General features: G+C 38.2%; 5 protein-coding genes and 1 long non-coding RNA gene across 20 annotated transcripts; 2 read left to right on the plus strand and 4 right to left on the minus strand.

Moving 5' to 3' along the window:
* The first annotated feature begins 11,322 nt into the window (after window positions 1-11,322).
* Window positions 11,323-75,019, plus strand: PPP4R1 (protein phosphatase 4 regulatory subunit 1). Its single transcript, XM_062570124.1, has 20 exons — window positions 11,323-11,412; window positions 11,836-11,880; window positions 26,293-26,428; window positions 33,249-33,355; window positions 42,419-42,561; window positions 44,217-44,363; window positions 45,848-45,955; window positions 46,669-46,734; window positions 48,985-49,143; window positions 49,824-49,954; window positions 50,321-50,838; window positions 59,303-59,478; window positions 63,751-63,846; window positions 65,082-65,267; window positions 66,873-67,034; window positions 67,629-67,729; window positions 70,965-71,085; window positions 71,193-71,327; window positions 72,400-72,541; window positions 73,929-75,019. Exons 1-20 carry the CDS (start codon window positions 11,406-11,408, stop codon window positions 74,090-74,092), a joined length of 2,850 nt encoding a protein of 949 aa, XP_062426108.1. The 5' UTR covers window positions 11,323-11,405; the 3' UTR covers window positions 74,093-75,019.
* Window positions 75,020-78,744: 3,725 nt separating this feature from the next.
* Window positions 78,745-116,359, minus strand: RALBP1 (ralA binding protein 1). 2 transcript variants are annotated; one of them, XM_062570125.1, is made up of 10 exons: window positions 116,223-116,359; window positions 96,966-97,259; window positions 90,271-90,729; window positions 88,099-88,448; window positions 86,507-86,668; window positions 83,737-83,868; window positions 82,304-82,411; window positions 81,396-81,517; window positions 80,861-80,984; window positions 78,745-79,602 (listed from the first exon to the last, which is right to left on the minus strand). In XM_062570125.1, exons 2-10 carry the CDS (start codon window positions 97,207-97,209, stop codon window positions 79,339-79,341), a joined length of 1,965 nt encoding a protein of 654 aa, XP_062426109.1. In that variant the 5' UTR covers window positions 97,210-97,259; window positions 116,223-116,359; the 3' UTR covers window positions 78,745-79,338. The 2 variants fall into 2 exon arrangements, with proteins under 2 accessions (XP_062426109.1, XP_062426110.1); XM_062570126.1 differs by lacking the exons at window positions 96,966-97,259; window positions 116,223-116,359 and adding an exon at window positions 90,995-91,086.
* Window positions 116,360-121,061: 4,702 nt separating this feature from the next.
* TWSG1 (twisted gastrulation BMP signaling modulator 1) lies at window positions 121,062-146,649 on the minus strand. 9 transcript variants are annotated; one of them, XM_062570134.1, is made up of 6 exons: window positions 144,250-144,337; window positions 141,393-141,531; window positions 141,147-141,283; window positions 136,632-136,731; window positions 132,243-132,509; window positions 121,062-123,497 (listed from the first exon to the last, which is right to left on the minus strand). In XM_062570134.1, exons 3-6 carry the CDS (start codon window positions 141,186-141,188, stop codon window positions 123,316-123,318), a joined length of 591 nt encoding a protein of 196 aa, XP_062426118.1. In that variant the 5' UTR covers window positions 141,189-141,283; window positions 141,393-141,531; window positions 144,250-144,337; the 3' UTR covers window positions 121,062-123,315. The 9 variants fall into 9 exon arrangements, with proteins under 9 accessions (XP_062426118.1, XP_062426115.1, XP_062426111.1 ...); XM_062570131.1 differs by lacking the exons at window positions 141,147-141,283; window positions 141,393-141,531 and adding an exon at window positions 146,523-146,649 and having other exon boundaries at window positions 144,250-144,377; XM_062570127.1 differs by lacking the exons at window positions 141,147-141,283; window positions 141,393-141,531 and adding an exon at window positions 146,523-146,649 and having other exon boundaries at window positions 144,250-144,415.
* Window positions 146,650-148,558: 1,909 nt separating this feature from the next.
* ANKRD12 (ankyrin repeat domain 12) lies at window positions 148,559-218,258 on the minus strand. Of its 6 annotated transcripts, XM_062570139.1 has the most exons (13): window positions 217,426-217,587; window positions 216,619-216,789; window positions 195,504-195,641; window positions 187,346-187,493; window positions 177,320-177,466; window positions 174,988-175,182; window positions 171,250-171,392; window positions 169,615-169,762; window positions 162,365-167,040; window positions 155,375-155,473; window positions 153,581-153,724; window positions 150,443-150,538; window positions 148,559-150,111 (listed from the first exon to the last, which is right to left on the minus strand). In XM_062570139.1, the coding sequence occupies exons 3-13, from the start codon at window positions 195,588-195,590 to the stop codon at window positions 149,926-149,928; spliced, it is 6,069 nt and encodes a 2,022-aa protein (XP_062426123.1). In that variant the 5' UTR covers window positions 195,591-195,641; window positions 216,619-216,789; window positions 217,426-217,587; the 3' UTR covers window positions 148,559-149,925. The 6 variants fall into 6 exon arrangements, with proteins under 6 accessions (XP_062426123.1, XP_062426122.1, XP_062426124.1 ...); XM_062570138.1 differs by lacking the exons at window positions 216,619-216,789; window positions 217,426-217,587 and adding an exon at window positions 217,866-218,258; XM_062570140.1 differs by lacking the exons at window positions 216,619-216,789; window positions 217,426-217,587 and adding an exon at window positions 217,640-217,662.
* Window positions 218,259-218,293: 35 nt separating this feature from the next.
* LOC134137321 (uncharacterized) lies at window positions 218,294-226,777 on the plus strand. Its single transcript, XR_009957664.1, has 2 exons — window positions 218,294-218,518; window positions 226,585-226,777. It is a non-coding gene; the product is annotated as an uncharacterized LOC134137321 (long non-coding RNA).
* Window positions 223,920-238,265, minus strand: NDUFV2 (NADH:ubiquinone oxidoreductase core subunit V2). The gene is made up of 8 exons (XM_062570143.1): window positions 238,116-238,265; window positions 236,005-236,067; window positions 231,475-231,537; window positions 231,272-231,388; window positions 229,433-229,601; window positions 226,806-226,915; window positions 224,953-225,029; window positions 223,920-224,074 (listed from the first exon to the last, which is right to left on the minus strand). The coding sequence occupies exons 1-8, from the start codon at window positions 238,155-238,157 to the stop codon at window positions 223,981-223,983; spliced, it is 735 nt and encodes a 244-aa protein (XP_062426127.1). The 5' UTR covers window positions 238,158-238,265; the 3' UTR covers window positions 223,920-223,980.
* Between the last annotated feature and the right edge of the window lie 392 nt (window positions 238,266-238,657).

The raw sequence follows: 238,657 nt of genomic DNA on the forward strand, positions 1-238,657 counted from the left end.
TGCGCAAAAGCAAAGTTGCTCTGTTGATTGGCCAGCTGCAACCCTCAGCACTGTGATGCTGTGGGAAAGCACAGCCGTGCCCAGGGCCTTTCAGAGATGACTGTGACCAGGAGTGAACCAACATGGAGAAAGCAGGGACTGGGACAAACTACCCCGTTCCTACTCCTTAGCAAGCAGTATAAAGAGAGACAGAAATACCTACAAAGAGCCAAATTAAAGATAATATATTTAAACAGAATTTTTACAGATAAAACAGCTTTCTTTTTTACTAATTGGGCATAGGAAATCTTTATCACTTACACAAGCATGAGACCCTCTAAGTAGGACTTAGCTTTCTGGTCTTAGGGCTCATTGTTCTCAGTACGAGTAGCTCTTTAGCCTCAGCAACAAAATTCACACTGTGGTTTCCAAAATACTGTCTGGAAAGAGATGTGAACAGTGCAGAGAGTGTGAGGTATACGCATGCAAATGTGCAGTCACAACAAATCCAGCTCAGATGGTTTATGTATGCTCAATTAATACCAAAATTTGATTTAGATAATGATGTTGCAGCCACTTTATTAGGGAACAGTTAGATGTTTTTCTGTGTTGGAATTGCAGACAGTGTCCCTTTAAATCAATGTTAGTTTTATTAGCTTTGTTCATTCCCCCGCCCTTCGCTCCCAACAAGTCCAGCTGAAGTCTCATTGCCGATGGAATATCTGAGGGTGAATGATGCAGCTTTCTTATTTTGCTTTGCCACTTTGTTATTTTCACTGGGGTCACTGGAATAAATGATACTTGAGAATATACTGATATTCTCATGGGATTAATCTGTCTTTATCCAGAAAGATTTCCTGTATGCTGTGCTTGACAAACATATTCCACTAAATCATTACTTTGATCCCACCCACATTCCAATACCACTGTGCATACTTTGTCTGACTTTCTTTATGAATCACCCAATAAAACTCACTCAGTTCAGGAGATTATTGGCAATGCTACAGTCCACGTACATTAAATCTAATTTTAAACAAAGAGTTTCAAACCTGAGATGTTGCCAGTGCTCAAATCCAAGAAAAGATTGAAATGCAATAATGTAAAGCTTCTTAATGCACTGTTGGTAAAAAGTATACCTGACATCCTTGAAATATTCCCACAATTAAGAACTATTACAGCTTACATTTACCACAACCATCCTAGCCCTATATGATGGTTAAAAAAAAAGAGAGAAGAAGAAGAAGAAGAAGAAGAAGAAGAAGAAGAAGAAGAAGAAGAAGAAGAAATGGTCATTTGAATGTAAAGCAAGCAAGTTGATTATTGAGATGATGAGCCTAGCCAGGATTTGCTTTAAGAGTGTAATTGTTCTTTAACATCTTAGGTAATTTAATTAAACGAATGAAATATTTTTGGATCAGAAGGTTCTTCAACCTTTTGATGCTTGATATTACAAATGATCTGTCTCTGTATTTTGTCAGATTTCATAACTCTTACTGTATCACCAGCTTCTTCAGGGATCATGCATGTTCTTATTATCTTTATTTGTATACTCTCTAGTTTTGTGTACATTTATTTCTGAAAAAACACATCATTTTTTGGATTCTGTCCCAGCTCAATGACTGAAAAGTTCTATTTAGAAACTGCATATCTCATTCAGTTTTCCTCCTTAGTTTTGGCAGCTTTTGGTAATTGTTTTCTCTGTTATACAATCCTTGCTCATAGTCTATAGATTCTACACATTTTCCAACACTGAAAATAACACACAAATTGGATCTTTTAGAACATTCTCAGCCTCCACTTTTAAAAGAACAACGATTTCAATTATTTTTTCAGAGACTTGATCACTGCTGTGTTTTGCTTATTCTGATTGCTTTCCAAATGAAATGAGGTTTATGTCATGCCACTGTCTGTCCAGCACTGCCTGGGCTCAGTGCTGCACAAACTGTAATGACATGGTTGCTAACTGAATTGGAGCACAGGTAGAATGAGTTCATATCTGTCCTCAAAAGACTGTGTAGACATACCCATTTGAAGGCTGCCTTTTCCAAATGGTCTAAACTACATGCATGTAACTGTCTTAACTCAAAGTTCACTGTGCTTCCTATAAATGCTGAGGATTTATAGGATATAAGCCCTTGACCTCCCCATCCCTAGCATTTTTTAGGTTGACAGATTCTAGCTGATCATTCTCCTAACATGCATCCCACTGGCACCAACTAACCTTCAGATCAGCAAAAAAAGAGCTTGGCTGCCTGCATAGGCATGTACCCAGTTCTCCCTGACTAAATGGATTATACTGTTGTTGGCTGAACAAGGTGGCCAAGAAGACTTGCAGTCAGCTAGTATTCACATGTGTTGCAAAACAGAGTCACAGTTGAATCTGACCCAGCAGAAATCTGAAAAAGATCTGTAGATTTGTTTCCAGATGTCACTTCTGCCAGAGCTTAGGATTTCTTTCTATTTTACTTTGGAGACATGATGTGAGTATCAGAAACCAGTAAGAAGGTTGAAAGACTGTTAACAGAAAGAGAATTTAAAATGCTGTACATAGAAGCGTACTGAGAGAGTTTGGGATGGAAAATAAGAGATCCCATGGCACAGTAAGTGGAGGAAACTAGCTGAAAGGATATGAAACTTCTGTTGAGGAAAACTGCTAGCAGGGAAAGCAGGTTTGATGACAAGTGGTAACCGAGTCCCAATTTTCCCTCTAAGATATGTTCTGGGACCTGAATAACCAATCTCTGGTTCTGAAAAGGAAGAGTGTGAGCCTATTGTATGAGCCAATATCTAGAGAGACCTAGAGAGATGCAAATTTAAACTCAACACACCAGGAAACGAGGTAGTAAAGAAATGCAAATAATATTCATCTGAAAATCACGTTAGGTGTTGCCAGGTAGAGACTGGTTTGGTGGGGAAGGGAGACTGCGTGGGCTGAGGAAAGGCTGGAAAACCTGGCTGACACAAGGGCAAGTCTAATAGGGATGTAAGGTCTGGTTTGGCATACAATTCAGGGTATATTAGGATCCATGCATTAGATTGCTACTTGTCAGATATGTAATGGCATGAGACAGTGACAAATAGCACTGAAGATTTTTTTGTACATCTTATTTTATTCCCTGTTTTCTTTTTCCCTCTCAGTCCTGATGAGCAGTATCATGCACATCACTTTGCTTCTCTTGTTCTCTCTTTCTTTACCTACAAGACAAGAATAATGAGATTTATTTGCCCTCTAAAGGACTTAGAGATCTAAGATGAAAGGGGAGGATATCAATGACTAGCTACAGTAATGTTCCAGGTGCATACCTGTATGGTTACTGTAATTTCCTGAAATAGCCAACATTCAGACATTGGGTTTGGGTGGTTTTTTTTGTTTGTTTTTGTTTTTTCTTCCCTCTCTCTGTTTAAAAACAAAATCTTCAGTGTGGAAAAGGTTCTCAGTTTCTTGTTGCCCTGTCATGTCTTCTTACAGCATGTTAGTGAGACACAGATTTCTGAGAACCAGGAAATCCATAACTAAGGTACACCAGTCCAACCTGAACTCTGCCTTGTTTGATCAGTGATTCAGTCTTCCCATGCAATACATATGCGTGACACATCATTCCTGACAGAGAGCACCTGACAGCTGAAGCACAGATGTGTTAAAGGAAAACCTGCAATCAGGTGAGTAGTGCTGCATGAGCATTCCCTGTGCGTGGGCATGTGTGACTCCCTTGAGCGTGCAGCACTCAAATGCTGAGATATAGATCCCTGAAACAACTTCTGGTACATTAATTCTTTGTCCTCTTTCACCATGAGCTTGAGCTCCTGCAAAATCAGATATGGGGTAGACTTTCAATTGCCCACCATAAAGCTCACAGGCCACCTTCATGCAGTGCCCATCAGCAAAGGAGTTGGGGATTTACCACCCACGGTCTCCCTTTGATAAACATGTCATGCTTTCTTTTGACCACACAGCTACCATCTCATGCCACTGATGCAATAGGTTTGCTTACAAATAAATACCAATAGCCATTGCAAGCTCTCAGTGCAACCTTAAGGTTTCACTAGTATGTTCCTCAGTTCTCTACGTCCTAGTTTTCAGAGTTTTAATTATCACTTAACTTGACTTCCTACAATGACATGAGATACCTCCAAGGCAAACTTAACTTTATATCAACGAAGTTATTTGTCAGCAAATTTAGACGTTAATTAATTTATGACTGTCATACCAAAAACCCTGCTGGATCTACCAAATCCTGTATCTCAGCAGAGTCATGAACAGATGCAACTATTCATGTGCACACAGCAGAATTACCAGTGCATATATTGTTTATAATCCTTCTGCAAGGTCTTGACCTAGAGCAGTGACAACTGGATTCTAATATTCAGAAATAACCACCTGCTCAGGCTCTTACCCAGAAAAATGGTGAAATTAAACAAAACTGTAATGCATAATCACAGAATGACAGAATGATTGAAGTTGGAAGGGACCTCTGGAGATCATCTAGTCCAACTCCCTGCCTGAGCAGGGTCACCTAGAGCACGTTGCACAGGGTTGCTTCCAGGCAGGTTTTGAATATCTCCAGAGAAGAAGACTCCACCACCTCTCTGGGCAACCTGTTCCCTCACAGTAAAGAAGTTTTTCCTCATGTTCAGATGGAACTTCCTGTGTTCCAGTTTGTGCCCACTGCCTCTTGTCCTGTTGCTGGGCACCACTGAGAAGAGTCTGGCCCCATCCTTTTGACACCCTCCCTTCAGATATTTCTATACACTAATAAGATCCCCTCTTGGTCTTCTCTTCTCCAGGCTAAACAGGCCCAGCTTTCGCAGCCGTTCCTCAAAAGAGAGATGCTGAAGTCCACTGATCATCTTTGTAGCCCTAAGCTGAACTCTTTGCACTAGCTCCATGTCTCTCTTGTCCTGGGGGAGCCCAGAACTGGACACAGTACTTGAGATGAGGCCTCCCCAGGGGTGAGTAGAGGGGCAGGATCACCTCCCTTGACCTGCTGGCAACACTCTTCCTAATGCACCCCAGGATACCATTAATCTTCTTGGCCACAAGGGCACATTGCTGGCTCATGGTCAACTTGTTGTCCAACAGGACTCCCAGATCCTTCTCCACAGAGCTGCTTTCCAGCAGGTCAACCACCAACCTGCACTGGTGCATGGGGTTATTCCACCCTAGGTGTAGGACCCTGCACTTACCTTTGCTGAACGTCATGAGGTTCCTCTCTGCCCAACTCTCCAGCCTGTCCAGGTCTCCCTGAAGGGCAGCACAGCCCTCAGGTGTGTCAGCCTCTCCTCCCAGCTTGGTATCATTACCAAACTTGCTGAGGAGGCACTCTGTCCCCTCATCCAGGTCATTGATGAAGAAGTTGAACAGGATGGGACCCAGTACTGACCCCTGGGGGACACCACTAGCTACAGGCCTCCAACTAGACTGTGCGGCTGATCACAATGCTCTGAGCTCTGCCTTTCAGCCAGTTTCAACCCACCTCACTGTCCACTCGTCTAACCCACACTTCCTGAGCTTATGTAGGAGGATGTTACGGGAGACAGTGTCAAAAGCCTTGCTAAAGTCAAGATACACAATGTCGACTACTCTGTCCTCATCTACCCAGCCAGTCATTCCATCATCAAAAGCTATCAGGTTAGTTAAGCATGATTTCCCCTTGCTGAATCCATGCTGACTACTCCTAATCACCTTCTTTTCCTCCACATTCTTAGAGATGCCATTCAGGATGAGCTGTTCCATCACCTTTCCAGGCAAGGAGGTGAGGCTGACCGGCCTGTAGTTTCCTGGGTCCTCCATCTTGTCCATTTTGAACACTGGAGTGACACTGGCTTTCTTCCACTCCTCAGGCACCTCTCCAGTTCTCCATGACTTTTCAAAGATGATGGAGAGTGGCCTAGCAATAACTTCCACCAGCTTCCTCAGCACTCATGGGTGCATCCCATTGGGGCCTATGGATTTGTGGATGTCAAGTTTGCTTAACCCGATCCTCCTCAACCAAGGAAAAGTCTTCCTTTCTCCAGACTTTCTCTTTCATCTCCAGGCTCTGGGATTACTGAGGGCAGCCCTTAGCAGTAAAGCCTACAGCAAAGACAGCATTCAGCAACTCTGCCTTCTCTGTATCCTTCGTCACCAGGGCACCCATCCCATTCAGCAGTGGGCTCACATTTTCTCTTGTCTTCCTTTTGCTACTGATGTATTTGAAAAAGCCCTTCCTGTTGTCCTTGACATCCCTTGCCAGATTTAATTCCAAATGGGCCTTGGCCTTCCTTGTTGCATCCCTGCACACTCTGATAACATTCCTCTGTTCCTCCTAAGCGGCATCTCCCTTCTTCCACCTTCTGTGTACTTTCTTCTTCTATTTGAGTTTTGCCAGGAGCTCCTTGCTCATCCATGCAGGTCTCCTGCCCCCTTTGCTTGATTTCTTACTCAAAGGGACCTTCAGCTTGGAGGAAGCAATGCTTGAATATTAACCAACTCTCTAGGACCCACCTTTCCTTCTAGAGCCCAAACCCATGGGGCTCCTTCGAGTAAGTCCTTGAAGAGGCCAAAGTCCGCTCTCCTAAAGTCCAGAGTTGTGATCCTACTTACTGCCTTGCTTACTCCACACGGGATTCTGAACTCCCCCATCTCATGGTCACTGCAGCCAAGGCTGCCCCCAGCCTTCACATCTCCAACCAGTCCTTCTTTGTTTGTTAGTACAAGGTCCAACAGCACACCTCCCCTTGTTGGCTCCTCCACCACCTGTGTCAACAAGTTAACGGTGCTCTGCAGGAACCTCCTGGACTGTTGGTGCCTAGCTGTGTTGTCTTTCCAGCAGGTTATCAGGGTGGTTATAGTCCCCCATGAGAACCAGGGCCTGTGATCGTGAGGCTACTTCCAGCTGTCTGGAAGGCCTCATCAATGAGTTCTTCCAGATTGGGTGGCCTGTAGTAAACCCAAAACAGTGTTGCCCATGTTAGCCTGCCATTTAATCCTTACCCATAAGCTCTCAACTTGCTCTTTATCCACCCCTAGGCAGAGCTCAATACATTCCAGTTGCTCTCTCACATAAAGAACAACTCCATCACCTCACCTTCTTGGCCTGTCTTTCCTAAAAAGCACATAGCCATCCATGGCAGCATTCTAGTTATGTGAACTATTCCATCATATTCCTGAAATTGCAATGAGATCATGGCCCTGTGACCACACACAGATCTCTAATTCTTTCTCTTTGTTCCCCATGCTGCATACATTGCTGTACAGACATTTCAGGGAGGTAATCGAGCATGCAGGTTTCCCAGGAGGGGTGGAAGAGGATCCTCCAAATCCATTTTCCATATGCACTTCCCCAGCTGCATGCACACGCTGGAGGCATCCCAACTTGAGCCACATTTTGCTGACTACCCTGTATCTATAATTTTCCCCTTCACCCATCTTTCCTAGTTTAAAGCCTTTGTTTAAAATTTAAATAAAAAAGTCTGTCATCCATGAGTGATGAATCAAAAAAAACCCCACCAAATCCTCCAGTATTTTTACTGGGGGGAAGAAAAGCACAACAAGTAAAGCAGAAGGGAAGGGAAAGGAAGGGAAGGCTTTATGATGTACATCCCTTTTTAGCATAAATGCTCCAATATATGATATATTTTCAAATGCAAATTGAACATGTTTCAGGCTTCAGCCACCATGTTTTTATGAATGTCCATTTGTATGACAGATAGCCATGTGTTTATGTGGGTATACATATGTTAATGCTTGGGAGCTTCAGTCATGGGCCAGTTTGGGCTAAGCACTATAAAAATAACAAAAAGATGGTCTGTCAAGTAAAGAACTTACAGTTTTAATGTAAAGCAAGAGACAACAGATGTATGCAGACAGAATCCTGGGGGAGGACAAGAAAACTATGAGTCAGTATTACTCAAGAGGATAAGCAGTTGTCTCAGTGCACCAGAAGTTTAACCCTGAAAAAAATTTTTTGCAGGCTTTACAGGAAAAGAGAGTTTTGAGGAGGAATCTGAAGGAGGATAACGAGATGGCTTTGCAGATATTTTTGGGAAGCTCTTCCCACACAGGAAGGGTAGCCTAGGAGAAATGCAAAGGTTAACATGTGAACATTGAAAACTGGCATTGTCTGATCAGACAGGGTGACTTGCTTCTTCACAGCAAAAGAAAGAAAATAAGATATTTTCATGTGTGAGTTCTTGGCCCTGCAGTGTTCTCAAGCCTCCAGCAGTTTTGACTCAAGAAATGTCAGCAATCCAACTTCAAAATAAGTTTTTGCAAGTACAGCTAGATAGATAAGTTGTGTTTAACTTCGTCATTTTTGTAGTTTTGAAAAGATTTCTGTAGCACTTTATGTAAATACTATAATGTCTTGTTAATTGCTATGGGTTTTTTATGAGATATGGCATATATATAGCAATAAAGATGGCTTTTATCTCACGTGAACAATCTTGCCACAATGTCTTCCATTTGTATCTTCTCATTCATAGCCTTGGCTTCCATCTTTTGCAGTATACAGTGTTCAAACTTGAGTTTATCTGTGCCTTATATTTCTTGTTTTCCAATGTAAGGGTAGTCCAAGAGATTATTACACCACCACCACAAAACGGGTTAGAACATTTTGGTAGGTGCTATATTACTTGGTCTTGTGACCTATGGAGTATCCTTAACGTGCCTCAGCTAATAAAATAATAAGTTTCTTATGAAATGTTTCTTTTGTAATTAGATATATTATTTTATGAAGGTCAGTTCCTCACACTGTATGAGAGAATCAGTGTGTGTGTCATATGCTTATAAGGTTTCCATTTGTCTTGTTTGTGACCAGTGGGACTCTTACAATTAACTTGAACTTTAGATCAGTCCCTTAAATAGTGTCTGGGGAGATCAAGGTATAGAATTTATAGTCTCCTTAAGCCAGGAAGTTTAGAAGAAGGGCTATGTAGTTACTTATTCATTAAGTGAGATTTGGCCAAACAAAAGTGTGCTAGTATGAAACCAAAAAAGTGAATTTTCTCTGAGTGTGTGTTACTGTATAAGCCACAGTTTTTCCCTCAGTATTTCTGTCTACATAGGAAGAGACCTTTCCTGGTGACTACTAACAATGATAGTCTTGGATCAGATTCATCAGAGGAAGACAATCAATCTACTATTTAAGTGGTAACTTGTAGGAAAAAAAATGCAATTTCTGAACAGTTATAATTTGTATTGCAAATCACCCTGATCCTTGTTAGCTGTGCTATTTAAATACCACATATTCCCACCTCCAAACACAGAACTAACCACCACTTAGGAACTACACAGTCACAAAAGAAGACCCAAAACTGGTGTTAGGTATAATCTCTTGCATTCATTATTTTACCTTGTCTTATTACATAAATAGTCAGGGTAGTTTTGATGCCCTCAGACTACAGTAATCTGTATTCAGTATGCATTAATGCCTGCTTGTCGTAAGTAGGAAAAAGGAACCAAAAACCTCAATTCTCTCAGGAACACCAAGTATGTACATTTTAGGCAATTGCTATTGACTTCAGAAGAAGCAACAACCAGGCCTTGATTATGGTGAAGATTGTAACATGAAGAAGGAAAAAAACTTCCTTGAAATAACACGTAGTAATACAGCTAATAAAAATTTGCTCTTTGAGTATGCTTTATTTTTGTGTTCTAGCCCTATCATTATCACATCCAGCGTTGCCAGCTATTTGTGATGTCAAATATTCCTATTGAATCTTCTCTTAAGTTACACTGACAGAGAATAATATGGTCCATATAATGTAGTCATGGTAAATTTACTTGATTTACTCAGTTTTTAAGGTTATACATCTGAATAAACAGAAAAATTGGACAACCTGCATCCAGTAGACCCTAGTGATTTCCCTAAGGATTGAATAGGTGTGAAAGAAAGCAGTTTGTTCCTATAGGAATGGAAGAAAAAGATGCATGCATTTTCAAGGAAGATTACATGTTTTCAGCCACTTTTATGAAAAGAAGGAATTACTGTAGGGATTAAACCCTGAAGTGATTCACAAAATAAAATGAAGACAGTGGTTCAGTATAAAAATACTACTTACAAGACATGCTGTCAACACTGTTGAGTTAAAAACTGAGCTACTAAAATTGCATCTCTTTTGAATAAAATGGACAAAAATAACTTGTTTTGCTATTCTGTATATTAACAACATCAAAGATTACAGAGATAAAAAAAGATGGTGGAACACCCGAACAAGACTCTGAGTTAAATCAGTTTGAGTAACGGTCCTTTTCTTTATCCAGTGGGCATCAACTAATTAGAGCATTTGTAATCTTCCAATTTACAGTGGAAAATCTATGAAAATAAGTGCAATTAATGACAAAAACACAAGATTTGACTATAAGGTATACTTGAAAGAAGCAAAAAAATGGCTGAAAATTGTATATGCACATTTAAGCTGTGCATATACAGGAGAGCGCTTTGTAATCCTTCACACCCGCCCAGTTTTGGCGGGCTGGTTCACAAGCCTGGCTGCAGACGTGACCTCCCCGCAGGCTGTAGGCCAGGTGAGAGGTTGCAGACCAGGCTTAGCTGACTGAGACACAGCAGGAACCCTTCTCCCCAGGGTGACACCGTAAGGAACAAAGCGAAGACTTCTGCGGCCTGGACACCTCGCGGGGACCTTTCTCTCCAGGGCGACCTCACAAAGCCCAAAGTGGGGACTTTTGTGACCCAGCACCTTGCAGGGACCCTTCTTTCCAGGGTGGCACCATAAGGCACAAAGCGAGGACTTCTGTGGCCTGGACACCTCGCAAGGACCCTTCTTTCCAGGGTGGCACCATAAGGCACAAAGCGAGGACTTTCGCGGGCAGGACACCTCGCGGGGACCCCCGCCTCTCAGGTGTCCCCATAAAGCCCAAAGCAGGGACTTCTGCAGCCCAGCCACTGCGCAGGGACCCTCCCTTCCCCTCCCCTCCCGGGTGACCCACGAAGCCCAAAGCAGCAGGGACTCCCAGGCCCGGGCCAGCACGAAGGTGTGGAGCCGGGCAGGCAGCGCCTCTGGGCAGGAGCCGGCCGCGCCGGGGGCACGGGCGGCCGCGGCGGCCCCCGGGGAGGCAGGGCGGCCAGGTGAGCGGCGCGGCCGGCAGCAGGCGGCGGCCGCCGCGGCCCCGCCGCCCGCGGGCAGGGCTGGGCGGCTCCGCGCGTGAGTCAGTGAGGGGGGCGGGGAGCGCGGCGGGGCCGTGTGCGAGGCGGAGGCGGGGGCAGCGTGTCCGGCCCAGACCCCTCCTCCCGCCTTCCTCCGCCCGCCCGCTCCGTGCGCCGCTCACCGGGGGACACGGGGAGACGCCGCCGCCGCCGGGGCTCGGGGCCGCACCGCGCCGCGGCTGCCCCGCGCTGCCCCCTTCCGCCGGCGGCGCCGCCGCCCCGCTCGCCGCCCCGCGGCGGCTCCAATGTAGCCCGGCGCCCCGTGGGGGCTACAGCAAGATGGCGGGTAGGTAGGAGCCCCCCTCCCCCTTCCCACACGCCGCCTCCCTAGCGAGGCACCGACCCTCCCTCCCCACCCCCCCCCCGCCCGCCCCGGCTGAGGGAAGCGCTTCCCGCAGCGGCGCCCGCTCCTCGTGTCTCCGTCCGTGCGCGGACGCTGGCATGCGAAGGTGGTGTGTGGGTGCGCGGAGCGGGCTCGCGCGTGGGCGCGCCGCTAACACGCGTGGGCGTGTGCGTGTGTGGAGGGGTCCCTGCGGTGGGGGCGGGGAGGGAGGCGCGGCGGGCTCCGCGGGGGCAAACCGCGGCGCGGCGGGACCCTGCGGGTCTGGGTGGGTGTGGGAGGGCGTGGGGACACGCGGGGCGTGGGGAGGGTGGTGGGAGGCCGGCGGAGTGCGGCGGGGCGCGTTGGCACATTGTGTGTCTCCCGCAGATCTGTCGCTGCTCCAGGAGGACCTGCAGGAGGAGATAGACGGCTGTGAGTGGGGCCGGGGCGGGGGGGGGGGGGGGGCGCTGGGGCGGCCGCGGGCCGGGGGCTTCTTCTCACCCCCCCCCCTTTTTTTTCTTTCTTTTTCTGTTTTTTTTTTTTTTTTTCGGTTGAGGAAGTAGCTTCAAATGTGAATGCCCAGGGTGCATTGTGGGAGGAGGAGGCCATGCTCCGGGCTTCCTTATGTACATGAAACCCAGCGAGGCGTGCGGGGGGCGGGCCGGGCCGTTTCCTCGCCGTGTGTGCGGGGTGGGGTGGGGAGCGGAGCGGTTGGGGCTTGCGGGGGGGGAGGGTTAACGTGAGGGGCTGCGGTAACCACCGCCGCCTCTCTCTAACGCTGCTCGAGGAGAAAGCACTGGGAGCTGCCGTTTAACGGCTGCGACGCAAGGGCCGCGTCCACGCGCACCCGCGGCCCTTGCGCCGCAGCCGTTAAACGGCCGGGTTTGCGGGAGGGGAGGAGGAAGAGGAGGAAGTCACCGCCTCAGAATTGCGTGGGGAGCTTCGGAGAAAGGCGCTGGGTGAGTGCCCTCGAGCCTGAAGCGTATGGGTTTTTTTTTTTTTTTTGTTTATTTTGATTCCCCCGCTTCCTCTCCCTCTCAGTCCCCTTCTTCCTGCAACTGATGGCGAATCGATGCCAAGGAAAGCGTTATGTCAGGGGGCAAGTTGCAGTACACGATTACTGTTCAAAATGCCAGTTCAGAGGTACGCAGGCTAAAAGCGAGGGCTTATGCAGGTGAGAAGGGCATATATGGATAGTGTCAATATGAAGAGAACTTTTGGAAGCCAGGTAAATCTTGTATAGAAAGTGAAAATGGAGGTGGCAGCTGTTCTTGAGGTGATTCATAATGTAGGCTTCAGCCATGCAGTCTGCTGTGGGTGTGCAGACAGTTGTCGCTGTCTGAAGGTACTTTGCTGTGCAGTCTTCGCAGCAATCTGCTCAGAAGGACTAGATTGCGGGAGTAAAACCTATCTTGGCTTAATTGCTTCTGAGAATGTTATATATGCTTTCCAGACATTAACTGGAAACATTTTAGTCTTTTCCCATTTTGTGAGCTGATGTTTAAAATTTGTTCTTAGTTTTTTTTTTTGTTTTTTTTTTTTTTTTTTTTTTTTTGTATTGTGTATTGCCGTGCACAAAGAGAGAGCCTTTCTGTAAGACTTTTTTTCTTCCCTCCCCCACCTCCCCCCCAATTTTGATTGCTTGAAAATCAGGTTGACAGTGTAGCTGTTTGAAAACATTCTGTGATTAGATAAGGACTTTTTAAAAAGTGGCACACTTATTTATTTTTAAGTGTGCCACTTAGACTGTGGTCTTTTTTTTCTTCACTGTAAGACAGTAGTTGAAGTAAGATATGATTATAGTCTTTAAACAGATGATTTGTAATCCTTAGGTTCCTGGAGGTGGCTTGAATGTTATGGTCTTGCCTTTAAAAAGGAAGCAATTACATGTGCATGGAGATATGACTCAGTTCAGATGAGAACATTTTGAAGGCAGCAGCTATAGAAATCTAAAAATTTGATCCTCATAAAAAATTACTGAGGTTTTGGTGGAAGTCGGTAAAAGTGAATAGCTCAATACTTAAGTGTATTGTTTTTAGAAAAAGCAGGAAAAACAGTCATGTTTGATGTCTTCCACAATTGTGAATTTTATGTGATTTTTGTTCTTGAGGAGTGGACATGAGCTAAAGAAAGATAATACAGACTGAAGAGACTATACGTACACAGTCAAAAGCATAATTTCTTACACTTCTTCGAAATAGTCATGCTTTGTATCTACGTACAACAGGTCTTATGCAATTTATGAAAGCTTTCCCAGTTGATAAATTATTTAGAATTACATTTCATGTTTGCACATGTGAAATAGGCAATTAAAAAAAAAAAAAAAAAAGAGAGACAAAAGCTGCAATTTTTGCCTGGCTTTCCCAGGCCTGAAATCCCAGCCTACAGTACCTCTCTCTGTTGTAAACATTTAAACATTTTGGGCAGTAGCGTTAGAAACTGTTCTTGAACAGTTCCAAAAGTAGTAGAATGTACTTATGAGAAAACTGGAAGTGCTGGCAGCTTTTATGCGTGTGCAAATCTGCTAGCTGTGATCTTGCTATTAGATCCACTAAGCTGTAGTAAGGACAAACAGGAAGGAAGCGTGGCCATACCTGTAGTCCAGGTGATATAACTTAGGAGGAGAACTTACTTAAATGTAAAATAATATGAATTATTAAAAAAGAAAAAAAGTACTGAGACAAGATCAACTGACTGGATGTTTGGAAAAGTAAACATAGATTTTTCAGTAAATTTTTGTGTTTTTTAATTGATCAGGTATCAAACAATAACAGTAAAAACATCTATGAACCACATTGGAAAGAGAGGCAGCAGTGATTAAGACTAGCTGAATAGATGTAGATCTGGATTGGACATTTGAAGCTGGAGTTAGGTGTATGGCTTAGAACTTTTTACTGACCTGGCATTTTTCAATAGCTCATCAGTGAGTCCAGATTTGGATCTGAATCATGGAATAGATTTTTCTGTTAATAATTCATAATGTGTTTATCATGTTCTTTTTTTAATTTTCTAACACAATAAAAGTGTAAAAAAATGATGTGAATAATGAAGGTGACTAATACTTTTTATTGGTCATGTTCAAAAGCAGTAGGATAAAGTTCTGGAGTTGAGGAAAAACAGCAATGTGCATCTACTGCTGAAAGTAATAAATCAAGTATCTATGTATCTTAAAAGCTATTCTTAGCTCTATGGAGCTATAAATGATTTTTTTTGTCTTTAATCTGTCTTAAGTATTAAAAGTTGGAGTTTAGTCAACAATTTTCACAAGTTTGCGATTTATGCCTCCTTTCATTTATTGTACCTGCTTATTGGATACTAATTCATCGTATTAAAAATGTAGATTATTGTATCTTTGGAGAAGTGTTTTAATAGTTGCTTGTAAAAGAAAATTTACCTTTTTTTCAAAGAAAATGTGATAAATATCTAGGGTAAATTAAACATTTCTGGATTTCAAAAGAGACTAGTAAATTACTTCTAGAATAATGGCAGATCTTCAGGATATAAGTGGAAAGCATCTATTTAAAATTTGTGGTTTTGTTTGTTTATTTCAGATGTCAGAGATTAAACAGGAGCTCTTATAAGAAAGACTTTCAAGGAGTGGTTGATCAATCAGCTGGATTTGTGTTTTAAATAATTAATTTTATCTTTAGCTTGTATTTCTATTTTGAAAACTTCTCTGCTCTTGTTTGCTTGTTTTTTGTATTTTCTTTATTTTTCAGGTGAATGCGTACTTTACACCTTATAGTATATTTCCTGGGAACCGTTTCTTTCAGTAGTTGCATAGCTTGGCATGTGAATTTTTGGTACCTTAGTTTCAGATAATATTTTACTTCTATTGAGATAGCTCATGTTGTCAAAAACTATGATAGTGATTAAACAAATTCGGGTTCTCCAGTATTCAGCCAGTGGCTTTACCTTGTTTTGGAGTTTGAACTAAATCATCTGCAGTGCATCCTGGCTGAACATAAAGAAGATTATAAAAGAAATTCAAATTTTAAAAATAAGTTGTTATTGTGAAAGGCAGCTTTATTTTTAACCACCCACTGAAATTAGTAACATATAGTTGCATTTTATTTTCATAAAGATGAACCTAACAAGAGTCTTTTCATGATAGCCATTAAGGAAAAAAAAATGAAAAAATGGGTGAAAAAGTCCTGTTGGCGGTAGAATAGGCTGGAGGCTTCCAGACTGAATTTTCACCCTGCCTGGCTAATATGCAAAAGTTAGCAATTCTATTTTGGCCAGATAGTTAGCCGTAACTCTGCTTGGACTAATTGACTTCCTTGATTTTCTGTCTGAAGTCTTGAACAGTAAATGAAAAGAAATTAATGCAAATACATCCTTGTTCAGATACTTGTGCATACAAAATCAAAATAGTGATGTAACTATCTAAACTAAACAGAGAACAAAACAGAAAGCAGCAGATACGAATGAGAAGTAAACACGGGAGAAAAATGCAGAATTAAATGTTCCTGCTGGTAAATAAAATGTTCTTTATAGTTCTCAAGTGGGTTGGTTCTCCCATGGATGTTTCTGAGGGCTGAACTGATCAGTGCAGATACATGCAATCGAACTTGTCATGATGCTTCTTTCTGTCTCTCCATTGATGTGTGTAGGATACTGAGTATACTGAAAAGTGGAGTTAACTGTAAATAGAATCCAGATTGTAAAATAAGATAGCTTTATTTAAATCAGAACTTTAATTGTAATTTAAACCAGCAGAGGACAGCAGTTTTGATTTAAATAAATACAAATACAAAACAACTCTTTTTTGAAGAAAAGCTTATTTTCGCAAATAACTGACAGCTGCATTTAAATACAATATTTTGATAGGTATCAAGTAACATACATGTTTTGGCAGTTACGTAGCTTAACCCAAGTATCTTCAGATTCTGAACTTTAATATATATCATGTTAGAAAATGATGAGAGTATTTATCTTTTTCTGTGCACTTAATGTTTCAATTAAAGATGCAGAAAGGTATTTTTTGCTATCTAAGAATCTTTTAGACATTTTTTGTTTTAGAACTGTTAAATGAGTTCTAATCTTGTTTTCCTTGTAACAGTTTAAGGGAATTTTTACATTTAGGAAAGGTAGTGTTGCTGGTGTGGATTGTTCTAATGCAGTAAACAAATAGTCCTAAAGACTTGAAAAAGAAAGTAAATAGGATATAACAACTTTCAGAGCTTACCGTTGTTTTAGTACCTAATTCTCTTTCATTGATAGGAAGAGAACAGGCCTTTCTAGCTTTTCCTCCCAGTGGGCTTCTCAACTCTGATTGAACTAGTTATTTAGCTGAGTCGAAGAAAATACTCTTTGTGCATCTGCAGATGTCAAAAGCTGTTCTATCTTTGGTGATATGGTCTTGTCTCAGTTACTTAGAAATCATCCAGCATTAGCAAAGAGCTTGTGTTAGCTGAATGCTTTTAAATAAATAATTCTATTATATTTTGGACAGTACATAAATATCCTTTCAAATGGGAACTAATTTCCATTTCAAATGCTTAATTTCAATTTAATTTTTGAAGTTGCTTCTTCATAATACATAAAAGTCAAAAGTTTTGTTTTCCTTTTTTGTTCTGTATTTCCCTGTGGTGTCAAATCACAGTTACAGCTTGATGCTATGTTTTGGCTCTTGTTCTCTTGCAGTGAATTAGGCATTATATACACTAAGATAACGTGTTTTATAGACTAAAACACACCTTATCTCCATCAGTTGCACAAGGTAATATCAGGAAATTTTGTGGTTCCTTTGTTCCTTCATAATGCTTTACCACAGAACAAGAATTTCCAAATTTTGTTTGCTGTTCGTTGTTGCATGTGGGATACAAATCTGGTCACTGCTTAGATTTGGTTCTGGCTTTCAGTATAATCAAACTTTTGACATGACATTAGAATGCCTGACCTGTTGGTCCCATCAGAGACTTCTCTAACTGTGGTGAGGGAGCGCCAAGATGGTCTGAGTTCCTGGGTTGACATTTCAATGGTCTGCAATCTTTAATGTCCGCTTTGCAAAAATAATAACACAAATTAATGGCAGCCTTTCTGGAGTGCTCAGAATCAGGTTTCTGGTATGACTGTGATTCTGTTTGGTTGGGAATCTAGTAATCAGTTTTTAATGCTAATGAAGCATACTTGTTAAGTCTGTTGTTTTGTCTGGAGATCATATTTAATTCTCCTGACTCTTCAGTTCTTTTTCTTTTGTCTTAATATGGCGACTGACCCTCAGAGGAACTGGGAGACTCAGGTGGATGTCTGTGTCCTCATGTAATCTGATTTTAGTGGTCTCAGGTAGATAGTGGTTAGTCTCTTTCTCAAGCAGCCTCCTAGGATCCTAGAGACGAGGAGGTGATACAAGAAAAGGATTGTGCTTGATTTGACTTAGGCTAATGAACATTCCTCATGCAACTGCACATTTTTTCCTCCATTACACCTAGCAGAGGATTGAAGAGGAGATAATTTTCCAGGGTTTCTACTTTCCAAGGCCAGTAGCATCAATTCTGATGTGGAAATGTACTTTTCACCACCTATCTTGTATGTTCCTGTCACTGGCAAGAATCCTAGGTCAAGGTTGCTAGCTCCTCCTCCTTTCATTTTCTTTTTTTCTTTTTTGCTTCCTAATTTTTGCCTAGGGCTATAGGGACTCTCCTCCTTCAAATAGGAGAGAAAGGTAGAAGAAGCAGCCCAAAAATGAAAAGAGAAAGAGTCAAGAGTTTTCAAAATCTCGAGTTTTAAGATAGAAATGTTGGTATTCATGGAGTAGTTTCTGCTTGCTGACTTGTTGTGGATATGGCAGACTGCAGCATGTTGAAGATAAAATGTCTCACTTTCCTTTTTTTTTTTTGTGTGTGTGTGTCTTTAGCTGCTAAGACTTTCCCCCTGTGTGGACATAAAGGTTTTCACTGTAAGAGTAGTAGCTGAAGAAAAGATGACTTGTAACAGTGGCAGAACTGAATGTAGTGATATCTCCTGCTATGAGAGCAGGAGTAACAGTTTTGTCTTTGGAAAGAGTAAGCCAGGGACAGGTGCCCCTATAGGAACAGAAAACATCAGGCCTTCTTTGTCTGCTTTAGAAGGTATAGTGTAAGTAAAATTAACGTGGATTTTTCTTGGCTTCACTGAGACAGTGCATTTCTTCTTTCTGCTAATGATGTGTTAAGATCTGGCCCTATGGGGTAGGTCAGAAGAGGCATCAAAATATGTTTATGAAGTAGGATTCTTTTACTTTGCTATTTGCAACAACAGAACAACCACACTTGGAGATGAGAGTACTGATGATTTTTTTAAAAAAAATTATTATTATTTTAAAGGTAAGGAAAAATGAAAGGCAAATGGTACAGTAAATATACGTTATGCTGTGCTCAGATACGTTTTGTGTAAAAGCTAAAGGTATTTTTAAAGGTGATACTCTGTATGGATAATAACACAGACTGTTAGAACTCTTTTCTCCGATAAACAAGTCCACTCAGATATTTTTATGTCTGGTTGCCGTAGTATTTGAACAGCTCTGAGAATTTGAATATAAGAATGACCACTTTTTCCTTCTTCCCTGGCCTACAGAAAAAGTAGCTTGATTAGTCTGTAGGGATACTTGTATGTACATGTATGTGTGCTTTATTGTCAAAACCTACATTAAATAATTCTGAAATTAGCATCTGTGGTGTGGTTGGGTTAGTGTTTTGGGTTTTTTTTTTGTTTTTTTTTTTTAATCTGTATTTTTCAATATTCTCCTTTAGACCAGTATTACACTGTACTCTTTTATGCTTTAACACAAACAGGAAAACTGTGAAGAGTTATAGTATGAATTTTTTCCCTCTGAATGCTCAGAAAATACTAGGGCTTGTCCCACCAAGGGCTTTGAATGATGTCAAGCTAAGTTTGAAGACCATTATGAAGGGTTTAAGTGGAGGGAGACAGTTGAGAAATGGAAAGTGATTTTATGTTGCAAAACTATTTTATAGATTATGGCTTTGTTAGTCGCAGAGCTTGCATTCTCTGCAGCATTTAGCCCAAGAAAGCATATCTGAGTTACTGTACTTCAACTAGCCAAATTTGATTAAAAGTAGGTACACAGTGGATGAAGTAGAGCAGTTGGATTAAGTAGCATTAAGTAGCTGTAACTCAGATTGTCTCATCACCATTGCAAAGCTAGCACAAACCGTTCGAGGATTTGAGCTTTAACTGCTTGCTTCATAATGCTTTCCCTCCCATTTAGTCCAAGTTCAAAGCACACGTAGTTGGAACTTGATATTTTTTCATAGAATAGATCCAGAGTTGGGGCAGAACTCAACTGCTGCTCCCAGTGCTGTGAATGCATTGGTCCTGTTGCAGCAGGACTGGACTCAGAATATCTCAGCTGAAGATGGAAGGGGGATTCTCAAAATAAAATTGCAAAATGCTTACATAGTCATAGGACAGTCAAAAAGCAGCAGCAGTGCTCCACGGTTTGAGGGTGGATAATTTTGTCTGTCAGGAACTTACAGAGGGGAAGGAAAAAAAAAAAAGCCAACCTTAGAATACTTCCTGCTAGCATTATCTGACTTTTACCTGGTTCCAGCCTTGTTCCAGGATTCCTAGCTGTATGCAATTGTTCAGAAAGGGTAAGAGAAAAGGACTTAAATAACAGTGTGTGACGGGTGATGGGTGTGACGTGCTCTCAACAGGAAATCAGTGGACAAAATATAAGTTGTTGATTGTTTTAACTGGTAGCTTGGATGTCCTTGTCTTTGTTTCAATTTCCTTTGGACCAGGTTTTGCTGCAGATCAAGCCATTAACTGGTAGAAGGTACATTCCACTGTTGTGAAAATTAATGGCTAGTGAACAACATGAGGTGGAATAACTTTTCCTTTGTTTCAGGGCAATCTGGACTTTTCAGTGCTGCTTCTGTATACCTTGAAGAGACAAATGTTTCTATAGCTACACCTATCCTTGCTGTAAAGGATCTGGTGTCTCCCCATGTTTCCTCTGATGTTTGGATGAGAAATGCATTTCATATGCATTCTCATGGCATGCTGGTTTGCAGGAAAGTGTGGTCCTTACTTGTGCTGGTATGCCGGCCACACTGGAATCTTAAGATCGTCGTTTACTGATCCTTTTTATACTTCTGTTTACCTGTCTGGTGCTTTTGGCGAGTAAAATCATACATTGTTCAAACTTGAAGTTTTCATCACAAACACTTACTCCAGCAGGGTAAATGTGTGGAATCTTACCATTTTTGCTCTCAGACTGCAGCGGAAAAAAGAAATGGTAGATTTTAAATGTCTCTTCAAAAAATCATCTCCCACTTTCTGACAGTGGGATCTGTGATCGCAAGCGAGTGATGCTGGGATCAGGCAGATCTGGTGATAGAGTTCAGCACTGCAAGTGTCGTTTGTAAAATGTATATATCTGTCACTGCAATAGCTTTTGGCTAATACTATTGAAGCAGTGCAGTAAACTTGTGGTAGCAAATGACGCTAAAATAGCATGACTGATGCTTTGGCTTGTAATGTCTCTCTGCTGAACTGGAGGTGAAATACAGGGCACTGCAAAAGAGTAAGAGTAACGCATTCCTAACTGTAGACAAATATAGATGTTTAGCTTCCATGCTTTACTAAAAATCTTACTGCTGCTGTGGATTTCCCATTGCAGAATATCAAGATGTAAAATGACATATCTTTCAGAAAACGAGATGAAAAATAATATATTTACAACATTGAAAGGCTGAGAAGACTTATGTTCTAAGGAAATACGAATGCAAAGTGAATTTATTCTTTCATAGCATAGAGAATAGTAATTTAGAACAAAACTCACTGCTGCCACTTTGTGAAATGAACTCAAATATTTGCACTTATAGAACTATTGTTTTTGCTTTTACAATTAAACAGAAAAATTGCTTGAGCAGTAGAACAAAACTAGGTCCTCTCTGCATTAGAGTGCTGTATTAACCTGGGCATCCTTAATGACAACAGTCAATGTAGAGTGTAGCAAATAGCCTACACTATAGCTGAATAAAAATTAGTCCATTTTTCTAGATGTATCTTCAGCAATTTTTGTAGAGTTTTCTTAATAGATCTTGAGACTGCTTTGGGAATGCAGAAGATAAAATGAGAGAATTTAATGCTAGTTGGAGATCTTGAATGTTTAAAGTTATTTGTTGCTCAGTTTTGAGAAATGAAAAGCGGCTCATCAAAGTGAGGGATGTTTTTTTTCTGCAATGGAGCCCATAACAGACGCAGAAGAACTCAAAATAAAGTGCATTTCTGACCTTGCTATGAAACGATCTATGATGAGAGGTGTTTACATATTACTAAATACAAGAAAAATTGTAATTATGTTTGCAAACGTGATCTTGTGCTCTGTTGTGGCGAAGACTTGATCTGATTAAGATTTTTTTTTTAAAGATACTGTGAAGATGAGATCTGTAGTATAAAAACAAGCTCACTTGAAAATTGGCTTGTAGTTTTTTAGGTGTCTTGAGTTTTAAATGGGCTTCTGCTTTGTGACTGCATGACTTCTCAGTCAGGCTTGTGACTGGTTGACTAAGTGCCTCTAAGCATGGTCTGTCTCAGCAGATGGCTGTGTGGTCCTCATTAGTTAATAACTGGGGCAAGTCATTGTTACATCCTTGCCGTAGAACATAGGAGAATTTAAGGAAGGGTGCACCTGTGTTAATATATTCTTGGTACTGTATGGAACAGATTCAAGAGAGATAGGCAATCCTGAAGAACTTGTACTAAAAACAGTCAAGACAGACAAATGGCCAAACAGGAAAACAAAGGTACAGAGAGAAGTGGTGACCTGGCTTGTGACCAAAGGTCAATGATAGGATCAGATTTTGAAATGAAATCTAACTATCAGTTTGGTGCTTATTTTGTTATGCTGTGGTGCTTGTGTGTGGTGGTAGTAGCATAGAGTTTTGAAAAAAAATTGTAAGCTGGTTGGTACAAACCCAAGCAATCTAGGTAAATTAATGCTTTTATTCATTTTGCACTACTTTGCTTATGTGGACAGAAAATAGTGCAATGTGATTGCTTTTTACATTGATCCATTATTGTTCCTCATCACGCCACCGCTAATAACTTTGTATTTACAGGATAGGGCAGTTTTATAGAAACTCCCAGTTTCTTAACTCTGCTTCTTTGGCATGTTGCTGTGGAAATGTAAGCTCAAATTGCAAAGTACTAGGTCCTGAACAAGTGTTAGTTTCAGTAATGTCTTGTGGGCTTTGATACCTTCTGAGCATTTGGTCCTGACTGACCTGTACAGATTTGAAAAAGCACAGGAACTAGGAGATAGGGGAAGTAATCTAAAGTTTTTCTGTAACAGGAGAAATGAGTGATGTGTAGCCCTGTTTGGTCTACATTCTGAAATGAGAATGAATCTGGATGTTTTGCACTTGTAGAGTTTCCACTAAACAAGCCAAGTCTTGTATTCAAAGATGTTTTTGCATTTGTTCCTTTGTAAAACTACAACATAAAAAGTACTGTGGCACTCTGATCTGAGTACTCAAGGTTGAGTGGAAGGCAGAGAGGGCTGAAGAGGCAATCCTCACTTAATGTTTGCTAACATGCTTTATTTGTTTTGAGTGCTAGCTTTTTTGGGATAACCTAGAAATATAGAGAATATCAGGACTGACTTGGTTTATTGGGTAACGTAAAGTATGCTTATTACACATTCTGGATGAGAAGGAGTTAGACTACTGGTGGATCATGTTTAGGACAAGTTAAAGACAAAGAGCTGTCTGAGGGATTTTGTTAGTATGAGAATTCTGTGAGCTAGTCCTCCCTTTAGCTTAGATCAGTGTCTTGATGTTGAAAGTGAAACTAAATGGGTGAGATTACTGTGTAATAGTACTTTCTGTAACTGTAAAATGTTCATATACTGATTGATTTATTTTTATCATTTCTATATTGGTATTTGTGTTGCTTTTATAATGATACTGCCATTTGAATAATCTCTTCTGTAACTTAAGACCTGAGATGCTGTGATAATTTAAGTAATAAATACTGCTCAGCATCAGTAACAGGCAAGTCAAGCTTACTGAAGTGCTAACCTTAATTTTACAATGTACACATGCAGCAGAGCCAAATCTGTACAGCTCTTTTTTGGTTTGAACCAGTGTGAGACCTAGAATAGGTAAATTGTAAGCAGTTACTCATGTTTTTATCGCGAAGTCTGATATAGAGTGTATTTAGCAGTTTGATTGACTTACCTGGTTTCACAAGGCAAAAATTATCACAACATTCAGGTAGCTAAATAAAAGGCATCAGTCAGCCAGTCAGCTTCAGTGTATGTTTGTGTGATCAGGCACATACTGAACATACATGAAATCATGGCATTCTGCAATGTCTTAAGATTGCATCTTCAGTTGGACCACTATAGGAGTATTGTACAATAATAAATACAGAAGGAAAAAAAAAAGGAATATTGAACACAAAGTTGAGGTTGAGAGGAGAGAAATAGAGGAGAAAAAAATAGTGATAGTTGGTATGATGGTCAGTATATTTTTTATTGATGCAGTCAGCATCATTGTGAGTACTGAATAATACCTAAATAGCAATTACTTTATCAATGACTATATTTTGAGTATATTTCCTCAGTTTATGCTTTTAAATGTATGGTCTGATCTACAGATTTTAAAACAGAATTTAGACCCTGTCATAGATATAATTTCTTTGAACATTAGTGATGTTTTTTACTCAATGCAATTGATAATAGCACAATTTGAGCGTATTAATCTAAGTTTGTAGTTTAGAAGTAGATCTGAGTGCAGTGGTTTGCTTGCCTAGTGCAGGATACAATTATAATGGTATCATAAAACTTTAATTAATGCAATCCGTTTCTTGAAATAAGGAGTACGTATGCAGTTTCATTCACATACGGATCCTGCAAGAACGTGTGCATTGGCTTTTGAAGTATATCAGCCCCCAGAAACTAGGATCTCGCACCCAACAATAAGACGTCTCTGTAAGAAAGGTACATAGCTGACTTGGCATACTTACAGACACAGAAAGAACTCTGGTTTCAAATCAGTTGGTGGATGAGTTAAAGGCCTGTGAAAGGAAGTAGTCTGTTCCTTGTTAACTTACTTGGCATAAAATTCTAGCTTGCATTCTGAGTACATCTTTATCTTCTCATTTTTTTCATGTGAAAGCTAAACTAGTTTTTTGGGGGGAACTCCCCCCCCCCAAAAAAAAAAAAAAAATTGTGTCTCGATCTCCTCAGGTCTGAGCAAACACAAGTTCAAACAGTTGTGTAAACAGTGAGTTGCTCAGTGCTTTTTCTTTGTGCTGCAGTACTTTTTTGGAACTGATCTTTTCTTGAGCCTTCCTGCCCTCTGCTCCTCCCAGTTTGTTATCCTCTACTTTAAGCATGTCCAAGGGCACCAGTTTCTGTTCCCTAACTGCTCTTCCACTGCTTTGATTTTCCTTGCCCCTAGCTCCCAGATTCTTTTTATGCCCTTCTGTCAGTGGCATGCTCTTTTTTCCCATTACCTTCTTGATTTTTCTCAAGATTTCATGTACTACCACCAGCTGCAAAATTGGGACCTTCCTCCAAGGATAGGATGTATTTATGACCAGTTACACAATGCCTGTTCGTTCTTCAGCTAGAAAATGGGAGAATTACTGTGTAGATAAAAGAATGCTGTTAACTCAATTTAGGTCTGAAAATATTACTCTCTTGGAAGTGTGGTGTATACATTTTGACATTTGAAACCTGGTAAGGAGGAAGTTAGAAAATTGTATCTGCTTATGTGCATTGAATGTTGAAGAAAATTGAAGAAAATGATACAATATGACTGATGATCGATGTACATGATGTAGTACAATTGCATGAAAGATGAGAAGAGAATAATCTTTGTGGATTTTACCTTTTAAAATTCATTGTTGGACTGTGTTTGTCTGTTTACTAATTTTCAAAAGGCTTTTCAGAGAAATTTGACCTGACCAAAGAACAGTTGTAAAGTACTGTAGTGTTTTGTTCAGGATTAAAGCAGGTAGCCTGAAATAGTTCTTGCAAATAAGTGTTTGTACTTGCAGGTTTTTGCAAGTAATTGGTTGCATTTTTCAAGCAGAGTACAGGGCAAATGGAAGCTAACAAAGGCGGTAGTTCAAATCTTCATCGTTCAAACAACTTTGCAGAAGTGGGATGGACCCCTTTTCCGCTTCATTGTGATTTTATTTAGATAAAGGTGTCTGTTCATAATAACTTGCTTATTTACATATGGTTTTCTGTAGTTACTGATTACTAATTATGTAATAGGTGAATTGTACCTATTCTGTTTGATAGTTGGGTGTAGCAGCATGCCTGAACTTTCTACTGTGCTTTTGTTTATTTTTTTAAACTACTTTTTTGTTCCATTAGATAATGTTATATTAAATTTTTATCTGTACATTAATTGCAACTGTAATTTTAGTGTGTCTTCAAAAAACTGACTTCAGAATTAGCTTAAAGTCATTTGCCTTTTACAGACAAAAATGTCATGATTCCCACAGGTTTAATGAAACATTGTATTTGGGAATCTAGAGGAATGACTCCAAAAAATACTTAGCCCAATTTACGGGTAATCACTCTTGTATGTGTATATATATATGTGTGTGTGTGTGTGTATATGTGTGTATACATACATATATACATATATATATATGTATATATGTATATGTATGTATGTAAAAAAAAAAACAAAGGTGTAACGGGAGTCAGGGGAAGCTAGGGGAAATGATCAGAGAGGACGAAGTGCGGTATTTGGTAAACACATTTTAAACGAGGCCTTGCCTAGACTTCTGTATCTCAGACCAACAGACATCATTTTAGTGTTAAACTATTGTGATTATAAGGAATATTTCTGATGTCTCTGATAGTTGGTGTGGATGACTACAGCTCAGAGTCTGATGTGATTATTATACCTTCAGCCCTGGACTTTGTCTCACAAGATGAAATGTTGACACCTTTGGGAAGACTGGACAAGTACGCTGCAAGTGAGAACATATTTAACAGGTATGCTTTTTAAATGTCTTCTCTGGAGAACAGTGTACACATTATTCATCTGAATCAAATCTGACTTAAGTTAATTTGCATGAAATACAAATAATTAAAAAAACCATACTTTAAAAATTCTTTAGTTCACACTCCTCCTCCTGCTTGCTGCTGTACTCTCTACTTACAGAGAACAAAATACTCATGCTAACAAAAACCAAAATTTGCTTACCCGTTAAGTAACTGCAGGTCAGGAATCCTTGAACTTTTTCATGAACCATATCATGTTAGTTTTTGATAGACACTTCCATTCCTCTTGACCCAGGGCTTGTAGATAATTGTTAACTGTATCTGTAACTGTGTGTGTAAAGCAACATTAGGAAAATATTTAATGAAAGGTCAGGAGAAAATAGTGAACAGCACTGTAGCTTGCCATAGGAACCTGCATGTTTTTCAGATTCATCCTGATCTGTAGCCAACAGTTTGAGTACAGCTGCTTCTGGCTATTGAAAACAAGAAACGTTAAAAAAAAGAAAGTCTTATGTTGTCCTGTTAGTATTTTAGTTCAGGTTTTCCACTCTGTATTTCTCTAATGTTACTGAGTAGCTACAATGCTACTGCTTCATTTAAAAGCACAGGTATTGTAGAAGACTACACACAAACACATGCACACACTCTGCAAGGAAATGGAGATATTCAAAGCCAACATTTAATTGTAACTGTAAGTCGTTACCATATCACAGAAACACCTTAAGTATTGTTGAGATTTTCAGGTGTTTTGTTTTAACATTGTTTGACTTAGGCTTCAGGTACATCTTTAAAAAAGTATGCTTGCTTTTATGTTGGATTCTTAATTCAGGAATATGTAGAAGATAGGTCTATAATCAGCCATACTGTATTAAAACTCAGAAGTCTATAGCACATACCAATAAATCTACCTGAAAAGAGAGACAGTTCCTGAGCAGTAGGTGCTTCCCTTTGATCATTGTACTTTTTGAGGAATGGCAGTTGCCGTTTTCCTTCAAACCAGTCGTGGCAGACTGTCACCTGTCAGGATGATCAGTCTTGGCTATGAATATAGTTATTTTTAGGTTACCATTTTCTAGCCATACTGCTTCCTGTTCTGAAGTACTTCCTTGCTTTTCTCATAGAGAAGAATATTACTTGTAAGGGAATTTCAGAAGAGTTCTGTTGAGACTAGTGTCGGAATCTTAGTAGAACCTTCTGGAGGTGGGACAGACTTCATTGCATTTTCAGCTGTGAAAAAGCTTATTCCTTTCTTTTGTCTGTCAAAACCAAATCTCTTTGTAACAAGGTATCTCTTGTGACTGAATGGGGACAGATCTGGAAACACTGTAACTGTCTCTCATCCTGTAGGCATCCTCCTCTGTGGAAGAGGCTCATCTAAGTCCCAGTATTGGCCATGGTGACTGTCAGATGTCTCAGGATGCTTTCTAATTGTCTGCTTTTCAGCTACTCTCTGAAAAATACCTACTGTTTTTTGAAATGGTTCAACTTTGAAGTACTGGTAGAGCAGCACTCAGCAGTCACTGAAGATGTGTTGGATCAAGAAGAAAGATAAGCGTGTGTATGTGTGTATATATGTAACAGGTTATCAGTGGCACGTTTGCTGTCTACAATGTTGATGAAGCCTGGACCTAAACATTCTGTGAAACTTGTGTTTGGCTAAAAGAAGTGTTCCTCTGACTATGACACAGGCATATGGCTTCTTATATGGTTGGTAGAAGGTAGCTTTCTTGTTTTGTAGACTCCAGATGGAAGAGAGCAGACATCAGAAAGGAGGATTAGCTGCACCCCAGGTGACAACGAATGATTTTAATGTGACTATTTGATTCTTAGTTCTAGCAGTCACATATCTACCTTCGTTGTATATGTCTATGATTCTGGAAAATAATCTAGATATCTTTAGAATATATGCTCTGTGGCAGAATGAAGTTCTTTAGGAACTGAGAGGCAATGTGCAGAAATTAAACCACAGGAAGTTCTGCCTGAACATGAGGGGGAATTTGTTCACTGTGAGAGTGACGGAGCACTGAAACAGGTTGCCAGAGAGGTTGTGGAGTCTCCTTCCCTGGAGATATTCGAGGCCTGCCTGGATGCAACCCTGTTTAACCTGCTCTAGGTGACCCAGCTTGAGCAGGGGGGTTGGACTAGATGATCTCCAGAGGTCCATTCCAACTGTACTAATTCTATGATTCTATGAGAAATCAGTTTCTTTTTGAGGAATTGAAGGTAATAGTGAATTCTTAGAAATCTCTCTTGGGACCGTGCTGTAAGCCTTTCCTCTTCTCAACCATGTTTAGCAGGGATAGGGCCATCATTTTACCATGTAGCTGACAAGTAGGATTTGCATGCAGAAAGCACCCCCACTGTAACAGGAGGATGCTGTTTTCATCCCTCTGTGCTGCACTGCATATCAAGAACTTCTCTAATGCAGTATGGTTGGTGGGATATTGATAATCATATCAAGACCATCCTTAAGCTTAAGAAAATACCATGCCTCATTTTCAGTTAGGTATGATCAGAGTATAGCCGACAAGTTGATTTAGAATTTCATCATCCTCAGCTGCCCTTTTTTCTCCCTCTCCCTTTCCTTACATCTATGCAGCTTAGCCCAGTGTAAGCCTCCTCTTTTGGGGTGTTTGGTGGACACTGGCAATAAGAAAATGCCGAACTCAAGCCAAAGCAATAAAGCTGTAATGGAATTAATTCTGACTATATTTCTCAAAGAACTTGTCGTTGTAGGATAAATTAGATTCTTTCTCCTCTTTTCTAGCTTCTCTCTGAATTATCAGAGAATAAATTCAGTAAAAATGAAACAAAACCCCCAAACACATTTTTGCACGCAAAATTGTAGATACATACATACCAAATAAAAATTATTCGAGTTCAAAATTTCATAAAATATGTAAAGTTTACCTTAGAAATGTATCTTAAAATGATGTTAATATAAGTTGAGCTATCAAATGTCTTAATTTTCCCAACCCACTAGCAGAAGTCATTGTTTCAGAAATATTCCTTATATTTATAAAGGCTAAGAGGGCATGTACCACTTGATGTGCATCTAGCCTTTCTTTTAAGAAAGGTACAGTAATGCTCATTTTGAAATTTGGTGTTGATTCAGAATATCTTCTGAGATTATTTGGGGAAAAAAGTGCCATGCTAAGCTAATAATGTCATGTAAATTTGAAAAGCCTTCAAATTTTAATTTAGAACTTATACATAAATGTGAAAAGAAAAATGAATGTTGTCTTTCCTTCTCTCTCGCTCTCTCTTTTCTGTATGCTTATTGGCTAAATGCAGCTCCTGTACAAATGAACTCTCTGCTGTTTATATTTTATGGTAGAAAATTTTTAAAGAAAGAATTATGTAAAAACTCTAAATTTATTTGTGATTGGGAGACCTCTGGTATGCAGTAGTTATACCTTCTAGAAGGTACGTACTAGAAGGTACATCAACCTCATTTGGAATCTGTACTGAGACAAAAGGAGTTTAAATGAGCCAAGCAAAGGTATTTATAACTCTTCTTTGAGTGTATCATTGTAAATCCCAATTATATCCTTGTGTGCAGAGTCTTTGAAATATCTGTGCCCTGCGTGTGAACATAAAGGCAGGGTGTTTATAATCTATCTCTGTTTTCTCCTGCTGCTAACGACAATGAAGTGGTGCCTTTAAGATGCCCTAACTGTGAGTCTGTCAGTTTTCTAGCTCTGGACAAGCTCTCTCCATGCTTGCTCCTGAAAACTTGAACAGATGAACTTGAAGTTTGCTAATTGTCTTCCACTTCTGCATATAACAGCTAAAGTGTTTCTGATGCATGCTGTACTCTAAGCTTCAGTGCCTACTCTTTTTTTTGGCTAGTTACCTATTTAATGTACAAGTGGTTGCATTCCTGCTTAGGTGGCAGTTGTATACCAAAGATGTATATGACAAATAAATAAATAGTTTTGACTGAGAGTTTGCAGTTGTGGAGTTACTGATTTGAAGCTTCACTTGCCAGACAGTGTAGCAAAAGTTTGTTTCGACCTGGAGGAGTCAGGTACCAGATCTCACTGCATGGGAGAAAAGATATAGCTCTACCAGTTGGAGCAATGAAGACAACTGTGTTGGTGCTGAGAATTTAATAAATAAGCCTTACCTAGTTCAGGATAGGGTTTGTGTTCTCATCTCCTTCTTTTGAAGAGAAGGTTTGTGGCTTTTAGCTTGCATGGTATATACTTCTGTGTAGCCATCTTGTAGCTCACAGGAAGTACCAAAGACTCACAGTGGGATCCAGCCACGACAGGTCAGCATACTGCTAGCAAGGCTCATGTGGTGAAGAATCTTTTTAAAATGCTCAGCATGGCAGGGGCCTGTTCCTAAGTTCCCGTGATCCCAATAGGCTGTAGCTCTAGTAATTGTTGTGGTTCTGTTTTCATATATGAATGTCCATCCGTCCCTGTCCTTACAGGTGGAATGTTCTGTGAGTTCAAATGTCAGGTAGAGATCCAGACTTGGTCATTGTGCCAGACAGACTGGATGTTGTCTTAACATATGCTGTGTAAGGAGTTTATTTCTAATGGGAAAATTTAAAGAGTAGAAAGTGGCAAGAAAGCTCTGTCTGAAACAGAAGAGGTGCTTGAGGTCATTATTTATAATTTATAGTTCTTACGGAGTCACGAGCATAAAAGGTAATATGCAGTACATTTAATGTGAAGTATATTATTTTAGAAGTCAGTTCTGTTTCCAGGCCTAGCCTGCAGCAGCATCTGAGGGTTTGTTCTGATTCAGTTGTGCAAGGAATTGGTGAGCACTACTTATAGCTAGATGTGCTGACATTCATTCTCTAGTCAAGATTGTTGCATCTGCATCAATGGTCTCAAATTTCCAACTCAGCAGGTCAGTTGACTTCAGTTGACTTCTCTCTCTCTCTCTCTCTCTCTCTCTCTCTCTCTCTCTCTCCCCCCCCCCTCTCTCTCTCCCCCTCTCTCTCTCTCCCTCTCTCCCTCCCTCTCTCTCTCTCTCTCCCCAAAATTGTATTTGATATGTATGAAACACATGCATCCAGGCAGGCTGGCATATGAAATACACTTCATTGGTTCCCCTTCTCTTTTCAGAGGTGTCCAGGCCTTTGAAAGAACAAGTCAGCTCTGCTTCTGGGTTAGTGTGTCACGTAGTATGTTTCTCTAGCTGAAGTTCAAACTGAAAATTAAGTTCTCTGTCTGGAAACATTGCATTTTTACGAAGTTGAAAGTCAAATAGAATGAGCAAAAGGAGTTTTTTTTAAGGCAACGAGTTTTTGCATCTTGTTTTTTAGATATTTTCATCTATGTTTTAAAACACTTTCATCTAAAATAGTTTTGGAAGTTGCAGTGTGAAACACATAAATTACTGTTTTCCAGTTTGAGAAAATTTAAATGTCTGCTTAGTTTTGGACATTCTTGAAAACTCAGTGAATTTCTCTAGTCACATGGAACTGTAGAGTTCACAAGGTCCCCTGTGCACCGGAATGTAACCCTCTGTTTGTTAGCATTTTGTGGCAACATTCCCCATTTGTTTCTCAGTGTGAGAGAGTTTGTCTATGCATCTGCTGTTGATTACTGCCTTTCTGTTTGTCAGCAGTGTTATTTCCAGGCTACCTTCTGACAGTGTTTCCATTGGTCAGTTTTGGATATACCTGGCATTTGTCCTGTGCAGTTTCAGCATTTGGATAAATTGCTCAGGTGCAGCAGATGAGCTAGCAGTGTATTGGACAGTGTTACTTGGTCCATTCAGCTGTTGCAGTAATCCTGATAGCTCTTTGGACTAATGAACGGGTATTCAACACACATTGCCCAAAAGGGCAAAAAAAATGGCATTAAAGAGATGAGATAGCCATGTGCCATTGCAAGCTGTTGTTGAGCAGGAAAGCTAGCTGACAGAGGTTGTCATCTATTGCTTAAAAATTTTAATGTTTAGGGCTCCCCATGTAACTGATGGGTGTGAATTTGTACCATAGGATGAAACAGTAATAGGACAAAAATCCAGATCTGATTTCTGCCTGGATGCAACCCTGTCTAACATGCTCTAGATGACCCTGCTTGAGCAGGGGGATTGGGCTAGATGATCTCCAGAGGTCCCTTCCAACCTTACCAATTCTATGATTGTATCTTGTCACAGACAAGTTAACCCTTAAAAATTTCTCATGACTTGGAAGTAGGAACTGAAACGATTCTGACTTGTTTCATTAGTTATGTAAGTAGTGTTTTATCACTTAATTTTCATTTGCTACTTTGCTGAATGTATGTTCCAGAGCACACATGCTTGTGCATGTGTTCTGTTTATTTTCACATTGTGTACACATTGCTGTGTGTCATATTTGAATGAAGCGTAACTTTAAATGTCGTCATTTGTTTGGAAATCTTCAACTTGAGCACTCATGCTTTCATTTGTGAAAATAAGCTTATAATTCTATTTAAAACTGACAGTAGTGATATTGCCTTGCTCTATGAATCAAACTAGGGAATTTAGAAGTGGAAGGAAGGCTGATACTTTCTACATTTAGCTCCTGTATGTTCACTCGACAAGTAATTACCATTTGTTAGCTTTGTGACTGGTTTCCATTATCCTTGTAAACTGAAGGGATATTTCCAGTGTTACATTTGAAGTTAACAGTTCTTTAGGATTATGGTGAACATCACAGTTCAGTATTCCTAAAGCAGTACTAATTAAAGTTACTGAGTTAAAAAGGAAGCTATGCAAAATTTTACTGTTTAAGAAACTTTTATAATTGCATGACTTCTCGATTTAGACATGTTTCTGGACACAAATAATGCTCTTTTTATTCTTTCTTGTAAACTAGGCAAATGGTGGCTCGAAGTTTGCTGGACACTTTGAAGGAAGTCAGTGATGATGAAAGAGATTGTATTGCTGTATTGGAGAGGATCAGCAGACTAGCTGATGATTCAGGTAGGTAGTATTAAAGATGATATTGTGTTAATCAGAGAAAATTGGAGCTGCTGGACTTGGACCAGTGTAGTTTCTCTTACTTTTTTCCGTATGCATCATAGCTTTCTTACAGAATGCAGTAAAATGCTGTAAAATTCCCCTTTTCTGATTCATCTTCCCAAAGATGACTATCTTTTTGTTTCCTTGCTATTTTCCTCAACAACATTAAGCTCCTTCAAAATACAGGTTTAGAGCTTTTAATCAGTATGTTTTGGAATAGATTTTTATTATGTACTTATTTGACTGATCAGCAAATCTATGTGATTAGTTTACAATTTGTAGATGAATTTCTTGCCTCATGAGAATCATGCAGAATTCTCATTAGTTTTGATAGAATTTGAATGCTGAAGTTATTAAAGACTAGTCACTTACAGGTGATGTTCAAGATTGGTCCCAGCCGTGGGACCAATGATTTTTTTTTTTTTTTTTTAAACCAGATACGAAGATAAAAGGCAGGAGGAATTGATAGAAAAGGTACAGGTATACTTAAGTAATGAGTGGGAGGGATTTGTAGGGAGAGAAGGGTTTTGTTCATGAATATTTTGAGATATTGGGTGTTTGGGATAGAAGATAAGAACTAGAAGAAGAATGGGAAGCATATTAAAGAGAAAGTACTTAAAAGAGGAAGAAAGAAGTGGAAGAGAAAAGTGGGGAAAATTATGTGGACAGAGCTGCAACAAAATTCTGGTTGAAGAGGCTCTTGAAAGAGTTGAAGGGCTTGAATTTGACATAACACTGTGCTGATATCATTGAAGTACCAAAAAGAGGAAAAAAGGGTTTAGCAGAAGAGCATCAGAGAAAATCTGATCTTCATTCTTCTGTCATTTTAGGAATGCTGTGGAGATAAGCAAAATTTGTATTAAATCTTCTATGAGAAGAACATTTATTTCTTCTGTTAAGATTTTTTTGTTTTTCCCTTCATCTAGAATTGCAGGAGATAATGCTTTGCAAGGATAAAGTATTCTGTAAAAATCTACTATCTTTATTTTAAATACACATTTTGATTTTTTGGGGGAGAAAATGTCCTTGTTTAGCAAGGAAAATAATGTCATGTAAACATTATATAATCGTTTTCAGTACATCTCCAAGGATTCTTTAAAAGAAAAAAAAATCAGTGTTCATTTAAAAATTATATTTTTAATCAAAAACAATGGCATGCCACTTTCTAGGGAGCTTTCCTGGCTAAGCTCTGATTTGGAATCTATACATGTGTACAGCATTGGTTTGTGTGATGTTTTTAGGCATTGATCATCACAGACTTTATGAAGCTTCAGTTTGTTTTGAGTCCTGGAAATAGGACAGGTATGTCCAGGGGAAAATGGTCTTGTGCAATAACTTAGTAGCTGTAGGCTTTCATTTGTGACCAACTGAGTATGTCAAACTGAAGTTTGTTTAGGTAGAAAGGGAGCAAAAACCAAGAGCTGAGCTAAATCCAATTCGTATAACTAACATCTTAAAAAAAAAAAAAAAAAAAAAAAGGTGGAGTATGTTTTTAGTCAGGGTTGACATTTTCTCAGCGTCAGTAAAAGCAACATTTCAGGCTTTTCCTGCATTGTAGAAGTTGTCTCAGATCTGCCAAACTAGTAGCGCTGGATTCTGTAGCTGCCCCACAAATTAAATTTCTGCAAACTTAACTGTGAGTTTCAGGCCTGGAGCAGTTGCAGTATTAGACTTAGCCTGTTTGTATAAGACAGGTAATTAGAATAATCCTTATGTCTTAAATCATATGAAAATTCATTAGGAAACTAAATCTGCTTTTTGTCTTTCTAATGTATTTGCTTGGCTAGTATTCAAACTACAGTCCAGTGGTGTTTTTTCATGTTTATTTCATTTTTTTTTAAGATTGCTATTACTAGAATTGTTTTCTATTTTTCTCTTACCTGATGCTTTTTTTATCCAGTTAGGGTGGTGTGTGTGGGTGGTTTTTTTTTTTTTTTTTTTTTTTTTAAGGTGCTCTGTAGGACTTAAAATTATTAACTTTGGGTGGAATGGGGGGGTTGCGGGGTATTTGTAAAATTATTTGTGTGTTTTGACTTGCTTGGTCAAAGCCAATTGTCTCTATAGTTAGAACCATCCTGGAGTCAAATTTTTGTGTTTGAAAACAAGAATAAATAAAATCCAGAAATATGTGAATTGTTGGGAAATCAAACTAAACTAAGTACAAGCCTTCTTATTTTTAACAGGTTATACTCTTTAGTCTCTCTTCTTTTTTTTAATAACTTTTTGAGATTTTTCATCTCTTTGTCAAGTTAAGTCAAAGAAGATGAGACTTTTTTTTAATAGTATTTAGGATTATGAGGTTTGAATTGAAAAATTTGTGGAATACACAGATTCACTGCAGCTATTGTCTAAAATACAGATACAGCAATGAACAAGAAATATCACTGTCCTAATGTCTGAGCAGTCCTCTGCCTTGCAACTTCTGAAGTCATGTAGCTGGGCTGATGTTTTTCAGACATGGTCTCTACTTGAAAAAGAAGCTTTTTTTTTTTCCATCACACCTATTTCTGTGTTTGAGTGCAAGAGAATTTCAGTCTCACTAAAACAGTTAAATTTAGTCTTCATTTTATGGGATCAGTATGATTTACTCAAATCTTGGCACACTAACTGACTAGCCATGACCTAAATTTTTTAAGGCATTGTGACAAAGGGAAATATTAAGACTAAAGTTATTCTTAAAATGAAGGTTTCTTTGTGAAGAGGAAAAGAAATTATTATTATAAAGTTCTTGCATATATAAAGAATACTCTATGATGTTTTATCATCTTTCTATCTTTCTATCAGCAGCCAGCCTGTGGTTTGCATGTGGACAGGTAGTTAATTGCAGTAGTGTTGTGTGTAAAGAAGAACTCTGACTACCATTGTGTGATTAAACACATTGTATGAAGTGGGTCCCCTCTAGACAGAACAAAAGCATTCTGGATGCTTTCTAATGAACTGGTTCCAGGTTACATTGTCTCATGCGGTTTTACAGCCTTGAGATAACTAATACAGTTCTATTGGAAAAAAATCTCACTTCAGATGGTGTTAAAGATGATACTGCCAATTATGATGTGCCGAGGAAACACAGGAATTGCATTGTCCCAGTATCACACCCTTCTGCAATCTGCAGCAACTAATAAACTAATGGCTATTTCAGTGGAGGAAGCTTATCTGTGGCAGCTGAGAAATAATCAGCCTTCCCACTTGCTTCCCAAAGAAACTTGTTCTCCAAATCTCAGTTGTTTAGAGGGTTTGTTCTTTTCAGTGTTTGTTTTCATTGCTGAAGTTGCATGTTACTGCTAAGTCTGTGATTTTTTTTTTGTTGTGGGGTTTGGGTTTTCTCTGTCGTTCCAAACGCTAGGCTTCTGTACTGTCTTTGTTAATGAGTTACCTTCAATAGTTACAGCTATCTTAAAGAATGAGATACCTTGTATTGATTTTTGAATTTAATTAATTACTGTTTAATTTTTCTGCTTCTTCAGGGATATAAGCATGGCTTTTTCAATTAAATGTTTTTGTTGTCTTTGAACCTGTAGAGGCTCAGTACATGGCAAAAGTTAATTTATGCTCCAGGAATCTTTGTTAGTGTTTGAAAGGTTATGTTTGTAGTGAAACAGCAGGCCTTCTTCATTTTCAAATATCTTTTCCACTAGATTTTCTAGACTGGCTGCAGACTTCTGAGAGTTTCAGCAAGGCACTTTTTCTTTCATCCATGTAAATTAGTATTATCCAGACACTTCCCCACCACCACCAGCTTGTATGTGACTTATGTGATACAGAGTATCATCATTATGTGCACAACTACTGTTAACTCAGCTGGAATTGAAACATTGGAATTTTGCTTAGTGCATTTCAGAACTAGGCACGAGCAGCTTTAAATTTAGTTTTGTGGGATTATTTTTTAAGCAGGAGAGACTGTATATCCATTTCTAAAATGTATGTAGTATTTTAATGTACTATAAAATAGATGCATATAAATATTTTTCTAAAGAAATGACAGATAAAAAGAAAATGACTCTCTGGAAAACCAGTGCTTATTTATTGGAATATAACTTACTAGAAAATTTTCTGAGTGAGTAGTAGTCTTCCCCCGCCCCACATAGAATTAGTGATGAATGCAGTTTGCAAAACAAACTAATTAATAAAAAACTGTTAGACTAATCAATAATTAGCTTTTGAAGCTGTGTAATCAGGCTTAATATGGATAGTCTCTCAACCTTAATTACTTAATAGTATGCTTAATCTATAGCAGTAACACCATTTCAAGCACGGCTGTTGGTGTAGTGGGAGGTGCTAACAATACCTGCCCAGTAGCAAATATTACAATATTCCATTTAAGAAAAACTTTGTGTTTAAGTAATATTATGGGGACACTAATATGCCCCCTTCCTGGCTGCCAGGAGTTCAAAAAAATTTTTTTTCCTCCATCTTCAGTTTTTCCAGAGGTATTCATACTTCTTCTTCCACCTCTAGCTATGTTATGATTCTCTCCCCACTCTCCAACAGATGTGACCCTGATTAGTTACTCTGTATTTCACTTCTTGCTCTGCCAGTCAGCATGGAAGTCCATTTCTGGCTAGTAAGACGGGGGGGGGGGGGAAAAATGACTACTGAAGGAGTGAGGAAGTGATATTCCAACTACTGAAGGAGTGAGGAAGTGATATTCCAATAAATAAGCCCTGATTTTCCAGAAAGTCACTTTGTTTTTATCTGTCATTTCTTTAGAAAAATATTTATATGCATCTATTTTGTAGTACATTGAAATACTACATACATTTTGATGGACATCTGTGTTAAAAGGGGGAGGCTCTGGTTACAGTATCTCTCTCTCTCTTTGTATTTTACCTTGTCCAGATTTTCTTCTGTCTACAAAAGAAGTAGGAAAGTTGGAGGGACAGATGAAACAGGAAATCAGAGAAATTGAAAGGGAAAAGGTAAATGAGCCTAGAGGAGAAGAGAAAGTGGTATATGGGAAAGAAAGAGACAAATTTAATAAACTCTGGAATTTATTTTGTTTAGGCTTTATCTTTGACCATGCAGATTCCACCCAGTTTAAGATAATTTTGCTAATCTGGTATTGCCATGTTGCTGTTTGTGGTCTTTAGTGTGCTGTAGACTTTATAGTCAGGCTGAATGTAGAAGTGGGTGCCCCTAGTAGGGGCTGGGGGATGTTGGTTGGCGTGAAAGTTTTCCGTAGTGCTTGTTTCTACACAGCACATATAAATCAATATTTTCACTTGTTCTTCATCAAAATATGTTTTTTTTTGATAATGGAAGAGTAAATGTAAAACTATGCATTCATCCTGATCTTATCTGTTCATTACCCTTTAATAAGAATGAAATTTATTTTCAAAGGTCCTTAAAAAATTCAGCAAAGTTACCAGTTAAAGTAGAATTAACAACACCATTAGTTACTGTTCACATACTGTTCACATTTTTTACAACAGAAGAACCTTATTTCCCCTACATTTGTGAGGGTCTGTAGAGTGCTGCTTTTATTCCAGAATGGTCATTTGGGGATAATGAAAGCTGTGCAGAATTTCTTGCAAACAGTGTATGTGTTGCAGAATAAGCTATTGTGAAATAACTGTATAGTTGTGAGTACTTGGCTCTGGAATAATCGCTTCATTTACAAATAACTGTTCTGGAGTAATTATTGTTCTGGTATTGTTCTTTGCAGCTCTGCAGTAATTCTCTTTTCATTTCCAGTGCAGCTCACCACAATGGTTCAACATTTTAGGGAAAATGAAAATACTTTTCATGGGTGGGGAAAGAGCAGGTAATGACTTCAGCACTTCTGGGAGTCAGTTTGGGATATTGGTTTACATGGATGGTTGGTAAAATGGTAAAAACTGAAAGTTGATGTATGCAGACCAAAGTCTGCCCAGGTTCTTGAGATGTTGGAGGAAATGATTGGTTTCAGGTGATGTGGAGATTGAGGGAGGTAAAAATTCTTCACTGTATTTTGGAAACTTCTTTTCAAATTTATTTCCCAAAGAGGAGAACTGAACCTCCATTTTTACTTTATTATTATTTTAGTTTAGCTTAATTTCTAGAACTCAGTTCAGTAATTCTGTGTCTAGAGAATGCATGAGAACTGACAGAATGAAATAAAGTGCTTATAGGTTAGAAAAATAATTATAAAAGTGTGGCTGCTTCTGAATTATTTCTTTTTCCAAATGTTTTGTGTTTGACAAATTGCAGTTTTTTCTAGTAGCTTGCTACTCTAAGGCACAGGCTACTTTAAGATAGTCTGAAAAGAAGAACATTTAAAAATACATACTGTGCCAAAATGGAAAAATATTGTTCCAAGCAAATGTTATGGAGAACCTAATCATACACAGTAATTTTCCAGAGTGCCTAAGACAGCAACTTCTATTCATGATGTGAAGTGAAATTCTCCACCCAAATTTTGTTTATATTATGTGAAGGCCTGGTACCCATTTGTATTGTGCAGTGCAGAAGTATATAATACGGATATGTTCCCCAGTTGGATGAGCTTATGCTTTAAAAAACTACGTAATAATTTTTGCTGATTCTTCTAGCAGTCCATTCCCTGTTTTGATGACTAAGCCATAAATTTGGTTATAAAAAACATTAAAATTTAAACTGAAATGGCAAACACTGTCAGGTACTGAAGCCTGCTGGAATTTGTATTACAGCTGCTGAATTTCTATGCTCAAGAGGATGCTGAGGAATGAATGAAGGGAATGAGTGTTTTGTATCTTTAGTGATAGTCTGGCATTGTTGCTTGGGTCTTTAGCAGATATAATGCAAAAAAAAAAAAAAAAAAAAAAAAACTGTTCTACTGTAACCCCACCAGACTATAAGATTATGCTCTATTCAGCACACACTTGAATGTATGCTTCAGTATTTGGAAGAATTGAGTTCGTATCTAAATTGGGAAACTTAAAAATTCAGATTCTTGTGTTGCAGCAGTAATTCCCCCGAACAGTACAAGTGCTTTTGTGGTAATGAAATGTGGTATTGCATTACATGACCAGTCATGCATACAGTGTTTGTTTGCTTTTAATGGATCTTACCAGGACTGTAGAATTTCCATGTCCTTAAAAGCTAGGAAATGTAAGAACTAAAAGGCCTCTACTGTCTTAATTCATTTTTGAGCATAAATTTTACAAATCTTCAATTTCATTGTCGCATTTGTGCTTAGGAACTCGGGAAGCACCGTGCTCAATTAATGCAAGCAGCTCTTCTGTATTGTCATGCGATGTGGGCACTCTCCTTAACTGATAGATAATAGATAAACTCTGTTCTGAAGATATAGCAACAAGTATCAACAACATAAAATAGTTTTCTTACTGGATATTAAATGTATTAATAGATTTTTCACAGCAAATCTAGGCAATTTGAGAAAAGAGAGTGTTGCTATTACTTCATCAATGTGGAGGTATCAGGATTAAAACCATCTGCTTATTTTGAGTGCTTGGACTTGAGGCTTTACACATAGCACTTGATAAGCTGAGTACAGAGCTCCTGTTTCTGATTGCTGTGGTGAGTATTCTTTCTTCAACAGTGAAGGCATAGGGTTAGAGATTGGGATGTCAATAAAATAGGTACTGTGCAATGACTCTGAAGAGTTTGGTTAAGCATTTTACACTGGTTCATACAAGGGCAAAGGAGCAGATCACATTTTTCACCCAGCAACGTTTTACTACTTTTGCTTTAATTTGATGGAAAGATCAGAATAAGAAGATAAGTAGTCCCTGCGCCCTCTTTTACCATCACTTGCTTGCTTCTACCCTCAGAGTTTCTGGTGCAGCAAGTTCCCATCTTCCTTACCTTTAGGTTTGGGTCTGGTCTTGTCATTCACTGCTCAGCCTTCTCTTTTTCCTTGTCCAGTCTGCTCATTCCTGGTTATGCTCTCTCTCCCTTAATAGCTGTGCTTCAGCACCTTGTTTTCTAGCCTCCATGCTTTCTGCCTTTGAATTGGATGCTTTTTCTCTGTTGCTTTGCCTGGGTACTAGGAAGGGATTTATAAAAAGTTCATCTATCTTGTATGCACAGTGGGTTTTTTTTTTCATTCCTGGCTGGAGCAGGAGGCATTCAGCTTAGACTCATAGCATTGGAATAGCACCTCCTCGGTCTTTTTGATCACGGTTCATCTGCAGCATGTTCAAGAGAGTTGCTCCTGAAAGAGAGGCTGTATATAGTCTGTCTGCAGTGATTATGGCTTTCTCAGCCTGAAAGTACTCTTTAATTTGTAGCTGTTGTAACTTCCGTCAGGTATGGAGCAGGTGACAGCAGAGGGTGTTTCAGGCCTTCTAGCTTAGCCACCTTTGGGCAGATTTTTATGCGGATGGAAGAAGCACCTTCCTGATGCAAAAGGACTCCCCCATCTGTCACGTTTCAAAGCCATTTTTCTAAAAGTGAAGAAGCTAGGCCTTGTCATATAAGAGGACCAGAATTGAGCATAAGAGGAAGATAGCTGGTTTACCAGATTTAATCTAGAGAACTCGTGTGCTTTGGTTAATTTAGAGCTCATCTACTTTCATCTTTTTTTCTTCTCTTAAGAAAACTTCATGCCACTTGTGTTCTAATGGATATTTTGGCATTTTTTATAAGCAAGTGAAATACGAGAATACGAGTTTTTAAAGTTGCCCAGTACTTCCTATTATAATAGGAGGTGCTACAAGCTCTTATCAGAAAATTAGACTGATCATTAGAAAATTAGAAGTTGGTAATTTTTTTTATTCTCTGACTACATTTTTTTGGAAAAGACTACTACTAGTGGTATTTTTTTCTGATAATAATATAATGTGTAGTTTCTCTTTCAAAATTAATGATATTAACTCTTAGCGGATGTTAACAGATGGTTATTTTTGTCAATTGCCGTACTTTGTGCCACAAACAAGTAGTGTTCACCAAACTGGAATCTAACTAGTAACTCGTGATAAACATGCCAGTGTAAAAACTTCAGAACGTGGTTCTTATACATAGGACTAAAAAGTTTATTCTGACAGTGTACTTATGTTAACATCTGTAGTGCTTTTTTTTCTTTTCTTTTTCTTTGGACCCTGACAGAGCCAACGGTGCGAGCAGAACTGATGGAACAGGTGCCTCATATTGCTATGTTTTGTCAAGAAAATAGACCTTCAATCCCATATGCTTTTTCCAAATACTTACTGCCCATTGTAGTACGGTACCTCGCAGACCAGAATAACCAGGTAAGTGTCTTTTAGAAATAGATAGTTGAAAATATCTAGTGTGCGCTTTTCAACTTAAATAATTTAGGATCATACAAGTGTTTAGTATTTTGGAGTGAATAAGATTATGAATGACTTGAAATACATTGCACTCTAAACTTAGTTAAAAAAATATTGGAGTGTTTTTAATAATGTGGTCTGTTCTGATATGGGGGCTTTAATCTGGTATTAAGTCCTTCTGGACAAAATCAAACAGGTTCTTTTTTTTAAGCTTACATATTTTGCATTTCGTGTAAAAAGGGAAAGTAGCTGCAAAAAAAGACATTTCTTGGTATAATTCCATTTTTTAAGGCCATTACCTACCTTCATACCCAGTTGTTTGTATATCAATCTGATAACTTTTGTTTTGAAAGCTCAGTTTTCACTGAGCTTTGTATGGATTGTGTCTCTACATGTCTGAATTGGGTTGTCTAAAGCTTTTTCTAGGCTTCTACAAGTCATTTCAGCAATTACAGAGTAGATTAATTCTGTGTGGTACATTACTTGAAGGGTGCGTATTTTAGGTATTTCCAGGTTTTCAGTTTTTAAGAACAGGTATCAAACCCAGGCATATTTTTGTAGTAGTGGTTTTGCTAATTCATGTATAGTATAAAAAACATACTTCTGCTTGATATATTGCTTACAGATTCACCAATTCGATTCATCCTCTTAACCACAGCTAACACTTCATAGCTCGTTTGGTTTGTTTGCTTATAAATAGTGATTTCAGAATGTCTTTTCAAAATTTCTGCATTGCAGGATACAGTCTATTCCCTTGTCTAATGTAATGGTTTTTTCTTCCAAGATGCGTGACCTAGATTTGTCAGTGTTAAGTTCATGTAGTTCAAATAAGCCTGCATTCTCAAGTTACATAGAAGTTGGTGGAGTTACAGAGAACAATCTGAATCAGATGCTAACTTCTACCAGTAACTATGGGAATTTCTTCTAGATCATCAGCAGATACATGACGTAGCGTTTATCAGTGCTAAGTATACATATAATGTATAACATTAAGGACTAATCCCCCTAGAAACAATCCCACTAGATAATTCTTACCTCTGTGCATTACTTTTTGAGAGGTATTAGTTAGCCACATACAAAGTCAATTAAAAATGATTACCTCTTTTTTTGTGTAATTTTTTGTTAAATGGGACTAAGCAAAATTGTCCTTCAGAAGTTAAAATATATTCAAAACATATACCAGTTACCTCTTACCAGTCAGACTCAGTAATCTCAGAAAAAGAGGGTTTCTTTAGTCAAACTCATGTTCCATAGAAATGTGTTATTCTCCACTTGCTGTGTTGCTTTTCCTTACGCACTGCATTAGATTTTCTGTGACTGATTTTTCTAGGCACTGCTGTCTTTTCTTTTAGGAAGTATGTAGGTGGACACTCTTATAATAGCATTGCATTAGTTTACAGTATGCACATGTTTCTTAATCTGATGTTTTTTGTTTTGAATATGAAATGTTTGAAAAAGTACTTAAACAGTTTATGTATACTCTCTCTCAATGCCAGTAGTGCAGGTGTGTGGAAGTGTATAGGTACAACTTCAAAATGCGAGGACAGTATTTCTTTCTGTCCCCCCTCCACAAGTCTCCTTAAACTCCTCAGTCCAATTTTGTCATTTTCTGATAGGTAAGAAAAACAAGCCAGGCAGCATTGCTAGTTCTGCTGGAGCAAGAACTCATAGAGAGATACGATGTGGAGACCAAAGTATGTCCTGTTCTGATAGAACTGACAGCTCCAGACAGCAATGATGATGTCAAGACGGAAGCTGTAGCTGTAAGTAACAGCAATACCAAATTACAATCTAAAGTTTTTTTTTTGTTTTTTTTTTCCATCATGCAGTGATGTTTAGGTGTCTCCAAGAACCACCTCAGTGTGGTGTTAGAAGAAAATTTGTATTGCTCTCCATAGCTAATCCATAACTTCTTCTTAAACTCAGTCGAGGCTGGATTGGAATTAAATACCTTGTATTTGCATGGGGGGGGGGGGGGAAACCCTCACCTGGGCAAGACAGCACAAGAGATTAATTTTATTGACCCATGAAGGACCCACTGTTGTTGGCTTTTGGGTTTTTTTTTGCTTGTTTGTTTATTATGTGGGGATTTAACTTGCGTGCATGGAAAATTTCCATCACTGGAAAATCCTTAAAGCTTGAATTTTATTGGTCTTTGCTTTCTAGCCGTTCTTTTTATTGATTATTTTTTCTTTAATACTATATTGGAAAAAGTATTAAGCAGCTAAGTTAAGCAGCTGAGTTGACTAACTCAGCTGTTTGCCTTAGATATAACTTTGGTAATTAAAAAAGTTCTTGCTTATAAAAGAGAAATGCCAGAGGTGATGTGCTTCCTTATATTCCCCTTGAATTTTGCAGTTTATGTTGATGGTTTTAGGCTGGATGAATTGGGCATGAGGGAGGGGAGGCTAGGACCTTACTAATAATTTAGTTTGGTAATGTGAATCTGCTTGTAAACAACAGGCAGACTGGGCATTATTCCACTTGGCACCAAATTTGTAATACTTTCTGAAAGAAGCTTTTGGATGTAAAAGTACATAAGAGAATCAAATTGTTTTACCAATCTTAATTGTTTTTCAGAGGTTAGAAAATGATAATTTATTATCATAGGAAAATAAATAGTTCTACCAGTGTGACTGGGAGTATTATAAAATTCTGTTCGATCAACTCCTTTTTCAAAAAATATTAGTCAAAATCATTATGAAAGAGCAGTTAAAAGCTATCACTTTTTTGATACATGCTTTTTCAGTAATTTTATGTTAGGGAATTATAGATAAGTGATAAGTGTAAAATGAATATAAGTCATACAGAAGCTGTGGAAGTAACTCAACCTTTTTCATTGTTGTTAATTTTCTGTTAATTGTCAAGAAATAATTCCTTAAGTGAATAATGAGAGAATGTTGTATTTGGTTATTTGTTGGATATTTCTAAGTCTGTTTGGAAAGATATGAAAGAGTAATTTCTGAAAGCTCAGTTATCTCTATTAACTAGGATTCTGATTTAGTTCTCTTAATGAAAGGCAGTTATCCTCTCAAACCGTGTTGCATTGTGACAGCGGGAGAATAAAAAGAAATAAATGCTTTTTACACAAGTGACCAAGTTTAAAACTCTGGATTTTGGGGGGTATTTTTCACAATTTTTAATAAAATTTTATTGGAATGAAAAGTAAATATAAAAATCATCTGTAAAAACTGACGTGACATTTTATTGTGTAGGCATTCCTAATTAATGTCTGTCTTGCCATTAGATAATGTGCAAAATGGCCTCCATGGTGGGAAAGGACATCACGGAACGACTTGTTCTTCCTAGGTTTTGTGAGATGTGTTGTGATTGCAGAATGTTTCATGTTCGTAAGGTATGAATTATCACCATCTGGCTCAGATCATCTGTGGAAGAAATGTCATCAAGTTAAAACTTGCATTTATCTAAAATGATTTTTTTCTTCTTGGTTGTCATCTGTGGTAACTGTAAAGTGAAAGCTGTGGGGTTTCTTTGTAGCTCACATTTCCACAGATTTTATATTTGATGCTGAGTTTTGTTCTGTAGTCTGTTTTTATCATTTAAAAAGGAAGCTGCTTGTTCTTTTGATTGCGTAGGTATCCATGAAAATGTGCACTACCTGTAACTGATACAGTATCAGCTGCCTGAGCTCATAGCACTGTGTATTGTTATAATTAAAGATATTCATTAAGATGAAATGAAGTAATACACCATCATGGAATTTAGATGTTGTGTGTCGTGGTTTTGCTGTGCTATTGCACAGCTTATTACTTTTTAAATATTTGTGCTATTTCATTTGACAGCACTTTTAATGCGTTTTATCCTCCTTTCCTTTCACCTAGTTGTTGGAGTGGTTCTTTCATGATTAAAAAATGGCTGATTAAGCATGAAAAATAATTCTTAGTTTCTTCATCATAGAAACTGATGGAATAGTGAAGTGGTTGATTCTGAGTTAGCACCAAGAACTATTTTGTTTGGCTTTAAAAGCTGTTTATATTTTTCTTTGACTGTGTTTGCTCTTGTAAAACTATGGTCTTAGTGGTTTATTTCTTGTTTTTTCTCTACAAGGTATGTGCAGCCAATTTTGGAGATATCTGCAGTGTGGTTGGGCAGCAAGCCACTGAAGAAATGCTGGTAAGACGTTTCTTACAGGATTCTTTTTTAATGCAAGTCAGTAATAGAGTTGGACAAGGTACAGAGAAGGGCAGCTAGAATGATTAGCCAGTGGCTATGGTCCCCTTCTAAGGCAAGACAAAAATGCTGGGACTCTTCAATTTGGAAAGAAGGCTAAAGTGAGGTTATAATTGAGGTTTACAAAATCTTGAAGATGATTAAAGTGAATGCATAACACTTACTTACCAAGTCTACACAAACTGGAGCTAGCAGGTACTCAATCCTGGAGAGTGGATGAAAACAAGTAAAATACTTAAGATTGTGGAGGTGGAGAGTATCAGCAGGTTCAGAATGATACTTGGCAATTTAGTGGACAGCAGAACAGCAGGAATGTGTCTTCTAATGTTTGTAACACAATGAAAGATTGTGGATGCTGGAGGAGTATGACAGGAATAGGCTGATAGGAGTGGCCAGTCTCAGATGGTCTCTTTAAATAGCATCTCTTAATGGTGATGTTCATTGATTTCTTCTTTTAAAGTCAGATCTTCTGACAATAACAAAGTTTCATAGACCTCTCTGGGAAGGAGGAGAAGGGAACTAAAGTGAAAGAAAGAGAAAATAAGTGAATCTGGATGATTATAAATGAAATAAAGGGAAGAGTTATGGGCTCCAGAGTAGAAAAACAAGGAACCAGATGAGGCAGTGAAGAGAGGATTCTTAACAGTGCTCACCACTCCTTCAATGTGTTGAAGGAACTGGTGGATATTGCTAGGCTTGGAGACATGACAGGACTGAGGAGCAGAAATCTGGACAGTCTCTGGGATTTCTTCAAGTTTTCTCCCCATGGTGATGCGAATGGCAAGCTTGCCAAAGGAGACTGAGTTCATACTATGAGTTATTGGCAACCTTGTATGGGGAGCGTGTAAATGCAGGTAGAACCTCAACATGAGGCTCTACAGTCTTTTGTAGATGGGCCTGGTGTGACCCTCAAGGCCTCTCTTAGATTCTGACAACATTTGTGGCATTTTTTCCCTAGTTGTGGTGTGATTCATGCCATTTGGTAATGTGTTATCTTTGCCATATCCCAGATTCACGTCCTCTATGCTCCTTGATCAGGGACGTAAATTGATCTTTCTCACATCAATACCTTCTTCGTAGTGATGCGATTTGGATTAAAACCTTGTATAGGGTGTGGTTAGACCTTGAAAAAAACTTGATGATTATTTATGGCAATATAATAACATTTGGCTGACCTGTTAATAAAAATGTTGGTTGTCTCTTTTTATAACAGAAAGTATGTTTTTCTGTTTCTCTTGGACTATTAAAGAAAAGCTGAGTGGCTTTAGATAAAACCTAATTTTGCAATGTAAATGCTTCTTATAATCAGAAACAAAGTCCAGAAAACTTCACTGCAGAAGGTAGCAACAGCTGAATATCAGTAACTGAAGACAGGGCTGTAATGACAGTCATTATATTGCTTGCATGTTACCATATCGACTGTTGCGAATGAGAGCAACCATGTGATGACCTGCTTGCCCTTGACTGCCTCACCTGCGTTCTGTCCGCCATTTTAGTCTTATCAATACTTCCAAAAGACCCAAGCACCGAGAATGTTCAAAATGCTTGTTTTACTAGTAAAACCACTGCTCCATTAAAATCTGTTTCTTGTGCTCCAAAAGGGGTGTTTTTCTTTCCTCTATTTTTCTGTGCAGCTCAGATCCTGTATTACGGAGTAGGTGGTGAACAAGAACGGTAGATCTACCAATGAGAATTTTAATTAGAAAATAAAGATTTTTCCTTCTTTCTCAAGATGCTTTTCCCTTACATTTCAGTGGGAATCTTGTAATTGCAAGTGGCCTCTGATAGGTATAATGTTAATGCATTCATATTGTTTATTTTTGTGTTCCTTCTAATGTTTTCTTCTTTAAAAGAATGGTGTTAAGAGAATTTGTCATTTTATAGGTTTTCTGGGTTTGGGGATATTTTTGGATTTTTTTTTTTTAATATAAATCAGGAAAGAAAGTTGGTATTTTCTGGCTGTTCTTCAGACAGGTGCACATTCTTGTCTCTATCCCTAAATAATATGAGGACAACTAATTAAAAGAATGGCACTGTTGAACATGTGTTCTTTTTCTTGTAAATGTTAAACTAATATATCTGTGACTATGACAGCAGATAACTTGATGAAGGAAATAATGTGAGAAAAGAATTTGCTTTGGAACAAGTACTACCTGTTAAGACTTGCAGACTTACTCACTGTGTTCTGAACAGCTGCCGAGGTTTTTCCAGCTTTGTTCTGATAATGTGTGGGGAGTTCGAAAAGCTTGTGCTGAATGCTTCATGGCAGTTTCTTGTGCAACATCACAGGAAGTTCGACGGACAAAATTGTCAACGCTTTTTATTAATTTAATTAGTGATCCTTCACGATGGGTAAGAATTGCTTTCTATTTCTTAAACAGCTGTTGTAACATAAGAACTTTACTGTGGTACTACTTACAGAACTCTTTTCCATAGGTATGGATAACATAACTTGTTTCATGCACTTGATGCAAGATTCTCGTCAGAATGATTGGTTTGTCAATGTGCATAAGGATTTCCTCACGTTCTTGCTGTTGCAGATTAAAAAAAAAAAAAAAGAAAAGTCACTGGGATGGCTTTTCTTACCTGCAAAACTACCTGTTACTTAACGTTACTAGAAACCCTTAAAACAAGTGGGAGTTAGATTTAGATGTGATCTATTTATGTATCTTTAGGCTCTCTACCACCTCATTTCCTTGTCTCTCAAATCCGCTCTTCAAACATTAAGTTTATTAGCAAGGAGACTACTTCCGAGAGCCAAAAGAAGGTCTAGCTGCACAGGAGAATTTAAGCCCTTGGATCCTGGAAAGTAGTGCAAGTCATAATCCAACAGAATTGATCAGAAATAGAAATGATTTCTTTGATTGTGACCTGTGCTTTATGTACACAGTTGGTTGACCATTCCCAGACAGAGGTCTCTGCTGTTGCTTTCCTCATAGACTCGTGATGCTTTCAACTCCTAAGAGCAGTTATTCATGGCCTGCAGGACAGCAATATTTATATGATTTGTTTTTTCTGGGACTTTCCGCTAGGTCCGTCAAGCTGCTTTTCAGTCTCTGGGACCTTTCATATCGACTTTTGCTAACCCATCCAGCAGTGGCCAGTATTTTAAAGAAGAAGATGGTAAAAACCCAGAGGATCATGGTTCTGCACAGGAAAATAGGTAAGGAATTTGCTAAATTTGCAGATATTTCTTAACCTGTGGTTCATATAGAAGAAAAATTAAAAAAAGTCAACTTTCCTATATAAATCCAGTATCTCGGTAAATAAAAAAGGAAAAAAAGCTTGGAAGTTTTTGTCCTACTAAAAGGACTACTGGAATCTTCAGTGACCTACTAAAAATACAGGACTATGTAGTAATTTAGGATACCTCATTTGTTTTGCTATGCTGTAAGTCAATAAGTAAGTCAGTCCCATAAATAATAAACTGATACAGCATGAGTATGAATTTTTCATGAGCATCTATGTTTGCAACTTGTATATTTTTTGTCTGTCTTCTAAATAGTCTGTTTGCTTTGGTACTCAACAGTGAACAGATCAGGATTACAGAAGAAGTTGCAACAGAGGATGAGCACAGTAGGACAGAAGATCTGTCTTCACATGTCAGTAATGATGAATTTGCACCAGAACTTGAAAATGCCATGGAAGATCAAAATGTAGTGTCAAACAACTCCCAGAGGAAAAGTAATTTCCAGACTGAGTCATCCTTTCATTGCACTTTGTCTTCAGAGTCTTGTGGGAAAATGGCTGATGAGAACGAGCGAAGTTCTTACTACTGTACGGCAGGACTGCGGGAGGCTGGGCTGAGTTCACAAGAAACCTCTCTTTCAGAGCAGGAATTGTATAACTCTTTTCATTTCTGGAGGACTCCACTTCCTCAAATAGATATTGATTTGGAGCTTCAGCAGACTTCTGAGATAATACTCAATAGAGAAATTCAGGAACTCACTATGCCAGTGTCCTCAAACATTCCCATGGCAACAAGGAAAGAATTGGAAGAAATGATAGAAAATTTGGAGCCTCATATAGATGATCCAGATGTTAAAGGTACAGTAAAGATACTGAAGTATTTCTAATATTTGGAGATGCATGTATGTTACTTTAGCATTTTGGGCTTTAACCTTTGGCTTTCTTAACAGCAGTCAGAGAAAGTACTTGCTCCTGGTCCTCAAAGAGATTGTATCTACTTTGATTTAACTGGGGAAAAATGATGATGAACTAAAATGGGACTTGTATTTTTGGCAAAGCTGTTTAAAGGTAGTACGATTCCTTCCATAAACTAGGTGCACATACAGCTAGTGCAGGCTATACTTTGTAAACTTCTGGCTGCCTATTTTGATAGTATAGTCAAGTAGGTGGTTCAGTGGTATAAGGTGTGAATTAGGAATTGAGTTTTTTGTTAGTGTACATGCAAAAGGGGAATGCAAATTTCGTTTTTTTGAATTTCTAAATATTAGAGCATGATAAATTGTGTTTTTCATTTTATGAATTATCCATTTTATTGTTAATGAGTTAGTCTTCTCCATTTTTCTAGAAGGTCTTTATTTCAGTCTCATGTTTTCTGTTTAAGTGTACCATGAGTAAGTTTGGGTCAAACTGAAAATTGATCCAAATTGAATTCTTGAAGTGAATGCAAATCTTCCATTTTAAAAACCCTTGAAGGGTGGAGAAGGGCTTCAGTCTGACTAGCTGGTGGAGGAATACCTTAAAGACGTCTCCTTGGCTAAAATGACTTAGCTGTTTCACATACACCTACTGGAGATATGTTTCTCTTCACACTCACACACTAAGTAAGTCCTAAGGCACATCAAGCTGAAGTGACAGACACAAAATCAGAATTACTGCTAAGAGAGAGAGCTGTGTTATTTTGGAGCTGGAGAATTCATAGGGGAAAGCAAACTTCTGTATCAGAAAAGGTAGGAAGGAAAAATGAGAGTGGAGAGTGGAAAACTGGCATTTCAGAATAAAGTGATGCTGCTTTGAACTTTTCTCTGTTCTGCTAGTTGGGTGATATGCTGAAAACATCTTTTAAGCCCATATTGGGCAGCCTCCAAGTTAATCCAGTGTAAAATCAGCAGGTAATTTTTTTTTTCTTTGAGTGCTGTGCGAGCACTCTTTCCCCCAAAGGAAAGAGATAAGGGAAAAAAATGTCAGCCTTGCTAGTGATCTCAATATTGAAATAACCCATCTCTGAAGCACACTGTTAAAACTGATATTGCTCTTCAGCTTTTTGTATAGACCTTGCTCTGTCCAGTTACAAAACATATCTTAAACATTTTTTGTTTTTTTTTGAAGATTTATGTAGATTAGTATTTGTATATCCAGACCTGTCCTGTGTTATGTGGTTGTTTCTGTCATGTGATTCTATGATGTGTGTGTGTGTGTGTGTGTCAGTGTTTTGTTTCAGAGTGGTTATTTTGCTGCTCTTTGGGTGTAAAGAGGTTCTCTGTGCTATTCTTGACTAACGCGTGCATTTCAGTTCAAGAAAACTGTTACTAGCTTGTCAACATGAGTTCCAACTGCCTACGAGTTAGGAAAGGTTTACTAGTGCCATTTATTTCGTGTTGGGTTTTTTCGTTTTTGGTTTTTGTTGGGGAGGTTTCTTAATTACTCAATCATCTTTGTTTTCCCTTCAAAGCCTTTGACTTTGTTAAGACTGCATACTGAAGCCTTATATGACATGCACCTTAACGCTGTACTGAATGTCTACTTGTTTCGGTTTTGGCTGTGCTTTTGTTATTCTGTTTAAATACTTCAGATGCAGGGAATTTGCAACATGCCTGTTTTGATTTGGTAGTTTACTATTTTCATTTTATATAAAGTGTATTGAGGCTTAAGGAAAGAGAGATCAGAACTGATAGAATGAATGCATTAATTTTGCGTGCTTGCCCAAAATACTGAAGCATACACACAAGTGGCGGCTATCCAGACTTCATTTTGTAAGTAGCTCACTTAATGCCTAAATATTGAACTTTGCACTCCATACCTGTTGACAAGCAGGAGGTCAGCCCCTTCTGTGGGTGACCTGGAACGTCTAGCTCTCTTGTGCTGCTTATGGTGGTACCAGAAACTATGCTTCCGGCTTTATCATTTAAAACTGTCTTTGCAAACTGATGATACAAATACTCAGTACAAAATCTAATTCGTTCTTTTCAGTGTATGTAGCAACTTTATAAAAATTCTTAATTTCACATCTTGCTTCATCTCCAGCTTACTTGGTCTTGCAAGTGTTTGCCAAACAGCCCTGGTTCCAAGCCTCTTATATGGGATACCCAATGAGAAAGCTACTGTGTTGTTGACTGCTTGTAATGAGTTGCTTAATAAATGATGTTGGGGGGGTCCCGTCCTCCCCCCTTCCCCCCCCAAGACTAGCCTCTGCTTGGCAAGCCTTGTACTGTGGACTGGCTGCTTCTTGGGAGTGAAGTAAAAGTGAGCTAGGAATTCTGTTTTGTTTCTGCCTTCCTGCCCTCCCCCCACCCCCTTTTTTAAAAATAAAAACCCAACATCCTCTGGCCTTTTTTCTGTACTTACTTTCTTTGGTTTGCTATCTCCTTCTGGATTCCTGTTTCTGTGCTGTGCCCTGCCTCCACTGTGGCTTTTCCTAGCCATGGGACAAGGACAGATGGTATGGTGTTTTCTGCAGCAGGCGAGCAGAGGCCCACCCTGCTGCGGAGCTTCTGTAGCTACAGGTCTTCTGTTTCCGTAGGAAATGGCACAAACATCCTAGAGTTGATCACAAAATGAAGTAGGGATGAATTAGCAAAGGGGGAGTTTGGGAAAGAGGCTGTAGCACATAACCTTATTGACAGGTGCATGATGTTAAGTTGTTCAGATCAGCTTAATTCTTGCTTCTTTTAGCTTCTCAAAACTTGATTTTGCAACTTCAGCATCCATCTCTTAATGTGCTTTGTTTTGGAAAATACTTTCTTAATTAAAGACAAAAAATGAAATTCTATTGTTTGAAACCAGGTTGGTCTGAGTCATTGGCAGGGCTTTTGAAGGATCTTAAGACTGAATTTTTTATTACTGAACTCTAGAATAGCTGGTGATGCTAATAAGCTGTTGTCCTTTGAGGAACGATCGGCAGAGGTTGATGATTTCTGTTTTGTTGGCTTGTTTCACAGCCAGTTCCTGACAGCAGAGGAAGGGGAAGGTTTGATACTGGAGTTCAGCTGGTAGCATGACAACCACTGTGTCTGTGCACTCTTATCCCTTCCTCCATATGTGCTTCTGCTCCTGCTTACTTTTCTGTTTTAATTTTCCTTCCTGTCTGGATTCTGCTGTTCCTCTAGTTCATAAGTCTCATCTCACCTTTCTTTCTTTCTTTTTTTTTTTTTTTTTTTTTTTCTCTGTGCTGAGTTGCTTCTTTCCTTACCTGCTTGCATCTTTTGTGGTGGATTTATTAAGAACTGATAGCTAGGGTATGTAGATACAGATAGAAGATATAGATGTATAGAGAAAGATACAGATAGAGATAAGATAGTGTAAACAAATAGCTGGGAGTATGGGATGCTCAGCAGACCATGACAATGGGGAGGAGCAGCTGACAGGGAAGTAATTTTCAGCTTGTGCAGCCCAGAGTACAGTCTATTCAGTGCATACCCAAGTCTTCCAGATGTCTGACTGTTCAGCATGGGTTACTATTTACACATATAGAACTTGTTTGAGGGCTTTTTGTTGTTGTTTTTTTGTTTTCTTTTTTTTTTTTTTTTTTTTTTTGGTACATTTGTAATTTGGAACATTTGTAATTTGACTCTGTTTGCTATCTTTCTGCAGTGCACCTCCCTATCATCAGACTAGTCTCTCTTTTGAATTGAAAATTCCTGGTCCAAGGCATGGAGTCTGAGGAGGTCTCTAGTAAATACAGTTTTTCAACAGTGGCGAGCAGACTATCACAGAACATATTCTTTCCATTATCTCATTCTCAGAAAAGGGTGACTTGCTTTAACCGAGTCTTACTCCCTAAAATCTTTAACCTGAGGCCTTATTTCCAGAATTAGCTTGTTGTCAAAGTGATAAATCTGAGTAATGGGCAACAAAGATAAGAGAGCCTGTTTTCTAGCAGGCAGGCAGGCTCTATTGGGTGGCAGAGCTATACAAGCTATGCAAAGGTAAGCAGTGGTATATAATCCATCTTAATAGGACCTTTCCAGTCCATTGACCAGACATCTTGAGGGTGTCAAAGTAGGAGACGGAAACTGGTACATTTCTCTGAAGTGCCAGCTCTTTTAAAATTGTCACAGTTTCTTTATTCTGGTTACCTTTTAATTTTTTTCTAACTCTCTGAAGTGACTGCTCTCTCCACTTACTTCAGTGGTTGCTTTTCTTTTCCTAGCTATTTCTTTCTTTATTTGCGTTTCTAAGAACATTTGTTTCAACATCCTTTATCTCCTTATGTTCTGCATAGGGAGTCTTAATTCATGGAGCGTCAGCTTTTCTTATTATTTGAGGGCAGAAGGAGAGGGTAACTTGCAGGTTTGTTAGGCTGTTGCTTATGCCAGTTGCAGGCTGCTTTGCCAAGTGGAGACCTAATATGGAAAAAGCAGCCCAAATGTGTGGTTTGCCAGAGATCCAAAAAATTAAATTGAAGATTGACTCTATTTCCTTATTTTATTAAAAAAAAAGCAAAACGAAAAAGGGTAGCTATGTATGTTAGGCTACTAGCTCTGCCTGCAGTAACAATCTAAAATACATTGTTAATGAAATAGTAGGTAAGGAGGAAGGGCAAAAGAAGACATTAAAATACAGAACCTCTGTTGGTTGGATGTTTCAGGTTATACTTCTGTAAATGCTTGCATCACTGTACCAGTTAATTCAGCCTGAAAGTATTCTTTTTTCTCTCTGAGAAAAATCAGGATATTTAGTAAGGACAGGAAAAGTGGTGTTTTTTTTTGTTTTTTTTGTTTTTTTTGTTTTTTTTTTTTTTTTTAATTTAAAAGTTATGCCTTTTATTTTAGGATGCAAGTATAGTGGGCAGAAGGGTAAATAATTCCTTGCTGAAGAATACTTCTCACCTGAAGCAGAATTCAAAGGGGGGGAAAAAGAGTTAATGTGGTTTAAAATCTAGTAAACATTAACCTTATTGTACCAGCAAATCCCCTTCTAGTCTTCATCCTGAAAACCTTCCTTCGCAAGAGCTCTAAGGCTGTGTGTATCCTGGGTGAAAGGAGAGCCTTGCCTTTTTGCTTGAATTTTTGAAGTACTTTTTGAAAACATTACCTGTTTTATGGCTGTAGGGAGAATATCTGGAAGATGGAGGGAAGATGGAGCAACTTTGGTCACAAGGGTGTCAATGCGGATCTTGGGCTCTGTCTGTGTATGATGGGATCATGAGGGGATGCACTTCAGCACCTGGGCCTGGGGTGGTGATAACCACTCATGATGACGCTATCTCGAGTTTTAGTGTCTTCTAGGCAGCCACCCAAAGCTACATGTGAGCACATGCACACTTGCATAGTGACTGCATAGTGTATTTGGCATTTTGACTAGGACTTTAAGGTACCTAAGAACATCAGATCCATTCATCTTTTGGTGAATGACTACACTGGAGTAACCCTTAGTGACAGGACGTATAGAGGAGCACTTGAAGTAAATGATATCCTTGGGGATTTGACCTCTCCTGTTCTTCATCCCCATGTTCTGGGATTATAGAGTTGACGAGAAACTGAGGAGATATATGTTTGTGTCGTATCTCCTCTAAGGCACACGGAGGGAATTGGGATACCCATGGGCTTTTTCTTGTTTGGACAGAACAGCCCCTAAGCAAGTCTGTGTGCATGCTACCAGTGGGACATGCCTTGGGCAACATGTAGTGAAAATTCCCACTTACTACTGTAGATATCTTCAGTGTTGTTAGAATTCAGAGCTCTGTAGGGATGTATCAGGAAATACATATCCTATTTTGAACCAATACGCATTTTTAAATCAGAGTAAGACTTTTTCTTAACTTTTAACTGAAAATGAAAGGAGTGTATTTTCATGAAGTTGTCTTTTATGAAACACCTCCTTGATGTGCAGTAGGATATAGTTCAGTTTAAATTTCTTGTTTAATTTCTTAAAAATAAACTAGTAATCTATGTTGCCATTTCTGGCCCTAGTAGGTGGTCTGAGATGACTATCTGACCATCTATTTTGCATGTTCTTTGGGTTTTTTTTACTTTTCAATTTTTCAAAAATTTACTGATTTTTATTTTATTAATGTATTGTACCTGAAATTTCAAAGACTACTTCTCAGTAAAATAAAACTCAAATAGTGAAGTTTTAGCAAGCTTTTGTTAATCTTACAATCTGTACTGTAATATTCCTAAAATTTTAATCACTACTGTAGTGTGATTTATGGATATAAGTTCAAACTAAATTATATTTTCTAATGTAATGATTCATTTTGTGGTAGAAGTACTATTATGATACTGGTTTTGTTTTGAAGTTACTAACTTACTGTAAATTTCTCCTGTTTAGGTTAATTACGGTAATTTTACAGCAGGAGAATCTTTCAGGTATTTTATTAGAAATTTACATGATTATGGAGCTAGCCTTGCGTACTGAAAACGTTTATCTTCACTTCTGCTCATCAGACCCCATCCAGAGACCCGTTTACCTGCACTGTGTTTTACGATTGTTTGATAGCTAAAATTGTGCTGAGTTATAATTTTGTTTTTTGTAATGGATGTATTGCGTGTTTCTTCTGTCTGCGGATTTGCCCAACTTTGGGCAACCTCACCCTGACTTTTTAAAATCTAATTTTTTTTATCATCTCCATCGGAAAGGCTAGAGGGTGACATTGCCATACCCTGTTATGGAATGTGAAAGTGAGATTAAAAATGCAAATACATGGTTTGTTGTTGATTTTACGATTTCACATTTAATAAACCTTGGAAAGGCCATTTGTCTAGGAGGAGCAGAGCTTCTAGGTAAATTGTGTGAATTAGAACATTTCTTCTCCTTATGTTCTTGGAAAGAAGTGGAGAAGGAGAGAGGCAAGGTAAACCATGAGCCAGCAATGTGCCCTTGTGCCCAGTGTGCACTGCCAAGAAAGCCAGTGGTATCCTGGCGTGCATTAGGAACAGTGCTGCCAGCAGGCTGAGGGAGGTGATCTTGCCCCTCTACTCAACCCTGGGGAGGCCTCATCTCGAGTACTGTGTCCAGTTCTGGGCTCCCCAGGACAAGAGAGACATGGAGCTACTGCAGAGAGTCCAGCGTAGGGCTACAAAGATGATCAGAGGGCTGGAGCATCTGCGCTGTGAGGAAGGGCTGCAATAGCTGGGTCTGTTCAGCCTGGAGAATAGAATTCTGAGGGGGGATCTTATCAATGTGTACAAGTACCTGAAGGGAGGGTGTCAAGGGGACAGGGACAAACTCTTTTCAGCTGTCTCGTGTGACAGGACAAGAGGCAATGGGCAGAAACTGAAGCACAGGAAGTTCTGCCTGAGGGTGAGGGGGAATTTCTTCCCTGTGAGAGTGACGGAGCCCTGGACCAGGTTGCCCAGAGAGGTTGTGGAGTCTGCTTCTCTGGAGATCTTCAAGGCCCGCCTGGATACAACCCTGTCTAACCTGCTCTAGGCGACCCTGCTGAGCAAGGAGGTTGGACTAGATGATCTCCAGAGGTCCCTTCCAACCTTACCCATTCTATGATTCTATGAAATCAGTCTACACTGAATTCTTTTCTGCTTGTGGCTAAGATTGCTTCTGATACGTGATATGCTTAGGTCAGGCTATGCCCAAGGAATGTCGCTCAACACACTTTTTTATTTTATTTTATTTATTTTTATTAGCAGGAAGCAGAGGGATGGAAAGCAGAGAAGTCTCAAAACTGTTGGACCTCTTTCAAGAGAGTGGATGGCAGGCAGAGCTTTTGATGAGTAAGAAGAGATCAAATAGTGCAGGCTTCATTATTCATGTGGAGGATGCAAGGAGTATAAAGTATCCTGAATAGAAAAGAGATATTTAGGTCTAGGATCTTCCCACATAAGTCTTGCTTTAGAGTTCATGTGAAACAGTGTAATGACCATAAAGAGAAGTAGATACATAGATGCATCCTTCAAGAACTGAAATTTCCAGCTGCTTTCTGTATGAATAAACCTGTTCTCAACCTTTACTTTTACTTTTCCCTTCACATTCTTCCCCCAGCTCCTGCAAATGACCCCATCAGTAAGTTAGTGTTCATGTGTTCGGTTCCAAAGACTCTTTGCACCATTAATATATATCCAGATTCATAAAGAACTGATCTTGCCACAAAAGTAATCTTTTACTTCTGGGTTTCCTGCTTCAAGCAAAATATTTCACTGAACTGTGGTGATGTTGAGTACCTAAGAAAAAAGGAGAACATGAGTTGGCCTTCCTTTTGTTCTAGTTGTCCCTGCTGTGGGATTTACTAAAAATCAGTACTGCTGAATTTGCTATCACTCAGTTCTTCAGTTCCTCAACTGATTAGTGGATTTCTGAAAGTTGATTTGTGGCCTGGCGAAAGGTTTATTGCAGTTCAGCCTCTTGTATTTTTCTCTTTTACACGCAGCACAAGTGGAGGTGTTGTCTGCTGCACTCAGAGCATCCAATTTGGATCCTCAAGAAGAGACAATAGTCAGCATTGGTAAGGGAACAGACTCACAGAGTGAACTAAGTATCAAAGACCAACAGAATTTTAAACCTATCCTGGGTGATATTGTGCCTTTAATTGGTGACACTGTTGAGGTAAGAAAAGTTTTGTGCTGGATTTCTGTTTTTTCATGTCAATTTTCAGGACTCCAGTAATAGAGCTGTATTGTGTGTTAGTGCAATAATTGCAACCAGATGCTTCCTACTTTGGGCTAGCATGACGTTTGATTTTGTTGGCAGGTCTTGAAGCATTGACTACTAAAATGAGTTGTATTGGGAATTTTTAGTTTTGCCAGTTCTGTGTTTGTCCATGCAAATTCTTGAAATTTTCTGTTGAACCCTGTGTTGTGACTATCACATTTTAAGACATTTTAATGCTGCTACAGTTTACTGCTGTGAAATTGCCATACTTTAAAACAGAGCTCTATTGATAACAAGCAAACAAATCTCTTTATCCCCAACCCACTCCCCTCACCCCAATACCCTCCCCCCCCCTTTTTTTCCCCCTCCCCTCCTCTGGAGAAAGGGGTGCTTTGTTCCCAGTAAAAGGGTTTTGCAGTAGCTTACTGGCCTGCATAGGGGGAGTTCAGGACCTATGACCTAGGCTGTTGTGCAGACTATGGAAAGGGAAGGTGGATTCTAGCACTCAATAAGGTTTTTAAGTTTGCACCTATTCCTTCAGCGCTCCCCCCCCTCCCCCATGTCTGGCATTTGATGGTCTTATTTTCTGTTCTTTGCTGTGTATTAGGTGAAAACCACTCTATTCACTGCATGTAGTGCCATAAGCTTTGGTGGTATTAAAAGGTGTAGTTAAATTTGGGAATTACTGCTTTCTACTTATACTCTGCAAAATCATGAAAAGTAATATACTGAACAATGTTGCTTATATAGAGAAAGAGAGAGACAGACTGTATTTTGAGATGAAAGCTTGGTAAGGACAAGTGTCTTTGAGAAGTCTAGGAGTTGCATTCGTCCTGTGGAGGCTTTTTCAGTCCTCTTAAAAATGACTGATCCTCAGTCATTTTTTGTTTCACCTAAGCTGTTCAACCACCTTATAGCCCAGAAGCGTTTGGTGGTGGTGAAATGTGACATGTTTACTTGGATGCTGCTGTTTATACACAGTCATAATTTAATATTATAAATGCATTTATAAAGAAACAATCTGCTGCCTCAAAAAAAAAAAAAAAAAAAAAAAAAAAAAAAAAACGGAGGCAACCTTCTCTCCTTTCCTCCCTTCCCCCTGCCAAAATCCAAACAGCACCTAGATACAGTGCTTGTTATGTTTCTTTAACACAGCATCAGTCATCACAGCTTGCTAATTCTAACCTTTAAATGATAGTGTGAATTCTCTGTCCTCTTTCTAATTTTTGGAAGGTGAGCAGGGTAGTGTTTAAAGGATTGTATTCCTGCATTTGATTTCTTTACATAATATGATGCTAACAGAAACCTAAAGATGCTGTTTGTGGTTTACAGTCTTTCTTTGCATATGTAGATTTTACACTTTAAAGAAGTACTCTTAACAAACTGGCAGATTATTACTGGCACTGAATCAAGTCCTCATTTTACAAGTGAGGTGACCTAGAATTTGGAAACCAAGCTGTGATTTGTTGAGCATGTAGACTGCTGCCCCTAGCAGAAAAGACTGCTATGATTTTCACAGGTGTTTTTTAATTCTCAGTGTAGCAAAGAGTTGATATGGTTACTGGATGCTTTAGAAAAATCACGCTATTTTATATTTGAAAGCAGCACTATTCTGCTCACATATCACAAAGCAAAATAAAATTTTGCTTGTTCTTCTGCAACTGTATAGGCTCCTGAAGGAGCTGGTACTACTTGTTAAAGAGAGCATTCTGTATGTAAATGAAAATACGTGATGGAATAAATTGAACAGATATGGTTCTGGTACGTAGATGAAGCTTGTTTGTTGAGGATGAAAGTAACAGTTGTTTTTGTTGTTGTTCTTTTTTATTCTCCACAAGGACACATATCTTGGTTTTTCTTCAGGTGGTAGGCTCTCTACAACATTTGAACAACAAAAAAATTGAAGAATGGGAGTTTCTGTCATAGAATGGGGACTGGCAAGGGATTTTTTTTTTTTTTTTTTTGGTTGGAGGTAGAGGGAGAAGGGAAGGAAAAGAAAGGGAAAGGACACTGAACTAAAATCAGCCCATCTGCCCATCTGTTCAGAAGAAGTACTTACATGAGAGTGGAAGCCATCCGGAGACTATCATATATGGACCCCTGAGGCTGGCTTCTTCTCTTTTGGGTTTTGGTCACCTCCTCTGGCTCGTACCAGTGCCACTTGTTCTAATGCTCCTGGACTGTGTGTGCGCTCCAGTTCACAGAGCAGGGGTCTTTGTGGAGCACAGCCACAGAGCTCTGATGCACTGCAGCTAAAGGAAACCTTGTAAAAGATTAATAGATTATGGTACAGATTTTGCATATCAGAATCGTTTTTTCACCAGTACACAAAAAATTTTGAGACTAAACTCTATGGCTCACCTGGTTCTCTGTAATGCTCAGTTTGGTGTGTGCATGTTATATAGAAGAGATACAGATTGAACTTTATCTGCAGGTGTACAAATACTGCATGACTTAAACACTGACTGATGTGGCAGTTTCTTTTTACTGCAGCTTTTCCTTTTGGAGGACATTTTTGACTTCAAAAGTAGCTAGGTAAAAATGCTACCATCTGTGTCGCCTTTTGTGTGTTTAATTGTTCAGCTTGCTTCAAGTCAATAAAGTACTATTTTTAACTTTTAGCTGCTACTCTTTTAGAGCTAGGGTAGCAGAGAGTGTGAGAGGTGGAGTCTTCCTTTCTTCTGTAGCAGAATGGATCACTAACCTCTAGTCCGTTACAGCTGGGCAACTCACTGAAAGTGCCATGGTGGTTTTGTGTTAGCTGCCTCATGATTTCTTGATCTGAAAGAGGTTGAACCTGGTGACTCTCTGAGAATGCTGAAGCTATTTTGTAGGTTTCTGAAAAAGACTGAGTAGATAAAATGACAGAGGTGACTGGCAAACCAAAATCCTGCAGAGATGTTTTCAAAGCCTCTGGAGGTTTTATAGATTGAGTTGTATGCTTCTGGACACGTTCAGTTACAGTCACATGAGGATCTATTCTCGGTCTGGCTCTTGACACCACCTTGCTGCACTTAGATAAGGCAGGCAGGTGACTCAGGCTGCAGTGCCTGCCATACACATGCATTTGACTCACAGCTCTACCTGTTCTTTATCACATGTAACTATACCTTAGCAACTAAAATTACAATCTAGTACTTGGATTAAAGCAGTTAATGGACAAGGAGAAAGTAACTGTCTGAAGTTAAACCAAGCAAGACAGAGGGGATCCTGGAGGCCTTTTTCTAGAATTTCCTGGGTTTATTTGCTTGAAAACTGTCGTTGTCAAACTGATCTTCATGGTCAAGAGTAGGCTTGTTTTTGGAATTCATGTTGACCCTGCAAGCTATTTGTGGATAGATGTGTTGGATCATCTCTGGCAAAGGCCTCGTCCTGTTCTGCCAGATAGTGATCTGATCTACTTCTCAAATATTCATCATGTACTTTTTGAAATTCACAGCTGATTATTTAAAGACGATTGTATCTGGGAAACTCCACTGGTACAGGAAGTAACTTTGCATCCCCTCAGCAACATAGTGTATCATAACGTATTAAACAGCTGCTGCTCCGTAGAGTCTGAAACTGCCTCCAGTTCTTGATCTTTGTCTTTGGGGCTCAGATGTGTACCGCGGATGCTTGAATGATTGCTAAAATAGAAAAAAATTGTTGAGAGGCAAGGAGTGATGTCAAGAGGTATAGCCTCAGATGAAGCTCATCTGCAAAGGAGATGATGGAATAATCAGCTTTAGGAGAGGAGCAACAGCCTAAGTCTCATCCGTTTCAACTCTTAAGTGCAAGAATTGCTTTGTTTCGCTCTTTTCTAGCACAAATCCAGAGGAACAAATTCAACTAAATCCACTACAAATGTTTTTTCATTTTCCTTTCAGGGAAGAAGCAATATGACTGATGTATTAGTTGCATTTTCCTTAATGTAGTCTCCAAGGTGCTCATTTCCTGTGGAATGAAAATCATCATAAGAACCAAAATTGCACAGACTAAGGGGAGACTTTGTTTTAAATTTAAATGGAAAGATTTATCTAACAGACCTTTTGATTTGGAGCTATAGCAAAAATGTATTTGATATTAAAACATGTATTCTTTTAATCTAAGAAAAAAGATCCTGAGGTGAGGGCAAGACTTTGTGATTTTGATGTTTGTCTTGTATTTAATCTTTGAGGACATCTTATGTGACCTTTTTTCCTTTTTTTTTTTTTTTTTTTTTTTTTTTTTTTTTTTTCCCTTGAGTAGAATATGGATTCAACTCTTCATTATATTCATAATGATTCAGATTTGAGCACCAATAGTAGTTTCAGTCCTGAAGAAGAAAGAAAGTCCAAAGTACAGGTAAATGACTGTGACTTTTGCTATTTTTTTTTTTTTAAACATAGATCAGATAAGCAGGATTTTTTTATATATATATATGGGAAATTTTAAATGCATTTCATCCGATCATTTTTGATGCAGTGTATTTTCTATACAATATGGAAAACCTCTTACACATTCCTCTTTAAAATACTTTCTGCAGGTTTTCTAAAGAGAATGGCTTAATTCAGCACTTGCTTTTGTTTTAATTGCGTATAAGAGATGACAGCATTTTTTTTTTTTAATATGAGAGCAACTATGCTAGACTTCCTGACTCTGATTTTATTGAGTTTAATTCTCTATGGAAACTGTCCTGTAATTGAAATTAGGATTACTGAGGAAATGGGATATTTTTTTAAATATTTTGAGTGGAACTGCCATGCCAATTTTATAGAAAAGATGTGTAAGTGTGTTTGATTAAATTCAACTTATTTAAAAAAAAAATACAGTTTCTTTTGTTGTTGCTTAGTTCATACTGAACTATGCCGGCTGAACCACCCTAATGCCACTAGTGGGAACCTCAGCCCCTCTTGCTATGCATGTGAGCTGTGCTATTCAGCAGCTCTGTGTTAGGGAAATATTCTTGTGCACCCACTGGGGAGAGTTAGTGCTTGAGATAAACTGACAACAGTTGAGGCAAACAGACAGATGTATTCACATCACTTTATTTTAGATGTTTTAATTTTTAAGTGGGGAGGAGGATTGGTCTTCACTAGATCTCTTTTTCTCTGGAGAAGCCTTTTCCTCCCTATTCCTCCCTGACTATTTAGGGAGTTTGGAAGCAGTATTGAACACATTATATACCCTGCTGCCTCTTCCCCTGACCTCCTTCCCCAAGGCATTTTAATTTGACTTTCTTCTCTCCTCTCCTCCAAAAGACAAAATTTTGGAAAGAATAGTTAAATGATTTTTGAGCACGTCTCATCGTTTGCGGTCATACTCATTTTATCTTCTTGGTCTGCTTAAGAGACAGTGATCCATCCACTCATCTGTTACGTCAGTCTGTATATTTTCAGTTAACTCCCAAATGTCATTTCTTTTACTAGTGGAGTTTTTATGAATTATAAAACTTCTGCATTTTTATCAAGAGATTTTAGTTTAATAATATTCTATAGTTATGGGGGGAAAATGTTGTTCTGACTGCATGCACTGAAATTTTAATGATCTCTTAAGATTTATTGACAATAGTATAAACTCTGTCCTTTTCCTTGCTACAGGATGTTGTACCTCAAGCCTTGTTAGATCAGTATTTATCAATGACCGATCCATCTCGCGCACAAACAGTTGATACTGAGATTGCCAAACACTGTGCCTACAGCCTGCCAGGTGTGGCACTTACATTAGGCAGACAGAATTGGCACTGTTTGAAGGACACCTATGAGACGCTGGCATCTGACATGCAGGTATGCCGGATGTTTTCTTTAGCTTGAAAAAGTGACTATGAATGATCTGTGAACTTTCACAATGTCATTTTAGTATACTGGGTGTTGGGCTGCTCTGTTTTTTAGGTGCGGTTTTCTGTTGATGTTAGTTATTCACACTATGAATGAAAGTTTGACCGGTGTCTTGGAGGAAGCTGGAAGTGTGTGGTGCTCAGGTTGTAAGCAAGTGTGTGTGGGGGAGGTTGATTTATTTGGGTGCATTTTTGGAGGTGGTATTCTGGTGGGAGTGTGAGGAGAGGTCTCTAATCTCCTCTGCTCACTTGAGATGTTGTGGCAGCGCTTGGGATTCTCACAGGTATGAGAATTCAGGCTGTGCTGCTGTGTGTGAGCAGACACGAGCCCCCACAGGCATGTCTGGAGCTCAGTGAGTCAGCCTCACGAGCTCTGGTGGCCTTTTGATGCAGTATCCAGTTAGTCATAAGGGAGTAACATCACTATCATAATGCAGCATTGCTGCTTTAAAAACAACTACTAGAAATAGCAGTGTTTTTCTTGTCGTCAGGTGGTAAGGAGGCAGCTTTGTGCCTTTCACTGTTGGCTTATAGTTGTTTCCAGTCCTCCTTTTCTTCCTTTTTCGGAGATGCTTTCTTTTATAAGCGTTCTTAGACTGCTTTACCTCCCTTGAACTTGCTGCTGCTATGTCAGAGCAGCAGTTCTTAGTGATACGTAGTGAGTAATTTTATACATGGATATTGCTCATATTTTCCAAAATATATTGCAGTCATTAAAAACAGCCAAATAATAAATTAAAATATAAGTAAAAATTAATTTGTATTTAAAACTGTCCCGAGTTTATCACTAGTCTAATCTGAACTAAAATTGATTCACCAAAGCAGATGAAGAAATAGTACCCATATTAATTGGAAATGCTGATTAAAGAAGAGGTATGGGAGGTTTGTTTTGTTTTGTTTTGTTTTTTTAGAGAAGACTTAAATTAAATATTTAATCCATTAAAACAGTGCTTCCTGAAGTTAGGGCCAATAAGAGCTCTACTGATCATGGACTGTTCTGTATGCATGAAACTTTGTCTATTAGGGACAAAGATTCTAGCTGAAATGTCATAGAATATATTTATTGTTCTACTTTATAAATTAAATGAGTGATAGCATAGCAGTGTGGGACTAATTTACTGTAGAAGAATGTGAAGTGAAGAGTAATGTACAGAGAAGTTCTGTTAACAGGAATACTATTTTCCATCCCTGCACCTGGAAACTTAAAATTTTTTTGTTACTTTTGTCTAGTTCCTAGATACTCAAGTGGAACAAATTAATGGACAGCTCAAAGATCATAATTTCTTCTCTTTTTCCTTTTTCTCTCTATTCTTTTAATACTTTGTTTTATTCTAAATTATTAAATGGGACACACCAACATATGAAAAGCAACTGTTAAATGGAATTGTAGGCCCTGTAGCTCTCTGAGAATCTGATGGATACTGATCCTTAGATTGCATAGGAGAACTTTGGATGATTAATAAAACCTGTGTGTAGTGTGTATGTAGGTATATGCGTGCGTGTATATATACAAATACACACACACATACGTACACACCTGTATTTTTCTTTACAGTGGAAAGTTCGGCGGACACTAGCATTTTCTATACATGAACTTGCTGTGATCCTTGGAGACCAACTCACAGCTGGAGATTTGGTTCCTGTCTTCAACGGCTTTTTGAAAGACCTAGATGAAGTCAGGATAGGTGTGCTTAAACACTTGCATGACTTTCTGAAGGTATATCTGTGTTCAACTTTGGTCCAGTTAAATTGTCTGTTTTGCTTCATTTCTTTGTTTACACTTGTTTGTTAACATAACACTAGCATAACCCTTGAGAATGCATAAAAATGTCTGTTGAATACTGGAATATCTTTTGCAGGAGACTAGTGCTGCTTATTCTTTTTCTCTGAACTTAGTCTGTGTAAATGTATTCTATGTATGGATGCCAGTGTTTTGTATGAAGCTTTTTGATATCTCTAACTACTTGGTAGCAATTTTCTTCTCACATGTTTTAAGAGTTTTTTCTACGACTATGTCCTTTTTGGAGCTGAAGCTCACAAATCACAAATCACAAACCATCATTAAAAATGGTTCTAGCTTTACTGCTTAACTTATTTCCTAGAGAAAAAATAAGAAGAGAGTCAGATTTTTGCGTACGGTAGTGTCTTGTGTGATTTCATGGACTTAAGCATGATACAGTATAGCCCAGAAAAGCAGAACTGTTGCTAAAGATTAATTTTTGGATCAAAGCAAGCTTTTCATTAGTTGTCTTTTTAAGCCTCTTATTCTATCTGCTTATTGTTGGTAACTTATATTTCTTTACTGTTACAGCTGCTTCATCTTGACAAAAGACGAGAATATCTTTACCAGCTTCAGGAATTTTTAGTGACGGATAACAGCAGGAACTGGCGTTTCCGTGCAGAGCTGGCTGAGTAAGTGGTTGCCTGAGTGTTTGGGTTTTTTTGAGGGGCATTTTAAAATGTTAAAATCATAAATCAAATGTCTTATAGTGACATTCTCCATTTTGTTTTTAATTAGTGGATTGTCCTTATCCTTCTCCACTTGTCCTTCTCGCTTCAAAATTCCCAGTTAACAGTTGGGAATGTCATTTCCATCACCATATGTTGAAAACATTACCGTTCTATAAAAAAGAAGCTGCCGTAAGAGAGGACCATATCCAGTTCCTTTTTTAAATTAGTAGAAGTGTTTTAGGAATTTGACTTCAAGTAGTGGAGTCTGATGAGCAGGCTACTGCATTCATGAAGTGGAAGAGATCAAGATCCTGAGAGGAGTAAAGAAAGCGAGTAGCAGAGTACAGACCTTAGGCTTCACGTGAGCAGGCTTTGGCTTTTCCATTGAACTGGTAGTTTAAATCCCAGGGGAAGGGTGAAGCTGCTCAGGAAAGCTGACAGGTCTTTAGTGACAATATCCTCCAAGCAAAAGAGATCTATCTTGATATTCAGAAGAACAAGTAGACATATCAACAGCCTGACTTAACTAAACAGGGAACCCGTGACTGAGCTTAAATACCAAAAGGCATTATATAGGAGGTAGAAGTGGGGACAGACTAGACATAAGGAATTTAGAAATGCTTAGGCTCAGTGTTCTGACACGTAGCATAATGAGACAAAGCTTAGCTAGAGCTGAGATTTGCAAGGGTATCGAGATGTAGCAACTGCTACATTAACAATAAAAGAATAAACAAGAAAAATGTGGGACCATTGCTGAATAGGGCTGGTGATTAGTGACAGCAGACACAAATAATACTGAGGTACTTTGTACCTTCTTTGCCTCAGACCTCTGATAATCACTCCCAGGCCTCTATGCTAGGAGGCAACGTTCAAGGGTGGTTGAGGAACAGCTGAGGGATTACTTGAGAGCAACCCACATAAGCCCGTCAGACCAGATAGGCTGCGACTGAAAGTGCTGAGAGAGCTGGCTCATGTAATAGCAAGGCCATTCTCTATCATCTTTGAATATCCTGCTGGATATTATAGCAGGTCATCAGCAACTAGAAAAAGGCACATGTTGTACCTATCTTCAAAAAAGGCCGGAAGGATAATTAGTAGAACTGCACTTTCATCAGTCTCACTTCCATCTGTGGGGCAATGATGGAGCAGGTCCTCTTGGAAGCCATCTCTGGACACATAAAGAAGAAGGACTCCTTCATGAAAACAGTCAGCATGAAATTACCAAGCGAAAATCATGTCTGAACAACCTGACTGCCTTCTACGATGATATGACTGAATCTGTGGACAAGGCGATAGCTGTGAATGCCATTTATCTTCACTTTAGTAAGGCTTTTGATGCTCTCACAGTATGTTTGTACCTAGGTTAGGACATTATGGTCTAGGTGGGTGGAAACTAGATGAGTAAAAAGACTAGCTGGATGGTTGGGTTCTGATGGTGGTTGTTAGTGGGTTTTACTCTACCTGGAGTCTAGTCATAAGTGGAGTATTGCAGGGGTCTGTCCTGGAACCTCTCCAGTCTTTACCAGTCTTTACTAGCAATGGGGAGGAGTTGACAGAGTATACTCTGTCAGGGTTGCTGATGACACCAAACTGGAGAGACCAGCTGAGACACTCAGGAGCCTTACAAAATTGAACGAGGGACAGATGCTGAGTCCTGCACGTGGAAAGAAAGAGTCCCTGGCAATGAAACAGGCTGCGGACTGTCTGCCTGGAGAGCAACTCTGCTGAAAAGGCCCTGGGGGTTGTGGAAGACTGTGAGCTGAACATGAGCTGTCGGTGTTCCCTGGCAGCACAGATGATTATACAGCACCCTGGGCTTAATAAGCAGGTCAAGGGGAGTGATTAGACCCCTCTAGTTGGTACTTGTTAGACTGCATCTGGACTAACGGATCTAGCTCAGGGTCCCACAGGACAGACATCAATAAACTGAATCAACTTCTGTGGGAGGCCACCCGGATGGGCTGCTGGTTCAGCCTGGAGACAGGATGGCTTTGCGGGCACCTGACAGCAGCCCCCCCCATGCCTGCAGGGAAGTTAGCATGAAAACAGAGCCAGGCTATTCTCAGTGGTGCCTGGTGGGAGGATAAAGAGACATTGAATATAAAGTGAAATGAGAGATTTGGACTGAATGTAGGGAAAAACTTTTCACTCTGAGGACAGCCGGGCACTGGAACAGACTGCCTAGAGGATGTGCAGGCTCCATCCTTGGCAGTTTTCAAGACTAAACTGGATAAAGCCCTGAGCAACCTGACCTCAGAGCCATTTCTGCTTGAGCAGGGGGTTAGAGAGCTTCTGAAGTTCCAGAATTTTCTGGTGTTCCCATGATTAGTTCGACAAAATCCAAATGTGTGCTCATATTGCACAATTTTATTTCTGCAATGGTCTTGTATAGGAATAATGAAATGAGCATTTTGTAAAGATCAATTACAGTGCATCTTTTGAGTGCAGTTTTGAGAGACCTGGTTAACAGCTGTTACGGTATGTTTGGTACATTTAAATGTTGTTTTGATTTAGTAAATAAAAATCACTTATATCTCCACAGCAGGAAAAATAGGTAATAGTTGTATTGTGTGCTTGTAATATATCTTGCCAGTCTTTCTGAACATGTCTTCTATGATTCATGACACATACTTGTGTCTGCAAGCTGTGCAGATCGTAATCAGTTCATTACAAATTGAAGAAAATAATAATTCCACAAGTTGTCTAGCATACTCTGAAGTAGAGGGAGTTTATTTGGTTTAAAAAAATATCCTTATTTTGATAAGTCTTATCAGTCACTTAGAAGTCAGAATATTTGCTTTGTAAACATGTGAAATATCTGTACCCGGTATTAGAATGTATGTGTAAGCTGCAGTGTCATTCAGCTGCATTGCTGGGCTGCATGCGTGTTTTATCAGGATCCCTCTGTTGTAAACGCAGTGTTGGTTCCCTTTCTTCTTTCCCAGGTAGGTCATTCTTTGAGATCATTCAGCATTTCATTATTACATTGAATAAGTGGCAATTTAAAACCTGCAAGTGATCCATAGTGGAACTGGTGGTGTTGAATAACAGAAGATTTTACTCTTCAGTAACTTTATTATGGCCACTTTGCATTCATTACACAGCAAGTGAGGCTGTATAAATGATCATTTTCATAGTTAAAGATTACCTTTCTCGTTTTCCTAATGTACTCTGTGCTTTCTCTTCCATCTTTTAGGCAGCTGATCTTGCTTCTAGATCTGTACAGTGCCAGAGATATCTATGACTACTTGCGGCCTATTGCTTTCAGCCTGTGTGCAGACAAAGTGTCTTCTGTCCGTTGGATTTCCTACAAGCTGGTAATGACTATTAATAAAACTCAATCTAAGTAAATTCAGGATTCAAACTTCAGAGGGTGGCAGTCAGAAGTATTTTTTATATATTTATCTCTTCCCGTTTCTCCTAGGTTAGCGAAATGGTAAAAAAGTTGTACATGGCTTCATCATCAACTTTTGTGGTAGACCTGATGGATGAACTTGTTGAAAAGTTTTGTAGATGCCGTAAATGGTCTGGTCGACAAACTTTTGTCTTTATCTGCCAGGTAAAGTATCATTTTCTTCATCTGTTTTGTTTATTGGAAGGGAAGATAAGTAGCTGGAATTCTTTAGCTGTTACTACTTTTTTTTCACAAATATTTAAGAACGTCTTGCCAAGGGGATAGATTTCATAGCCTGTTTTTTTTCAGTGTTGTTCTATAGTTGAGCTTGCAAGGAGATGTTGCGAAGTAAGATATGTCTGCTTACCTGGCTAGTTAATTTCATAATCGCCCAGCACTCTTGCATGGATCTGCAGTTTTGCATGTTAACTTCAGGTTGTGAGAACTGACTGTGAACATAGAACACACGCATAATAAAATAATTTCAGCTATGCCTGCGTCGTGACGCAGCATAAAGTGAGATTTTTGTGCTAATGAGACAATATGCTGTAACAGCTGCCTGTTACTTTTATGGGTGGTCCTTTAGAAATCAAGGGCTAGGAATTACCTGTACCTCCTTAACTAGCTAGCGCAGCTTTTTGAGAAACAATGTATTCTCAGAAAAATAACAGAGTTGAAACTAGCTGGAACCCTAGAACAGCAGTCAAATTTGGAGGCAAAAGTAGAAGGCTAGGCTAGGAACCAACAGTACGATTGCCAAAGTGAGACGATTTGAACTTTGAAGTATTTGGAGAAATGTGAGCTTTGAGCTTATTTAGAGAAACACGAACCGAATACAATAGTTGTTTATTAGGATGGAACATTCTTCACCTGATACTTAGTTACAACAAAGACTAAATCAATCTTTAAAAAGTGTTGGGAAGTTTTTTTTTTTTTTTTTTTTTTTAATCCATCTTCTTTGTTATCAAATGTTACAGTAATAAGAATATAAGATGTTGTTAGGGCTCAGGCAGATTAATGTGAGTTTCTAACTGGGGCTGAATTTTTTTCAGAGCTATTTTGCTTCATTGTGTATTACTGCATGTTCAAAAGTATTGTAGCATATTTCAAACTTTGTTGGTGCTAGATATTGTATTCACTCTATGAAGGTAATAAGGTATGTCAGCTGTTGCTATGATATCTGTTGGAATTTTATCTGTGCTGAAATCTAATGAAATTGCTTCTCTTTTCTTGCCAGACTATCAGTGAAGATGACTGCCTGCCCATGGAGCAGTTTGCAGTGCATCTGTTGCCACACTTACTGCACTTGGCATCTGATAGGGTTCCAAATGTTCGAGTCCTGCTTGCAAAAACATTAAAGCAAACACTTTTAGAGAAAGGTTAGTGGTCAGAAATAGTTGTAATGAGCTGACTGTATACCTTCTTTGTTGGTTGTCTTCTGTCTTTCTGTTTTCCTGTAGTCAACTGGAAAAAAAAGAAGGACTATCAGATGTGGATCAGTCTTGCTTTTAGAGTTTCCCCAGTGTGGGATGTTTTCCTGGCTGATATAAAACCATGAAACTCTTAGATGGTATTGGAGCCACTGTTTGTAACACTGGGGATATGTAAGAATTCTTCCTCATATGCCAGCCTGTTTTTCTTGCACCATTTTCTCTGTATGAGATAGGGGTTATCAGGGCACACAATGCATGAATGAACAGCTAGCAGCTGTGAAGTTGTTGAGCGATGCCATTAATTTGATTAAAAAAAAAAGTTTGGTTGATATTGTGTGTAGTAAGGAAAAAAGAGGAAAAATCCTTCCATACGTATCCAGCATCTGTTTTCTTACTGGGGAAAAGAGATTGTTGCTATTTGTTTTTTATATTTTATGGTTGCAGTCAGAAGAAGGTTTCTCTAGAGACTCTACAGGGGAATTAGACATGCTGCTTTTGTGTCACAGGTTTTGCTTAGGAAAGCATCCCCTATTCATAGCAGATGCCAGAAAAGTCATCGGTGCTCAGATGCCAAAGCACTGTAATGGAAAATACCATTAGAAATATTATGCCATTTTGTAATTGGAGTACACTCACTCTTGGAATACTTCGTTCAGTTCTGATGGCTTTCTTCCTCAAAAACATACACTGACTTGAGACTGCTCTTTCTAGCGTAGAAAACTTTTGGAAACGTAGAAATGTTGTGAAGAAAAATGCAAAATTTTTACAATACAGGACAATGCAAATACCTTCCCACAAGCTGTTTGTAGTTATGCTGTTGTTATACAACTTTTGTCATGTAGTTCATGAACAATTGTCAGGATTTGGGACTTCTTCTGTTATTCTTTCATATTACCTTCATTTTATTGTTGGATAATTATTTGGCAAGCCTGCCAGTTGAATGGAATGGCACATCCATGGTTTGTGATACCTTTCCTCCATTCCAAATATACGCACACTCCTGAGTCTCTTGCAGGGATATTTTTCTCTCCTTGCTTATGGTGTCTGTCACTCCTACTTTTACACTGAAGAGATGTAGGAATCTTGTACTTTGCTAGCACTGTCAGAGCAACTGTGCTCTATCATCTGAAACATGCAGTGATTTTTTTTTTTTTAAGTGATTTTGGGGGTATGTTTAGAAGTATATCGTGTGCCTGCTGAAATATTCTTGTTTAACTGTATGTGTGCAATAATAGTCTTTGAAATTTTGAAACTCAAAACAGCATGCTGAGGTTTGCTTTGAAGTATGTGCTATTTTTTTCCTCTCGTAAGTCTCTTCTATTTTCTCTTACAGAATATTTTCTAAATTCTGCCAACTCTCATCAAGAAGCTGTGGAGCAAACAATTATGGCGCTTCAAATGGATGACGACAGTGATGTCAAGTATTTTGCAAGCATACACCCTGCTAGTACCAAAATTGCAGATGATGCCATGAGCACTGCTTCATCAACTTACTAAGAAGTTCCTGAATGTTGCTATAATTAAAAAAAATTGAAACAAACTATCCTCAAATGGTCCTAAAATGGATGATCTAGGACAGCCTCTTCAGAAGGAGAGATTTCTTGCCAGATTTAACAGGTGGATGTGATCTAAATCTGATACCAGGGATTTTAAGTCAAGAAAAAGTAAACATTACCTATGTCATCTTGACTTTAGAAAAACATTGCTCAGAGGATTATTTTGCCACCGAAGCCTTAAATCTTCTGTCTTCCTGAACAAATGAAACTTGAATTGGCAGATCGTTTTCATTGTAGAAGGGATGTGATTTCCAGAGACCTGCATTGTTTCTCCTGAGGAGTTAACTTAGCAAGTATTTTCTGTAGCAACTGATAGATGAAATAGCAGAAAGGCAAATTTATACCAAGATATAAGACCTCCAGTATTAGCACTAAAAGATTTTTTTTATCATTCAAGGACTTGATATGTGTGCAGCTGGGCACACCCTTAAGTGGGAATAGCTTTGATGTGTGTACATGGGGAAAAGTAGAAATTTGGATTTCTCTTAAGGGCTCAGTGCTAACACTAAACTAGAATTTGATTTTAATCCTTAAATGCAGCATATTGCTGTATTCATTAGCAGAAAACTTTGCTGAGTACCTGTGTCCTAATTATTTTCATGCTGGTCATGACCTAAAGGAAATTTATTAGCACATGTACTTTAAGTCAGGTATTTTTAACTTGATCATGATCGGCTCTGAGGTGCAACTTTTTTCTTCGTATACTGTACATATCTGTGAGCCTCCTTGGAGCGCTGCAGTCTTTATCATGTTGTTTAAAGCTGTTGTGATACAAGTTGTTCTCTACTTGTCCAAATAAAATTTATTAATAAGACTGAAAGAAAACTTGTGACCTTTTTAAGACATTAAAAAAATGTTTGACATCTAAGTGTATTTTTCTTTTCTGGTTCTTTATGCTTGACCAGACCATCCATGCTGCTTTGTTTTTCTCCATTCTGTATTTCTTTTAATACTGTTGTAGGCCCATGGATGTGAGAGAAGTTCTGTTAGTAACAGATAGCTGTGTCAGTCATGGCTAGGAGGTCACTTTGGGGAATGCCATTTGGGCCCTCAAAACCGGAAACTCTCATTCTGCTGTGTCTGCTCTGCTGCTTTTCTTAGCCCTTTGAGAAAGTTCACTGATAGGAAAACCCAGGACGCTCAGTACACCCTAAGGATGACTGAGTGTTTTCAATGCCAGGGTGCCTTAATTGAGCTGACTTTTAACAAACTGAGACCATCTGTGAAGAAAGTGCAAAAAAAAAAAAAAAAAAAAAAAAAGCTGTCTTTTTCTTTTCTGTTTCACCCAATGTGTCATTTATCTGCCTCCTCGTTTCTGCTTCGTTTGGAGATTCCCAAGAAGTGAAAGGGAAGGAAAGACTTCTTAAAATTGCACAAGATCGTTTGATCTATAGCCTGAGGAACATTGTCTTTTTTTGCTTAAATCTGATAGGAGATTTTCTCATGCAGGCAATGTTAGCAATGTTGGTAATCCAAGCTTGAATTTAGAATGTCCTTAAGTATCTGGAGTTTGGGGAAATGCATCTCTCAGTTCTGAGTGGTGAAAAAATTGAGTGTTTTTTCTTCTGTGAGGGGTAGTGTCTGGGAATGATGCAAAAGGTATTGTCTCTTGTGTGTGTCTCCTCTCAAGATTCAAGCTGTGCCTCTAAAGTTTTCATATTGGTCAGGATTTTTCAAACAGAATGTAAGGTAGCTCCTGGATTATCCATAGTTCCCCAGAAGTTGTCTTGGTAAAGTGTCAAATTAGTCTTTTTCTAACAGTTTTCCTTATTTTCAGTTTAATCCCTTGCCTAACTCATCTTGGAGTTTCTTCATGGGAAATTTTTTTGCCATGTCCTGGCTATAGCACTGTCTGCCTTTTGCAGCAAGTTCTCTGTCTACTGTTGTTTCTTCCCTGGATTTGGTAGGCCATTTCTTTCACCGCCTTTTTTTTTTCTTTTTTTTTTCTTTCTTTTCAGATTTCATTCCAATAAAACTGGCAAATGTGTGGAACCTTGTGAAGGGTGGTTTGTTTTTAACCTTGACAAGACTTGACACTTGGAAATATTGTTTTGTTTTGTTTTTGAATGCCCTATCCGGTTATTGCTTTAACTCCTGGCCCTGTGCATATGATGCTACTTGCATTAGGACTGCAGAATAGCAGGCTAATTTCAGCCTGAGTGAAATAAATGTTCGTGTGGGTTTGGTAACCCCAACAAAAGAAAAGGTGGCTCTTCTGCGCAGGTAAAAATCTGGCCGTGATGGTTTTCGTGTTTGTGCAAGTGTGGGGATTTCACGTGTGCTCCCTCTTGCCTCCTTTCCTCTGCACTGTATATCAGGGCAGGGTTCAGAGATGGCTGATTTGAATTAGTCGTAAACAAGCAGAGAAGGAGGAATAGCAAAATGAGTCCTGTGGTTCAGCTGTGCTCTTACCTTTTGACCAGCTTTATTCCCATAGGCAAGGCTTCCATTTGTTCTGCAGTCTTTGCCTGTGGAAATTTTTGTTTAATGGTCATGTTTTCTGACCTGGTTTCAGCTTCTGTAACTTGTTAGGATGGGAAAAGGAGTCTGTGACTGACAGCTGGACAAAAGCTGATAATTTTTTCCACTTCTTTTCTCGTGTCAGTTCTCCCCTCTGATACTGATGGGAAGGGCTTGTGTTCGTATTTATGCTGGGCATTCGGACAACACCAAGTATTTTTTCAGGTAAGTGATCTTTTCTTTATGTGCAGAGTCAGGGTATACTAATAGATTGCTTTAAAAATACGACAGCAAAGCTCATTTTAAATGTACATGATGTCCTTTTCCTCCAGTGCTTTCAGACTGTGGCTCTTTTACTTGACATGATTTAGATTAGAAAAAATACGCTGAGGAGCAGACAGTAATGGAAATGCTTTGGGGTTCAGTTACTGTGTGGATTGGACTGTATCTAACTGATTAACACATAGTGAGTTAGCAAAGTTAATTAAACAGATTTTTAAACATCTTACAGCTCTCCAACCATGATAAATAGGCTGTTTTAAATACCATGACCTATTTATGCAGAGGTGTAGGAACATCTCTGTGTGTAAAATATTTTAAAAGAATTAGCTGCAGGTGGTTCTGAATCACAACTGTGAAAAGTGAAGAGCCCTGAGCATGCTGCTTTGCATGTTTCTGTAACAGGGCCACTGAGAGCAGGAGAGAGATGCACAGTTTGAATATCTAAAGAAATTTCAGCTATTTTTAGTCAATCCAGGTATTCTATACAAGAAGGAAGCCAGACAAACTTGACTTGAGTAAGATGGCAACACAGATTCAGACAAAAATTAGGCGATTTCGCTCTCACCATTTATTTGCAGGAGGAAGAGCAGTTTATGTATGTGCTGCAAGTAATAAAAATGTGAGTAAAGTTAAGAGGATAGTTTTTACTTTTACAGCTGAAATTTCTAGTAAGTAGAGGGAAATAAAGATTTCCAAGACTTTTAATGAAGTATTTGATCAATTTAAAAGGGATCTTCAGCTGAATGAGGGAAGCTTTTTTATCAAACTCAGTTGCAGGCACTTTTCTATAGGAGAGCTGAAATTAATAGCTTCGCTTCTGTTGTTATAAACATCTCAGCTGCAGGTAGCTACACTATAGTCTGCATTAGAAATACTCAGTGTGAGGTAGATGATAAATTAGAAACTACTTCAAATGGCTGTTGAATTTATTTGCTTGATAAATACAATCCTAACAAAATAAAAGTTAACCAATATTAAGAGATTTGTTTGAAGAACATTAGAAAAATCCATGACAATTTGATAGGAATTAGTGTGAATTAAACAAAAAGTTTAAATATTGCCAGCAAATATAAAATGTTTGTAACGAAGGCATGGGAGAATGCTTTACATTTGTCATTTGATCACATTTTCAGTCTTTATAAACTTTTTTTCCAAATTTTAAAAAAATACTATGCTGTTTTCTATAACATATCAAAGCATTATTTGTACAAAATCAAATCATGGCCAATGATTCACAACAGTGCAATAGATAGATAAGGAATACAACCACATCCAACAGGTGCTGAAAAATAAATATCCAGATTAAAAAATAAGATAGATAGCCTATATGCACTCTGTGGAGTTACTGTCTATATCAATTGACTGTACTTGAAACATTAAATGGCCCTTAAATGCCAGCTTGGATGGAGGCTTTTGACTGCCAAAAGCAGTAAAATAGCCAACCCAAAAAGTCTGATTTTTTTAAAAAGCAAAACAAAATAAGTCTATTGCTGAACCCCCCCCACTACCTCCAGTTATAGCATCATTCTTCAGGTTTATTTGGAAAGCACAAGTGACTTGCATTTCTGTAGATGGAAATAATAGTCTATTGCTTGGTCAGGCAGAGCTATCTTAAGCAACATAACCCATCCCCATTACTGACTAAAGCATTAGTCAGTGGCTTACTCAGAGGGACTGAAACATTTAAAATAGATTAAGAAAAGGCTGTTGGCTGTATGGTGGCAGTATGAACACAGCATCTCTTGTACAGGTATGATGGCGGCTGTTTTATAAATGAGCAAATGGGTAAACTACATTGCTAAACGACATTAAGAACTCCTGATGAATATTTCCATCATACAGAGACATAAATAACATCTGTCAAGTTTTACATTTATTCAGTACATCTTAGAACAAAAATGAAATTGAGGGCATTTGTTAGGTAAACACGATACCCCACAGACTCCCAACATTTTAGCCAAACCAAAATAAATTTAAAGCTCCCTTGTATATAATCTGCATCAGAAAGGTATCAAAGGCACAAGCAAGAAGTGACTAGGTAAGCAGAAATAATGTGAATGAGAATGAATAGATTCACAAGGCAAATAATTAGTAAGTGTGGGTGAGTTTTTGTTTATTTACTGAAAATGAGATCTTCTAATTCTGCTCCAGTGAATGCAAATAATGGTTTTGGTTTAAAATAAAACTGTTACTGAATTATTTTAATCACCTGAAGGAAATCAGTCTTGAAATAATTGATACCAGCTGGAAAACTCTTCTGGCCTCTCCAAACTCACCTGAGTCTGATGAGTAGAAGCCACAAGTATTAAAGAGACAAAGTCTCCAGGGCTTAAAAGAAAAGTTTCTTTACATAATGTACACAGCCAGCAATAATTTGTGCAGTTTGAATAAAATTACAGTAATTTGCACAGTTCAGTTGGTTTTATGATTACCCAAGGAGCCTGATCAAATCGGAGTTTCCTTCCTGTCTTTACTTGGTGATGGCTTGACTTGCTGCTCCTTGCTTGCTTTTGGCTGCTCTTTGGCTGCTTTTGTCTCTAGGACACTGTCTCTTTGCTGCTGACAAGCACTCCCACGTTTTTCAGGCTCTTCCTCTTCCTGCACCTGCTGCTCCGATTTAGCTCGCTGCAACAGTCGAAGCTGTACTCTCAGTTCAATGATGGCCTCTCGCTCCTCATGAATCGCTTGGTTCAGGTGGTTGTTCTTTATCTTTCAAGCAAGGAAAACGAATGTCAGTACTCCTCCTCAAAAGTAATTTCCATAGCTAAGAGACCATTAAGCACTGCACAACAATAAAGCTCTGCTGCTAATCCAGAAAGAAGTGTGCACCTACACACAACAGTGATTTAAAAACAGAATGCATGGGAAAAATCCACACTCAGCTGGAACAGAAGGTTCATAGTGATCATAGACCTTAGAGCTGCAGCAATCAAAAAAGCAGATGTAAAAATGAATACTCTCGCCTTCCTTGAGTAGGTATGCAGCACTAACTGTGTTAAAGCTTTGCATTTAAAAATCACTGCTGCGCTTGCTTCATCTAACTGTGTGGAATCCTGTGAATTAGGAATTTTATTTAACAAAAAGCTCCTCTTACTTCATTTGGGAAGCAAGGTTACGGAGGTTTGGTAACAAGAAGGCACCGTGTTCTTTTCCTTAGACATGGACTTTCTCTGCATATGTCCAGTCCTTGCTGGACGATCCACTAACCCTGTGTTTTAATGACTTTTGGAGTCTGGCTAAGAACAGAAATTAGAATTTTTGGTTAAGACTTTGCACACTTCTGTGCCTCCATTTTCTCACCACATGAGAACAAGACTTGTAAATAAAAGCCAAAGCACAGTTTATTATATTCAAAGAGAGAGCTAAGCACTCAAACTCTTTTTATATAAAAAATCAATGCTGCTTTGGTATTTTGTCAGTCTGGACCCAGTGTATCTACCTGAACTTTCTTATTTTTCTAATTCACTATATGGAAAGAATGATTATGACTATGACAATACTAAATCACCTTCAGAAGCTGAACTAGTAACAGCAGCGCAATGGAAAGACATCACTATTAGTCCTTTACAGCAGCTCTTCACACAGTTGAGGCCCAGTGGGAACGGACTACATCAGGGTTTTCTGCAATATTTAGTTTTCCCTTGTCAAGTCACAGAACTCCAAGGTGTCTAGAGAGCGGGTGAGTACCAAAGTAAGGGATGAACTGCAGTTGTACAAATAATTGGGTTTATTTTAAAAGGAGAACATGTGATGCACATCCTAACTCACACCTTTGTTCTGCCTCCCCAGCCCTTGTCAACTACATTTGAAAGCAGTTCCTCAGAGCCCTGTACAAAATAAAAGTTTTCGTGGCAAGGCAAAATAGGAGTAAAACAATCAGTCTAAACATGTGCAAACACCTCTGAACAGACTAAATCAAGTAAGAAATAGAGAAGAGTACCAGTTAATGCTAAGATTCAGATTTTACCTCCAGTTCCTCATTCTGCCTCTGCAAATCTTCCAAGATCACCTGCAGCTCCTCCTCATCTTCACTCTCACTTTCACTCTCAGAAGAATATTCCTCAGTTTCACTTCGACCATGCTGCTGGCGACTGAAACAGCAAAGACAACCCATTTAAATACCATGTTTGCCAGAACTGTAGCAAAATAAAACAGTTGACTGACTGACTGACTTATGTCCACTGAATAATCTCCAACAGTTATAAAACAAAAATCAGAATTTGCTTAAAAACTTAAATTAATAAATCAATGATTTGCTATGGAGATTTTTTTTTTTTTTTTTTTGTGCACAGTCTACTTTCCTCTGGAAAACAAAAAATAGCCTCAAACGTGAAAAAGTTACTGAGACTGCAATAAAAGCAACAGGCTTTCAAATATGCTAATGTTCACAGGGTGATCTTTAAAGTGGAGTTTAGAGTATTGTTTCAGAAGAATGTATATGTATTTTTAATCAAAGATTGCTCGCCTGGTTGGGGATCTGATGTAAGCAGGCTCCCTTTTACCTTTGTATTTCAGCTATTTCTGCTCGAAGGCGATCTATTTCTTCTTTCTCAGAGGCAATCTGTCTCCGCAGAAACTGCTCCATGGCCAGCAGTTCTTCTTGTTCTGTTAAAATCTCATTCTCCTGCAATGATCAATTAGTTCCCCTTAAAAAAAGTCTTGACTTTATGGCCTACAAGGAACATACTACAGGGATTACTCTGTAGTGCTGTGCCCTGAGAAGTGATGAGATAATGCAGCTCTCCAAAATACTTACTTTCAGTAGAAGTGACTGGCATGCCTGCCTTGAACTCTGATTCATCAAAACCTCAAAGCAAATTTAACTTCAAAACCAACAATGTCTGTTCTGAATCTTCAGATGATCATTTTACTGAATAGTTGTGGAGATGACCCACCAAATTCTGGCATGTTTGGTTGCCTGCTTCCTTAAATCATAGGGAAAGCTCTGGATAACTAGAAATATAGCTAGAAAAACTGAATTCTGAAATATGTCTTTTAAGATGAATATGAGGGGAAAATTGCTGTGGAGAGAAAATCAAAGCTACTGAAGGAAGCAAAGGAAGGCAGAAAAGCCAAAATAGCTGCCTTACTTCCTCTGATCTGCAGGAAAATAGCTGGTTAGATTTGAAAGTATTTTCTAAATACGTTAACAGGAAAGGGTTGGTATTTTTGTAGCATAGCATCTGCTTTCTGCTGTTAACAGTCTACCAAGCTTCGGTTCATTCCTGCAGTTAGCCATTCCTTCCCTACTTTATCGACCACTAAAACAAAGCCTTGATTTTTATAGACAGAGGGAGAACCCTATCAGTTTTCAATTTCTCACTGTACTGGGAAGAACAGAACCATGTTTAACACTTCTGAGATATACAGAAGAAGAAAACCAGCATACAGATAAGTGCTTGCCATCTACCTGTGCGAGTAGAATATTTATAACTTCTTCATTCTCATTCATTTCTTCTTTGGAGACATCCTCCTTTGAAAGGCTAGCAATTTCTTGTGCAATCTTTGTTTCACACTCCTGCCAGAGAAAGAACACAACTTTACGAGCCCAGTTCCCCAGTCACTTTAATTTACTGTAAAAAAAAATTCTTGGAATGTATTATCTTTTCAAATTTAGAATCATTGTCTCAATTATCTTGAAAGTTTACAGGTAGCTCTGCTTTTAATTTCAAAGCTGACAAAACAGAACACTGGAATGATATATTCATTGCTTGCCCACCTTTCTCAGATACATGACAGTTTAAAAAATGCGGTTGAAGTCTGTTCACTTTTGAGTCTTGCAGTTATTCATATTGTTATTCCAAAACACATTGTTTTAAGCATGTAACAAATAAATATATACTCTGTCCAACTAAGTTTTAATTATACATTCTGTTTTGCAGACAGCTAGAGTTTCAAGATCTTGCTATCCCTAAGGAGAGCCAGATAAACAGAAAACGTGAGAGCTCCTCAGATACTCTTAAGATGACAAAATCTGCAACAAAGAGATTTAAAAGGTGGTTTGATCTAACTGCATTGACTTTGCACTGTCACAAAGTAGGAAGCGCTCATCTATTTTGTCCCAAGTTGTATGAACACTAGGAATATTCACATCTGCACCTGGAGGTTACCTGTTGCACCTGAAGAACACCATTCTGGGTACGAATATAGGAGACTAAACTTACATTCCAGAAAAGCCATAGTCAAATGACCCTTTTCCTACTGAACCCACAAAAAGCATTCAAAGCAATCTTTTATTTATTTATTTATAATATATATATATATAAAATTTATATATATATATGTATATTTTATTTATATATATATATATATATATATATATATATATATATATATATAAAATCTTTATGTTTCCTAATTTCCCCTAAACCGGCATTTCCTTTCTTTCACAGCTCTGTAACTGGACAGTTACTTAAAATGATACCAGAAATTATGCAAAATTGACTCTAGAAAGTATTCTTTATGTTTTTCTTTCGTGTTTGCAAGCTAAACTTCAGAGTAGCATGAAATATTTAATCCATAGCCAAGAACTGATAATAAAATTCCACAGCAACACCTGTCCTTTCTAAATCCAAATTGTAATGTACAAAAAACTCATTACAAACTCTGAACATTAGAAAAAACAGTCCTCAAACTGTGGTTGTAGAACCATCTCACCTTTAAGGTATTTTCAATTATAAGATTAAACAATAAGGCTGAATAATGCTCCCAAAAAACCCAGGCATAAACAGTGAATAACCTGTGGTCATAAAACTTTGGGAAGAATTGCTGTAGTTAAAAATATCCCTACTTGAGTTTCACCTGTGATTTAGATGTTTGCTCAATAAATAGAAAGTTACCCACCTGTCTCTTAGCTTCTCTTAGTTTCCTTTTAAGAGCTGTTAAAATTCTTTGCACCTCCCAGAGCCTCTCTTCTTTGGATAAGTCTTTTATCCCTGCCTGTAAGTCTCGGTGTAAACAGTTTAGTAGGAACTCCTGAAATATTGCCAAAGAGATCATAGTTACTGCAATGATTGTACAGTTGGTTAATTTTCCTGACTTTAAAGCTACTTGAATAATCTTTTGTGGTCAAAAGTATCTGGACTGGTAGGATGATGTTCAGAGGTGGTGGTGGTGTGTGTGGGGGGGGGGCAGGGGTTGGGGGTCTTTTTTTGGTTTGGGGTTTTTTTTTTCCTTTCTTTCTTTCTTCTTTTTAAGAGAATAGCTTTGCAATACTATCATCCAGTCATCCAGTCTTAAGTTCTAAATTACCTGGTCTTCCTCATTTAAATCTTTCTTCTATTGATAGTCCAGGAGAATCTTTTCATAAGTTACTCTCCTCCACTATCACATTTCCCCTATATTCCATTTTAAGATCTAACAACAGATCTAAATCACAGCCCTCAGTATGACTGCTAGAAGTAGCTTCATTAAGTCCTTACACCATCAGTTTGTCTAGTAGAAATCCCAATTCTATCTTCTTTTCTAAAAAACTACTTTAAATTCTTTCCTGATAAATTATTAAGGCTCACCTCTCAAACATAACTGAATCTCAGATTCTCAGTGTTAGCTGGTTTTTGCCAGTTTGGTAACCTGATTTACTGAATAAATCTGAGACTTAGTCCTATACAATTACTTGCAGAGGAAAACAGACGCACCATGTGGCCTCCTTCTCCCCAAACCCTCCCTCCCTGCAGATGCTGAAGTTTTGCATTCTTCTAGCCCTCCCTTATTTTGAACTGATCTTTGCCCTCACTGTCATCTCTCCCTGATTCTAAGCAGAGACCAAGAAGTGAACTTCCCTCTGTAGCTTACTTGGTTTTCCCTCCCCTTTGCCCCCATCACCCACCGGGACTCTCAGCACTAGTCACAGTAACTGCATAGAGCATTAAGAAGGCAAACTGGTACGACTGTGCACTGCCTCTTGCACCAGAAGAGCCTGCGGTCAAACTACATCATTTAGAAGATCATCTTACTTCACACAACGCATCGTTACTTCCCTTGTCTTTAACCAGTGAAATTCACTGTCAGAGGATGATTTAACTGAAAAATGTTTGCATGACTTTAAACAGTGATTAGATAAACCTGAAGGAAAGAAGAAAACTAACATAAAGTGAGCACAGATAATTAAAAAGACAACACAGAAAACAGACGGTTCCTGCTACCACTGAACTCAGCGAAATCTAAGCTGCAGTGGGCTGGGACAGCTTACCGGGAGGCATTGCTGCGTGTCTGCCCGCTTGCGTGTTCATCTGCTAAAAGCTGCTGGAGTCAGGCTGCTCAGGTCAGGATCATGCTAAGTGTCAGGCTGTTTTGTTACATTACATTAATCTGTTCCAATTCCACTTTCCACTGAAACCCCTCAAAGTAATAGCCTAAGTGATACTTCATTTGTATAATGCTAATATACACAGAGTTGCTTTGTTGTGCTGTTTTTCAGCTCTCTGAAGTTGCAAGTCATTGAACTATAGCAGTTGATCAGTTACAAAATTTCCATTTTCAAATTAATTCTTAATGTGTATAAAAAGTTTCATGAATAACTGCAGGAACTATTAAAAGCATATGCTTCAAATTATAGAATGAGAAAAAGAGAACAAGCATTTTTTGAAAAGGTTTATCCCATATTACACTATTTTAGGTTCACCAAGAAACCTTCCACTTTATCTTTAAGATAAAGGAGAACAAAACAGAAAAAAATACAAACTGTATTCAAGCTTAGTGCAGTGAACTTGATTAGTGAACTGATTTTTAGATGGGATCTTTTTTGCATCTTTTCTTTTGCATCTTTCAGTAGATTAAGAGGGAGTATCCTTCCCTATGGACAAAGGTAGTTTCTGTTAAGCAAGTTCTCTAGTTCTAAATTGAATTTTAGAGATTAGCTCCTATTTCAAAAACAACATATTTTTGCTAATTCTCTAATTCTAATTCATTCTCATTCATCCAATTCATTTCCCTAACTCTCCGCTCAGATGGTTAGGGGAGAAGCCAGAAGGATGCCTTTTGGGCCACCTCTGGTCCGCACCATCAGTAATGCATAAGCAATTCCTCTTACACCGGCTGCCAAGAATGAAGTATCGTGCAGGTGCTACAGCAGGGCTTTATTACTAAAGGATTCTCACAATAACAGAGAAATCTGGTATCTATGTAAGGTCTGATATGGCAACTTTAAGACACAAGTAAAATAGTGTATTTAATACATCAGAGAGAGTCAGACTGGGGAGAAAAAAAAAAAAAAACCCTTTTTGGCTTCATGGCAGCAGGTTTGGAATTCTATTTTTCAAAGCATTACATGTCAATCAAAACCAAGTGTTAACATAGACTCAGGACATTATCTAGAAATACATCCTTGAACATGTTCTCCCTATCTTCCTCATGATAAAAACACTGAGTATTCGGCAAAGTGATCCAGAAAAAATGTGGCCATATTCATCTTTGTAAGACCACAAAATATCTTTCTACACATTAAATGGGCAAGAATACCACTACTCATCATGTTATTTATATATTTATATATATACACATACACATATATATATGTATAATACATATAATTTGCAAAAAGCTTATGAAAATTTGCTACTGAATATATTAAAAAAAGGGCAAAAGGAAGAAGAACACTGAAGTAATCACCAACCTGTCGTCGAATTTCTTCTTTAATGCTTTCTTGTGTTTCTGGAAGTGCTGGCATTGTTGCCATATTTGACCAGCGAAGAGGTTTTGTCACTTGCTTTAGGGTCACATTACCAAAGAACTCTTGAACATGTGTAAAAAACACATACAGGACACGGTTGCTGATCTGCAAAGAAAGGACAGATAAAATACTCGTCAACAGAATGATTTATTTACATAATCCTCTAAGTATATGGTTCACAGTCTAAAATTGTCTAAGATTCTTTCCCTAGAAAGGAAACAGCCTTTAGCATGCACCTCTATGAACAGCAGTCATGTCTCAATCTCTCCAAAGAGACTGAAATTTGGTTTAAATACTGTATTTCAAATGACTCTGTACTGGCTTCAATAAATCAGCATATATTCACTTAGCTGTCTTCTGTGTCTATATTTCTGAGGCATTTTTATGCTAAGTTCAGAATTTGCACATTCCTTACACTACTGCAATTATTTCTATCACTGGTAGGTATAGAAATGTATTAGATCTTTCTTTTTACTCATGTAAAGGTAGTCAGTGATAGCTCCAGGCAAGGGGGAACACTGATCACACTGAGCTTATGCCTGGTCGCTGGCTACCTTCTTCTCTCCCTGCCAAAAACGTATTTTCCACCATTTTTCTCTCAGGTGATTTAAGACTGCAGAAAAAAAATAGTTTGAAAGAAGCTGCTACTGTATTCCTTTTTTAACGTGAGACAGAAACAAGTATTTATTTTGATGCTATATCCTAAAAGAAGAGTTAGAGTTCTGTCACCACCTGTATTTTATTATCCACACCACCTGCATGCTAAAATCAACTTAAACAGCAAAACATTATTGAGCCTGCATTGTTGCTTCTTTTGTTAGCTATAAAGTGACCAGCACAGCAAAATAATAATACCCAACTCTTCCGCTACTGGGTTTTCACCTAGGCCATTAATTATGAAGCAAAGCTTTAGAAGAAAATCCACACCCAGTGCTATATTGCCGTTATGCACAGGACTAATTCTGAAATGTGTTTAAATTAAAGTTTTCTGAGGTGTTTGTTAAGATATGACTCCAGAAACTAAAAATCCTACTAGATAACTAGCTTGGCTGGTCTTCCCAGTAGTGTGACTGGAGACACAAGCCTTTATGGCCAAGGCTGCACCAGGATGATCTGTTTGCAGTTCAGGGTTCATTGGCTCGATATGGAAGTCAGGCAACAATAGAGTCTTCACTAAATTATCACTAGATCACAAACACATGGATATTGTGTACCTGCAACAATTAGTAGCTGAATTCATTGTTAAATAAGTGCTGTTTACCACGGAATTAACACTCTGGCAGCAATCTTTGTAATGCTTTCATTATTAAACTGCATTTGAAACCCAAATATCAGAGAAATGTTATGGAAGTTCACATTCAGAAAGCCTCTTGTTCCCCTTTGACCATCATTTTAAGCTCCTGGGAGTAAATAGAGGCTGTAATTGAGCTTAATCTAATAAGAAAATTTCTGATGTAGGCCTGCAAGGAACACCTGTATATAAGTCTTTCTGGGACTGAAGTTCTGCTCTAACACTTGCTGTGTGGAGCACATACCTGGACAGTAGGGCTGAGCACTATAGAAATATTCTGGATGTTCATTTTTGTTTCCAGTTCTTTTGCAATAACATGATCCATGTGCACAATCAACCAAGAAATTAGGAGATGGTTACACTCTGGCAACTCCTTCAGCAACCTCTGGCACTCCTGAACTTTCTCAGCTTCTGTGCTCTTTCCACAAGCATCCTCAAAGCGGGGCATTAGCTCTTTGGTAAGCAAATTTTCAGGCAGTTCTCGAAGATACTGTTTCAGCAAGCTGGCTACTGTATTGGGCTCGTATTCTTCCAGGTTGGGAGATTCTTCTCGATCATAGGCTGCTTTTAGCTCATCAACTTTTGATTTTATTCCTTAAAATATGCAGATGAAGAATTAAGAAAAATCTTGAACTGTAAATCTATCATAATTAAACTTTCTGTATGAGAGGCATTTCTTTCATCTCTCCTTACAAAGCAAACAAACTGAGGAATACCTTTTAAAGGTTATCCAGATGTGACAAAGTCAAAATCATGACTCAAAATTACATGATCACTGCTTCTCAAAGCATAAGCTAAACTACAGTGAGGCAAAAACACTGCACTTCTGAAATTCTGAGTAAGAGTTGGAGCCAGTATTTCCTTACATCAAAGAACTTAAAATAGGGTGAGGGTGGATAGGTGAATATAAGATCAGTTGTGTATCTGCATTCAAATTCTTTGAGGTTGTTCAATTACACAGCCCCAACCTGAGGGAGGAAATATTTTCTTATCAACACGAACATTGTGCAACAAGTTCTAACAGCCTTCCTTCGTCGAAAGGAAAAAGGCACTTTTTATTTTTCCAGATTTCCAACTGGTTATCCTCAGTGAGAGGTTTCACACAAGATTCTTGACTGGAAGCACTGTATAACTAAAGGCATGTTTACATAATCACTCAACGTAGCTAATATTTTCTGTGAGGTTTTTTTTTATAACTCACTGACATTCTAATCGTCCAACAATCAGAAGAATTTTCTTCTTAAGGCTCGAATGCCCACTTGAGTTGCACTCGCTTAATGTACTGCCACAGCCCGGCTCACACACAATAAAGAGAATTGGCTGTACGCTTAGCCCATGGTAAACGCAGCGTAAAATGCATTCAGCTGTATTTTGAGAAGTCTAAACAAGTCAGCCATCACCTACGTGCTGCTGCACAGTAGCTTGTTAAGCCACTGCAATCGTCTTTCTGAGCCCTCAGTTTAAGCAATTTTATACACACCAGAGGGTGCTAGTGCACTGAAGAACACCTAGAAAGCAGAAGCATGAAAAATGTGTTATGGGAAACAAACCTTCCCCCGTCAAAATTCCTAAAGCATGTCTTGAAAAAAATATGCAACCAGAACGCTCCAATATGCAAGGCTAAGAAACTGCTTAAACTGTTACCATATTTATGCATTCCTAACAAATACCATGCAGATCAGCAGTGAAAAGAGACCTTAAGGAAGCCTCCAAAATTGTTTGAAGTACCATTTTAGAGTGCTAGATAATAACAAGTTTCAAATCCTTTTCCTCAAATTCCTTTTCTCACTTGTTCTTGCTTCCTTCAGCATACACACAGAAGTAATTAGACAAACTATATTACAGGTGGAGTTCACAAACAGAACAACCGTTTTGTTTAATATGATTAAAACTGATGTTTTATAAATACACAAATGTATTGTGTAAGCTGGTGTCACACAACCACCATGGCCAATTATCCTGGACTGAAGCTTGTGTTTTCTGCTCATTATTTAATTTGCTCAGATGTTTTAAGAAGAAAACTGTAGAATGGAAGTGGATGGAAAAAAGCAGCTTGGTGGGAACCTTAAGTAATAAATGGTTATTTCTCAGCTTTGCCTTGCCCGTCTGTCAGCACCATATTGCTAATGCAGAGATACAAGCTGGCCACACCAGCATACTTTATTCATAGTTACCGTCCAACCACAAAAGGCCAAAATAATTAAAATTTTAATGCCATTAAAAAGTACCACCATATTAGCAACTTTTCTGGAATTTCAGACTCATAGATTTGCTTACCTTTAGTTACTCTATTATCTTTTAGGTAATTAAAATTAATGCAGTTTTATGTGGCTGTATGTGTTGAAAATGATAAAAACAGTAAGAAAATTCAAAGTAAAAAATCTTAGAAACCTGCACCTCAGTGTGCTTGGAATACCTGAAACTCTGTAGATGCCTTCACATTTCATGCCATACTTCTCTACATAATCTATACATTCACGGAAAACTGCTGGCAGGCGGATGCCATCATACATCATGGTCCTGTCTACTGCATCAGCCAAAGGAATGCCAAACACAGGTCTATGTCTGGGAACATCCACTTGAGGTATCTCTGTCTCCTGAATTGGCTTTTTCTTTTTCTTCTTCTCTTTCCACTGTTTTACAACGTCTGCAGCAGTTAAGTCTTTTGACTTTTTCTCTTTATGCTTGTCTTCCTTATGTTTGTCTTCCTTGTGTTTTTCATCTTTGGGTTTCTCTTTTATTTTAAAATCCTTTTCCTTTTTTTTGGAAAAGCTGGGTTTCTTGAAGACATGTATTCCCTTGGACCTCTTCAGCTTGGAAGGACTTTCAGCTTCATCACCAGAACTGTCCTCTTGAAAGGCAGCATAACCCTCCGCTATTAGACAAAGAAGGAAGAAGCAAGAGGAGGACAGATGTAAGTTTATTTAGTTTATACATATTTTGTAACTAGGAGAAAGAAAGGAAGGGGAGAGAAAAAGTAATATGAATTAAAACATAGTGTCTGCCTGACTCTTCAGAAGGTTCTCTTAAGTTGTTAGAGAATTAAGTGGACAAGGATTAATTCAAAGTTGTATATTCACATCAAAAATAAGCCATACATCTCCTGAATGATCTAAACATTTAATACTTCATATACTTACTCATTATGACAATGTCCATCTTATGGGCTATTTTCCCATTTAATAGTCAAGGAAATGCAAAATAAAAACAACTGTCTGGCAACTTCTATGTTCCTGTAATCAACAGTATAAGAATTGCTGTTAAGGATCATCTACTACATACAAACACCTCTAACAAAAATCCAGTAAGAATGTACTAAATTCCAGTCCCTCAATTGTCCAATCCCTTTCCAAAATATTACAATTTTAAGATAATCATGAAGTTAATAAAGTTTCAGTCCCAAATAAAAATGCCAAAAAGGTGAAAAAAAGCCCAAGCAAACTTACTTTTCCATTAGGGGAGAAAGACAATTCCTGTAACATTAGCACAATACCTGTCAATAAAGTTGCATATTTGTCTTTAAAAGCCTATGAGAGAGCTTGAAAAAGGTCCACAGTCAGAGTATGCTGTTTCAGCTGCAAAATATCAAGTGTTGTCTAAAACATATGCACCAGTGTTCTTATTAATTACACCTCTGCAGCTAGCCCTGCCTATCCTTCAGGCAAGAGCAAGGAAATCTTAGAGGTGGATTAAAAAAAAAAAAAAAAAGCACAAACCCAACATGCACACCAACTTCCAAGTCAATTAATTTTGATTTTACATACACAGTACTCTTCATAAGGAAAGTAAGCCTGAAACCTGTTCAACAAAGAAGAGATTATACGTATCATTTGCACAGCCTAGATCCCCCAGCCCAGTGGATAATAAGCTCTTGCTTTAACCTGATGCCTCTACAATACAGATCCTTTTACACTCTTTCATTACTGAAAAATCAGTCAGTGCCACTGCCTGAATGAAGCAGCACACCAACAGTCAAGTGTCACTTCTTAGTGAATAGTTTTGGGTGGTAGGAAATCAGCTCATTACTTGGACTGCAAGAGAACGCATTATGGATGGGATTCTAGGCTGTAATTCCTACAGGTTAAAGAGCTTGAGCTTGTGTCAAAGGAACCAAAGCACACTCAGAACTGTCTTCAGGATATTCCAGAACTGGAAGGACAAAGAGGTGGAGATTTTCTCAGCATTATTTCAGCAAACCAAGCAGCTCTCCACATTTTGAAGCTTCCTTCTCTGCTTAGTAGAAGGTAGTTTTTAATATTCAAAAACATACAGGGAATGTGTGAAAACATTTGGAACTGTTATAAAATAATTACAGTCATTTGCCCCGTTGACCTTTTCCACCCTGGACTCTTCCCTAAGATTGCCAAACACATGCACTTTCATGGAAGAATGGAGAGATTTCAGCATTACCCTTGCCCAAGTGAATTTTTAATATAGAAGTGCAAACTTTAACTCGAGAACAATCAGCAACCAGGTCTCTGTCTTCCCAGTTTACTGGCTATACCATGCTCACTTTTTGTAACCTAAATTGCAAATAGGTAAGGAAACCTCCTAAAGTATAAACTAAGGATGCACATCTCACTCTGATGTAGAAAATACTGCTGATGCACCAGCTACGGAGCAAAAAAGGGAGCACATTCTGCCATTATGTTTTGTGAAAATGAGAGGAGTCTGGCACTGAGTTTTAAGACAGGGTTCAGTTCCCAAAGCAAAAGCTTCAGTAGACAGAGCCGAAAACAATCTGTCCTCCACACTTCCTATTGCCTAGCTTTAGCAGCTCAATATAACATAGTAGGGTGGGTTTTTTTTTTATTTTATTTATTTATTTTTTACTACGTATAATACTGGCATGTTCTCTGTGACTCGCATACAGGGGACCCAAGCTTGGAGTTTGAGTCCACCAATAAACAAAGCACTGCTGTCACATGTCTCAACACTCAGCGTCGCAAATATTCCTGCATTTCTAGCTCTTTGGTAATGTAATACCAGCAATAGCATGTGTTCCTGAAACTGGTATTTCTTGACTTCATGAGAAGACATGAAGCAGCAAGTCAAATACAAAACCATACTATTTTGTCTCAGTAATATAAGTCAACAAGATTTAGAAATACATACTACTCTCGGATTCAGAGAGAATCTCTCATATGACTTTCTTAAAGTAGCCTGATTTTCTTTAGATGCAACTATACTCTTGGTAATAAAATTACTGTTACCACTTTTGCCAGTGATATAGTATACTAAAATATAAGCACCTTCAATATATACAGAGTAATTTTATCAAAAAACTAAAAAGTAAATTTATTCAGATCTTCTCAACACTCCAGATCAATAAAAAATAAAATTTTGTTTGCAATAGCAGCTATTCAATTATTGTGTAAGATGACAATGCCTTCAGTACAATTTCCAACAAATCTCCCTCTAAAGACATCTAGCATCCACCACTGTTGTAGTATTCATCTCTGTTAGTACTTTACACAGAAACGGAGGATCACAAGCACAGAGACAAACTTATAATTTCATTGTTCTATTTAGAACAACTGGGTACTATTACAGCTTTTATGTAGTTGCCGTAAGTCCATACTGATGACGCATTCCTGAGCAGAAATTATTTTGGAGAAAAATCCCTTAATATGCTGAAGAAGTAGAAAAGATGATGAAAGAGAACAGGCTCATACCTTCTACCCGGTGGCAACTAGCAAAAAGAGTTGCAGATCACTAGGACTCCACCCAGGACAGCAACATAAGGAAGAAGATAAAGCTTAACATCTATTTGGACCAAAGACTGTTTGGAGGAGGTTCAGGATTCTGCCTCTGTCTCTAAATTAACCGTAGTATATATAATTATACAGATTCCCTATCTAAAATTGATCTCCTATAGAAATTCTGCTGAATAGCATCACTTTCTCTTTTTTTAAGCATTTCCTATAACCTTCATCTGCAAGGAACTGCATGTTTTATTACTTTACCAACACACGATTACTGACAGGAGCTTAAACTTGTATTTATTTTTTTTTTAATGAATTACTCTGGTCACAGGCTCTCAAACTCTTACTGGTTCAAAAAATCTGCCTTTGCTTCCACGCTGCCACGTTGCAAGTTCTTGCATGGACATGCATTTTTTGAATCAGGGAAAAGATCTGAGTTAAATCTGTTACAGTACAGAAAAGAAAAAAAAAAAAGTAACCCAGACAAGTCTCCTAATCTAACTCACTCTACAGTTCACTAACACTTGTACTGTTGCAAAGGAGTGGAGGGAATAGAAATGAGGGGGCTAAAACTGTTTCAGTAGCTGATGATACACATGAAAATCAACATTCCATTTAATTTCTTACCATTCCCATCAAATTTGTAGCACTTCACTTAAATTTTCCCAGGATAACTGCTTTATAGTATTAGGTAATTGCTTTTAATATGAAGAATCGAATCATACTATCCACATAAGAAAAAAAGATAACTTGTAGCATATAAAAATGCTTTCTTATAATAATGCTGATGCTAAAAATACATTATTCACACAAATAAGATTTACTTAAAAAGCTAACTTGAGAAACTTTGGGATATTTATCCTTTCCTCTCTGTACACCCTGTCTCCCAGCACCTCTGAAGTCCCTATTTCGAGTATTATCAGAATATCCAACAATGACATTTGTGGTATTAAAGTTGCACGCAATTTTAGGAGTTTGTATGACACTGTCATTAATTTGCTAACATTTTAAGCTCAACAAACCTCCTGCTATAATTTAATATAAATAGCTCTCTTTTTCTCATTGAAATGTTCAATCATATCTGTTTAAAACCCAAATTACATGACCATGTAAGTTTGTGGCATGCTATCAAGCACATGGCCAGAGAAGCTGCAGATAAAAAGAAACAATCTGAATACATAGCAGACATTTTAAAAGATAGAATAAACTGAAGATAAACAGAAGTATAGAAGGAATAACAAAAGGCAAAGCTGGAAGGGAAACTCTTAATGTTAACTGTGTTAAGTAACTGTAAAGAACTCTTGCTCCATTTATGTAAGTAAATGTTTTCTTGGGGTATATTTATAGTAATGACCACATTTAGATGGCACATGAGGATAATGAAAGCTTCATATTTAACTTATTCTTATATCTAACTGGCAATTATATGGCATGCTTATAAAAGAGCTAAGAACGTAATTTTTACGTTACAGCTGCAAGAAATAATTTGATTCTTCCTACATTTTGCATTTTCCTCTTTTTGAGGATTTACTTCATACCTTTAAAGCTTCTTCTAAGTAAAGAAAATTGCTTTTTATCAGCCATAAAATGTGGTGTAATCCCTTGTGGAAGAAAGCAGTTGCAGTGCTAATGCGCACAGCATTATGCATATTTGCTGAAGAAGCATTTTTCCTCTTCAGCCTTCAGTTAGGCTATCATCATAAAACACAGAATCGCACCACAAAGAAACCCGTATCATGTATAATGCTGACCTCTAAGAATACTAAATTTAGAGGCATCACATCCAGAGTTATAACAAAAAGTGGATTTGCAAAGAGTAAAAAAAGACAACTAATGGCTTGTATATATACCCATCCAATGAATCTAGAAATTTCATCATCAGTCAAATCAATCCAATATTCTGCATTAATGGTAATTACAAGGGGGGGGGGGAAAGAATGCATTTGCTTAAAGCCAATAGTTTAAATTTTCATAGGTTTTAACTGAAGGTTAGTATATTTTTGAGTTATGGTAACTGCTAGGCACACAGTCTTTTAACAACATACCTTCTGAACTGTGGCTGAATCAACATAATTCCTGGATTCCAGGAAACTGGTTTGATTAAAAATAGTGCAGCAGCAGCAAATGTATAAAGAGTAATTATTTAATTAAATATGTGCACGCATATTACAAATATTCACCATTTCTTCATTCTTCATTCACCATTCTAACAAGTCAGAGTATCATGTACTGTCTCTTTTTTTGATCTTCCAAATTCCACACGTAAGGGGTAGCAAGGTATAATGGCATCCAGAATCTGCAGCCTCCAGAGAGACAGGAATTATAGAACATTATTTTGAAATTTTATTAAAACAAACAACAGTAAAAGAAGCACTGACATTTAGGCTGTGATATTGAGGTTTCATAGGCTTGAGACAGTTAGGATCTTTCTGATACCAAGGATATTTGGTATCATCTCACTGTTTCTGAGCACTTTGTTCTTTCAGAAGATGTAGGAAGATTATATTGAATAAAAACTATTTAATGTTTCCAAAATTTTTTGCACAAATATAAGGCTAGAAGTAAGATTTCTCTTCTGTGCCTTCGGATAGGGGTGGTAATAATACTTTGCTTACAGGAAAATTTCGATTTTAGACACTGATACACTCAAAAAGAATGGATTCTGTAGTCAAAGCTTCACTTTCTCCCAGCATTTAATCTGTCAGTTCTTGTAATTCAGATCCTGATGATGGCTTGCACATTTTTGGACTCTACACATTACCTAGGCACTGCTGGAAGAAATTTTATGATTATACTTAACCAAGAGAGTAAAGGAAAATAAAAGCACACAGATTTCATTTCTCCTCAAATAATGATGTGGGGTACACATGAAAATTTGAGATGGCAGACCATACAAACTGTATGAGTACAGGAGATGCAAAAGAAAAGGGTTAAATTTGTTAAAACTGACACGTCCTAGTTAAAGAATAAAAATCAGGTCAAACTTCCAGTTTTATTTTAACTAGCATGCCAGCTATAATAATCAAATTTGAAAATGCATTTGGAAATCTCCACTGAAAATACAAACAGATAATGGGACGGGAAGAACTCCACGCAAGGCAATTGCCAAACACTATTTAAGACTTTGGATAAGCATCTTCATTTGTAATTCTGGGCATGTGCTTGGCACCTGTATCCAAGAAACAAAAAACAATTTTTTGTTTGTTTGTTTGTTTGAGGTTTTTGGATGAGAAACAGGTATTGAACAAAGTCTGTATAAGATCACTTCTTTCACACTTAAATAGGTTAAAAAAAAAAAAGAGGATTGGAAATCCTATGAGATTTTGATAGTGCAGGAGAGAACATTCAAGAGAACGTGAGTGCAAGAGAAATTATAAGCCTGAAATACAAGAACTTGCCAACTTACTTCTCTTTTCCTTCTTCTTAAATTTTCCTTTCTTCTTCCCATGCTCCTTTTCATCATCAGATACTATATCTGGAGGCTCATGCAAGCTGTCATGAGGTGGTGAAGGCTCACCAGTGCGGTACAATCCAGGGAATTTTGTAGGACTGATTTCTTCAGAGCTGGGAGTGCGAGCAAGACCCCCACTATGTTCTACCCGACGATGTTCACTGGGGCTGCTAGTGGGAGGCAGGAAACACTCAGTCATTCTGATTCCCTGATATCAGAGTGGAATCTTCTGCTACCTGTCCATCACACCTACAGCAGAAAAAAAAACACCACAGAGTTTAAACAATTGAGTTTTGGAGCACCTTGTTTAGAGCTCTATTCTGAAAATACAGGAAACAGAAATTTATCCTAAAATGAAGAGTCACACTGATGCCAAGAGTCTGCTTACAGGCACTAGTATGTACTAGGCTTAGTGCTTGAGAATCTGCCTATGAACTCCTAAGATAATCTTGTAATATTAACATACTAAGAGAACTGTCAATTTTAGCCTTCTTTATGCTGTTTAAAATATTACATATTAAGTATCATAATATTTAACATTTAAAAAAATTCTTATAAAATTCAGGAGTTTGCATACTGATTATTAATACTTAGTTTAACAAAAAGGTTGATCTTAATATTAAGTGACTAGAATTTTTGCTCAAGTTCTAGCAGGCAAACAAGCCAACTTTAAGGTTTCCACATAAAACAGGCTTTTCTGGAAGCTCAGAATGAGCACTGCATTTAATGCAAAGCTCATGTTCTTCTTTCCCAAGCGTATTTTATAGACAGAAATAAGCACTTGCTTAGCCTGTTGCAGTAAGAAAAGAAGAAACCTAAAGTCAATTTCATCTTCTGTTCATGGAAATGCAAATTGAAGAAGGTAGAAAAAGAATGATTAAGTTTTTCTAGTATACAGCAATCACAACTTCACATTTGGAAAGGCTTTATTAGGTCAGCTGCACCCAGACGCAGATACATGGTTCACTAAGGAGTTATGGTGAAACAAAATCTCAGATGAAAACTGCCGAGAGAAAGCCAATTTATAAATTCCCAGCAATGGAACTCCTAAGCAAAGCAAGGATTCTTCCCAGCACAGAAATTCTACTGGAACAGTTATCCCATATGGGACTTCAAACCTATGGAAACAGCTTTGTGGAACTTGGCTTCTTCTGTCTAAATAGTCACTCAGATATGAGCCCTTCTTTCAAGGGAGGGAAAGGAAACAAAAATAGAGCAAACCCCTGGTAAAGAAAAAGCCATTTTCACATCCACTAGTATACCTGGATGATAGCTCAAGCCTTGGTTACATGGTAAATTTAAGCCAAATTAAGTTTGTGTTGCTGCTGAAAGGAAACTGAGCTACTGGAAGACAAACACAAGGGAAAAATGATCCTTCTTTTGCTTGTTTTAAGCTAGATCAGCTCCATAACATGGCCCACTAACAGTCATATAACTGTAAGAGCAAGCATAAGGAAGGTTGAGTGTTGGGTGAAGGTGCACTGTGCTGCAGACTTGAAGCGATCAAGGTTGCTATGTAACCATGGCTTCAAAAAACAGAATTGTAAACATAAGATTACACACAAAAGCCAAAACAAACCCTTTTCTGCAAGAATTTTAGTTATGACAGAAATGTATTTAGAGATAATAGCTCTGGCTTCCATACTAACCTATGGGCTCTGCAGTCCTCTTTGGAACTCTTGCTATTTAATGTTGATGTATAGCTTATAATTAAAAAAAAAAAGTAAAAAGAAAAAAAAAGTAGTCAAGTCTTTGCTACGCTAAGCAAACTCAGTCAATATTTTATAAAACCTTAATCAGGGAAACTAAAGATTAACACTGGCTTAGTTGGTACTCCTGATACATCACACAAACTGGACTATAAATTTTTATCCAAAACCAGAGAGCCTAAAAGAGAACAACATTAATACGGGACACAGATATTTTCTGTGGGTTTTTTATTTTGGTCATGCTTATTGGGATCTCTTTTGTTATATTTTTTTACAGATATAAAATATTGTACTGTTAAACTAATTTGATATTGTGTAAACAAGCGACTGGTGTGCTCAAAAAAATACATTTTTAATAGAAATGCACAGGAGTCTAAAAGTTTCAGGCTCATGGATATCAAAGAGTCAAAACTTTCAATCTAGAGTCACATTCCAAATTACCAATGACACAGATTGGCAATGCATTGCATCTTATCTGAGCTTCTAAACAATCTGTAAAATTATTTCTCAATACCTATTTTCATTTAACCTCTCACAAAACAAACCAACATCACCCCCCAAATCTACCAAAAGCCGTAAAACTGTAGAGAGCATTTCAACAGTAATTCATGGAATGAAATTAAAAATATTACATATAAACATCTATAAATCAGTCTATGTCTAGAGCAAGCAAGATGGGGAAGAGAAAGGAAAGGGCAATGTCATTGTGAAGGCCTATAAATGTCACCCTGGAAAATGAGAACCTACATCCTCTGCCTCTGCCAGAGCTCCTGGGATGAAGCCAGTCAAATCCCTTACCACATTACACAATGTTCTCTAACAGTGTTTTACACAGTTACTGAATTCCTGGGGTCTGATTTGTAGAGTACTGAAAAGCATGACATGGATTTGTATTTTCCCAGGTTAATAATTTTAAATTTGTATCCACTTAAGCGAGCTCTTTTTTAAAATTATTATTAGTGTTAAACTCTGATCCTTCATTTCCCTGTATGTTGAACAAAGTGAGAAATTCATGTGTATTTGAAACAGTCTCTCACTACAGAAGATCAATCACAAAGTGCTTATGGAAATTAAGTTACTCAGATCAGAATTTGAATAGCATACAGTAAGACAGAGATTAATGAGAAACAAAATATTCATGATATATATTTTAATTGATTACTATTCATTATTCTGACTAAAGAAGAGACACTAAAATAAAGATAATAATATATCTTTAAATGGAACAGATTAAGATCACAGTTGCAGCTCATAATTTTGTTTATATTACAGCTTTAATAAAGATTTTATCATTATTTTCTTATGCGTAATTTCCTAGGCCTTTAAATAAAACAGAAATTCCATCATGTTCAAATTATATCAGGGCTCATCAGCAGAATTAGAGCCTTTAGGCCGACCAGAAAAATCTCTTTTACTAATGCATGATAATGCATTATTGCTACACAAATGTGTATCTTTCTTCTGGATTTTACAAATACTTGCTGTCAGCAAGGAATGGCAAGACTGAAAAAAAAAATCCTCTGAACACTTTAAGGAAGAATGTTTCTAACTGGCAGATTCTTCTGCCAAATTCTAGAGCTTTTTTCTCCATCAGTCTCTCAGACTTGACCCCTTCTTCCCAGCCTCCTACTGTTCCAATCCTGTCTCCCTTCCCTAGCAGGCTCTTTGCTTCCAAACTCGTCTCTCGACCTATACAGCTGTATTCGATCAGATACGCTGATTCCCCCCCATTAACACATACCCACAGAGGCAGTCCTCATCCCTGATTGCAGCAGGTTACTCTCACTCCCTTTGTGAGCTGACTTAAATTTGCTCCCTGCTCCAACAGGTTTCTGCTGCTGAACTGTAAGAGTTCAACAAGCACAAGAGATGGAAAGCAAAGAAGGGGCTGAATCATGATGACAGGAGAGTGACTTCCTTCTTTGGGCAGCTCAGCTGCTTTGTGATACTGATCATTAGCTCAAGGTCTCTAAATTCCATCTTGTTCTAATTATTTTCCCCATAACTTCAAGTTTCAATTTCTTTACCATCCAGTGCCAGGGCAGTCTTGGTCTATTTCTCCATTTCATCATCAGTGTGTCTCACACAACATATTCTTCATCTGTGCTGGGCTCTGTGGCTCAAATTCCCTGCTCAGTCTCACTCTTCCCCCTCCCAATGTTCTTTATTCAGCTGGTTCCTACTCTCCTTCTGCACCTCCTTGCTTACCAGATACAGCTCACTCTTCTTCCTTTTTTTCCTGCTGATTGGTTATCAGTTCCAGTTTCCTCCTAGGCAATCTGCTGCTGCAGTCATTTGATTCCTCATTGTTAACTGCACCTCCGTCTTCTCACCTCGTCCACATTTCTCCCACTAGCTCTAAGTCTCTCCCCAGAATCACAAGTTGTCGTCGTGTTCCTTACCCTCCTACCAACTGCAGACTCCTCAGCTCCCACCAGTTCCTGTTCTCTCAACATTTGTTTTCCCACAAGAGCCAAGAATGTCGTTATACGAGTTTGCTCAAGCTCGTTAGAGCTTCTCTTAGCACAGACCTAGGTATTTTCTTCAGTACATCCCAAAATGCAGTTTCAGGAACATTCTTACTTTTCGGCACAGAGCTGAACCTTCAAAATAACCAAATGTGAAAAATAAAAAGCCTTCACTAAACATCTGAATTGTGACCTTTCTTCTGTGCCTCAAAGAAATACAAAATTAGAAGAGTGTGTAAATACAGAAGGCAAAAGGTACATCCTTAACACAGTAAATTGTCCTAGCTATCACCATTATCTTTCAAGTTCATTCACCAAAGACAAGAATGGGATGTGGGGAGAGGAAGGAAGATGCCTGCAGAACAAACATGACCAAATTAATGTTTTTTTTCCTAGTCTCATTCTTAACAATAGCTGAACCCTTACCTCAGAAATTCAGCCTGTGCTATGTACCTGGTAAGTACAAATCAACTGTGAACAGCTGGGGTTTAACAAAGCTGCAAAAAAATGAAGCTATAGAGAGAGACATACTAGGCAACCTTAATAAATCCCAGTTATTACAATATGTCATAAAAAAACGGCATTAACGTTGAAAGCAAGACATAGTTTTAAAGACCAAACTACTCTCTTACATTCAGTACAAAAGGCTCCATTATTTCTATTCTGCACATATGTATCGTGACTTTGCGCCTTCTAACTAAACAGCAGAAGCAAATTAAAACAGGTGACTGCATGCACAGATGCCGTTCTGTAAAATTGCTGTGCAGAATGAAAGACAACAGGCATTTTTCTGCAACAAGAATTATGCAAGACCACACCTGAGGCACTGTGGGTGTCCCCAAATCACTCCATCTCCCCACACACAGACACACTATGAAAGTCCATGTGCTACGGTGGTAGCAGTTCCAAGAAGCCAGCAACCAAAGGATGGAGGCAGAGTGGGAGTGCTCACTCAGGTATCAGAGCCTACAATATGTTAACTACACAAAAATCAAGATCCAGAACACAGCAGTATTTCACGGTCTTAGGCGGTCAGTCCCAAAAGCTAGATATGCATGAAGAAAGAGGAATTATTGTAGTAATAAGCATAACTCACTTCTTGCAAAGTAGCAAGTCAGAAGAGAACAGAACACAAAATATCGCTTGTGGTCTGAAGCCACAAGTGCCAAGGCACTTCAGAAACAGGGGTAATCTTTCGTACAGCTCCTGAAATGCTAAAAAGATGACTCAGAAATGAGAAAACAGATCTGGGAAGAAGTTATCCACAAGTGCATACAAAGTCTGAGACAAGCATACATTCTGCATCTAGCTCAGACTACTACTACTATTCAGTGTGTGAGCCATTAAAACCATGATGCTTCTGAGAGACCAGTATATTGATAAGTAAGCCCATACTTAATCTTCTTACAATTACTGCTGGCTGTCAGCTACTGCAACAGCTTAAACAAACAGCTTCTACAAGCTTAAAACTAACAAACTATTTGTTTTACTCATCAAATAATAAATGTGCCGATGTTTTATTAGTGCAATAAAATATAACAGTTTAAACTGCCTTTTGAAAAAAAAGATGCTGTTTTCAAAATGTACTGAGAAAGCTTAATAAAAAATACTACTTTTGCTCAAACAGTTCTTAAACTGCAACTCTGCCTTGTTGGTTCAATTATATGCAGTCAAATAGCATAACAACAGAGGCCATCTATTTTATTTAACAAGCAGTGCATAAACACTGCCCTTTTCTTTCTTTCATAAAGGAACATGGTCATGAAAGTAGAAGGAAATGGGAAGTTCATCATATAGACAGGTAAAGCAAGTTTAAAATTTCACAAGTCGGAGTAATGGCATAAACAGAGCATTAAGTAACTCCCTTGTGAGTCACACACTCTCCATAATTAGCAATAATTAAAGCCTCAAGGAGGGTTTTTGCAAGATTTTTTGGATGAAGGGAATAAAATATAAATTGCAGAGTGAGATTCAGCTCCCAAACCTAAGACTATTTTACAAGATACATGATGCTATAAGAATGTTAAAACTTACTTTAAAAGACAGTGGGTAACCACATCAACTCAAGTCATGTAGGAACAAGCCATACATTTTTCAAAAACAATGCCAGCAACAGATCAGCTCTAGAAGTAACAGTTAAATGTGCTCCCATCTATCTTTTGGTGGATTAAGTCTGCCATGATTACAGTACCATCCAAACTATTTCCAGTTCTGTTCTGAGGATCTGTATCAGCTCAGACACAGTGATACACAAACACACATACTTATCTGAGCAGACTGCTGCAGGATCCAGTCCAGATTCAGAATAAGTAGCAGTATCCAAGTCCCAGGCCCCTGTCCCACCTGCAACTCAGCTTCCTGCCCTGACTGAGAGTGAGGTAAACCTATGCTGTCACACTGCCTGCTCTGCCCCAGCATCATCTGGTAAGGCTCTGTCTGCTCCAATGCAGGCTAAAACAGGTATCTTAGAAGAAAAGCCTAGGCACCAATCTTTGTTATAAAATAATGAGCACAGCTATATACAAAGGAAAGACAAACTGTGCCTGGCTCCCGTGCTTCAAGAATATTTTATTCAAGGAAGCCCCTTTCATGTGTTAAAGCCCCTTCCCCAACTAAACCAATTGTCATGGAAGTAGTTTCAAAATCGTACATTATATTATGATCATAAACACATATAAAAAGGCATTCTTGTAAACAACTAATAAACAGCTAGGAAGACTGTCATTTTATGGCTTTACATTGCATGACTCTACAAGCACAAGGTCTGGACACAGCATCATAAGGCAGATGGATACTGTTACCAGGACAGACTTTTGCAGGATTATTTTGACTAGTAAGCTACCTGCTTACAACTGTGACTGCCCACCCAGAGAATCACTTCTTATTCTTCATATTTCTTGGGAAAGTGCTGGTCTACTGCTCTTATTTCATACTTCCTGAGATAGTGCTGGTCTACTGTCCAGCATTTTCTCGTTTTAACTCTTTGGTGTATCGTTCCCAGCTCTGATGCTCTCGTTACCACAAAGTAACCTGATACCAAAACCTCCGCTATTCTTAGTCAGGTGAGTCCAGCTTACTAGCTTTCCATTCCATAGGTCTAGTCCCATCATTTCCCAGGTGCAATTCTCCTTTAGCCTTTTACTCCCTTCTCCCATTTGGCTTCATGCCACCCAGTTCTTCCATCATCAGAACTGTACCTCTTCTCTCTCACAAGCTTCTTCAGACCATTCAGATATTCAGCATCTAGACCTATGCACCTCTAGTTTTACCTTTCCTCTTTTCCATACAGTGCCTCACCTAACCTCACTCTAGGATTGCTCGTTGTTTCCCAGTGCAACCTCCTATTTGTCCCACACTTAGTCCTAATTAAGGCTTCTGAAAATTACAGTCCACACAGAAGCAAGGAAATCTGGGAGGTTATCCCGGAAAAATTTAGATTTCCACTCTAAAATGTGGACAGCATAAAAATGTTTGCTTACTTAAAATATTTTTATTACCAAAAAGAGAGTTTTTCCCCGTTATCTTTATTCTCAGAAACAGTCAGAATTATTTGGTTAATGCTTTTTATTTTTGTTAATACCAGCCTAAGAAACCAATCTCAGTAATTTTTGGGCCGATTGAAAATATAGTAACTTCTGACAAAGGCTAAAGTGTTGAGAGCAAAACTAATAACGTGAAGTGTCCTGCAGATGTATTAAAGCTTCTATAGTTCTGAAAAACACCACATTGCGTAACATTCATGATATCCATTCTTGCTTAGATTGGCTTTAGCATGAATCCTTGTACGGCAATCCTGTCCCTCTTCTTCCACCTCCCAAATTCCCACTGTAACCCTTGTGCCAGCACTAACACTTGTGCAGCAGAACAGCAATTTTTACTTAAGCCACTTAACAGAGGAAGAGAATAAAAAGTAAATTACACAACACTCTATTATACTGCATTTTATCAATTGCTATAAACATACAGGCTTTTTTTCCACCTGGAACTATAAAAAAGTTTTACACAATTCACATTTCAGAAGGGCTATCTAATCCTTGGTCACCAAAGATCTACAGCAAATCATGCATCTGTTGATGATCACATGAGTTAATTTAATTTTTATACTCATCAATTGCTAAACAGAGTCTATTTAATGACAAATTCAACTTGTCATAGAGATTTTAATTATGACGTTAGACATAATTATCACATAAGCACAGTCCATTCCCTCAAATTAAAGCTCAACCATCTTGAAAAAAACACTCCATTCAATGGAGTCAGTTAAAAACAAAAAACACATGATAACCTCCCTCTCCTCCCTCAAAAACACGACTAGTTAAGCTGAATGTGCTAAAAGTTCTATTCAAAAAGCAAGTTATAAACACCACAGAGCTGGGGGGGTGATGGGAGGGGGGAAGACTCAGCAAACGAACAGGATAGAAGCCAATGGATTTGTCATCAAATATTTTACTGGTTTTGTGAATTTCTGATATTTTTAAAAGCTTCTCCAGATTGAATGTGATAGGTCACAAAACAAAGCACTAGAAACTAGTCTTTCAAATAGTCCAGAACTCTGCACATTCAGTTCTGTCACCTGATTAAAAAAAAAAACAAAAAAACAAAAAACCCCACACCTTAGGCTACATATAGCCTATTTTTTTTTAAAAGAGTGAATGAGCTAACACATGCTAAAATATTTCAAAAGACATGCTAAGATATTCCAAAGTGTAAACAGCAAATATTAAAGACAATGCACAATCTATGTTTTAGCCTAAACCCTAGCAAGAAATCCGGGACGTCTGCACACGAGAAATAAGTAATGTAATTTAACACACTGGCGTACCTGTGTTAGCATTATTTTGCCCGGCACAAGCAAGAACAGCAGTAGAAATGCAACAACGCATACCAAGGCTCCTGCCAGCATGGGCATCTTGAACAGACACTCAGTTTACCTGTACAAGCAGAAGCCAGTGCCACAGCATTACCAACATCTTTCTGATCTCTGCCAATTACGACGAGACCAGAACAGGTTATGTCCCCCTACAAACAACCCTTAATTTTCATCTGTTGATTTGTGCTTTAAAAGCCATTTGCTACCACATACCAGCAGATTTAATTTAGTATAGACGAAGCCTACCAACATTTTGTCAACTAAGTAAATCTGCGGATTATCTGGAGGAAACGACAAAGAGCATATACACTGCTGGAAGTACTGCTATGCTGGATTCAAACTGTCTCTCTCTAACCTATTATTGAGATAGTCTTTCACACCGGAAATTAAAAAAAAAAAAAAAATCAGTTAGGAGTGGCATACCTCTTCACTGAAATGGCTGAGCTTTGATCATTATTTTATTTAGAGTTTTCAAACAGCATTAAGTCCCTTTTATGAAAGTCACTTCATAATTCTTTAACTGTGAGGTCAGTATTAACAATTTATTTTATTTTATTTCACCAAGATCAAAGAAAATCTGATTCTAAGGCATCATGATCCACAGAAATTAGCATTTTCTGAAAACACAAATAATGTTATACAAGGTTTTACAGTTACAATTGAAAGTTTTTTGAGCTTTACATTCAATTTTTGCCACTACGTATTGAATGTAGATGAAGAGCTGTATAAATTACAAGCTGTCGTTTGAACAGATAATTCTGTAACATATGGAGAAACTAAGAACAGCTTTGCTTGGATCTCTTCATAGTGTGATATATGACACAGATAATCAGTTTCAATGTATGACTTTTTCCAAGTTTAAAACCCTGTATGATCCATTGTAACACAGGCAAATCACATCCAACTCTTACCGTGTAGTTTGTTAAATTAAAATAGAACTATGATGGTTGAGATGAAACCCATTCCACAATAACAACAAAACAGTAAATACAGTCTGTGATCTAGAAAGACTGGTTATTATATAACAGCTCCTGTGATATTTTTAATGATTATTTAATAATTACACCACAGCCAAAATGGAGATGCTGCAGATAAAATTCCTGGTGAAGACAGAAAGTGAAACTTCTCTTTCACTATTTTTTTTAGGTCAATAACCACTAATGGTAACTGGACAATATATAGGAGTTTTTACCAAGTTTAAACCGAGTAAAATCCACTGCAGATCGGGTCTCCATGCAAATATTTTCCTAACTATAATGGATAAGAATGACTTTTCTGAACTTCCAGCAGAGCACTTATAGCAAAACCTTACTGTAGATGTAGTTTTATTCACAAAAGTTTTTTCGTTTGTTTCTGGTACAGCTTATTTCATTCAGAGATCTGGTTTAAGCCATGTTAATAAAATAATTCCTTTATTGGTCTAAGCTATGTCTGTACCATTTGAATCTGATGGCATGGATGCCAATGTCTGTCAAACTCTTTTGACTACGGTCTATGAGTCTGCATACAATAACAACACTATATGATCTCTTCTGTTCAGGCATTTTTCCATTAACACTAATGGCAACTCTTCATCAAGACTGTATGAAGAACTTAACCTTTATGCAAGTTTCTGATCTTTAAATTTTTCCCGGAGTCAGGATTCATACATTGTTTTCCACCTCTGCCCCAGATTCACTCTATACCCACAGGGAAACTTATATTTAAATATATATAAGCTCAGTAGATTATTAATTATGATTAATACTACCACCTCCAGGGTAGAGATGTTGCAAAATCTCATGAATGTGAACACTGAAAATATTCACAAATGCACAAGACAAGGTGTGGCACCACCCAGCTTCTGGTAGCAGCTGGTCTCCATAGTTTTCCTCCATAGTGAATGGCTAGGAAGTACAGAATCACCATCTATGCTCAACAGAGACTTTTTTCCAGAGGGAAGCACAAGACTATTCAGTTACGTTAGGTACTGAACCTACTGATTTCCCCTTCCAGTTCAATTTCTGTTACTTACCAAGAACATTCTGCACCAGCAAAAGATAAGTAGAGTTTTATATAGCTTGTTTATCTGATTTGAGGTTGTTAGTTTTTCTTAAATTAAAGATAATATAAATAAAAGAATTCTACATCTTAAGTTACTGTGTAGAACTCATTTAACTTTCACAGAGGAAAAAAGGAGTCTGGGACTTCCAGTAGGAAGGCTGCAGAGAAGAACTTGGAAACAAAGTTTGGAGAGAAAGCACTAAGCTGAGGTATTTTTGTAGCTATTTAAATTCCTAACCAAGGGAATAAAACTAAAGACAGACAAAAAGTGCACGATGTGTATTTTAGAAGGATGTGTTGTATCATTTAACAAGTGATGAACTGAAATAACAGCAGTAACCCAAAACACCCAGAAGTTTGCAATATTTAACTTTCTACCAATTCACAAAGCAAAATGGGCTAAGCCAGGAAATTTGTGTGAAACACCAGATTTGTACAAAAATGTATATGTATCTTCAGAATTTTAAATTAAGTTCACATACACTTTCTAAATCAAGCTTCAAGTCAACATGTAGCACTATGCTGCAATTTTTGGCAATCATCGCTTCAAAGCAAAACAACATTTAAAAACCCATACATATCCTATGAAATACACAGTTACTTTTTTTTAATTTAATTACTAAAATAATAAAAACAAATGAAATAACACAGGCACCAAAACTGTGTATGATTTGCCTTTGGCCAAAAAGTTCAGTATCTGATAGCACAGGACCAAGCAAGTTTGGATTACCATTCCCAAATCTGTTTTGCAGTCTTGTCTACACAAGAAGAGTCAAGCTTTTTAAACAAAATTAGTGCAGTTAACTTAATAGAAACCCTAGCACACCTAGAATAAAATTGTTTTGTTCTAGGCATGCTAGTGGTTCCAGGAATAATCTAGGTACCAATGTAACCGGTACCTGACAACAAGTTGACTATGAGCCAGCAATGTGCCCTTGTGGTCAGGAAGGCCAATGGTCTCCTGGGGTGCATTAGGAAGAGTGTTGCCAGCAGGTTGAGGGAGGTGATCCTGCCCCTCTACTCACCCCTGGGGAGGCCTCATCTCGAGTCCTGTGTCCAGTTCTGGGCTCCCTGGTAGAAGAGAGATATGGAGCTACTGGAGAGAGTCCAGCGTAGGGCTACAAAGATGATCAGAGGGCTGGAGCACCTGCGCTACGAGGAACGGCTGCGAGAGCTGGGCCTCTTCAGCCTGGGGAAGAGAAGACTGAGGGGGGATCTTATCAATGTGTACAAGTACCTGAAGGGAGGGTGTCAGGGGGATGGGCCGAATTCTTTTCAGTTGTCCCGTGTGACAGGACAAGAGGCAATGGGCAGAAATTGAAGCACAGGAAGTTCTGCCTGAGCGTGAGGGGGAATTTCTTCCTTGCGAGAGTGACGGAGCACTGGACCAGGTTGCCTGGAGAGGTTGTGGAGTCTCCTTCTCTGGAGATCTTCAAGGCCCGCCTGGATGCAACCCTGTCTAACCTGCTCTAGGTGACCCTGCTTGAGCAAGGGAGGTTGGACTAGATGATCTCCAGAAGTCCCTTCCAACCTTACCCATTCTGTGACCATATGTTAAAAATATGCATCTATAACAAAATCAGAGTTGCAAAATACTTGGTGTTGGAAGGCATCTTCTGGAGATCATCTGGTCCACCCCCCTCTAGGGGTCAAGCTCAAGCAGCGTCACCTAGAACAGGTTGCCCAGGACTGTGTCCAGTCAGGTTATGAAGATCTCCAGAGAAGGAAAACCCACAACCCCTCCGGGCAATCTCTTCCAATGTCAAACAAACCCCGCAGTGAAAAAGTGTTTTCTGGTGTTCAGGTGAAATTTACAGTGTGTCAGTGTGTGCCCACTGCCTCTTGTCCTGTCACACAGGACAAATGAAAAGAGAGTTTGACCCTGTCCTCTATGCCTCCCATCAGACATTTATACACATTGACAAGACCTCCCTGAGCCTTTTCTTCTCCAGGCTGAACACTTCCAGCTCTCCCAGCCACTCCTCAAAGTTCCAGTCCCTTTATGACCTTTGTGGCCTTTGCTGGACTCACACCAGTAGCTCCATCTCTCTCTTATCCTGGAAAGCCCGGCACTGGACACAGACATCCCAACATTGCCCTATCGAGGCTGTGTAGAGGGGAAGGATCACCTCCTTCAACCTGCGACAACACTTCCTAATGCAGTCCAGGGTGCTGCTGTCCACCTTTCCTACAAGGGTATATTGCTGGCTCATGGTCAACTTGTTGTCCACCTGGATCCCCAGGTCCTGTTCCGCAAAGTTGATTCCCAGTCAGTTGGTCCCTGGCCTGCACTGGTACCTGGGGTTGTTCCTCCCCAGGTGCAGAACTTTGCACTTCCCTTTGCTGAACTTCATGAAGTTCCTGTCTGCCCAGTTCTACTATCTGTTAAGGTCCCTCTGAATGGCAGCATAACTATGTGGTCCTCATAATGTGGGCACTTCGTTTTTTACATGCGTAGGTTTGGGGCAACTCTACTTCTGCCCTATTTTGTTGATTAAGAAGTCCTTTCTGTTTACATCACCCCAGACCCTTTGCTTGCAAACCCCATCCATTACTGCCTTACTTGACTGCAGGTCATTCTGTCCCTCCCCTGTCATTCCTAGTTTAAAGCCTAGTTTAAATCATTTTCAAAACACGACAGATAAAAACCACTTGATTGAAGAGTTTGTATTATACGAGTTTTGGAGAACTACAAACCCAAATTTTCAGGATTTAAACTTCAGAGCATTATCCTTCTCCTGTGAAAGATCTTTTCATTTGAGGTTAGCTTACAGAAGGCTAGTACAATATTTAAAAAAACCTGTAAAGATTAAAACATCTAAAGAACAAGAAAAGTTGAAATAATTCAGAGTTTCTGGGTAAAACTATTCCATTATATGTTTTCCCCCCAGATCTTACATTTTTAGTTTAATCAATCAAAACAAACAAAAAATCATGGAGAGCTCCTCAGGCTATCTTAAAATTATAGTACCACCTCTCAAGCAACCAATATTGAAAATTAAGAGTAAGGTAGCAAAAAAGGAATATTTTTTTCTAATTAAAAGAAGATATTTCAGATTCTGTAAAGACTGGTGTTATGCCTGTATATCAATTGGTTTGTGATATTAAAATATACTGAAATTGTATTATTACAAATACAGTAAAATATCTGACAATTTAATATCTTTCATCAAGAATTCTTAAACAAAGACACTCAGTGATAAGTAAAAGTAGAGTACTGGAAAAAGGAAAAAACAATGAAGAATTATGGACTTCCATAGTAATACAAAAGAAAAACTCTACTAAGACCTTGAAATGAGAGAGTTTCCACTGATGACACGTTTAATTTTAGAATTTACAATTTCCATTCAATGTACTTTATGCTAATAATAGTTAGTGAAAATTTATCTTCACTGTAACAAAAACTAGAGATTTGTTTTATGATTGGTGATGTTCATATTTAAAAATGCACATGAATGAGCTAAGAATTTTAAGATCACAATCAGTCTAAATACCAGGATAAGTTGCATTTTAAAGTTAAAAAAAAAAAAAAAGATTACAGCAAAACACCTTAAAAATAACAGTTTCTTACTCTTACACGTAACTCCTGTTCTAAAGAGTTCGGCATGGTTTTAAAGAGAACCTTGTGGAATTCTTAATCAAATTTTTGTGAAAAAGGGAAGCTGCAAGTTTTTGTCATTATGATAGCCCTTCTTCCAAGTTAACAGTACTATTATAATATATTGTGTTTTTAAAAAAATATTTATCCAGCTCAAGCCCTAGTGGTACCACAGGGCTATGTTTGGTCCCATGAATTTGTTCCTGCCAGATGTCTGTGTTCTGGCACAAAGCTCAGTTATTCCTCATACAAAAGTCCAGTGACCCCACTGAAACTGTAAAAGAGGAAGCAAGTTTTGTACACCATCTTGTGCTAGATCATATACACAGAAACATGAGAAATTTCACATTACACAGGACGAAAGAGAAACCCTCTTATATTTTATCCGCACATAAATATATCAATTGACTTGAGTGAACAGTTATTCACTAAGTGCTATCATATCTATAAAATAACCACATTAAAATCAAATTTATTTTACTTAATTTTCAGTTTAGTTCAAACCTGCATTCTGATTCAGAATTTCAAACCTTACCACAAATGACTTACTCCTCCTGCTTCCTCTACAGCAGCCATCTGGCCTCTTCCCACCTCATGCAAGCAGCCATCACTCATCCCCTTCTTTCCTTCTATGCCTCCAGAGACTAAAATAGTCACTTTGAAAAAGCTCAACTTCTTGTGAGCAAGAAGGATAATAGGGAAAGCAGTGTGGAAGTGAGAAATCTGCTGCTAGCTCCAAATCTGCCTCTTACACTGCACTGAAGTAGAAATCAGCAACTACTGCTAGGAAAAAAACACATTTCCCAGTAGATAAAATAGTGCAATAGTGCATCTCTACATACACTTCCATTGTCTTCCTCAGCCTTGTTCTTTGTGTTGGGTTGTAGTTAGCAAGCATCATTAAACCATCCCCAGTTTCCTCCAGGAAAGACAGTGACCTGGATGGAAACAAGCCAAGGATTGCCTACAGGGTCATACCATTAATTAATCTGTAACAGTAAAAACCGTAATCCTTCTTTTTAAGAACTCTCATACTGAATTGATTGCTTAAGGTTTGTATTTCTTTCCTCCTTTTCCCAGCACTTAAAACAAGAAGACAGATGATTAATGGTAATTATTAGGTACATGCCAGTGAGGATGAAGTGATTTAAATCATTTCTTTCAATCATTATTACATCAGAACAATTACCTGATTTAATTCTGCACATAAAAATCAACAGTGAACTTGATTATGTAAAACTAAATATAACATTGTCTCTACTAATTCCTTTTTTTGACTAGAATATATACCATAGTCATTCATTCGAGCTGTTAAATAGCTCCCTATACTTACTCAGATTGATACAACTATTATTTGGTGAACACTCTTTCTTATTTATTAGACTGTTGCTTATTCTTTATTCAGCATGTTATGTCAAGCTGCTTCTGGAAGAAACTAGGAATTGCTGAAAACAAGTGCTCGTTATCTGTATTTTTGTTTGCTCAGTGTTACCCAATCTACGTTAGGGGAATAAAAAACAACTAAACTATGTCTTCTATGTAAATAAGTCTTATTTACTAACCAAAGTAGTTCACTGCTAGTAGGTAGTGAACTGATTGCTGCTAAATATTCTGATCTCACATTTTTGAATTAGGACCATACTTACTTGGAATTCATTGATTAGCCGATAAAAACATGCCTTCCCCTTTTTCAATGTACAACCAACAACAAATTAAACCAAAAACCACAATTATATTTCTCAAGTGTTTTTGCTCAGTCATATTTTATTCAGGTATTAACTTTTTCAAACTTCCTAACAAAATACCTAACTGACTGAAGTCACTGTACTTTGATTTTATCTTTTTCACAATTTCTTCCCTATTAAAAACTGTCACAATACTTTATTTACGATGAATCCCACATAAAATAATTTTACCTAGTAAACTATCTTCTAGTAAGAAGATCATAAACTATACTTTGACTGGATCACCATTCCTTCCTTACTTAACTAATTATATACTGCTCTGCACATCCCTTTCCAGCAACCTCCCCACTTAAGCTGCCACCTCCTGAAAGCAGGACCCTTCTGCTAGCTCCTGCTCTATCTGCCCGTCTACGGCAGCCTAAAGGAAAGCTGTTGGAGGACCCCTGCTGTTACTCAATGCAGTAAGAGAGGAAGGTTTGCTGGTGCTGCTGCCAACATCAAGGGCTCTTTTACTCCACTGTCCCCTTACAGCTTCAACCAAGTTTGTATTTGCTGAAACCATGCCCAAGAGGTGAGGGATGGGCCACCACAGGGAGGGTAAGTAGGGAAGGAAAGAGAGTCATACCTTTCCTTTTTCTAAAATCAACCTGTATCCTCACCTTTCTGGCTTGGACAGGCAGGAGACAATTGCCATTTGGACAGAAATCATCTCTTGATACCATCACATTTGTGATGCAGCCTAAGTGCAAGACTTCCATAGGCTACATCCAGCCCAAATACAGGATTGTTTGTTTTTTGAATAACTTATTTCCAAACTGTGGTGCACAAGGTACTGGTGAACAGAACAACCAATGAACTATTCAGGTGAAAGTCTGAAGTAGGTACATGGTGAACCATGACTAGTTTAAGGGTAATGAGTGATTCACCAATTCAAAATATACTAACATCCATTAGTTCAGAGTAAAACTTAGTAAGCTATATTAGGCATACAGTTAACTGAGGAAGTAAGTCATACTATGTTTTGACATATAGATGCCAGTTACATAACACCAACTTTTAAAGAAGGAAAATAAATTTGCATATGTTTGTATTTTTAAACAGCAGCATTTTATGAAATACCTTGTCAGAAATAACACTGTTTACTCAGAAAACATCCAAGCCTTTACTGTAAGAAAATTAAGAAATATATCATACAGTGATTCTCATCTTCTATTTCAATTTCAGATATAGGAAAACTGAAGAACAGAAATTATTTTCTCGAAGTTATAGAGAGGAGATCCCTAGAACACGAAACTTAAAAGTTCCTTGCTCTTCCATAATAACATCTACTTCAGGCAGAATTACCTATAAGATTACAGTAAGGCTTTTCAGTAAATTTCAAACACCTCAAAGTAATAAACATTCAAAGCCACAACAGTTTGGAAGCTTCTCTCCTCCCCACCCCCGCTTTTTTACTTCTCTGCAGAAAAAAACCCTCCAAGAGTATGTGTCACACCAATTGTATAGGACGATACTATAAAATGAATTAAATTTGTTGTATGGTATAATTCATCAAAAGTTGCATGCAGTATTTCAAATTATATCAAAAATAGAGTCAAACGTACTCTTTAAAACTTGCTAATAAATTCATATTCATCTACAGTCATACCAACTATAGCCTTAATATGATCCCTGAATTACACTGCCTTGCAGCAATGTTGAACAGTTATGATAGTTACTGCTTCAAGAGCTTTCCACACGAGAAATAGATATGAGAATTGTTGTACTAGAAAAGATTTGTACAGATCCACCTATTTTATGCAACTGGTAAGAAGTCCTTAGCCAGTTATTCCTCATTATTATTCTTCATTAAAAATGATCCTGAACCTTAAGGACAATGGAAAACAAACTGAAACCAAAACATTCTCGGGAACAGATACTTTCGAATTACCACTGTGGTTTCTGGGTATTTTCATTATGTTTTGTCTTAACATACATATGCACTTAAGGGAAAATCTGCTTTTTTCTTCCTGCATCATGCACTGGTATATGATGTACACACTTTCTAAACATCATCATCAGTTAGCAAATACAACACGCTTAGAACTTTTCAAACATACTAGCTGTAATGATGTCAATGACGGTAAGAGTCTTCTACTTTTAAAGATGTAACCTCCAGGTGAAGGTAAATGAATAATAATAATAAAAACTCATAGAAAACCACGGACATAACCCAGAACACTTCCAATCTCAGCCTGAGCTACAGTAAATCTGACACCTCGAAGTGTAAGATTAAGATAGTAAGAAAATATGGTACAGAAGGAGCCTGACAACCACCCAGCAGCGCACGACGCTCGCTCGCGTTGAGGATACGAGCGAAAAGGCGGCCATCAAACCAAGCCTAGGGAGCAGACCCCTTTCCTGGGGGCAAGGCAGGAGGCGACAGTGCCGGGACACACGGTCCCCGCGCCCAGCGCTGCCCCACTCCTCCACCGGGGCACGCACGCCGCCTTGCCCCGGAGGGGGCAGCCCTTGGCGGGGAGGGGGAGAGCCCCGGACGGGACCCCGGCGAGGGCGGCTCCCCGGCGGCTGCGGGGCTTCGGCCGGGCAGGTGGGACGGCGGCGTGCGCGGGAGGGACAAGCAGGGCACCCCGCGGCCGCCGCCGCCCCTCACCGCCAGCCCCGGCCGAGGGGGCGCAACCTCCCCTCCCTCCCCCCGGCAGCCGTTGCGCCCCGGCAGCCGTTGCGCCCCGCCGCCCGCTATCCCCCCGCCAGCCCGGAAGTGGCTTCCTCCTCGCCCTTCACCGGCAGACGCAGGCGGCCGGGCCGGAGCTCCCTGCCCGCTCCCCCCGGCACTAACCGTCGGGGTCCAGCTCGCCGGCGCGGCGGCGGCGGCGGTTCCGCCTCGGCCTCAGGCGCGGGGCGCCGCCTCGCGCCCCATTCCGCCTCCGCCGCCCGGCCCGCAAGGACGGCTGAGCGGCGGCGCGAGCTCCCCAGCGCGCATGCGCCGCCGCCTCGCTCCGCGGCGCGGGGCGGGGCAGAGGCTCGAGCCCCCTGGCGCACGCGCAGGGCGGCGGGGCGCCGGCGGGAGGGTGTGGGAAAGGAGGCGCGTGCGCTGTGGCGCTGCGGGGAGCGCGCGGGGCCCGATGCTCTGCGCACGCGCAGTTGGAGAGTGGGAGACGGGGCGGGGAAGGAGCCGCCTGCCCATGCCCCGCCCCTGCCCGACGTTCCCGCGCGCGGGGCATGACGGGTATTGTAGTTCCCTCGGCGCACCCTGGGGGAAGGGGTGACCGGGCGCCGGACTACAACCCCCAGCGACCTTGCGGGGGGTGGCGGTGGCAGCCGTGCGTTGGGCAGCAGCGAGGTGAGGCGCCGCCGTTGGCCTCGGCTGCCTCTGCCTCGCTGGGCAGTGTGGTCGTGAGCGGGGGAGGTTCCTGCCTCAGCGGCGGCTGAGGGGGGAGAGCTCCGCGGCCGAGCGGCCTCCGGGCCGGGCCGGGGGCGCGCTGGGCTGGCCTGGGCCCCGGCTGCATGCAGCCAGGCGCCTCGGGGTAAGGCGGGAGTGGAGCGCCGCTCGAGGGCGTCTCTTCGCCGCTCCTCCTCTAGGCGCGGAACAGCGTCGGAGCCTGGTGAAGCTCAGCGAGGCCGCTCTGAGCAGACAGGAACAGAAACCTGTTTGCTTTTGCGAGCAGACTTTACGAGAAACGTGAGCGTTAGGAACAATTGAAGTCATCTACAGCTAAAGCAGTTGTGAGATAAACCCCTCCAAATTGGTAACAGTGGAAAGTCAACAAACATTAAAAGATACTGAATACAAAAGTAAGCGCTGACACAGCTCTAGCTGTTTACATCCAGCCTGCTTTCTGAATAACATTGCTGGATTTCTATGTTTACAGTGCAAAAGAGAGCAGCCATCCACTTCGCTTCATCTTGTGCAACAAATCTGAGCTTGCAACATTACCAGTTTGTCTTTGCTGTTTTGTGGCATACAAGAAATTTGAGGAATACTCTGTGACTCGAGGACATGATCCGTGCCAAGAAACACATCTCCAGCTCAACTTGCATCCTGTTTATAGTGTTGTTAAAAGAATTTTGTATTCTTTGTCTCTCACCATACAAGTCTCTGATTATGTTAAGCACCTGCATATCTTGAATCCTTTTCAGGATTCCTAATCAACAGGGGAATTTATTCCAGTAAGAAGCAGACCAATTCATTCCCACAGCCTCAGACATAATCCCTGCGCTACTGGACACATTAATACTGTGGCACTGTGCCACCTGCTTCATTTATTCACTTGAGATTCAATGCTCCTTAGTCCTTGTCAAACGGGCTCTTTGTGCAACCTTCTGTGGAAATGTAAAAGGTCCCCCACAGGAATTTGTGCTATTCAGTAGAAATTACAAAAGAGAGGGTTGTAAACACTCTGGTTAGTGTTGGAGCACAGAGAGATTGTCTCCACAGCGTATTACATAACCACACAGCTCCCCGTTTCCCTCCTCCCTCCCAGAAGGAACAGTTTAAAGGCAAGTACTTACTGTTTGATTTAATGTTAACATCACAGCTAATGTTTTTTTTTTTTTTTTTTTTTTTTTTTTTTTTTTTTTATATATATACAAAGGCTGTATTATTTTTGGCAAAAGGAGCAAAGAATGGTTACTTTAGTAACTTCTCTAGTAATTTGAGATGATTGCTTGTAAGGATCTCCACTTGAAGGGACAGTCACCAGAGGCTCTCAACTCTGAAGAATAAGTATTATCAGAGGCTGTTGTTAACCTAAGTTCACACACAATAGGTCCATCAGTTGATGAACACAAAATGAATCTTCTCCCATTTTTTGCCAAAAACAAACAAGTAATTGTGTGCAGTACTAGACCAGTTTGCCACCATATGAAATACAATTGGGTAACTTTAAACTTCAGAAACCTCAATGTGCTCTGAAGCCTACTTACAGAGGCTTACACAGAGACACACATTTTTACACCCTACAGCTCCTTAATTCATTCATCTTTAAATTCTTGCTGTTTTAAGGACAAACTCAAGCAAGGATTCTACAATGACAAGCTCTCTGCTTTGAAATTCAGTCTTGCTGCTATACCTGAGCCTCATAAATTTAATAAAATAATAATGGAGTGGTGCTCCAGAAAGCATTTTAGAAAAAAAAAAGGCAAAACATATCTGTGTAAATGAACAGATAATTTCCTCCCATTACCTCCAGCTGAAAGACTGTTTCAAGAAAGCCAGTTTTGTGGTTGAGTATGTCTTTTTATTAGTGAAAGATAATGGATTTATCTTCTAATTGATAGTATGAAATAATGCCCGAGAAGCCATTTTAATATCTCAACTTCTAGGTTTATTCTGAGTTTTAAAAACTACCCCTTTGGTCTGTGCTGGTACTACAGATGAACTCCATATTAATTGAACACTGTCCTTCTTGCTTATACAATTAAAAGAGCTATGTATAATGTGGTAAATACTAGATATCTTCCAGAGAGGCCAAAATGAGCATAGTCATTTTATTACACAAACCTTCAATTTTCCTTTGTTGACCAAGCACATATTTGAATTGAGAGGATATCGTAATGAAACACCTGCTCCCATAAAGATGAAGAAAATACATGTGTGATAGAACTGGAAAGAAGGGCCTGCTCCTTCTATGGCCCTTTCTTTACTCCTGTCTGCACAGCAACTTGTTTTGAATGAGGGGGAGGTAATGGAGTAGCCAGTAGCAGGGTAAATGGCTTGGGAAGGCAGGCAGAAACCAAAGGGCCTGCAAGTACTGGAGTACTGGCAACTGGCCAGGAGGTCCAAGCCAACTACCAGAGAGACAATGGGGTCTGGGAATTGACTGAATTAACTAAGAAACACATTTGTGTGGCAATCACAAGACAAGAAGATCCAGGACCAGCTACTAGCTTGGCAAGTGTCCAAGGCCAATTACCAAAGGGATCTGCTGTGTGTGTGTCTCTCTGCAGGTGTTGGTATACGCAAGGGGGTCTGTGGAGCAGCAGCTGGAGTGGGGCTGTGGGCCCTGACATGCCCAGGTGCCAGCAACTGGGGACACTTGGGAGCCAGGCCAGTTACAGGGTAGGCTGAGCATCCAAGGCCAACTGCTGGGGGATCCATACTGTTTATGTATATAGATTTCCCATAATGGACCTTCACCCTGAAGCAGGGAACAGGATGAGGCTGTTGGTACCACCTGTGTTACTGCTGAATGCTTCTGCCTGTGTTGGTCACTGTGGCCAGCTGTGTGCATGTGTTGTACACATGTGTTTGTGTGGAATCACATGCTCAGCCTTGCTGCTGGTTGGACACAGGAGCCTGGAGCTGTGGTACCCTTGCCTCTATCAGGCTAACAGATTTGCCATACTGCTAACATAGCAACACATACAGGAAAAAAACAAGAGCAAGCCTGTGAGCAAGACAGTAGCTGAATAAATTCAGCTGCTATCACAGATGTGAGCAGATGCCCTCATAATTATTTTTTAAATACTAGATGTAAAATCCACTGGATTTTTTAAAAGCATGCCGAGAAACCCAAGAAATCGAATAAAAGCAACGTTACATTATAACTGTATCACTTTCATACCCTCTCTGCAGGGCATCAGTGCTTTTGAAATTTGGGAACAAGTACCTGTGAGGAAAAAAAAAAAAAAAAAAACTTTCAGTTTGACAGCTGCAAGTAAGTATCAGGAAGGTGAGTTTCCAGGTTTTACAAAGCTCACATCCTCAAAGCATTACGTCTTGACAAATAGATTGTCAGAATCCCCTAGTACTCTTTCTCTGATATACAGTGGCTTCATTTCTGGGCTCCCAGAATCAAAATACGGACACTACAGCCAATCCCTGCTGTTGTATCTCAGTTTAATTTTGGGAGCAGCCAGTAAGGTATATCCGTGTGAATCAGCCAAAAGGCTGATCCTAAGATTTAGATAAAATATCCCCGAGATGCATCCATTGCATTAAGGTCTTTCTACTTCCAGTTTCATGCTGCCATCCTGTAGAGACTTAGCCCAGCAACTAGTGTTCCAGGAAAGGTGCCTTAAAAAAGAACCTGTTCTAAAGGTGCACATCCTAAATCTACACTGCACTCTACTTTGTACCTCTGCCAGAAATCTCATCATCTTCTGACCAGTATAGCTTCAGCTTTAAAGGCAAGAAGGGTAGGATGGCCTGTAACAGGAAAAAGTACCTCTAGTTCCCTCCAGTTCCCATCATGTTGTCACAGCAGCCTGCTGAGATGGCCTGGTCCTGTTCTGAGCTGTATTCTCTGCCTTTGATTTCATTCTACCGCAACAACTGAATTAATTCTAGCTGAAACTTTTTAAGCATGTTCTTAAGTTATTTCAAGTACATATGTAGGTGACGGTTTGCTCATATGCAAGCAGAAGCAAAGTAAGAGCCCCCAAAATAACTTACAGTTTTTCTTGCAACGTGAATTAGGACTAAACATACAACCATCCAAAATGATTAAATTTCTCTTAGAAAGCTCTTTTTGTCTGTTAAGGAAGTTCTTTATTGATCTATCTGAAGGAAAAACTACCGAGAGCAGATAAAAATTTTAGTTTTGGAAAAAACTAATACAAAAAGGTAAAAATTCTCTGTATTATTCTATCAGTTTAGAACAGTAACAATAGTACTTTTATAATATGCTTCGCAGTAATTTTTGCCCTGAGAAAATCATGAGAAAGAAACCACACAGACCAGTAATGTCTTTTTATTAAAATACCTCTTAAACCACAAATAATAAAATACATTTGATGTTGCTGTATGACATTCGCAAACATCCAACATGTACAGCAAATTCTAGACAGCATCAAGAATTACAAAAATAAGGCAAGCCTCAGAGAGCTTACATCCTCACTACCTCCTTTCAGCCCATTACACAGATGTATCAAATTCTGAAGCTGTTTCCCACAATTTTTCCTGGACATTTGTTAAGAGAGTCTCTTCTATCCTCCTGTTATCCACCCATGCTATTCCTCTGACTTGACTTCATAGTGAAATCATAATGATGTAAATGAATATAGTGTCACAGATCCATGGCAGCAGGCTCCTATCCAAAAACATTAGCCCTGTTTTTTTCCCCAAGAAGATTTTGAACTATAATTTTATTTTTGTTGTTTCAAGTAGTCTAACATTGCAAAATCTTATGTATAATCTGTAGGCATGCTTACTGTATGCTTCTATTTGGATCAAGAATGATGCATTATCCTCCAGCTAAAAGCAAGTAGTCAAAGGTACTCTTACATACTCTTTTTTCTCCATTCATTTTAAACAAATTCATTTAGAATAAAAGACAACATAAGATATTGTCAAACAGGGGAAGAACAACTCCTTCATTAAGCAGGTTTTTCTATTAATATCTATGCTTTTTTCCCACTTAATTCCAAGTTTAAAGTAGGACTATATATATTTTGTCAGCCACTAGTTCAGAACAATAAACAAAATTATCTTTCAAGTACTTGTGTACAGGTGAAAGAGAGACTGAAAAAAGTAACATTACTTCACAAAAGTAGGATATTTTCATTTCATCTTATTCAGAGTGCTGTATCAAGAGAATGGAAAAAAAACAGGAAACCTTTTCAAATAAAATAAGTTTAAAACGACTGCTTTCATTTGCACCTGGTATAGATAGGTTCATGCAAAGAGTTTGATCTGCCTAGACTGAGGCTAGTGAGAAAATACTGGGAATAATCAACAATTTTCATACATGTACAAATATGTATAAAAAATAAGGAGCTAAAACCAACATCATTATAAATATCAAAGCTGATCATTAACTACCATACTTCATTCTTATATTTAGTACCATTATCAGTGGAGACCTAGTGGGGTCATAATAACTACCCTGTAACAGCTAGCATATTAAAACTTTACTTAGAAAAATGGACAGAGCGCTGTGTACTCAGAACATCCTGGTTTTGCCTTTGAAGATAGATCTTCCCTTTGTCATTGACAACTTCTCATGGGGGGGAAAAAAGTAGGTTTTGGAACAAACATTCAACTAACAAATATGATATGGGCCTGCTACCAGCTGCTCAACTGATAACCCTGTGGTACTTGCTAGTTCATGTAGTTTCATTCTTTATGTGTTTAGTCTATTACTTCACAATAACCTTTCATGTTTCCTTTACTGGACTGAATGTTCAGGGATTAAGAAACTCCAGGCAAAGTGCGAAAGGAGGGGGATGCAACTGCACTTAACAGCTTTATTTTGATATGTAAGACCAGACTGAAAATATATATATTTTTTTAATGCAATACTTGCATTAAATGTACTTACGAGAATGGGGCAGATGAAACCTGAAAGGAAAGTGTTCCATATATAGTGTTTTGTTGGGCTGCCCTTCTAAGAAGTTAGGATTTGATCCATGACAGCCCATGTTTTAAACTTGAAGAGAAAGAATGAATTTAAAAAAATAGTTTTTCTTTTCTTCCCAAATATTCTTTTCACAACAGAAGGCTAAGTTCAAAAACTGGAAGGTAATAAAGTGAAAAAACAACAACAAAAAAAAACCCCACCCTCCTCTCACTCCCTGAAACCAACCTCCCCCAAAACCAGTATCCACTTGATTATTTGTCAAACTTAGAAGATGGGAATCTTGTTATCATATTACTAAGGTGTCCCTACTCTAAACTACTAGATACAGTATAGTCAATACATTCAAATCAAAGCAAAACAATCAGAACAGCAAGTATGAGCATGACTGTACCATTTGAGCAGAAATAAAGAAAAATAAAATATTGTGGTTGAAATTCTACTACTTAGCCTTGCTTACATGAACTAAAAAAGAAAAAAAAGATTTCAAATTTTATACATCTCTTCTCAAACCAGCTACATTTAATTGCAACCAGTAGGTATTCCACTAGAATGCAATATTTCCAATCCCCCATCTCTTTAACTGAGAGAGATTACTTTGGCCTCCATATTACTATGTTAGAATTTTCTGCTTCAAAACATGCAGTTCATGCATTTTACAGTTTTACTGCCATAGTCGATGCATTCTGGCCCGATGCACTCACAGCAGGCGTTGTGAAACCATCGGTATTTGGATGCTCCCATGGACTCGCAAGAGATCTTGCACTGATGTATTGACATGCAGTCATCAAAATACACCACAGTACACATGTGTTCTAAACCAAGGGAAGGAAAAAGTTTGGTTTAAAAAGTTTCAAAACACCTTTAAAAAACTAGCTTAACAAAATTAAGTTAAACATGTATCTTTTGAAGTAGGAATACAAATCATTAAGATTGAGCCACAAGGGGGGAAAAAAGTTGATAGTAAAAGCAGAGAAAAAATGCAGACACACAAGGTGTGATTATTTCTATAGCCACAGGCAAGAACACTATTATCCTGCCCCCAAGTTATGAGAGATACCTTGTAAATGTGGCCTATGTCAAAGTAACAAACAAGCATGTGTCCTCTGAAGGTAAAATCTGTACTACCAAGTTATCAGTTTTACAGTTGCCAGCAGTTATTACACGCTATCATGAAAAACTTATTTTAGAAAAGTTAATGAAAAAAAATACTTACTTAAACATTTCCTTCTCCCCTCTACATTTCAACAGTATTCTTAATCTATATTAAATCATAGAGCTGGAGAATCCAGTTTTCCTCAACTTGAAACTGCACACTTTCTCTTTTTTAAAGCAACATCAGCTTTACTACTAAGATTGAGAAAGAAAACCCTTCTCTTAAAGGGTTGACTTTGTTGTTCTAGCCTCCATGTAGTTACTTGAAATGCCCTGAAGTTTGGTGTTGTAACCCTAATTTGGAGTCAAAGCATTCACCACAGTAATAAAACAAAAACATCCCTCCCCTGCCTACTTCTAATTCTCAAAGCTGATAGGTTTTAACAATTTTCTTCTGTGCACACTGAAACTTATACCACTGCTCCATTCATCACCCAAAGGATCTTGATTGTATCACACTTAGCCCAGCATAACATGGCTTACTCTGGGGAAAGTACAACCGAAGGCTGTCTACAGACACACGTCTCACTTGCACACAGACTGATCCGTGCGTGGAGAAGTCAAGAGAGTTTCCAGCCAGCTACTACTACTTGCTTAATACATGCAGCTCCAGGAGAAACATGATGACCTACATTCCAACATGAGTCGGAAAAAAAGTAATCTAAATATACCTGCTAAGTTAGTGTTTATTTTTGTTGACTGATTATGGAGAAGGGAGCGTAATCAAAGGACTCTGGGAGCAGTAACATTCTTAACCGCAGCATTTATTCTGTCTCCTGTCAGTCTTGGGAGTCCAAGTGCACCAGAACCTCCCCTTCGAAATACTGTTGTGGAATACTGGTGATTAGCAACCTCCATGGTACATAGCTTTTGTGGCAAGCTCCTAAGGCAGAGGTCCCAAGGTGAGCTGAGGCCAGCAAGCAGCTCCATCACTCTACAAGCAATCAGACCTGGGCAATCCATTTCCCTCGTATCAATGGCAGATGATCTCTGTGGTGCCCATGCTTTTAGACATGTGGCAAGGGACAACACAATGTACAAAACAAGAGCACCATGTACCTCCTGACTTTTCTGTGGATGCTTCCTTCTCCTGGACACCTGGAAACTCAGTCTACCCTTCAGAACTGTCATGTATGGAAACATACCTGAGGGAAACCTGATCACTATCAAACAATTTAGCTACTTACTATCTGAAACGCTGCAAGAGGATCACAGGATGTGCTGCCAGTCCACTGAAAGCAGGATAATAAACCTACTTGTTTAGACTCCACGCTGATGTACACTTATCATGGACACTCTATATCGTGAAACGGGCAATACGGGTCTTCAGGAGGAAGGGCAAGTCTATAGCTGAAGCAAGCTGCTTCTGTAACTAGCTGGACCAAACAGGGAAGTTGTGCTGTGAGAAAAGCTGCAGTTGTCCAAGCAATCTTGATGTACTTGAAGTACTGCTGGGAATGTCAACAAAATGCACTGTAGCTGTATGAATTCTGTCCCATTCTTGGCACTTCTATTTCTGTGACACTCGATAATAAAGTGGAAAAGAGAGTTCTCAGAGATCAAATCCTCTACTTAAAATCAGTCTGTATACCCACAACTTTAGTAAGGAAACATTATTCAGAAAGGGGAGAGGAGAAGTGCAAAACAGAAGTATATGCTACAACAAACAGCATGCAAAGAGTGACCGACAAGGCATATTCCTAAAACGCTCAGGGAAAGCAGAACAACGCTAGGGAGACACCACCAGCAGCGACTGGTGTAGCTGCCAAAGTCACTTGCTAAGAAGTCACCCAGGTGCCACAGAGCAGCTACACGTTGTTATAGACAGCACACAAGGACACAGCAGTGTTTAGTCATCGCGAACAAAAGGCTCCGAATTGCCTGAATCCCAAGAAGCAGCATATACCCTCCATCTCCTAGGAGGCCCAGGCATATCCCAGGTATCTGTCCCTGCCTCGCTCCTCATAGGACATTTTTGGTGGAAAGGTAAGGTGTAAAAAGACAGAGGTAGGTCTCCAAGCAGAGTTCCTCATAAGATCTAAGCACCAGTGTCCTGTCAGTCATTCAGTTTAGTACGGACATGCAAGCACAGGAACCCTACAGAAGTTCCTCTCAGAAGTACTCATCCTCTCTGCACCCTCTTGCTTGACCCCAGTTTACTCCTTTGATACCTTTTTGGTTGTTTTCTTTTTGAGCTTGACCTTAAATGCTATAGAGGGAGTTGGCATTAAAAGATGTCAGCTAGATGGCACAGTCTCTCAGGTACAAAACAGCAATTTCTGCTAATCCAGGAAGATTTCTTGTTGCAAAATCAGCTTTTGGCATGCTATCTCCACCTGACTAACCTAGTCTCTAGATCAACTATAGACAGCAAGACCACCCATGACTCTCTCTAGATAATATACTACAGTAGCCAGAGTCTGCTCTAAAAAGTGGTCAGAAGTGCTCTCTGCTCTTGTGCTGACCTCTGCCCTCCTACCTGCAATGTGCTAAGGGAAACCATTAGGTGAGGGATGCTCAAAGCTATGCACGCTCTGGTTAGCCACTCCTAGCCACTTGCAGGCTGTCTGCACACCAGAGAATGACCAGGCTGGTCTATGTTAGCAGAATCCAGAAGTACCAGTTCACAAGTCCTGAAGAAGCCCAATTCATCAGACAGTGCCTGCAGAAACTTGAAATGCGATTCTTAGTGTGGAAGATGAGCCAGAGATTTCCAGGATGTAAAGAACATTGCTACTGAACAACCTATAGCTGAAGTTCTTGCACTGCTCAGTGGAATAAAATCCAGGCATGTCACTGCACTGATGGGTCTGGTTGCAGGCATGGCCTGTGAAAAAGTAGGCAGTAAGACAAAGGCAGAGCACGTGCAGCAGACCAGTGCAACCATTCCTAGAAAAGCAAGCTCCTCCAGCCGCAAGACGTGTAAGGCGGCCAGTAGCTGTAACTGGCACCCCCTTCCAGCAGTCTCACCTCTGCTAAGCCTTCAACAGCAGGCCTGTCCAGTCTGTGTCTACTCCAGGGCTGTCCTTCCCCTTTTACTCCTTCCCACAGTGGGAGATGGCTACCCCCAGCTCTTCCCTTGATTTCAGAGCAGCAAAATCCAGTTCTTAATGTAGCACTGCGAAAACTTAAAGTAGTTCTGATCCACACAAAGACAGTCTAGTCTAGCTCTTCACTGCAAAGACAAAACTCTGCCTTTTTTTTCTTTTTTTTTTTTTTCCCCCACGCAGATTTCAAGGCAATTTCCTTCACATCTGGTCTAAGGATTCCCTTCACTAAACACCTGACAACTATTACAGGCCACAGTAAATAGCACTGAACTAGCTTTGGAAAGTGGCTACTTGAAACACCATCTTCTCATAGGATTAAAAAACCCAGGGCAGCTTCCTCCCACTAGGGGCCCAATCAGCTTAGCACATTCCCTCTGTGGATCATGTCCTGGCTGAAGGTGCTTAGGCCTTTCTTTACTGGTAACACTGAGATGATCTTTTACAAGAATAAACATTTCTCTCAGTGGGAAGGAGGCCAGAGGATTGGCAGCAATAGACTCATAACCGCTGACAGCAGTCACATCCTGTGGAGAGACTGATGCCTTGAACTATCTTCAGAATCAAAATGGGAATGGAAGCCAGCCCTCAATCTTATTAAGGTGGCAACAATAACCAGGAATATCGACAGACTGGAGTGGAGAAGAAAGTTTGTTTCCACCTGCATATGGAAGCCAAAAGAAATAGGTTCTAGAAGACCAACCCCAAAATGCTGTAAAAGTAGAGAAGACTGGGAAAGACACCTGCTGGTGGCAGATCTGGCTAGTTCTCAATAGCTTTGCAAGAGGCTAAAGGATGTAATTCAAAACCGATCGAAAAAATTTCAAAAAAACCCAACTGATTTTGAAGTCTCCGTCATTCAGAGACTTACCAGGTAAAAAGCAGTATGCTAGTAAGAGCGTACTTTGCTCATCACGGGATATGCCTGTTCACCTCCTGAGCAGTCTGTGTTTCTGTATGTATGAATGCTGATTTCTTGAAAGCAGGAGACAGACTTCCTCAAATCAAGCATTAAATCCCTCTTAGGCTACAGAAACAATCTCAAAGAAAAACTGTATCTACAGGCACACTAGGGATCCTGGAGAGTATTTAAATTGTTTCAAAAACCTAATTATGTAGTCATCGCTTGACTCCCTCAATGCAGATAAAAGAGGTATTACCTCTAACTGCCACTATTCCATTAACCACTCTTTAATTAGCATTCTGGCAATTTTCACGGAGAAAGGACTACAGAATAGAGTCTTGGCAGGTGGGAAAAGCGAAGTAGAAGAATCCCAGGTACGCAGCACTTCTCAGAATATGAAAGATTTTCACCTTTTCCCAAATCATACCAAATGAAGGCTGTATGAGAGAAAGAATAATGTAGGATCAAGTCTAAATTTAAAATGATCAGAAGAAATGACGTTTCCATTGGACCTTGTTATGATATTATTTGTGCTGCAAGCAAGATCTGTATCAGTACACTACAGAGGAATTCAGCAAGTCAGAGGCCAGAAAACAATTACTTCTTGTAAATTAAGGAAAAATGCCTTTTTAAAAGATGAAAAAAATTTCCAAGAGTTAATTACAATTCCTTATAGGCCACCTTTCAAATCAAGGATGCTATATAAATTTGTCTGTTGATTTGTTTATCAGTAGCTCTAAGAGTACTTTAGAAAGGTAACTGTCTGTCAGGCAACCATACCATTTTATGCCAGTCAGAAGTTATAAAATGATATAAAAGATATAAGAAGTGATAGACTTTGATAGACTCCAAAGGCATGTACAGAACTAATTGTCCTTCACCGGAATTTCTGATCTTCTCTACCTGGCTCACACTTGCAGGGAGTGGAAGTGCAGAGCTGACACCATCCGTAGTGGCTAAAGTAAGCAACCCTCAACTCCAGCACAGATTTTGTTTCATCAGTTGCCAAAAGATAATCTACTTCCTTCCCTCCTCCCCTGCCAACTTCCTTTCATGATCTGAAACAATAAGCTTAGTTAAGCACTTAAACTTGCAGTTCAGAGCTCTGAGGGTATCAGCAAAAAGTAAAGCAAAAAATAAGAATAAAGTATAAAAGTAATTCTAAATTAATAACCTTTGCAATTCTTTCTGAAGAGAGACAGCTCAAATGCCAAAAAAACTCTGCTACAGAGAACTACACTAGCTCCAGGAGTTCCACATACTTCGGCAGCTAAAATGTTAAAAGTCAATTCACAGGAGGAAATGGAAGACACTCATTAAGATCATAACGGGCAAGTTTAAGGTCTAATAGTTCACAGTAGGCCAGGGCTAGACAGGAATGCTTTATATCCCACCGCATTCCAGCTTCCCAGTGATCCACAGCAATCCTTTCAGGGCCCAGTGACTTCAGATACCTCAAATACAAAACGGTTTGGTTCCTGTGGCTAGCACTGCTTTTTCTGGCACACACTCTGAATTGAATATAGCAAGTCTGGCATCCTAGATGAGTTTAACGTCAGTCCCTACATGAATCTTTGTTGAAATTAAAATCAGAGTTGCATTACACAACATGACAAGGGGTACATTTAGATGGAACCTTTCAAAATTTTGGGATGCCTTCCATAAAACAGCACACAGTCTGCTGTCCCCTTCCCAAAATCTACCTCTCATTAGTCTCCTCTCCCCTCACAGGCAAAAAAAAAAAAAAAAAAAAAAAAAAAAGAGGCGCCTGCCAGTATACCATGCCAGACCTAGGCACGCAAGGGTCTAGGAGGAGGAGGTACAGCACTGTAAAGAAAGCTCAAAGCACTGTAAAGAAAGCTCAAAGCACTGTAAAGAAAGCTCAAAGCACTGTAAAGAAAGCTCAAAGCACATGTGTTCCTGCACCCTGTAAGTTTTTTTGTTTGTTTTGCTTTGTTTTTGTAAACCCCTGAATGTCATGCTCTTGAAGACCACTAGATAGTCATCTGAAGGACATCTCCATTTGTAAGATATACTATTAATCCCAGCAGAATGTTTGAGGAGAAGGAAAGGGTAAAAATACTGTGTTTTCAGTCTCTTCCACTGCATGCTAAACTGGAATATACTGCAACTGAGTAAACACACATATAGTCTCCCTCTATTACAGTAGTTGTTCTAAAAAATGCTAGCTTTTTAAGCCACAGTGACTTGACCACGTGACTAAACTTTGCATGGGGAGAAGTCATCTGATTCCAGCTGGTAGAAGAATTTCCTGGACACCTCCTATTCTCCCATGCCAGTTAGATTCTTTGGCACTTCACCTTCTAGTCCTCACTGTCTTTCCTCTACCTACTTGATTAATGCTTTCCAAATAAATTCATCCAAAAAACGTAATGGAAACAATGTCACGGCTCACACATCATCCAACACCAGAGGAGTAGTTTCCTACTTGTCCTTGCTTGCACCATAGTAAGCGTAACCGACCAAGGCCAGCAATCAACATTTCCTGTCTACCCTTCTATGTTCTCATAGAATATCTGTGATAAAGCACAGATGATTATAAGCAAACTTTAACAGCACTTCTGCAAAAGCAGAGCACTACAAAGTTACCTACATTGTGACCAAGATAGCCTCCTCAACAGGGTTACCTATTTAGATACTTAAAAGTACAGGATTTTGAAAGCCATTTTCTACCTTTTCCAGTTCTTTGCTGACTACTAAGATGGAGGAGGCAGATAGTGAGCAATCATAAGAAAAGATCTGACACTTATTTCTGTTCCAAGAGTCTACTTAAGTCTGAAAACCAGTGGAACTTGGTAACTATTTCCAAATATAGCTATTATTTTTGGAATGTCATCATTCCTATGAAACCTCTCTAAACCTAATCTCGAATACATTCTTACTAAATGAAATGAAAGAGACTTTTCACTAAGAAAAAATTGCCATGTTATATATCCTTCTGTTTTGTTAAACTCAAAAGTCCTCCACACCCTTGAGCTTCATTTCAAATTCCAAGTTAAATTCAAAACTATCATTAGCCCATCCTGTTGGTATGGTAGTAAAGGACTGTCAGGGAACTGCCATCTGGGCTGTAGTACTTAAATACACTGGGATATATTCAAGACTGTTCCAACTATATTTTTTTTTTCTAAGTATAATTTACATCTTTAAATACTGTGCTGTTTGCACACATGGCTTTCTGTGGCTTGCCTTTTAACATGGCTCTCTGCATCATTCTCATAATGGAGAGCAAGCATTTTAATAATGTCAAAGACATATGAATGAGATGTTTTCTGGACCATCTGGTTTCCTAGTTCTGGAATTAATTTATTTTTCCAACATGCCTTAACCAAAGGAAATTAGAAATGTTGCCACTACAGTTTCATTTAATCAACAGCAGCCTTACTCTGACATGCAATTAGGTCAAAGGTTCACAATGGTATGGAAAAACAATACGCCCATCAATTAGTGTATCTTTCATGGATAAGAAAAAAGCCATCACAGCAGCAACAAATAGCATTACTAACATTAAAAGTGCACATTGGGAAGGGAAGTACAGCATTAATTATACTATAATAAAACAAATCAGATGCTCTTTTTCCAGTTCAGCAGCAGTTTTACTAAGAATTGCTTTTGATATTCTTCTGAATTTGATGTAAAGATTTTCAGAGAAAGACATTTCAGGTATAGGATGGAAATCAAGAAGCAGAGAGAACTTTCCTTATCACACTGTTGTCACTAACTCAAGTATCTCATTTTTACTCTCCAGCTAACAATACTCTGAAGTCTGTCACTAGAAGTGAAAATAAAGGGAATGAATCCATATCTTGGAAAAACTCCCCCCAAATTACTTATTTTTAAGATTCTGATTTCCCTCCTCAACATCAAGAGTGACCCTGCTACTTGCTTAGTTTTATTATTAATCCTAGATTTGCTACAAACCATCATTCTAAAGAGTTCAAGTTATGCCAGCTCAGAACCAAGAGTTAAACATCTATTCCAGATGTAGTGGTTTATGGCACGTTGTTTTCTCAAATCTCTGAAATCGTGCATTTCATTTGCCTAGCTCTGCACTGATACGTGATTTGGATTCACTTTCTGATCTGTCCTGTTTCCTAAGACATAGGTGACTGCTTCAGATTCAAGGAGCATATACTGTTAGTGCGTGCATGTAAAATAACATGAACAGATGCCATCATGCTGCAGGAAGAATTTTAGAGATGGCAAACTCAAGTAGCTCAGTGACCCCTAAGATAATCAGAGACTTCAACGCCATCTTCCCTGTTCCTCAGCACTTTTGCTTCACTCCTTTTGTTACGTCACATTCAAACTTAGACTGAACTTTTCACACATCTTATCTGGGAAAAGAAAAGGTGAGCACAGAAAACACATTGAGAAGGCTCCTGCTAGAAGAGATGAGGAAATACTAGAAATTTAGACACTATACTTGTTACCTTTGTCACTAGAGTAAGGTGCATGGACATTGTTGCTTGGAACAGAGACATTCTGATGCTGTGGCTGGTTCACTGTTTCTAAAAAGGAAACTAGGTTCTCATGATGTGACAGTTCCTCTGCTACAGGGAAGGAAACAATATTCCAGTTCAGCTGAGTATCCCCTTCTGTGAGTGCCCGGAAAAGTGAAGGAATTGGTTCATGCAACTCCTCTACAGTGCTCTTGGATGTTGGAGGTGTATCACTGTAATTGCGAGGATTGCACATACCTGCAGAGGAATGAAACAATGATAAGTTACACAAAACTCCTAAACTCTTCTTCAAACATGTGAGAATACTTAAAAAACTAAATTGTTTCTTGTTAAGCAAAGCAGAACTCTTTCACATAAATCCCACTCTGAACTCAATAGCAGAAACCACTGACTAAGTAGGACTAGCTTCCAATACAGTAGGTTTCAGAACTGTAGAAAACACACATGCAAACTGTGAATTCACAAGAAAACCTCTTCTACATAGCATTTCATCTCCTTTTTTATGCTAGGATTTCAGTTGAGAGTATGAGAAGTTCAATGAAAGGTTTGTTTCCCCCAAGGAAAAGAGACAAAGCACAGTATAAACAATACTAGAATAAATCTGAAATAAAGCTTATGACTGAACAAAGATAGTATCTAGACAAATCCTGAGGTACATGAAACTTTTGATCATAATTCAAGTATTCAATTTCATCTGCTTCAGCAATGCACATACCTCTTCCTCATTTTTCAACATCTTTTGTGGTATCTTTTTTGTCCTTTATTATAATCCTCTTTGCCACTTCCTGCAAAATCTTTTGGTGATACGCAATGAGGATGCCAGTTTTTCATCAACAATATAAACACTACCATTTATTACTAGTAGTGAAACTGAAGGGTACCTTCATTTAATCTGAACATGGAACTATCAAGTTTAAAATGAAAAGTTATGTCTGTATAGGTATTTAAACTCTAAACGGTATAGGTATTTAAATTTATTAAAGTGATAAAACACTACTAGAAGTCACCTGGCAGGAGAGAGACAAATCCATTTTCCTCATGTATATCTGGATACAATTTTGAGTAGTTTTACAGATACAGTTTTAGAGAGCTACAGCTGCCAAGTACACCAATTCTTAGAGCTGCTTGTGTGAGAGCAATAATGGGATATACATATTCAAGATCTAACTGCACAGGGTTAAAAAAAAAAAAAAAAAAAAAAAAAAAAAAAAAAAAAAGCAGCATTTCCTGCCTTGTAGATGCATTAGGACTCCAGCTTCAGAGAGTGGATTTAACTAGAACCGTATACCAAAAAGCTTTTCAATTTAAGTAGGTATAATTTTTGTAATGAACAAAGCAAGAGTGAATTTTGCCCACGATGCTTTCAGCATGAGATCTGGCATATCTCAAGCAAGCAGTTAGCTTCTCCCCCAAAGAGCATCAGATCCCACTAAAAAAAATAATTCCACTTAAGCAAACTTCCTACCACAGATAATTCTCTTGCTACCCCTCTGAAAGCAGTTCATTCTTCACAAATGGTCCTGGACTCATTGCTTTTATAACAAATTTCTATCACTGCATTATTACCTTTTAATAAGTACTTAGAATATTCACAATACAACTGTAAAAAAAAGCAGCCAAACAAAATTGTCATTAGGAAGATACCCAATTGGGTAAGAGCTTGGTACAGACACATCAACAGAAAGTTTATTGGATGTCACTGTATTAAGGTTGCGAAGCATAAACCAGCGAAGTTTTATAGAGGTTGCATCTGTCAGCTTGGATTCAGAATACATTTTTCACCGATAAAAAAGAACACACAGAAAAAAAAATTATCAAGAATGTTTACCGAAATATTGCAGGATGTGTACAGTTTGTGTGCATACCAATCCAACAGAAAAATAATACCTTAAGATGCTATCAAGAAACCATTTCTCTTAGTTTAACAGGTAACTACTCATTCCACAAAGATCCTTCACTCTTACCATTTACAAAGTGTTTTAATATTTGATTATAGTTTTGGACAAAATAAAAAATAAAATAAAATCTCAGCATATGAGCAACCGGTAAAGAACAAACATGTCCACATTACTGTTATTGTAAACCAATGATTTAAGGCAATAATTGACAATCAGCATTTAAAAGGTAACTATGCCACTATGCTAGGGCTGGGTCTCCTGTAACTAGAAGAAACACAGATGTATTCAAGTTGTAAAATCTCATATAATATTCCTGTCTATTTAGGAATCTTTTCTTTCTTTCCGCTCCTCCTCTTACCCCTCTCTCTTACTATAGATTATTACCGAAAATCCAAGATCCCTTCCAACACTACAGTTCTCGCCATAGTGATTCTAGCCAGCACAAAGAACTGTACACTATATTTCTTGGGCACGGATGAGAAGATGCAGAATAGGCTCCTGAATGGGAGTAGAAAACTCTTTACATGAAGGGAGTAGAAAAGCTTGATTAAACATAGCTTAGAAAAACAAAAGAAAGAGGAACCTGTTGTTGTTCTCCCTCTTCCAGTGCCTTTGTCCCTGTCAGAGACGGAAGAGCATGTTCACACAAAACAAATGGCATCAACTGACCTTAAGTAAAGTTTGTGCTGGAGGACAGAAGTTAACTCCTAATCTTAGAACAGACATGACCTGAAAGACAAGACAATCTGTCTACCTTTACATTAGACTTGATCAGTTTATAAAAAAGACTTATCTATCAGCTCAAGTATTAGCAAAGAACTCTACTCCTAAGAAGCAGTAGATGTCTTGCACTCCCATTTTCTTATTTGAACAAGACATATTCAGCCTCAGCAAGAACGACAGGAAAATATCTCATCCCTGACTCTACATTAAAGAAAAATTCCTTCTCAATCTGTGCTCTCCAGCTCCTATCGTTTCCACCAATGTTCACACAGGAGCAACACAGAACCAACTGGAACTGAGGCACTGACAAAACTATTAAGAGATGTTTTAGCTTAATTAATACTGGGAAACTTAAACCAAAGCCTTGTTAACTCATCTCCTGGCTATTCAAAACAGCTGCAGAACAGGGAACAATGTGCAGATTTAGAATTAAACCTTTGTTTGGACTTGGTTCTTTTTCTTCATAATCCCAAGAACTAGAGTCTTCCTCTCTCTAGAGAATATTTGCATAATAAAGCTTGCTTTCTACAGCAGGTAATGGTTCTGAACTAGAGAAATAATCTGCTATTCCATTCCCTGTCCCATGACTGAACATGACAACAGCACATTCATTATTATATTACAAAAATTAAGCAGACATTGGAAGGGTTAAAAAAATGGAAAAAAAAATTTACTGTGCAAGGAGACCACTGAAAAAAGTTAAGATCAAATAGAAAAAACAAACTCTAAGACCTAGTTCTAAATGTATAGCCTATGCAGGTGCAGAGGTAGAAATACTTTATGCCATTTCAAAGAATCACACCTCCACATGAGCACACCTCTCCACTGCTGACAGAGAGAATAAAGTACGAGCAAACTAGTCAGAACAGAATGTCAGAAAATATTCACGTCACTATGGAACAGGGGAAGCAATGAACTGCTCTGAAAAAGAACATTTTGAAGGTAACCATCAGTGCGAATTCAGAGAAAAAAAACAACCAGACTGAGAAGCTGAGTGCAGGTACAACAATCGAGATGTATCCATTTCATGGAAGCCAGAAAGATTTTGAATAGCAGCAGAGGAACCCTTCCAACAGTCCCAGGATGATGAAACTTTTGATACAGATGCTTAAAGTGAGATGGAACTAGAATACGTCCTCCTGAAGCAGGGGCAGCACTCACTTGCAGAAATTCTGGCGCTCTGAACACTATGTTAGTAACACCGCTCTTCTGGTCAAGACTGTCATCTGATCTTACAGTAACAACTGGCATACCTCTTTCTTATCCTCTAGAAAGAGTTTGTTTTATTAAAAAAAAAAAAGTTTGTTGAAAATGTTGGGCCATGCATATCTACTGCTAGTCCCAAGGATTCACAAAGAAACTCAAACTTAAAATTGTCACCTCATGGTATTTGCTGATGTACTTTACAGTTAGAAACCTCCATACAGTGGGTGCTGCATAGTTTCACTAAGGTGACAGTTCAAAAAGAGTTTATGTCTCAGAGACAAAATTAGCAGTTGATTACCATGTCATTAACCAGGTGAAATCTGGACTATCACAACCACCACCATAAAGCAGACAGGGCCTCCTAATATTTTGTTCCTCACACTAGTTTGTTCAGCATCCAGAGAATGAGTTCTAAGATGTTTAAAAGCACAGATTCTATTCTGATGTGTTACTTCTATAATAAGACTGAAAGTTCAACATGTGGCAGGAGGAAGCAATTAAAAAATCTGAAATCAAATAAACACAAACTTACCAACACAGTCACAGCACTCATCCCAAAGTGTGCCTAGACAGAGCATGCACTCCTTACAGCAGGAACAGTTCCCTTCCCCAGGGCGGCACTGGCACAGCTCCTGAAAACAACATAAATTCATTACACCACAACAATCCCAGGTGTAAAATAAAGCAGAGCAGTTTTTCCTCAAGCCATAACTCAAATTATGGTATTAAAAAAGCTTAATATACTAACATAGTGAATAAATAGTAGAATAGTTCTAGCCAAAGAATCAGTCCTAGTTTACAAAAGGACATTTGCAAACTTTTTTAAAGGTGAGATTCTAAAAACAAATCTGAACTCATCTAACAACACTCAAAAAAATTTTTTAAAATCCTATTTGTATGAAAACTGTTCACTCCTTAATCTACAGGTTCTTTGAATGTTTTTTCCTATCACAACAGGACATTTAAAGATGGGTGTTTCTTTGTATATAAATAGTATGCATAAGTTATAATTTAGCTAAAAAAAGTTAATATAAGTAACATGTGTGTATTTATGAAGACATGCAATGTCTACCGTCACACCTATGCATGGATTCTAAAATAAACTTAGTTGGTGAAGTCATATGAACACAAGATTTTGCCTAACTTTGAAAGTTTGTTGCTGATGTACTTCACAGTTAGAAACCTCCTTACAGTGGGTGCTGCATGGAGTTTCACTAAGGTGACAGTTCAAAAAGAGTTTATGTCTCAGAGACAAAATTAGCAGTTGATTACCATGTCATTAACCAGGTGAAATCTGGACTATTACAATCACCTCATTGGTCTTTATTTTAAATATTAGTGACCACATTTTTTTTTACCCTAGCAGTCCAGCTGATTCATTTTTGCTATTAAGAAAAACAACATCTTGGGATATTTCCAAGACTTCTGTAGCCTCTAGAAAGCAGAAATGGGAGGCATATGCATTTTTATTGCAGTTACTAAGCTAGTATGCCAGAAAAAGCATGAAAGCAAGAACATTCAAAATTTTTTCTTCAGACTACCCAAACCTGGAGGCACTGGCTTGGCAGCCTTGATGAAGGTAGACACTTGCTAACTTTGAAGCATGCAAATTCCCTACATGTATGAAGGAAGTTTGAAAACCAGGTGATCTACCTCCCTCTGTAGCTCACAAATACATAGCAGTAATTCCAGTTCAACTGAAAGACTGTAGCTACTTAGCAACAGTACACTGGCTTGGATCACACCATAGTGCAAAATTTGAACAGTTGAGAAGTAACTTTTAGTTATATTGCCAAAAAATTTGGTTTTGATGGCATCTGTTTGACTGTCATGTTGCAAACAGTTGATAAGAAAACAAACTCTTATTAAAGATTCCATTAAATTTATTTCTCAAAAAATATCTGAGAATGCTCTTGCTGGACACTGGCTTTAGTGAAAACACTGATTATGGGATCCTTTCCACCATCAATTTTACTGGAATAGTCATTTGTACATCTGTGCTATGGAACAGATTGGAAAAACTCATCTGGCTTAAAAGGAGAGAAATCCACTTCAGTTCTCTCATCCAGTAGAACAGGAGAGAAGAGAAGGAAGATGGTTCAGTATGAAATTCTCCTAACCTGGAATAGCCATTGAAGGCTCCATCTTATGTAACCACAGCTGGTTCAAGACCCCACTCATTAAAACCAGACACAAACATCAGCTACTAACTTAAATGAAAGGAAATCTTTCTCTAGTGTCTTGGAAAGAAGCTGAGAGGGTGAACACCCCACTTTTAAATAAGCCTTTGCCTGTTATTGTTAAAAAATATTAGGCAAAGAAGAATTTCATAGATGCTTTCATAGAATTGGTAAGGTTGAAAGGGACCTCTGAAGATCACTAGTCCAGCCCTCAAACGAGTGGCCCATATAGGGATCAAACCCACAACCTTGGCATTATTAGCACCACACTCTAACCAACAGAGCTAAAAAGTTTCCACGGGAGGCACTTCTACATCAAACTTGCAAAGCTCTTTTGCTAGCAAAGGCAAAGCAGATAGGTGAATTTAAACTTGTACGACTGTCATTCTCTCTTCATTCTGCCACAAATGTTCATGCTCTGTTCAGTGCAAAGGGATCATCATGCTGGTACAAGAAAGAATGAAGAACGCATTTAAGACTGTGAGGCCACTGTAAGGTGCTTCTGGGGCCAAGGTTTAAAAATACAGTGAAAGAAATTTCAGGGCTCCCCAGTTAAAAAGCTCCTAGAGCTAAAACGAAACAAACCTCCAAATTTGATACAGACATACTACAATGCATCCATATAGGAGAAATTCATTACTCCATCTTTTTTCCTTGTGTACTTCATCTTAGACAAGAAAGTCAGCATAAGCACAAGATTTACAAACTGTTGTGTGCGCTGGGGTAATGCTGGAGAAATGCTATTGCCAGCCTAGGTTACTCTGAATAGTTTGCACCGCTGAGTGACTGAGCATGAACCTCTGCTTTCCACATGCACTTCTGCAACACGCTGTTGTAGTAAGTCTTGAAGTGCTATTTACAGAGGGGAAAACTACTGCATCTTTTTTACTTTTTAATTCCTGAAGTTTCTTAATGCCACCTATTGCTATGCTGTTTCCAAATGAAAGATGAAGGACAGGCTCATTAACAAGATAAACAAAGTGTTCCATAAGAGGAAACACCACAAACTTAGAAAGATGACTTATGTGAATGAATGACGCATTTCTAAAATATTTATTTTACTGTTTGATAAACATATTGTGTTAGTCTTGAGAATAAAGGTCCTGAATAAAACAACTTTAAAAGCAACGAGTAAAGCATTATTACCTTGGCCAGAGTATAATATGTATTAACATTAAAAATCTCCTATATATTTGTTTTTCAATAATAAAACAGGGCAAACAAGGTAGAATATAATAAAAACACTGCAACACTGACAAGTCAGTATGTGGGAGGAGGCTATTCTCCATAAGCCATTAAATGTAATTATGAATCAAAGCCATAAGATTCACTGAATTTGACTTAGTTTATAGGTTGCACTATGTGAGCCTAAGGCAGGAAAATATTGGCACGGAATTAAATGTAACCCTAAATTTCACACTTGCAACTTAAGGGAAAAAAATTCTGCTTAGTGTCTATATTTGTAAGCATGATCTTAGGATAGTATCACTACACCTACTAGTGTTCTATCAAAGTCTTCTTTATAGGAAAGTTTCATGAGCATTGTAACTTGACTTTTTTTTCTGCCAGCTGGGAGAGGAGGATGGAAGAGAGCAATCTAATTAGTCTTTCATGCAGTTGTTCAACTCCTCCTTCTCAGAGTTTGACTTTAGAGCAATAACTGTATGTTTTTCCATGTATGTGTTTATAAGTATATGGTTTCCTTAACCACTTTTGAGTTCTTCTGACTGACTCATCCACATTGGATACTTGTACAGGATACATTTTTTTAAAAGAATGCTTACATGAGACGTGGGTGAAGTGAAGCAGAATGAGAAATGCTCCTTGTTGATAGCTGGAGGTGGTGAGGCGTCCGTGGAAGAAAATATTACTCATAAGTCAACCTGGCAACTACCCAAGCTGAACTACTGAAGGTGCATCAGAAAAATGTTTTTTTGCTAGGCAAGAATAAGCCTCCTAGTTTAAAAATAGAGCATTAAATAGAGAGCAAACGTGTTCATACAATAAAGACACTTCTGCTCCAGAAAGCAAATAAAGCTTTTTGCAAGGTATTTAACATCTGCATTTTTTCAAAGCTTTCTTGAAATGACACAAACCATTTTCTTAGTGCAGCAAGAAACAGGACCTGAAGACACAGGCAACATCTTTGTAAACTGGAGGGAGGGGGAGTAGTGGAAGCAAAAAAGAGCTGGTGTTTTTTTTCCTAGAGCAGTTTAATAACAGAAAATCTCCTGGAAGCAAACCAGACTGAACTATTTTGTTAAACCAAATGTGTTATGTACTACAGCTACAAAATACATACTAAAAGTAATTTTTAGATACCTAAGCCCCAAAGTAAAAAAGTAGTGCTTACAGCATACCACAAGGCTGAAAGAAGTCTTGGAAATCCTTTCAAGTGGACCTACAAGTTTGCACACAAGATGAACAGGAGGTGAAGATAAAGGTGAGAGATTTTATCCAGAATGAAACAGCACTAAGCAAGGTTATTACAAGCACATGATGTTACAAAGAAAAAACTGCATTTTTCAGAAAACAATCCCCTCTTTGGAAGGATCCAAAATCCATGCTTGAACTATAGCATTGTTTGTTTCCTACCTACAGCAATATTTTAAAGAGCCTTGCATTTCAATATTGAGTTTAACTAACTGTATGTATCTGCTTAATCTTTGGCAGATTTTACCGAAAGAGGTATCAATGAGACATGTCTTTCATATTACCAGTAGCTATAACACAGAAGCAGGGAGGAAGGGAATATTTATTGTTCCAGATCAGACGATGAAGCTAGGATTTCAACATCAGATGTGCATATCACCCAATTCATACTACTACAGATAGCTCTGCACCTCCAGAGCCAGCCTGGAACTTGCCTCATCATCTGCTTGCCAAGAACAATCGTGGGAACATCCCATCCCAGAAGTTTCTGCTTTCACGGACTTCCTCCATGTTGCAGGGACACAATACACTTCCACTCCACCCAGCTAACAAAACTGCCATTCTCATCTCTCTACAGGTGGAAACATCAAAACAACCCATGTGTTGCAAGTCAACAACAGATATTCTCGAACAAATACTGAAATACACATGCCATGTACAACCAGGACACAATAACCTACCTGAAAAGCAAGGTGACAGTCAGCTGTCAGCTTCAATCCCCTAATCCCAGAGACATAGGAAGGAGCTACACCAAAGCCTTGAAGGGAACTGATTTTGTGGGCTCGTTCTCCTTACACTTTCAAGTCACATCCACAATTCCTTCAACAGTAACAGGAAATCAAATGTTTTTGCAAACACTAAGCTCATTTAGGGAAATGCCCAAGCTATTTTCTTACAGATTTTTCCTTAGAGAAACACAAAACCTAAGCATACAAGAGCACCATAAAGCTAGAGACCTTGAGATGTAAAAGGAAAGCAGAGTGCATGCAAGTTGTTGATCTCATGCTCTGTTCTGGATCTAACAAAATAAATATTTATGTAGGGACCACCCTTAAGCAGAAAGCAGCTCATAAGGAGTGGCAGTAATGACTGTACCGACTTTTAGCCATGACGGCAAAAACATTTATGTTAACTGTACACTCTTCAAGAGTGTACAGGTCTTTGAGGCCTTTTGCTTTATTATTTCTCCAAAACCAGCAGCCTCACTTTCTGCGTGTAGATGACAAACATTCACATTCTGTTCGCCATTATTTTGGTTTCAGGCAATGGATTTTGCCAAACTAGAATAACTATAAAAATAGGTTAGGGGAAAAAAAAATGTGAGGTTTAGTCAAGCAAACTCAGTCAACAGAGTATTTTATTTTCAGGGTCAGATTTCTCCAGAAGAGTTTAGAGGAGAAAAAAATTACTAGGATGTACTGTGTATACCTATACAAGAAATAGCATAAACTTCACACAGCACTGCAGTGCTTATACCACAACACTGAAAGAAGAAAGATGATGATAGCTTAACCCCTTTAAGTTAAGGCTTTAGGAGTCTTTATACCCACAATCAGACTAGTCTGACCTGATCTGTTCTTCTATAACGAATGAATACCGACTGGTATGTCAAGCCTGTTCATAAGAAGAAAGTTGCCAGACAGTGAAAATGAACAACTTCAGTATTCCCATGTAATAGTGCACAATTCAAATAGTCAATGTGTAATCTTATGGCCTTAGAGAACTGCATATAATTTCGATTTTAGGGGAATACATTAAAAAAGGATTCCGTGTCACCTGTATAAAATGAGAGAACAGATCTGTAACAAAGCAGTACAGCTATCTCTTTGCATGCACAGGACTGTGTCACTACAGAGACACTAACTTAATCCATACACAGCTGAGCTGTGTTAGCCAAATCCAAGCAGCACTGAACCTCAGCTATCTTATTCTCGTCCAATATTCCCACCTCTATTCTAATATTCAGACTAGGTGAAAAAGTTTAAATGCTGGGTCTCTCAAACTTGACTCTGATACATCGGAAGTGAATACTTAGGATGGAAGGTCTGTCCTTCCATGGATGGTGGACTCCCTCCATCAGTGGCAGAAAATAAAAAATTATATATATTTCCCTATTGCCCCCTCAACCCCATTCCAAGAAAGCATCCAAAAGCTTTCTTCTCTAAATACTTGTCAACACAGCTATATCACTGCACTGGTTATTTAAGTGCCTTGTACATCCAATGACGTACCTGGCACCTTACTTTTTTAAGGTTTCAAGCCAGCTGGTGATACGGAAAAATGCAATAGAAAGGAACTGAAAAGCATGGTAGTCCATCATATCACATGATGCCCATTACCAAAAACGCTGTCGTTACCGTGGGAAAAAAAAAAAAAAGGCAAAAGCTACCATAATTAGCAATTCCAGGGACAAGGGCTGAGGTAGCACAAGCAGCAATTTTTTTTTTCTTTTTTTCAGCAATGGCTCTGCTTTCATGTTTCTAATCTACAGAGAGGCAGCAAAGAACAGTTTCTTTTAAAGAAGCTGCAACTGACTACATGAAGGCTGCTTTCTTCAATCTGAAATCAAAGAACAACCTCAAAGTACCTTTAGTAAATAAAGATTTGGCAGTTACCAGAACTGCCTGTAATCCTGCTAAAAAAAGAAGCTTTTGTTCAACTGCACACTATACCTCTTAACTGTTACTAAAAGATATGTAAGCTAGTCTCAGTCTGTTTCTTTAACTGTGTAGACATACACACAGTCAAAAGCAGCAGCTGGACATCACAGTTTAGTAGTTCAAATGAAAAGTCTTTTTTCTTTTTAAAGGTAAAACTATATGCTTTCTGAGCTGGGTCATTACTGTGAGTAGCCATAGGTCCTATCTGATCAAAACCGAGATTCATCTTTTTCCAGGCGTGCCTTGGGACTCTAAGAGAAGTTAAGTCCATCCTGGTGTTACCTACTCTCTTTCATGTGAGTTTTTAAGCGTTTTTTTATCTACCATACAAATGTTTTATTATGGGGAGCATCAGACACCAATTACTGACCCTCTGCCAGGTCAAGAGATTTAGGGAACTGAATAGATGGCAAGTTAAGGATCTGACAGATAAGGGAACATAGTAAGCACATTTGAAGGTATGGTATTACAGGTATCTTTGAGGAACACTGCCTGTCTTTCATAAACCTTTCTGAAAAAAAGGAACAGTTGAAATTATAAGGTCTATTCATAATACTACCAATAAAGGAGAAAGATATTGAAAACCAACAGCATGACTAGTACTTGCTTATAACAATAATCCAAAAAATCATAATCCTTGACTTGAAACTGTTTCCATTAAAAAAAAGAAAATAAAAAACCCCAAACATGCACATATACACATGCACTTAGTATTATCTATAACATGGCTGTTAATCTGCATTACATGTGCAAGGGTCCATAATGAACGTCTTAGATCTTAAATACAGGTTAATTCTATCACTGAGTCTTTTCAAGACATAACTTCAGAACTGTTTTTGAAAAACTTAAAAGCAAATGAAAGAAATACTACTCATACCTGTATCAGACATTTACTGACATCGCTAGCACAGAGCGCCTTATTGCAGCCTGTTGAAGACTGGATCGATAGCAAGAATAGAAGGGCAGTTACTGTGGGCACTGCGACGTGCTGTGACTTCATGTTTCCTGCAGGTGAGCAATTTTCACAAGTACTTCAGCCAGCACTGAAATAAAAACCAGCAACTGAAAAGCCTACTAGAGCAAAAGTTAAATCCTATTCCCCTCCCCTTGTGAGTCCTTCAAAATAGGTTCACATTTTGGGCAGAAAAATTAAGTAAAATTTGGGTGCTTAACAAAAAGCCCAACCCCTCCTTCCCACAGCAAAGTCATTTATTTGAAATTTGCACCCTCAGATTAAAAATGCAATGAACTAAGATGAACAGTGTGTAGTTCACAACATCTAATATGATATATTATCAACATTGACAATTAAAAAAAAGTTTTCATATTGACAGTAAGATGCCTATAGGTTTTCAATTATCAACTTGTTGTGAACTTGTGAACTTTTTAGAATACAGATACCAACATTAAAAACAGTACTACAGACTTTAAACGATGTAATTATAGAGTCATGCAAGCAACTGAAGTCAACGGGACACAAACATCTGTTACTTCAGAGGGAAGAATTAGATTTGTTCAAAGCTTTTTGGCTTTTTCCATTCAGGAAAATTCACCATCCTGGCAGGTGGTACTTGTTACAAATACAGGATGATTACTGTAGTGTCAGCTACTTACTACTTGTATTTAGCATGTGAACCTAGTCGAAAAGAGAAGACAAGACCCTGCTGCACTAGGCACTGTACCAATATATTGTAAAAGGGAGCCCATGTTTGGGCAAACTTACAGTGAGCCTGTAGTGTTCTCACAGAAGGAAAAAAAGTGCTAATGGAGCACTGGATTCTTTTCTTTCAGCATCTAGAAATATTTTTCCACTTTACAAACTCCCCCCCCCCCACCCCCTAAAAAAACCCGTCAATTAGCAACATTGTAACATGGAAAAAAAATCAAAAAAGAAAACCTAGCCAACATGTAAATAAAACACCATCTGGATACGTAATGTCAGTGTTAAATCAGTATTTCTTATAATGGTCATTAAATGCTTTTGAATCTCTCCACGCTCAGACAGCCACGGTCAGTACCCGCGCAGGACCTCCACCGTAACACCCAGCGGCACGCACGAAGAACACGGGATCCTTCCTCACGCAAGAGCATCACTCGCTTTCTCTGCTACTGCAGTGCAAGAAGTTTTCCTTAGAAAACTACAAGCGGTCCAGCACAAAATCCAGGCGGTGTTAACCCGCAGCCGGAGGAAGGCCAAGGCAAGCCTTCTGCTTCGACAGACCAGTGATTAAGACGTGTTTCAGCACTGCACCATGTTGTTTCAACGTCAGTCTGTTATGTAAAAGGTTCCTGAAAACCCAGCTGGAAAGCGGCCGCTCCTGTGAACACCCTGCTAGCGTTAGATTAACCCAGCGTAGGGGAACGAGGGACTGACCGCTCGCTGCTCCCTCGGATTCCCACCTCTCACCGTAACACGTTTGTTTTGTGGTTCCTCCTCCTTCTTCCCGAGCGTTTTTATTTGCTGCTCCTCTCTTCCTCAGCGCACAACCTCTCTGCCCGTCCTCTCCCGTAACCACCTGTAGCTCAGTCACCTCGCGCCGCGCCTCGCAGGGCCCCCCCCGACGGTTGGACGAGCCCCCGTTCCCGTACGTTTCCTCTCTGCAGAGCCTCACGCCGGCTCGCACACGCTGGGGCACCGGGGCGGGGGGGGATAACGCCCCCAAACCCAGCGCACCTCAGCCGAGCCGCCCAGCCCGCGCCGCTTCAGGCGGCGGCCCCGAAGCACGCCGCCAACATGGCGCCCCCCGCCCCTGCCCGCCCCGGGGGCGCCGCGGGCAGGCCCCGAGGCGCCCGCCGAGGCCGCTCCCCGCCCGCAGCTCCGGGGACCGAGCGTCGCGGGCCGGCTGGAACCGGCGCGCGCCGCCGCGGGGCGGCCCCCGGCGGGCCGGGACCCCCGCGAGAGGGGGCGGCGGGGCGGGGCGGGGCGGCCTCCCGCCGCGGGGCCGGCGGCGCCGCGAGAGGCGCCCAAACTTTCGTCCCACAAAGAAGCGGCCGCTGCTGGCGGCGCGGCGCGGCGCGGCGCGGCGAGCGGCGCGCAGGGCAGCGGAGCGGGCCGCCCCGCCACCGCTCCCGGCCACCCGCCGGCACCGCCGCCCGCAGCCCCGCTCCGCCCCCGCGCCGCGCTCCCCCCCCCCCCGCCCCGGCTCTCACCGGACGGCGCCGCGGGCCGGGCACCCCCGCTCGGCCGGCGGCTCCCGCTGCTGCTCCGGCGGCGGCAGCACCCGCGCGCGCCTCAGCCCGCTGCTCCCCCGTCGGCCGCACGCAGCGCGGAGGCGGCGGCCCGGCAGCGCAGCGCCCCGCCTCGGGGCACCGTCAGGCGCCAGGACCCTCCCCCGCCTCCGCGGCCCCTCCGCCCCGGCGGGAGGCGGCTCCGCGGCGCGGCGCGGCGCGGGGGCGGCAGGTGCCGCCGCGGGGGGCGGCCGGCGGCGGCGGGAGTCGGTGCGCAGGTTTCGGCCGGCAGGAAGTTGGCCGAGGACAAGGGGAGGCGGCGGCGGCGGGTGCCGCGGCGTTTCGCCGCTGGCTGAGCCTGGCGGCGGCAGTCTTCTGCGGGCCGACATCTGCCTCGGAAACGTCCTTGCGTTGGTGGTTTATCCTCCCCCGTGCCGAGCTCAGAGGGACCCGCGTGAAGAGCTTGATCCCTGGCAGAACCACCCAGGGATACGAACAGTTTCCCCGAAGACAGCAGAAACGAGGCCTTCTCCCCAATAAATAATCAGTCTGAGCCTATTCCACCTCCTCCTCCCTCCACTCTTACACCACTTTGTCGATGGAAGTACACATGGATTCAACATCACCCCACAAAGTAAACGTGAGAAAATACATTACTGGAGCAAAGCCTGGGTTCAGATCCCTCTCGACCATGAACTTTCTTTCCCCTTTGGCTTGTGCTGCCCTGCAAGGCTGTGACCGGCGCGGGGCACCGGTTTTCACAGCACTGTTCTCGTACATCCTTGCTCTTTGCGAGCACTTTTTACATCTGCGTACTGCGGCACCCCTGTGTAATTACTGCTTCCAAACCAAGCTCCAGCGACAGGTCTACCTGATTGTCTCCATCCCACTTTTTTTTTTTGTTTTTGCGCTCACCCACTGCCACCACCCCTTGCCTAAGGTAACCAACACTCTGCAACCCAATTCATCTTTTTTTTTCTGAACAAAATAATTGAAGTATTCATAACCCAACCCACATTTCAAAAAGTCTATGTAAGTTCTTCCAGATATGCATGTTTACTTCTTATTAGACTAAGTATTTGGAAGCAGTGAAGTTGTGCCCATTTACTATTTTTGAAGCACCTTGCAGCTCTATCCATTTTTTTCTCCATTCTTTTAAAGGACTTCTCCACCTCCAGCTATCTGTATTATTTTCAAATTTAACTGCTACAACTGTAATACTCTTCTGGAGCTATGTTCCTCAATACATTTTCAATTTTGAGTGATCTCAGTAAGGCACTCCTTTGTAAAAGCAACATCAACTTCCTCCTCCTCCAGTACCTAACAAAAGTGTGTGTGGGGGGGTGAATAAAAGGTAGTACAGGGCAGAAATTACACATTAATTGGTGCTTTATCCAGCTTTAGTGTGTTTGAGTAACTATTACTTTACTCTTGACTCTTAACTAGCAAAGATGTGCACATGGGAAAGTAACACTGTCCTTACAGTCTCTTGTCTAATGCTTGTTTGCTCTCCATCACAAGAAAGGTACACTGGGCATTCATATAAGCATACGGAATAGCGTCCTGTAGTAGTTCATCAAATAATTACAAATCAGTTCAAACCAAGTACTATAAATCTCTTTTCCAGGCAAAGGTCTCTTGCACAAGCCCCGTTTCTTTCAGATGTAATTTCACTGAAATCAGATCCCAAGCATTCTTGAATATTTTATGGCCTAGATGGTAACAAATCTTTTCATGAATATCTATAACCTTTCACTAATAAATAATTAACTGCCTGCTCATTAACAATACTAAGGATTAAGAAGTATTAAATTTTGTAACGCAGGAATTTGTGGGTTTCAGTTGACCCTCTTTACATATTCCCTATAGCAGGAATGATAAAATTTGATAAATCAAGTGTTACAATATTAAGAAATTCCAACTAATAATGTGACCAATAAAATTTATTAAACATTATATTTACAACTATTTACATATCCTTCCATAGATTAATATTAAAATAGACAATATACAATTTAAGAATTTTCATTCAAAGGCATTTTGTTGGAAAAAAAATAGGCTCTATTATGAGACCACCATATAAGAGCTTTTTTTTTTTCTTTTTAATGTTTTACACAAAAATATTTTTAGTATAGTAAGTCATAGGTATGGCATTACAGACTAAAATGAAATATAGTCTTGTAGATATTACAATTGTTTAGGTATCAGTTACTGAAGTAAAGGAGTTGAGAGTTCTGTGAAGCATGCAATACAGTTCAGTTTCAGTTCTTTTACAGTTACAGTGATGAAACAAGCAGCTAAATCAAACACATGCCTTGTTAAAAAGAACTGCCAAACAGGAACACACTACACTTGGGGAGGGAGGGAGGGGGAGAGAGAGAGAGAGAGGGAGGGAGGGGGAGAGAGAGAGAGAGAGGGAGGGAGGGGGAGAGAGAGAGAGAGAGGGAGGGAGGGGGAGAGAGAGAGAGAGAGGGAGGGAGGGGGAGAGAGAGAGAGAGAGGGAGGGAGGGGGAGAGAGAGAGAGAGAGGGAGGGAGGGGGAGAGAGAGAGAGAGAGGGAGGGAGGGGGAGAGAGAGAGAGAGAGGGAGGGAGGGGGAGAGAGAGAGAGAGAGGGAGGGAGGGGGAGAGAGAGGGAGGGAGGGGGAGAGAGAGGGAGGGAGGGGGAGAGAGAGAGGGAGAGAGGGAGGGAGGGAGAGAGGGAGGGAGGGAGGGAGGGAGAGAGGGAGAGAGAGAATCCCCTACAACTTTGGTCCAATAAAACAGACAAAAACAGTTTTATAATTAAAAAAATTAAAATATCTATTTTATACAGGTTTGAACATTACAAGACTATTTACATTTGCACAATATGTATAAAATAAATTATTAAAAAATGAAGACAATATTACATCTTTTTCCAAAAAGAAAACTGTACAGTAATTTACAAAATATAATAAGATTAATAGACTATCTTCCTCCAAATATTATATTTGCTTCCACAGGCTTTTTCATCTTTTCTGTGGGAGTTCAACTGTTACTGAAGTTTCATAATACAACAAAGGTTTATAGCATATTAAGTATCACTTGTTTTTCGGTGGCTGTTTTAGTTATTAACAGCTTCCAGCGCTGTTAACTCACTGTGTTTTGTCATCTTTTTTTTAGCAATAAGCCGCACAACTATACACAACTTTTAAAATACAAATAATGTTATTTACTGGGGAACTGATTTTTCAAATTAGTATCCATCCTCTGTATTTGAACAAGACTGTTTAACATTTTTCTGAAGGGACAGCTGAATTACTGAAAAAATTAAGTGCTCTGTCTTAAAAGAAAAATACATTTCTGTATGATTGCACATCAGTCTCTAGTTGTACAACAGAAAAAAAGAGACAGATGATACTAGTCGTCATATTGGTGTCAATTCAAAGTCATCATTAACATCAACAAGAGGAACATAAAACTCCTGAATTTCATAAATGCTGATAGATTTGTATGTAGCAGGATCAAGTTCTTGTAGTTTAAGCTGCCACTCCAGTCTCTGTACCGCATTTAAAGCTGCTGCTTCATGCTGCTGCCTCATCAAAAGGCATGTCTATTTTAAAATTCAAAAATAAGTTATTTCAGTATTTGAAAAACAGTATGAAAAATGAAAGTTTAAGAAAGAAAAAATATCTAGGCATCTCTTTAGCAATGTGAAAGACATTTATATGGGAATAAATAATTTCCTCACTGTGTGTTTAGGAAGTCACAGATTATTCCATTAAATTAGGCATCAACAAGAAGTTTTTTTTTAAATCTTGCTAGACTTTATGTGGCCTTAAAACTGCTACAAAAATTTATACTGCACTTAAATCTAGTACCATCTTTGTAGTGACAATAGAGGCTTTTCTTTTTAAAAGATATGAAAAGACAAAGAAATATACCTTTAATTTGTCAAACTTATCATCGACGTCCTGTAACCATGACATAAACTGTCTTGCATTAAATCGATCCCTCACTGATGTTTTACTATCATCAGCCTACAAAGAAACAAAAGTCTTTTTAAAACCAAGTTATTTGATAATTCACTTTCATACTGTAAAACATGTTTTGTGGGACATTCATAAACAGTGCTTCAGATGAAAAATAAACTCTAAGTATCAAGCTATAAGCATATCTGTTGACGACCACTTCCACTATCAATCAGCTCCTCACTAAATACTAACGTTTTCAGATTCCCTCAAGCTAAAGCTATTTTTAAAATTTAAAGTAAGAGGCTTCAAGATTTATGCCTTAAAGTCTTAATCAGTATAAGGCAGATCTTTCAAAAAATTACTATCCGTGCTTTGTTTGTTTTGTTTGCTTTTTATTCCAGTAACAAATGGATGTCCTCTCAGAGAAAAGCAAAATATCACAGAAATATCACAGAATGAGTAAGGCTGGAAAGGACCTCTGCAGATCATCTAGTCCTACCTCCCAAAGATTTCCCGGTGCTGGTTCCACTGGGGCTTGAACTCAGGACCTTCAGCATGTAAAGCAAATGTGATAACCACTACACTATCCCTCTATCCCCCAAAACATTAATTAGTAAATATTAAGCAATCTGACTTAATTGGCTGCACAACTATTTAAAGGCAGGAATAAGAAAAAAAAATTACCACAAAACAGTCATGAAAAACTAGCTCGCTTTTTCAGACTTTTGGGGAATGAAAGATGTGTCAAAGAAGATTAAAAGAGAGAGGACACTTATTTGTCCTGGCCAATCAAATTCACTAAAAAAAATATATATATATATAACCCCTCTCTATTTTCTAAGGATCTGGAATACCACATTTGTCCACTGTGAGAAACTCGATTCTCTACAGATGGTCTTAAAACTAGATTATGTCAACATTTAAACAGTAATTATTAGACAGCACAAGCTCCTGTTATTTCTAGAAAAGAAAGCCAAATCTCTTGGACACTGCAGGAACACATTAACTACAACAATGGGCAAGAACAGAAAAAATAAAAAGCTCGCCAGCCACAGAAATGTCTAGAAAACAGCTGTTTGAGGATTCAGATATTCCCAAAATGAAAGCTCATATTTGTCTGGAAAGAGCCCTCAACAACACTGATCTTGTAATTCTGAACTATAGCCATTTAGGTGAGCTGTACCCAGCTGACTGTCCACCAAAAACCTGAGCCTCTCAGCCACACGACTGTGAGGCTCTACTTAGTCTGCACATCAACAGCTCTCTCGGCAAGCCTGCAAGACTGTGAAATCCCTCAGAAGAACTTCCGAGACTGTTGTTTTCCTGCCAAATAAATGTGATCTTTGCTTACGCATCTTTCTCAGCTATTTGCCTCAAAAGAAAAAAAAAGTTATTCAGAAGATGTTTCTTCATTGTACAATAAAATTAGATTTGCTGAGAGAAGGGCAACAAGAAAGGGTTAGAACGAATTACTACAAGAGAATGATTTCTTACATATTCACTTCCTTCCTATTAAACAAATTTAAATTAGAGCATCGCTTTCAAGCCTGTAGTTTAAAAACACAGGCTTCAGTGATAATTAAAAGCATACTTAATACTCTGCTGAGCATTATGTGCAGTATTACTCTCTTCCATGAAAAATTACTGCAGCCTGGAACACAAAACCGCTGAAGTAATGAGAGGGCAGGAGTGTGTCCCTTATTTTAAGTGTAAAATAGTAAACAGTAAAATAGTAAAAAATGGCAGCAATACTTGAGGAAAAAAATGACTCTCTCATAAGAGTTCCTTTTCCCTCACAGAATTCAAATAGAAAATCAACTTATTTAAAATCAATTGTAAAGTATCAACAGCATGCAAATATAAACCTAACTCAGATGTGTGTCAAAATTCTGAAAAATCTTTTAAGTTGCCTTTTAGTTAGGGCAAAAAAAGCAGAGACATTCTGAACCCTAGAACTAATGGTATTTTAATTGTTAACAAAAGAGAAGATCTCAGTTTTGCCCCATCACTTAGGGTTTTTAAGGAAATGATTATTTAAAAATTTGTGAGTACAAAGCTAAAACTGGGAGAACAATACAGTTTCCACAAAGCTGATGATACCTCTTGCTCAATCACCTTGTTCTGCATAGCTCTAGTTCTTTAAAAGATAGAAAAACATAATAGCACAGATTCAGAAAACACTATAAGCTATAATAAGCTTATAATGGGTTCACAAACTAAAGTAGAATTCCAGGTATGTCTGAAATGTAGGTGTTTCGTTTTAAAATGCCCACTGTTCAATGTATCAACATTTTCATTACATCCATAACAGCAAATTTCAAAGTCCTTCCATTATGTGCATCTTACAGACACCAAAATGAGTTAAGATGCAGTTTCCATTCTTGTTAGCAGACCTGCTCACAAAACACTGATAACATAAAACCATATTCTGTCAGAGACAGGGCTGCAGCAGATTTATATAGCATACTGCCCATTTTATTTTAAACTAGAAACTATATGCTAAGATTGAACATGTAAATAACAAGGAGATCCCAGATTTGAAGTGATTTTGAAAAAAGTGCTTTTATCCGGTTATGTTCAAGGTCTTCACTGCTAGTAATCTGCTCCTTATAGAACAGTTTAATGATCATCTTACGGAGAGCAGAAAGGCATTATGTAGATATCTCTACAAAACATTTCAAAGCTTTAAAAATCATCCCACTTCTTTGGACTGATGATACACTACAGACTGTTACTACAGACAGTTTTTGTTTGGTTTGATCTACGTTTGTGAGCTTCCTTAAAAAAACAAAAAAATAAACATGTAGTTACGATTTAAATTAGATTTCACAAAAACACAGCAAAGCAGTAGTCTCATCTTATCTTTTGTATCATTTTTGTAGGTGTTGGAAAAATAGACACAGTACAATGGAAAAAGCCATATACATGTATCTGTATCCTTTTTTCATTGCAAAGAAACTCAAAAAGAAACCTAATCAAAATGGCCATCTATAATGTGCAAAATCTTAATTCCAATGACAGTTTCACCATGAGACTAGAATTCTCTCCAAATGCTCCTTTTGAATTAGATTATAGAAGATTTTTTTTCCCCGAAACACATCTCTTTACCTGAGCATCCAGAGGCACATTATAAACCTCAGCATCTAGCAGAACAGTGCAGGCACTGAATGGTAGTGTTTGATTAGCTAGAGTTCTTGCTGCTCGATAATGAACACGTAGAACTTCTTGTTCATTAGAAACGATAAGCTTTTCCTAATAGAATAAAATATCAATGTATAAGTATATATTTCATAAATTAGCATTTCAATTTCATTCATAAAAAGTCTATGTATTTAAATATTTCTTTTTTTGGCTTACATTTTTGAAAGATGCAGGACTTAAAGGAGGAGTGGTGGCTGTTTATTCAACTGATTATAAAATATTTATTTACTGATACCAAGAATGTTTCCTGAATCTTGGAACTGAAAAAATGTTTTTCACTGTTGGATGAAAGTCAGGCCCACATTTTCCATTTAATGCTCCTGACACAAGTTCCAGTTGATGAAGAAGGCGAATTAAAAAAAAAAAAAAAAAAAAAAAGTAGGAGATAAGGTACCTAGGATTAAGATACAGGTTTGTAACTCTCAACTGAATGAAGATTTTTGTCATGTGCTTGTAAAGTCAGGCACACTGAAGCAGAAATATGCTTTGTGATTGGACTTTTTTTAAAAAAAAATACACAGAAACTTCATAAATCTACAGATACATGAAAATTCTTGTTTGATTTAAGGAAAAAAAAAATATCGTCTCAGTTGGCCTAACCTAGCTTATAGGATTATGGAGTTGGATTTGAAGAACAGTGCATTCGAGCAAAGTAACAAAAATACAAAACATATGCAGAATTTTGTAAGACACAGAAGCAGTTATATATTTGTTATTGTTCTGCAACATAGTAGCTTGATTTTTTTTTCAAAAGAAAACAAAGTGGATTAAAAGAAGTTAGGAAGATAGAAAAACAGTTGTCTTTTCTTGGTCACAACTAATCTCTTTTTAGTCAGAACTTGAATCTTGTTTACATTCATGGTGCTTGTTATTTTATAACTAGTTTTGATTTCTTCTATTGATTTTCTAAGCTACATCAAAAATAACTTAATCAAGAACTACTACATTGAGTTTTCATGAGCCAGCTGCTTGTAGAAACCACGTCGAAGCTCCTAATGTATTTTATGCATGAAAAAGGGGTCCTGTCTTTGTGTCCACAAGCAATCTAGCCTACAACACTAAATGTATCAGAACTTAGTCTGCCAAGGAAAAATGTTTGGGCAATCTGTGACTAGAAAAAAACCCTTAAACCAGGCATATTTTCTCCAATTCTGTATTCAAATTCAGTAAGGACTACAGATGTAGTTCTAACATAAGTTTAGGCAGTGTTTACAAACAGAATATTGTAAATATTAACATTTTAGTCTTAGAGCTAAATGAGTCTTCTGATTTAAACAAACTACAAATGTAGCTGTCAGTACAGAATTTTACTGTTGCTTAAATTTATTTAAAAAGACAAAAAAAAGTTAAATTCAAAGACTGTTTCTACAGCTTACAACCATTATCAGCTTTCAAAACTATAATCCGCAGCTTTCTTCTCACTCCCCATGGCCCATAGAAGAGTTTGAATTACATCTTACAGCAGTTAACAGCAAAAAGCTTCTTACCCTTTCAGTATACTACTAATAATAGTTCTCTAGATTACCACATAATACTGAATTTATAGTTACCTTTTTGCAATATTTGTCTGATTCATAAATTTAGAAAGTACTTTATTTCTAAAGCATTATTTTATTGAGTAAAGTATAGTCTATCCATTAGAACACCCCCCTTGTCCTGAAGTTTAAAGATGGGAATTAAGAAAGGTTACTTTAGTCTTACCCTTTCAATACTGTGCTGTAGACGTAGTTTCATCCTTACAACCTCCTGTTGTTTAAACAGTTCCTTAAGCGGGTCCGACAGTGAGGGAGGTGGTGTGATCTATGGAAAAAGTTTTATAAATAGTATAGCGAACATGTGTTTAACACATGTTTTACATAGCCTATATGATTTGAACATTCATTTAAGAAAACATTAGCACACTACTTTTTAGGGAAAATTTGAGCATTTTGTTATGTTCCATTAATTAGGTGATTTCAATCCATTTGCAATAATAAGTTATGAAGTTTATGATAAAGTTAATAAACCTGATTAAAATAGCATTTCATACTGTTTAATGATTTTAACCAGTCATTGTCAGAATGCCACAGTTACTCTTTAGAAGAGCTATATATAAGAAGATCTTTAAAATACAATTGCTTCAAATTTTAGACTTTTTAAAGCACAAACTGTTCATTTTGGGAAGTTAATAACTGTCTATCCATATACAAGAACACAGAAAGAAAAATTAAAGATTACTAAAGAAATGCATCTATACAGTGTCACTGGCATCCTATATAGCACAGAAGATGAGAGATCATATTCCTAATCTTAGGAACAGAAAGAATAAGCAAGCACACCAAGTAACTAGAACCCCAAGCAGTGGCTTAAAAAAGCCATAAGTTATTCCCCCCCCCCAAAAAAAAAAAAACAAAACAAAAAAAAAAAAAAAAAACACAAAAAAAAAACCAAACAACACCCCACCAACAAACAAACAACAAAGTTTGTTCCTAGAAAAATGTTTAGACAGACTTCTCTGAATGAGCTATCTACACTATTATTGACTGGCTACACTCAAAACATCTCCCATTTTTACAGTCTATTGTAGTGAACAGCAGATACTATTATCCTGTCTGACCTGTATCTGAAGTGATACCTGGAGCCCTCACGGCAACTACAGAAATTAGATGCTTCTTGAGAAGCAACCAATAAACAAAGTTCTAAGGCTCCTACCAAAGTTTACTTTTCCCTATGCAAGTTCTCTCTGCCAGTTCAGCATGCTGTGTAGTAACTGCTAGATGTAAGAGCATTGATACGGTTAATGTGTTAAAAAGCTACTAAAATGTTTGTGGCTGTCTGGATATTGCATATTACCATCATGCATACTGTAAGGATGAAAAGGTATTTTTGACACTGCAATAACAAACTGATTTATCTACTAAAAGTTATTTAATTATTATCATGGAAAATTATTTCAGGATAATTTTCCCCAACTGAAAGCCAGTATTTAAAATTAACAATCATATTCAATAACTAATTATTTTTGCATTAAGTTATTTTTGCTGTAAAAGTATATGCAACTCCCTAATAAGTTTCAAACTGCTAAACAGCACACATTTCTCTTTTAATGAAAATGGTCTGGCTTCCAAAACACTGAGTAAGGTTTATGGTATTTGCCATTTCGTCAAAGCCATCAGTATGTTTAAAAAAAAAAAAAAAAAAAAATAATAATAAACTGGAATAAACTCTCTCAATTATAATGGATTCGAATGTGTTCATGGTCTGCCTGAGGTGTTTTACAGACCAGTTTTGTCTGGAAATTTTGACAGCACTGTCATGCTCTTTCAATAAAGACAATATGCTCTTAATAACACCATTTTAAAGAAGAATTTTACTAAAAAAGGCAGAATCTCTCAAAAATCTCAGCCCTTTTCTCAATAGAGAAACACAGCAGCAGAAGATAATAAATCTGACTAAATATTCTTTGATTTTATGCAGTTCAGGTATGCAGGAACAAGTAGTTCAGAGTCATCAAGCATCCATATGGACTGAACAATTTAAAATGCTGTTCTTTCCTCTAGATTTATATACCATGTATTTTTTTCCAGGAGAAATTAGAATCAGCAGCATAGGAAATAGGTGAAAAGGGATGATTATCTGAACAGCAAACTTGTATACGTGCTTATTTAAATGTATACCAGAACTCTGCCTCTGAAGCTGGCATTACACACTGGGGTAAAAGAAAGGTCTCTTTCAAATCCCACCGTTGTTTCATTAGATTACTGCTTTTACTGATTATCAACATACAGACTTTCAAACCGGTATCGCAAAAGGAAAGGAAAGCTTCAGTCCGCCTACGTTCTTAGCAAATTGGCCGCGGTACCGAAATGCAGGGCACAACTAAATCATTGCCGAACAGCAGGTGGAGCCACAAACTCGCAAACCAAAAGCCTCCGAAATTCAGCTCTCCTTGACCGGGATCGGTTTCTCCTACAGAACCCACGATGTTGATCAACATGTTGTTTTGAAACAGAAGCAAACAGAAATGTTATTTCTTGTAACTAGGAGGACGTGCACCCTAGAGATTCAACCGTGCTAGAAGAAACGCCCCCAGGATGAGGACACAGCCCCGGCTGAGTTTACACCGAGCCTCAGAGCAACCCTCCGCGACTACTGAATACCAGCAGTGGGAAAGACTTCCCGCCTGACAGCAACAGGTATTTCCCGTCCTACAGATTCCTACAGCCCCTCTGCTAACAACACTTGACTCCAGCAAGTCATATCCTGTCTTTCAAAATATAAATTTAAGTACAGGACTCACTTTGTTTACAGTAATTTAGCAAAATTTTCCTTCTCTTTGAAAAGGTTGGAAAAAGAAAAAAGAGCCCCAGATCCCTAAGTTCTGCAAATAGTTTCTGTCCTCAGACACCACCTACTAGGAATTCCACACTGTGACCATGATTCGGGCAAAGGAAATAAATGTTCTTGTCTCAAGGAAAACAGAAATAAAAAGGTTCCAACGAAAAAAGGGTTTCAAGCCTGCAAGAACAGCCAGGGGCTCCTCCTCCTCTGGTCAAAGTGATGGTAACTAAAGAGGCAGCGTAAAACGTGCAGGGAAAATACAGACACATATTTTGAACTACAGGAACAGAGCATGAAACTAAACACACCAGAAGGAAAAAGTGACCTCAGTTTGTTTCACAACCTAAGTTATTTATCAGGCTGTTTTCCTAGGAGTCCAGAATCCATAAGGATGGCTGAGTACTCTGAATAAAAGACCCCCAAGCCTTCCCATGCTGCCTCAGAGATCTTGCTCAGAGGAACCAGCAGCACCCAGGACCAGACCACACTTGGCCCTTCAGTACTTTGCTCCCCTGCCCTAGACACTAGTCCTCCACGTCGCAGCACAAAAAGGAGTTCTGCTGAGCAACAGCTAAGGTTCAAGACGTACCCTCACCACCCAAGCACCCAAAACCATGCAAAGTTCCTTGCATTCTTTGCATCCTTCGTCACAGCAACAACTGCAAGACCAACTCTTCTCTCTTTGGCCTTCAATCCTCCTCTGTAACTGTTACAGAAAAAGAGCAACATCAGCAACTCAAGATTCGCACGTAAGCAAAAGCTCCATGACTACTTTCATACATCCTCGCCCTCCTCACCTTGCCCCTGCCATCAAAATCAACCGGGCCACTTTCCCATTAAAACATTTAATAAGTTTGGGAAGTATGTTTCTGGTAACATTTCTGAAGTGAGCTTTTGCTACTTAAGTTTCAAAGACAGTGCCTGAGAGCCTGGACAGAACCCCTTTTCCTAGAAACATGTTTGCTAGATAGCCACAGAAAACTGGAAATGAATAATCCTGGTATCTTTTCTCAGGAAGCAATATAAATAAGGATGACCAAACCCAACACAACCTACTAATGCATCAATCTGAAAGGCAGCACAGTTGAGTACAATTTAGATTTGCTGTATTAGAAGATGCAGATTTGTTGAACTGAGCTGATGTCACCTACTTCATATTTACACTGGTGAGAGCGAAGTCATAATTCATATGCAACTACTCTTATGGCCTTAGGTGATATGGGTTAGAAATTACAGTATGTAAACAATACAATGGAACTCAAATTTAAACTCACCATCTCCTGGTTCCTATCTACAGGATGCTTGAAGTTTTATCAAGCATACAAACAATAGTTTATCATTAAGAATTCCTGTGCGGAGAACAGTGTTCTGTTTGTGGAGCTTGTTCGTGTATATTACTTACTAATTTTAGTTTGTTGCTACTGGAAGTAACAATCATGATAGTTCCCTTTAAAAATATCATTAAAAAAAGTATTGCTAAACTGAAGATTTCATACTCAAAAATGAGTGTTTTGTTTATAAATTGATGTACACATTTTCCAGCAACATGAAAGTAAAGGGATACACCTCGACTCTCAACAATTATGGAAGATTAACAACATGCATGTGTTATTATGCATAATATAATATGCAACTGTTAAACGACCTTTATGATAGGAGAGTTTCCTTAGGTGGTTCTTCAATGATTCTCTAGTAATCTGATTTTTGCCTCATAATTTACATAGGCTACTAGAAATCAGATATTCTTTCTTAAATTCCTATTTTATTTAATATCACTGTGTGAATGTCAATGTGAAGACAATATATTTAGCTTTAACACTGAGACTTGGAACAGTTTGCATATAAACACTAAGCTTCCCCTAGTTTCCAAATTTCACTGTTTTCATACACTCTTACTCCTAAAGGAAATGAACACTAATTTCATAAAGATTTATTGTGACTTCTTAGTATCTTTTTTCCCCCTCCTTCTGAGCATACAACAAAAAAAGTCATGTCTGTTCTACAACTGTGAACTACTGACAGTACTATAAATATACAAACAAAACAAGTACCTAACTTTAAATGCCAGTGTCAGCAAGACATGTATGTATAGGGAAGCAAGCCAGAAAGAAAAAAAAAAAGAGTAATTAGAAGCCATGAAAATAGGGAGCCTGCATGCACCTCTGATATTTACTGGACTTCAGCTACCCAAAAATTTGCACTACACAACTCCCTAAGTTTATTCTCATGAGCTACAGAGTCCTTATTATACATAGCCAGAGAGACAGGAAGGAAGTATGAGGCAACTCTTAAATATCAAGTCAATAACCCTCTATTTTTCTTCTCATGCCTACACACATTCCCATTTAGGACAGGGAAATGAGCTGCGCTGCCCAGGTAGAAGTGGGCTAGGGAAAAAATAAGCCACATTTCTGCACTTTCTGGTTATTCCAAATGAAGCACTTGAGTGTGATGCCAAATCAGTGAGTTGTAGCTTGGAAACACTATGTACTCAACTAGCAGTTACTATAAAAAACACACACACTCTGCTTCTGGTGATAAAGACATAGTATAGAAACTGCAACAGCTACTGAAAAAGATATCTAGACTGGGGAAGGCCGGCAGTCTGGCCTCATTACACATCCTAATCCATTTACAGACTAAATAAAAGTGCTATCTTGCCTGTATCTTTCCTCAAACCATAATTAACTTGTTATTTATTTCAAAGAACTATGATCACTATCAGATAAAAGAGAACTTGCTGAGTATGAGAGGATATACATGCATACATATTTCTCAGGCAGATATGGGACCTAGTGGAAAAGTGAGAGCTGGGAATTATGACTACTTCTGGAATGAATCAAGGACAATTTTTAGAATTTACCTCTATACGTAAAATTTATGTTCATTACTTAATCAAGGGAATCTGCAGTTCTCCTGGAGAAAATTAAGGAAGCATCTCAAGTAGGGGCAAGTTATCTTAAAGGAGTAAACACAATAGTCCATTCAGAAATCTGGAGACTGAATACTGGATGCTTAGATTGTGTGTATGAGATTTCATATGCACAAACAGTTCAAACTAGCAGACTGAAGGATTAAGGTATTCTCCCCATTCGCCCCAAAGCCAGAGGTTTCCATAACTTGACAAGTAATGGGCATTTAATCAAACACTACTGAATTCTGACATTTCCAAGTTACTGCATGTTGGCCAAATAACTGCTTTAGGAAATCAAGTGTGTGGCCTCAGCCCATTTCAACTACCAAGCTCATTAACTTAAATCTTTCCAAGAGGTTTAAGTTAGTATGTTTACCTTAGAACTGGGGTGGTTTAAGTGTGAGCACCTGGTCAGAGGATAGGCAGAAACTTATAAAGTCTCCTTCTATTTCTTGGGGTTAGCAAATACACTACGTTTTGGAACTCCCCTGTCCCTACTTTTTGTAACAATAAACACAGAATCAGTTGTGCTAAGGATCAAAGAAAGGAAGTATTATTCAAGTGCTACAGTGATTATGTTGACTTGTATAACCGGTACAGTTCAGAACAGAGACTGGCAGTGATCACAGTATTTTAAGATACCTTGAGGGACACCTTTACAGCAAAGAATGATATCAACTGCACTTGTGCCAATTATTTGCTACATTACACAGAGGTCTCAAATTATCGATCTCTTCCACAATTCTGACATGAGCATACTGCTAATGATACCTATAGCAAGCTTAGAACTAGACAAATGTCCTTGAACTACAGATGTTCTTCAATGAAATGGAAACCAATTTCACATGATTAAATAAAATTCAGAACACTTTAAACTGATGTATTACAAAAGCTGGGACACAGCAGATCACATTTTATGCTCTTCAGGATACGAAGGAGAAATTTAAACAGTTAGCAGGTACTCTTATTTAAAGTATATTTATATAGTATATTTATATAGTATATTTATTTAAAGTATATTTGAAGTATATATATTATCACCTTATTTAAAGGTGATAAACTGAACATCTTAGAGCAAAACACAGCTTTGAATAATGAGTTTTAGCTGGACTAATGTCAGCAGAAATGTGGAGAAGATAGGTTTTACACTAGGAAACACTTTGACATATGAGAAAAAATTGCTTATGTACCTTTTACAGGTGTCTTACATGATTGCTCGTCTGGTAACGACCATGACAGCACTACTTATATTTCCATCAAACGGGCTTTTTACGTATGATGTCAGTATTAATTTGACATGGGCCAATTCATGATTTTCAGCCTAAGAATTTTACTGAACCCTAAAGATGAAGGGTGAGATTTTTCAGAAGCAACTTACGAAGAATATGAAAGCTACAAAAGTGAAAACAAAATACGCCTTTCATTGTACTGCAATCCTGGAAGATCATGTTACTTACAGTTGGAATGCATATCTTGCTCAAGGGATTGCCATCCAGCAGGTATGATCCATTGAAGGTCACATATTCATCATAATATTGAGGTGCCTGAGGAATAACACTGCACAGTAATTTACGCCTCTCTTCTATTTTTTTTCTTATGTGTAGGTATTCAAAATATGGATTTGCTCTCTCCGAACTGTATGGCTGAATCTCTTCGAGTTTCAAAGAATCAACAATAGCTGCCAAAGACTGCTGTGTTTTCTCCTTAGCTTGCAGTAAAGAAGGGTTCACTTGCACAGGCTGAGGGACACGAGACACTTTTCTTTTACGTGGGTGATGTACCTGAGCATCATCTTCCTCAGTTAATCTAATTCTTCCTTTCATAGATGCTGATGATTCAGACTCTTTTTCTGATGTCAGTGTGCACCCAACAGGATTCTGCTTACCTTGGTTAGCAAGCAAATTTGCTCTATTTCTTGTGATTCTTTGAGGTATTTCTTGCTCTTCCACTTTCTGATCCTCAGCAATTTCTTCTCCTTCTAGTTTAACTATTTGACTATATTTATGCACCTCTTCCTGCATAATCTGTTGTGAACTATTTTCCAAGTTAGATAAAGAGTATTGTGATGGATCATCTGTTAACGTATTTTCTCTATCTGCAGTGCAGGTTTTTTTATTAGCTGATTCATTCATAAGTTCTTTTAACATTCCTGAACTTGTTTCACAAAGATCAGTGTCAGCGTTATTATTAACAACATCAACTGACACCAAATTTTCTTGTTGTTTTTTTTCATTTCTATTATCTGTAGTATCCATTGTGTTACTATCCACTTCAATTTGAGCATTCCTGCAAACAAGTTTATTGAATGCATACAGATTTGTATTTAATTGTGAACTGGGATCACCCTCAGTAGTCTCTTCTTCTATCACTACTGTACGCAAATCATTCACTCTTTCATAACTCTGTGAAATATCCTTAGCAGAGTTCTCGGAATATACAGCAACAGGTACATCAGCCTTCTTAACACTTGAAGGGAAGAAAGAATTTTCTGTCTCTCTGGTACTATTAGCATCTGTATCCAAAGTAGAAATTGCAGTTTGAACTATACTTTGCTGCTGTACAAATAATGAATCTTGACTACTAGTGCCTGGTAAAGAAATGTGTTTAGATATATCTGGGAGTGGCTGGATAGGCAAAGAACAAGGCGACTGAGAAGGTAAAAATGATGCAGATTCCTGAAAACTGGCATTTCCCTTGATTTCAGCATGCTGAGGCAAAAGTTCAGGTAATTTTTGCTCTTTTAAAGTCCTGTTTTCAGAATTATGCATTGCTACAACATTAGTATCTTGCTCTGATATACCATAACCTGAGCTGTTACATTCGTTGTTTAATGAATTAAGTCTGTCAAAAGGCACATCCCATGGTTTGGTCTGCTGAGTCATACCACTTTGACTATGTGACTCTAAATGCATATTAAATTCTTCTGAAGGGCTTATCTGAGCAATATTTTTAATAGCACTTGTACCCGTTATTACCTGCTTGTTGCTGCTAATGGCTCCAGCTGGAGAGGATGTGAAGTTTGACTGCAAACCAGACATACTATTTTGAAAATCTCTTTCAAGCATGCTACATGATAGTTCTGGTTTAGGAGAAGTGCAAGCATAACTCTGAACTGATGGTAGAGCATTCTGGTTATTTTCTTCTGGTATCCGAGCCTGTTTGCTATGCTCAGGAACAGCAGCAGGCATACTGCATCTTCGCACCTCTACAACAGGTCTACACTCATTTAAAACTAGTTTAACATCTTCAACAGATGCCGATCTAACATAGGCTGGTGGAAGTCTGCTTGGGAAAGGTGGCTTATTGCGATCTGCCAACTCAGCAATGCTATCAGTCTCTCTTTCAAGAAGAGCTGGTGATTTGGCACTTGCCAAAAACGGTGATTGTGAAAAAGACATTTGGGAATCAGAACCTTCTAGCATGAAGTCTGAATCATATTCAGTTATAGGCCTTGGAGTAGTTACTGTGGTATGGCAAGAATCCTCAGAGCTTGCGACTGAAATCATAGACACTGATCTGGAGCTCAAACCTGTCTTTTCACTTTCTGATTTTGGAGATCTATTTATATTTTCTAAAACCAATGATGGTTTTACATTTACAGTTTTTGTATCTACTGATTGAGATCTATTAATTGTACCTTCTTTCTGCTGTTTCTCCTTCAGGCAAACATCGGACAACTCTGAGCTTTTTGAACGAATCAGTTCCTTGTTTTTTACTTCCGCTAATGAATGCTTTGCTTTTTCTTTTATCTTAAGTTCTAAGCAAGTGCGATTCCTTAAACGTTCCTTCTCTTTCTGTTTTATTTTTTCTTTATGTTTTCTATGCCACTGCTCAATTTCCAAATCTTTAAGACTAAGCATTCTTTCAAAACTAGTTTGCATTAAGTCATCATTGACTAATCTTTTTTCTTTAGGTCGAGCATCTTTTGGTGCAGGACATGGCTTAGGCTTAAGTTTTTCATGTTCAAGTTTTAGTTTAAGCAAGCTAGTGTGATGCATTTTATCTTTATGCTTGTCTCTTTCTTTGTATCGGTCTATATCTTTATCTTTTTTATCTTTCTCTCTACCATCTGGAGTTTTCAACAAATCATCTTTTGGTTTTTCTTTCAAAGACGACAGTTTGTCATGCACTGTTTTATTACCTTCTGTAATACTGCATCTCCTTTCTTCTTGAACATGCTTGGAGTTTGCTACTGTCGAGCTCTCTTTATCTTTGGATTTATCTTTTTTTTCAGGTTCCTTCTCTTTGTCTTTAGTTCTATTTTTTTCAGACTTAATATAGTCAGATTCTTTTTCAGACTGTTTGACTTTTCTTTCAATACAGTGTTTTTCTTTGCTTTCAGCCAAATGTCTGTCTTTATCAAATTTTTCTTTATCATGCTTCTTCTCAAACTTTTCTTTGTTTCTTTCTTTGTCATCAAGTTTTTTAAAAGTACTAATGCTTTTTATTTTATCGTTTTCTTTATGGGATCTTTCTGCTTGCTGGAAATTGGGTTTTTCCTTTACTTTCTCTATACCTTCATTTAGCTCTGCTTTTTCTTTCTCTGACTTGTATTCATGTTTTACCTTTTTCTCCTTTTCTACATTTTTTCTTTCCATCTTTTCAGCATCTCTTTCCTTGACTGAGATTCGTTTTTCAGTCTTTTCTTTATTTTCCTTTAAAGTTTTTTCTTGCTTTTCAATATCTGTTTCCTTTTCTACTGAATACATGGCAGCTGCCTCATCTTTAACACCTAAGCAAAACAGTTCCATTTCTTTATCTGCAAGCACGATTTCTTTTTCTTCTTTTGTTTTTTCATCCTTGAGAAATCTCTCATTTTCCTTTCTGTTTCTCTCTCTCTCCTCTTTAACACTTCTCTCTTTCTGGAACTGTTTAACTGATTTATCTTCTTTCACCACAGCTTTTTCAAACTTTGATTTTCTGTCTGAAGAAAGAGATTCATGTTCTATACTTAATACAGTATCTTCAGTTTCATCGCTTTTGAAAAAATTCTCTTTCCAAAATTCTCTGTCAAACTCGATACTTCTTTGGACCTCTTTAGTGTTATCTTTATGTTTATGTTTTTCCTTTTCCCCATCCTGCTCCTTTTTATGCTTATCTTTGTCTCTTTCTTTGTGTCTCAATTTATGCTTTTTAATTGTTTTACCTTCCTTGTCCATCTTTTTCAGAGTATACTCAGAATTCTCAAATGTTGTACTATTATCTTCCTCTTTAATTTTAGGACTTGATTTTTCACCAAAGTCTAAGTGAAATTCTTTCTGATGATGCTTGCTTTTTTCTTTATGCTTACAAGACTTGCCACTAGAACTTTCTACTTGATATTCAGAATCAGTGTTGTGATCATACCGAACTAATTCGGATTGCAATGTTATTTCAGAGCCTCCTGGTGATGAGCAAGTTTTAGTGTTTTCTTGCTTTAGTGGTGCTGCCTGCTTTTCACTTAATCCACAAGGATGTTTAGGAGATTTGCCAGCAGTGATATGAAACAGATGTAAAGAAGAATCTTCTTTTGGGCTGAAAGATTTCTTAAAAGTTTCCTCCTCTCTAGTTTTATCTAAAGAATCCAACCCCGGAGTAGCTACATTTGTGACTCTAGCATTTTCTTTTTCTTGCTTTAGTTCTTGATTCTCTTTATTTTTGCTCTGATTTTTTAGTTTCTTTTTAACTTTGCCCTTTTGCTTGTGTTCATTTATACCTATGTATTCTTTCTTTACTCTTACATCAGAATGTGATGTCTCTGAAATAGAACAAGGAGAGACAATCTTTTTGTCTTGAAGTACGTCTTCATCTGAACTTTCAGAACTTGAATACAAAACCCTAGATGATTTCTGTTTTTTGTTTTTAAGTGTTTTTGAAAACACAACCTTTTCTTGTTTCACAAATAAACTGTTCTTTTCGGCTTCAGTCTCATCCTCTTTCCTCAAGTCTTTTCTAAGAATATGTCTGTCGTCAATCATTTTTTTCATTTCATCATCATCATCATCTTTAAACTCATACTCATCAACCGCAGAGGGAGGTGGCGCCTTATTAGGGACCATTTGTTTGCTGTCATTGACTACAGAATCTTTTTCTGCTTCTGAATCAACATTGCCTTCTACACTGGAAGGATTTACAGATGGAGCCTCTTCAGAATCTAGATTGAGAAAAGCAAAAATTAGTTGAATGTTTCTTCTTGCTTTGAGCACCAAATGGCAACTTTATACAAAAATATCAAAGTAGAATATCACAATGAACATGGCCTGTTCAAAAAAAAATGACCACCATTGCTGCAGTTCTTGTCACGTAGCAGTTTATGCTTAAAAACAAACAAAATACCCCAAACCCCAAACTTTCATGATGTACACTTACTACAAATACCATACTCACACATTATCTTACACACACACTCAAATCTATTAACTATTTTGTATGCAGTAAGATTAATTTTGTAAGTTAAGATTTTGTATTTTTCAAAATAAGTATTTAAAAAGTTAAGGTGAAAGAGTAATACGCTGAACGATAGTCTTGTACTACAGAATTAACAGAACAGAAGTTATGTTTGGTTTGTAATTCAGGAATAAAACCAGAAGTTTCTGTAAATTTTCTAAGTTAGTCATTAGTATTCATAAAAGTCTACCACATATACCAAAGGGCTATGAAAGCCCTCAGTTACACTGTTATATAACTGAAAGAGGCAAAATTCTTCAAAATACACAATCTACCTTCTTCCTAGAATTAAGGCTTTTAAGTCAAATCAAAAGATTAAAAAAAAAAAAAAAAAAAAGTTATATTCTTAATGTACAGCTGTCAGTCAGGTTTATAAGCATTTATATCCCAAACCAATAAAAGTAATCTACTTCATTAAAATTCATCTATTGAGCATAATTCCTGCCTAATCTAACTTCTTCCTCAAGGACACTGTCCTGTGACAACTCATTCCTCTAGGAACTCACCAACTCTTACAATCTCTACCAACTCAGCCATTTTCCTCCATATCAACTACTTAGTCAAAATATTCTGCTTTACTGCAACAGTAGATGAACTTTTCCTCATAAAAAGAAAAGACCTGCTGGTATAAGGGAATTCCTTTGTGAATCTCTGAGGGCCCAAGGTAGACAGCCTGAAGTAGACTATACTGTAATTTTGCAGAACTGTTCTCTGCTATATAACTGCATGGTATGAAGTAGGCTGTACCTGGTATGTTGACTTACAAGTTCAGAACATAAGTTATGCATGTAAACCTCTCAACTGTTCTTAAAATTAAATTTTTCACAACCTGCTTATATAAAAACATAGAACATGAAAGTGTATTGTTCCCTCCTAACAAGGTTCTAAGTCAAGTCTCTCCAGTTCGATCTATCAGGTCACTTTTAAAAGGGAACAGTATTCTAACATTCAGTATCATGGACTAGAGATTTTACATATTGAATAAGTAAGTAACAAGAGACGGAAACAGTTAAAAAACAAACAGTGTTTCCCCATTCTAAACACTTGCACAAGACAGTTTACTCCTTTCTCTTGAATGACAAAGGGTAAAATAATAGAAATATAGGAGATCAACACCTATTCTCCTGGAGAATTCTCCTTGAGAATCTAAAGAAAACATTCTGCAGGCCTTACAAGACATCTCACGGAAACTACAGAATACTCTGCACAGTCAGAAAATGTTGAAGAATCAACTGCTAAGTAGTAACAAGTTCCAATCATGTGCATGAAAAAAAAAATCTTTCAAGATTAGTAATTTGGTCAAACTTAAGCAGACTCTGTGGTGAAGTGCCAGGTCTATCCATTTAAAACAATATGGCTATGCACTGTACTTCAAGTCCCTTTTCGTATGCAAAAAATGTAACACTATGTTACAATATGTACTTACCCTATACATAGGGCAATACGCTTTTTTTTTTTTCTTGAAATATAGGGAAATCTTGAACAGAAAGCATTTCTTTTTCTTTTTTCAAATTGTCAGAGAAAACTAGACTGACTTTAACCATTACATGACATGGTGCTCTCACTCATATAATTTTACTCAAAAGAATCAGAGTTCTTGAAGATACTATGAAAGAGGAATTAAAAGTTCCTGTCTACTACTCAAGCAAGTTACTTATGGTCAACAATCTTTGCTTCTATGGTGACAGTAACTCCTGTGCTCTCAGAGGTGATACCTGCTCCCAAATCTGCAGAAATACAGAGGGGCCAAGGATTACTGCCTCTGTATAAACAAGATACTAACTTCTCACCTTCGCAAATCAGTGATTCTCCTATAGGCAGGAACTTTGACTTACAAAGCAAGTATAACTATCTAATATTCATGTATAACACCAGCTCCTGCTTCATCTACTGAGGATATGAAATAAGTGACTTTGGAGCAGATTTTCCCAAAGAGACCTCTTACCAAGCACTTTACAATCTAATAAATATGGTATTTTCTCCATACTTTTCTCTTGATAGAAACCACCATTCTGAAGTAGGGCTGATTTGGGAAGGAGAAGAGGAATTAATAAAGAGAGGAAGAGAGAAAAAGAACAAACAAACAAAAATCAGCATAAAAATTTCAGAGAATTCAATTCAGTTGAGCATCTGGAAAATGAAAAGCAGAAAACAACCTTAGCAGTATCCGTTCCTACTTGCAGCAGCTTTTAGTAGCTAATGCTACCCAGAAGATTAAAATATCTAACTTTAGATGAAGTAATATACTTGCAGTAGTATGCAACTAAAGGGCTACTTCTACCTGAGCAACTCTCCTCATCATCAGAAATAGGCACCTCCCTTTTCAACAACATTTCCAACTCTTCGGTTTCAGCCACATCAACTGGTCTCTCCCCATGTTTGTTGGCTTGAAATGGATTTCCACCATGACGAAGCAGCAACTTCACAATCTGCAGCATTAAATAAACAAACTTTCAGTATTTCCAAACGTGTTACTTCAGCATAAAAATCTTTAGTTGCACATGAAACATGGATAATGTGATCTCTAACCCTTAGATAAGAAGGTGAGACTGCAGAGCAAAACTTCAGTAGTGGGATGTAAAGTCCAAGTACACATAATCTATTTGTTAAAAGAGTTAACAGAAAGGATTAAAGAAAGGTGTTCACTATCATACAGATATTTTATTATCATAAAGAAAAGCAACATTTTTGTTCTTGCTGTTCTAGCATTTCCTCACACAATTCACCTGGTTCCTCACCATATCTCTCTACTCCTGTGCACTCAATTTACTTCCTTGCTCCAAATTTTATAGTACTTTAAGGATCAGGAAAGATTTTAAGTAGCATTACTATTGATTTTTACAGCATTTCAAAAAAGCTCAAGTTACAGATCCAAATGCCTTGGGGGAAGATCAAACTACTTCCATTCCCAACTGAGTAAGATCACAACAAAATCATCAATTTCTCTAACACCAATTGCAAAACTGAAAAGTTACAAGACCAAGGCCACTGCATTTTCAGCTCAATATCCAGTAACATTTTTTCTTTGCAGACAGTGATACAGTAACAAGAAGCTTCATTTTTCTTTTCTAATACATACCTGTGACCATCTTGGTGACGTTATATATATTGAGACTGGACAAGCAAGATACCTTATTTTCCAAATCTCTACTATTATTTTATTCAAGGTCCATATAAAGACCCATTTGTGTTAAGATACCCGTAAGAAACAGGCAATAATAAAAACATCAAAATCAGGTTATTGTAATTCTCTCTAGCCTTCAAAGAATAGCCTATCAACCTGTATGTCTTGTGTGGAAGGTCATCTTGACATAAGAATAGCTCCTACTTTTTGTTTTACAAAGCATATCACACAATCAGTAAGTAAATAAAAGAGACAAAGGCAGAGTGGAGTCATTTTTGCATCTGGTTTGTAAAAACAGCAACAGATTCACAAAGTGATATAAAGTATTGGCAGTGATTCATTTATCTTCCCTAAGTCATTAATTGTTATTTTTGAAAAAAGAGTAGGAATATATTTACCTAAGCTCTGTGCCCATAAACAAATTCACGAAAGCAAATTTGGAGCATATTTTACCTGTATGCATATGATGTGTGCACACATATACACATGGTTTAGAAGCATTTTTCTGTTGAGAAATCAGTATGTCTTTCCAAAATATTTCTATTTATTAAAAAGAATGTAAAAGAAAACTTCCAACCATTTAGTAAAGCAGACACTAATACAAAATCTGGCAATGGAAGTAAGGTGAAAAGCAAGATGAAACAGAAAACCAAAACAACTTTAAGATGTCCCCCAAACAGCAGAAACAACATTATGAAAGCATCTGAGAGAAATTAGGCAGTTAAAATTTGTTCTAATGACTGAGAATTTCAAACTACTTATTTATCCTCCGCCACTCCACAATGCACTTACATTTCTATGCCCACTGCTCGCAGAATCATGAAGTGGTGTATCATCATCCAAGCCCTGCGTGTTCACATCTGCTCCTGCTGCTATCAGGACTTTAGCAACATCATAGTAACCAACATTACAAGCTTCATGCAGAGGTGTCCAACCTACAGTAAAAATTGGTAAGTGCAAGTCTGAAAGGTCAAAGACTGAAGGTTTTTCATTTTTTTCCCTGTACTCTAAATCTCTATTTCCTTAAAATATTTCAAAACATAATCACACAGTAATTCACAAGAAAGTTATAGCATCCATCTGATGATCAACACATGCTTTTCCAACTTTAAGTCTCATGCCAACAAATTACAAAATTCACTGTGATTAAACTGAATACAAAAGTCACTAATCAAATAGTGAAAGAGAAATTTTGGTCAAAAATCCAAAGCTAAGTATGTTAGAAATTCTTTAAACACATTATTAGGTACATATGCACAGCACTATTCTTTCCAACAGTACAGTTTCCAAACTTTTTCTAGATAGAATAAATATGATAAATTATTACAACCAGTGTTTCTTTAAAGTCATTGAACACGTACCAGGAATCATTTGTGACATTTAACCACAATTAATCTAGGTAATAGGCTACTTACAAATATCACAAGAAAACTGACTTCTAGAATATTAGTCATTTTTAGGAATTTTGATTTTCACATTAATAATCCAGTGCTCCTCACTTTTTTTGTAGCATACCCTCAGCCACAGATGCCCTCAACTTCCAGCCTGTTGTTGCCATTTCAAAGCGCACTTCTGGGAACGCATTCAACTTTTGCTTTAAACATAGCCAGTGCAAGTCTGGAAGAGTTTATTTATTCACTTGGACTCTGTCTCTCATCAGTAGCGGGCTTGCACCTCAGCTTAGGAACCCAAAACTTACTAATTACTTAGTAAAATAATACTCTCTTTCAACTCTCATTCCACTTCCGACCTTCCACTCACTTAATAAAAAGGAGCTTCTAACTTACTCTGCAGCTAAATACTGAGCCTTCAATACTGAATTTCCTCTCCAATCATCACTTGAGTCACTCACTTTCCTGGCTACTTTGTTCTTCTTTCTCTCTTCTTGACACTTGCTGTTTTCCCACTCCCTGCCAGTAATGACAGTCTTCTGCTCTCAGCATTTTGACCCCATCATCTTCCTTCTATCAGTGATGTGTTTCACTAATTCTCTCCATAATTCATTCTTCTCCTCATCTTCTCTGCTTCATCCTTCTGAACTGTCAATGACCAGTCTGCCAACTCCAGTCCTGGCTTGCTCTCAACATTTTCTTCGCTCCTGTTCACAGAAGATACTGCTGGCAGATATCCTATGAGCATGGTTATTTCCTCCATTACTAATTCATTTTCTCTCTCTTCAGTTCTGCCAAATTGTTAGATAAATCACACTCAAATTCTCTAACTTCCTTGAATTCTAAATCCTCACTTGTCTCCATCCATGAGTCACTCCTCAAATCCTCCTCTCTTCTTGACTTCCTCCTCTTCACAGGATTTTGAAGCTCAGCCACCTCTGCTTCTCACTTCAGATTACCCATAGAAAAGCATTTCATTTGACCCCAAACACCTTCTTCAGAATTCTTAAGTCTCTTGATTTGCTCCTAATTAGTTCTCAAAAATCAGCTCACAACCACCCTCCCCATCCTTCACCCTACTTCTAGTATTAACCAAACCTCTCTTCTTGAAGCATTTCTGTTTACCACAAGATTTCTATTGGTTTTACTCCTGAACCTCCAACTCATTCTCTAAAGCTGCTTTTTCAACAAGGTCTTTTCATCTCTCCTCTGAAATTCTCTGAAGATCCCGCTGGATTCCACCTATGCTTCCTTTCTCTCTCTCTCTCTCTCTTTTTTCTTTTTCTTTCTTTTTTTTTTTTTTTTTTTTTTTAAACAGATCACTCTTGGGCAGCCCCATCTTCAAATACAAATGCAGTTACCCTCTCTATTCCAAGAAATTACTCTTCTGTTTCTCACTTAAATCATGTTTTAGTCCATCTCATTGATATCTTCTTTTGATGTCAAGTTGGAGCTGGTAACTAACCACACCATACAGTTATTTGCCTTCACTGGTGTTTTCTAACTCATATTTCACTATTCCCGTTGAGAATATAATTCTCCTCATAATCATTATCACCCATCACCTACGGGTCATTCAGACCAGTAACCTGAACATCTTCAGCAGGCTTCTCCGTAAGTCTAGACCCACAAAGTTCTTTCAACAGTATCTCTCACACTCAAAACTCTCATCCAGGCTTTCAATGTATTCTTGCTTCAATTATGCAATGCCTATAAACCATCAAAAGTGGCTAGGTTGCCGGTACTGCCAGTTAGCTATAACAACTGATACTCTCAATATTCTCTGTATTCCCTTGGGATATCAGCATCTTCCGACAAATTTTATTATGCTTTCTTCAGCATTATGCTTTCTATAGAAATTCTCAATATTCTCTTTGGATTCCCACAATTCTTGTTAAGTTTTCTCCAGCATCACGTTTTTTATAGAAAGCGATCTCAACAAAACCTGCAACTCTGCTCTTTTGTATAGTTATTTCCCCCTTTTCCCATGATTCATTCTTTATAGAATATGTATTTGATTTTGAGTTTCCCTTGCATGTAAGAAATAAAACAAACTACTGAATCTTATCTTCTACAGATGCCCCTTGGACTCCCCCAACAACCTCCCCAGCTTACCTAACCCTGCACTGCTCTGAATCATCCTTCCTTTCACTCTGTTCCACCTCTCCTCATTACCTCAACCCCTCTTCTATGAGCTTAAATCTCTACTTAATACCCTAGCTACTTCTTTTGCCTTTTTTTTTTTTTTTTTTTAATTAGCTAAGGAAAAACTAGAAAGTACTTTGCTTTAATTTGGTGCCTGGCCAATCAACAGATGGCAACTACTGAAGTCACAACTGCCAAATCTGTTTTCTGTGGAGGTATTACTTTGGGTCCCTCAAATGTACTTCTCCCCCTCATTTTCCCAAAAAGACATGTATAAATTGCCTATTGCAACACTGTTAAAAGCAAAGTAGTCAGAAGCTTCCCAGCAGGTTTTAGAAGTTATCTGGGAGGGTCTTACAAACAAAGCAACCAGCAGTACAGACTTATTTCCCTACAAAAAGGATACTAAAAAAGGTACTGGAAGATACTAAATAAAAGATACAAAAAATATGGAACAGAAGGCACCTTATCTTAATGATTATTGATCAGGGATGTAATCACAGTAGATACTCGCATATCCAAACTAGTATTAACCTAGATGACAACTGCAAGCTATACCACACTTGTCTGCTTTACTGCATATTGTCCCCCCGAGATGATGCATACTATAGTGCTACCAGATTCACTGTCACTACTAAAATTTCCATCTCCTTATATAACCTACAAACACATTTTTCAGTTAACAACATTGCTTAGTATAATTTTATGAAGTTAACAAGCATGCACATTTATTTTTGTGCATGCATAGCCTGCAAGGGTCCTGGCCACAATTTGAATACGCAGATATTAATATACTCTACTAATAAAATACTGTGTACTATACTATCCAAGTACTACCTCTGCCATTAAAATTAAAAACGTGATTTGAAAAAGTCATAGTTGATTAAGATACACTTTTTCATTTGCATGCAGAATAAACTGAAATTAAACTTCTGATAGGAAGTTCAATATTAATTTTGAACCTGAACGATTAAAAGAATGTGTATCAACTTACCTGCAAAGTCTTTTACATTCACATTTGCACCTAAACTGATTAACTCCTTAACCTGTTTAACATCCCCTCGAATGGCTGCCATATGTAGAGGAGTCTCCCCTCGTTCATTTCTCTTGTTAACTTTGTCTTTTTGTCTTGAAGAAGAGGTGGAAGTTTTCTTCTGTGCTGGGGTTGTTTGCAAAGTTAAGGTGGAATCTACAAGTAAGTTTTAAAACAGTCACTTTAAGTTATTTAACACTATTTTTACTTTACTTTGTTTTAACTCTTAAAGATGACAAAAATCAGCAAATAATTGTTTAAATAATGTAACTGACTTTACATGTATACACAATATACATTTGCAATGTAAAAAAGGGTGTTCACAAAGTCACACTATTTTTCAAACAGATTTCAAGGACAGATAAATCCTATCCAAAGTACAAGTACACACTCCAGTATAGACTCTTTCAAAATAACACAAGGCATCACCACGCAGATTAGTGTCGTTTCCCTTCTTCCCCCAGCATAGTTCCAGCTATAGTTCTTGTGGGATGCCAGTTTAAGGTTTAATTAATAGCTGTGTATTCTACTCACAGCACCTTCTCCATTGTGCCAACACCACTGCTTTTTGGGAGCTGAGCAGGAAATAGCATCAATAAAGTAATCCAGGTTAAAAAATAGTCCAGAGAGGAGAAAGTAGCAGCCAGGATAGCAACTTTTTAAATTGCAGAGGAAGACATACCAAAACCTGTATCCTGATCTGCCTGTATGGAATTGTTTTGACATATGCTAAGAAACAGATTTGCAGTATGTAATGCATCTAAAGATGCAGACATATCCAGTAAAATTTTCAACAGCACCTGAGCAGATCAACCACCCACTTCCCCAAAACTGCTAACTTCTAATTTGGCAGCTGCTAAGTTATGCATTTATGAGCACCTAATTACAGGCACTTAAAAATGCCTTTGAAAATCTGGTCTCAAATCTATTCTCACGAACAGTAGCTTGATAAAATGCATTATCTCAAAAATAAGAGAAGAAGCCACAAAACTAGATTAAAACAAAGAGAAAGACTGTATTTTGACAGTCTGTACTGTCAGTACTGTACTGCTTACAGGGAATGAATTAAAATACTATTCTATATTATTTTATTTATTCTAATTATTCTAATAATTAAAAGTTATTAATGTATTCGATTATGTTGTTGCTTACTGTTATTCATGTATTTAATTATTATATTATGATAAAAAATTGATCTATGGATATAAATACATACTGAAAACACAGGGTTATATCTGAAGTACTTCCCTTCAAATGTTATTCAACTGAAGAATGCCTACCATCTAAAAGTGTAATGCCTCAAAACGGTCTGGTTCAATTTCAACTACAGTTTGGAGAAAAGTATACAATACTTCAGATTCTTACAGTTTGATGGAAAGGAGAGCGCCTGTAAATGCAAATTCTTCTGCAACTTTAACACCTGATAGGAAGCTAGACCCACACAGTCCCACAGTTTTCATCTTTACGATTCCTAGGGTTTAATCCTCAAACTGAGAGCATGCCTATGGCTCAGGGACTCAGATTTTCATATATAGGTTAAACTTCCCCAGCATCAGAGACTTAAGAATATCCTTTTTTCTGAGAGTATTCCAAAGCCTGAGGAATTTTCTAAAGACATTTCCTGCTGCTGTTGAATGGGCCTGCCTTTCTGTAAATAAACCTAGTTTTAAATTCAGAAGGATAATCAAAGATTAATTAACTGACACCAAATTCCTTAGGAAACACTACTACTTACTCTTAAATGCAGATTTTATAAAACCATTACACCTTTGGAATATACTTTTTCCCCCCAACAAAATTGGACCAAGCATAGTTTGTAAAAGCATACTCTCCCATCATGAAATACCAGCAAGTCATTCCAGTTTTATTCTAAATTAATATCGAAATTCTGCTCCAAACAGAGACAATGGGACAATAGTTAAACTCTATGAAAACAGATGGTGTTTCAGTTAAAAAATAAAATAAAAAATAAAATAATGAAACAGAGTGTTTGAGAGGTGAAATAATCAAAGAAAACAGATTTTCAGGTTTTACAGCTAATATAACAACTCAGTAACTTTTGCACATAATAAATAAAGGTCAGGAGTTTTCCATCCATGCACTCTTCAATGCAAAATAGAGTTTTACTAGGATTATTTGCACAGAGAAAATGATATTTCATAATTCAAAAAGTTTTTCAATTAAAAAAAAAATCAAGGATCATTGAAAAAAACTGCAAGTTTCAGCCTAATCTTACAAGGAAGGAATGAGACAGGCAGGAGAAAGAATATTGTTAACTTTGTGAGAGTATCACCTGGGCTGTTGTCTCTTGCTGTCATCTGCATGAGAAGTGCCATCTGTTTGCGCTCTGACAGAGGATAACCAAAAAGAATGCTAACTGGTGCTGATTTCTTATTTCCAGCATCCTTCTTCATTTTCTTTTTCTCCGGACCTTCTTTTTCTGGAAATATTAACATATAATACTCTGAAACTGCCGTTTTATTAAAACATATTTCTAGAAATAGAACATTCATTTCTGAAGTATGTGAGCTTCCCTTGGGGGGAAGGAAGGAAGAAGATAAAAACAGAAATTGCATCTCTGATTTGTTACACTTGTGTTAGTTTTAGTTACTTGTTCTAATGGTACCAGGATAATAAGCTATTGAGTAAACTACTTAAAGCATTAAGGAAGATTACTTAAAAATTCTAGAAGATGAAAAGCCTGTTGTTGCAGATCATTTTCAGACCTATTCAAAACCTGTGAACTCTCCCAGAACTCAAGATCAGTTAAATGTGTTCTAAAATCAGACAACTTTTTTTATAACCCGAGTAACAAATTTTGAAACTAGTTTTGTATAGTTTGGAAATTCTGGTCTGTATCTTGCATCCTTTTCAAAAGCTCTTCCTTCATTTGTCTATTGATGTCTCCTAAATCAAACATAAGCAATAACCTCAAAGCATGATAGAAAACAACTGATTTGTGGTAAGGTAGCTTTGACTAAATTGCTTTTAACTGCAATAGTATTTAATGAGCTTAGCACCAAAACAAACTTTCATATATAAATATCTTTCAGTACAACTACTTTCCAGGGACCTCCCTCCCACATAAATAATTTTTAACTGTATGTTTCTGGAGATGTATTAGTTTGCATTTATGTACAGTGAAGACCATTCACTTTCTGTAATTACCCAAGCAATTGCTCCTCCCCCCCCCCGCCCAATCTTAAAAAGTTCTTGTCAACTTTAGGATTTTACATTCTGTAAAAAGTTCGTATTACTCGCATGTTACATGTACAGTATCTCTGTTTCTCCCCAGAGCCCTAATATTACCGCTTGAATATAAACACTATGGATATCAAGAGATAGCTCAAAGAGCCTTAGGAAAATATTTGATGATTTGGACTTAAAATCTTTTGAACAGTTAAATTTGTAACCAAAAAGGTCAAGAAGGAATAGGCTGAAGAATATTCTAATGGCATTAATCAACAAAAATAATATCTTAAAATCCTTTAGCAAATAATGCCCTTAGTTTTCCTTCCAGAAAGGCCCAGTTTAAGTAATGCATATAGCAGACAAAACAGCTCTCTAACAATGCCAGCAAGTACTAGCTTTTCCAGTGATACCTTTTGCTTTACTGCACTCCTTCTGGCAGATTTCTTACCTTCTGCAATCTTAACAGGCCATTAAGCAGACAGTATTCTGCTCTCTACAGTTACAGGTAACCCCAACCCACCCTCCAGACTGCATTACTGATAGCAAAGCAACAGATGGAATTCAGTAAGGAGGAAGGATGTCTATTGCCTGCTATCTCCTCTGCGGCTGGCTGACGTGCTAACCCATAAAGTAAAGAACACGACACAAAGCTGAGATCTAAAAACTACAACTGGGAATCTACGATGAATGAAAGGGAGAAAATAAAAAAAAAGCAAAAAAAGTTGGACTGATTAACCAGACTTAGCCATATTAAAATGCCAAAGCTTGGCTGGCATTTATATTACTTATATAAGCCTGGCTGCCACACTGACCTATTTAGCTCTTCATGTAATACCTTTCCATATCCTATTCTTACTGTAACTGATAACCATCTGATGAGACACTGTTCATTCAGTTTTTAATTAGCCTTAATATTTTGGACCGCATGAACAAAGTGTATGAAAATGCAATTAAGGTACACTGAAGATTTTGGGGGGCTTTATTTTTTTTTAATCACCATCCTTATTGTTAATTGGTCTCCCAGTTTCCTTTCTGAATTTGAACCACAAACACCTGATTCAAGTCATTTAGTACCAGCAGGAGGCAATCATTGAGCTGGAAGACACATAACTTAAAATATGTCTCTCTCTTTTTTTTTTTTTTTTTTTAAAAAAAAAAGCTTAATTAAAAACCTATCATCTGCAAAAGCAGAAAATCTTAAAACAGAAGTCTCCACTGAGGCAAACTTCACTTATGCAGAGAGCCAAAAAATAAGAATTACAGATTACATGCTTAAGTCCCACTGAAGTTCCTAACCATGTACTATTCCACACGGTGTTCAGCCCTGAACTGCTCCTTTTTTATCTTCTGGTTTTCTTCATTTCTGCCTCAGTCCTTTTCTGTCCCTCTCATTTCATTCGCTTCCTCTCTCGGCTCATTTTCTGCCTTCCTAGTGCTCTCTACATCTCATCTTCTAGGCTTGATTATATACATAGGCTTTATTAATGCAATGCTATTGAGGTACAGGAAAGCACAGAGTGGAGGGTATCTTAAATTCTCTAGTGACCAAATAATAAAAGCATGTTTTTACAATCTAAACAGTTGTAAGCAAGATTACTTTAAGAATGGAAAACTACAGACCTATGTACATAGTAAAAACTACAAATTTATCCATCACATTTAAAAAGGAAACAAGCAGATCCCTTTTACATACGTAATTGTTGATGTTTTCCTTAATTGCATGCATCTCATACTTCTGAATATCTAAAAATGCATTTAATATCCAAATCAACAGTAGTGTCCTATGGGGGGGGGAAGGCTGCAATAGAAAAACCCAAAGAAAACCTACAGCAAAACTGTACTTTGCACTTTCACTCTGAATATGCATTTTTATCTCTAAGGATAACTTACTGCACACTCTTTGTTGACTAATTTAGTACTCCCACCAAAACAATGCATTTCATTTTGCTGATTCTTCCTTAGGGTATTTATTCCCCATGGTTGTTTTCTAGAAAAACAGATGCATTTTAATTCTGAATTATTCCTCATACTTAAGCTATACTCAGACTGGGAAAATAATGAACCACCACCACAAAACTTTCCATGATCTAGCTTTTACTTTTTCACTACATATTGTAATTTTCTAGTTACCTTAATCTATATTTTTATCACTTTGTTAGAAAAGACTACTCAGTATATGAGTGCAATTTACTCATGTCTTGTGTTCAGTGTTGTCAGACAAAAGCAAGGTCCTACCTACGTATTCAAATGCATTTCAGTGTGTCGAATTATTCTTCTACATAAAGTGTGCAAAGCACTTACAGATCTTACCAGTTAAAGTACCAAGTAAAAATGTAACTCCACTCACCAAATTATAATTGTGCCTTTATTATTCAAAAAAAAAAATCGTTTAACTTATGTTAAAATTCTATGTGCTTTCAGAAAATATAAATAGCTGAATACATTGAATGAGTATGTTCAACAATGAAACTAACCAAAAAAATAATAAAAAAAAAAAAATCTGTTACAGGACTCCAGCAGGCACAGTCGATCATCCATTTACCTGAATATGTCCTGTAAGAAGGTATTAAATTCTCCCCCCAGTAGCAGTAGTCCTGTGCATGCCTGGATCTGAATCTACTGGATAAGATGACACAGGATTCCACAGGGGTGGAAGAAAGCAAAAAGGAAGAAGTATTTTGTGGTCACAATTGTGTACTTGATGCTTATATAATTTGAACAGTAATGACTTATCTAATTGAGGAACAGGATCATTTTAAAAAATTTTTGTAGAAATTTACTTATAAAATTGACTGTCAATGGCAATTTTTAAAAGCCTAATTTTTCTTTTTTTCAGTATTATGTTTTCAAAATTTATGGCCAACACAAGTACCTTCATTCTTTTATATTCATTTTCCTGTCACTTTTGTGTGCTGTTCAAGAGTTAGAAACATAACATCTGGGAATTCACTTGTTATAAAAACCCCAAATCTCTTCAACTGGCTTTATGTTTTATCATCTTTATAGAACAATCTCCAAAATACGCAGCCAAATCTGCCTGGACAACTTCCTTGTAACTTTTTCCTTTTGAAATATATGCTTTCCATCTAACACTTTAAAAAAGGATTATAAATAGTCAAGGTATGTGAAACAGTGCTGCAGATGCACAAGCACTTTTCTTGTGGAAGGGCTTCGCGGAATTTGCTCACAGTGCTTAAATGTACTGGCAGGAAGAACACCAGCACCACTGACATGTACCCTAGGAGAACTTACACATGACAAATTATGTCCCAAGGCAGTCAATAATTGTTTGTTTGTTTTGATTTGGACATTACAAATTTGTTGGGCAAATAATTTCTAGATTCTTTAGGAAAAGAAGCTGGTAAACAATATACAACATGGATTTCTTAAAATAAACTCTGCCAAACTAACCCAATAATCACTTTGGTCAAACAGCCATCTAGTGGACAAAGGAAATAAAACAAACAAACAAATTCAAACTTCAGCGGTTCATAATAGTCTATAGTTTCATGTAAAACTCCCACAACAGTGAGAGTTACAAAGAATAACTGGAGTTTATAAATGGGTCCCTGTGAAGCTTAAAGGTAAGTTGGTTAAAAAAAAATTCTAATGAATTTATAAGATTCAGTGGTATACAGCAAAAGACTAAATATCCTTATTAGTAATAAACAGTAGAAAATAGGTCAAGATGATCAGATCTACAGATGATGATGCTAATAGAACTACAGTTACTATTAAAATGATGAGATCTCTGTGATCTATAATCTGACTTAAGTTATTTTAAAGAGAAACGCATCATGACTAACCACTCCTTCCTATATTCAGTTAGAGAAAGAATGATGCAAATGTGATGAAGGGAACAACAGTATACTGTTCACTGCAGAGAAACAAGTACTTTTGTGATGCCTAATTAATCAGTTCTTGGACAGGTATGTACACACACACACACACCCTCTCCACTCTACTACTTCTAGGCAAACTACAGTTAAAAAAATTTTCATAACGGTTGAACAATACATTAAGTCGAAATCCACTAAGCAGTCATGGTTTTTTAAACAGACCCTTTAGGAGCCCCACTAACTTCATTAGAGGATTGCAGGGCATATATTTAAATGTGAAAGTGTGCAACTAGAGGAAGTATATACACTGTGTTACTATGATGTATGCATGGAGAACAAAGAGGAGTTATTTTACTTTTCTTGATGACAGATAAGTGTCAAAAGAAATAAGACTGTAACATATTTGGGCAATTTTAAACAGCAATTGAAGACACCAGAAAACAAAACCAAATTTGTTACAAACAGTCTGGAAAACATCATTTGAAAGAAAGATCAACAAAACATTCTCAGTGTTGTTCCAAGACTGAATTCTATTTTAGGTATTTCTCTCCTTTCTTTCTTTCCCCCCCCCCCCCTTTTTTTTTTTTTTTGTGAATAGTCAGCCTATGGTTATCTTCAGAATGAAGAGATCTTTGCCATCTTCAGTTATGCTCAACTTTCTAGACAAATTCACTTGTTTGTCTTCAGATTAATAAGGCGAAGCAATCAAAGAAACTTGTCCTTCACAAAAACAGCACTTGCTTCTTACTCTCACTCAGATAACCGCATAGAGACTTATTTAAGAGTTACCAAAATATTTTAAAAATTAATGAAATTTAAATAAAGTTCTTTAAGTAGTCTAAATCTGTGATGGCCTCTAAATAAAATGGTGTCTTTGGATTGGAAGACCTGAAATCAGAGACCATAAAAATAAATAGGTAAGAAGTGTTTTGCCCTCCCCCATCAATTCTACTGGTCTAAATCAAAGTATGCAGGTAGAATCTTTCATATAATTAACTTTAGTATGGAGTAAAGCTACATTGCAATTAAATTCGACTGCAGAATATGTAACTATACCACTCTAGTTTTTTGTGGTTGCTTTAATAAAAGAATGGGGATGTGTAACAGTCCTCAGCTAAGGACAGCCTATTCAATGTACATCTGCCCCAACAAGTAGCAGTACAGCAGACACACCTCTGTACAACAAAAGAAACTAAGAACAGGATGCTGTTGCGTAGGGATAGGTATACAGAGCTATTTGAATTGCTGTAGTTATCACAGAATCAGTAAGGTTGGAAGAGATGATCTCTGGAGAGAGACCAACCCCCCTGCGCAGCACGGAACAAGTGGCCCATACGGGGACTGAACTCGCGACCCTGGCATTATTAGCACCACGCTCTAACCGAGCTAAACCTGCTGGCCTCTTCAGAAGGCCACTTCAGATGGGTGTAAGTTTTCCATAGCTCATGTCCTACCTGTTAATCCTGTGCAGATTTCTCAGCTATCTCAGGCACCTCAAATAGCATTATATGACATCATTTAAGCACTGGACTCCATCCTAACCAGTATGAAATTAATAATGAGGTAGCCTATAGGCTAAATCTGAAAATATTTCCATTAATTTATTGCACCAGAAGCAGCTTAAGAAAAAAAAATATTTTAAACCAAAATTAAACAAACAGCAAGACCAGAAGTTTTCTAGACTCCGACAAGACATTTCAAATAGCTTGATTCAAGTCTTACCAAAATTGGTTAGGTGCAAAATTTACTACATAGTAAAACAAATTTTAAAAGCAACTTCTAAATAAAGTTACATTCAGTTTAGCTGTGTATGTTCCTTACCACTTATGGTTTCTGGTCAGTTTTAGCCACTGGTCAATATCTAAACCAAAAAAACACCAGAAAAAGGAGCAAGAGATGGTATAAGTTTTCTTTTTTTTAAAAAAAAACGAAAGAGAAAAAAAGTTGAAACTGTTAATGAACATCTGACAAGAGATAATATTGCAAGTTCACAGAAAAATAAGGCAGAAACTAGTATTTATCAAATAAAATTATTTTCTACAAAAATAAAGATTAAAATTTAGTTTATGTTTGAAAATTCTTGAGGTAGTTCTGAAACAACTCTAATGATGTAATGGTCTATAAATAACATTCACAGAAGGGAATATGGTACTTATGAGTTGTAGACCCAACTAAATAGGATGAAACCCAATTACCATGGGGCTTCAATCAGAGAATTTGAAGGCTGGCAACTTTATCAGTTACCTTGAAGATAAACCTTTTATTTTGCATAAATTTCAGCTTTTATCCTAGATGCATTTTTTATAGCATTTATTGATTTTTGCTCACCCAGAAACATTTTTTTAGAAGACCCTAAATCTTTAAAAACATTCGAAAGGCAAACTCAATGGTGCAATTATTATCTATTAAGGAAAATCTATTTAGCAAACCAATAACAACATTTTAGCTATTCTGAATTTTAAAAAGCATATTGGAAGTTATAACTAAAAATATAGGGGAAGGATAAAATACATACTGGAACTGCAGTGGACAATGGCAAAAAACAGTTGCACCATGTATTTTTTTTTCAGAATCTTCCTAATAGTATTCCTGGGAACTTGACCAGGGATGTGAGTACTATCACAGACTTTTATAGCAAGTATGATGAGGATCATTAGATGATCAGAGGACTGGAGCATCTCTCTTAGGAGGAACGGCTGCAAGAGCTGGGCCTGTTTAGCCTGGAGAAGACTGAGGGGGGATCTTATTAGTGCCTACAAATACCTTAAGGGAGAGTGTCAAAGGATGGGGCCAGACTCTTTTCAGTGGTGCCATGTGACAGGACAAGAGGCAAGGGGCACGGACTGAAACACAGGAAGTTCCATCTGAATATAAGGAAGAACGTCTTTACTGCAGGAGTGACAGAGCCCTGGACCAGGTTGCCCAGAGAGGTTGTGGAGTCTCCTTCTCTGGAGATCTTCAAAATTCACCTGTGAGCGATCCTGTCTAACATGCTCTAGGTGACCCTGCTTGAGCAGGAGGGGTGGACTAGATGATCTCCAGAGGTCCCTTCCAACCTCAATCATTCTGTGATTCTGTGAAGTATCAGAAGAAAGCTGAGAAGTCTTTAAAAATAAAGAACGAACTCCAATAGAACACACTCTACATGCCCTTGAAGGCATATATATCATTTCCTTCTCTAGCATAATACAAAAGACACCTTTAAAACATAACAGGAAGCCTTTTATCACATTATCTTTTGCCCTCTGTCTCCATTTACTCTCTCATCTCCCAAAAGCAGTCTCTTCCTTCTTTTCTTGCTCAGATAACATTTGCCATTTTCTGTATACAGTTAGCAGGGAAACAGTCTGTCAGAAGTAACAGCTTAGTCCAGCAATGGCAAACCTTTTCAGTGTCTAATGTGATTTAAAAAAAAAAAAAAAAAAAAAAAAAGATACACTGCATTTTATGATCACTGATGTCAATCCTATTCCATGTTAGTGCCAAACGTGGTACCAGAATAAACGGTTAATTCTCACTGGTATAATCTAATTGGTTATGTACAGAATCAGCACTGCAATAATGGGATTCTAGTCCTGGAAATGTTGTGGCCTCTAGAAAGCTTAGGTTCATAATTCAAGCTCCTCATCTGCAAAACAGTGTGGTGGCTCTTACTTCCCCGCCTCAGCAGTGATGCATACAAAAATCTGCAGAATGACTTTAACAAACTATGAGGCTTACCACACAACAGTTAAAAGCTATGTACTTTTTATTGTTATATTTCATCTTATCCCAACTCCCTGTTACTTCTTATATCAAACATTTTGTAGTACGCATATGATCTTTTTGTGTATGTCTGAGTGCCTAGTACAATCCATCCTGTTTGTGGCAACTGTAACAAGAGACACTACAGCAAAAGAAATATCAAAAAGTTTACATTACCTTACAAGATGTCGTGACAATGCATTATTTGATGTGGGTGGGGAGAGATGACAGAAAATTTTCAACATGAAAAACATTATAAGTGCTAAATATTATGCTTAAATATATTAATTTACATTAGGAAAAATAGTTATGGTCTAATACTAAGCAATAGATTTAAGAAAGCAGATGCTGGGAACATACTTAGAATTTAATACCAGGAACATGGTCTTTTCAGAATCAAGTGGAATAAGCCTCTAAAATTCCATAAAATACCACTAAAAACTGAAATCTAAAGCCAAAAGTTTGGGGTTTTTAGTGGGAGGGAGAGGCTGTTTGTTTTTCTTGGTAATGTGACTATTTCAAATTTGGATATAATATCATACTCTCTTCACAATAACATAAGTAAGCATATATCCAGGATACATCCAGTACACATCCAGGAGGCAAACCTTCTGCATGAAACAAATCCTGGACAGAAAGCAAACACATACTGATGCTTATACTTCTGTCTTGCATTTGATTCTAAACATGTTAACAGAATTTCCAGTCTATGAAAACAGTCAAACTTACAACAGGTACTGTATGAGAAATCTTTGTACTGAATTAGTAGTTCATAGTATGGAGAAATTTGGGGAATATGCCTTCCAATGGTCTTCCAGAGGGCACAGATACTGTCTTGCTAGCAACAGAACCATTGCTGGACAACGGGATGCATCTGATCATGTAAATGCAGAGATAACTGTTCTCTGTGAATTGTATCTAAAGTACTCCCTCTTGATTTGAAAAGAGCCATGTTAAGAATATCTTGAAGTCTTAAAATTTATTCTAATAGCACGTGTTTAACTTAGCAAAAATGATCAGCCCATACAGAAAAAGCATCCTGAAAAAATCGTAAGAGTTTAAACCAAATGAAAATTGTCATGGAGAAGGAACTTTAAAAATAGTTAATGCTGTCATTCTTGCAACTTTTTTTTAAATAGAGGACAAAACACACTTCCAATACTCCCTGCCCAGAAAAGACTACAAACGGCAGAGAACTGTGCCTCAAAGCAAGACACTTGCATCTCTCTCATTAGTTTACTTCTTCAAGCAAATGGACCTCTAAATGACAATGAAAGGAAAGACTTAGGGCTCAAATAGAAGCAAAAGAATGGGGTTAAGGAATGACTGGGAAATGTAGATACTATGCTGGCATGCTAGCTCTCAGTAAAGTCGGATAGGATGAAAGCCTATCCGACTGAGATTCCACAATCAGAAGCAAGCAACTTTTATACTTAGTATCCTTTTTTGTAGGAAAAGAATCAATGTAGAAAACATAATATACAATTAATAAAATTAGGATGTATTTTAACAAATAATTAGTTAAGGAAATAAAAAGGTTCTACCTGTGTCTGAATTGCGATCTTCATTTCTGGATGGACTAATAGTAAAAGGAAGTTTACGTTTCATGGAAGACTTTTCTTTCATCTCCTTCCCCACATCACTCCTATCCACTTTTGGAGTTTTGTTGTAGGATGCAATCTTGTCCTTGCTCTAATATAAATAAAAAGTATACTAAGTAATTTTTGCATAAAGCAGAATAGTCTCATAATGTATACAGACTGAAAAGAATTTGCTGTATAACAGGGTAGGTGCATGTGTATTAATGTGTAGTATATAGTAATTTTTGTGTATAATGTAAGTTTTTTTAAAAAAACTACAAGTAACCTTACTAAAAATAATGCCTTTTTTTCTTTTAAAAGGAGAACCTTCTGTGTTATTTATACTTCCCAGATACATCACTGTGGGACTCCTGTTCATTATTAGAGCCTTGATTAATAAGCAAAGGAACAATATCAACTGGACAAAAATTTTTATCAAGTCTGAGAATTCTTACTTTCTTTCTCTGACCATAATAATCACATTAAAAGCCTAGACTACAATTCAGACTAATAATAGTAAAAAACAATAAAAAATCCCTCCAACAACCTCCCCCCTACCTCTATCCCATCCCCCAAAACCCTCCATACAGAACTCCTTTTCCACTTCAAGGAGAAAAATAGTGCAATGTATCATATTCTGAAGCACAATTTACCAGGAACTTAGAAAATCTACGAAGAAACTTAAGTTAACTTGTACCTAATTCAGAAAAAAATTAAGTACAAGCTACCTGGAATTTTCAGTATAGAGGCCTGAGATTTTTGGCATATAAAACATTCAGAAGATAAACAAAAAAAATCCAGCATGGGCATAATCTTAATTTGTATTTGTTTCCTTTGATAATATAGGACATGGAAGTATGTAAAAGGTAGCAGGTTAGTAAGACGACTGCTTGAGACAGCCCTCTGCAAAAGATGCCTTTTTTTGCCTACTGATCAATATGCAAGGTAGAGAGGTAGCATTTCCTTCTCATTACATGCTACAGAAACACTTTACTCAGCTATGTCATATACCCCAACTCCACAACTTTAAGTCATTCTTATGAGATGATGAGTGAAAACACCAACAGATTAATTTCCTAAGGGCACAAGAGGAACACATTTATTTGAAAATCAGTAAATAAAAGGCTGTTCCTCGGTACTTTCAAAGCAGGAAGTGAAAAGATTTATTCTGGTTAGAAGAAATCAGAAAATAACTCCAAGTAAAGGTACTACTCTCTAGACTACCTTTTCTTTATTTAAAAAAATACACAGGTAAGAAGAGTAATTCAATCATATCATAACCTTTTAATTTAAACTATTGCTAAAAGGATGGCTAGAAATGATTACAAAAATGAACCCACAAAAACTCTATGCAGTTCAGAAGACAAATGTCTGTACCAGGGAGGTCACAAAGAAGGATACAGGGCAGTCTAAAGGGAGTATTCCTGAAGTAAAGGGCTTCAGATGCCCCCAAAGAAACCTACTTTCACTTTGAATTTCAAAATCTGAACTAAACAAACAACAACAACAACAAAAAAAGAAAACAAGCAAATAAAAAGCAAGTCCTTCTCCTGTGTGCTAGAACAAGCAAAATGTGAATCCCTTATACTTGCCTAAGCTTTTGGGAGATAAACTGTCTATGCTATTACTTCTGAAGAAAAATGATCAAACATAAATGATCATTACCTCTTACAAATGTGTGGATAAATCTAGGAAGAACAGCCTATGAAGAACTAGGTTAAGCCCATTGTTATTTCTTTCACCAGACAGTAGTTTCCCATCTCAGCTGGCAGGACCTACCAGGACCTCTTATTTCTTGTTCTAAACAGCTTAATTCAATCATTTCTCATATGCATACATTGAATTTCCCTCAGTATGATAATACGGTGTTAAAACTTTATTTTATTTATTAGAATTTTATCTTATGTTAGTTACTATGGAACTGAAAGGATCAATTAAAAATAATTTAGAACATGAAACCTATTTAAATAAGTGTTCTCACTTTGTTCTGGAGAAAAAAGGCAAATTCTCCATGCTTGGTACTCATTAAAAAGATTAGCTTTTTTGGCACTAATCAGTAAGATATATTGGGCAAGTGGTCACAAAGAGATGTAAGTTACTTAAGTAATTTGATGGCTTTACATTTATTCCTGTTCTTAAAACTCAAACATGCATTATGCTAGAAAATTATGAATGGTGCACTATTTTTTGATGTATTACTGAATGCTAATTGGTGAGATTATCTAGTTAGAAGGAGGGACATCCAGTTGAAAATGAATACTTTCATATAAACAAATGAAATATACTGCGAAATAGAAGAACAGGCTATACATAGAAACCAAAAAATACATATCTTTGGATGAGTGTATTTTGTTCATTAGCTACTGCGGAAAGAAACATTTAGCCTTTTCAAATGAGAAATATTATAGAATTTGCACCCATCTAATCTACTTTTTTCATTGTATTCAGACAGATTTCACTGTTGCACTGTATTCAGACACTTATTTTGAAGCATTTTTTTTCTCTCATTTAAACTGAATGCTTCTATTAGATTTAACATAATTTAGATTATACTTGGGGATGCATACAGAAGACTCAGCATAGAAAAAAAAAAGAGTATTTTTACCTTTATTAATAAAAAGAAGACAATTAAAATGCTATAGAGCAGAGTACCTCAAAGTTTTAAATAAACTGAGCAGCCAAAAAGAAAATGGCAGAGACTTGCCACAAGTAATAAAGCCTGCTAAGTAAAGGTTAAGGGGGCCCTGGGAATGAGATGAGTAACTACTGAGTGACTTTGCAACTAGCAAGGTGCAATGAAAGAAGGTGCTGGAGAAGCCTAACACTAGTGAGCATTTTCAGCGACCAGTTCAATGCTGAAACAGAAGTGTGATTACATATGCAGACAGCATCACAACTGGGAGCGAGGGAGAAGAACAGAACACTGGCAAACAGAAAAGAAAATGACTAGCGAACTTGAAAAACAGTCTAAACATAAAAAGACCAGGGAAAAAAAAAAAAAAACAAGGTTTTAGAAATTGATAAAAATAACCAGCAATCGCAAGACTCCACATTAAAAGCCAAGAAACTCGTAACAGACTCCTGGATTCAAGCTCAAGCAAAGGAAGGCAAGAGGAGGTAGCAAGGCCTATAGGCTATTTCACTGAGGTCAGAACAGGAAGTTGAACTTAAAGGGTGAGCATTCACCCTCCTAGTTACTCCAGGTCACTGCAATGGCACAGACATCTCCTTCTCAGGGAGGAACCTAAAGCAAGGTTCAAAATTTAGCCTAAGTAGTCTACAGTTTAGTTTCCAGCGACCCAAAAAAGCAGACTAAAAAAGTTGACATCTTTTATACAGCAATCTGTTAATTAGAAAAATCTGTGAATTTTCTAAACAAGTTCATAAAATCAAAATGAAAACTGCTTATCAGATAATATGTTCAGTGAAGACACAATAAGGTTCAAATAAACAAATCACTGCTGCAAAGAAAAAGCATTACATACTCTCCATGCCCACTACACCTGGAGAACAATTAATGGCTTTAGACTGCAGCAAGAGACAAGTAAGGTTATTTATCTTGCTGCTTAGTATTTGACCTTATGCCAGTCAGGGTAATTAAGTACCAGAACAAACTCCCAAGGAAAGTGAAATTTCCACCAAAGTTTTAAAGGAAAGCTCTGTCAAATATTCGTCAGGAATCAAGAACAGCTCACTATTCTGGCAAAATAGATGAACCGGATCTGCACATCTCAACATTTAATGCATGCCTCAGTGGTAAGATGCAGTAACAAGTAAGACAAATTCTCCATACCAACAAAATCATAGCTGTGTGCTATGATGAGGCATGCACAATTTTTAATCTGTTCAACACAGCCTCAGAAGGCTAGAAGAAAAGTAGACTAGATGATCTCTTAATACACTTTTCCAAATCTATTTTCTGGTACTTCTACAATCAATGACAACACATGAAGAGAGACAACAGAATGCCATATAAACAAGCAGATGCACTAAGCCCAAGGAGAATGAGCCTTCTTTCTCCCCCATCAAAGATAATTATATGCCAAAGGGTATTCCGTGTAGTATAAAAATGGTTTGGGGCGTAAGTATGTATGGACTCTTCTAATATGAGCTTAACTGCTTAGAGAGCCAAAGTCATTTCTCCCCTGGATTATATATCATTTATTTTCTAACTTTGGGCTATTTATGTTTTAAAGTAGAAATCAGGATAAATTAAAAAGTCATTACATTTTCATCTTTGTAAAATATCTCATGCGGACACCAACTGTTCTACCTGCTGTGTATTTACAATTTAGTATTTTATGGTCCCAAGATGAACAACTGAAATAAAAATATATGTACCCTAAAGCATATACAAGCTCAGCTCTTAACAGGAATGTCAGTTCTAATGATTCTTTTTTAAAAAGTTTTCTGAACACCTGAAAATTTAGGCTTTTCGCATAGCTATTTACTAGTTGTTAAAATAGCCTAAGTGTTAGCTTTCATGGATAAATATGAAAAATGAAGTCTTGTTACAGCAGTAACTTTACCAAATTTCTCAGTTCAACAGCTAAGAATCCACAATCAATATGAGCTAAACATTTTTTTCAGTTATGTAAGAAAAAAAAAAAAAAAAAAAAAAAACTCCAGGTGTTTATCTTTAATATATTAATCATTAGAATTCCATTACCACATACTTAGGCCATTAGTTTTCATTCAGAGAATTTTTTTTAGGGAGTAGTGTCCTTTAACATTATTTAATCCTAACGTACACTGTTTCATGTAAAAATTTTCAGCAAATAGGCATCTGCTACCTACACTGTATCTATAAACACATCAGGGAACCCCTATAATTACACTGCCCATCTTTTCCTTTAGTGATAGAGATTAAATTGCAAGAGCAGTTTGAAGAAATTTCTGCTTCAATAAGAAACATGCATTAGTGGACACAGAAGCAAGTAAGAAAGAGCAAGCTTACTGCAGATGTGGCTTATCTCTACATTCTACAGAAAAAAACAAAAAGTCAAAGTTACATGAAAAAGAGTGATAGGTAGAACACATTTTTTTGCATTAAAATGTTTTGGGACCATTGCAAGTGTTTGGATCTTGAAGACCCCAGGCTCTTTACATACCACTATTAGACAAAGGCATCTCTGATGGCAGAATGAAAGCCCAAACAGTACTGAGGAAAGTGTGTGGACAATAAAGATGTTTTCCAGCTTAATTGATATATGCTTCAATATCAAAGCTAGCATGTGTGTCCGTATTTCTAATTCCTGTACTAGTGATCAATCTTCACAACACGCATGTTTTTGTTGGAACAACTAGTTACAGACAAACTCTCACCAGATCCAGTATGTCAATGAAATGATTTGTGTGACTATTAAGAACAGAATGTCAAATTATTGCTTTCTGGATCAAATAAAAAAATGCCATATTTCCACCTATATTATCTAGAATTCTAGTAAGTGTAACTACCTTTACTATTCTGTCCTATGAACAAGTCTTATCTCCATATAGATCACTATGTTTGTGCAGCTTTCTTTCACCAGAACATCTGTTTCAGAAGATTATCCAGCTTTTGCAGAGACTGCATGATATGAGGGTAAATGGCACACCAAACACAACTGCTTGGTATTAGCAGAGAAGAAACAGTTTCTGCGGATCTGAGGTAGAAGGTTACTGGAAAGCAAGGTGTTAGTTGCTGCCTCATAGTTCAGCTCCTTTGGGAGTGGCTGTGCATTCAATAGCTGCTCCAGAAACTGGTATCATTTTTCTGCTATGGTACTGTGCAACAGAGAAGGGAGCTGAGAAGAAATCAGAGATGGAGACTGGAAGAGGAAGATGGCCCTCAAAGGTAGACTTTTCTTTCTTTTTTTTTTTTTTTTTTTTTTTTAAGTGCAGAGCTCTTTATATGCAAAAAATTAGAGCCTTTAGAGAAAAAAGTAATCTGCACTACAGAAGTTTACTCTTTTATTTCTACATATGCAAATGTACAAACAAATGCTTTACAAACATCAAGTTACACCTTAGTAGGGAAACAGTATGCTGGGAAACTTAATCTGGTACATTCCAGCAAATCCCCTATTCTAGTTCGATGAAAGTGAATGAAAGATGAAAGGCTGTTTCAATCTCTAATTGTGTTTTTTTTTTTTTTTTTTTAAGACACTAAACTTGAAAAAATGGCATAAAGTGGATTTGCTAACAGGAGCAGCTCTTAATTACACATCTTCAAGATTTTCTGAAGCATCAAAAAGCTTTTTTCAGAAATACATAAGTGTCAAGATATGAGACTGTTCATAAACCCAGAAGATAGGTTATTTTATTAGTTAGTTAAATAACCTAAAAGCTCTACAAACATAGCTTGTCTACAAGTGAATAAAGAAAAATGCAATACAAAAAATGCAAAAAATGCATCATTGAATTTCATTGCAATAGCCTTCCTATTCTTCCTGCCTGTGGGGCCCCAGGGATTCCCTCCTCTTTCCTAGTGTTGAGTATTTCAATTAATTTGATGGTATCTCAAGCAACAACTAGAAAAAACTCTTTTCATTCCTTCATTAGCAAGCCATTTTTTCCTCCATTTTATTTACTCTGCTATCTTCCTATTTTTCCTCTAACAGTAGCTCATCACAGCTAGAGGAAATAGTGTGCTTTTGCCTCACTTTTCTGGGACACAAAAAACCAATCTGGGAACAGATTGAAAGTTGTTTTTCCTGATTCGTCTCACAAAAAAACCCCACAGTTTGAAGCAGATGCTGCACCCTCATCTTTTACTGATTTTTTGTTTCCCCGTGTCTTTATATTCATTAATCTAGTGGTATTACAGAAAAGACAAACTAGATTAACATCACGGTGACAGCAAGTGAGCAAGTGAGTGTGTAAATCCAGAGCTAAATGGATTCCCTCTTCTTACAGCAATAAAGAACTCAGAACTCTGAGCAACTTGACATTTTTGTTAAAATCTGATTTTTTGGATTTAATACATATAATAGTTGTTCAAAATGTACTAAGGATGATTGCTGCAATAGAAACATGTTTCACATAAAACCTAAACTACCGTTACTCAAGAAATTATCAAGAAATAAGTTATCAATTATCAAAAAGTATCAATCTAATAACCAGTATTTTCAGTATCATAAAATACCTTCAGAAACTGTGGCTGGATTGTCACTGACAAACAGTAAAAGTTTCATTCAAGGGATAAAAAGGGAGACATATTCATTACTCTACAAATCATTTTCCAGAGTAATCTTATTGCTATAAAGAAGAAATCTAGGTATGGCCTAGCCTCAACTTGACACACTAGATGTTTTTTGACTTAATGTTCTTTGCTCATAGCCTATCACAAACTAACAGTATTCACTACATGGAATATTCTTCTTTCTTTTTTTATTCATTAGTGCTATGGCTAAATTACAATTGTCTGCTATAGGAGTGCATTAGCCAGAAAAAAAAAGAACAGGGATATTTGCAACTTGGCCCTAAAAGTTAGATAACAATAGGGAAAAAAAAAATAAACACCAAGCAGAACTTCAGCCTTCACATTTATGAACAGTAAGCCCACCTTTTAGCAACTGCCCTCACTTTCCAATACTGCAAAAATGGACTGCATTGTTTTCAAAGTAGACTTGCCTCTAAAGAAATTACACTTAACCTGTTTGCAGCATTTGGCTTTCAAGTGCTCCTAATAGAGAGAGAAAGTCCCTGTCCTGGATTATGAAACAATTGAAGAAATTTGTGCTTATTCATTGGCCTGTGTTTTGTTGCAGGCCTTTAGAAACCTTCCATGTATTACAGAGAGTATGACGCTTTAAATCTAATAAAACATCAATACTGGTTCTTGTAAGCATATAAAGACTTAATATAACATAAGATATGGAAACTACACACTAATATACATAAAACAAACCCAACATCCCCAGCTTCCTTTCAGGCTAAGTTTTAAGTTATGTTAAATTCTGCTCTCTAGCTTAATTTCCACTTAAAAGCATGTTAAAAAAAGTTACACTAAATTATTTTCAGCACTCAAGATATCAGAATATAGATTTGTATTTATTTCTTCCCATTACAACAGCATAAATCTTGATACAACACACTATTCATTCCATCAGAATTACAGATATGAATATAATTTTATTACCTTTCTTGCAGTTTGTTTCTCCACCATGGTACTATCACTGTCAGAATTTTCAATCTGAACTGTTTTTGTGGACCCAAATTTGGGCATTTTATAGCTGTTTAGCTAGTTGTATCTTGTATTAGTAGGTTCATTATGTGTCTGCAAAAAAAAGAAAAAATGCATTATATAAAAACATGTATTTAAAACGTCACTATAGGAAAAATATGTCATAGATATCAGTAGAACTGGTCTGCACCCTCAAAAAAAAAAAAAAAAAGTACTCACAACTGGCCTCAAGCATCTCATTTGGCTACAGCTCCATCCTTGGCATGAAAATTAAAAGGCCTAACACCACGCTGACTAGTGGAAACAGTGTCATACCAGAAAAACACCAAGACAGTTGCTGAACTGCCTCATCCCTCTGACTTACCTCTTTGACAGGTTTAATGCTTTAAGTACTTGACAGTGCATTGCTGTTTAAAATCTCATTTCATTTTACAGGTAGTAAGACGAGAGATGCACAAGATTATTTCTAGCAAAACTGCAAACAAAATTATTCACTCTAGTCTGGCAAACTGAAATATTATCTATATGAAATATTTCAGAAAACAAGGTCAGGTCTTGATGATTTGCTATCCTTTCTGCTAGGACAAAAAGACATATGGCCTTTTCCTTTTAAAGCTTAGGCCTGAATCTAGCAATCTTAATTTCCACTGTCTAGCAAATGAGTAACGTAAGCCATCATTAGAGTATCTAAAGCTGTAGAGCTCTGTCATGTTTCATCTCCAGAGCACACGAAATAAGTGCAACTATGGTTTCACATAGCTAATTTTTGATTTTTGCATGTTAGCCTTGACTGCACTTTTCTACTTAAAGACAATGCAAAAGATGCCTAAAATCTTCCAGAGAAAGTCACACTGTCCTAAAAAACTTGTCAGAAGCAGAGAGAGTAGAGGTCTGCTCTTTTTCACTTCCAGCACAGCTAGCAATAGAGTCTATTTCTTTTCAGTATTATTTATCCAGCATCTTGTTAGAACTACAGACAAGTTGCAATAAACCAAATTATCCTATCATACACTAATTTTTACTACATGGGGAAATCCATTAAGTGAGTTTAGCAACAAAAACTTGCAAGCTGTATCTCTTCTGAATAATAGGAGAGGAATAGAGAAGAACACTTCTGTCAGTGTTCTGTGGCAATAAGACAACTGCCAACACAGGAGCTAAAACGTAATGGGAAAAGGCAGGGCAAAACCAGCTCACTAATGTGCGTAGGTAAAAAACTGAAGAAGAAAACATTGGTGGATGAGATTAGAAAGCTAACCAAGAGAAATCTGAAATTGATAACTCATTTGACTTGGAGAAACTCATGAGCTCTTGCTGCCAGGTCTCTGTAGGCATACTGCAGGTTCTCACTCATTCTGTTCAGATAAGAATCCAGCGGGTTGTTAGGTCCCCACATAAAACTCATCACAAATCCCCGAATTTATGAAGAGATCTGGAGCTTAACTAAGACAAACTTACTGCCACTTGGGGTGAAAACCAGGAGGCCTAACATATAAACACTGCTAATGGCTGGCAACGGGGGAACACACGCAAGAGAAAGCAAGCAAGTGAACTACCTCATTTGTCTGACTTGCCTCTTCTTGTATGAGTGCCTGAGAGGAAAGGTCATGTGAAAGCTGAAACTGCACTTGATACCATTTTAAAGCTGTTGAGGTTTTATGGATCATTTTGAACTGATGTATTATGTTACAAGTTTTTCTTAGGCCACACTCGTACTGAATCTTGCAGTAATTCAATACCTCAGCTAGGTATTGTTTCAGGTATAACTTTTCCATTGTTGCTCTATGATTAAAATTTTGCAATTATCACACAGAGAATTTGTTGCTGTTACAGGACCAGTGACACCATTTTGGCTGTACACAGGTAACCAAGAATGGAGACCAGTATTCTTTCTTTGGCAACTTACTTTGGAAAAAAACAGGTTTGCACACTAGCCCCAATACCCAAAACTTCAGATTAAAAACAAGCATCTATCTAACAAAGAAAAGAATAGATAGCAAAGCTAAGGGAAATTTTCTTAGAGAATACTTGGTTAAGGTGAGTACTGTTGTATACCAAAAAGTAACTTTTTTTTTTTTTTAATTCTTCTAGTAGGAGATGAGAAGAAATAGCTTCAAAATGCCCAGTCCAAAAGCCACAAAATTAGGAAATGCTGCACTGAAGTTTGCTCCTTTCCTCCCCTTCCCCCACACCCGAGTATTTTTCTTTTAACACTAACCACAAACTTAAGAAAAACAGGAAAAGCTTAATTAGAAGCTGTCTCACATATAACAACCTAAGCCTTGCCTTCCTGATGTCAATATATAAAATATAGAGAAATTCCTACTCTTCTACTCTTACCTGAGACAAAGACACCCACCAGTGCACCCCCCCCCCCCATTTAGTAAGCTGTCAGTAGGATTTATGCAGCACTACTGATATGGAAAGCATCATTCATGTTTAATGGACATCAAAGCACACCCTTACTTGTCTTTTCTTCTTTGTTTTTGTAATACAGTTGCAGCAACAACAGTAAAGGCTTACAATGCAATGGAGGCACTATCCTCGAATTAGTTTCCTGTAGTTTATAAAAACATTTCATAATTCCAAGAGATGCAATCAGACAGTATCTTCACAGGCAAAGAACTTACATTGTGCTGATCATGTCACATACAGAGTGCTACCATAACAATAAAAACTTCTATTTTTATAGGTTTAGCAGAAAACACAAGCCAAACCTGCTTTTGCTCAGTTGGCCTCTGAACCCCTTTCATAAAGGGTTTCAGTTGTAACAATTTCAAATTGCCCTGTGGCAATAAATTACGTGCCAATTACAGCTTTTGAAAAATAAATTTCATTTCAGAAAGTTAAGCTCATAAAGTGGAATTATAATTCATCAATTTATTTTGAGGTGATGACAAAGTGAGTTTGTCCTGTAAGTTCTTCCTGTTGTATTTGTATGTATCACTACAGCTATTTTAAAAACAGATCACCAGCATGTAAATACAATCTTTCTCTACTCTTCTAATCAAAATATTTTTCCATAGATCTTCTGCCACTTTCTGTCCTTCCTTTTCCTCTACAACTTGACTCCCTGAAACTACCTCCACTCTTGCTTTGCTTCTCACCCCTGCCTTTGTCCGCAGTCCCCTATACCCTTCTGCTTCTGACAGGAAGAAGCCCAGCTTCATAAGCTGAATAGAAATCGTATAGCTTAGGCATGGCTCTGTTCCTCTTTAAAATTTGCCTCATCAGTAAGGGCTGAATAAGACTAATTGAACAGGAGTTCCTCCTTCATGAAGGGCACAGTCTTCCTGTGCAGCTTTTCAGGTCTTATTAGATGGAAATAATTTATATAAATGAAAGCCAGGGGTATCTTTTGAGGAGATGAAGACATTGGTTTTTTTTAAATAAATTTTAAGTTAAGGGTATTTTCAAACAATAAAGTTATCACAATTACAGCTTTAAATACACAAATACAAGTGATGAAGAAGAAATAATAGGATGGTTCCATTTCCTTCATCATATGATTAAAATTAAAAGTAAACTCAGTGTTTGACTCCAAGCTAATTATATTTTCAAGAGAAAACTGCTTCAGAGTATCACTAAAACTTACTATCATATATTGGATTATTAGAGCAAAACCTTTACCAACAAGCACAGTATGTGGGAACATTTCTCATAAACTAGGTTTACTAGGTTGCTATTTGCAATACTAACGTGGAATAATCTTAAAGACAAGCATAAATACTTCAAATATTTGAGAAAGTGCTTTTTCTTTGAATCGTGGATTTTTTCTTTTGAGAGACATCACTATAGTGCAGAAGAGAAAGCAAACTGTTCAACCTAAGACCATGCAAGTTCTTATTGCAGTAAAATTCTGAAGAAGTAATTTTACTAACATTCAAAGTTTATTGGTATTTGCATGCAGCTCAGTGCCATTTTAACGATGCTCTGAACAGCCAAGTGTTTGCAGTCAAAGTGAGAAAGTAGAACAATATCAGGTTCTTCTAGAGAAACTTAGATCTGTCCGAGTTTTCTCCAGAATTGTTCCTTAACAGAAATTACTGGTTTGACAGGCAGCTTTGGTCATGTATTTCAAATCATGAGAGCTCTCAATTAAAAGTTTAACTTCTCATATTTAAATTTTTCTTTGTCTCAATTTTTTAGTAGCTCTATTTATTTTGTGCTTTTCAATAAAATATAGAACCTGCTTCCTACTAATGAAACTTCTCCACATAAAACAAAATCAGATACTCCAATTACTTGGTCTTTATCTTTGGATGTCTTTCTTGCACATTTGGTATTGGTTACTATATACTATTATTTGAAATACTGTGCTAGCTTTTCTCTCAAGCACTTTTCATCTCAGGCAACCAATATTTCTTACTTTTTCTTTAAAAAAAGGAATAAAAATAAGAATTCTGACAAATCTATAAACACCGATTAAAAGACTAGGATTATTTAATCTAAAACAGAAAATAAGGCAATTTAGGATATAATTCACTACAGAAGATGAGTGCTATAATAAATCTCTAATACCAACAAGTCACTGTATTAGATTTATATAAACTTACACATAGCACTAATAAAAGGGCATAACTTCACATTTAAAAAAAAAACACTATGCAAGTCATGCTGTATTCCATTGACTGCTGCCATTATTGTTCAATCCTTTTGAATCAGTTCTTATATTCAGCCCCGTTTCCTCAAGAATGGAGGTGCACACAATTATGCTACGAGCATACGTATGACTCACCAATGACTTTCAAGACGCTAGATGATTTTGTCTGGATCTGATAGCAGAGAAAAGTTCTGACAGATATTAAGCACTTACAAATTTCATGGCAAAAGGAGGCCAGAGGAGAATAATACAACCAATAAGCATCGTTTCCTCTAAGGGAACGCTTCAGCAAATCTCTACTGTATTGAATATTAGAAAAATATCCATGTGATAGCCCTAATAAACCACTTTTCCTTTCTCCCCAGTTACAAGGAAGAGTTTAAAGTAGAAACTTGCATATTCCTAGAGTCAATCAACCATGGCACATAAATCTGTAAGAGATTAAGCTTCATTAGTTCTAGTGCTCATAGAACTATTTTGTTTCCTTTTTGGCTTACAGTGTATTCTCAGTTTCCTGTTCTGCCATTTTTCTTTCCTATAACACAGAGCAAACAGTTACATGATGCGTAGGGAGGGTTTTCTTTGGCAGCACTTCACAGTTACTTTGCAAGTTAGCTGATGGCCTTTAGAGCAAAGCAATAGGGCATGACTGAACTACTGTGTTAACAGCAAGAGCAGATGGGTAATTTCCAAGACACTGACTGCATTTATCCATGAGCTCAAGAAAACACTTGCATTTAGAAGGAAGAAGATCTAGCATAAGGCAACCCTCTTTACCATTTCTGTTCTTTTATATTTCTCGTATCTTACTTCACTTGCAAAGGAAGAAAATAATTAAAATCCCAGTCTTTTGGTAAGAATTTACTGCTAACTAGAAAATCATGACTCAACTGTACAAAATTCCTGTTATATTTGACCAGACCGCTTTAGAATAGCTAGTATTTAAAAAATGGGCAGAGAGGATGGTGATTAATCTAAGAAAATTAGACTTATGAAAATGATAGTTAAGGCTACATTGACATTAGCAAGAAGTGCAGCATATCAAAAACATATCTGTAGTGTGGAACAGTTGGTAATAAAAACTCAGAATTTCCATTAGTCACATTTAGCAGTTTTGCTCTGGACTAGTTGTAGCACAGTCCCATGTACTAAATGCTCATTAAGGACTGCAGCACATTCAGCACATTCCTGGAGTGCATCTTTCAGTATGGCTTTTGATCAAAGCTGGAGGAATCCAGCTAGTGGTCTGAAGCTGTTCCAGAACGAGAACTGAACTTCAGCAAGGAGAGATGATAAGGACAGCCACTCAAAAGGTAACCCCTGGTCCAAATTAAAACACCGACGTAGAGACTCATGACCAACTTCCAGTGGGACTGTCAAATACAGCTGGTGTTAAAGCAGTTAAAGAAAGGGAATGGAAAGAGTAGAAAGGACCAAAATCCAGATTTTTTTTTTTTTTTTTTTTTTTAAGAACTTCAAGGAACAGAATTTAAGTAAAAGGCAATTTAAGTAATTTTATAACAAAAAGATGTCCATTCAACTACATTTCAAACTCTCTCAATCATTTTTTCCTGATCAGGAAAGTGCAAGTAACTTTTTATTTCACAGTAAAAGTATCCTTAGGCAAACAGAAGTTGGTAAAGTGATTTATTTCTTTCTAAAGAGAAGGTTCACAAACTCTGACATTACTAGTGATAGACAAAGCACTGTGATGGGATACACAGCAGCAGCATCTTTTTTTTTTTTTTTTCCCTCTTACAGAAAGCATTGTTTGCCTCTATGTTGACAGTTACTCAATTTTAACTTATCGCTGTACAATGAAGCATCCCCAGCACAGATGAGGGAATCGTAGGTACTAGCCTGAGTTAATGCACACACTTTTAACCTAATGCATCCAAGAAAGGAAAGAGCACGTGAGGTGGAATGAGAAAATGTGTTGGAGTGTTTTGTTCTGGGGACATGTTAAGAGGACTTTAGAGTTTGGCACTGTGAGGAAAGAGACCAGCCAGGCCTGAGTATTCAAAGGAACCAAGTGCATTAGGAAGGCAAGAAGGTACAGTAGTTTAGAGACAAGTTAATATAAAGAGCTGCTGGATTGCTTCAAGATTTGCCTGGTAGAAGTATGTACATTTTTATCCTCTGAGTGATTAGAGCTTCAGATCAAAGTGAAAGAACACGACTGATGAGGAAACAGCAGAGTGACAAACTTGAGAGAACAAGTAAAAAGGGATTGTGCTTGCAAAGGAAGAAAAGAAGAGTCCGTGATCAACACAAGAGTTTTGTCTCTAAAACACAGAACACAAACCAGAATTCTTAAATCTTGCCATTCCTTTACTCTCAGGAAACACTTGTAAAAACAGCACAATCATCCCACCTCCATCTCCTTGTAGTTTTAACAGAGAATGAGACTAACTACTGTTGCCAGTTTTCCTTAACTCCTTGGAAAGACATACTTTGAAAATAAAGGTTTAAACACTGATGATGTCTAATGAGAATGCCAAGACGAAGACAGAATGGGACATTGCCCAATACTTGTCACATATTTGCCAATAATGGAAGAGCTGCACTTGGGATCCTACACTGCTCTGAGCTTGAGGGAACTAGTATGCATTTCAGTTTTTCAGATCTAGTAAGCTCCACCAGGCTTATGCAGCTGGACTTCATATCAGAACCAATACTGCCAGAGGGGGCAGCTGCTGTAAGAAAGCAGTGAAAACACTGTGAGCAGCACTGCCAGAAGAGATAATAAAAACTGGGAATAAAAGCTGGGGAGAAAAGGTACAGAAAAATATAATGGAAGTCACGACCACTTTTTAAAAGTGTCAGGAGGGGAACTACACCTAGAGACAATGTTCCACTGGTTACACTCAGTCTGCCTGTATCAGTCTCTTCCCATTCCATTCCTCAGCCTATTTTCTTCACCCAGTCAGTTATTCCTTCCACTCTTATCATACATTTTCTGTGTCTTTGCCTAAAAGAGAAGATTCAGATCCCCAAAGAACATCTTTCAGGTAAGAATTATCATTTCATTTCATGGCATCCTGAGGCATTCTCAAGGCACCTGTATGTTCTCTTCTAGCCTGAAAATTTACAGGTTTGAGGGAAGGAGAGTAGAAATCAAGATCAACTTATGAAGAAGTCTCCCTTAAAGCATTTTCTGTAAAATAGCTCAGTTCAGTAAAGCACAATAAGATTCTTCCAAAAGATGGCCAAGCCTTTTTCTTCTTCAGTAGAATAGGATGCGAGCCTGCCACAGAAATTAGCCCTTCAAATAGTAAACCCAGCCTTAAAAAAATGTCATTAGACCATTATATAAAATATTATTTTAAAAATTCAAAATGAGTGGTGATGTAGCCACAAAAATGTTAGTCTTTGTACCAAGGCTTTCCAAGCAAATGACTGTATAAACACAGTTATTCAATAACCCTTGCAGTTTACTTGATCTTTGTAATGAAGATAATGAAAAAGCTATTAAAAGCGCACCTTCATTTGTACCAGAAAACTGAAACTATTTTTGCTCAAAGTCCTACAAAAACAAAGTTACACGGATCACACATAAGAGACTTCCTCCCAAATACACTAAGCAACCAAGACAGCTGCCACAGTCCAGCATCCTAGAAAGTAGCATGCATTATCATTTCTAAGTAGGATTACTAAACAACTAAACTCCTGAAGTGCTGAAGTAAAAAATGACTAGATATGAAATCTATATGCTAACACACATTTTTTCCAGAAGATGATAATGTATTAGACATATGCAGCTATAACCTACTAAACCTGCAATGATGTACATCCATATAGGCAAGCCTGACTAGTGCTGCAAGCTAGAAGCATACTGTTCTTTTAAAAATTTTAAAACAGCATATTTTGATTTAACAGAAGATGAAGTAAGAGATAGCAAATTTCTTTGTGTTTGTTATCTAAAACCAAATTCCAAAATGATCACTTCCCGTACCTGGTAAACACTTAATTTTTTCCTGGTTGCTGTATTTCCTGGCCTTATCAGGCACTTTTTGCCCTGCACCACCCTGTATGGTGTCTTACTGTACTTGCAATTCTGTTCTTTAGCAGTAAATCAGTGAATAAGTTATTAATTACTCACTTTAGGTAGCACCAATTTAACATACCAGTGAGAAAAGTACCTGAATGACACATGCAGTGGCTTTTACAAACAAAAATGTTCTTGTGATCTTTCATTTGGAAAATACCCATGAGCACCTTTCACATGGGATCGAGACAGCTGGGTGCACACAGCTTGCAGTCAGAATGGGGACGACAGAGCAGAGATCCAGCCTGCACTCTGAAACGAACAAGATCTAGGGCACCTGCGTCTGCAGCTGCGTTAAGTGCAAATGCAGTGTACAGTGCGGGCATGAGTCAAAAATTTGGCAGATTTTGCAGCCTTTGACAGTAAAATATGACAAAACTTTTTTGATCCTAAAAGTAGAGAATTAATTTATTACAAATTTCCTTCAAAATGTACACAATATTTGAGATGACGACTTTGTGGTGAGAACATGCAACACTGAGATCACTTTTACTCCTTTCTTTGCTACATCTATTGTGTAACCTCAGAAAAAGCGCTTTTAATCCCCCCCCCAACCCTCTCCACTAAAGTTCTCGCTCCAAGATTTTAGATGATATAGCAGAATAAAAGGGGGGGGGGGGAGAAAGATGGTATGACACATACTCCTTTCAGAAGTATCTGACATGAGGAGACTTGGATATGTATATTCTGGAGACTTCCTAGATCCAGACTAATACATGGAATGGACTGGTAGACTTACTGTCCTATCAGAATCTATTTTTACATTTTAGTTTGAAATGTTTAGATAATTGAGATCAAGAAATACGAGGATTCCACAAATCTTTCTGCAGTAACAAAATACTGGAACTTCATTTTATAAAGGTGTCCTTAAACAGCGGAGCTCAAATGAGCAGCAACTACTCACAATCTCCAGAACAGCTTTTAATGTACTCTGAAGTACCTACTCAAACCCTGCCAGACTACACTACACAGGGATAGGATAAAGTCTCTGAAAACATCTGACACTCAGGCAGCAAGAAATATTTTCCAATACTTCAGCTGGAACTCACCGCTACTTCCTACCAAAATAAAAAATGTATCTAATAGTCTAGGAATTTCTACTAGGAAGAGCAAGAAATGAGAGAACATACAACTCTTTCCTACTCAAAATCAAACTAGGCACTTCACAGGAGTTTTAGTGTATTTGCATATATAGGACCTTGGGCTCCAAATGCCTTCAAAATCTATATTCTGAGAGCCTGAGTTTATTTGTGCTTGGTTTCAAGTTCCACAGATGTCACAATTCTCTTAGAAAGAGGCTGACAGGCCTACTGCTAGCACTGAAATAAATCTAACAAATACACTCCTTCAAAGAGCATGACTGAATACTTAATTTTCTGATTGAATCTTAACAAAGTAAAGCATTATTTTTTTAATTGAACATACTCTTACAGAAGAACACAAGAAAAGTATTGCTCACAGAATTATAGACTAGTTGAGGTTGGAAAAGCACCTGGAGGTCATTTAAGTACCTCAGTCATCTAGTAACTCAAACATTCTCAACTCTCCTTTTATCTTACACAGGTTGAGTTTAATTTTTCTGTTCAAGTAGTGAAAGATAAAAGACCGTCTGGCAAACAGAAGCCTTCCTATCCTTTATTAACCGTAATACATACACATCATACAACAGGGTTTTACAAGCAGCACATCACAAAAAAGAAAACTTCAGTCCAAAAGGAATTTAATTACAAGATTTAATTTACAAAATCCTATTCACTCATTGAAAATACCAAATGTCAATGTGCCCTTCAGATCTGTTCTGAATATATTATTCTAACTGAATATTAAAGGTACTACTGGTTTCTAAATTATAGCTCTATCATCCTTCAGTAAGAGCTGCACAGAGCAAGAACTTGCTCCTCTTGTGTCACATCTCATTATTGGAAATACATCACCTCCAGCTTGGACCTCTGTGGTGTTCCCTTGCAACTACATTTAAGAGTAAACACCAAACAAACAGGACCGAAACTTCTGTTGAAGCAGTGCAGGGTCTCTCTCACATCATATACTTTCAACCAAAACTCCACAATTTACCTCTTACAATGAAACCAACACACTGGCACTAATTTGCTTCCAAAACTGTGTACACACTACATATTGAATGGACTTATATATATATATATATATATATATGTGTGTGTGTATATATATATATATATATATACATACATACACACACACATATATATTACAGATTTTTATATTTCCTTGGATTTAGCCAATTTCAAGTCATTTTCTGAACACTCCTTTTGAACCGAATCATGAGTCTGCCCATCAAAATCCCTCCTGAAATACTTCTTTAAGTAGCATGCAAGACAGAAAGCAGACCTTAACTTTCTCTGATTGTTCTTACTACTGGCAATTAAAGGCAAATTCTAATAGCAATTAAAGAAACAGCTCAGCTGCTGTGTGAAAATTTTGGACATACTGATGAAGTTCCAAGGAACCACTGATTAGACATGCCTGTAGAAAGCAGCTTCATTTGCTTCCAAAAGAAGAGAATCTATTTATCACTTGTACCTTGATTCCTTGTTGTTTTAGCTTGCCTCGAATTCTGCCTTCTTAAAGATAAGGAAACCTAAAAAACCTACCAAAAACCCACCATAAATAAAAAGGAGGATTTATCTGGGACAATAAAAACAGCAAAGCACCTACTATCCATAAATCAAAAGTGGGAAGAGTTTGGTTTCCCATTTCTGACTTCTCTTTTTGTCTGCCATAATAAAAGTGAACAAGAGATGAAGGCACATACTGCTGCAATAGTCTCAAGAAAAAAAGAAAAAAGGAGGGCAAAAAATATTTTGTATTGGGACTCAAGAGGGATACTCTTCAGAGGAAAAAATTCTACTTCAAACAACTAAAAAAGTGGATTCTGCTTTTAACAGCAGCTTTATGCATAGATTTGGGGCGTAAGCTTAGATTTACTTGATAACATCTTGCTGAGACAAAAAAAAAAGGAAGAAAGAATTTTGTTTTAGCGAATGAAAGACATGTTTAAAGACAATAAATAAAAAGACTCTGCAGGGTTTAAAACTGATCAATGCACAACTCTACTGAAAATGACGACTCTGAGATAAGACACAGCTAATAGAAAACAATAGTATTTTACGTATCACAAGAAAACGACAGAAGGGGGAAAACTGATGGTACACAGAATCTTCTCCCCTTCCCCAAGTCAAAATTAAGGGCCCAGTATCAATGAATATGCAGAGTTTAGAATGGACTGGCTGTCCATGAAAACCTCAGATAGGAAACAGAATAGACAAGATGAAGAAAAACTGATTTGAGTCATCAGCAGGTAGACAGCATTTAAAGTTAATTTGTGGATAAGAGTACCTACCATTGCCATTTTAGAAGAATGCGGAATCAAAAAGCACAACCTCAAATGCTTGAAGAATTAAGAAGTCATGAGGAAACTGATCCACTAAAGATTTAGAAAGAACAATCTGATCAGTTAAAAGACTGATAGAAACATTGCAGAAGAACCACATAAAGGCACAGGAATAAACTCATACGTATTATTATAAACTTGTGTTCTGACTAAGACAGAGGGAAAACTATACTTTGAAGAACAAGAGAGGAAAAAAGAAAGAAAACTCAATATTACGCATAGAAGACTCCAGCTGGTGTTCTCTGAAAAGACGCCTAGAGATTTTGGAAGTGAAGGAGGGATAAGAAAGCTATATCCATTGACAGAAAGAGGATTAAATGCACCATTTAATGCTGTTCTTAAGACAATGTAGATCAAAGCATGTTTATACCAGGAAGGAAGAAGAAGGAAGAAGAAAAATACAGAAATGAATATTAAAAAAAAAAAAAAAAGAACACAACTGAACACAGAGCAGCTTATAAATCAGTGCAAGAAGATAATTAAGACTGCAACAATCCCACCAGAGAGCTGCATTAAAAAAGAACACTACGGTTGCAAAATCAAGCTATCGAAATCAAAAATGCCAAAATTAAGATTTCCTTCACCATCTGAAACTTCACTAATTATATAATTACACAATTGTATTCTATTCTCCTGCCCCATGACCTTCATTGTGGCTCTAATATATGAGGTGGATGCTCAACTAACAAACAGTTAATCAATATTTATTTTCTCATTCTGTGAATGTTGTATTTTATTTATTGTGCTTTTTAAACCTTTTGCTTTCCTTGGCTTTCATCATAAAAGCATTTGATCGCTTCTCAGACACTCATTTACTTCCACAATATTCCTGAAAAATGAGACTGCATTATTTCCTTGATTTTACAGATTAGGACTTCCAGTCACAGAAATATTAAAGTCAATAGCTTTAGCAATTTGCCACATCCATAATTACATCAAGGACTTGATTTTTCCAGAGTATACCATGTTATACAGCACTTCATATTTGGTTTAGACCAAAGTGATTTCAGCTGCAATTTTTGCAACCAACTCCCCTTTCCCCACCACTGTGAAAGAAAGTCTTAAAGCAGTTACTCACAAGTAAAGAAAATATTTCATCAAATGCTCTAAAAGCCTGTATCTTAGAGTGATTCCAAACTATTCAAAAAGAGAATCCTCAATACCATATTTTCTAGGGCAGCACTTAACTTTCATCAACATGGGACCTTCATTTCTCTTCCTGAAACCTCCGAAATTATAGAACATATTCCAACTTCTGCAATAAGCCAGGAATCTGACAGCAGTATCACTGATTACAGTGGCAGTTTATCCCTAGAGATTCATGCTGTTCACTACGTAAGGTGGAGTTCCCACCAAAAAAGGTTAAATCATGATCTCATTTTGCTATCTGCAAAAAGGCAAGTAATGCTACTGTATATGGCAGGTGGTATTTCATACACAGCAGGTTAGTTACACCGCTTTTTTACATGTTTTTTAAAAGGTGGGGCGGGGGAGGAAACATATGGCCAAGAAGCACTTGTTTCACTTTTGTGGATAACACACTCCTAGTTCCTACCTTTACTCTCTCTAAATTTCCCTGTCCCAGACAAACTTTTAGCTCCTCCCACTGCAAATGTCACTCTGCTCATCAAGCTTATGACAAAATTTGTTGGTATCTGACTTCTAAGATCATATGGAATTAACTACTGCTTATGTCTAGATAAGGCACTGATAGTCATAGTTACATATATTAACTTTTTGTCAAAGTAGCCTTGCAAGTGCTATGCCAAACAATCTAGCTTCAATTTCTTAATAGAATATGAGGGAGGAAAAGAAACAAAGGTTCCTAGCTATCTATAAATGACTTCTTACACTCTTCCACATAGGTAACTCTGCATGGAAGAGTTAAGGAAAATGACTATGTCAACCTCTAGCTGGTTTACTTCTATTTTAACATTTCACAGTAGCCTACTAAATATTTAAACCTAGGTATCCAAAAAGGTGCCATTTTCAAAGGACTGGATATACACAAAGAATCAGTTAGATCCATGGAATTAAGAACAGGGAAAATCCTGCATTCAGTCACATCCTCCCAAAAAGACATCAAAGACCAGCACCCTATCAGGGACAGAGGATGCGAGAAAAGATGTGAAATAAGAGAAGTAAAGAGAAGGTAAACTCCTTCCCAGTTGACTCCTTAATACCTACAAGGATACTCAATTCTTTCCTAAAATGTTTTAGAAAAAAGATTATATGAGAATTAAATTGTTTGCATAACATTGTTCAGGGAGAAAACCAATGTTGACCAACTGCGGCCTAAACTGACAGGCAACATTAATGCAGTACCACCCTGAAAATAGCAGAGTGGGGAAGATGCTACTTTGCAACAAAGACCCTGGAAGAAAAACGTATATACACTGAAAACTGAAACATGGAGGCACTGAATGAAATGGAACTTGAAGGAACAAAAAGAAAGAGCAATATCACGAAGTTTTCACATTTATTTTTGAACGTTAATTGTTTTGCAAGTCTGAAAACTCTGATGTTAATTGTTTATCGAAAGAAAAATAAAAGGCCACTGAGTGTCAGTACAGTAGGTACTCCCTGACCTCTAAATCCTACAGACATTTAAAGTGAGCACAAACTTTTAGAACAGTATTCTTGCTACCATGAGATTATAGCCAACAGAACTATTTGTTACTTCACAAAAGTCTTTGGAGACCTACGGGCTTGTCCAATACTGAAGGCATGTAGAGTGGAAACATGCTGTTGAACAAAGAGCACAAGATAGCAGGCCATTTAATATCAAAATGGCATGCCAGATCACTCAAAATGGAACAATCTATACTAATAAACTAGAAATACAGTGCTGTTAAAAAAAAAAAAAAAAAAAAAGTCAACCCATTCTCTCTAATCATCATTTTCTCCTTACTATCCAAGGAGTGTGCTATGTGCAAAGCCCTTCAGTTAATATTTTATGACAAAGTTAATTTAGAATTAAGAGAGTTAAAATACCGAAGCTAACAGTTTGTGGAACCTGTATTATATAAAAGAAAATGACATTTATATCAGAGAAAGCAGAAAATCTTCCCCCCCTTGAGTTGTGTTGAAGCTTTAGACACACACACACACATATATATACACGCATATATACCTATGCACACACCCATTTATATATGAAATAAAAAACAATGAGCATCTTCTAGTAATAAAAAAGGGGGTAAAAAAGAAAGAAAACACAAAAACATGCATTTGCTCCCCCAGGAACAGTGTTAAAACCTTCTTTTCAGAAATCACTGCTGTTGGCTCCTATTTCAGTTGGACTAGGATGGCTCCTGCCTAGTGGCAAGGGGCATCATTCCTTCTGTACTACAACCACCATTCCTGCATGCAGGATAGTAACAAACTGCAACGGGCTACCAGAACAAGACAGTTCTAAAGGATGTTTTTCATGCTGTCAGATAAACCCCTTTTCTTCCCAAAGAATATACTAGCACTGCCACTTTTACATATAACTGGTTGTTCTGCAAGAAGGCAATAGAAAGAAACAAAACAGATAGAAAAAGAATGCAAATACATTAAAGAAATAATTGGTTTTCTCCTTGAAAGGAATTCTGCAAGATCAAAAATGCTGTAAGTTTTTCTTCGGATACTATCAATGTTCAAAGAAATGCTCTTATCAATATCTACGCTCTAGTTATTTTTTGCTTCTTCCGTAGTAAAAAATAAGGTGGTTTCACTTTCAGTTTCTCACTCTCAAGCATACTCTGAGTTGCTCACACTGGAAAAGACTTTCTTCAAACAAGTTTTAACACAAACAAAAGCTTTTTCTTTCTAAATTCGAGGTTTTACTTTTTAGTAAGTGAGACGAAATGCAAAAAAGTCTTTATGCAACAATTAATTAGTAATCTTAATTTAAAAAAGACTTCATAGAGAATCTGTACAACAGAATCTAATACACTAGGGAGTTTTACAAGACTATCACACACATGTATCACAATTAGAAGGCATCTTTTAACTACCAAAAATGAAATTATTCGGGGAAAAAAAAAGATTTATCTCAACAGTGGAAAAAAGTTCTATTCAACATCTGAAAAGAAAGAAGTTGGCCAGTTTTAGACTTTATCAGCTCTTTAACAATAGGCTCAGGAAAGAATCAAAGCAAACTAACTGAAATTAGAACTTAGTATTTTATTCACACTATTAGGCTGAATTCAAGGTTCAGATGGTCATGGCCCTGAGCAGCCTGTTCTGAGCAGGAGACTGGACTAGACAACCTCTGGGGATCCCTTCTAACCTCAACCACTCTATGACTCTATTCTATGAATCAGAAATTCCACTGTTCTTTAACTTGGAGAGAGCACATTCACTACCAGGTCTCTCCTCCCTCTGATATATTAGTAAGCATATGAAACAGTAAGTTAAATCTTACACTCTCCAGCAACTTATGTTATGTAGACAGCAGACGTTTCAACAAAGACTTAATGCAAGTGGCTAGAAAAACCTGTGTAGCTTGTAGATATGGATATGATACTCATCTTCTATCAGATCATTCAGACAACATAGAATTTAGGCTGCAACGTATCCTGTTCTCACTGAAGTACATATCTGGCTATCAAAATAAATATTCACATGGAAAAATCCCCCACCTCTTAAATCAGAGCCAGACATACGTACACTTGCAAGAGAGACTGAAAGGAGCTCCCGGTCTTCCAGACAGCCTCTCAAAATAAAGGAGATTCTTGAACCTATAAATAGGAATCTATTTTTGGAAAGAAGAAACAGAGTCACTTTTGCCCAAGAACGCTAGTTCTCTGGAGCTGAAGACACTGCCCTATTGCAAAATCCAGTATTAGTCCTCCCTTTTAGTCTAAAAGACTTGATGTTCACAGGTGCTTCCTCTCAATCTTTTTTAGGATGATTTATGGGTTCAAAGGAAGCACCTGCAGAGATGTTTTAGCATAAGATGATACTCCATTAAACTAAATGGAGAAGTGGAGTTGTAAGCTTTAGTTCTGATCCATTGATTATTCCTTAAACATGTAAGTAAACACATCTTTGCCAAGAGACAGCCTTAAGAGCCCTCCTATTAGTACCTGGACAAACTTAAGCTTAACAAGCAATAGGCTTGCTCTTTAAATTCCTTATACAGAAATTCACATCTCCATTAGAAAGTTTCTAAAGATCTACAAGCCAAAAGATTTCAAATACACTTTCTATGTTATTATCATTATTACTACTAGGACTTCAGTAATTTCTATTTAAACCTTTGTTAACTTCTTTGATAATTATCCAACTTAATAGCAAGAAAACTCAAAGCTTAGCAGCAGCTGCCACAGAAGGAACAAAGCCTAACAACATACAAAGGCCTTTCATAGGCTAAAAGTAGAGAGATCACCAGTGCCTGGTTGCTATAGCTCTTCAACTTTAACAGGATTCAGCATGAGAAAAAATGGTCTGCTCTAGTGCCATCTTATTATTGGTAGGATCTAAAACAGTAGATGCAGAAGAGTAGACTTGCTTATAGATCCCCTCAACTGGATGACTGAGGCTCTCATCCTGGCTACTTTGCTAAAATGTTCAAAATATCCAACAGTATTCATTGCCAACTCATGACCATCCCATTCATCACACAAGTAACAGAACAAAGTAATATACTAGTTTCTTTAGTGAAATAGTTTTTCTTAGGGGAAAAGAGATAGTGGGAGAACAGATGGAATGGAAATACAAAACAGAACAACCAGAAAAATGTTTGCATGCATGTGTAAATACCCAGAGCTGTAAAACTACAGTGAGTATTGCACTTAACACTCAATGTTTTACAATGTCATCTGGAAATCAAAGGGATTGGAAAGCAAAAACAAGTTATTTTCAAGAGAAAAGATAAAAATAAAAAAAAATCCAAGTGTAACATGGTTTTCAAGACACATTACCCAATCAAGAAAAACATCAGTGAAAACACCTTCAATTTTTATCTGTACACTAGTAGTAAGAATAAAGACTACTAAGTAGCAGAACACTGTCAAGCACCACAGAAATTTGATTTCTTTCAGCCAGCATTCTTTGTAGTGTAGGATCTTGAAGAGAACATAAAGAAGAGGGAGATGTTTCTACACATTTAGCTAAGGAAACTGTCCATCTACTAGAGCTTGAAAGGTTTGAAAAGCCAGACATCTATTAAGTAGGACTAATACAAAAGGCTTTGAAAGAAAAAGGACACTGCAGGCAATGCCTTCAGGTAAGTAAGCTCATTTCTGCTGTCACCAAGTGATGGAACTTTCTTAGATTTACACCACAACAATACTTCTGGAACTACAAAATGTTACTTGGTTTCTGTTGCACTTCATACGTTCTGAAGCTAACAGGAAAAATAGTGTTTTATCTCTGTCAGTTTCTTATACTCCATCTCCACCAGGCTACTGGCAAGTGAAAAGCTCTTAACAGATGCAGGGAAGAAAATGTCCTAGGTCTTCTTCTTCCACCTGCATTTTTACATTTTGCCTCTAATATGATTATATCTCTTTAGTATTGCTAATGACTTCTCTTAACATAAAACAGTGTGAAACCAATCCACTTGTGACAATATCACTACCTGGGGCATGCCATGAACCTGAAGAGGGTTTATTCATTTACTCTTTGCTAAAGATAAAAGCTGTTGCAGCAGATATATAGACACTTCTGTGAGATCCATGAAGACAACCCAAAATAAGCCAAGGCATAGTCATATCAACTCTAAAGGGCTTGAAGGGCTCTCTTTAAACAAATATCTAGATTTTACAAGAGGTGACAAAAAAAGGTCCTCAACTGCTAAGCAATAAAGTAAGGCTCAACGAGCTTATAAAGGAATTTTTCCAAGACTTCTTTGAGTTCAGGTATGATAATGAATAGCTACATATTTTATCAGGGCTCTGACTTCTGTTATTCAGTTAATAAATGTATTCAGTGTCATAACAGAAATGCAAGATAGAGTTTAAGCTAATATTTATTTCATACCATCTGTCACTAGAATTCAAGTAGAGTCTAACGAAGTAGTTAAAAATACAAGCTGATCTGGAGAATAAATGACCAATCAACACTTATACTACTCTATCTGCAATATAATATGCAAAACAAACAAGTAAAGCTGAACATTCATGCCCAGCCCACCTTTTTATAAGATAAGATCCCAAAAATGTCAAGAGTAAGTTGTTCAGAACATGTGTATTAATAATGTGGTAGCAGATTAATCATTACATATTTTGTGATCAATAGTTCTTTCCAATTTTGAAGAGGAACAACTATACTAGTCTTCCAGGCAATTTAATCAGTATAACATCTTCTAAACATGACAGATCAGTTCAACTGATATATTTTCTTTCTGCATGCTCAATATTGAAGAAGATTCTCTAGATTAGCCATTTGTAGATGTTAGTGTTTCAGCTAAAAGGGTATCTAGGGCTTTTCAGTCTAGTTAAATTCATGATTTTGGTTTTGCAGCAATTTAAACAGATACAGAATGGTGCAAAAAAAACATCACATGAGCCTATGATTGATAATCTCTGCTTAATAAATACAGGCATTAATTTTTGAGTTTATGTTTTTAATCCTAATGAAAATTGTAATGCATCAACTCCCTCCTCTTCCAAAGTAACAAGAAAGATACCTGGACTTTTCATACACGTACTTAATCAGCCTGCTTATTCTCAATCTTTTTTTTCAAATAGGTTATCTATTGTGCAAGGCTACTATAAGAAACTAAAAGAACATAGTTTGTTGCACCAAGCTTGCTTTCTTACACAACATCTGTCGTAAGTTTTGTTGTCTATAGCATTCAGAGTTCACAAATAATTTTGATTATTTCTTTGTGTGGAAGAGCAACACACAAAGGGATGGCAACAGAAAGGGCAAAATCCTTGTATCTTTTAGATTCAGCTGTCATCTTTGTGAAAGAACCAAAAACTCTGGTGAACTATCTGCAAGCTGACCAGACCCGGTGATTACTAGAGAAAAAGCCACGCAATCAAAGAAGGGACTCATGTACTGAACAGCAGAAGCCCAAGAACACTGTCACTGCCCACTGGATGCTAAGAACGTTTGCACTCCTTGTTTTTTAGTTCACAAGACACATATAGGAAAGAATAAGTACTAAATAAAACTACAACTCAGGCAATAAATGGGTTTACGAGTCCCTTCCCCTCAAACTATTCTGCCGTAGGTCAAACCCTACAATTTTATCTGAGCAGACAGTTCCTCAAGCTTGAGCAGAGACCTACTGAACTTATACAAGGCGAGATTAAGGTCCTCAACTCATTAAGTCACAAGGTTAGCTGAGAATCTGAGTTTTCATTTAAAGAATGAAGAAAAGCAAGTGACACCCAATATCTGCACAGATCTGAAACAGTAAAAACAGGTGTAATATTCAGGTGTCTCACAGCTTCACAGCACCCATGGTACTTCCTGGGTTCACCATGTCCCTCAGCTAAGTAACTAAGATGTAAACACAACCAGGTTGACAGCAACTTCCTTAATGAAAAATACCAAAACCCTTGCTGCTTCAAATCTAGAGCAGAAGCACCTCTCCTCAAAACAGGCACGTCAATAATAATAAACTATTTTTTTAAAAAGTTAATGATTTCTTATAGACACGATGATCTCACCCTTTCCTAGCGTTCCAAGATTAAACCGCTTTTTCCTGGAATATAAGTATATTTGGGGTATGTACCACATCTGTCTGATAGCTTATAAGATGGCACTTTAATACAGAAAAAAAAAAGTTACACTGTTTATAGACACAAACTATCTTGCAATTAAGAGAGATAAAATTCAGAAGCCATACTAAGATTTTTTTCCACATGGCTCACAAAAAAAAAAGTGCAGAACATTCCACAGCAATATCCAGAACACATCTGGTTGAAAATTGAGATCCTAAACTACTCATTTATTTAAACTACTCATTTATTTGGGAGTTTTTTTTTTTAATCCTTTCACTTATCAGCTATCCAATCATAAAAAAAGATATTTACAATGGTACCTAGATAGTCAGGCTTGGACTGGAATGATCAACTGTGCAACTGAGACTGGCATTCTTTCATTTCTTGCCCTTCCTTTGTTGCTTAGTGTCACCTGTGCTGCGTGAGCTACTGTGCTCCACCTCAGAGGCGGCTGCGCTTTAGTGACAGACCACGCAGCTGAACGTATTATTCTGCAAAACAACCGGAGAGCCCTTAGCATTTAACGGAAGGCGTTAGAAACCAGCCACACGCCCGCCCTACTACGCTTCTACGGACGAGATCAGGCTTCCCCTAACGGGGCGGCACGGCGCGGAGCAACTTCTGAGGCTGCCCAAATCCCCGACGGCGAGGCAGGGCGGCGGCGGCGCTCCCCGCCGCCGTGCACAACGCCATGCCGCGCTCCGCGGCGCCCGCCCCGCCGCCCTCCCTCCTCGCCCCCCAGCAGCGAAACGGGCGGCGGCGAAGGCGCGGCGGGCGGGAGAGGCGCAGCCGCCAGACGGTGACAGCGGCGGCCATGGCTCCCGCCGCGGCACTGACAGCCTGACAGCCGGGAGCCGCTGCCCGCCGCTGACAAGCCCGGCGGCGCGGGGGGAAGGAGGGCGCCCGCGGCCCGCCGGCGGCGCCCGGGCTGGCGTTACACCCCCGCGAGGGGCGCAGGCTGGCGGCTGCCCCTCCGTCTGGGGGGCGGGGTGGGGGGGGGAGGGCACGGCACCCCCGGGCGCGGCGGCGGGTGCCAGCGCGCGGCTCACACGCACCCCCGCGGCGCGGCGGGCGGGAGCGTGCGCCCGGGCGCCGACGGGGGTGGGGAGGCGCTGCCCGCTCCTTACCTTCTCCCGGGAGCAGGCGGCGGGACGCGTCCTCCTCCTCCTCGCTTTCCCCCCGCCCCCTCGCGTGACGGCCCTGTCGCGGGGGTCCGACACGCCGCCGGGTTCAGCCCGCCAGCGGCACCCGGAGGCTCCAGCCCCTGCTCCGACCGCCGCGCTCGCCGCTGTGCTGTCGGGCTTGGAAACACCCCTCCCCCCCTCTCACCCTCCCTCTCACCCTGCGCGGCCGCTACCGTTGCCGCTCCCCTCCCCCCCCACCCCCCGCCCTTTACACAACGTCGGTTCTGGAGTAGCGTTCCGCCGAGCTCTCATTGGCCGCGCCCGACCCACGTGGCCCTGACCCGCGGCAGGAGACACGGGCGGGCACGCGCTGCCGCGGCCGTTACGCGGCTCGGGCGGTGGTTGGGAGGGGGAGGCGAGGCGAGGGGTCAGTGTCACTGTACCTCCTCCGCCGAGGGAGACGGGCACACGCGCTAGCTATCGGGCTCGTTTCTGTCGCGCAGGTAGAGCGGCTCCTCCTCGCGCGCTCACGGCAGGGAATAACGGGCTCGCAGCCTGGCAGGAGCCGGGGCGGGGGGAGGGAAGGAGGTGGTGACGGGAAGGAGCAAGCAGTGCGCAGGCGTGGCGGCGTCCGCTCTGTTCTTGGCTGCTGCGACTGGAACATTCTGGAAATAGCGGCTGCAGCGGCCCGGCTGCGGCGCCTCCGACACCGAGGCAGGGACGGGACGAGGGGATGAGAGCTTTCGAGCCCTCTCGCGACGGGGGCCGACCTGGAACCACCGACGTAGCCCCCCTCTGCCATCTCACCCGTCGCAGCCGCTCCCTCTCTGGGGAGGGGTTTTCCGGCGGCGATGGCGCAGTGAGTTTTAACAACCGGCGCAGTGCGCATGCGCGGTGGGCAAAGCCCAGCGGCTGTATCGCATGCCAATGAGGCGGACGCGGCGGGGTACGGGCCCCGGTGGTCGACGAGGAGCCGCTGTCCCCGTCGGGTAGCGGCCGCCTTATTATCGAGCCGGCACACACAGGCACACGCCCTGCGTACGGGGGAGCTGTAGTTAAAGGGCGCGCAGCTGTTGGGAGGAGGCCCTGGACGCAGGTGCGTGTGATGCGGTGCCGGAGGGGCTGTGGGGGGGGGGGCAGTTGGCCTTCACGGTACCCGCCTAGGGGACGAGCCGTCGGCTGCTGCGGCATGGCCAGTGCTTTCTTCTGCACCTCGCCTTGCCTGCAGGCGCATTGCTCCCTCCACCTTTAACGCGCTGCACCTCGCTGGGGATGGAGTAAGTGCAGGTGAAGAGCTGCAGGACCAGCTGTAAGGGCCTTGTTGCCCCAAAACTCAGCAGATAAGCAAGCTGAAGCTTGGGTCTGCTTCCAATTACCAAACAAACAAACAAAAAAATCCTGTTTGCACTTTCCCTTTTCACATCGGATGTGACAGATGTCACACAATCATTAGGAGTTATAGAAGGAGACTGATAGTTGTAGTATTAAAAACTAGTCGTTTGCCTCTTACAAAAATTTTTTGCATCTGCTTATTAGAATAGCATTATGTGTTAAGACTAAGAAACTATATGGTTTGGCACTCAAGAAATGAGTTTTCAAACAATATCCTTAATGTTGCTTCTGTAAGAAGCAGAAGGTAGTTGGGCTGTCACATTTAGTGTTTTTGAGAAGAGGGCAGCTAAATAAAGCTTTTCAGTTTGCTCTGGTCTTAATTGCCATGCTTAGCCTCTTTCCAGGTTACTTTCAACTGTTAATGTGTGTAAAGCAGGGGTTACTTAATTATGCAAGTCAGAAATGTAAATTTTTCAGAATTGAAAGATAACATTCTCATAACTAATTTTGAAATTTGAATGGAAAGAGATTCTGGCAATACTTTATTGGCTAGATATCTTAAAATATGCCCCTCGAATAATTTACATTTTGGCAAAAGAAAGTAGTTATTTCTACTTCAAAAGATGAATGAATGTACCATGGTGTCTTCCTTCTATATAATCAGGCAGACTGTTCATCATGCCTACCATCTTCAGTGATCACAGGCACAGTAATAAGTAAGCAGTTACATGGATTCTAATCTCATTCGTTACTTTAGATAGTACTTTAAGATGAGCTATTGTATGGACTTCCTCAATATTCTTATGTCTGCCCATTGTGGCCCAGCATGGTAGACACAGTTGGCATCACAAGTTTCAAAATACCCATTGTTTAGGCAGACTTGTTTAATTTGCTTTCAAAATCTTATTGTACAAATCACAGTATGGATCAGTTTTTAGGTGAAGCAACTGCCCTTTTTTGATTCAATTAGTATAGCTTATATATAGTCTACTGTGTGTATATATATATATGTTATATACAGAAGCAGGTATGCAGGCACCAGTGACCACATAGCAAAGGGAGATGCATATATTTCCTATTCTTTAATGTCTGTTTGGTTACAGTGGTCATCACTTGAGGTGACTAACATATTTAAGAGTAAACAGAGACTATAACTGACACCATTAACTGGAGTAACAAGTATTTCCCAAGACATCTTCTCACAGTATTATAGGGTAGATAGTGATTATTCACCCTCTTAAAAATACAGGTTGCAGGTGTTTAGCAGTGGTATAATACTGTATTCTGATCCTTGTACATCAGCAGTATTAACAGTTTCAGGATCTCAGCATACGTTAAGTATACATACAACGAAAAGCAGCTGAGATAACAGGGAAAGAATCTTAAAAAAACAACCACTCCTGCAGCAGATCTTAAGGCTTGATGATAAAATCTGTTGGTTTAAAAAAAAAAAAAGTTCTGTAAGCCTCTTAAGAAGTACTGTTCAGACACATAAGCAATGACACTCAGTGCTACCACATTAGTTTCTCCCTCTTGTCTCCAGAAGCCTCTCCTTTTTACACAACACAGCTGCAAAATTTCTTTGTAGCCCTACTGTGTTCACTTCTGTAGTACTTCCCCTGACTTGCCATTACTAGGGAAATATCTTGCATTATCAGCTGTGAATTATTTTTCTCAAGATGAACACACACAGCAGCTATTTGACCTGCATCATTGCTCAATTCAAACTAGTGACTGAGTGAAAAATCACAAACTGCAGTATGAAAAGTTTGAAAATAGGAACTTTATTCTACAAACTTGCAGAATGACCACATTGATGAATATATACAAGACAGGCCTAGAGAAGATAGTGGCAGGCCAGCCAGTGAACCAACTAACATTTTGGACAGATATAAATAGCAAAAAACAATGAAATTCTGTCTGCGTGGAACTGTGTTGCATCATTACTTTTCTAGCAGTGCAGGGAGTTCATGAAAGTCTTCCATTATCCAACACCAAATATAACACTGGTTATCCAGTGGAGTTTCCTGTTACTCCTGATTTGCTTTGATCTTCCATATCTCCCATTTCTCCTATCTCCCATACCAAGAGAAGAAACAACAACCCATTCTCCTAGTCTAGTGACTTCTAGTGTGTCTTCTGCTTCCATGCTCTGACACTTCTCTTTCACAAGACTTCTACTCTAGGTAGCCTTTTTTTCCTCACAAGTTAAAAGGTCTCTCTTTGACTCTGCTGGTATGAAGAATTAGGGAGAAAGAATACAGTATGGCATTTCATTTCATCAAGTAGAGAGGTAGACAAGACTAACACAAAAACATAGGCTGGTGAAAGCAGCAGTAAAAGCCTATTCCAAGGAATGAATTAGCTTTTGCTGCAGTTACCTTCTTTTCCATTTAACTTGTCACCTGATACTCACACAGTCCAAGATACTAACCAGTATCTTGGATCTGCAGAGCTAGAAGCATGCAAGTACTTGACAGGTTAGTTTCAGTTGCTCAAAAACACTATCAGAAACCACCTACTATTAATGGTTAAGAATAGCAGAGGTGATGTCTTTCAACACTTCTACTAGCTAAAAAGTCTTCAATAATGCTGTGTGCTTTTACTGGTATTATCTGGAGCTATTCAATAATCCTGGAGGAATTAATACACTCAAATCATCCTCTTCTATTCCAGGATTCTTTCAGAATGATCAGAGAGTTAATCCTCACCAAAGTCCAACAGAAACTATGAATATGAAATTTGCTTTATCACAAAAATATTCTCCAAGACTGGACTGAATATAAAACTAAAGTTGAAATTACTGAACATGTAGTAAATAGCTATATATATATCAACTGTAGTAGAAGGCTGAATGTTTTTCGCTGGAACATTTGAAATTTGAAACCTTAAGATTTCAACAAAACCTGAAACAATCTTCAATTGTTTATCTTAACACAATGATTACCAATTTTCTCCCCCCCCCCTTTTTTTAATACAGAAACCATAGCAAGTCTTTAAAATCCCTTGTGGACCACAAAGACTCAAAATTGAGTTGGGTATGATGAGAGGAAAACAGGTAGTTACCTGCTTATTTCTCTCCAAATATTTTACAGTCCTACTGATGTCCTACAATGTTCTATTTAGATAGTGGTATATCAGATATCTGTCAGGCAATAAGGAAGGAACATAAAATAATTACCATTTTCCTGTCAAGTAATTTGCAGTTATACTGTTAGATATTTTGTGTTTTATCATTATTTTGATGTAATACCTGTGTGCAGAACACCATTAATATGACGTCTAAATACACGAAAAGCTTTATGAACGGGGAGGAGAGAAGCAGGACAAGACAGCAAATTATCTAGTCCAGCTTTAAGAATGGGAGGAGTATGGCGTTCTAGAATTTTATATTTCAAACTCTATAGGGAGCAAACTAAGCAGTTCTAAAACTATCTCCCTTAAATACAATTGCACAGTCAGTTTGTTGAATGCAAACACATGAATAGTAGTTGTAGCCCTTTATAATCACAAAAAAATCCTCATATTCAAAATAAAAGCTTGCCTACTCTGATGCTAGGTTTGGAATGAGGTAATTCTTTTCTACACAACTAGAATACAGCTTTGTTATTATAGTACAGCAGTTACAGGCTGGTATGTTAAATTCTGCCTTTCTTTTTATTAAAACATGATGCTGGCCATCTCATTTTATGCTAGGGAAAACAGTATCAATTCTCATGGTGCCTCTGGAAATACTGCAGGAATGCCTGGCCTGCTACAGGAGTGTAGCTATTCGAAACAGAGTAACCTTTCAGAAGGGTATTCAGCAACTTTAAATTACAGATAATCTTTGATTCATGTATTAGTTTCTCATAAGCACGGTATCATTTATGTGCAAGATTTTTAATGCTTCACCCTTGACTTGCATTTGTATTTGTAAAATTCATTTTCTTACTTGTTTTGCAATTCACTGATTTTTTAAGTCAGTAAAGGGGTAGCAAGTTTATTTATAAATAAGTACATACTATTTTGCTTTCAAAATACCAGTAGCAACACTATTTGTGTAACAATACATCAAGAAATTTCACTGAGCCTGTTGAAAGAAAAGTAGGACTTGAAAGGACAATATGAAGTAAGTATTATGTACAGAAATTAACAGTTCAGGAAAGCTAGTATTAAACTATCAAAACTAAAGAAGATAAAAGAATATAGTAAGAAAAATAAAATTAATACAATCAGTGGAGTTGGTTTGTAAGAGTATACTTTTATGGCACACAGTTTCTAGGATTTTTATATGGTTTTAGTTGATGAAAATGTTCACATTCCAAAACATTTGAAATTACTTAGAAATACACATTAAAAACGATTCACTATGCTTGCACAAGCACATATGTATTCAGTATTTTTAGGCAATTATTTTTGTTACCTTGAGCTTTTTTTTATTTATTTTTAATATCAGGAGGAGAAATACTTCATTTCCTATTTCTACATCAGTTTTTAAAAGTAGCTGATACACAGCAGTAAGGTCAAAAGAGGACCTGTGGATCAAAAAGCTACCTTCATACACTACACTTAAAATGGGTTAAACTGTTCTGTTGTATTTTATCTTACTCCAGCTGCATGCTTTGTGTTGAATAAATTTGTAGAGAAGTGGCTTACTCATTGTTACACATTTTTTCAGTAGATTATTACTGTTCCTTTATTTTTTGTAACATGATAAAAACAAGATGGTTTTCAAGTTTTTCTTGGCCACGGAGTGGTAGTAGGAAGAATTAGACTTCAGTAAGAGTCATCTCTTACTGAACTTACCAGATTTTTATGGAACACATCCTGCAGCAACTTTTCTTGTTACATATTTTTTGTTGAAATCTAAGAGTAACATGCTGTGAAATTTTGTTAGAGAATTCATTTTCAGTTTGTTTGCTTCTGCATTTGCCAGACCTTCGGTTTAATCAGTTTTGCTTCATCTTTGAAGAACTTTTAAATAAAGCTTAGAAAATTGTCACTGGAGTTAACATCTTTTGACCCGCTGATATTTATAAATGGACTTTGAGTAACTTTACGGCCTACAGAACTACTTTATAATTTTGAACTAATTATGATTATCCTTTACAGTAAAGACCATGATGAGTTAGACACATTCCTGTTACTTGCTTCTGTTTTTTCAAAGCAATAAACATAAATCATTTTACTGAGATTAAAGTTTCTTTATTATTTTCAGAGTTTATCATATATTAAAAAAAAATCTTAAAGGTCAGCTCGAACTCCAAACCCTGGTCCTTTGGGTGGTTCAGTCAGAGAAGTCAGGCCACCAGCTGGCTCACAAGAAAAACGTCCACTCCTGGAAAATGACAGCAGTGTTATTCATTGCTGGAATTACCTCAAATATTGTTTAATCATCAGATGGAAGACAGTTACAAATATGGCTTAAAAGCTGAGGCCGCTTTTTTCCTTTGTTCTTATTATTTGTCCTTCAGAAATGTGGGATACTACTGTAAGCCAGAAGGCTTTCAAATTGAAATACAGTGCCAAACATGCAACCTGATAATGGAAATACATAAGTCATCAGTTAATTTTATAGGTAGGTCAAGCAAAAGTGATTTTGATCCCCACAATACCAAAGGCTATCTAGTTTTATCAGTAATCTTTAAGACGCATCCCTGTACTTACAAACTGTAAAGTTTTATCATCTTAAAAAAAAACATAGAAACAATGGGAATAGATCACATACCAAGTGAAATGGTACTAATTAATTTCTAAATTTACATACATATCTGTATATTTGGTCTGACAGAACAAAAGGAAATAATACATAAAAAATCAGAGAGAAACCTTTCACAAACTAGATCTTTCTGGTTATTGTCAAAAATCCCCCCACCCCCCCAAAAAAAAAAACAGCACGAATTTGTTCATTTAGGTGGTCTAGGCAAAAACTCTTGGTGTCATTGACTTGTTAAGTACTGAGGCAGATCAGAATTCTGATTTCCCCCTGTAGTCAGTCCCTAGGAGCACAGAAATAATCTTGCAATTCTTTCTAGTTCTTGCTTGGCTTAGGAGATAGAGAAAGGCACTGAACACATATCAGTCTGTTCAGTAAATTAATGGATGCTTTTTTAGCTCTAAGCAGCCAACTCAAATCCCTGTAACAGAAATTTAGTTTCTTTTCCCCAAAGGATCAGCCTGCAAGTAGCTAGCCATTATTACACAAATACAGCATACCTTGGACCAGGTTTGGGAACTCTGCCTGCCTTTAGTTCATCAATTATGTCTTCAATATCTTTGGGTGTCAAATCTTCCTGTAAAAAAAGGTCATTGACTGTTAAAGCAAAAATTAGTTAGTAATTGTGCTAAATGCAGCATCCACAGATCATCAGGTTAGTGGCCCCCCTGGCTGTAATTCTAGCATAAGTAATTTTGATCCTATCATTAACATGTGCATCCTGATTTAGAGAATTAAGAAAAATTGAAAAGCCTAATGTCATATTTTAATGGTAAAATTTGTTGTATACAGTTGCAGAAATAAAGTTAACAATATTCAAGCTGGTCATCTATTACATGGATTTATTCTCAGTTTCCCATTGTATTAGCAAATGGAATTTCTGCCTACCCAATATATGCATGCTGTTGGACACGCTGCATGACTTCAGCTGTGCCAAGAAACTGTGGGCACAGTGCAACAGAACAGTTGTAAAAAGAAAAAAATTTACCAGATGTTGTGATAGCAAAATAAAGTATCTACACACACACGCGCACGTTACTTAAAGGCTGAATTCTTTCAACAGGTGCATAAACTCCCTCGGTCTGATGATATCCTAGATAGCCATAATTCAGAAACTTAAAGAGTTTACAGATGGTGTCAAACCAGACCATTATTTCCAAATAAAACTGAGTGCTTTTAAATGCTTATCAAATATAAGTTTAAAAATATTTTCAAAATTTAATTAAATAAAAACCATAACACAACTTCAGTCGAGAATTATAGAGAAAGTGTCACAATCAAAATTTAAAAGAATACTGGAAAGCATCAATCACAACATGGAGTAGGGATTGCCCAAGGGACTTCCAGTATGAATTGGATACTTCCAAGCATGATGTTTTTTGGAACCCTAATTATTTAATGCTCTGTCATCTTAGCTTAATCATCCCACTTATAATGTACTGCACTTTTGTTAATTTCACTATTTTTGCAAATGTGACTGATTCAAAGTTTTTCCTTTGGGGAAAAAAAACATAATGGAGAATAACATTTTGTTCTGTACCACCACATGTCTAATACTTATTGGTGTTTTTCCACAATGTCCATATAAGCTTATGGCCCAGATTTTTTTTTTTTCCTTCTTTTCCGTCATATGCTACCTAATGACAAAACCAGGCTGCTTGGGCTTAAAGCTTAAAAATGCTGTCTATGTTATTTCATGTGGCCAAAAGCACCCTGAAACAAAAACCAAAGCAGAACTCTCACCAAATTTTGTTGAGTATATCTAATGTTAAGGGAGTTGGATTGGTGTTAGCGTATGGGAAGGCAAAGACAATAATTAGGTTCCAAGCTGAAACTGACTTTTTAGCAGGTGATGCATCTTCCTAACTTGTTGATTAAACAGAATATGGGGAAAAGTGAAAACTACAGCAATAAGGCTGTGATGTAGAGAGTTCTTAAAAAAAAAAAAAACAAAAAAAAAAAAAAAAAAACACCACTCCCCAGAGTGTAACATTCTTTCTTCAATTTGAAAGCCACTTGAAAGACTATTCATTCTACTATGTGCATATGCCAAAATAGTACCTCCCGAAGAATCTCTATTCATGAGCTTGTTAAAAAAATATGAACATTTACAATGCCTTTTTTTTTTATAGAGACTAGAAGACATCAGTACATTATGATACAGATGAAGTGTTACAAGAGGCCAAGGAACTACAAGATGCTGCTCTAGACTGTAACTTGTCCCTGCCAATAGGAACTTGAAGTAACTGACCAAACTTTCAGAATCTAGAAGAATGGAAATACTTGATATATAAAATAAATACAATATAGGTTACACACTAAAAATTTTTAGTCTTTTAAAACAGATACTTACATAATAATTGTCATTTATTTGTACCATTGGGGCATTAACACAAGCACCTAAACATTCCACTTCTATCAGTGTGAAGAGTTTATCAGGTGTTGTTTCCCCAACTTTTATACCTAAAACAATAAAGAATGTTAGGTTCATCAGTGGTTATTTAATAAGATTAACAAAGCAAGATTTTAAGTTCTTCACGGTTCTTTCATTATTTATATTTTGGCCTTAAAAACATTTGTAGTTAAAATCTCTTAAATGGGTCCAAAACACTTCCATTAAACAAGAGTCTAACAAACTAAATTCTTCAGATACATTTTGGAGACTTGATTCATGGCCTTACAAATGTGATTTATTAAAAAAATCATGAAGTGGCACTGCTGAGAAACAGAACAGTTCTGCCTAGATACATTTTTAGCAAACAGTACAGTGGAAGAGAGAAAGAGGGAGAATATGCTGCTGCTAAATGCATAATATTCAGTGCAAAGTACTGAATTCTCAACCAAGATCCAAGCATTAAGATTGCTGGCTACAAATTTAGAAACTTCCCAGATTATACATTAAGGCTTCTTTCCTGAACAGCTCTGTATGAGTACTTAGCTTCTATGACTTTTTTTCACTGATAGAGATATGGATATCCCCAGAGGGCAGGTAAGCCAAATAACATGACAATGTAGTCTGGCTGAAACAGTATTCTTTTTGCCCTCTTCCTTTATTAATTATAGATGTACCCAGTGGCAACAATGCTCTTGCAACTTACACAAATATATTAAGATCACAACAGCCATGGAAACCATTCTCATAAAAGGTAAAATTACATTATATTCAAAAGAACATAAGGGTATGTATAGCAGATATGCAAATACAATACAGCAAATCTTTCAAAATTAAAGTTATCAAAATACACTCATAATAAAGAATGCATTCATGTGTACTTTTTATCCATCTCTACATGCATCTCCTAAGCACTTCATCTTAAGAGTATTCCCAGGTTTTCTGCATCATATATTCTGTAGATTCCTAGCTTCAGAAATGTTTGCTGGTATAATTCAGAGCACTAATTTCTGACCACTACAATATTTCATGGTTTGTTGGCTGTGCATCTTAAAACATCTCAGTCTTAAATTGTCACCCTCCACTCCCCAATACTGGGATTCCCAAAACGAGTTCTCTCAAATAAGGCAGTGGAAATAGGCCATTCTAATGATGGTCCGACCAGCTTTGTGATGGTCCACCAGCTGACAAACTTGTGGAGTTCTTTTTCCTTCTAGAAGAACTATAGACACCTCTCTGGTTATGTCAGTAAACATTATTAACAGATACTTGGCTGCTGGATTTACATTAACTGGTAGTAACTGTACCTAATAATTAAGAACTGAAATGCAGTTGAATGAAGGTAATACTGCTATTTTAGTAAGACCATTGCAGCCTTCTGATTATTTTATTAGCACAGCCATAATACTGTTCACATGACACTATTTAAACACAGAAATATGAAAAATATTTACAAGGGAAAAAGACTCATATGCTCAAAAAGAGTACTAATACAGGATCAGACAAACTTAGAAGTAAATAGTGAGAATAAGGTTATTTTTCATCACTTATTACTGCACTGAAACTGTAACTATTTATAACATTATAAAGGTACTCCTTTAAAAAAGCCACTTCACATGAAATCTGCCAGTCAAACCATGAAAGAAAGGAAGCTGAAAAGCAATTTTCCTCCATACTTATTAGATGGAGAAAGAATTCATAAAAATCTAAGTAAGGTCTATGTCTCAGTAAGAACTACATAAATATCCTTAGTTATAGAAAAGTTGCTTTTCCTTTGATTTCTTAAACTAAAGAATTTTAATAAAAACATAAGCCATCTTTGAACAGGTATAAAAAAGGTATGAAAAATTTCAGCAAAAAAATTTTTTTTATCATGAAAGATTAAGACCACAAGCAACTGTTCTGCAGCTCTTATCAGAGTAGTTCTTAAAAAAAAAAAAAAAAAAAAAAAAAAAGTGTAGCTTTTGACTTCAGAGAAGAAAATTTGTTAGTTGCTGACCTTTGCCTCTCTTCTCCACATAACTCTCTCCCCCCAAAAGAACACACCAAAACACAGAAAATCCATGAATTTTCTCTATGCCTTGTATGATTAGGAGTCTTGATTGACTTTTCCCATGAGGAATTTAAGTTATGTCCATCTTTCCTTAAGTTAAAAAAGAATTCAATTATCTTATTATCTTCACAGAACATGTACCTTAAAAATCTTATCTTGCATATAAAAAAATTACGTAGTACTCACAGTCCTCTTCTACATATGGAATAGGGCTTAATTCTCAGTCCAAGATTCATTTTCAAACATCAGTAAGAATTACTCACTTCCTGGCAAATTGCCTATAAAATCATTAAAGGCACTCCAAAGCAATAGCCCTTTCTGTTCTAGTGTATTTTTATCGTCCAATTTGGCATTTATTCTTCATTTTCAAAATCTGAAATGTTTAGTCCTTACCCTACAATGATTTCACTCTGAATTTTAAGTATTTTTGCACTGTCTCCACCATATGAAGAATTTTACTTTAAATAGGAAAGAATGCGTTAAAGGCAAAAAAATCCTCCCACTTAGAAAAAAACATTACAAATTTGTATCATACCAAGTTTCTTCTTAATGGCTTCTAAAATACTATCAGAGTCTCTCAGCATGCAAGGCGTGGTAGTGCAGACCTGAATATGGTACTTCCCAACAGGTTTACGATTATACATTGTATAGAAGGTTGCTACTTCATACACTCTCATGGGAGGCATTTCTAAAATTTCAGCAACCTAAAACAAGGGAAGACAGACATTATGTTGAATTCTCATACAGCACTGGTAAAGAAATTTCATGAATAATTTCAGTAAAGTCACTTGTACTCTACATGCAGTAATAGAATAACACCAGATAAATGGGGAGGGAGTGGCTATCAAAGCAAACGGTACTGAAGCACAGAAAAAAAGACACCCAAGTTATTGTATAGAGTCAATCCTGCTTGAGCACGAACTCCACTAAGCTATGGATTTGCACTTACAAGCTCAAGCCTACCATCCTCCGCCAGCACCTAGCATCATACACACAAGCTAGCTACCAATAGTCAGTTGGGTTCCAGCTTTCCATATTAGCTCCAGCTTACACTGTACTTGCACTCTTCTGCTGTGCAGCCACTCGTATCAGTTTGCCCACACTAACTCACTTAAGCCTTCTGGTAAAGAAAAAACACCCAAGCTGGTATTTTGCTCACCTAATTCAGATACAGCGGGTCTGTCTCAGGTTCTGTGATACACCAGGGCTGGCCCTAAGAACAGCTCCACTGCATTTGCAGATACGTGTCACAGCTAATAAATACAGAGAGAAGCAGGATCCATGGAGCCAGCTCTGGTATAAACATCCCTGGCTTTATTAAACTGGTACCTGGACAAACTGCTCACGTGGAGAATTAAATGCATTTTCAAAAGCCTAATTCAAAATTTCAAAAGCTTTATGTTCCAGTACCTACAGCAGGCAAATACAAATATTTTCCATGGTGTGTTATCTCTACATCTTTGCTTAAAAACCTGTATGATCATTTTAAACATAAAACCAATCCCAAACTTAGTCTAAGCCAACGTAAGAGGGTACTCTTCCCATTCAGTATTAAAAGAGATTTAAGATTTAGCCTATATTTTAGAAACAGGAGCAGGCAATCTGTTTTTTCTATATGAGCACTTTAGTATTAAAGTATTATCACTCTAAAACTGATGATACATCAGCTTTTAAACACACAATATGATAGATTTATTCATATAAGCAAGAAACTAAATTTCACATTTCTAGGTATTTGATTACCATCATGTAATCTATCACTTTGGAACACCGTACTTGCTTATTTTGACACAGTTTTAATATATAATTTAGTAAGAAAATACAGGCATTTGCTATGGGGTGTTATGAGACCCTCATTACACATACTGCACCAAAGCACAGTTTGCAGAAGTCATAGTCCTTACAGGCATAGATACTAAATACAGTCCTAGCAGTAGTGGCAATGTGTTGTGCAACTAATCTACAAGAAAGGAGAAAATCTCCCATCATCATCATTTCCCCCCCCCCCACCCTTCCCCCCGCAAACTTATCAGTGAAAAAAAACTTTTCAACACTGTATTCTTATTTTCAAGATGATTCTGACAGGAAAAAGTCTGTCTAAGTAAGGATTGTGCAATTTTTATTTTGTTGTGTCAGGAGTTTCTAGCAATGTGCTAACATTACATAAAGCGGCAGAACCAAAAGTTTACTGCATCAGGTTCCCCCTCCCTTTTTTTTAAAGGTAGTCTTATAGGGGATTCTTGCAATTCTGTGCCAGATTTAAATTCCTTCATTAGTATGTTTGATAATAAAATGCTAGTATCTTTCTTGAAATCTAATCTGACTATAGTAAATAGTAAATGGTAAAATTATACTTTAAAAGATAATTGAGTACCTTGTTCATAGCTGATATAGGCAACCATCCATGTTGTCGCTGGGCCAGATCTAGTACTGCCATCACAGCTGCAGATTTGTGTCCCCCTGGATAGTTGTTTATGATTACTTCTATTCGCTTTTTAAAGAAAAAGAGGGAAAATAGGTTCAATAATGATGTGAAGACTTTTTTTTGCATATTTAGCATGCTTTTTGGCTGCATACCTTCTGGTTTTCAGGTGTGAACTCAAATGGAGTATCTGGATTATTTTCAGGACTGTCTCTGTGCTTAAAAGAAAGAAAATAGACATGTAAAAATAGGGTTTTCAGGAATTTATTCAGGACAAATTCTAATAGGCATATATTTTACAAAAGTAAGAGTTTCTTGAATAAAATAGATTTGATACAATTCCAGAATAAAATTTCACAGTTTTCAGTCATAAATGACTAAATACCTCCTAGAAAGTTATTAATAATGACAACTATTTCATCACTTTTAAAGATAATGACATTCCTGTGATTTCCTTTTCAAATTATTTATCGAGGAATATGATGCATTCAACACAGACATTTGTTATACTGTTAATGCAGTTTGGCAAACTCATCAGGTGGGGATTAACAGTTCTTCAATAACACCTCATAAACAATAAGTCACTAAACAGTAGCCCTCCTCTGCCCCAAACAGACTATAACTATAAAAACTATTAAAAGTCATCAAGAAGCTTGCTTTTTAACTAAAGCTTCTGCATGTTCTTCAAACACGATAACAACTGATTTTATCATATACTTTTGATTAGGATTTGTAACAGATTTCAACATTTTTATTTTAGAGACAGTTCAGAAACGGAAGCAGTTAAATACTGAATTCACAGAATATTTTGCTATGGAAATGTATCACAAAATTGAAATTACTTTTAATTTTTATTTTCATAAATTTGAAAGTTTTGAAAAACATGACATTTTCTTTTAATGAAGTCTTAGTTCTGACAAAATCTTTATCCAGCAGGAAAACTTTCTGTGCAAAATTTTCAACTATCTCTAAGCAGTTTGTTATGGCATCCTTGAAATCATAGAATCAGTAAGGTTGGAAGGGACCTCTGGAGATCATCTAGTCCAACTTCCCCGCTCAGCAGGGTCACCTAGAGCATGTTAGACAGGGTTGCATCCAGGCGGGCCTTGAAGATCTCCAGAGAAGCAGACTCCACAGCCTCTCTGGGCAACCTGGTCCAGGGCTCCGGCACTCTCACAGGGAAGAAATTCCCCCTCAGGGTCAGGCGGAACTTCCTGTGCTTCAATTTCTGCCCATTAGCTCTTGTCCTGTCACACGGGACAACTGAAAAGAGTTTGTCCCCATCCCCCTGACACCCTCCCTTCAGATACTTGTACACATTGATAAGATCCCTCCTCAGTCTTCTTTTCCCCAGCCTGAACAGGCCCAGCTCTCGCAGCCGTTCCTCATAGGGCGGATGCTCCAGTCCTCTGATCATCTTCGTAGCCCTACGCTGGACTCTCCCCAGTAGCTCCATGTCTCTCTTGACCTGGAGTGGACACAGTACTTGAGATGAGGCCTCCCCAGGGCTGAGGAGAGGGGCAGGATCACCTCCCTCGACACGATACCAACACTCTTCCTAATGCACCCCAGGAGACCATTGGCCTTCTTGGCCACAGGGCACGTTGCTGGCTCATGGTCAATCTGTCATCCACCAGCACTCCCAGGTCCTTCTCTGCAGAGCTGCTCTCCAGAAGGTCAGCCCCCAGCTTGTACTGGTGCCTAGGGTTATTTTTCCCTAAGTGCAATTTGCAATTTCCACACCACCTTCTTATTAAGCAGCAAATGGGATCAAGGATTGTTCAAGGATACTTTGAACAATCTTTGTATTACAAGATCCGAAAAGGCTTAATACCGTGAAAGATCTCAAATGCACAACTTGTGTTCCAAGCTCTCAGCATTCTCTATGCAGATTCTTAGGTTCAGAAAATTTAATATTGAAAGACCAAATACTTAACTTCCAATTTCACCTGTTTTTCTAGTGAAAGACTCTCTTGCTTATCTCACTTACATCCTGGAGCAGAGAGTGCCTCTGCCATTGATTCGAGAGCACTATACACCCTGCCATAGTTCCAAGTTGCATATAAAACTACTGTCAATATATGCCTATCTTCCAAGGATGACTTCCCTAGTAACAAGAATTACAGAAAGATAATTTATATACTTTGAACACACTGATCTACTATTAAGTATGAATGTATTGCTTATTATGTGGTCTAGACCATGACATAAAAACACCTTTTAAGAAACCAACTGCCAGTATTTTAGACTGACCTTTCCAAATAAAGAATCTGGCTCCTCATACATGATGTTGGCAAAGGTCTTCTACCAATTTCAATTAAAGCTCTCAAAAAGAGGCTGATGGGAGGAAAAACTGCTTGGAAGTACTGGGTAACTTTTAATTATTTTCACGGAATCACAGAATCAAGTAAGGTTGGAAAGGACCTCTGAGAGATCATCTAGTCCAACCTCCCAAAGATTTCCTGGTGCTGGTTCCACTGAGGCTTGAACCCAGGACCTTCAGCATGTAAAGCAGATGTGATAACCACTACACTATTTCCTTTACATACTCGCTCTATTTCCTAGCTGCACAGACCAGATTCGTGATCAGTATTTCTGTAAGTTAAGTTTTCCTCCTTAAATCTGCATGTCTGTTTTGTTTCAGGCTGCTGTTTTGCCTTACATACATACTTGATAGTTATGCTTGTACTTGATCTCAATTTCATTTGCAAATAAATAAGTTTGATTTATTAAAAGCTCCCTCTTCGTTCAGCTGTTAATTCCACTGTATCATCTCCAAACTGATAATCCTCCTCCTATGTATTTCAGGGTAATGAAGATTATTTTTATTTTTATCTGCAGCTACAGTCTGTCACAGTCAGTTCTGTGCAGCAAGGTCCTGAGATGTGTCATAAAAGGCTACACCACAAGTGAACACTAACTAAAAATCTGTCACACCTGTTGTGCTCCAGCTTCATAAGTGAGCTTCATTTAATTCTGTATTGTGGACATCAAGCAGTTTGATAGTTTTCCTAAAGAGCTTACAGATTACTAGGCCTACTGAGCTGCCTGGGATGCTGATCACCTGCTCCCTAATCTTCCATTTATCTGAAACGTACCATTTATCTGAGACTTACATTAGCTAATTTGTTCCTGTTTGATGAAGATGTGTTTGTCGTTTGTTTTTTTAAGCTATGAGTTTTGGAGAACAAGATCAGACTCACTGCTTAAGGTCACAATATTTGAAAAGATACTACACTGAAAAGAATATATTAAGGCTTCCTCCCATACACAAACAAGTGAAAACAACGTCTGGACTAAATATCACAATCTGTTGAAGAAAAAGGTCCAGACACATTTTTCTGATTCCCTTGTTCTGTGCTCCTCAGTTTCCAAAGTCTCATATAATGTGTTTTTACCTCAAGGACAGCTTGACTATATCACATTTGTATTGCATCATTGAACCTACCCTACTTACAGTGCGAGAACCACACTGTGAGAGCCCACCCAGATACCTGTGTCCTCCTGTTTGATGATATTATCCCATGTAAGGTACTAAGGCTACTGGATGTTTATAACAAACTGTGCTACTTTATTATGCATTTTCAGAGATCTATGATAAAATGCATCTGTCCCGCTGGACACAAAGAATTATTAAAGAGATCAGAAGAATTACAGTAGAATAACGTGAATAACTTAGCTTTTCACCTACATTGCAAAGAAGTTGGCTCACTACCTGAAACAAGCCTGAAACTTCAGCTGTGCCCTATGGTAAATATTGGTGCCAAAAACAGCTTTTCCTCGCCTTGCCTTCACCAACATCAGTCTATTTTTGAAGTTTCCTAGCTTGTCAACCTACATTCAGGTTTCCTCTATTCCCTGAATACTAACTTTCACTCCATAAGTCACCAATGCCTGATCTGGTTTCTGGAAAAGTGTATGAAGCATGTACTGTATTCCAATTATAAGAAAAGCTACAGAGATAGCTGCAGAATAGAGAAGAGTGCCCCAAAATGCTGGGCACACAGCTCCAAATAAAAGGTTAACTCTATGTTAAAACGCTGATTTCTACTAGATGTCTGTGAAAATGCCAAATTACTAAACTGTTGAACTGCAGAGTAGACAAAGCTCTGAATAGAGCAGAATGAGATGAAATCTCAAAGATGCTTCAGGTTCTCTTCAGAGGTACAAAGACAACAAATCCATTTCATACATCTCATATTTAGAAGGGGAGGCCTGCAGTCATTATTACTGTTTATGTTTATTATTTTATGTATTACAATAAGGCCTAATGGTCTCATTATGAATGTAGCACTCACTGTGCTACATGACACATAATACAAGTGAGAACTGTACTCTTTCAGATGCCAGTGAACTTAGTGAGAATGACACCAAAGGGTAAATTTTGTGGCAAATTTTAGAAGCCAGGAAATTCTGCCTGCCTAGAAAGTTACAATTCAATTCAGCTTGTATGATTAAACAAATTTCTCGACTTATTCTTTAGTACCTGTTTCTGGGGTAAAGAAAGATTCGTTTTTATTTTGATTTTTATTGATTTTGATTTCATTTTATTTAATTTTCAAAAATTAGAAGTTTAACATGATTCAGTTACGAAGTTCTTCAGGTGGATTAAAAAAGCATACATAAATCTTGCTATACATCCTCTTTTCAATAAGGTAGAGAGAGAGAAATGGAAAATTAATTACCACGAATAAGGCTCCACTGGCATTGCACACAGCTGATCTATGCAAGTGTCGGATTTGTCTTATCTACAAAGAAAATAAAGTAGATAGTATTAAATCAAAAGGCAGTGATTTACACAGCTGCTATAGACTGCTTTCAGAACTAGCTTCATTTCTAGTCTGCTTGTAAACCTGAGTGTCTTGTCATCACTAATGATTTAAATTAAGTCAAGTGGAGAATATTAAGGGCTCTTCTGTACTATTAGGAGAGACATATCTTAACTCACCTTGATCATTTCAAAAAAATGTGGAAGTGAAATCCTCAACTTCAAACTGGTATTTTTTTGTAACAGCTTAGCGTAACTGCCTTGAATACAAATTCTCATCAAACATTTCATGAAGAATTTCTTAATTTGTTATTTTATACTATATATGCTTTAAAAAGACTGAAGAAACTACCACAACTATTGAGATACTTCTCTTGTAAGCACTTAGACTTCAGCAGCTTTTAAATAACTGAATAATAACAGTAGGGTTAATAGCACAAATCATAAGGTTATGCGCCTGAAATACCAGCAAAACACAGATCCCTATGCAAGCTACGTTCAGCTATCCGGCTCCATCATGCCAAAAAGAGATGCACACTGATTCTTAGTGTGAGTTCTCAGAGTAGAATAAATATATATCGCTCTCAAAAAAAAAAAAAAATCCCTCAATCTGAAATCTATGCCAAGCTACCAGGCAACTATTGTCAATGCTCAGTAAGAAAAACTGAAGCAGCTTAATCTTTTCAGCAGCAGATCACAGTTTCACCTTCAACTTCAGTCACTCTCTGTCACATGAACAGTCCTTCTAGGAAGTATTGAATTTGTTTTGTTTTAATGCAGTGTTATGCATACTATGCAGTATGCAACAATTTCCTCCTTGCTCTCCTCTTCCAGTTCAGCTCTAAGCAGCATCTAGGGAAGTCATTAATTTCTGTCACGATTTCAGGGGGCGACAATGACCTCTGGGATACACAAATCGCTCCGTGGACTACAGACCTTTCCTGCTTGCTTCCTTTTCCAGGATGCACTTAGTCTACTTTATCAACTGACATGAAGCACATGAAGCTAATTGCACTAGCCAGCCAGAAGTACATTTTGGGCCCAGGTTGAATGCCCTTGCTGAACCAGAAAACATGTAGAAATTAGACAAAAGAAAACAAAGCATAAGCAGCACATAAAAGTGAACGTGAAATTCAGCTGACAGTGCTGAAATGAACACATAAATGAAGTTGCGATGCTCTGGTATAAATCCCACTACAGGCATCCAACACAGTTTTGGCTCCGAAAGGAACGTCAGTACATCAAAAACTTCAGGTAGCTGTCGATAAGAAACAGTCTCCAAAGCACTTCAGGGCACTGAAGACAGATGCCTGCTCCAGATCGCCCTCTGCAAGAATCTGTTTCACTCCAACAAATACAGAAAGCGAGAGCTTCATAATTTAGGGAGACATCTTAGGTCTGACACTATGAAAATACCCATCCTCCTGGTCTCTAAGTGAAAATGCTTATTCTCTCCCAAGGTACTTTTCTGCTCCCGACGACCAAAAAACAGAAGAATATCAGATGTGAAAAAGTATGAAAAGCCCTTATTTTTAAACTGTCTTGAATTATTTCAATTGGTGTGAAGAGTTAACTAAGGAGTGAAAAAAAAACTAAGAGAACGTTAGGGGTTTCCAAAGGTTGGCCTTACGAGCAAGGGAAAGTCAGAAATAGTTCAGAAAAACATAGTTTTCCACTAGGAAACACCTCTCGGTAACCTACAACAAACACCAAGCACTCTCCGTGAGAGCCCGCTGCAGAAGCGGCGGCCCTAGGGCTCGCTAACCTCAATGCAGCAGGCAAGACAACCAACTGCGGCAAGCCCAGGTCCCCTGACGGGGGAAGAAACCCGGGAGCGCTGCCCCTGCAACGGCGACACCGCGGCGAGGGGCTCCCGCCATCGCCGCCGCCTTCGCTGCGCCCCGACCCGCCTCGCCGCCGCCCCCCTTCCCCAGCCCTCCCGCGGCCTCCTCGGGCCGCGACGCCGCCCGGCAGGCCGCCTCTCGCCGGCGGAAGAAGGACGAGCCGCTCCGGCAGCCTTTCCCTTACCGAGCGTGCCGCGGCGGCCCGGAGGGGAGCGCACAAGAACATGGCGGCGGCGGCGACGCCGGCGACCCTCCTCGTCCCTCTCCTTGAGGCCTGCGCTCGCCCTCGGCGCAGCGGCAAGGAGAGCCGCCCCGCGCATGCGCCAGCGACGCCCGCCAGCGACGCCCGCCAGCGCGCGCGCGGGGGGGGGCGTGGGGGGCAGCCGCCGCGGCGGGCGCTGAGGCGGGGCCTCGGGCGCGCGCGTGCGCGCGGCCGCCGTTTACTGTTGGGCTGTGGTGGCCGTTGGTTGCTGCCTTTTCGAGGAGGCAGCGAGGGGCTTTGGTCTGCGCGGGGCAAACGCTGGCATCCGGCAGGGGTGTGGGGTTAGGACTGCGGAAGCAGTAGTGGAGCTTAGTCCCTGCGCAGTCATAGCCCTGCGAGGAAAAACGGGCACCTCAAGATGGCGTGTCGGTGGGGGTCTGCCCCAGAGCCCTTGTGAAGGGAACTGCTATCTGCCGTAGGAAAGGCTCGGGTGGTGTTCCTCATCACTGCTTTACATCAGTTGG

This window comes from Rhea pennata, chromosome 2 (assembly GCF_028389875.1).
Source record: "Rhea pennata isolate bPtePen1 chromosome 2, bPtePen1.pri, whole genome shotgun sequence".
NCBI classification, from domain to species: domain Eukaryota; kingdom Metazoa; phylum Chordata; class Aves; order Rheiformes; family Rheidae; genus Rhea; species Rhea pennata.

Excerpts from the sequence above, each read along its gene's own strand:
- PPP4R1 (XM_062570124.1), top strand. Across the intron at positions 63,847-65,081 it reads AAAGAAAGTCCAAAGTACAG|GATGTTGTACCTCAAGCCTT; the intron begins GTAAATGACTGT and ends TCCTTGCTACAG. Across the intron at positions 71,328-72,399 it reads CTTTTGTCTTTATCTGCCAG|ACTATCAGTGAAGATGACTG; the intron begins GTAAAGTATCAT and ends TTTTCTTGCCAG.
- RALBP1 (XM_062570125.1), bottom strand. The coding sequence starts at position 97,209 with ATGACTGAGTGTTTCCTGCCTCCCACTAGCAGCCCCAGTGAACATCGT. Across the intron at positions 80,985-81,395 it reads GAAATAGCTGAAATACAAAG|TCGCCAGCAGCATGGTCGAA; the intron begins GTAAAAGGGAGC and ends TTGCTGTTTCAG. Across the intron at positions 79,603-80,860 it reads GGCAGAATGAGGAACTGGAG|ATAAAGAACAACCACCTGAA; the intron begins GTAAAATCTGAA and ends CTTGCTTGAAAG.
- TWSG1 (XM_062570131.1), bottom strand. The coding sequence starts at position 144,372 with ATGAAGTCACAGCACGTCGCAGTGCCCACAGTAACTGCCCTTCTATTC. Across the intron at positions 136,732-144,249 it reads TCAGTAAATGTCTGATACAG|GAGCTGTGCCAGTGCCGCCC; the intron begins GTATGAGTAGTA and ends TGTTGTTTTCAG. Across the intron at positions 132,510-136,631 it reads TGAGTGCTGTGACTGTGTTG|GTATGTGCAATCCTCGCAAT; the intron begins GTAAGTTTGTGT and ends ATTCCTCTGCAG.
- ANKRD12 (XM_062570138.1), bottom strand. The coding sequence starts at position 195,590 with ATGCCCAAATTTGGGTCCACAAAAACAGTTCAGATTGAAAATTCTGAC. Across the intron at positions 177,467-187,345 it reads AGATCGCAATTCAGACACAG|AAAAAGAAGGTCCGGAGAAA; the intron begins GTAGAACCTTTT and ends TAATATTTCCAG. Across the intron at positions 169,763-171,249 it reads CGAGCAGTGGGCATAGAAAT|ATTGTGAAGTTGCTGCTTCG; the intron begins GTAAGTGCATTG and ends TTAATGCTGCAG.
- NDUFV2 (XM_062570143.1), bottom strand. The coding sequence starts at position 238,157 with ATGTTCTTGTGCGCTCCCCTCCGGGCCGCCGCGGCACGCTCG. Across the intron at positions 231,389-231,474 it reads TCACACCTGAAAACCAGAAG|CGAATAGAAGTAATCATAAA; the intron begins GTATGCAGCCAA and ends TTCTTTAAAAAG. Across the intron at positions 225,030-226,805 it reads AAATAAATGACAATTATTAT|GAAGATTTGACACCCAAAGA; the intron begins GTAAGTATCTGT and ends CTTTTTTTACAG.